The sequence below is a fragment of the Thalassophryne amazonica genome, chromosome 4 (assembly GCF_902500255.1).
Source record: "Thalassophryne amazonica chromosome 4, fThaAma1.1, whole genome shotgun sequence".
Lineage (NCBI taxonomy): Eukaryota > Metazoa > Chordata > Actinopteri > Batrachoidiformes > Batrachoididae > Thalassophryne > Thalassophryne amazonica.
In genome coordinates this window covers 72,369,398-72,613,190 of record NC_047106.1, presented here as the reverse complement: position 1 = coordinate 72,613,190, position 243,793 = coordinate 72,369,398, and the positions used below count along the sequence as shown (strand labels likewise).

Below are 243,793 nucleotides of genomic sequence, written 5' to 3'. Positions count from 1 at the left end.
GAAGTTATGGTTCCTCGTGTAAAAGAAAAAAAATATAATAATAATCAGAACCACCCACTTTATTCTAAGGCTCGCACACACTGACATGACAAATGAGTATGATGGTGGTTAGATCCAGCTGAGTTTTATGACTTAATTACTAGATCATACCTAAGAATCACAATGTCTACAAGACATTGATGCTCTGTTTGTCTCTAAACAATCCCAGCGTGCATCACGCCAAATCCAATATGGTGGTATCCGTGTAACAGTCTATTAACATTAGTGGTTGAGATTAAAAATAATAATAATAATAATAATCTTAATGACTCCTGACTGACTTCCTCTGTTGCTTGTCGAAGTATGTGTTCTCTGAATGCTCGTCTATTTTGGACTCTTTGCTTTGACTACTGACTTAAACATTGGGATTCCGATTATTCTGAACGCGTCAATACGCGTGGTTTGACGCGTAATTACTCAGAATCCCGTGCACAGCGGAGCAGTCGGGAGGCGGATGAGGCTGTGAGTGGACGTGGACCGGCTACAGTGTCAGCATCGAGAGCGACCGGGAAACATCTTCACATCGCTGATTCGCCTTTTTACAACAAGGTACAACTTTTTTTCTGCCGTTCACTCTGTTTTAAATGCGCTCAACATTCCGCTCTGTCAAACTTTTGCCGGGTGTTCGTTTTACAGACACTCGTGTTGGGATGGGTCAATATTTGTCAAGGTAGAATCAAATAAACGTATTTTCCGTTTTTAACTTTCACAATAAAGGGAAAATAATTACACCAGTGGTCGCTATAGACATTCGATGAAAGCATGTGGCGTTGTGGTGTTATTGTGAAGGTGAGATGTTACAACGGTCTGTTTGATTGGAGGTAACTTGACGTTATCTCACGGAGGCGATCGAGGATTTAACTCGGTGTTTCGCACACTTTCGTTGACCAAGCGAACTGGGAACTTGTTTTGTGACGCTCAGGTATTATCGGTAGGTCTGTAACAAACGCCAGAAGCACTTTTTTGCTGAAGTAAATGAAAATGACAAGGGAATTTTATCCAAATAGCCGTATCCCGAAGAAGAGTGTTTAATTGTGCGGGATTACGTCACTCTCGGTTTCCTGTCCTGTTGCTGCGCTGCGAACGTTTACCGCGTCAAGTGTCCCAAAGTGAGACTTAAAATACCAGAAACACCTGCACAGTCACGCCGAACTACCATTTTCTTTTTCGTTGCAACGTTTCTTAAACTAACGAAACTTAAAGCGTTTGCGAGCTAACGAAACTAAAAGCGTTTGGGTGCACATTAAGTGGATAATGGTTCCTATTTCGGATCGAAAGCGATACGTAGAAACGAGCAAATAACACTGAAACCATTTCATTTTAATTTATTTATGGTTTCAGTATTTAATGCGTAAATTTTACAGCTTGGTTTGCTGAATTGAGAGGAGCTGGAATTTTGCAGCTGCTGTGTTGTCAACATGGAGTTATTCATATGTGAATGTGTTAAATTAAAGATTCTGTTACTTCCCACAATATGTATTTTTCTGCAGCTGTCAGTTCATTTTGGCTCAATACAAAAGTTTCTTGGTAAAACCATCCTAACCTAAGGGCTTAGTATCAATTGTTAAGCTGTTCTACAACCCCAAATCAATTGCAGACAGTATGAACTCAAGATATTTCATGTTTTGTGTGGTCAAATTTATTCCATTTGTTAATATACATTCCTGCATTTAAGGGCTGTGATACATTCCAAAAATAGTTTTTGGAATTCTCACTACAGCATATGGGTAAAATTGACCCAGAATGCTTTGCATCATCAACATCCATCTTTTTTTTCTTTTGCTGCCACAAACACTTTCTGCAGCATGAGGATGGTGACGGTTTTCACTTATCCGTGCCTGGCTAATGTGCTTCATTTTAAAATTATTTTTTATTGCTTATTTACCGTTGCTTTCCCATGCATTAATGGAAGATTGTGACAGTTCCGAGAATATGACAACCCCAAAGCTGAAAATTTTCTTGCAATAAGTAGTACCATTTAACAAATAAAGTAAATTTATCATTTAAAATCACTCAAAATGAATTTGTTTATTTCCAACATACAAACTCAAAACAAGCGAACAAACTCAACAATGGTCGTGGTGAAATTTGAGATCTCTTTTGCAAGACCTGGACAATTATAAAATTTCCAATTTACCTAACCTGCATATCTTTAAATGTGGGAGGGAACTGGAGCACCTGGAGGAAACCCATGCAGACATGCAAACTCCACACAGAAAGGCCACAGGTGGGAATCAATCCCATGACCTTCTCGGTGTGAGGCAACAGTGCTAACCACTAAGCCATTGTGCTGCAGAATGAGAAAGCTTGCGACCAACAACTGGCTCCTCCAGTCTGACAGGGACTGGCTTTGCGTGTGCCTGCATGGATGCCTGTGGTGTGGGCCCTGAAACAGCAAAGACTGCGGCGGAGTCTCCCATGTGATTGAGGGCTGTACAGTAACGTTTCTTCCTCTCAGTCGATCAAGATCTTTGTGGGGATGATATTTCCTCCTGAGCCATCGGGAGCTGTGCAGTGGTGTTATTTCTTCCTGGGCAATCAAGAGCTGTGCAGTGGCGTTATTTCATCCCGGGTAATCCAGAGCTGTGCGGTGGCGTTATTTCACACCGGTGATCCAGAGCTGTGCAGTGGCGTTATTTCATCCCGGGTAATCCAGAACTGTGCGGTGGTGTTATTTAACACCGGTGATCCAGAGCTGTGCAGTGGCGTTATTTAACACCGGTGATCCAGAGCTGTGCAGTGGCGTTATTTAACACCGGTGATCCAGAGCTGTGCGGTGGCGTTATTTCATCCCGGATAATCCAGAGCTGTGCGATTGTGTTATTTCATCCCGAGTAATCCAGAGCTGTGCGGTGGCGTTATTTCATCCCGGGTAATCCAGAGCTGTGCGATTGTGTTTTATTCATCCCGGGTAATCCAGAGCTGTGCGGTGGCATTATTTTATCGTGGGTAATCCAGAGCTGTGCGATTGCGTTATTTCATCCCGAGTAATCCAGAGCTGTGTGGTGGCATTATTTCATCCCGGGTAATCCAGAGCTGTGCGGTGGCGTTATTTCATCCCGGGTAATCCAGAGCTGTGCGATTGCGTTATTTCATCCCAAGTAATCCAGAGCTGTGCGGTGGCGTTATTTCATCCCGGGTAATCCAGAGCTGTGCGGTGGCGTTATTTCATCCCGGGTAATCCAGAGCTCTGCGGTGGCATTATTTAACACCGGTGATCCAGACCTGTGCAGCGGCGTTATTTCTTCATGGGTGATCCAGAATTGTGCGGCAGCGTTATTTCACACCGGTGATCCAGAGCTGTGTGGTGGCATTATTTCACACCGGTGATCCAGAGCTGTGCAGTGGCGTTATTTAACACCAGTGATCCAGAGCTGTGCAGCGGCGTTATTTCTTCATGGGCGATCCAGAATTGTGCGGCAGCGTTATTTCACACCGGTGATCCAAAGCTGTGTGTTAGCATTATTTCACACCGGTGATCCAGAGCTGTGCAGTGGCGTTATTTAACACCGGTGATCCAGAGCTGTGCAGTGGCGTTATTTCATCCGGGATGATCCAGAGCTGTGCGGTGGCGTTATTTCATCCCGGGTAATCCAGAACTGTGCGGTGGCATTATTTAACACCAGTGATCCAGAGCTGTGCGGTGGTGTTATTTAACACCAGTGATCCAGAGCTGTGCAGTGGCGTTATTTAACACCGGTGATACAGAGCTGTGCGGTGGCGTTATTTCATCCCGGGTAATCCAGAGCTGTGCGATTGCGTTATTTCCTCCCGAGTAATCCAGAGCTGTGCGATTGCGTTATTTCATCCCGAGTAATCTAGAGCTGTGTGGTGGCATTATTTCATCCCGGGTAATCGAGAGCTGTGCGGTGGCGTTATTTCATCCCGGGTAATCCAGAGCTGTGCGATTGCGTTATTTCATCCCAAGTAATCCAGAGCTGTGCGGTGGCGTTATTTCATCCCGGGTAATCCAGAGCTGTGCGGTGGCGTTATTTCATCCCGGGTAATCCAGAGCTGTGCGGTGGCATTATTTTATCGTGGGTAATCCAGAGCTGTGTGATTGCGTTATTTCATCCCGAGTAATCCAGAGCTGTGTGGTGGCATTATTTCATCCCGGGTAATCCAGAGCTGTGCGGTGGCGTTATTTCATCCCGGGTAATCCAGAGCTGTGCGATTGCGTTATTTCATCCCAAGTAATCCAGAGCTGTGCGGTGGCGTTATTTCATCCCGGGTAATCCAGAGCTGTGCGGTGGCGTTATTTCATCCAGGGTAATCCAGAGCTCTGCGGTGGCATTATTTAACACCGGTGATCCAGACCTGTGCAGCGGCGTTATTTCTTCATGGGTGATCCAGAATTGTGCGGCAGCGTTATTTCACACCGGTGATCCAGAGCTGTGTGGTGGCATTATTTCACACCGGTGATCCAGAGCTGTGCAGTGGCGTTATTTAACACCAGTGATCCAGAGCTGTGCAGCGGCGTTATTTCTTCATGGCGATCCAGAATTGTGCGGCAGCGTTATTTCACACCGGTGATCCAGAGCTGTGTGTTAGCATTATTTCACACCGGTGATCCAGAGCTGTGCAGTGGCGTTATTTAACACCGGTGATCCAGAGCTGTGCAGTGGCGTTATTTCATCCGGGATGATCCAGAGCTGTGCGGTGGCGTTATTTCATCCCGGGTAATCCAGAACTGTGCGGTGGCATTATTTAACACCAGTGATCCAGAGCTGTGCGGTGGCGTTATTTAACACCAGTGATCCAGAGCTGTGCAGTGGCGTTATTTAACACCGGTGATACAGAGCTGTGCGGTGGCGTTATTTCATCCCGGGTAATCCAGAGCTGTGCGATTGCGTTATTTCCTCCCGAGTAATCCAGAGCTGTGCGATTGCGTTATTTCATCCCGAGTAATCCAGAGCTGTGTGGTGGCATTATTTCATCCCGGGTAATCCAGAGCTGTGCGGTGGCGTTAATTCATCCCGGGTAATCCAGAGCTGTGCGATTGCGTTATTTCATCCCAAGTAATCCAGAGCTGTGCGGTGGCGTTATTTCATCCCGGGTAATCCAGAGCTCTGCGGTGGCATTATTTAACACCGGTGATCCAGACCTGTGCAGCGGCGTTATTTCTTCATGGGTGATCCAGAATTGTGCGGCAGCGTTATTTCACACCGGTGATCCAGAGCTGTGTGGTGGCATTATTTCACACCGGTGATCCAGAGCTGTGCAGTGGCGTTATTTAACACCAGTGATCCAGAGCTGTGCAGCGGCGTTAGTTCTTCATGGGCGATCCAGAATTGTGCGGCAGCGTTATTTCACACCGGTGATCCAGAGCTGTGTGTTAGCATTATTTCACACCGGTGATCCAGAGCTGTGCAGTGGCGTTATTTAACACCGGTGATCCAGAGCTGTGCAGTGGCGTTATTTCATCCGGGATGATCCAGAGCTGTGCAGTGGCGTTATTTCATCCCGGGTAATCCAGAACTGTGCGGTGGCATTATTTAACACCAGTGATCCAGAGCTGTGCGGTGGCGTTATTTAACACCAGTGATCCAGAGCTGTGCAGTGGCGTTATTTAACACCGGTGATACAGAGCTGTGCGGTGGCGTTACTTCATCCCGGGTAATCCAGAGCTGTGCGATTGCGTTATTTCCTCCCGAGTAATCCAGAGCTGTGTGGTGGCGCTATTTAACACCGGTGATCCAGAGCTGTGCAGCGGCGTTATTTCTTCATGGGCGATCCAGAGTTGTGCGGCGGCGTTATTTCTTCACGAGTGATGCAGAGCTGTGTGGTGGCGTTATTTCCTGTCTGGCGATCCAGAGTTGTGTGGTGGATTCATTTTCTCCCTGCTGATCCAGAGCTATGTAGCAGCGTTATTTTTAATTGAAAACTGTGTGCCAGTCTCTCTTGTTGTCTGCTTAACAATGTTTACTCCGTCTGTGGTTTATGTTTCATTCCTCCAAATTCATAGTTGTTCCAAAATAATTATTTTGGTTAACCAGCCACAGTTCCATTTGCATTTAACTGTTCTGCATCAAACACAAACATTCTTGGTTGTCCTTATGGTGCAGCAACTTTTGCCTTTTGCAGTCTTTAGGAAACTGCAGAATTGACAATCCATGGATATTTTGTCGGGTTTTTCCTCTTCGCATCCTGTGACCAGCATGTCCAGCCTCGTAGAAGTAAACCATGTGTTGGGGAAAGTGTAGTGACACGGACCCACAACAGGGGGCGCAAATGAACGGTCAATAGATGAGCCAAAAGGTAACAATTTAATGTTGTGACTGTGCACAACGATTATACAGACAATCTCAGAATCTGATAGCAGTCAATACACAAAGGTGACGTGTGGGCAGGCTCGAGGATAGAAGACGTCTGTCCTGAGAAGAGCCGGAACCACACGATTTCCGCCGCCACTGAACCTGGTGAATACTGGAGCCGCCAAGTCCCGAATTCCCAGGTGATCACCGTCCCCGACTGTCGGATCTGGTACTGCTGGCGAGGAGCACAAACAGTGAGATGTGGGTGTGTGCACACCCAGTAACAAAAACAGTCAGAAGGTGGAAAGTCACCTCCACCTCTAATCACACACTCGTGCAGCTCCTGTTAAATCACTTATCTGGAAGGAGTGAGAGGCGAAGACGTCGCTTCTCTCACTAAACGCCAACCCAGCAGAGTGCACCACAGGAAAAACGGCTGCAAAACAGATCAGACGTAAGTCACAGTTTGGATACAGCAGAGACTATTACCTTCACAGGTAGATGACATCTCGGCAGCGAGGTGGAGATGACGTCCGGCTTTTATGGAGTGGATTGATGAAGTGGAGATGGGTGACAGCTGTCATGAGTTGATGAGGGACAGCTGTCAACCCCGGCTGTGTCTGTGGCGGCAGCGCCCTCTCGTGCCTGAAGCCCGCACTTCAGGCAGGGCGCCCTCTGGAGGTGGGCCAGCAGTACCTCCTCTTCTGGCGGCCCACACAACAGGACCCCCCCCTCAACGGGCGCCTCCTGGCGCCCGACCAGGCTTGTTCGGGTGACGGTGGTAGAAGTCGGCCAGGAGGGCCGGGTCCAGGATGAAGCTCCTCTTCACCCAGGAGCGTTCCTCTGGTCCATACCCCTCCCAGTCCACCAAATACTGAAACCCCCGGCCCTTACGACGGACGTCCAGGAACCTGCGCACTGTCCATGCAGGCTCCCCGTCGATGATCCAGGCAGGAGGCGGCGCCGGTCCAGGAGTGCAGAGGGTGGAGGTGTGGTATGGCTTGACACGTGAGACATGAAAGACCGGGTGGATCCGCAGTGAAGCTGGTAGCTTCAGCTTCACTGCGGCCGGACTGAGGACTGTGAGGATCTGGAATGGTCCAATGTAACGTTCCTTCAGTTTAGGGGAGTCCACTTGTAAGGGGATGTCCTTCGTTGATAGCCATACCTCCTGCCCGGGCTGGTAAGCAGGAGCCGGGGAACGCCGGCGGTCTGCATGGGCCTTAGCCCTCGTCCGGGCCTTCAACAAGGCAGAGCGGGCGGTGCTCCACACCCGTCGGCATCTTCGCAGGTTGCCTGGACCGAGGGCACACTGACCTCTCCCTCCACCACAGGGAACAGTGGGGGCTGATACCCCAGACACACTTCGAACGGGGAGAGGCCGGTGGCAGAGGACACCTGGCTGTTATGGGCGTACTCGATCCAGGCCAGATGGTCACTCCAGGCCGACGGGTGCGCGGACGTGACGCAGCGGAGAGCCTGTTCAAGTTCTTGGTTGACCTGCTCTGCCTGTCCGTTCGTCTGAGGGTGATACCCGGACGAGAGGCTCACGCTGGCCCCCAGTTCCCTGCAGAAACTCCTCCACACCTGGGAGGAGAACTGAGGACCACGGTACGAGATAATGTCCGCTGGTATCCCATGCAGACGCACGACGTGGCGGACCAGGAGGTCTGCTGTCTCCTGGGCCGTTGGGAGCTTCGGGAGGGCCACAAAGTGGGCCGCCTTGGAGAATCGGTCCACTATCGTGAAGATGGTCGTCATGCCCTGGGGCGGTGGGAGACCCGTGACAAAGTCCAGGCCAATGTGGGACCAGGGGCGACGAGGCACCGGTAGAGGCTGCAGAAGTCCTTGTGTCTTCGAGTGGTCTGCCTTGCCCCTGGCACAGGTGGTACAGGCCTGGACATACTCCCGGACGTCAGCCTCCATAGACGCCCACCAGAAGCGCTGCCGGACAACTGCCATGGTCCTTCGCACCCCCGGATGACAGGAGAGCTTGGAACCGTGACAGAAGTCCAAGACTGCAGCTCTGGCCTCTGGTGGGACGTATAAACGGTTCTTCGGACCGGTTCCTGGGTCCGGGCTCCGTGCCAGGGCCTCCCAGACGGTCTTCTCCACGTCCCAGGTGAGGGTGGCCACGATAGTGGACTCAGGAATGATGGACTCCGGTGGATCCGACAGCTCCGTCTTGACTTTATCTTCGGGTACCCGGGACAAGGCATCCGATCTCTGGTTCTTGGTCCCGGGGCGATATGTGATCCGGAAGTCAAAACGCCCGAAGAACAGTGACCAGCGGGCTTGCCTGGGGTTCAGCCGCTTGGCGGTCCTGATATACTCCAGGTTCCGATGGTCAGTGAAAAACGTGAACGGCACAGACGCTCCCTCCAACAGGTGTCTCCACTCCTCAAGAGCCTCTTTCACCGCAAGGAGTTCTCGATTGCCAACGTCATAGTTCCGTTCAGCTGGGGTCAACCTGCGAGAAAAGTAGGCACACGGGTGAAGAACCTTATCGGTCTCTCCGCTCTGGGATAGCACGGCTCCTATCCCTGAGTCAGAGGCGTCCACTTCAACCACAAACTGGCGGCTAGGGTCGGGCTGCACCAGAACTGGTGCAGACGAGAACCGGTGTTTCAACTCCTTGAACGCGGCTTCGCACCGATCCGACCAGGTGAAGGGGACTTTTGGAGAGGTCAGGGCTGTCAGGGGGCTAACTACCTGATTGTAGCCCTTAATGAACCTCCTGTAGAAATTTGCAAAGCCGAGGAACTGTTGCAGCTTCCTACGGCTTGTTGGTTGGGGCCAATCTCTCACCGCCGCAACCTTGGCCGGATCAGGGGCGACGGAGTTGGAGGAGATGATGAACCCCAGGAAGGACAAAGAGGTGCAGTGAAACTCACACTTCTCGCCCTTCACAAACAGCCGGTTCTCCAACAACCGCTGCAGGACCTGACGTACATGCTGGACATGAGTCTCAGGGTCCGGGGGAAAGATGAGTATGTCATCCAGATATACGAAGACGAATCGGTGCAGGAAGTCCCGCAAGATGTCGTTTACCAATGCTTGGAACGTCGCGGGGGCGTTAGTGAGGCCGAACGGCATGACCAGGTACTCAAAATGACCTAATGGGGTGTTAAATGCCATCTTCCATTCGTCTCCCTTCCGGATCCGAACCAGGTGATACGCATTCCTAAGGTCCAGTTTGGTGAAAATTTGGGCTCCATGCAGGGGCGTGAACACTGAATCCAACAGGGGTAAAGGGTATCGATTACGAACCGTTATGTCGTTCAGCCCCCTGTAATCAATGCATGGATGGAGTCCGCCGTCTTTCTTGCCCACAAAAAAGAAACCTGCACCCATCGGGGAGGTGGAATTCTGGATCAGCCCGGCAGCTAATGAGTCCCGGATGTAGGTCTCCATTGATTCGCGCTCAGGACGTGAAAGATTGTACAGCCTGCTGGATGGGAACTCAACGCCCGGGACCAAATCAATGGCACAATCGTACGGACGGTGCGGGGGAAGGGTGAGCGCCAGATCCTTGCTGAAGACGTCAGCAAGGTCGTGGTACTCAACCGGCACCGCCGTCAGATTGGGAGGGACTTTAACCTCCTCATCAGCATTTACACCGGGAGGAACCGAGGATCCTAAACAATTCCGGTGGCAGGTTTCGCTCCACTGAGTCACAACCCCAGACGGCCAATCAATCCGGGGATTGTGTTTAATCATCCATGGGAAGCCCAAAATCACGCGGGAGGTAGAAGGAGTTACAAAAAACTCAATCTCCTCCCGGTGATTCCCAGACACTACCAGGATTACAGGTAGTGTCTTGTGTGTGATAAAAGGGAGAAGAGTGCCATCTAGTGCTCGCACCTTCACTGGCGAAGAAAGCGCCACCAGAGGGAGCCCTACCTCCCTTGTCCATCTGCTATCCAGCAGATTCCCTTCTGACCCCGTGTCCACCAGTGCTGGGGCTTGGAGGGTTAAATCCCCACTCAGGATTTTAACTGGGAGTCGTGTTGACAGATGTGTATGACCCACGTGAATGTTTTGACCCCCCCTCAGCCCAGTCTCTAAGGGCGGGCGTTTGTGTTTTGACCGTTTGAGGCAGTCTCTCTGCTGATGCTCACTTGAGCCGCAGACAAAGCACTCCCCGCGGACCGGCCTCTTCTGTCTGAATGTGGCCCTGCTCGTGTCCCTAGCACCGTCAGCAGGGGGAGCTGTAGCCACACGGAGTGCTGTGGCTGTGGAGCGTGGGGAAGACGGCTCCCTTTCGGACCCGGGAGGAAGAGGGACAGCTTGTGCCTGACCACGCCCTTTGCCTCGCTCCCATCAGCGTTCTTCTAACCGATTGTCCAATCGTATAACCAAATCGATAAGCTCAGCCAAATCCCGCGGTTCCTCCTTAGCCACCAGGTGCTCCTTCAGGACCAACGACAGCCCGTTTATGAAGGCGGCGCGGAGCGCAGTCATATTCCAGCCGGATCTAGCAGCCGTGATGCGGAAGTCGACTGCATATTCGGCTGCGCTCCGGCACCCCTGTCTCATTGACAGCAGCACGGTAGACGCGGTTTCGCCTCTGTTAGGGTGATCAAAAACAGTTCTGAGCTCCCTCACAAACCCAGTATAAGAAGCAAGGAGCCATGAACTTTGCTCCCAAAGCGCTGTAGCCCAAGCGCGTGCCTCACCCCGAAGCAAATTAATCACGTAAGCCACCTTGCTGGCGTCAGACGCGTACATCACGGGACGTTGTGCAAAGACGAGCGAACACTGCATAAGAAAGTCCGCGCACGTCTCCACACAACCTCCGTACGGCTCTGGGGGGCTTATGTATGCTTCAGGGGATGGTGGGGGGGGTTGTTGAATGACCAGTGGAATGTCTGTATTCGGCACCGGGTCGGCAGGAGGAGGAGCTGTAGCAGCGCCCTGAGCACGCAATTCCACCTGCGCGGTGAGAGCCTCCATCCTGCGATTAAGGATGACGTTTTGCTCGGTCATCAGGTCCATCCGAGCGGTAAAGGCGGTGAGGATGTGCTGCAACTCACCAGTCACGCCTCCAGCCGACGCCTGTGCACCCTGCTCTTCCATTGGCTGTCCAACAGATGGTTGACGCCCCTCGGGATCCATGACATTGGCCGAGATATCCTGTTGGGGAAAGTGTAGTGACACGGACGCACAACAGGGGGCGCAAATGAACGGTCAATAGATGAGCCAAAAGGTAACAATTTAATGTTGTGACTGTGCACAACGATTATACAGACAATCTCAGAATCTGATAGCAGTCAATACACAAAGGTGACGTGTGGGCAGGCTCGAGGATAGAAGACGTCTGTCCTGAGAAGAGCCGGAACCACACGATTTCCGCCGCCACTGAACCTGGTGAATACTGGAGCCGCCAAGTCCCGAATTCCCAGGTGATCACCGTCCCCGACTGTCGGATCTGGTACTGCTGGTGAGGAGCACAAACAGTGAGATGTGGGTGTGTGCACACCCAGTAACAAAAACAGTCAGAAGGTGGAAAGTCACCTCCACCTCTAATCACACACTCGTGCAGCTCCTGTTAAATCACTTATCTGGAAGGAGTGAGAGGCGAAGACGTCGCTTCTCTCACTAAACGCCAACCCAGCAGAGTGCACCACAGGAAAAACGGCTGCAAAACAGATCAGACGTAAGTCACAGTTTGGATACAGCAGAGAATATTACCTTCACAGGTAGATGATATCTCGGCAGCGAGGTGGAGATGACGTCCAGCTTTTATGGAGTGGATTGATGAAGTGGAGATGGGTGACAGCTGTCATGAGTTGATGAGGGACAGCTGTCAACCCCGGCTGTGTCTGTGGCGGCAGCGCCCTCTCGTGCCTGAAGCCCGCACTTCAGGCAGGGCACCCTCTGGAGGTGGGCCAGCAGTACCTCCTCTTCTGGCGTCCCACACAACACCATGATGCCCACTTGTGAAAAAAAATAACCACAATCTGTCATCTTAAATGCAGAAGTAAACAACCACAGTATGTTTTGATATGTTTGCGCTACCTTTCTTTTTTAACACCGCGGGTTACAAAGGAGATGGAGCCACAAGTAGTCTGCTCCCTGTGGTGGTATGTAAATACCTATATGCTCTCGGCACAGTGACCCTCACAAATTGAACTCCTGTGTGATTGATAGGGGTCAGTTTGAAAGGCTATAAAATAAAAAAGCGACACAATATTGATTACTATCGTGCTAAAATTAATTTTGTAGATAACTTTCAGACAAATATAGTGTGAATTACGTAGAGTCCTTTAATTGAGAGAGTAGCAACAAGACGAGTCAAGAAAAAAAAAACGGTCCAGTGACTCATGGTGCCATCTTGGGGCCAAAATAATGTGTGCTGTTCTGTCTGCATGTAAATCCAGCTATTTTATTTATTTATTCGCTGAAAATACCAGGTTGTTGTGCATTTGGATGCACAAATAGACACAACAAGGGTTTCAAGATGTACAGATTCCCTTCAGATCCAAACAGAAGAAAAATTTGTGAAAATAAAGTCAGCCGTGTGGGATGGAAGCCGACATCATCGTCAAAGTTTTGAGAGGTAAATTTATTGTTGATGTTCATGTACAGTAAAACTCACCTAAACCATCATTGTATAAACTGGATATTCGCAGTCACTGAACAAAAAAGTTTCAAAATTTTTGTATTGTTTTTCATGTAATAAACACTGTATATAATGGATTTTGTATAACAGATTTTTTCTCCTCACATCGGATAAATATCCCATCTGATCGCAATGCATTTCCATTAAAAACCTGAGCAGTCCAGACGTGCAAAGTAACGGAGGTACAAAATTAAATTTCAGCGCTCTGACACTTGCTGATTTGAGGAAAGTGGGACAAGAGTTATTTCTGTGATTAAAAGCCTGACCAGTGCTCAGACTCTGACCTGCAGCCTGAAGTGCACCTGATAAATTAGACACAAATGGCTGTGATTTGACACTTTTCTGCTTTCACTCCTTCATCTCCCATCATATTTTAATAGTTTTTGCACTGCACACACTGATTGCATTTCGGGATCACATAAATGTGGCAGAAAAGTGTGCAACTTTACAACACGGAGTCGGAAAAAATGAAATTGCTGAATGTCATATTAATCCATAATAAAGCATAATCCAGCAACGGAGAGCTTTAAAACTGTCACGCATGTCATAGCATGACACGGAGTTACAGCTGTGCAGAAGCATAAATCAGGCTTTAAATTAATTAAATAAATCATCATAAATGGTAAATTGTAAATATATGTAAATTTGATAGCTATTTTTATATTTATTGTGATAGTACCTGTGCCTGGATGTGTTGCTGTATGTGGTTAAATGATTTAAAAAATGTTGAAAATGTGAACGGTTGGTTCAGTAACTCAGCACAGTTGGCCCCAAAATGGTGCCATGTTCTCAGTTGACGCTACTCTCTCTCCCCCACCAAGTGTGAGTTATGACCCTCTCCTGGCCTGTACACTAATTACTGAACACACACTCACACTTTGTGAAGACACAGAATCTGTAGCCATGATTAAAGAGGTTACACAGATCCTACCCTCAACCTAAATGTAAAGTTTTAAGGTTAAAACCTTAAAATAGCCTCTTTTTTTTCTTCAGCCAAAGATAACATTCATCATGACCATGCAAAAAGTTAAGTTCTCCCACCTTGTCTTATCCAGTCTGTTGTTATTACCATGAAAATTCAGTAAGGTATAGCTTATATATTACATTCCAGTTCTAAGGTGGAACTATGCTAGTATATAAAGGTACAAATATCTAAAAAGGAAGAGTAAAATAGGAGAGTAGAAAAGAGTAGAGTAGAGCCACTTAGGTGCCTGGTCTTGAGAACCAGGGATGGTAGGTTGAAAAGCTTTTTTATACCATGGGAACTCTCCCTACCCACCCATGCAGCTCAAGAACAAGTATATATAATATAATAATAAGACATAAGAAAAATAAGACATCACAGGAGAAGATTGCAGTATAGGTAATTTAGTATGAAGACTAGTAGTAACATTAAATATAGTTAGTAGGCTAAGCTATAAATCTGGTATTATAGAAACAGAAGCTATGAGTGTATGATTGTTGTTATATGACTGGGGGGGCCTGGCTGCCGGTTTGTTTTGTCTTTTTGTTTTCCTCCCAGGTGGCGTGCATTTGGGACTGAGTGGCTGTGTTGCTGAGGCTGTCAGGACCTCACCCTGATCACCTGCGACTCGTCAGGACTCACAGCTGAGGTGCATCTGGATGGATTGGAGCATGTTGGCATTTAAGACTGGAGTGCACAGTGTGTATTTGCCAGAGACTCGACCTTGTGACCAGACGGGTGAGATCGTCGTCTTGGGAGCCATCTCATCAGCAGCGGACGCTGAGAATGTCCAGGTTTGATGCACGGTCTGTGAAAGAGGAGGGGGTGAGGTCTCACGCCTCGTCAGCACACTTCCTGAGGTACGTTGGATTTGTGACTAACAGTTATACAGTCAGTAAATGTGGTGTCCCTCACACCTTATTGTATTGAGCTGTATGTTAGTCATGTATCAGCTTCCACTGCGGTGGAGTTTTGTGAACGGGATGTTCCATGCCTGCAGGTTGGGAAGCTGATCAGTAATCAAGCCAGGAAGTGTTTGCTGTTTGTACACCTTTAAGTGTTCTGTGTGTAGAGTGTGGACTCACATAATGGTTCCTTCTTTCACAGACTCGGTTGTTGCGGCCACCTGGGGGGTGTCGGCGGGGTCCTTGGGTCCGAAACAGCTTCTGGCTCCGGACCGTTAGCGCTGCTGGGAGCGCACCACGCCAGGCCGCACCTTTCTGTTATTACATTTTCACTGTTATGTATTAAATTCAGTTAGCCTTTGTACCGTGCTCTGCTTATTTCATACTGGGTCCTTCAATCGCTGGTCGGTTCTCCGAGCTGCGTCCGACACATAACAGATTGTATTGGTATCTATCTAAAGTAACTCTGTTAGCATACTATAGGAAAATAAAAAGTATAATCATTATGGTATCAAATGGAAACCTAAGAACTTAGGTACTATATGTTGATGTCTTTAGAGGAACACTTAAACTGATGAATCATTAAAAATCGACACCATGTAAAATAGAATTGTAAATGGTAAAAATAAGATCGTCTGTCTACGTTGAATGTCACCTGGTTTGTTGACAAGTCCCTGGGTTAGAGTATGTGAGCCACATGTGTCACGGGAGATTTCCCCACAACCAAACCAGGGCACTCTGTGTTGAGAGACTAACTTTATACAAATCATGTAGTTAAGTAGATATCAAACAGGAAATTATAATTTAAGCTTCCTCCAACTTTTACTTTGTCAGTTTCTGCTTTATTTTAGCTTGTTTATCTCTTTCTTTGCTTATTTACGAAATTGCCTTGCAGATGGCTGATGTGGAGGTGTTTAAGAAGACACTCCGTGCCATTCTCCAGAACAACAAGGGTCGAGTGTCATTGGGCCGTTTGAAGTCAGAATACAAGTTGCTGACTGGGGAACAGATCGCATATAAAGACATGGGTCACAACAACCTGTATTCGCTGGTAGCCAGCATGCCATCTGTTGTCCACCTGGAGCGCAACTGCTTTGGAGAGGTGAGTTTGTGTTTTTTGGTTGCAGATGGTCGTCTTGAAAAGTTGGTGTCTACACATTTTGGCAATAAAAGAAACTTTTCCTCGAAATGCAAACTTGTGGAATACAACGTTTCGACAACATACAACCAGGCGGTGTGGAGGTTTCTGACTTGGTTTGAAGTGTAGGTCCAGAAGTAATTGGACAGTGACTCTATTTATGTAATTTTGCATCTGTAGGTCACTGGCATAAGGAGTTGGACTACCTATATTTAGACCTAAGTTCAATTCCCAGTCACACTATCTGTCTTTGTCCTTGGACAAGACACTTACTTCATTTTACATTGTCCCAGTCCACCCAGCTGTAAAAGGGTACCAGACTTGGCTGGGGAAGTAATCAGCGATGGACTTATATCTCACCCCCGTGGGAGGCATAGACTCTCAGCCACTTCACACTGGCAGCACAGTGGCTTAATGGTTAGCACTAATGTCTCACAGCAAGAAGGTCGCATCCTGCCCTTTCTGTGTGGAGTCTGCATGTTCTTCCTGTGTCTGTGGGTTTCCTCCGGGCATGCCAGCTTCCTCCCACAATCAAAATCATGCTTATTTAGGGTCTGTTCCTTTCTCTGCCCCTGACCAAGGCAGAGTCTCTACATCTGGAGTTTGTCCCCAGGGGCCAGATTGTGGCTGCCCACTGCTCCTAGTGGTTGGATTGTGTTTAACTGTAATTAGGATGAGTTAATTGCAGAGGACAGATTTTGTTGTATGTATGTACATAAAGGAACTGTACTTACTTACTGTAGAAGCCAGAGATAAGCACCTGCATTGAGCATCAGGGCCTATGGGTATTATTCTTCTGTGCACCACTGCAATGAAGATGTGCCTCTGGTGTAAACTGTTAGCTTGAATTTCATGGGTTTAACAAAAATGTCATATTTTTGCTATTTAGGAATTACGGCCATTTGGATATGTAGTGACTCCATTTTGAAAGCCCATAAGTAATCTGACCAAAAAATGTTATGCATTATTTTAAATAGAAAATCTGATGCTGCCATCTAAGAATCATCAGACTAGGCAATGTTCCTGGAATCTTCCATTGTCTAGTTTTGTTGAACCTGTGCTCTCTGTAACTTCAGCTTCCTGTTTTTAGCTGACAATTGTAGAGACATTGAACTAGTTATCCATCTTAATCTTAACCGAGATGGATGCTGTCTTTTATTTAATTTCCAGATAGTAACTAAAACACTGCTGGAGGAATTGATCTAAAATGTCCGTGGTTGGTCTTTGGTGGATATGTATTTTGTGAATAATTCTGGAATAATAATTATATGAATTTTGTGAATAATTATAATAATAAGGGGCCTTAACACTGTTGGTGCTTGGACCTCTAATTATGACAGTACGAAATATCCATATATCTATGTTGAAAACAGTTATTTCTACCTGACTGTCACATCATAAATTATGGATATCAGTTTCTGCTTTTTTTCCAGATGATGTGTTTTTCTTCAGTGGCAAATGAAATGCCACATACAGCCAAGGTGGTGGCTCGCCAGCACAGGTCCAAGGAGATGGGCCAACCACACCTGGTCAACACCAGAATGAGAGTCAAACCAGCTGCACCACTTTTGCTACATGGTAAGGGTTGAATAATCTATTACTTTTTTATTAATGAAAGTCATAATGGCACTTTCATTGTTAATTTCTACAAATATTTTTTTAATCCACTTGCCCTGGTCCTGCCCTTTGGGGGCCTGCATTTCACTGTGGCCTTGGGGAGTTGACGTTCACCATATTCATGGTACACCTTGCCGTGCCAAGTAATCTGGGTCTGATCTTTCAACCCAGTGCAAAGGAGCACAGAGTAAAATAAAAATGTTCGGTTTTTTTCCACAGTTTAGTGGAAATTCTGAGAAGGAGTTATAGATGAGGACAAAATTATGCCCCCCCCTATGAAATTTAACATTTTCTTCAAAATTTTTCCAAGTGCATTTTGAACAGAACAAGGAATTTTCAACATATATGTTGAAACTATGATACTGTGATGTTTAGAAATGCTATAACATTTTTAAACATTATAGTTTTATTTTGTATGCTCACATTATTTTAGTTTGCACACAGAAATAAAATTATTTCACAAAAACAGGGGTCAAAATTATTAGCCCCCTGAAGAACTGACATTTTTGTTAACCTATAGCACAAATCACTGTTGTGGAATGATGTGCTTTAGGGCCCCTTCACACATAGTACAAATAAGTACAAATCAGAGTGAATCACGGCAAAACAGCTTGTATGAGCGAACCGCGAAAACGTTGAGCTGACGTCGGGAGGGACACGTGGTCTTGCAGGCGTGAACGATCCCGCTGTGATGGCTTTGTGCACGAGCGTGCATGAAACTGTTGCAGCAGGAACACAATGCCAGCAGCTGGAGCATTGTGCAGCTGCTGTGGAAAAAAAAATACATGCCACCCATGGGATTTGAACCTGCAATTTACAAAGCTCTGATTGCCAGCCAGAAACTTTACCACTGCACAACCATTGCTGTCCTATAAAAGGTCTGTAAAATGCCTGAAATCAACAAGGAGATAAACGTATTTAAAAAATAAAACCACATGCCATAAAAAACATCGCATTTTATTAAATCATTCTTATCGAGCGGACAGTACAAGTATGAGCCGTTTGTTCCTCTGTAGATGACCCATGGTCACAGATGTACAGTCATGAAATGACATGAATGAAGCAATGCACTCTTATGTCTGCATCTGTGGGCCCGGTGTGTCCAGCCAGCCCTGCGCTCATGTCGGCCCGACATGCGTGTCCTGTGGACGGTGCGCTGCAGGACAGACACTGCTTCATGTGGAAGAGAGCTCAGATGGGTGATGTGACATTCAGATTGCCTGCTGCGTGTTATGATCTGAGTGTCTGTTTCACCTGGGGCAGCCTGTCAATGTGCGCACCGTGCGCTCACTCACTGCAGGTGGTCGCAACTGTAATATATGTTTATATGTATGTCCGTGTGTCCACGTGAGGACAGCAAGCAGACACACGTGCATCACAGTGGACAGTTGTTAGGTCATATCTGTCTAAACACAGTACGTGTTCCCCAGCTGGGACGTCCAGAACCACAGATCTCAACAGCTGCAGCTATCGGCGGACGCGCTCCCTGTCAGTTCAGCGCACACACAAATGTGTCACTTTCTGTTATGTGATCATTATTTTTAGTATTTATGTAAGTGTGTATGTAGGTGGTGTAGTACTGCGGCCTCAGGGTGTATGGTTTTCTTCAGGGTGTATAAAGCCATATTCATTGGTAAAACAACTTGATAATGATTTTATCATATACCTATAAATGATAAATCCACGCAGAACACAATGCGCGTGCTCTCCCTTCATTGAAACAAGGGAGAAAAAAAGAAACAGCACAGTTCAGCTGAAGCATTAGTGGACATACGTGACACCGGTGGGAAGGAAATACACATGTGGAACAAGAGGTGAAGCTCTTAACAGACAAAATATTTTACGTCCACTAATGCTTCAGCTGACCGGTGGTGTTTCTTTTTTTTCTCCCTTGTTTCAGAAGCCATAACTGGCAACTGTCTCTGGTGTTAGCGGAGGTTAGCCTGTAAGCTCACCGTCGTGCTGATAATCATTCGAGTACATTTGTTTAATGAAGCTGCTGTAAATGAAGAATTCATCAAAATATCTACATAAATTGCGAAGGTGTTTTGCTTCTTTCATCATCCATCCACCTCAAGTTCCAAGCCCTGTTTTCTAAGCGAGGAGGAAAGAATTGTACGTGACACCTTATTGGCTGATTACTCGGGTGGTATGAAAAATATAACCCATCCGCGAAAAGGGTGTATTGCTATTTATTCTTTAGTGTTTCATCCAATCATATTGGCATATCATTTATAGGTATATGATAATTATTAATATACCTGTCCTGGCTAGGGATGGGTATTGATAAGATTTTATCCATATCGATACCATTATCGATTCCTTATAGATTCCCTTATCGATACCTCTTGTGAATTTTCTGTGTACTAAAAGTAGGCTTTACAGGTTGTCTATGTCAACAACATTTTATTGAGTCTTAAAGTAAATAAATATGAAATTGGTCACTGGATCTTTAAACTCTGGACATAAATAAACTCTACATGGTGGATCCTTGAGCTCTGGACATAAATAAAAATAAACAAAATCTGTAGTTTTTGTGAAAAACATTTCCTTTCAGACATTATTGGGATGAATGTCTTTCCATATATCTGAGCTGAGCTCTTGCAGCTGGCTGTGCTGCATGTCAGGATGTAATTCATAAAGAATGCAGGACGTCTCATTTTGGGAGGAAAAAAAATGTTTTAGTCTGTTGTCTGTATTACAGTGTTTGGAAAGAGGTGTCATTTGATTTAAACAGCAATTTGCTTTGAAGTTATTAATTCCAGCCGGACTCTGTCTCGGCAGAGAGCGGTGCAGCATTTGGAGGACTATTTCTTGACTGCAACAAGACAATAGTCCAAGTTAGTGACTTTAATCCACACAAAAGTGACTCATGATTGACATATTTTAATGGCTTTGAGAGGGGTTAAGAAGCGGACTTGCCGCTTATGAAGAGCAGCGAATCAAAGAACCAACGAAGCAGCGGTTCGAAGTGGTGCTTTATTGGTTCAAGCTTCAAAGCAGAGTCGCGCTGCAGAAGGAGCTGATTATAGACCCGCTGCAGGGTCTGTAATCAACATAGAGAAATGATCATTTTCCCGATAAACATCCTCAAAAACAACGGCTGATCTGAAGGACCGATAAGGGAATCGTTAAACAAAAAGGCTATTGATGTCGGTGGATCGAATCATTTCTTAACAATACCCGAAAAGAACCAGTTCTCAATACACAACCCTAGTCCTGGCTGTGGTCTCTGTGTTTGTAATGTGACACGTCCTGTGCACTGAGTCATCATTTGTGTCTCTGGTCAGCAGCTGAGAGGCGGTTCCCCGTGCTGCGCTCTGACCTGGCTGTCCAGCCTCACGTGTTCATGTCTGCCCCCCCCACGCCACATGTGTAGGGGTGAAGTGGAGGGAGGGGGGCGCGACACGCACACATGTGCGAGGCTCATGCACCACATGTGTGTTGCTGTTTTGCAACGCCACACTCGTGGGGGCACTTAGACATATTTCACCTCCAGCTCAAAAGTGATCGTCTGCTCACTATTTTCGTGCTGACAGCGTGAATGGCCACACATTTTCTAAGTGTCAAGTGAGGGGTGTTAGATATTCGTGTGTGTCAGCTGGAATTTTTTTTTGATCAAAGTATTTTTATTAGTTTTTTCCATTTTTACACACAAAACAAACAGAGAACACAAACTTGAAATAACCCTCCCGCCCCACCCCTTCTAAACCAGATCAACTATAATAATAACTAAACTGTACAGGCATCTAAGGACACACAAACACAATCTTAAGTACCGTATGTTAGTATGCATCACAGACCCTGATAGTATTTAAACTAAAACATCTGCAGGCACACTCTCAAAATAAGATAGAAATGGCTGCCATGTATCAAGATAGACCTTGACAGATCCTTTTACAGTATATCTGATCTTCTCCAAATGAATATGATACATAACTTCTCTCATCCACTGACCATATGTAGGTGGATTTAAATCCTTCCATTGGCAGAGAATGAGTCTCCTGGCCAACAGAGAACAAAACGCAATCATAGCCTTCTGTTTTTTACTGAATAGGGCCTCCAGAGGGACAACACCAAACAGAGAGGTCAGTGGAGATGGATGGACAGTCCTACCACAGACTGCAGAAAGTGTGTTGAAAACAGATTGCCAATAACCATGTAGTTTTGGACAGGTCCAGAATGTGTGAACCAGTGAGGCTGGGGACTGCTTACAACGGTTGCAGGCCGGGTCCAGGTCAGGTTTAAACTTTGACAGTTTGTCCTTAGACCAATGCAGACAATGGACGACTTTAAACTGAAGAACGGAATGTCTCAGACATATTGAAGATGAATAAATGTTCTTGATAATGATTCCCCACGTTGAATCTGATATGGTTTCTTTCAAGTCCAGCTCCCATTTGTGTTTAAGGGAGTCCAAACTCGTCTCAGCAGCTCAGCAGTTTGTAAATCCTGCTGAGTGTCCGTTTTGGAAAGGTTTTGCACTCCAGAATCGAATCCATCAAGTTCTTAGAGGGGCACAAAGGGAAACTGACAGAGTTTGACCTCACAAAATGTCTGACCTGGAGATATTTAAAAAAATGTGAAGAGTGGAGACCAAATTTCTGTACTAGCTGATCATAAGAGGCAAAGATATTGTCTACATAGAGATCATAAAGTGAATGCACACCTTTAAGAGTCCAGGAATTAAAAGTTGCATCAGTCAAAGAAGGGACAAACGTGATTATTTGACACTGGGGCAAAAAACAATAGTTCTGTAAAGTGAAATGACCTTCTGAACTGATTCCAAATTTTCAGTGTGTGAGTAACAACAGGATTACAGGTATAGGTTGAGAGTGGATTTGTAAATGGTAACTGAGAGCAAAGTAAAGCAGATGCAGAGCTAGATGTGATCGAGGTTTTTTCCAGAGCCATCCAACTAGGGAGATTATCTGTTTCTAACCAAAATAATAAGGCTCTAATATTCGCTGCCCAGTAATAAAACATAAAATTGGGCAGTGACATACCACCAAGGCTACGGGGCATCTGTAAGATCCTTTTGCCAATTCGAGGGTGCTGTTTATTCCAAATAAATGTGGATAACTGACTATTCAAATTGGAAAAAAAAAGATTTTGTCAAAAATATTGGCAAGTTCAGAAAACAAATACAAAAATTTAGGTAATATTGTCATTCTGATTGAATTAATCCTTCCCCCAAGAGAGAGAGGTAGAGTTTGCCACCTGGTGATATCATGCTTAAGATTTGCCAGAAGAGGTGAATAATTGGCCTGGTAAAGCTCCTTATAGCCTCGTGTTACCCAAATGCCGAGATATTTAAATTTTTTAGTGTTAATTTTAAATGGGACATTGCCCTCAAGTTTTGCATTTAAAGAAGACACAGGCATGAGCTCACTCTTCTGGAGATTAACCTTATAACCAGATACTCGCCCAAATTCTTGAAGCAGAGCAAGTAGTTCAGGAATACTAGAGAGGGGATCTGAAATGTATAAAAGGGTATCATCCGCATATAAAGAAACCTTATGTTCCATGCCAAACCGGTTTATGCCCTTAATACGTAAGTTGTTACGTAACACCACTGCCAGTGGTTCTATTGCAGTTAACAAATAACAATGGAGAGAGTGGACATCCCTGTCTTGTACCACATTGTAATTTGAAATAGCCAGATAAATTATTATTAGTGCGTACTGCTGCCATTGGAGATGAATAGAGTAGTTTTACCCACAACAGAAATTTAGGGCCAAATTTAAAAGACTCTAAGGTCTTAAAGAGAAATCTCCATTCCACACGATCAAATGCTTTATCAGCATCCAGCGAAAGTACAACTTCATCATTCTTATGACCATGTGGAGCAGAAGTATGTAAAACATCATACAGTCGCCTGATATTAAAAAAAGATTGACGGTTTTTTACAAATCCTGTCTGGTCAGATGAGACAATCGTAGGAACCACGTGTTCAAGACGCCTTGCTAAAACCTTTGCCAGGATTTTTGCATCAGTGTTCAAGAAGATATTGGGCGATATGAGCTACAGTTTAAGGGGTCTCTATCTTTCTTCAGTAGCAATGATATAACAGCTTGCCGCATAGAGAGTGGTAATAATGAAGAGGAAAATGATTCTTCAAAAACTGACAATAAAAGAGGGGAAAGCTGATCTGAAAAAGTTTTAAAAACTCAATGGGAAAGCCATCCGGGCCCGGGGATTTCCCATTTTGCATATCTCCGATTGCTACGACAATTTCAGCCACAGTGATATCTCTCTCCAACTCGTTTACCAAATCAGGATTTACTGAGGGAAGCTCCAGGTTGCTAAAAAACTTTTCTAGTTCAGATGAATCAACTGGTGATTCTGATGTGTACAGGGTACGGTAAAATTGACTAAAACACAGATTTATTTCAGTATTATCACAACATACCTTGGCTTGATCGTCATTTATTTTTGGAATCGTTTGATAAGCTGAACGCTGGCGTAGCTGATGTGCAAGCAATCGACCAGCCTTTTCACCATGTTCATAATGACCCTGTCTAGATTTAGATATTAAATACTCAGCCTGCTGTGTTGACAGAGTATTAAATTCTGTCTGGAGTAACACATGTTTCTTCACTAGATCTTGAGAGGGGGAGCGACTGAGTGCGGCGTCTAATTGTAATATCTCATCGGTTAACTATTGTAACCATATCAAATTTGTCTTTCTTTTATTAGCACAGTAAGAGATTATTTGTCCCCTCAAATAGGCCTTCAATGTCTCCCACACAATACAGTGTGGCATCCCTGGTGTTTGATTAGTTTCAAGAAAGAATTTGATTTCAGATATAATAAACTGAACAAAATCTTCCTCGGACAGAAGTAACGAATTAAAACGCCAGAGACGGTAAATAGAGTGTGTTACTGGGATCATCAACTTCATAATGAGAGGTCCATGATCTGATATGAGCATTGCTCCATATTCACACTCTTTCACTAATGGCAGAACCCGCTTATCGAGGAAAAAATAATCAATCCGTGAGTATGACTTATGAACACTGGAGAAGAATGAATATGCTCTTGAGGAAGGATTACGAAAGCGCCACACATCAGCCACACCATATGTTTTTAGAAAGGAGTTAATTGTATGAGCAGATTTGGTCAAATTGATCTTCCCTACAGCACTACGATCAAGCGGTGAAAGAACACAGTTAATATCGCCACCCATCAGAAGACTGTGTGATGATATATTTGGCAGCTTTGAGAAAAGGGAGTTAAAAAATATATTATCGTCCCAATTTGGTGCATAAACTGATACCAAAATCACTGGGAGGGTATATAACTTACCAACTACAACAACATAACGTCCAGCTGTGTCTGTGTGTACACTAGACACTGTAAATTGTACCTGTTGATTAATCATGATGGGTACTCCCCTGGACTTAGATTGAAAATTAGATTGAAACACCTGACCAGATCATTTTTTACTTAGAAGCACGCTATCAGCAGAGCACACGTGTCTCTTGCAAAAAGGCAATATCCGCTCTCAGTTGCTTTAAATGACTCACAATTTTGCAGAATTTTAATGGGTTATTAAGAGATTTTACATTCCAGCTCACACAGTTAACTAGACAGCCATTTGAATAACTAGTATTTTTCATATTACCAGCCATGATCAGAAAAACAATATATCACCTGATGCACATGAATCCAAAGATACCTGACATAAAGGTCACCACACATAAACAGATCTGGTTTAGCTCCACCCCTATCTCCCACATGAACATGGAGATAATAACAGCAACTCTTAAACAGAAATCCACACATTAGTGCTTGTATTGAGGGGAAAAAAAAACAAAACACCAACTACACTGGGCTCCCGTTTTGCCCGTCAATTAAGAAATAGTTATTAGTGGTAAACTAAATAATAGTTATAAAAAGATGACTCTAAACTCGCTCAAAAAGATTAATGAAGCCTGTAAATGTGATGAGAATGGGGATTTCACTTCCCGTCGTCTCTGCTCATCATAGAGATAATATTTTTCCGAACATATTCCATGGCAGCGTTCGGATCCGTAAACTCCATGTTGTCCTCACCGTGAGTGATGCGGAGCCGAGCTGGGAACAACAGACCGTACTGAACATCTCGCCTGTTACGGAGAAGCCTCTTGACGTCAGTGAAAGCTGCTCGGGCTTTGGCCACATTAGCTGTGTAATCTGGGGCGATGAAGACCGGCGCCTCTCTGTATCGAAGCGGCCCATGACGGCATGCACGCCCCAGTATCTCCGCACACTCCTGGAAGTAATGCAGCTTCAACACAATGACCCGCGGCTTTCCTTCCACCTTCCTGTGGTCAATACGTGGTGCGTTTTCCAGATCCAGTAGCTCCTTGAGAAGTTCAGCTAATGTGGTAGCAGTGCCAAACTCTGATGTTTCGGGGACGCCAATAATCCTCAGATTGCATCTCCTTAAACGCCCCTCCATATCTTCATATTTCTTTCGGAGACCATTTAACTCGGCTTTCATCTCAATCACAGCACCGCGCAGAGAAACCACCTCCTCTGACCAGGTCGACAAGCCGTCCTCCACGTCTTTGAATCGAACTTTTACCTGGTCTAAATCAGCCCGAAGGGCCATGGTGCCGCTCGCCACTTCCGCTCGTACCGCCTGTAGCTGGCCTCTAATAAATCCAAGGTCTTCTGCCAGCAAATTGTTGTGTGGGCCGCTGAAGAGGAGGTACTGCTGGCCCACCACCACCAGATGGCGCCCTGCTTGAAGTGCGGGCTTCAAGCATGAGAGGGCGTCATAGCAACCGGGAGTGACAGCTGTCACTCGTTATCAGCACCAGCTGTCACTCATTCACATCACCACCACCATAAAGGCCGGCCTGCAACTCCACCTCCCCGCTGAGAAATCAGCTACCATTCAGGTAACTTCTCTGCTGACTTAAAACTGAATAATAGTCTGAACTCTTTTGCAGCCGTTTTCCTGTGGTGTTTGCCTTATCTGTGGGATTGGCGTTTGGTGTGATCAGCGACGGCTTCGCTTCACACCCCAACCAGATAAGGGGTTAGACAGGAGCTGCACGAGTGTGTGATTGGAGGTGGAGGTGCTCCCTCCTAACTAAACACAGACTGTGGGATTACTGAGTGTGCGAACTCGCACTCATCAATACTGTTTCTGTTCTCTGCCAGCAGTACCGGGTCTGACTGCTGAAGACAGTGGCCACCTGGGGCGCAGGGCTTGGTGGCTCCGGTGTTCTTCAGATCCGTTGGTGGTGGAAGCTGTGTGGGATCCGGCTCTTCTCTCGCCAGACGTCTTCTATCTTCGAGCCTGCCCACACGTCACCTTGTGTATAATTGACATTCCACCATATTGTTATTGTCTGTACTTCGTTGTGCGATTCACAACATTAAATTGTTACTTTTTGGCTTATCCATTGTCCGTTCATTACCGCCCCCCTGTTGTGGGTCCGTGTCACGACACTTTCACAACACAAATCCCTCATTTCGGTTTTTATTACCTCTGAAATACTGGATTTTATTGACGCTAGAATGTCTGTTTTCAGCGTCGAGAAGTCCATCTCGGTCGACTTTGATAATGGCAGTGCAGAGTCTTTAGCATAACTCTGATCGCAGGTAGCATCAGACCTAGCGGCTGTGACTCCCGAATATATATATTTTCTCAAACTGGATGCCATTATACGCGAAGAAGGAGGCAACACTGTAAAGATAGACTAACAAAATAACAGGTGTCGAATTTAGCAGGGATAAATTGTAAAAACACCACTATATAGTAAATAAAAAACGGGAGCTCACACTAAACACTTCTTACTCTTCCGCCGCCATTTTCCCCTCTCGTGTCAGCTGGAATTTGACTGACACCTGCTGCGAGAGGGATCGAGTGGGCTCTCACAGGGCACACTCTGTCTTTCAGCCGCTGGTGTGTGCAAATAGTTGTAATGACACATGTACTCAGAAGAATGGGAAAGTCCAAAGAACTCAGTGAAGATCTAAGGAGAGTTGTAGATCTACAAAAACTGAGAAGGTCTAAATACCTGCAGAATACAAAGTCATCAGTTCAATCAATTATATATAAGTACAAGTGAGTTGGATGTGTCACCACTTTAGTAAGGTCTGGCAGAAGACCCAAACTGTCACCCTCAGATGAGAGGAAATTGGTTAGGATGTTCAGGAACAACCGAGAAGTTTCCCATGAACTGGGGAAACGCTGGAACACCAGCGTCACTGTCCACAGTGAATTGAGTTTTATATCGCCATGGACTGAGAGCGTGCAGATCAAGAAAGAAACCCTTGCTCCAAAACCAACACCTTCAAGCTGGACTGAAATTTGCAGCTGCCTACATGGACAAACATGGAGAAAAGTTTATTGTCTGATGTGACAAAGATTGAGCTAGTTTGCAGAAAGAGGCATGTTTGGTGGAGTAAAGTGAGGCTTTCAAACCTAAGAATACTGTATCAACTGTCAAGCATGGTTTGTGGTAGCATCATGCTATTGGGCTGTTTGCTGCTGGTGCATTTCAAAAAGTGGATGGAAAATTGAAGGAGGACTACCTCCAAATTCTTCAACATCACCTGAAATCATCAAATAGATGGTTGAAACTTAGCCACAACTGGGTGTTCCAGTGGGACAATGATACCAAATATTAGTGGTGTTGTATGTATATATTTGAGTCTGTAATTTTGACCCTGTGTGGATTAGAGAAGTCCCAAAATTAATTCAAACTTGTCCACCCACTTCCTCTTTTTTAAAGCCATTAATGATGTATGCTATACAGTCATTCCACCCTGGCAAAAGAACAGTTTACAGACATCATTTAAAGCTCCAAATTACAATGACATTCATGCCCATGATGAGTGTATGTAAACTTCCAATCACAACTGTATGTTTTGCTTTTATTTTGCTACATTTGCAGTGCATGCAGTGCTCTGCGTACCACTCCACCACTGTGATGCTGCAGAATATTCTTAGTGAGACAGAGGAGGTGGAGGTGGTAGTGCAGGGAGGGAGGGAGGGAGGGAGGGAGAGAGAGAGAGAGAGAGAGAGAGAGAGAGAGAGAGGTAAGGCAGAACGATGGAGTATTGAGAAAGGGAGAGTCTGAAAAGAGAGTGAATGGAAGAAACAGAGGAGAGATGTAGAGGGGAGGAGGATGACAGACGACATGGAAGAAGAGAGTGAGGAGGAGAGAGGGAGTTCAGACAAATCCAGCAAACAGCAGCTAAGAAAGAGCTACAAAACAAGAGAAGCTGGTTCATAATTCAAGCCTCTGTCTCTCTGGCTCATTGGTTCATCGCCTGGGATGCTGATTTTAAGCCTGACCAGAGACAGTGTGCTCATGACGGTGAGGTGACACAGCATCTGTCTACTCCCAGTGTGCATGTGCTTCATTTACATGTGGACCGAAGCTTATTCTGTGTTGTGTGTGAGGCTATGCTCATGCTCATCTCAAGGATTCAGTGATCAATTTGCTGATTAATTGATTGGCTTGCAACAGCTCATAGAAGAAATAGCATCTATTCACTCAGAGGAAGAAGAAACAGAAAAAAAGAGATATGATATGAGATAGGTGAATGATAGCCAGTCATACAAAAGCTCTATTGGTCAGATTTGAGGACTAATGGAGCTGGTGTCTGCATTTTGTTGCAGGAAAGATTAAATCATCTTCTGATAGAAGAGGGAGAATGAGAAAGCTGGTGGAATGTTGGTGGTGAAGGTACTAGTTCTTGCTGAAGAAATGAGAGAAATAGGGAGCAGAAGAAAAACTGTAGGAAGAAGAAACAAAAAATGAACAGGAGTGTGGACATGGCTCCAGGTCTGACTCAATGTGTTGATAGTTACTGAGCTACCAGTGATGCTGTGTGTGAAGGACGTAGAGTCAAGGCAATGTCGGAATATTTCTTAAAGTGCATGTAGACCCATACACCATCATCACATCTGGACTTTTAGTAAAAAGTCACTTGTTTTGTTGGAAGATATTTCATCAGTCATCCAACATGTTATCACCAGGTGAGTTGATACCTTAGTGCAGGGCTGCCTGTGAGAAAAATATGTTTTGTTTTGTTTTTTATCATTATGGGGTTATGAGAAACTCATAAAAGTGTGTCTTTCATTTTTAGTGTAATTATAAGTTCTTCAAATATATTGTGTTTCATACTTGCATTTGAACAACACTGTTATTGCTAAAAGCTTGTGTGAGAATGTAAACTTTGTCACCGTAGAAGGCCGAGGCCAACCTTGAATTAGATAAGCCTGGCAGCTGAGTTGGAAACGGTGGGGTGAGCTTTGACTAGGGTCCCATTATTCAGAGAGTAGTGTCAACTCAGAACATGACACCATTTTGGGGCCAACTGTACTGAACTACTGAATGAACCTTTTATGTTTTCAACATGCAGGTACTATCAAAATAAATATAAAAATAGTTAAGCTATCAAATTTACATAAGTTTGCAATTATGAGGGTTTATTTAATTAATTTAAATAAGATTTGAGCTACTGCAGCTCTATAACTCTGTGTCATGCAATGATGCATGTGACAGTTTTAAAGCTCTCTGTCGCTGGATTATGCTTTATTTTGGACTAATTTGACCCTCAACAAGCTTTTCTTTCTGCAATAATCACCTCCAAAGGTAAGCTGTACAATTTCATCTTTTTCTGACTCCGTGTTGTAAATTTGCGGACTTTTCTGATCCATTTGTAATCAGTGTGTGCACTGCAAAAACTATTAAAACATGATGGGAGACGAAGGAGTGAAAGCAGAAAAATGTCAAATCACAGCCTTTTGTGTTGTCTGATTTAACAGGTGCATGTCAGGCTGCAGGTCCGAGTCTGAGCATGGTGTGAAAAAAAAATGGTCGTTTTTTTTTAATCATGGAAATATCTCCGGTCCCACATGCGAGGGTTTTTAATGGAAATACATTGCGATCGGACTGGACATTTTATCCGATATGAACGAAAAATCCCATACATACGGTGTTTATTACATGGAAAACAATGCAAAAACATTGGGACTTTTTTTGTCCGGTGACTGTGAATATCCAGTTTATACGATGATGGTTTAGGTGAGTTTTACTGTACATGGGACTTAACAATAAATTTACCTCTCAAAGCTTTGACAATGATGTCGCTTCCATCCCACACGGCTGACTTTATTTTACAAATTTTTCTTCTGTTCAGATCTGAAGGGAATCTGTACATCTTGAAGCCCTTGTTGTGTGTATTTGTGCCTCCAAATGCACAACAGCCTGGCAATTTCAGCCAATAAATAAATAAAATATTTGGATTTACATGCAGATAGCTTAACAACAAACACTAGTTTGGCCCCAAGATGGGACCACGAGTCACGTGACTGTATTTTTTCAACTCATGTTGCTACTTTCTGTATCAAGGGACTGTAGTTATGACCGGAAAGCATTGCTAGGTAAACCCCTCTCCAAGTGATCCAGGCTGGATATATTCTGAGGTTTGGTAAATGTGCTTCAGTGATGACGCTCCCGCAGTAAGACTTCAAATTGAAGCAAGATGTCTGTCTTCCTCTGCCACAAGTCAGGGCGATTATTATTGTTATTATTATTTTATTTTTCTGACACTGCCCAAATTTGATCCCGGAGTGTATTTGCCCTGCATGTTTTCAAGTCTACCTGCTCTGCTCACTCCCGATTATTTAACTCTGGTGTTTCCCAGTTCCTCATTGGCCAAACACACCTGTCAGTGTTAATTAGTGTTAGGTGTTGGGAGAGAGTGAAGGTGCCCTGACACAATCATGTTTTTGATTCACACGTGTGAATCAAACGTTCATGTGTCATGCTGGAGAGTAAACTCGTCTTTAACTGGTGTAGACAGGACACCAGAGGGGTGCCGGTGTGTGTTATTGCGCACAGAGGATTTTGAAATGTTCAAAAATCTTTCATGCACAAATGTCATGCTGTGTGGCGCGATCTAATCTCCAACACAACGTGCAGCTCGTCAAGTGGAGTAAACAAGCAGTGAAAAGGGAGAGTGGTGACCTCAGCGCATCAGAGCGCAAATCATTTGAAGGATAATAACAAGAAGTTAAATCTGTTATAAACATACTTTAACAGCTGCACACAAGAAGGAAAAAATGTGCAACTGTTTTATCAAGCCATGACCATGTAAACAAGTCAAATAATTACCTTTTTAGGTGGCTCAAACTGCTTTCTGCAGCTTGTTAGGCGTGCGCGAACAGCTTTGGCTGCAGCCTCCTCTGTGATTCAAGAAGTGATTAGAGGTGTTTTCAACTGCCAATTTGCAGAAAAAAATGATTAATCTGCCACAAAATAATTATTTTATATACGCAGTGTCCAGCGCAGAGCGCGTGGCAGCCGGTAGACCAAGAACAGCGTCCAGCTGTGATCACAGCAGGTGGGGAACGTCACAACACAGGTTGTGCTGTTGCGTGAATCAAAAACATGCTTGTGTCAGGGCACCTTGACAAAACATGCAGGGCACATGCCCTGCAGGAATGGAAGGTATCCCTGCATTTTAATTAGTGCAGAAGATAACTGAAACAATCCTGCAAATGGTGATACAAGCACCAAATTTGGCACAAATACTCCTTAGACCTTACTCTTTTGAAAAACCCGACGAACCACTTGAATTTTTGATAGGTTGCCAGGTAGGGGTCAAGAATTACACAGGGTTCAAAATTAAAAACGCTCCAATCAAATTGAAAACTACACTACATAATTTGACTGATCATATCAATCCCAAAAAGGTATAGTTTGGACTATCTGTGACTGAATGTTATGGGGTAAAAACAGCAAGAATGGTGACAAAGGTCAGTTTCAGTTTGTACAGGGGTCAAAAGTTAAAGTTGCCACAATTTTGGTAAAAATTGATGCAGAATATTGGTTGAGCTAATACGATGAATAAATGGAATAGTTTTGACAGTGTTGAATGCTTGGTCTGCAAAGTAAAGGTCAAACAAGGTTGACATCTGTTGGATTCTATGACGTATGACATATGTTACCATGTAATATCATAACTAAGCATGACAGATGGTACAAACTATTCCTTTTTGAAATGCTATTAACTCAACCAATAATTTGCATCATTTTTTTTACCAAAATTGGAGCAACTTTAACTTTTGACCCCTGTACAAACTGAAACTGACCTTTGTCACCATTTTTGCTGTTTTACCTCATAACTCCATGGAATTCAGTCATAGATAGTCCAAACTATACCGTTTTGGAATCGTTATGATCAGACAAATAATGTGGTATAGTTTTCAACATGATTGGAGCATTTTCAAAGTTTTCTTCAATTGACCCCTACCTATTGAAAATTCAAGTGGCGAGTCAATTTTTTCCAAAAGAGTAATGTCGAAGGAGTATTTGTACCGAATTTGATGCTTGCATCACCATTTGCAGGATCTTACTCTAAATATTCTCTTAGCTGCTGCACTAAATGTGTCATTTCTTGTACGGCAGAGATAGACATTTATGTCAAATTCTTGGTGTAACACCACTTTCAATGACATTATTATATTATTATGACATTGTGTTGCTGCTTGCTGGTTAAATTTGCTTCAGCAGATATTGAACAGTGTGTCTCATCCAGAGTCTAGACAATCATACTACCTATCTCAGCAGGTTTCAGGTTTAGCTGTGTCAGTCTTTCTCTTTGTCTGGATAATGCATTCTTAACTCCACAGATTCTTCCTCCTTCTCTGTGCAGCCAAACCTCAGAGCTCTCTGAGGCAGCCCAACCACCGTGGACGAGGTGATTTTAGAGAAACAGGCAGTGCCCGGGGGGCCGGACATGTCAACAGCAGGCAAACTAGGAACGTAAGGGCGGTCCAGTCAGACAGCAAGACTGGGACACATTCAAGCAGGACATCCAATGAAAACACACCAACAAGGAACACACACCCACCGTCAGAAAAGTGAGTGAATAAGCAGGATGTGTTGGGAACTACACTATCAGTTTGGACAAATGATCACGATACTATATCACAAAAAAATTACATTGATAACGATGATATGCTTCAGACATTTAACAGCAAACACAGCATAAACGAGAACAACTTTTGGAGTGTTTCATTTGTACATCAAAGTGTGCCACCATTTCTTACTGCAGAGTGTTATTTTAGCTACCGCTGGTGAAGAAAGCGCTGAAAATTGGATAAAAAACACAGAGGTGGTGAGTGGAAGGGACATGAATGCGATCATGGTAGTAAATTCATGTCTGCTAAACAAGAGGAAGTTGGTGTCAAAAATCAAAGAAATGTATGACCAAAGTTTGCAGAAACTTTGCAGCACTGAAGTCACATCCATAGACTGTATACTGTATGCTGGACAAAGCTTGCGTGACACCATCTGTTGATTGTCTGGAGCAACCTGGAACAGCTGAAATGACTCCCTTGTCTGGGCGTTGCCACGTTGAGAGCCCCGTCCACACCAATTGATAATGAACTCATTAATGCATAATGGGGTGGAGCGTGGGTGGCTCATTTGACTGTTTATTAAATCATATTTTTGGGGGATTGTGCGGTGGTTCTCATAACAATTTACTTGGGTGTGGACATTAAAAGTTATGAGCCGTGTACTGGCACCGTAGTTTGATGGTGGGCGCTAAAGGGTTAAAATATGATGCAATAATCCTACATCTGGGGCAGCCCTCGTATGTCCCCATCAGAAACACAGCACTTTCTCTGAGTTTTTGGGCAAATTACACAACAAGCAAAGTGAAAATGCAAAGAAAATGTGGCATTGCAGTGGAAAGCCGACATGTGTTGCGGTTTGTTTCTGACTCGGAGCTCAAACATGTCGAGGCGATTGTGCAGGCAAGAGACTGCAGCTACTCTGGCTAGGTGTGTATGCTAAAACGTACCGACACGACTTCTCCCATTTGCCTTGTCTTTCCTTCTCCACTGGGAACCAAAAAAAACCTTGCAGTTTTCGCGACTGCTTCGGTGATTGCAGCCGAAAACAAAACCTCATGCCATCTTTCTGTATGAAATCAATCAATCAATCAATCAATTTTTTTATATAGCGCCAAATCACAACAAACAGTTGCCCCAAGGCGCTTTATATTGTAAGGCAAGGCCATACAATAATTATGTAAAACCCCAACGGTCAAAACGACCCCCTGTGAGCAAGCACTTGGCTACAGTGGGAAGGAAAAACTCCCTTTTAACAGGAAGAAACCTCCAGCAGAACCAGGCTCAGGGAGGGGCAGTCTTCTGCTGGGACTGGTTGGGACTGAGGGAGAGAACCAGGAAAAAGACATGCTGTGGAGGGGAGCAGAGATCGATCACTAATGATTAAATGCAGAGTGGTGCATACAGAGCAAAAAGAGAAAGAAACAGTGCATCATGGGAACCCCCAGGCAATCTACATCTATAGCAGCATAACTAAGGGATGGTTCAGGGTCACCTGATCCAGCCCTAACTATAAGCTTTAGCAAAAAGGAAAGTTTTAAGCCTAATCTTAAAAGTAGAGAGGGTGTCTGTCTCCCTGATCTGAATTGGGAGCTGGTTCCACAGGAGAGGAGCCTGAAAGCTGAAGGCTCTGCCTCCCATTCTACTCTTACAAACCCTAGGAACTACAAGTAAGCCTGCAGTCTGAGAGCGAAGCGCTCTATTGGGGTGATACGGTACTACGAGGTCCCTAAGATAAGATGGGACCTGATTATTCAAAACCTTATAAGTAAGAAGAAGAATTTTAAATTCTATTCTAGAATTAACAGGAAGCCAATGAAGAGAGGCCAATATGGGTGAGATATGCTCTCTCCTTCTAGTCCCCGTCAGTACTCTAGCTGCAGCATTTTGAATTAACTGAAGGCTTTTTAGGGAACTTTTAGGACAACCTGATAATAATGAATTACAATAGTCCAGCCTAGAGGAAATAAATGCATGAATTAGTTTTTCAGCATCACTCTGAGACAAGACCTTTCTGTCTTTAGAGATATTGCGTAAATGCAAAAAAGCAGTCCTACATATTTGTTTAATATGCGCTTTGAATGACATATCCTGATCAAAAATGACTCCAAGATTTCTCACAGTATTACTAGAGGTCAGGGTAATGCCATCCAGAGTAAGGATCTGGTTAGACACCATGTTTCTAAGATTTGTGGGGCCAAGTACAATAACTTCAGTTTTATCTGAGTTTAAAAGCAGGAAATTAGAGGTCATCCATGTCTTTATGTCTGTAAGACAATCCTGCAGTTTAGCTAATTGTTGTGTGTCCTCTGGCTTCATGAATAGATAAAGCTGGGTATCATCTGCGTAACAATGAAAATTTAAGCAATACCATCTAATAATACTGCCTAAGGGAAGCATGTATAAAGTGAATGATGATGAAATGATGTTGTGTTTGTGTTGTGGAATGGCAGGCTGTTCCTGGAAGTGGTCAAATCTGGGGATGTCACGCAGGGATTCAAACGAGACGCTAGGGATGCTCGATATTGCCTTTTTTGCCGATATTCAATATGCCAATATTGTCAAACACTGAATTTCCGATTCTGATATAAACCGATACCAATATAAACTAATACACATTATGCCTGTCATAAAGTTTAAGCATGACCCACCTTCACTATGATGCCACACTATTTGTATTTCACAAAGTACCATTGTAAAGCATAAGAACAGCACGTCAACTATAGGAAAATGGCAATGCGATATTTATTTTCAACATTTTGCCTCAAACAGTTTGGTAAATGCTCTTCCTGAGCTTAACCTAACAATTCCCATTCAAACAAGGGAAACATCTTTTTTCTTCACAAATAGCAAAAATATTTACCTGTCCAGTACAACTGTATTGCACATAATTTAATGTAAGCAAAAATAATTTGCAGTGTAGGTTATCCTACTTTACAAAACACCGTTCTAATATGAGGTATAAAACACTTTAAAAAGTGCAAAATTCTAAAGAGTAAATATAAAACAAAAGTGCAAAAGTCTCAGTGCTTTGCCCAATACCTGGGCTAAATGTACAAACTGGGCTCATTCTATCTTGTATAAAACAAAGAATCAAGAACATAGAAATTAAAAGGCACCCAATAAAAAACTTAAGTTGAAATGTTCTTTTTTTATAGAATGAACTTAAAGTCCATTCGTTGAACAAATAAGGCTCCTTTAAATCATACAGTTCCACTCCACTAATGTATGAGAGGAAGATTTTTCTGGACAAAAATGAGCATCTCAGCATTGTTGCAAAGTATATGATTCCTCTTCTTGTTAGTGACATGAGAGACAGCACTAAACATATATACACAATGAAAAAATGAAAATATACACAGACCTGTGTGTATATTTTCACTTTTTAATTATTAACTCACCTGTGAAGCAGTTACACCTGTAGCAGCTTGTTGTACAACATCATTCTTGGTACATGTCCTGCAGGCTTTCATTTCTGGCTTTCTTTAGTGGTGGGGTCCCGTCCTCCCGGCTTGGTTCATCTGCACTGGTACCAGCAGCAGCCTCTTCCTGTTGATCATCACTGCCACCAGCCATTTCATCCACAACACTCTGTAGCATAGTCCGTGCATTTCCCTTCTGGTCAGAGTCAAAATAACGGTCTTTGTACCGAGCATCAAGCATTGTTGCAATGGCATACAGTGGTTCATCTTGCACACCATTAAAGCGATTGCAAACAGCTTCTACTTGTAGTAGAGTGCGTTTGGCTGTTTGCACACCTTTGTCTGTTTCATCAACCTTGGCCAGCAGTCGTTTGAGGGACATCACAGCGGGGATGACATCTGCAGCAGTGGCCTTAGCAAAGCTGATGTCTTTGGTGAGGTGCTCAAAGGGCTCCAGTAGAGTGGTCATCTTTTCTAAAATTCCCCATTGAGTTGCAGTCAATGTTGCAGGGAGCTCATAATCAGCAGCATATGCACTCAATGCCCTCTTCTGCTCCACCAGGCTTTGCATCATGTAAAATGTGGAAATCCACCTGGTAGCCTGCTATGTTGCGTTGAGACAGGGCACCTCTGTTTACTGCCAGCTGCAAAGTGTGTGCCATACAGGGCAAACTAGGCACACCAAACTCCGACGTAGCTTTAGCCATGTTGCGTGCATTGTCCCTTATGACAACATGTACTTTCTCCTTGGAGATTTTCCAGTTTTCAAACATGCTTTCAAAAGCAGACGTAATAGCTTGCGCTGTAAGAGATCCACGGCACTCCTTGGAATGAAGCACAGCCTTCTTCAGCCCAAACTCAGGATCTAGCCATTGCACTGTCAAGCTCAGCATACTAACTTGGCTAATACTTGAGGACCAAATGTCCGTCATGAAACTAATAGCTACAGCGTCAGATATTAGCTTCTCGACATGTTTATGAATGACACCATAAAGCTCAGGGAGGCAAACATCAGAGAAATACTTGCGAGGGGGCATGTCAAAGCATGGCTCGAGGAATTCCACAAGCTTTCTGAATCCGGACTCTTGCACTATGGAAAAAGGCTGATTGTCTAACGCAATGCACTCCGTGATTTTCCGACAGATCATTTTAGCTCTCGGATCCACCAGGCAGGAGGAGAAGAGGGAGACCAAAGAGGAGGTTCATGGATGTGCTGAGAGAGGACATGCAGGCGGTTGGTGTGACAGAGGAAGATACAGGGGACAGGGTGAGATGGAAACGATTGATCTGTTGTGGTGACCCCTAACGGGAACAGCCGAAAGACAAAGAAGAAGATTTTAGCTCTCAGATGTTCCTTGTATTTCTGTTTCTTCTCGACTGAGTCTTTAAGAGACAGTTGCGCTGTTTTTTGAGTGACTTCCCTGGTTGTTTGGGTTTACATTGCTTGACATACGCTGCGTGTATCTCCGGGTGGTTCTTCCTCAAGTGAGAGATTAAATTAGAAGTGTTGAATGAAGAAGTCTTTGTTCCCTCACGCATGACAAGGGCCTTGCAATCATTGCAAATCGCAAACTTCGAGTCATCATTTGAAACTTTAAAAAAGTTCCACACCGCAGACATATTTATTAGAAACATGCTAGTTTGCTGTTAGCTTAGCTGCTGCTGCTGGCTTGTTTTGGTTTGCCTTCAGGCGCTGTTTGGTGACGTAATCGGCAAGCGTCGTGTGTTTGCACAAGCACTTGTATCAGCATATTCATTCTATTTATGTTATCGGGGCTTCATTATCGGAGGAAAAACCGATAATAATCCAGACAGATATTACATTATTATGCAAATATCGGCCGATAATATCGGCTGTCCGATATTATCAGACATCCCTAGCACTGGCCCATTGCCTCAGTAATGTGCATTAAGTGGACCTACCGACAGCTGCTAAAAGTGCTAAGACTGTTAGCATACAACATTAAATAAGACAAGAGTTGCACTCAGTGTGAATATTGCAGTAGGGACATCTGAGATGATCTATTAAGACATTTCAACACAAAACAAGCCATATTATTCCAAGTAGGGCTGCAGCTATCGATTATTTTAGTAATCGATTTTAGTAATTTTAGCAATTAGTAAACCAATTTTAGTAATTTTAGTAATTCTATCATTATTCTAGCGATTAGTCAAGTAATTGGATAAAAAATTTATTAAATTTCATTAACTTACTTAAGCTTAATTTAACAGTAATACCTGACAGAGAAACTGATAATTGTCAGTTTAATGAACAACCAATTCAACTCCTCTTAAAATAAACATTTATGTTGGCAGACTTTGTTGGCATAACTGCATTGGTAGCTGTTTCTTTAAAGAAAGAAAAGAGTCCATTTAAGTGGTACTGGCATATTCTGGATTTTAAAGATGACAAAAAGAAGATGATCAAAACAAACTTAAACATACTGCCATATTACACTTGTTTTTTCTAAAGTACAAAAATAAACAAAAAACATTAACAGTAATTCCACATTACTTTTTAAGAAGGTAAAACCCCAATTCCAGTGAAGCTGGGACATTGTGTGAAATGTAAATAAAAACAGAATACAATGATTTGCAAATCCTCTTCAACCTATATTCAATTAAATACACCACAAAAACAAGATATTTAATGTTCAAACTGTTAAACTTTATTGTTTTTGTGCAAATATTTGCTCATTTTGAAATGGATGCCTGCAACACGTTTCAAAAAAGCTGGGACAGTGGTGTGTTTACCACTGTGTTACATCACCTTTCCTTCTAACAACACTCAATAAGCGTTTGTTCCACTGGCTGCCACGTGTTATGCTCTGGACACTGTGTATATAAAATAATTATTTTGTACTGGATTAATAATTTTCTCTTTGATTTGGCTGTTGCAAACACCACTAATCGCTTCTGGAATCACAGCAGACTGTTCCAGCTGGAGCTTTTCTTGCGCGCACTGAACAAGGTAGAGAAAGCATTTGGAGCCGTCTAAAAAGGTAATTATTTGACATGTTTATATTGTAATGGCTTGGTAAAACAGTTGCATGTTCTTTCCTTCTCATGTGTAGCTGTAAAAGTATGTTTATTATAGATTTAACATCTCATTATAATCATTTAGACGAGCTGCACTCTGATGTGGTGCACTGACACAACTAGTCACACTGTTCACTTCTTTATGCAACTTGATGAGCTGCGCGTGCCATCTCACGCACCATCAAGCATCAATGTGCATCAACATGTAGTGTTGATGTTCACAGCTATTTCACATTTGTTGCACAATTTTGATGCGTGAGAGATTTTTTTGAACATTTCAAAATTCTCTTTGCGCACTTGCACACAGTGGCGCACATCTCACATTCAGTCTACACCGGTTTACAGAGAGTTTACTCACCAGTACGACACACTGCGTATGGGTGTGTGAATCAAAGACGTGCAAGTGTCAGGGGGCCTTAAGGCTTGCCCTGCACTTCACTGCAATGTTCCCTGCTGCAGTAAACATTTAACTTCACTTTTTATGTGAAAATGATTGAAGCCCCCCTCCTCCTCTCTCTTCTCTCTCTCTCCCCCTCCCCTCGCTCAGTGTTTTTCCTCCTTCAAGCAAACACGAGAAACACGAAGCCTTTAAATAAATCATAAATTATGTATGTAATGACAATTATGTATGAATGTAACAGCAGCGACGAGGAGTTTTGGATTATTTAATTAAGGATTTTGATGGGAGCTTTTTCCCCCTCTTTTTTTGAGTCAGGCAGACTTTCAGCTGCGCTCTGCAGCACTGACTAGGCTGCCATACAGCACTGTAGCGATCAGTCAGTGATCTCTGCTGTTTACAATAATGCTTTTGCGATCAGCGGCTAATTTCATATGAAGAAAATGAAAAATATATTTATTTCTTTGTTTATTTGCAGTACTGGGCGGGGCTGCCCTGTTAGAACCCTAATTGTTCACATATTTTAGATGGCTTTGAGCAAGCCGTCCACTATTTCTGTGGCTGTCTTTTTCAAAAATTGACCATCCAAATGACGGCTGGACGGATTGGTGCCTAAAACTACGTGTGACATTAATATTACCTGTTGAGTGATTTAATTCTGTGCCATGAATCCTCGTGCCCTGACACCCAGCCAGGTGTATTCATCAGGTGCTGCACTGAGATATGATGAGGAGCAGGGTTGGGTAGGATTACTTTGAAATGTAATCCAAAAGTATATCACAAGCTGATTAGTTCATTCAGGTGTCTGTATTTGACTGGCTAGACACAACTAAATGAGCTAATCAGCTTGCTACAGAGCAGGGAGAGCTGGAAAATGTGTGACTCTTACATACAAACTAAAACGTTTCAAGCATTTTTTAATTGTCATTTTGCTAATTATGCCCTACAGCTTCAACTAACAGAAAACATTATTTTTTAAATATTACATAATATGGTAATATTCCATTAAATATTTTATTCAATGCTTGAATAACTCACTATTTATGCTGTTGTTTCTGCGTATGCACTGAACAGCAGTTTGGAGTATTCGGCCTTCTTGGAGCCCCTGAGTGGAGTCCTGTATTTGGCTCTGGTGGGGGACTCCATTGTTCTGCTGGGGGACTTCAACGCACACGTGGTGATCTAAACCCAAATGGTCATTTGTTATTGGACTTCTGTGCTAGTCATGGACTGTCCATAACGAACACCATGTTTGAATGTAAGGATGCTCATAAGTGTACATGGTACCAGAGGACCCTAGGCCGAAGATCGATGATCAATTTATTTGATCGTACCATCTGGTGATGAGTTGGATCAGGGGGTGGGGGAAGACTTTGGACAGACCTGGTAAGCCCAGATGGATAATGCAGGTGAACTGGGAACGTCTGGAGGAGCCCACTGTCTGACAGATCTTCAACTCACACCTCCGGCGGAGCTTTTCCAGCATCCCTGTCTCGGTTTGGGGCATTGAACCAGAATGGGCAATATTCAAAGCTTCCATTGCTGAAGCTGCAGTGGGGAACTGTGGCCTGAAGGTCTAAGGTACCTGAAGGAGCGGCAAACCTCGATCAGCACGGTGGACACCAGTGGTCAGGGAAGCCGTCCGACTGAAGAAGGAGGTCTTCCGGGATATGTTAACTCAGAGGACTCTGGAGGCAGTTGCAAGGTCTTCCTTAGGAGGGTAGCTGGTGTCTCCCTTAGAGATAAGGTGAGAAACTCGGTCATCCGTGGAGAGCTCGGAGAAGAGCAGCTGTTCCTTCGAGTTTAAAGGAGCCAGCTGAGGTGGTTTGGGCATCTGCTAAGGATGCCCCCTGGACGCCTCCCTAGGGAGGTGTCCCAGATTATACAACCCCAATTCCAATGAAGTTGGGACGTCGTGTAAAATGTAAATAAAAACAGAATACAATGATTTGCAAATCCTCTTCAACCTATAGTCAATTGAATACACCACAAAGACAAGAAATTTAATGTTCAAACTGATAAACTTTATTGTTTTTCTTCAAATATTTGGTCATTGTGAAATTGATACCTGCAACACATTTTAAAAAAGCTGGGACAGTGGTATGTTTACCACTGTGTTACATCATCTTTCCTTCTAACAACACTCAATAAGCGTTTGGGAACTGAGGACACTAATTGTTGATGTTTTGTAGTGAAATTCTTTCCCATTCGTGCTTGATATACGTCTTCATTTGTTCAACAGACTGGGGTCTCCGTTGTCGTACTTTGCGCTTCATAATGCGCCACACATTTTCAATGGGCGACAGGTCTGGACTGCAGGCAGGCCAGTCTCGTACCCGCACTCTTTTCCTACAAAGCCACGCTGTTGTAACACATGCAAAATGTGGCTTGGCATTGTCTTGCTGAAATAAGCAGGGATGTCCCTGAAAAAGATGTTGCTTGGATGGCAGCATGTGTTGCTCCAAAACCTGGATGTATCTTTCAGCATTGATGGTGCCATCACAGATGTGTAAGTTGCCCATACCCTGGGCACTAACACACCCCATACCATCACAGATGCTGGCTTTTGAACTTTACGCTGGTAACAATCTGGATGGTCTTTTTCCTCTTTTGTCTGGAGGACACGACGTCCATGATTTCCAAAAACAATTTGAAATGTGGACTCATCAGACCACAGCACACTCTTCTACTTTGCGTCTGTCCATTTCAAATGAGCTTTGGCCCAGAGAAGGCAGCGGCGTTTCTGGATGTTGTTCATGTATGGCTTTTGCTTTACATGGTAGAGTTTTAACTTGCACTTGTAGATGTAGCGATGAACTGTGTTAACTGACAATGGTTTTCTGAAGTGTTCCTGAGCCCACGCAGTAAGATCCTTTACACAGTGATTTCAATTTTTAATGCAGTGCTGCCTGAGGGATCGAAGTTCACGGGCATTCAATGTTGGTTTTCGGCCTTGCCGCTGACGTGTAGAAAGTTCTCCAGATTCTCTGAATTTTCTGACTATATTATGGACTGTAAATGATGGAATCCCTAAATTCATTGCAACTGAATGTTGAGAAACGTTCTTAAACTGTTCGACTATTTTTTCACGCAGTTGTTCACAAAGTGGTGATCCTCACCCCAACTTTGCTTGTGAATCGCTGAGCCTTTTGGGGATGCTCCTTTTTTACCCAATCATGACACTCACAATTAGTGTCCTCAGTTCCCAAATGCTTATTGAGTGTTGTTAGACGGAAAGCTGATGTAACACAGTGGTATACATACCACTGTCCCAGCTTCTATAAAATGTGTTGCAGGCATCCATTTCAAAATGAACAAATACTGAGCACAAAAACAGTAAAGTTTATCAGTTTGAACATTAAATATGTTGTCTTTGTGGTGTATTCAACTGAATATAGGTTGAAGAGGATTTGCAAATCATTGTATTCTGTTTTTATTTACATTTTACACAACGTCCCAAGTTCATTGGAATTGGGGTTGTATCACCACACTGGCCTGGGAACACCTCGGGATCCCCCAGTCAGAGGTGGTCAATGTGGCCCGGGAAAGGGAAGTCTGGGGTCCCCTGCTAGAGCTGTTGCCCCCACGACCCAATCCCAGATAAGCGGTTGAAGATGAGTGATGAGTGACTGACTATTTATGCAGTATAAATACCATGAATGTCTCAGTCTGGTTCAGTACACACACAACCACAATCATGGAGAAGACTGTTAACTTGATAGTTGTCCAGAAGGCACTTATTGACACTGTCCATAAGGAGGGTAACCCACAGAAGGTCATTGCTGAAAGGCCAGCTCAAAGCGTATTCATGGGTAGTTGACTGGAAGGGAAAAGTAAGGTAGGAAAAGATGGACAAGCAACAGGTAATCTCTTCTCGCCCATCCCTGAGGTGAAAAAAGGAGTGGACTGAAGTTGGAGTCAGTGTATCAAGCCACCATGCACAGATGTATCCAGGAAATGAGCTACAAGTGTCGTATTCCTAGTTTCAAGCCACTCCTGAATGAGAGACAATGCAAGACGTGTCTTGTAAAAGGAGCTCCATCCAAGTATTGAGTGCAAAAATGAACACACTTTTCAGAATTTAGATGTTTCTGTATTATAAATCATTTTTTAGAATGATCTTTTGAAGTTTTTTTTTTCTGTTGGAGGTCTAGGCCACATTTATCAAAATAAACATTTAAAAATGCTTGAAATATTTTAATTTTTATGCAGCGGGTCAAGAATAAATTAAAATTTCACTTTCTGAAATAACTGAAAAAGTAGTGTTTTTCACAGTGCTCAATTTTTTGAGAAGTACTACCATGCTAAATATCTGCATTGATCAGTATTTTTTACTATACTGCCTAGCTGTATTTTGGAATACTTGTTCATTGTTGTGTTGTTTGTTTTTGGGAAAAATACATTATCATGTTGTCTAGCAGCCAGTCTGCTCTGCGTCAGCCTGATCCCGTCAGATCTCAGAAGCTAAGCAGAGCAGGATCTGGTTAGTACTTGGATGGGAGACCTCTTTGGAACACCAGCGGTTTTGTGTGTTTCTCCAGGTAAAAAGCTGGAGTTGCGTCAGGAAGGCCATCTGGCGTAAAACTTGTGCCAATTACCAATGCAGATCTGATTGTATCCGCTGTGGCGACCCCAAACAAAAACGGGAGCAGCCGAATGAACAACAACAACAACATTATCGTGTTGTCTGACATGTATCCCACAGAGATGTAGAGCACCTTTATTGACAGTGTTGTTTGACTACAGAGATCAGGGATTTTGTGGAGAGCAGACTGAATATTTCTGAGCTATGTACCGTGCATTTGGAAAGTATTCATAACGCTTCACTTTTTCTTATTTTTTTAATAAATTTTAAAAAATTTCAAAAAACTTTTTTCATGTTCTCATTATGGGGTGTTGTGAGTAGAATTTTGAAGGGAATAATGAATTTACTCTATTTTTTAACAAGGCTGTAACATAACAAAATGTGGAAAAAGTGAAGTGCTGTGAATACTTTACAGATACACTGTAAAGTTATAGATAAATCTGTTTAGAATTATTTGACAAAAGATCTCAGTCACCATTCCATCATTTGCAGATGACTTGTCCTTTTCACAGGCAGCTCAAGGATTTTAGATGAGGGTGGCTGTTCATGTTGGTGGGTACAAATGTGATGGTGTTACATTTCTTGGGGCCATTTTGTCACTGTATAGAGATGTGACATATTGATGTGCTGTGAGTTGGATCAGATAGACAGCTGATGAATTGAAGAATTGTTAAACTTTGGGTGATTTCTGAATGTGAACATCTTTCCAACTGCTTATTTACTCAGCATAGACTGATTTGTTATCTAGTTTATTCTGATTGTTTCATGTCTTTAACTTTGCCAAAAGACAGAAGAGGTCAAAGGTTATGTGATTGGCCTGTTTATCCTTCTGCATGTTTGAAGGTAGAGTATTTCAAAAAGTGGAGAAAGTACAGATGCTGTTGTCCTGACATTGCAGACAATGTTTGTTTCAATCTGGAAGGTAGGTGTAATCCTTATGGACTGGAAGAAAGACTTGTGTCACTCTGGAAAGGAAAGGGTGACCGCCTGGACTGCAACAGCTACTGCAGAGTGGAGGCAAAGTCAGTGACTTCATCCTGGTGAATTCCGGTGTTCATCAGGGATGTGTTCTGGTGTCGCCGACCAAATGGCGCCCTCTAAAAATTGGTCCGCTTTGCCTTCAATGTGCATGCATCTGAGACTGCCTCTGAGTCTGACTCTCTGCACCCAAAGCATCAGTTTTGAGCCGAAACGAGGCTGTTTTAAGCAGAAATGATGTGATAATCTCCTCATTTCACTACTGATGCTCCGAAATGATGTGCAGTGGCTTGCAAAAGTATTCAGCCCCTTGGTATTTCACACATTTTAATTTGTTTATGGTGTTTCAAATACAAAAAGTAAATTAGGCTTCTCAAAATAAAAATTTCTAAAATTATCTTCCTTAGACTCAAACTGAAAACAAATCTCTACAACTTGATATAAATTAATTAAAAATATAAAAGCCAAGATGATGGATTGCATAAGTAATCAGCCTCTTTGGTATAATACCTGTAAATAATCAGTTTAATTGCCAGTTTTCTTCAGACAAGTCAGGAGATGGATACATGAACATGTCCAAGTCACTGAATATGTCTTGAAATTTATTTAGATCAGTTATGAAGAAATACAAACAATATGTCACTCTATGGTAAATCTGTGTGGAGTACACAGTTCTCAAAAACTGAGTGACTGTGCAAGAAGGAGAACAGTGAGGAGCCACCAAGACACCCAGACAACCTAGAAAAAGTTTTAGGCTTCTGTGGCTATGTTTGGAGAAATTATGCATAGTGCAAATTCTGAGTTTTGTATCTCCAGTTATAAAGCTTCATGATGAAGTGGTATAGACGAGGGTCTTCTTTCACGAAAACATCAGATCTAGGCTTGCATCTCAGATGTACCTTCTGGCAAATTGTAGGTGAAATTTCAGATCTTCTTTTTAAGAAAATCCTCCTCTGCTCCACTTCATCATGAAGCAGTATAACTGGGGATATAAAATCCAAAACTTACACTGTGCACAATTTCTCCAGGCAGAGAAGCCTATAACTTCTTTTGGGTTGTCACAGCGAAAGTGAAAGTGAGCAGACGGAGCAGACAGAGAGCCTCTCATACAATCTCACATGCTCAAACAGTGTGTGAGTTTCAGGATTGCTCGACTAGTTTTCCTGTGAATGTTACTGGATAAGCCTGTGGCAAGCTCTCTCGCTCTGGTGTAAAGCACTGTTTACCATATCAATGGAGCGAGGGGGGAGGGGGCTGCTCCTCAAACTGAATGAGCCTCGAAGTGTGAATGTTGCTTTCAGAGCAGGAGAGAACAAACACACAGTCTACTTCATAGTAGAAGTTTGTGATGTGACCTTTGTGTAATAGCAGACAGAAATTGCTTTGAGATGAAGACAAACACAACGCATAGACCATTTTGTATATATTGTTCAAAATGTGCATTTGTGTTTATTGTTTGAACTTTTTGTTGTACAGTCTTTCACACAAGAGCCCAAATTACCTTTATAAAGTGTCAAAACAGTTGTTTATTAGAGTTTGCTGTTTGTTTTGAATAAATGTGTGTGGAAAATTATTTTCCACTTTTTCCTTTCTTATTTCTGATTGTAAACCTGTATTACACTTATAAAACACAACTATAGCATATATATATATATATATATATATATATATATATATATATATATATATATATATATATATATATATATATATATATATATATTTGAAAGTACAGGTTGTCCTGAAAAAAGAGACATAAAACTTGATTGTGGGATGCAGGGAGAGCTGTTAACTGCAATAATAAAACATTTATGCCAGGCGGGTGAACTATCCAAAAAATGCCCTCGGATCCCAGAGGGTTAACCACTGAATCTGAAACATGACGGTAGATGCATGAAACGACGTGGAATAAGTCTGTTTGCCAAAGGGTATTACATGTGACGTCAGTGATCCTATGGCACAGGTGGGCAATGAGGGCAGAGACACTACAGGTTTTCATTGCAACCAATCACCTCAGCAGGTGGGCTGCTGATGAGCTTCTCCCCTGAACATAAACACCTGACTATTAATGAAATCACCTGCTGAGGTGACTGGTAGCAACAAAAACCTGCAGTGTCAGGCCCTTCATGGCAAATGATTGCCCACCCCTGCCCTATGGCCTTGGCGGAGGTTTGCGCTCTCCAAGTGCTTCTAGTATTTTTAATGAATTTATATCAGGTTGTAGAGATTTACTTTCAGTTTGAGTTTAAGGAAGATAATTTTCAAAATTTTTATATTGAGAAGCCTGGTTTAGTTTTTGTATTTGAAATGCCATAAACAAATTAAAATATGTGAAATACCAAGGGGCTGAATACTTTTGCAAGCCACTGTATGCACTCTGATTGGCCCCCATCTTTTATGATGAAATAATGCTGAATTTTTGTGGAAATGATTGTTGTACAAAAGCTTCAGATATCTGTTGCTGAGATAGATGATGACTGGAGTGCAGTTTTAAGTAGAAACTAGGTGATAATTGGTGAATCGCTGCTGATTCTCAGAAGTGACGCTGCCAATGCTCTGAAATGACTCGTGCAGCAGGGCGGACCAATTTTTAGCGGGGAATGTTCGGTTGGTGGCACCAGCACCTACTCTTTTCAGTGATTGTATGGACTAGATGTTTGGTAGGGTTGGTAAACAGAAGGAATTAAATTATTTTCAGGTGTCATTTTGTAAAGGTGGATACACTTTCAGATGATCTCACTGAAAGGACAGGTCAGACTATATTATTTACTCCTTGTGTGAATGGTTTTAATATTTAATAATAATGTGTTACGCTACTAACTTAACAGTACACTAACTGTATTCAAGAAAAAAACAATTTTTAGTCCCTCGTGTCATTTTTCAAATTTGAAATGTATATACCTGTTTCTAAGAAAAAAAAAGTAAATAAAAAAATCCACACTTCCTCATCACTTTTTTTCTGATGTCACAGATAGTAAAACATTTTTTTTTTATCAGTTGATTATGACCAAAGAGCTGGCAAAAAAAAACAACAACAAAAAACAAAACAGTTTATCATCTCCACTGGCATGCCATAATTGCCTGCATTATTTATCTATTTATTTTATAATCACTATTCTGTGTTCTGAACTCTGCCAATATCATCACTGTTGTCAGACTGAAGGTTTTTCCTCCAAGGTTTAGTCTCCCTCATTGACATCTAAATAAGGCTCAAAACCATAAGACTGTGTCCCTCACAGTTTGTTCAGAATGCCCTCCAGACTGGACTTAAAAAAAAAAAATCCTCCACACTCGAAAAAAATCATCCAAAAACAGCTTGACCTCCACCATGTTTACAATTGATTTGGCTTGAATCAGAAGGTACCGTTCCGGTGATGACGTAGCAGCAATATGGCCGCGGCTGAGGGCTGAAATAGAGCGCAGGCTTCAGACAGCTGTTGTTTATCCTTTACCTGCGCACTTATTGACTTTTATTGTTCAGGATTTTTTAAAATATCAACATTTCATCATTTTTACTGATTATTTGTGCACATTTTTTTGGTGTCACCTACACTTTAAGGACAGTCAGATAAGGTGTACAACTTGAGTTGTGAGAAAACATCAGTGCCGCTTGGCCAAGCGTGCCACTTGGCCAAGCGGCACGCTTCTCTGGATATAATCTAGTGCACAGGAAGTTCAGTGTTGAGGACCATAACAAATGGAAAATGCCAAAGGGCCGCTCACATATCACCTGGCTGTGGCAAGTAGATGACTGATTTGAGGGGGTGGGGATGAAGCAGTTGTCTGCCTGGGTCATTGCCACAGCTGCAGTGCCTACTTCCAGACCTGACTTTACCTGACCTCTGTAATTCAGCCTAAGAGAGGATTTGATTGAGAGGCTGTTAGCCCTGTAAGCTTTTGTTTAGCCATGGCAATAGTTATGTTTTCCCATTCATAGAATATATGTTAAATGACAGGTTCCATTGAGAGACAAACAGTGTATGAATGTTTGTGGGGAAAAAAGAATGTGACTTTGCACCTGTACTTATGTGCAAATTTCAGTTTAGGCACAAAGCGTACATGAAATCCATGGACCACATACAACAATTACATTCATTGTCATCATTGTTTTTAATTCTGCTCAATAATTTTTGCACTTAAAGGTTACATATTAAGTTTATGCCACAAAACCTAACCCAAGGTGCTGGCTTGTGGTGCTGCTGAAACAACATGATCAACAACATTATGTACAACTTAAAATGAATTCCTGTTAACCAAAGAATGTTTAAACTTGATGCCAACATATTTGAAAATTTTAAGTGGTTTTCTTTCAGTTGACATAGATCATTTCAGTAAATGATTCCTTTATCATACTGAGTGTTCAAGAGTAATGCATAAAGGGTTAAATTCATTTGAGCATCTATTATACTGGTATGAGGCTTAGAAAGGTGTAGTAAAATGACATCTGGTATTTCATTGTGTGTCATTTTGCTATCATGCCCTTGAATCTGTGAATTATGTGAATTGTCTGTTTGTTTAGTTACAAACACAAAAAACAATGAAAGAGCTCATCCATGCTTGTTCTCTTGATTTTTTTTTTTTTTTCATAAAGAGTTATTTGTAAAAAATTGGGCCACTGGATTGAAGTACAACCTGCAGATCATTTGTGTGAAATTTTCACCTGAATTAAAAGTCTTTAAGTAGATATATTCATTGCACTTCATTGAGGGCTTTTTCAAAACAAGATAAAAAGTTAGCATTCTGTCCGCCTGCATGAACTTGGGAGAAAAACGTAGACCAATAAGAAGACTACTTCCATCACTGAAACATTTGTACTTCCACTTGTTGATGTCTTGATTCTATATTTCCATATAAAGGAATATTCAGACTTTAACTTCAGGCCTCTTCTGTCAGTTACTGTAACTGTCAGTGGTTGTGTTAAGAGCAGTTCATCTTGTTGTCCCTGCAGTCATAGACTGCTGTTTTTCTATATACTACGAAAACACATGACATCAGTTGTTTATTGTACGAGTGTCCTGTGTGTTGGTGGCCATCCACAGCACAATGCGCTGCTGGTTGAGTATATTGGTCCACTGGCAGGGGATATGATCCCAGAGCAGTGGGGATGTAAGCCCTTACTAATCCCCATCCTATTCTTGAAAAGATTAACTCTTTTAAACCCACACACAGTGAATCAGCACATCTCTTTGTCTCTTCAGGTCTTCCACGGGACAGTCTGCAGGGCAGGCAAGCAAGCATTCATATCATTTGTGTGTCTGCGTGTCACCTACATAACTGCATACCAAACAGTACAAGTTTTAACTTCAGCAAAGAAATAAGGTAGCTAACACAGAAATATCTTATAAAAATGTTATAAAAATATCACATATACGAGGTCTGTTAGAAAAGTATCGGACCTTTTTATTTTTTGCAAAAACCTGATGGATTTGAATCACGTGTGCTTGCATGAGCAAACCTTGAACCTTCGTGCGCATGTGTGAACTTTTTTTTTCATGCCTGTCGATTGCATCATTTTCTGGTAAGCAGCCTTTGTATGAGGACATGTGCAGTGCGCTCGGCAGATTTTCATTTCAAGGAAAAAGACGGAACGACTGGAGCAGCACCGCATCAAATTTTGCCAGAAACTGGGCGGCAGCTAGGTGGAAACCATTCAGATGATTCAGATGGCTTTCGGCGACTTTTCAGTCGTGTGACTATCTGAGAAATTGTGGAAGAGGTGGGCATGTCACAGCATGTCCTGTGAGACTTCAACACGAAGGTGCTTTTGCTCCGCCATTAGCAGCAGCATGAATTTCACAGCCACTCTTTTCATGGCCAGATTTTCTGTCACAGTGGAATGTGCCGAAAAAGTGCTGATGTCCACCTCTTCCGCAATTTTCAGATAGTCACACGACGGTCCCGTATCACGACAGCGTTCACTTTGGAAATGATCTGGTCATTTCAGCATGTTGATGGCCAACCGGAGCGTGGCTCGCTCTCCACCGTTGTGCGGACGTCTTTAAACCGGTTGTACCTCTCCTTAATCTGTGTGATGCCCAAAGCATCATCACCGAAAGCCGTTAATTTAACCATTAATGAAACTATGGGTAAGAAGTAAAAGTTACTTAAATGCTTAAAGCAGTTAAAACTGGGATAAAACTACATATCCCATTCAATGAAGAGGCAAGAGAGAAGACTGAAGAAACCATTTGATTTGATGATAGGGAGGAGCGAGTGTCACATTCATGGGTCTGCGAAAAAGGTAAAGTAATGGTCAAAGGTCAAATTTATGAAACAGAGTTAGTAAGTCTAGTAATGATGCATGAGGGTAAAACATGGTCAAGGAATGGAGTGCAGGAGAAGTTGGATGTTCTATTTTGAAAGCCAGGCCTATCTAGTATTATATTTACAAGTTTGAATTATATTGGGAAAACAATTTAGAATCTTTGCCTTCAGCTTTTTTTTGTCTTCCAGAGCCCACAGATCATGAGCCACCTTTTTTGTTCTGTTCTCTTGTGTCCAGGCCAGAAAAGAGGATGTCTCTCTCGTCACGGGTTCAGAAGGAGGTGCACACTCACCTTTCCAGAAACCTCCAGCAGAGTAGCTGAGTATTTTTCTTTTTAAAATATACACTTTGGGAAGTGTTTGTCCTCCATACAAACTGAAAAGTTGTAAATTTGCCAAATCTGAGAAAAACCAGTGAACTTTCATATGTTCACACTGTCATTTAGTCCAACTTTGGCCCACATGTACAACCCCAATTCCAATGAAGTTGGGACATTGTGAAAAATGTACATAAAAACAGAATACAATGATTTGCAAATCCTCTTCAACCTATATTCAATTGAATACACCACAAAGACAAGATATTTAATTTTCAAACTGATAAAATTTATTGTTTTTGTACAAATATTTGCTCATTTTGAAATGGATGCCTGCAACACATTTCAAAAAAGCTGGGTCAGTGGTATGTTCACCACTGTGTTACATCACCTTTCCTTCTAACAACACTCAATAGGTGTTTGGGAACTGAGGACACTAATTGTTGAAGCTTTGTAGGTGGAATTCTTTCCCATTCTTGCTTGATGTACGACTTCAGTTGTTTAACAGTCCGGGGTCTCCATTGTCGTATTTTGCGCTTCATAATGGGCCACACATTTTCAATGGGCGACAGGTCTGGACTGCAGGCAGGCCAGTCTAGTACCCGCACTCTTTTACTGCGAAGCCACGCTATTGTAACGCGTGCAGAATGTGGCTTGGCATTTTCTTGCTGAAATAAGCAGGGACGTCCCTGCAAAAGACGTTGCTTGGATGGCAGCATGTGTTGCTCCAAAACCTGGATGTACATTTTAGAATTGTTGGTGCCATCACAGATGTGTAAGTTGCACATGCCACGGACACTAACACACCCCCATACCATCACAGATGCTGGCTTTTAAGCTTTGCGCTGGTAACAGTCTGGATGGTCTTCTTCCTCTTTTGTCCGGAGGACACGACGTCCATGATTTCCAAAAATAGTTTGACATGTGGACTCATCAGACCACAGCACACTTTTCCACTTTGCTTCTGTCCATTTCAAATGAGCTCTGGCCCAGAGAAGGCGGCGGCGTTTCTTGATGTTGTTGATGTATGGCTTTTGCTTTGCATGGTAGAGTTTTAACTTGCACTTGTAGATGTAGCGACGAACTTTGTTAACTGACAGTGGTTTTCTGGAGTGTTCCTGAGCCCACGCGCTAAGATCCTTTACACAATAATGTCAGTTTTTAATGCAGTGCCGCGTGACCGATCGAAGGTCACGGGCATTCAATGTTGGCTTTCGGCCTTGCTGCTTGCGTGTAGAAAGTTCTCCAGATTCTATGACTCTTCTGATTATTTGATGGACTGTAGGTGATGGAATCCCTAAATTCCTTGCAATTGAACATTGAGAAACTTTGTTCTTAAACTTGGACTATTTTTTCATACAGTTGTACACAAAGTGGTGATCCTTGCCCCATCTTTGCTTGTCAACGGCTGAGCCTTTTGGGGATGCTCCTTTTATACCCAATCATGACACTCACCTGTTTCCAATTAGGTGTTCTTTGAGCATTCATCAACTTTCCCAGCCTTTTGTTGCCCCATCCCAACTTTTTTGAAACATGTTGCAGGCATCCATTTCAAAATGTGCAAATATTTGCACACAAACAAAAAAGTCTATCAGTTTGAACATTAAATATCTTGTCTTTGTGGTGTATTCAATTGAATATAGGTTGAAGAGGATTTGCAAATCATTGCATTCTGTTTTTATTTACATTTTACACAACATCCCAACTTCATTGGAATTGGGTTTGTACCTTTTGTATGGACCTTTTTGGTTTAGTGAGGTGTAGAGGCTTTGTCTCAATGTGTCTTAACCAGTATGTTTGTCACTTTGTCTGTGTGAACGAGGGGAACACTGCACACTGCCTGAAGGAAACATGTAAAAATATGTGTATATTGCAGACACACATATTATAGTGTTATTTCAGACATGTAAGAACCTTAGTACTGATAGTCATCAATTTATCAGTGCTTGACTTACTCTTGACTTACTGCTGTCAAGATAATTTAATAGAAATGGACAGTTTTTAGTGCAAGTATTTAATTTGTGATTATTAGACATGAGACAATACGATGTATTAAATTCTATATTGCAGTATAAAAAGGTTGAGAGGGCTGATGCGTACACTGCACCCTTTAAGCATATATAATGAATTGTGAATATTCATCATGATCTATGTGTGCGCAGGGGTGGTGGCCAAGCGGTTAAGTGTGTTTGTTTCCAGTGCAGAAAGTTCTTGGTTCAAACTCACCTCTGCCCGTTGTCTAATATGGAGTTGCATCAGGATGGGCATATGGCATAAAACTTGTCAAATCAACATTCAGATCTGCTGTGTTGACCCCGAGTGAAAACAAGGGAGATGCCAAAGGGACTTACTTTATTGCCAGCTATACATTCAGTGTGTTTTAAGGGACCATACTAGAAGACATACCTTACTGAATTTTCATGCATAGTCAGATAAGTTTTGGTTTTTTTTTCTTTTTTTTCAACTATATGACTTCATTCATTTTGCCCTGCGATAGACCTGGCGTCCTGGTCAGGATGTACCCCACCTCACACCCTATAACTGCTGGGATAGGCTCTAGCCCCCCCCCCCCCCCCCCCCCATGACCCTTAATTGGAGTAAGTGAGTGTTGTTGGCAGTTTCCTCACTTGCGAGGATAGTGGGAAGACCTCTTTTTTTTTTTTTTTTTTTAGTTTATTTTCTACAAGCCCTCTGGTGGCTGAAAAGTCCGATGCGGGATGCACAAGACCTGTTATACTTGGGGCAAATGAACACTTGAGTAGGCTGGGCTTGTGCTGCTGCCCGCTCTTTCTGTCTTTGACACTTCCGGCGTGAGGCCTCACTTCTTTCTGCCTCAAACTTCAGGCCTGCGGATTTGATGCTGGAACGCCAGCTGAGTCTATCTGTAGCTAGATGCTGCCATGACTGATGCTGAATGCCTGCAAGGGAGAGCTGTTTCTTCAGCTGGTCCTTATAGTGCTTTTTGGGGGCCCTTTGGTTTCGTCTCCCTTCCTTGAGCTCGCCAAAGAGAATTAATTTCGGCATGCGTGTATCGTCCATCCTGGCTACGTGGCCTGCCCAACGAAGCTGTTGTTTGAGTATAATAGACTCCATGCTGGGCAATTTGGCTCTGGTAAGGATGTCCTCATTTGAGACGTAGTCCTGCCACTTGATCCCGAAGATGTTTCGGAGACAACGCTGATGAAAGCGTTCCAGTAATCTGATCTGCTGGCGATACAGAACCCAGGTTTCAGCTCCATACAGGAGGGTAGGGACCACAATGGCTCTGTAGACCTGCACTTTTGTGGAAAGGCGCAGTGCATGATTCTGCCAGACTTTCCTTGAGAGTCGACCAAAAGAACTGCTGGCCTTGGCAAGGCGACTGTCTAGGTCCTTGGCAACAGATGCGTTGTTTGAGATAACACTACCGAGATACGTGAAGTGCTCTACTGCATTCAGGCTGGTACCCTCGATGTTGATTTGGGGTGGGGTATATGCTGTATGGGGGACCGGTTGATATAGCACTTCTGTCTTTCTCAGGCTGATGGTGAGGCCGAAGGCTCTTGCTGCTTCAGCAAAACAGTTGACAATGTGCTGCAGGGCTTGCTCCATATGGGCGACGAGGGCGCAGTCATCTGCGAAGAGCAGCTCCATGATTAGCTGTTCTGTGATCTTAGTGTGGGACAGAAGGGGCCGCAAGTTAAACAGACTTCTGTCGGTTCTGAAGCGGATATAGATGCCGTCTGTCAAGTCTTCTTTGACCTCACGAAGCATCATGTTGAAGAAGATGGAGAACAGAGTGGGCGCGAGGATGCAACCTTGTTTGACGCCATTTGAGATGGGGAAGCTGCCGGACAGAGTCCCGTTGTACTTCACTTGTCCCATCTGGCCTTCATGCAGCTGGCGGATGATGGTGAGGAGCTTTGGAGGGCAGCCAAGGCATGCAAGAATCTTCCACAAACCCTCACGACTGACTGTGTCAAAAGCCTTCGTTAGGTCTATGAAGGCTGCATAAAGGCCATGTTCTGTTCTCTGCACTTCTCCTGGATCTGTCTCAGGATGAAGATCATGTCAGTGGTTCCCCTGTTGGCCCGAAATCCGCACTGACTCTCGGGAGTATTGTCATGTGCTATGGTAGGGGTAAGCCTGATGAGCAGCACTTGAGCCAAAATCTTACCTGCTATTGAGAGGAGAGTGATGCCCCGGTAATTAGAACAGTCGGACTTGTCGCCCTTGTTCTTGTACAGGGAGACAATGACAGCATCCCGAAGGTCATGTGGAACCATTTCCTTTTCCCAGCAACTGGAGAAGAGAATCTGAAACTTGTTGAGGACTGCCTCACCTCCATTTTGGTACACCTCTGCTGGGATGCCATCTATGCCAGGAGACTTCCCTGGATTCACCTACGTGGTGGCCTTTCGGATCTCTTCAAGTGTTGGGGGGTCATCAAGTTCCCATTTCACCTCCACCTTCTCAATTGATGACTCTAGCACAGTGCGCTTGTCACTGAAGAGGTTTTCAAAGTGTTCTGACCAACGCTGCATAATGGTTTCCTTGTCCGTCAGAAGGGTGGAGCCGTCTGAGGAGCGCAGGGGTGCTTGCACTTGATGTGCTGGCCCATGGATGGTCTTAAGGGCTTCATAAAAGGAGCGCATGTCTCCGGCATCGGCATGTTGTTGTGCAAAAGCTAGCCACCAGTCATTCTGCAGTATGCGGAGCTTGCTTTGCAGTGTGGAGCAGGCATTTCTGTAAGCTGTCTTGGCAGAGTGGTCATCAGGTTTAGCTAAAAAAGTCTTGTGGCATGCACGTTTCTTTTCTAGTAGTTCCTGGATCTGTGCATCAGACTCATCAAACTAGTCTTTATTTTTCCTGGCTGAAAAGCCCACTACTTCTGCTGCCGTCTCCTGAAGGATGGTCTTTAATCTCATCCACTGTTGTTCAGGGTCGTCAGGCAGGCCTTCTTCTCCACCCAGTCTCTCCTCTAGTTTGGCCTGGAACTCCATTTTTCGTGTCTATGTCTTGCAGCTTGTGGACTTGTAGCTTCTTAAACTGTGGGCCTTTCTTCTTACGAGGGGGTTTGAAAGTGAAAGCAATCTTGGAACGGACCAAGCGATGATCCATATAGCAATCCGCGCTAGGCATCACCCTGGTATGTAGTACGTCTCTTCTATCACACTGTCGCGTCAGAACGTAATCCAGAAGGTGCCAGTGTTTGGAGCGTGGGTGTCTCCAGGTTGCTTTGAATGTCTCTTTCTGTTGGAACAGGCTGTTGGTGATCGTCAAGTCATGTGCAGAGCAGAACTCCAGCAGCAGGCGGCCATTGTCGTTACAGTTGCCTATGCCGTGTTTCCCTAGCACGTTCTTCCATACATCAGAGTCGCGGCCCACTCTGGCGTTGAAATCTCCCATGATGAGGAGCTTGTCCTGGGTGTCGCCACACTGTAGAAGGATGTGCAGATCGCTATAGAAAGCCTCCTTAACTCCGATGTCGGCCTGCATGGTTGGGGCATACACACTAACAATAGTGGCAAAATCCTTGTTGTTGATGGGGAGCCGGAGTGACATGAGTCGGTCAGAATGTCCAACTGGCAAACTGTGTAACCTATGTGCTATGGCGCTCTTAATCATGAACCCGACCCCTGAGAGTCGACGATCTTCTTTAACCTTCCCTGACCAGAACAGTGTGTAGCCTGTACCTTCCTCGGTGAGTGACCCTTGGTCTGCAAAGCGCACCTCGCTGAGTGCAGCAATGTCTATGTCAAGCCTTGCTAGCTCTTTGGCGACTAAGGCTGAGCGTCTTCGAGGACGATCGCTATTGTCTGAGTCCGTCATTGTGCGTACATTCCAGCACACAATTTTCAGGTTCTTTGTTTTTCTTTTCGCACCGCGTGTAGTGATGCCCGTTGGCAGCGGTGAGCCAACTGGGTCTAGTGAGACAAGCCATGTTTAGACCACCTTTTCTAGGTCTGTCTCCATGTGGAGCAAGCAGGGCTATCCCTAAGCAGGGCTGCTTGGTCACCCAGGGCCCTGCCGGATGATGCTGTTGTCTCGGGTCAGCAATCAAACGACCATAGCTCCTGAGCTGCCTGCATGCAGGATCGAGACTGCAGCTCCCAGTGCCATCATGCACCTGCTGTTTTCGCCTCTTCCCATCGCTGCAGGGCTTTCCTTCCCGCCTGCGCTCGTTGCTTAAAGTGGGGATCAGCTCGCGCACACCAATTCCACTCTTTAGGCAAGGTGGCACTCCACAGTGGCACAGACAAGCTGTGGTGACCACCAGGCTGTAGAGTGACCTTCTCCTAGCCTCTGGCTAAAGAACCTTCCTCGGAGGCACGGGGGCAGTAACCCAGGCTGGGGGTTTAACATCAGGGTTTTCCTTCCCCTAGGTGGACCGCCTTAACAGGGCTAATGAGTCCCATCTACCCACTGCTATAACCCTGTCAGCTGGGAGGCTCGTGATGGCGGGAGCGCCTAGATCCCGTATAGGTCATGGACCTACCACTGCCATACTTGAATAAACAATATCTGTGTTGTAAAACAACAACAAAAACACAAAGCCAACCTAATCAAAACCAAAGTGAGTGCAGCTCCAGGAAAACCTACCTGAAACAATCTAAAACTGACTGAAAATAAATCTGACTCAATCTAAGCCGAAAACAATTCATCTAGCGCAACGTAACTATAGCTTGTAAGCTAACAAATGGAATATCAAATCAAATTTATTTATTTATTTATATAGCGCCAAGTCACAACAAACAGTCGCCCCAAGGCGCTTTATATTGTAAGGCAAGAGCCATACAACAATTACAGAAAAACAGAAAAACCCCAACGGTCAAAATGACCCCCCTGTGAGCAAGCACTTGGCGACAGTGGGAAGGAAAAACTCCCTTTTAACAGGAAGAAACCTCCAGCAGAACCAGGCTCAGGGAGGGGCAGTCTTCTGCTGGGACTGGTTGGGGCTGAGGGAATATAAAGCTAACCAAATCTAAATGCACTTAAAACAATCACAGTCGAAACCTTTATCACTATGAAAACAGATAAGTGTGTATAAAGCTAACTGAATCTGAAAGTAACTGAAAAACAGGTAACTGAACATAAATTAATGCAAAGATATGCAAATTGTTAAATGAATATAAAGCTAGCAATCTAAAATGTACTTAAAATCACACTATCTGAATCTAAAAATGTATTTATCACTATGAACATAATTTCATGCAAAGCAATAACTAAATGGATATAAAGCTAACAAAGTAAAATTGTAAAATTAGAGATAAATTAAAGATATGCAAATTGTTAAATGAATATAAAGCTAGCAATCTAAAATGTACTTAAAATAACACTATCTGAATCTAAAAATGTATTTATTACTATGAAAACAGTTACGTGTATATAAAGCTAACTGAAAACAGCTAACTGAACATAAATTCATGCAAATCTATGTGACTAGCTAAATGAATATAAAGCTAGCAATCTAAAATTTACTTAAAATAACACTATATGAATCTAAAAATGTATTTATCACTATGAAAACAGTTAAATGTATATAAAGCTAACTGAAAAACAGCTAACTGAACATATAAATTCATGCAAAGCTATGCAAATAGCTAAATGAATATAAAGATATCAATCTAAAATTTACTTAAAATAACACTATCTGAATCTAAAAATGTATTTATCGCTATGAAAACAGTTAAATGTATATAAAGCTAACTGAAAAACAGCTAACTGAACATATAAATTCATGCAAAGCTATGCAAATAGCTAAATGAATATAAATATATCAATCTAAAATTTACTTAAAATAACACTATCTGAATCTAAAAATGTATTTATCGCTATGAAAACAGTTAAATGTATATAAAGCTAACTGAAAAACAGCCAACTGAACATATAAATTCATGCAAAGCTATGCAAAGAGAGAGTTAGAGAAGTAGAAAAAAATCATGCTTACCTTGTACCTAGTGTACCTTGTGGAGTAAGTGAGTGTAGAAAATGAATAAATGAATGATTTTATTTTATGGCTCTTTTGTGACTTTATCACACACAAATAAGACATAAATATTTTACTGATTGATATCAGGATTTGATCAGATCTATCGTCACATTAGGAGTGGAGATATTATGGTAAACATAGTTTTTCAGGTTCCCTCTGATTGCTCCAGCTTCCTCCCACTTTCAAAGATGTGCAGGTTGGGTGAATTGGAAACTTTAAATTGCCCAAAGTTGTTTGTCTGTGTTACAGTACCATTCAAAAGTTTGGAGACACTTTCTATCTCCAAACTTTTGACTGGTACTGTATGTATCGCTGCGATGGACTGGGACACATCCAGGGTGTACCCTGCTTCTTGCCCAGTAACTGCTGGGATAGGTTCCAGACCGCTCCCCCGTACTTTTAATTTGAAAAGTCGATATAGAAAATGAATGGGCTGAATTTTTGGCTGTTTTGGTTGATCTTGATGTTTGACCAATCTGTTCCACAAGTTAATCATCTTAAGACACTATGTTTGGTGAAAAGCCTTTTATCCTCTCTTTAATTCTATCATGATTGCTAAATCATGCACAGAGAAATGTGCCACATTGCCCAAAATGCCTAAGCTGATGTCTCCTCACAATGCAAGTGATGCTTCTCATCTGAGTCTTTTCAGTAACTGCTCATTCCAGCGGTACCTAGGGATCCTCTGAAGAGAACTAGTACTTGTATAAAAGAAATCCAGTCTGCACTGTAGGTTACTGGTTAGCATCCAGGTCTCACAGCCATACAGTAAGTCAGGAAGCACCAGGACACAAAGACTTGAACCTTCCTTCTCCTGCAAAGATGCTGCCATCTCCAAACAGCTCTGGTCAGCGACCTCATGACTCCCTGAGCTCTTCCCAGGCACTTCTTGATTGCAAATGTACAGGGCCAAGAGGCAAGAATTTTACTGCCAAGATAAGTGAATGTTCAACACTGTTACTATACACTTCTGATGGGTGAGTCATTAAAAGCCTGGATCTTAAGCCCAGGTCACACGGCACTAATGAAGGACACCAAAGCCAAAACGAAACAAGAAATCTGGACTTACGTTGACTTTCTGAGACATCATTTAACCGTCATCCAGCTTCATTCCTGTAGCTGGCGTTTCATCAGAATTTCAAACTGTTGAAAAATGTGAACAAATCCCGATGACAACTTCAATTAGCCCATATTCCGTTTTGCTTTCTGTCTTGATGGTTCCTCATTGTTTGCATAGTTCCCGTACCGTCAGCGTTCCATTTGGTTGTCGTCCAAATTCATCCAACCTCCCAAGTCCGACGTCTTGCACGAACATTGATGATATCTGAACGGCTCAATAACTAAAGCTCAGACGAGCTGAACGTGACTCGTACATGTGTGGAACGAAAAGCAACGTGGTGAGACAGAAACAATAGCAACAAGGACATTTTATCAACTACTTTCCAGCTGTCTGTGGCGCACAGCCGTTTGTGGCATGCACGTTCCAACCGTCTGTGGCTGGGATGTGCGTGTGCGCACGCACATTTCAGCCAAGACAAATCTGTTGTCAAGACAACCAGATCTTGCACCTGCAGGTGCTGTAGAGAGCGCAGGGTGGCTGCAGAAATGATCACAGGCTGGTGCTCTGTCTGAAACCCGCTGTCAAGTCATGTCATCATGAATGTTTCATTTGGATTTTGTTCAAAAGTGTCAAGGTCACTGTTCGCTTCTTTTTTCTTTTGTTACTTTCGGTTTTGTTTCGTTCTTTTATGCCCTCTGGACTCGCATGATGATGGGAGAAGTGCAGGCTTATTCGTCCACTTTTTCTAAACGATTTGTGACTTTATGACTTTTTTCCTTCATTCAGCAATCACTGTGTGCTGTGTGACCGGGCCCTTAGTCTTGATCCAGGATAACTGCAAACTCAGACACTTCCTCACTCTGCTTCTCAAGCACTGTAGTCACGGTAGCCATGGACTCCACAAAGAGCATAGCATTGTCCGCAAAGTTAAGATCAGTAATCCTTTCCTCACCAACAAAAGCACCTAAGTTGCTGGTTTCCACAACCATACCCGACACCCAGTCCATGCAAGCATTGGACAGTGTCAGAGTCAGAACACATCCCCCATGAACACCAATTTCACTGGGAAAAACTTAGTCTTTGTCTCCACTACACACAGCACTCACAGTATCTGCGTGTAGGCTGGTTACATCTTCTTGGGGATACCACAAATTCTCAGGATGTCCCAGAGATCTGCTCATCAAATGTTATTTTTTTAAAGATACAATATGTAGGATTTGGTGTCATCTAGTGTTGAGGTTGCAGATTGCATTATGCTGTCATTCATTGGTCATAACTAATCTTTGCCTTCTACAATTGTATGCAAAGGTTTGGGCACCCCTGATGATTTTCCTTTATAAATCATTGGTTGTCTGGATCAGAAATTTCAGTTAAATATATCATATAGGAGATGAACACACTGATATTTGAGAAGTGAAATGAAGTTTCTAGTATTTACAGAAAATGTGCAGTAATTATTTATAATTCTTTTTATTCAGAAATGTTGCCAAACAAAATTGCAAAAGTATGTACAATCATTGAAATTTCCTCCTTTTTTTGTTTTTTTACACGCACACACATACACAATGAACTCGATGAACTTAACCAACCCTGTATCCCACCCCCCCTGCACTTACCCCCCCCCCCCCCCAAAAAAAGAAGGACACTGATCCAGATTACCAGACAAGAAATACCGTATTTTTCGGACTATAAGTCGCACTTTTTTACAAAAAATATACCGGTAGAGTCTCAATTAATTTACCGTGATAAAACAATTTTACGTGACAGAGTCGCTCTATGTTTTAAAATGGCCACCGGAAATGGAAATGCAATGCATCATGGGCACTGTAGTATGGCGGCCGCCCTATAGGTCATGATGGTCGCCGCCCTATAGGTCACAATGGTCGCGATAACCAATCAGAGAACACAACATTGGACGCGTATTCCTCACCTCACCCAGACAATGATTGTGAAACAGCGTGTGAAGCAGACGAACACGGTGCTTGCTGTTATTCCGGGAGGGCTAACAAAACAGCTTCAACCCTTGGATATCAATGTGAGCAGAGTGTTTAAGTTGACGCTGAGAGCTGCATGGGAGCACTGGGTGAGTCCGTAGGTAAAATGGAGCTCAAGAGAGGGCACTTAAGGCTTGTGTGACTATTCCTGCGACTTCTGACTACCATAGAAAAATAAAAATTTCAACATTACTGATAAGACAACGGAAAAGGCCCCAAAAAATGCCACCAAAAAGAAAATCATACTCCGGAAAATACAGGTACTTGACACCTGACAACTGGAGAAATGACAAATTTAAAGTCCATGAAAGTGAGAAAATAAAGACATTGTGATAGAAGAAAAATAAATAGATAATAATATGTCCAGTGCTGTTGTGCGGACATACTGTAGCTTGCAGGAAGAAGAAGACCGCCGCTAAGTTACATTAGGCAGAACTTTGAGTCCTTTCAAATATGTAAACACCGGTAGTCAGTGGGCCCAATCTCAAAAGGGTTCTCCAGTTAAGCAGTTCATTGCACCCCCCTGGTCACCAAGGTTTGATGGTTTCATGATGTTCCTGGTCCATCTGGGATAATATTTCCACTTGTTGTCACTGGCACAACCCGGCAAGGATATATTTGCCGAGCACTTTTGTTCGCGTACCCCCCTTTCTTTTAGGCAAAATTTTAGGTAACACACTATTGGCTCTGTGCTTCCCCAAAACCCACCTGAATTTTATTTTATGCAACCCAAACTACTCTCAGTATATCATAAATAAAATAAAATGCATTTAGGATGATGATAGGTGCCTTTTATATGTCTCTTGGACAAAATTATGTAAAAAAAAATCATTCAAAAACATGGCTATTGTGAACAAAGTAAAGTCACATTTTCTCTTCCCATTTCAAAAGTATTAAAGATATGGGCACAAAATAAGCATTAAAATTGTCCCAGGCATCTCTGCTGAATGTTGACAATTTTTAATAGCACACCAGGTGGCCTGAATGTTGTTCAGGAGAAATTATCTTCCCCCTAACCCTAATTAAAAACTACTGTTTTAGCGAAATTACCATAACTTCACATATTATGTATTTTATTTTCCTATGTTGTTCTCATTTTTGACTCCTGCTCTTATCACTATCATTTCAGTCCAGTGATGGATCCTTACAGGTCATGACAGAGCAAAGGTCTTGCAAACATGTAGGGAAATGGAAGGTGTCACTAGTCAGGACAATACTCACAAGGATTCTACTGCTTCACATATGAAAAAAGATGAGGAAGCTGTACAGACAGTGATGACAACATTGGAGACCTGGGTAGATCCTTTCAAGTCCAGAGGTCCCACACAACCTCTTCTCAATATAGCATCAGGTATAAAGGCCACTGTTGATGTAACAGCAGACCTCCTAACAGCAGAGGAAAAGGGAAATGATGCCTTTACAACATTTGCGGAGAGTAGACTGCGCACAAGTTCCATGCCACTTTGGCCAAATTCAGACATTCAGCCGCATGGCCATAAATAGGAATTCTAAATCGACCCCAACTAGTGTTCTAAAGGCTGACCATGAACTATTTGCAAGAATGATTATCATTGCTCAGCACAGACAGATGGACGTGCATGAAGTTTTGAAGTTTCCTCTTGGACCTCTCCCTTGGTCAATTGCCACTACTGATGGTAGGCCAGCAAAGACAGCAAAGGACACATTACTTCACCTTCTTGAGGGACAGGCTGACCCTGTTGAAGATGTGCCAGCTTCTGCAGCCTTTGTTGTAGATGGCATGGCATTGTTGCAGTCCCTGAAAATGGTTCCAAAGACGTTCAGTGATCTTGCCAGGTATCAAAATTTTCTAAATGTTTTATTCTATGATTCAGTGTGTAAATAATGTAATGTAATTTGAATATTAAACAATACAATATATTTCTTTATATCAGAACTATTTTGTTGTACATGTATGTTTGCAGGTACGTCTTCCTGTTGTTGAAATCAATTTGTGTATCCCAAGAGTCTACACGAACTGACTTCATTCTGGATCAGTACCCAGAAGTCTCAATTAAGAACCTTGAGAGAGAGGCAAGGTGTGCTCAGGGTACCATTCAGTTCCAAGTCAAAGATGGAAAACAGAAATGCCCAACCCAGTGGAAAAAGTTCCTTGGAGATGGCAGTAAAAAGGCAAACCTTGCAAACTTCTTTGTTGAGGAATGGCAGAAGGAAGAGTATGTTCCCTTGTTTGAGAACTTTGGCACACTCTTTGTCACACATGGCCCAGAATATCACGTTAGCTGCTGCAGAAAATAGCATAGCCTGTACTAGAGTTGACTCACTTTGCACTTACCAAGAGGAGGCCGACACCAGGATACTCTTACATGCAAAGCATGCCTCAATTCATAGCCATGAGTGTATCATAATCCAATCCCTGGATACAGATGTTGCAGTGCTTGGCGTTGCCTTGAGTCATGAAATTCATGCAAGGGTCTTATTCAGTACTGGTACAAATGAGAGATGCAGATGTTTAGATCTTACCAAGATTGGACAAAGCTTAGGTGAGAATGTATGCTGTTACTTTCTGTTTCAAATCATTTCTGAGATTATGAACAAAACTTTTATTTTGTTTGGCATTATTTCCAAACTTTGATAAATATTTCCATAAAAAAATTATGTATTAGCATTATTGTGTTTATTATATGCCATATATATAAAAATCAAAACCAGTTTGGTGTGGTAATGGTATATGCACTATTCACTGAAAATAAATTAATATTAAAGTAAATTATTACAAGCGAAGGTACAAACATTGAATTTAAGATGAACTTGTGAAGAGGTAGGGGGAATTAGAAAAATGGCCAAAAATTAAACTTATCAAATTAAAATGTTAATAAATAGGGCAGGAATCATGTCAACCAACATTGTGGAGAAATAAAATCCATCTTGTATGAGGTTATGTGTACACCATAAAAAAGGCTTTCTTTTTGATTAGGGGGGAGGGGTAAGAAAATACCTTGTGGACAGAATCCAAATGACCAGTTGCACTAAAAACAGTTGTCAACATTCAGCAGAGATGCCAGGGATAATTTTGATGCTTACTGTGTGCCCATTTCAGCTTGGGACTCCGACGAGGGCGGTCGCATCTTTTCCACTCTCCCTTATCTCTGCTCTCTGCTTTAACCTTCAAGTCCCTACTTCACCAGACTGTGAATTCCTCAAATTTTTTTTTTTCATACTGGTTCTATTGGACTACTATTGGATTAACCATGGAATTGATCAGCTGGTCTCTGAACGCTATTGACACCATCTTTTCTACAAGAAGGTCAGGACCGGGGGATTCTACCTGCCCAGATGGAACGCATCCTGCGGGCTATGTTCTCGATGTTGTGTGGGCCGCTGAAGAGGAGGTACTGCTGGCCCACCACCACCAGATGGCGCCCTGCTTGAAGTGCGGGCTTCAAGCATGAGAGGGCGTCATAGCAACCGGGAGTGACAGCTGTCACTTGTTATCAGCACCAGCTGTCACTCATTCACATCACCACCACCATAAAGGCCGGCCTGCAACTCCACCTCCCCGCCGAGAAATCAGCTACCATTCAGGTAACTTCTCTGCTGACTTAAAACTGAATAATAGTCTGAACTCTTTTGCAGCCGTTATCCTGTGGTGTTTGCCTTATCTGTGGGATTGGCGTTTGGTGTGATCAGTGACAGCTTCGCGTCACACCCCAACCAGATAAGTGGTTAGACAGGAGCTGCACGAGTGTGTGATTGGAGGTGGAGGTGCTCCCTCCTAACTAAACACAGACTGTGGGATTACTGAGTGTGCGAACTCGCACTCATCAATACTGTTTCTGTTCTCTGCCAGCAGTACCGGGTCTGACTGCTGAAGACAGTGGCCACCTGGGGCGCAGGGCTTGGCGGCTCCGGTGTTCTTCAGATCCGTTGGTGGTGGAAGCTGTGTGGGATCCGGCTCTTCTCTCGCCAGACGTCTTCTATCTTCGAGCCTGCCCACACGTCACCTTGTGTATAATTGACATTCCACCATATTGTTATTGTCTGTACTTTGTTGTGCAATTCACAACATTAAATTGTTACTTTTTGGCTTATCCATTGTCCGTTCATTACCGCCCCCTGTTGTGGGTCTGTGTCACGACACTTCACAACACTCGACTCCTGGGGTCTTGGCGTATTGCATGCTTGGTGCCTTTCTCCGTTGAGGACGTCGAGGATGTATTCATATTTGGTCTTATGGTAGCAGGGCTGGTACTTTCTGGCTTATATGCTGCCCTGATCTATTGGAAAATTGGCAAGACGGCAGCATCAAGAACCACGGCCCCTCGCTTGTCCGTCATGATTAACGAGGTGGGCAAGGCAGTGCATTCTCAGACTGCGATGACTCTTGAACTCAGACGCAAATTGGATGACATCTTGGAGCAGATGCATGCTTTGCAGATGAAGTTGAAGATTTCGGAGGCCGGGGAATATTCTTAACTCATAATTGGGAATATTCTTAATTCATAATTGGGATTTGGTTGTTCAAGTGGAACTGTAAAAAGTGTTTTTCACTGCTCAAACCACAACACGGCAGGCTTATCAAACCTGAAGGACAAATTGCCCGACTGTTTTCCTCCAGAGGAATGTCTTCAGGCCTTGGTGATTATTTGGCTCCTTTCTTATCTCAACCCACAAAGACAATAGACTGTTTTTCATAGGACTGAAGCATGCTCCACTCCGTCTTCCCACCCCCCTCCTACCCCCATCACACCCCTCCCCCACTCCGGCTTCTGCTCACGTCACCCCACTTCCCTTCTGTGGGGGCGGCATGGTTTTAGCTGCTGCTGGTCCCCCCCCAAGCTGACGATGGTGCAACTCAGGGTTGCTGTGTGACCTTCACCCACTTGCCTCAATTCGGATAACGGACTTCTTCAAACTTAGTGCACATAAACAATGTCAAATGTGTATGTGTTGTCTTTAATTCTGATGTGTGCCATTATTACGGGAAACAAGTAATAATTGTGGACTAATTTCTGTCTGAGGTAACTGGAGTGTAAACATAATTTCTCCACTGTGAAATCAATAAAGTATATCTCATCTCATTTCATATCTTTAATACTTTTGAAATGGGAAGAGAAAATATGACTTTACTTTGTTCACAATAGCCATGTTTTTGGATGATTTTTTTTTTTTTTTTTACATAATTTTGTCCAAGAGACATATAAAAGGGACCTATCATCATCCTAAATGTATTTTATTTTATTTATGATATACTGAGAGTAGTTTGGGTTGCATAAAATAAAATTCAGGTGGGTTTTGGGGAAGCACAGAGCCAATAGTGTGTTACCTAAAATTTTGCCTAAAAGAAAAGGGGGTATGCGAACAAAAGTGCTCGGCAAATATATCCTTGCCGGGTTGTGCCAATGACAACAAGTGGAAATGTTATCCCAGATGGACCAGGAACATCATGAAACCATCGAACCTTGGTGACCAGGGGGGAGCAACGAAAATGCTTATTACAGATTTGGGCCCATTAACTATGGGTTCCAGATGGAGAAGAATTTGTCTCTAGAGCCTCTGAGTGAGTATTTTATCTTTTTCAACTGTATAAACTGCATGAGGTCACTCAACCACAAAGATACTTTAGGCGGGTTTTTTGATTTCCAGTGCAGAAGTATTCTCCGTGCAAGCAGTGTTGTAAAAGCAACTGAATACATTGAAACAAATATAGAAATCTGGGAAGCACATTCATTTTAATACAGTTCACTTTTCCTATCAAAGACAAATTAAGTGCTTTCCATTTTATTAGATCTAATTTAACTTTCTCAAATAGAGGACAGTAGTTTTCCTGATAAAGGCCCTGCATGTCTCTTGTAACATTAATGCCCAAGTATTTAAAGCCGTTTCTAGACATATGAAATGGCAAAACACCGTCTTGTATTTGAAGAGACAGGTCATTAACAGGGTAGCATTCACTCTTACTAAAGTTCAGCTTGTAACCCGAAAAAGTGCCAAATCACTCCAAAATATGAATAATATGGGGCATGCTCAAAACAGGGTCTGAAACATATATTAATAAATCAGCCGCATAAAACGATACTTTATATTCCATCCATCCATCCATTTTCTTCCGCTTTATCCGGAGTCGGGTCGCGGGGGCAGCAGCTCATTAATGGGATGATTTGAGTGCGATGGACAAGGGCTCAATGACCAAAGCAAACAGTAGTGGACTGATGGGGCATCCCTGATGAGTCCCCCGGGATAAGAGAAAATACTGTGACTGTTTACCATTTGTTATTACAGAAGCCTTGGGTGAGGAATATAGGAGGTTTATCCATGAAATAAAGTTAGGGCCATATCCAAATTTTTTTAAGCATGCAAATAAATATTCCCACTCAACCCTGTCAAAAGCTTTCCCTGCATCCAGTGCGATAGCCACCTCGGGTACCGCACTGGATGCAGGAGAATGGATAATGTTTAAGAGTTGGCGGATATTTGTAAATGAATGACGTCCTGAAATAAAACCAGTCTGATCCTCAGATATCACATCATGCATTGTGGTTTCCAAACGCAAGGCTAGAGCCTTGGCCAAAATCTACAAATCGCTGTTTAGAAGAGAGATGGGACAATATGAACCACATTCAGTGCTAACTTTACCTGGTTTTAACGAGAGTAATTGATGCTTCAGTCAGTGTTTGTGGCAACGATCCACGGGAAAGAGAGTCATTAAACATGCCAAGTAATAGTTTAGATAATTTGTTGGAGAATTTTTTATAAAACTCTATTGGGTACCCGTCTGGGCCAGATGTCTTACCATTTTCCATTGACATTATTGCATTTATGATTTCTGAGTGTTTTAATCAATCAATCAATCAACTTTTTTCTTGTATAGCGCCAAATCACAACAAACAGTTGCCCCAAGGCGCTCCACATTGCAAGGCAAGGCCATACAATAATTATGAAACACAGTCTACGTCTAAAGCAACATAACCAAGGGATGGTCCAGGGTCACCCGATCCAGCCCTAACTATAAGCCTTAGCGAAAAGGAAAGTTTTAAGCCTAATCTTAAAAGTAGAGAGGGTATCTGTCTCCCTGATCTGAATTGGGAGCTGGTTCCACAGGAGAGGAGCCTGAAAGCTGAAGGCTCTGCCTCCCATTCTACTCTTACAAACCCTAGGAACTACAAGTAAGCCCGCAGTCTGAGAGCGAAGCGCTCTAATGGGGTAATATGGTACTATGAGGTCCCTAAGATAAGATGGGACCTGATTATTCAAAACCTTATAAGTAAGAAGAAGAATTTTAAATTCTATTCTAGCATTAACAGGAAGCCAATGAAGGGAGGCCAACACGGGTGAGATATGCTCTCTCCTGCTAGTCCCCGTCAGTACTCTAGCTGCAGCATTCTGAACCAACTGAAGGCTTTTTAGGGAACTTTTAGGACAACCTGATAATAATGAATTACAATAGTCCAGCCTAGAGGAAACAAATGCATGAATTAGTTTTTCAGCATCACTCTGAGACAAGACCTTTCTGATTTTAGAGATATTGCGTAAATGCAAAAAGGCAGTCCTACATATTTGTTTAATATGCGCTTTGAATGACATATCCTGATCAAAAATAACTCCAAGATTTCTCACAGTATTACTAGAGATCAGGGAAATGCCATCCAGAGTAACGATCTGGTTAGACACCATGCTTCTAAGATTTGTGGGGCCAAGTACAATAACTTCAGTTTTATCTGAGTTTAAAAGCAGGAAATTAGAGGTCATCCATGTCTTTATGTCTGTAAGACAATCCTGCAGTTTAGCTAATTGGTGCGTATCCTCTGGCTTCATGGATAGATAAAGCTGGGTATCATCTGCGTAACAATGAAAATTTAAGCAATACCGTCTAATAATACTGCCCAAGGGAAGCATGTATAAAGTGAATAAAATTGGTCCTAGCACAGAACCTTGTGGAACTCCATAATTAACTTTAGTCTATGAAGAAGATTCCCCATTTACATGAACAAACTGTAATCTATTAGACAAATATGATTCAAACCACCGCAGCGCAATGCCTTTAATACCTATGACACCTAATGGGACTATGACTCCTTAATGGGAGTTCGGTCTCAGTCCTATGCACTGTGGTTATCGAAGGGGCCTGGAGATTGTTAAAGAAGTTTTCCATTACATTACCGTCATTTGTCATCTGTGACATATACAGGTTCGAGTAAAATGAGGTAAATATGTCATTGATTTCTCCTGGGTCGATTGTTAATTCTCCATTCATTTTCCTTATTTGTAGGATTTGCTGGGCAGATACGGCTCTTCAGTTGATGACATAAAAGACAGCTAGCCCTGTTGCCATATTCATAAACATATCCCCATGATTTTAACAAAAGTCGTTCAGTCTTTTCAGTTGATACCAAATTATGATAGTGCCTCTGTGCATCATTCATCTATACAGCGCACTTTGTATAAGGAGATGCTGTATGATGCTGTAATGCAGAGGAAGCCTTTTCTGAGTACATGTTACAAACAGAGTCGCTTGAGGTATGCTAAAGCACATTTGGACAAGCCAGCTCCATTTTGGAATAAGGTGCTGTGGACTGATGAAACTAAAATTGAGTTATTTGGACATAACAAAGGTTGGTATGTATGGCTGAAAAAGAACACAGCATTCCAAGAAAAACACTTGCTACCTACAGTAAAATTTGGAGGTGGTTCCATCATGCTGTGGGGCCAGTGCAGGTACTAGGAATCTTGTTAAAGTTGAGGGTAACATGGATTCCAGTCAATATCAGCAGATTCTTGAGATGTTCAATGTTCAAGACTCAGTGACAAAGTTGAACTTGCGCTGGGGCTGGATCTTTCAATAAGACAACAACCCTAAACGCTGCTCAAAATCTACTAACACATTCATGCAGAGAAACAAGTACAACGTTCTGGAATGGCCATCTCAGTCTCCAGACCTAAATAATCTGAAAATCTGTGGTGTGATTTTAAGTGGACTGGTCTTGCTCGGAAACGAACAAACCTGAGATGTTTTGTAAAAAAGAATGGTCCAAAATGCCTTCAACCAGATTCCAGACTCTCATTGGAAGCTGTAAGAAGTGTTTAGAGGCTGTTATTTGTGCAAATGGAGGTTCTACTAAATATTGATGTATTTTTTCTGTTCGGGTGCCCAAATTTATGCACCTGCCTAATTTTGTTTAAAAAAATATTGCACACTTTCCTATAAAAAAAATCCTATAAACTTCATTTCACTTCTGAAATATCAGTGTTTGTCTGCTATATGATATATTTAACTGAAATTGCTGATCCAAGCAACCAATGATTTATAAAGGAAAATCATGGAAATCATCAGGAGTGCCCAAACTTTTGCATATAACTGTATATTGAAAAGAAATATCTGTGATCCCGTATTTCACAAAAATGAGGGTTCTCAAACGTGATAGCGTGCACAAGCAATCAGTAGACTGTGCACATGTGAGCAACCACTGGTTCGCTTGCCTTTATCTTCAGTTTTCCAGCTGTGCTGCAAAATGTAGAAGTTGGAGTAAGTATGATTATTTCAAGCAACTGTGTCAATGAAGAGGTACAACATGGTGGCCTCTGTTAGGGGCGCACCACCCCCCAAGTAGATATGATGATCTCATTCTGAGCTTAAGAAACCACATACGTTTGTTGTTGTATTAATTCATTAATATGAACGGATGATTATGAATGCTATATTCCAGTGGTTTTCATACTGCGAGGCCCCCCCCCCGGCAGGTGCCAGAGTTCTTCACGGGGGCCGCAAGGGATGGGTATTGAGAACCGGTTCTTTTCGAGAATCGTTAAGAAATTATTTGATCTACCTACATCAATAGCCTTTTTGCTTAAAGAGTCCTTTATTGGTCCTTCAGAGCGGCCGTTGTTTCTGAGGGTGTTTTGTCAGGAAAATGATCATTTCTTTACATTGATTACAGACCCTGCAGTGGGTCTGTAATCAGCCACTTCTGTAGCGGCTGTTCTTGAAGCTTGAAGCAATGAAGCAGTGCTCTGACCCACTGCTTCATTAGTTCATTGCTTCGCTGCTTTTCAAAAGTGGCAAGTCCGCTTCTTAACCCCTCTCAAAGCCATTTAAAAATGTCAATCATGAGTCACTTTTGTGCAGATTAAAGTCACTAACTGGGACTCTTGTCTTGTTGCATGCAAGAAATGACAATCATCCTCCGTTCCGTTTGCACACCTCCAAAAGGTGCAATTGAACCAAACGTTTTTTCCTCCCAAAATGAGACGTCCTGCGTTCTTTACGAATTACACTGATGTTGACGTGTATCGCAGCTGGCTGCAAGAGCTCAGCTCAGAGGTATGGCATTACATTTGTGCCATTAACGTCTGAAAGGAAATGCTTCTGAGAAAAACTACAGATTTTGTTTCTTTTTATTTATGTCCAGAGATCAAGGATCCAGTGACCAGTTTCATATTTATTTACTTTAAGACTCAATAAAATGTTATTGACATAGAAAACCTGAAAAGCCTACTTTTAGTACACAGAAAATTCACAGGAGGTATTGATAAGGGAATCGATAAGGAATCAAATCGATAATGGTATCGATATCGATACAGTCTTACCAGTACCCATCCTTGTTAAAAGTTGAATTAATATTATTTATGTTAAAATGAGTTAGTTATGCCAAAGACATTTAAAACACACAGACATGTTTAAATGTTAAAAAAGCACATTTAAAATATGACAAAAGGTAAAAATAGAAGAATAGAAAGTTCCTTAAAAAAATGTTTGAAAGGGGTGTAAAATGTGTGAAAGAATAGAAGGTTCTTTAAAACTTTCTACTTTTCTATTTTCTATGTGCACCTTTTTTGATGAGCATTATGACAACAGTAGTACTTTGGTTGGGGCAACGTTTCTGAAACAACATTTAAGCAACATAAATGTGTGGAGTCGTGAGAAAGTTGCCGCAACGTTGTACATAAATGTTGTAATACAACGTACCTATAGTGCAACATAGTTACGGGGTAGCATAGTCTTGTTCAAACCCCTGCGTGATATTGTGGGAGTTGACCACTTCCAGAGACAGCCTGCCATTATGCAACACAAACACACCATCAATTTACATGGAAAGATGGCTTACTGCTTTGTTTTTGGCAGCATTCACTGAAGCAGTTGCGGAAAGTGCAGTTTTTTTCGGTTCCCAGTGGAGAAGGGAAGACGAGGCAAATGGGAGAGGACGTGCCTGTAAGTTTTAGCCTACACACCTTGACAGAGTAGTTGTGTTTTCTCGGCTGCACAACAGCCTCGACTTGTTTGCACTCTGGGTCATAAACAAATTACAACACGTGTCCGCTTTCCACCACCTCATCACTTTTTCTTTGCATTTTCACTTTGTTTGCCATGTAATTTACCAAAAAACTCAGAAGTGCCATGTTTCTGATGGGGACATGCAAGGGCTGCACCCGCATGTGGGATTATTGCATCGTATGTGTAACCCACATGACCTAGTGCCCCTACTTCCTGTTGTGGTTTTATTTTCGCGGGTCATTTCCTTTATATATCCCTGCCCACTTTCAGTTTCTCCTGCATGACTGTGGCTCCCACGGCTTGGCTGTGCATGCTATGCTACGGACCCACGCTGCTCTCTGCTGTGACTTGTGTTTGCGTTTTTGCCAGAAACTCTGAGATTGCTGCATAAACCCTGGAAACGTGCTATTATATTATATTATACCTTTACCTTTTGGAAATATAAAAACATGGCAACAAGATAGAACTGGTGTGTATGGACTTCTTGTCTTTGGAGCCAGACCGCCGAGTGAAGGACATCCTCATAATCACGGATCACTTCATGAAATATGCTGTAGCAATAACCTACACCTAATCAGAAGGCCTGCACCGTTGCCAAATGCCTATGGGAAAACTTTTTCATCCACTATGGCATCCCAGAGCAGCTACACAGTGATCAAGGTCCGGATTTTGAATCTCGTATGATCAAGGAGCTGTGTGACATCGTGGGCATTCACAAAGTACGAACTATGCCCTATCATCCCAGAGGGAATCCAGTAGAATGATTTAACAGAACACTGTTGAATGTGCTTGGAACCTTCGCCAAAGGAAACAAATTTCGCTGGCGAGATTTTGTTAAACCGCTCGTGCGTGCATATAACTGCACTAAAAATTACGTAACTGGGTTTTCCCCTTATGAGCTTATGTTTGGCCAACAACCTCGCTTACCTGTTGATCTTGCCTTTGGACTGCAGTTGAAGGAGAACCCCACAACCACTTCTCATTCACAGTATATCCAAGATATCAAGGCACGCCTTCAAGAAAGCTACCAAATTGTCATGGCCAATTCTGAGAAGGTGATGGAACGAAATAAGACCATGGTCGATCGACGCGTCTCTCTGTCTGACTTATCTGTGGGAGACAGGGTCTTGGTGAGAAATGTTCGGCTGAGGGGGAAACAGAAGCTGGCCGACCACTGTGAAGCTAATGTGTATATTATGGTGAAGAAAGCCGGTGACCTTCCCGTTTATACCGTCAAGCCTGAAGGCCAAGCTAAACCACTAAGAACCCTGCATTGTGATCTCTTATTGGCATGTGGATACTTACCCAATTCTGCACAAGACTGTCCTGCAAAGAGAAAGAGAAATTGTACGCACTTACCTGACCGTGCAGTTGAGGAGGAGGAGGAGGATCTTGTGGACGACGAGCTAATTCCACCTGTTCCCGATCCACCTGCTACTACACCCATTAGATTGACAAAAATTATTGGAAAACCACTTGTCCTTCCCTCTCGACTAGCTGATGAACACCTTGAACTCCCTCTATCCTCCATTGCTCCTGTTGCTGACGAGGAAACGGTTGCTGTGGACGAAGAGAGATTGGAAATTGCTGATACGATTGTTCCTATGAATGACCACCTCTAACTGTGGATAGAGGACCAATCGTGATTGAACCCGAATCAGCTGAAACCATTGAACCCGAGCCTGTTGGTCCTGCTGATACCTCTGATGTTGTGGACAACTCATCTCCTGAGTCATCTGTTGTGGAGCACTAGAAGGCACAATGTTGACCACTTGCCTAAATCTGAGCCATTTAGTCCTGCGACTGAGACACCCCCTCAACACCCAGTTCGTATATGAAGGACCCTTGATTGGTTGCAATATTCCCGACCCGGCCATCCTTTACTAGAGAGCATACAAAGCTTGTTCCATGGCTTAAACTCGTCATTTACCTTCGTTCTTCAGGAGCACGAGGATGACATGGGTCCTCTTCCCAGTCAGTCACCTGTCCGTTGCCAACCCGGACCATGATTGTGGACATACATGGGATCAGGGGGGGAAAGTGTAACCCACATGACCTAGCGCCCCTACTTCCTGTTATGGTTTTATTTTTGCAGCTCATTTCCTTTATATACCCCTGCCCACTTTCACTTCCTCCTGCTTGACTGTGGCTTCCATGGCTTGGCTGTGCATGCTACGCTACGGACCCACGCTGCTCTCTGCTGTGGCTTGTGTTGCCGTTTTTGCCAAAAACTCTGAGATTGCTGCATAAACCCTGGAAACCACGCAGTCAGTTACGCGCTAGGCGTAGCGTTACATATGCATCATATTTTAACCCTTTAGCGCCCACCCTCAAACGAGACTGAGCTTCCCAATTGTTGTACTTCAGCCTTTATACAGCCATTGGAAGAAATCTGTTTACTGGGATTTAACTGGAAAATTTAGTAAGCTTTACTCCATTAAGACTCATATGCTGAAAGCACTTTCAAGTCATGGGAAATCTTCCATACCTCCACCCAGAATTGAATCACAGCCCCTTCATACATCAGTCAAACGACTTGCCATTCCACCATCTTGGCTCTTAATAAACAGAAATGGTTCAGAACAACATGAGCGTGATGTACATTTACAGTAGATCATCTTCAATGTTGTAGCAACATTGGTGGGATTCTACAGAATGACAATGTGGCAACGCAAATCCTCAACCAAAGTACAATGTTGCATTCACGTACTGTGTTTGCTTGAGGTGCATTAAATTATTTCATATGTAATTAATCTGTATTTTTTTCATCCTTTAAATTATTCAACCTTGCAGCACCTGTGGATCTGAATGAAAGTGGCTCAGGAAAAGGAAAGACTTACAACCCTCAGCAGGTCCAAGGTCACATTAAAGAGCTTTTGGGAAAGTACAGTAATGGATTCTGGGTGTCAAAGCTCCCTCAGATCTACAGAGAGCTATACAAAGAGGACCTGCCCACTGAGGCCATCCGAGACCTGGAGAAATGGACGCACATATGCACTGTATGTCCTCCTTAACATTTTGTGGTTATTATTGTTTACTATCATACTATATATTATTGCTTTATGTTTAATGGCTAAAAGATAAAACAGTGATGCTAATTAAAGGAATCATAACTCAGGTTTTGTATTGTAGAACGGCTGGGAAAGTGAAACGAGCTATGAATGAACTTCCAAAAATAGTAATTTTTGATATTCATATTGTAGTCATAAGTGTTAATGTTTTCTGCTCAACTTTAAGAACAAACTACTGTCTAGAACAAGGGTGCTCAAGTTCGGTCCTGGAGAGCTACCTTCCTGATACTCTTAGTTGTCTCCCTGCTCCAACACACCTGAATCCACTGAAAGACTCTTTAGGAGGCTTTTAATGTGTCTTTCATTGGATTCAGGTGTGTTGGAGCAGGGAGACAACTAAGAGTGTCAGGAAGGTAGCTCTTGAGGACCAAACTTGAGCAGCCCTGGTCTAGAACAAATGTATGCCAGTCCTGCAATTATTTGATCCTCTGGGATTTAGGGTGTAGTCCTTCAAAGTTTCTGTTTTAGCACAGTGATTTTGCCGCAATAATTGAAATTCTGTTACTTTTTTGCTTTTGTAGGATTATGTTTCTGCACTCTGCTGCATTCACATAGATGGCACAAAAAACAATCATCACACCATCATGCATAAAAAGACCCTCAGCTTCACTCAGAGTTAATCAAACTAACAGTAATTTTGCATCAATATCAATAGTTTATTTGCGCAAACTCTGAGTCACATTTCTATTTATTTGTTTGTTACTTATTTATTTTATTTTTGGCACCATACGTTTACTGTTTCAAAGCAGAAACAGTGGCAGAGCAGTAAAACTTAAAGCAGTAAGTTTTTGGTAACATGTAAGGTGACAAAACAATATTTGCAATTCTGTTGGAGAATACTATGGCATGTACACAAAAGTATGACAGCCTTCTCAGAGTGGCTATGATGTTACACGTAGAGGTAGTGGTGCTAACAAAATGGCAGGAGGTGGAGTTCTATTTGAAGATGCAATTGTCATAGGGCCCCTTCACACATAGCATGAATGAGGCCAATTGGCACATGAAAGAGGAACCGCATGCCATTTGTGAAAGGTCGGAGCTGCCTTTTTTGCCTCGCACAGCTGTCGCCACAACCATACGCGCACACCAGCCACTTAAAGACAGAGAGTGCCCTGTGAGTGCCCATTTGATCCCTCTCTCGGCAGGTGTAGGTCAAATACCAGATGCTACACACGAACATCCAGTACTACTTGCGGAGCACTTAGGAAATGTGGGGCCATTCATACAGCCAGCACGAAAATAGTGAGCAGGTGACCACTTTTGAGCTGGCTGTGAAATTTGTCGAAGTGCCCCACGAGTGAGGCATTGCCAAGTAACACACGTGGTGTGTCGGCTCCCCCCTTAACACATGTGGCCTGCGTGTGTATTGCACGTGTGCGCGTATCGAGCTACCCCCCCGCAACACATGTGGCATGCGTGTCTTTGCAACCCCACCCCGCCTGCAACACATGTTGCGTGTGTGTTTTGCGCAGTTGTCTCTGCAACACATGTGATGTGCGGGGGAGGGGAGGGGGGCACACTTGCATGAAATGTATGTACAGACATGATCACATGGGGGCCAATCCAGCCACGTCTGAGCGCACACAGAGAGGTGTCTCTCAGCTGATCGCCGCCCAGAAACACACTGACAGCTGGAAATGATGGCCCAGTGCAAACGACATGTTAAATTAAAAACACAGAGACCACAGCAAGGACAGGTATATAAATAATTACTACAATAACTACATACACAATTACGTAACAAATAACTACAAAAATGATCACATAACACAGAAACAGAGTGACAATTAGTTCTGTGGACTGAACGAACAAGTGGGCGTGTCTACAAACAGCAGCAGCTGTTGAGATCTGTGGACCCGCAGGTCATAGCTGGAGAGCATGTACCGTGTTATGAAGGACATGACATTACAACTCTACACCGTGAGTCATGTGCTTGCTATATATTGCATTTGCAACGGGATGCAGACTGTGCCATGTGAAAAGGACTATCAGATCATGTGTACACTCAGTTGGCGATCTGTATGTCACGTCACCCACGTGAGCTATGGTCCACATGAAGCGGTGTCTGTCCTTTGGCGCACCACTCACTGTACACGCGGGGCTGGCTGGACACACACAAGGCCAGTCGGACACACTGGGTCAGCAGATGTGGACATAATAAGAGCACACTGCTTCATTCATGTCATTTCATGACTTCACGTCTGTGACCATGGGCCATATACAGAGGAACAGAATCATCCTTGTATTGTCTGCTCGATAAGGGGGATTAAATATTACAAATTGCGGTGTTTTTTATGGTGTGTTTTTTTTCTCCCTAGCAGAGGCGCAATGTGGTGTCACATGTTCCAGCTGCTTGCACTGTGTTCATGCACGCTCATGCGCGTCCATAAAACAGTTGTCGCTGTATCGTGCACTCCTGTCCGACCGTGTGTCCTTCCCAACAGTGGGTGGGAGGCTGGTTCCTGCTTCTTTCGCCCAATATTGTTTTATGTGTGAAGGGGCCCTAAAATTTAACTGTTACTTTTGGATATAGATCATCCAAACCTTACCTTTATGGAGTCTTTATAATCAGGCAAATAATGTGTTGTATTTTTGAACATGATTTTAGCATTTTGAAATGTTGCCCTGTGTGTTTATTGACCCCGCCCTGACTTAGCTGCCTTATGATACCTTTGTGTGTAGGCCATAGTATTCTAAGACCAGATTGTAAGTGCTGATTTGTCACCTTATGTGGTACAGCCTGTGCTAAAAGTGGCTCTGGGCTGATAGATTATAGGACTTGGGGACCAGTTTTGTGCTTGACTGATTATGGAGTGCCATTCTAATTTGTTATTGTACAGAACATGTTCTTGTCCTTTTCTGAAAAAACTAGGTTGAGAAAACCTGCAGCAGCAACCCATCAGAGCTGCTCCTCTACCCTGCCAAGGAGCAGACAAAAACATCCCCTCCTCCTGTGTTGCTCAACCTCAAGTCCACTGCTGTTTCTGGCTCAGCCCCAAGCACCGAAAAACCCTTACAACCACCAACTCAGCAGAGACAGCCCACCATCCAGCTGACTCACTCCAGTTCCAGCTCATCTCTTCCTCCTCAGTCTCGACAATCCTTCTCCTCCTCCATCCCCAGTCCACCTTCCACTCCTGCAGCCCTCAGCCCTGAACTGAAGCAAAAAGTGAACGAACTGATGATGAAGTACACCCATGGCATGTGGGCTGAAGCGCTGCCTAAGTTCTTCCAGGAAAACTACAAAGTAATTAATGTTTTGAAACCATTTGTAAATGATATTACACAACACTGCAAATAAGTGTCGGTTGGCACTGTTCTTAAAAACTGCATTATGCACAGTTAACTGTGATTTTAATTTCTAAATTTTTATTAACCTTTTGCAAGACTGACCTGCCTGCACACATCCTGGAGAACCTGCAGCTTCTCTCAGACATTTGCGTGATTGTCTACCCACTGCCTGACAACCCCAAGAGGGCTATACTCTACAACAAGCCCAGCACTGAATTGACAGGACGAGGTGATGAGAACTGCAATCGGAGGGACTCTGCAGCCAGTGAGGAGGAGCTGGGGGAAAGGAAAGACCTGGGGAACCCGTTGGTGCCTTCTCTGCAAATCCCTAAAGAGGAGTACCCATCTGTGCTTGTGGTGGAAGCCACCAGTACTAGTGGCGTTATAATTAGGTCAGGAACAAGTGCTTGTGTTCTTGGACATGATATGATGTAAATATGATTACAAAAACTCATCAGTCTCTCTTCTGCTCTTAGGTACATTGGTGAGGGCTACTCCCAGGATCAAGAGTCCATGGAGGACGAAATGAGAGAGGTTTACGGCTTGGACCCCAGCAGTCCAGCTCCTTTGTCATCTTTCTCTTCAGGGCAGCTTGTTGCCGTCAGGGCTGAAGAAGAAGAGATTCTGAGGGCTCAAGTCTGTGAAGTCATGGCAGACAAACTCAAGGTGACAAGTCAAAAAAGAGGAAATAACTGAGAACACTAAAATCAGGTTGAATAAAAACAGATACAAAAATGTTAGTAATCCAGTTTTTATGGTGTAAATTAAAGTATCAATTTAATTAGCTCTCTGTAACAATTTTTTAATGTTTATTTTAGGATAGTAATTTTATTCTCTAATTTTATTCTAGTTTGCATTGTTTAAAATTATATATAAATAGCATTTGTTTATGATTAATGCCTTACTTTGGTTTTTATTGTGTTTATTTAGATCTGTTGTATTGTTTATTTAGATCTTCAGGCTTTATCAAGGGTACCTTTTGGTACCCTTGATAAAGGATACCAGGTTTCTTAACTTTAGTTTCCTAATCTGGTCAGGTTCCAAAATAAAGGAGGCCCAAAACTTCTGCCTCATTCTAACCCATGCTGGACACTGGCCCAAAAAATGGAGAGACGTCTCATGTTCCTCCCCACAAGCTGTATGTGTACTGACCTGTTCTAGTCTCATTACCATTCTTTGGCTGTTCAAGAGGATGCGACCTGTGAGAATCCCAATGACTGTACTTATTATACATCTTGCGCAAGGGCAAGGGCCCTTGGGCAACGTCTTTAATCCCCTATTGCTCCCGGTGTGTAATGAGCGCCTTGCATGGCAGCACCCTCACATCGGGGTGAATGTGAGGCATTATTTCTAAAGCGCGTTGAGCATCTGATGCAGGTGGAAAAGCGCTATATAAATGCAGTCCATTTACATCTAGGCAGGCCAACTAGCTCCCTGAAAAACTTTTTAGGTTTGGTCCTTCCACGAGCTGTCTATCCTGCCTGCAGTCAGTCAAGCACTGCCATTGTTTGTGGTGTTGATAACTCTGCAGCAGGCTCTGGACCCACAAATTTATTTGAGCTCCCTAACTTTGCGAGCCGGTCCCCTCTCTCATTGCCTGGAATACCTGTATGGGACCTGATTATTCAAAACCTTATAAGTAAGAAGAAGAATTTTAAATTCTATTCTAGAATTAACAGGAAGCCAATGAAGAGAGGCCAGTATGGGTGAAATATGCTCTCTCCTTCTAGTCCCCGTCAGTACTCTAGCTGCAGCATTTTGAATTAACTGAAGGCTTTTCAGGGAACTTTTAGGACAACCTGATAATAATGAATTACAATAGTCAAGCCTAGAGAAAATAAATGCATGAATTAGTTTTTCAGCATCACTCTGAGACAAGACCTTTCTAATTTTAGAGATATTGCGCAAATGCAAAAAAGCAGTCCTACATATTTGCTTAATATGCACATTGAATGACATATCCTGATCAAAAATGACTCCAAGATTTCTCACAGTATTACTAGAGGTCAGGGTAATGCCATCCAGAGTAAGGATCTGGTTAGACACCATGTTTCTAAGATTTGTGGGGCCAAGTACAATAACTTCAGTTTTATCTGAGTTTAAAAGCAGGAAATTAGAGGTCATCCATGTTTTTATGTCTGTAAGACAATCCTGCAGTTTAGCTAATTGGTGTGTGTCCTCTGGCTTCATGGATAGATAAAGCTGGGTATCATCTGCGTAACAATGAAAATTTAAGCAATGCTGTAATAGTGCGGTAACTCTTCCCTGATGGCAGAGGAGCAAACAGGGAATGAAACTGAACATTTTTTTTTAAGTGTGATTCAGCACGTATAGCAAATGTGTGGCAATTGGTATTCACACTGCTATGAACACTGCCGTCTACTGGATGGGAGTGTGAATACCAGTTGCCACACATTTGCTATACATGCTGCTGAATCACTTAAACAAAATTTTCAGTTTTCAAATAGCCATTTTTTGTAAATGAAAAAAAGACATATTTACAAATACAGATTTATTTGTAAAAACCAGCACACGTTACAGTAACTTGTATGTTGGTTTTTATAAACCGACCAACCACTGATGACAGGAAGCTCCATTTTTCCATAATGCCTTTTGGCATATGTGTCTGTAAATGCTAAAACCTACCAAATTAGTGCATTATTTTAAAACTAAAACATATAGCTGATATTTTCACTTTGTAAAAACATCAGAGGTGACGATAATTTCAAAAACCTGTCTGGAATTAGTTTATTTAAAATTTTAAACATACAGTAGGGTAAAAAATATTTAGTCAGTCCCTGATTGTGCAAGTTCTCCTACTTAGAAAGATGAGAGAGGTCTGTAATTTTCATCATAGGTACACTTCAACTATGAGAGACAAAATGAGGAAAAAAAAATCCAGGAAATCACATTGTAGGATTTTTAAAGAATTTATTTGTAAATTATGGTGTTAAATAAGTATTTGGTCAACCACAAACAAGCAAGATTTCTGGCTCTCACAGACCTGTAACTTCTTTTTTAAGAAGCTATTCTGTCTTCCACCTGTTACCTGTATTAATGGCATCTGTTGGAACTCATTATCTGTATAAAAGACACAGCCTCAAACAGTCAGACTCCAAACTCAACCATGGCCAAGACCAAAGAGCTGTTGAAGGACACCAGGAAGAAAATTGTAGATGTGCACCAGGCTGGGAAGAGTGAATCTACAATAGTCAAGTACATCGGTGTGAATAAATCAACTGTGGGAGCAATTGTAAGAAAATGGAAGCCATACAAGACCACTGATAATATCCCTCAATCTGGGGCTCCACGCAAGATCTCATCCTGTGGGGTCAAAATGATCATGAAAATGGTGAACAGAAATCCCAGAACTACACGGAGGGACCTGATGAATGATCTGCAGAGAGCTGGGACCAACACCAGAGAGAGCTGGGACCAACGTAACAAAGACTACACACTACGCAGAGAGGGACTCAAATCCTGCAGTGCCAGGCATGTCCCCCTGCTTAAGCCAGTACGTGTCCAGGCCTGTCTGAAGTTTGCCAGAGAGCATATGGATGATCCAGAAGAGAATTGGGAGAATATCATGTGGTCAGATTAAACCAAAATAGAACATTTTGGTAAAAACTCAACTTGTCATGTTTGGTGGAAGAAGAATGCTAAGTTGCATTCCAAGAACACCATACCTGCTGTGAAGCATGGGGGTGGAAACATTATGCTTTGCGGCTGTTGTTCTGCAAAGGGGACAGGTCGACTGATCTGTCGTCCCACTGAATAATGAAGGCTGAAGAAGGAGCCACGCATGGGTGTGGGGTGATTATTCGAAGAATGACCCACATTTTGATCTATCACGTATCCACTATGAAGGTGCCACTATGTGCCTCTCTGTACCCCGCATGTGCCGCGTAGCAGCCTCTAGTGAGCCACGACCGACCTGTCATTACAGCCTCGAATGGCTCGCATCAGCCACACTAAGCCACGTAGTGCCATGATAGCGCCATGATAACGCCATGTTGGTGCACGTTTAGGCATGAGTTTGGTCCAAACCTCCAGCCCTCCCACACCTGGTCCCTTTAAAGTGTGGGTTTTCAATTCACAGATTCACAGCAGCATTTAAAGATGTCCCTTCTTTCTTTTTTTTTTTTTTAATGCAGTCCAAAAATAGACACTCCATCACATTTCCGCAGTTGTGCGCTGTGCGCCAGGCTGCTGTCCACCTGTAATGCACCAGACCAGCTAGACCCGAACCACGGGTTTCTGGAGAGCCGCCTCTGTGCTCCTCGCTGGCTCCGCATCTCTCTGGTTTTTCTTCTGCGGCTTTAAACACACAAAACTTTGTTTGTCCGTTTATTTCTGCAAAATTGCACTTTTGCGCGCGTGCTGCTGTTGTCCTTTCATTAAATACTTTTTTACCCCACTGTAACTCAAAACTGCCTCCCGACACATCTGCACAACCGTATGGCTGTGAAAATAAATGATTTTTTTTTCTTTTCTTCTCTTCTTTTGTCACTGGTAGCCAGCTCTCCTCTGCTGGCAGAAGATTGAGCTCTACCTCTTATAGCTGTCTGTCTGCTCCAAAAACACGTAACAGGCAGGAACTAAAATGTATGATTTCAAGCTTTACAAATGTTTTTAACTGTTAAGCTTTCTTCACTATGCCCACAAAAAGATATTAGCGGTCTAAAAGTTATCAGAACTAAATTTAGGGGAAGTTAATTGGTCCACTGATGGTTTTCAAAGTTAGCTGAAAAGCTAATCAGCTAACAGAAAAGTTAGCTTCATTAATTAGCGGTTAGCGGATTAGCAGAACTGTGCCCACCACTGGTAATATCCATGTCAGATCCTTGGTGATGTGGGTCCCAAGGAGCCTAATTGTGTCCACCCGCTCCACTGCTTCTCTGATGATGTGTAGTGGGGGCTGTGAGACTCTCCTGGTCCTCCTGAAGTCTATAATGACCTCCTTGGTTTTGGTGGTATTGAGATCCAGATTGTTGACTGCACACCAGTCTGACAGGTGTTTGACCTCCTCCCTGTACCAGGTCTTTTTGTTGTCCCTGATAAGGCCCACCACAGTAATGTAGTTGGCAAACTTTATCAGGGTGTTGTTGGAGTGAGTGGGGACACAGTCCTAGGTGAAGAGAGTGAAGAGTGCCGGACTGAGCACACACCCTGCAGTGTGCCTGTGTTCATGGTTATAGTGCCAGATGTCAGGTTCCCATCCTGACATTCTGAGACCTGGTGGTCTGGAAAGCCACAATCCATGAACAGAGTGAGGTGAAGAGACCGAGGTTGGTGATTTTATGGACCAGTTTATGATGGATTACAGTATTAAATGCACTGCTAAAATCTGCAAAGAGCATCCTGTGGGGCAGGGCTGTGTGAAGTGCAATGGAGACAGCATCCTCTGTAGACCTGTTCCGGGTCTGCAGGGATGGTGTTGTTGATGTGTGCTAACACCATCCTCTCAAAGCACTTCAGAATGACCAGGGTGAGGGCAACTGGGCGATAGTCATTGAAGGTTGTGAGAGTAGGCTTTTTGGGCACAGGTACAATAGTAGTCTGTTTGAGTCAGGTGGGGTTAGAGCTTGTTGCAGGGAGAGGTTAAAGATGTCCGTGAACACCCCAGCCAGCTGGTCAGTGCAGGTCTTCAGTAGGCGGCCTGTCACCCCATCTGGTCCAGATGCTTTAGTGGTGTTGATCCGTTTCAAGATGGATCTCACCTGGAAATAATGGAGGATGAGTGTCAGCTGCTCCTCAGGTTGGATTCTTTCAGCAGGCTGGGCTCTTCCCTGCTGCTTATTGAAGCGAGCAAAGAAGAGGTTCAGGTGTTGGAGAGATCGCTGTCCTGATTGATCCGCGTGGTGTTATTTTTATAGTCAGTGAGGGTTTTAATTCCTCTCCACATGATGCGGGGGTCGTGGTTCTCAAAGTGGCCCTCTATTTGCTGCCTGTACGGTTTCTCTGATGCCCTTTGCTAGGTTCTTCTGGGCAGCTTTATATACCAGCTGGTCCTCTGGCCTGTAGGTGATGTTTCTGGCTTTGAGCAGTGACTGCACATTTCCATTAAACCAGGGCTTCTAATTTGGAAACACCTTTATGGTTTTAATAGGCAGTACGGTATCTGTGCAAAAATTTATGTAGTCCATAACAGCAGAGGTGTAACCTCCAGGTCAGATCCCTCAGAGAAAACCTCCCTGTCCGTGATGTCAAAGCAGTGCTGTATCGAAGCAGTGGCCTCCTCGCTCCATACCTGCACAGTCTTTATGGACAGTATGCTTCTGCACACTACTGGTCTGTAGGCTGGCGTCAGAGAGATGTGGTCTGATAGGCGCATGTGTAGCTGGTACAGCTTTGTAAACTCTCCTGATGTTTGGGAAGGCTTATGTGTTTATGGAGCTTGGGCAACACTGTCTTGAGCTCGGCATAGTTAAAGTCCCCTGCAACGATCACCACTCCCTGTGGATGAGCATCGAACTGGCTGTTCACACAGCTGTACAGCTGCTCTAGGGCTAGCTTTGCATTAGCATGTGGTGAAATATAAACAGCTGTAATGAGGATGGCAGAAACCCCCTCAGTAGGTAAAATTGCCTGCATTTCACTGCCAGATACCTTAACTCTGAAGAGCAGTGAGTGCCAGTGATGTTCACAGCTGTACACTACTCATTGTTTATGTACACACATGCCTCCACCTCTGCTCTGCATGCAGTCCTGTCGGCCCGGTAAACAGTGCAGCCAGCTAACCGATAGCCTTATCAGGCGTGTTGTTGTCTCCCAGTGTGTTAGGTGCCTGGGCACACTCCTATACTGAAGCTGATGAGAAAAGTGGCGCTTTAACAGCTCTTATACACACCTGACTATCGGAGTAAATAAAAACTCTTTTATTCCTAAAATTGAGGTCATTCAGGAGCTCTACACATTGAATGACAGCAAACACCGCAGCCTGAAAGACGTTGGTGTATCTGCCCAGTGCAATGCTCTTGTCCTGTGTCGTATTATATTTACACTCCAGCTCCGGCTTTCCCCCTGATCAGTGATCCGTGAGGTTGTGTTCAGAACCGGTGTCACAAAAACAATTGTCCCCCTAAAAATTGGTCTGCCCTGCCTTCACTGCGCATGCATCATTTGGGACCACAGCAGCATGTCTGAGAGGGATTCTTTACACCCAGCGTGATCAAATGGATTAATGTGATTATTAACCATCAGATGACAAAGTAAAACCTCTTAAATCATTCTGAAGTCAGTTTTAACCAGAATACAAGGCGATAATTGGTGAGTTGTTACTGGCGCTCTGAAATGACATAGGTGTAACAGCAGCTGCTGTGCGCTCTGATCGGTCCGCCGTCTTTTATGATGACATAATGCTGAATTTATGTATAAATGATTGTTGTACAAAAGCTTCAGATATCTGTCCCTGAGATAGATGATGACTGGAGTGCAGTTTTAAGCAGAAACGAGGTGATAATCAGCAAAACGCTGGTGATGCTCAGAAATGACACTGCTGAGTTCCGAAATGACACATGCACAGTGACGGCAGGGCAGACCGATTTTTAGCGGGAACCATTCGGTCTGCGACACCAGGTCTCTCTGTTATCACTGTACTAAATTTATTCACAAAAGAATATCTTTTCCTACCCTCTCACATTTGAAAGTAATAAGTGGAAGATCTGCTGATATTCTTTCCCTGATTAAGGTATTACTGGCATCTGCTAGTCTTTGCCACTTGCCAAACTGGTGCAGCCTTACTGACATAGAGTCTGCCTCTCCAACAATCTGGAGGTCCTGAGGGGCTAAGTTCAGAAGTACTTCTAAAGCTGCTGTTGGTATTGTCCTGAAGACACTTGTGATGCAAAGGCATGCCACTCTTTGAACATGAGTCAGCATGAGTCAACATGAGTTAGATTAAATAACATTCTTGTCATTTTTACCTTTCACTCTATAGGTGTACCTTGTGGATTACGGCTTCTCAGAGATGATCAGCAAAACCAAAGTATTTGAGCTACACGAACGGTTTTTCAAGCTGCCTTTTCAGGCGACCAAGTGCAAACTGGCAGGTGAATCTGAAATGAATCCTCATATGGTAATCAGCACAATCTTAAAAGCAAAATAAAAACTAGAAAGCAGCAGAAATTTGTCTTATATCCAATAAAACTGCAAATATAGATGTTCTGTGAAATGGTTTGTGACCTCTTGAGGTTTTAGACATTGTAATTTTTGTATGGCATCAAATTTAAAAAGGAATTCAATAAACAAATCACCATATATATATACAGTTTTGCTCAAAAGTTTACATACCTCTGTTCTTAATATTGTGCATTGCCCCCTTTAACATCAGTGACAGCTTGGAATCTTTTGGGGTGGTTGTGGACGAGGCTATCTGATGGTAAAGCTGCCACTGAATATGTTTCGGACTTTATTTACATCGATTACAAAGAAATACAAACAATATGGCACTCTCTGGTAAATCTGCATGGAGTAGACAGTTCTCAACCAGAACCCAACCCAGACAACCCAGAAGAAGTTATAGGCTTACGTGGCTGTGATTGGAGAAATTGTGCACAGTGCAAGCTTTGCATTTTGTATTCCCAGTTATCCAACTTCATGATGAAGTGGTATAGAGGAGGACTTTCTTAAAAAGAAGACCTGAAAGTTTAGCTACACATTGCCAGAAGGTACATCTGAGATGCAAGCCTGGATTTGATCTGTTTTGGTGAAAGAAAATCCTCCTCTGCTCTACTCCACTATGAAGCTAAGAGTAGTGATGCAAAATGCAAAGCTTGCACTGTGCACAATTTCTCCAGTCACAGCCACATAAGCCCATAACTTCTCCTGGGTTGTCTGGGTGTCTTGGTGGCTTTCCTCACTCCTCTCCTTCTTGCACAGTCACTCAGTTTTTGAGAACTGTCTACTCCATGCAGATTTACCATAAAGTGCCGTGCTGTTTGTATTTCTTTGTAATTAATGTACATAAAGTCCAAGACGTATTCAGTGGCAGCTTTACCATCAGAGAGCAACGTCCACAACTACCACAAAAGACTCCAAGCTGTCGTTGATGTTAAAGGGGCAATACACAGTATTAAGAACAGGGGTATGTAAACTTTGGATCAGGGTCATTTGGGTAGTTCTCTTGTCATTTTGATTTAAAAAGAGGAAACACAGTGGTTTGACAGTAAATGGCTTCACCCAACCACTAACCATGAGTGAAAAAAAAGTTTTTGTGTTGTTATTCATATTCTCTTAAAAATGGCCAAAAAAAGCAAACATTCTGCCAGGGTATGTAAACGTTTCAGCACAACTGTATGCATGTTAAAGTCACCAATAATCAGAATGTTATCTGCACTACTTACAAACAATTGGTGGTGATTATGACTTCAGAATTGACTTGAGAATGGCATGAGACTTGAGACTTGCCGATTCATGATTTGAGAATGACTTGCTGGTGACTTTATCCCACCTCTGCCACATAGCCAGGTAAGCAGAAGAACAGTATGAATCATGGCATATAATGTAAAGTTATTATTATTGCTATCATTATCTGTATGAGGGGATATAGAGTTATTAATTACTATCATATGAAGTTAGCAAAGTAGCAAATTAGCCATGAGACATACTGCCCCAACATTAGCCTTACTCACTTTTTAGGAATTGCCGTCTCCAGACAGATTTACCGTGGAGTACCAAACTGTTTGTATTATAACCCCGAGGAAGACCCAGGACTAGGTGGAGAGATTATATTTCCACACTGACTGGATCCCCTAGTCAGAGGTGGTTACTGTGGCCCGGTGTCGCAGACCGAACGGTCCCTCCAATGACGCTGTTCATGGATTAACACCTTGTTTCTGCTTCAAACTGCACACCAGTCATCATCTGTCTCTGTGACAGATATCTGAAGCTTTTGTACAACAATCATTTCCACATAAATTCAGCATTATTTCATCATAAAAGGTGGCAGAAGCGATCAGAGTGCCGCTGCTAAACGAGCTGCTAGCTGATGCGTTCACTGCGCGTCGGACATTTCAAAACTTCACGGAATTTTGCCTTGTTTCTGCTTAAAACGGCCTAATTTCTGCTTAAAACTGACTTTAGAATGATTTAAGAGGTTTTACCTTTGTCATCTCATGGTTAATAATCCCATTAATCCATTTGATTGCTTTGGGTGAAGAGACTCCATCTCAGACCTGCTGCTTTGGTCTGAAATGACGCATATGCAGATGCAAAAGGTGGACCAAGTTTTAGGGGCACACCATTCGGTCTGCGACACGGGAAAGGGAAGTTTGGGGTTCCCTACTGGAGCTGCTGCCCCCGCAACCCATTCCCTGATAAGCGGTTGACGATGAGTGAGTGATGAGTGAGTGTAATTGTAAACATTTTTACAGCACTGTACGAGGTGGTAGATTATATCCTCATTTTTCTTCTGATATTAACTGCTTTCAGTACATTATGAAATGCACCTGTCAGCATTTGTTGATGTTTGTTCCTTGAAAGCAAAGTTTAACTCTGTATTTGTGCAGGCCTGCAGCCATTCTGCCGGGAACCAGCTGTGCTGAAAACATTTGAGTCGATGGCAAATGGACAAATCCTGTTGGCTGAAATTATAGAACAGGGGCAAACGCCGCTCGTTGTCCTCTATGACACATCACAGGAGGATGACATCAACATAAACTCAGCCTGCTTAAAATCCCTCCAAGACACGATGCTGTCGAGCCCCATACAGGTGCAGATGATTTAGTTTGTGTTGAAATAAGTTTGCATGTGCACCAATCTGACCTCCTGTTGGTGTTTCTCCTCAGGTGGACAGCACTTGTATGAATGTGACTGTGAGCAGCGTCTGTTCAGACGGGACCATCTATTGTCAGCTGCCCTCCAAAGGCCTGACCAAGCTCAGTGAGATACTGGAGAACGTGGAGGCATACTTCCACTCACAGGTTTACACTTCTACAGCAATATGACATAAATGAATCATTAATATCAGGAACAGACCGTAAGGCTGTTTGTCCGCTGGCCATCCTGCTGAAGGTTAGAGAAACTTCTGTTTCTTAATTTTTGTACAAGTAGAAGGAAAAGAGCTATACTGCATGTGCACAATCAGAGCTCTACGAGGTCTGTTATAAAACTATCCGACCTTTTTATTTTTTTCAAAAACGATATGGATTTGAATCATGTGCGCTTGCATCAGACAAGCTTGAACCTTTGTGCGCATGCGTGAGTTTTTTCATGCCTGTTGGTTGCGTCATTTGCCTGTGGGCAGGCTTTGAGTGAGCACTGGTCCACCCCCCTCGTCAGATTTTTTATTGTCAGGAAAATGGCTCAGAGACTGGCGCTTTGCTTCATCAAAATTTTTTTAGAAACTGTGAGGGACATCCAGGTGGACACCATTCGAAAAATTCAGATGGCTTTTGGTGAAGATTCTATGGACATAACACAGATTAAGGAGTGGTTCAGCCGGTTTAATGACGGCGCACAATGGCGCACGGCGCGCCGCGCTCCGAGTGGCCATCGACAGGCTTGAACGACCAGATCATTTCCAAAGTGAAGGTTCTGTTGGTCCAGGACGTCATGTGACTAGCAGAGAAGTTTCAGAAGAGGTCGGGATCAGCACTTTATCGGCACATTCCACTGTTAAAGGAGGTTTTGTAATGAAAGACGTGCGGAGGGATTCGCGCATCGGGACGGAGCCGCAATGGCGGAGAACAAAAGCAAGTCCGTGTTGGAAGTCTCACAGGACAAGTTGGAACATGCCCAGCTGTTACACAATTTCTCGGATACTCACTCGACTGAAAAGCCACCGATAGCCGTCTGAATCTTACGAATGGTTTCCAACAAGGAGGTGTTTTTTGTCCAGCGCCATTGCGGCTCCGTCCCGACGCTCTAATCCCTCCATCACACCCGTCGCTACGGGCGGGCCCTAGGGGGCAGTGCCCGCCCACTGATATGCTTGGGCCCACCCACCCAAGCCAGATCACAGTCACAGATCTCAAATAAATAAATAGATAAATAAAATCCTAATTTCATTTTATTGTACTTACTTTGGGTTAAAACGGCCAGTGTTGCATAATCACTAAGACATTAAATATATTAAAACCGTGTGAGTTTGTTGGAAAGTTTGTCTACGTATGTAATCACGTCAGTGTTGCCCAGCAACAATCAATTACCGCGTTTATGGGGGGAAATGAAGTGTGAGTTTTTGCCAGCAGACAGCAGCTAGTTTTTGTGCTTTCCTAAATATGGATATACGTAACTGGTTTAAAACCCTAACATCAGTAACTTTGGATAAACCAACACATGATGTCGTTGGCAAAGAAAACCCTGGACCCATTTCTACCTCCGTGGATCCTGTACTGACACAGGGTGGACGAAAGAGAGGACAGCGCTGGCACTCTACTGAAAGTAGGTCCAAATTTTTATTGTGTGTGTGTGTGTGTGTGTGTGTGTGTGTGTGTGTGTGTGTGTGTGTGTGTGTGTGTGTGTGTGTGTGTGTGTGTCAGAGGCGATTGCTAAGTCTGCAAGGGAAGCTCAGCTTCCCCTAAAATGTCAAAAAATAAGTGATCAAATATATACTGTTGTGTGTACATGTCATTGACTAAATATGCGCTACAACGCGCTCATCTTTTGTTCAGAATCAGCTTCTTATCATTGGTAACGATGCGGCTTCCCTCTCACTCAAACCTGCAGCTTCACAGTGCTTTAAACAGTGTGGACGCTGAGCGTCCACAGACTTCAATAGCGAAGCAAAGAGTGCAGCGAAACGAGACGAGTCATTGGATAAATGCTGGGCTTTGTCCCGCCCATCGGACGCTCAGCGTGTCTGGGGGTCTATGGGGCAGTGGGCTGGCCTCGGCTGGCCCGGATGCTCAGCTTCTGCATGATGATTGGATGATCTGTCTGAGGCTGAATCCCTTTTTGATTGACAGCGAAATGAGCAAATCAGCGATATTTTGGTGTAAACATCCGTGGGAGCATTTTTTAATTTTCATTCTGTTCTGAGTTGAACCGGAGACTTTCCTAATCCTCTTAGCGGGATTTTCTTTGTTAAAAAGGACTAGCGACAAATCGAGCTTCTATTTCTGGTGTTTTTTTTGTAGCTGCTTGTGTTTGGAGACTGACTTCTATCACTCTTTCTGACTTCTATCGCAGTTTCTGTCCCTACCGAGCAGCGGGTGCTGCTGAGCTCCTCCACCGTCACAAAGCACTCACAGGCAGAAACACTTCACACTAGTGTCGCGCCAGTCCCAGCTAGCGAGCTAGCTAGGTAGCAAGCTGCACATAATGGCAGACAATTTGAATGTTGTGGACCGGATTTTGGCGAAGCCATTTGATAGTCTTCCTTAATGAAGAAAAACTTAGAGTTAAACAGCAGGGCAGATCAACTCCTCAGATTAATTTGCTGCAAAAGGTGGGGAAAAGTAACAGGTCTTTTCAGCTGTCCTGGTATGACAAAGTGAGCTGGCTGACTGGAAGTGCTGTAACAAATAACATGTACTGTTTCTTGAAAAGGAACGGAGGGTAGAATTTACGTATAAATAAACCGACACATTTTATGATGTAGGCCGAAATTGAGCTTCCCTTCCTTGAAAGACCAGCATCCGCCACTGGTGCGTGTGTGTGTGTGTGTGTGTGTGTGTGTGTGTGTGTGTGTGTGTGTGTGTGTGTGTGTGTGTGTGTGTGTGTGTGTGTGTGAGTGATGGTAATTGGTACTATTGCTACTGCTACCTCTCTGTTGGTTGCTTTGAAATGCACCCATCGTGGTGTTTTTTTTTTTTTGTTTTTTTTTTAGTTTGAGATGCTGGTTGTCATCTTACGTCATGTGCACACTCGGTGGTGGCGGTGTGTGTGTGTGTGTGTTGGCAATTGGTAGCTACCCCTTGGTTGGTTGCTTTGAAATGCACCCGCCGTGGTGTTTTTTTGTTTGTTTAGTTCGAGATGCTGCGTGTGATCTAATACATTATTTGTACTTGTGTGTGTGTGTGTGTGTGTGTGTGTGTGTGTGTGTGTGTGTGTGTGCGTGCAAAGATGTGCGCGCGTGTTTGTGTGTGTGTGTGTGAGTGAGTGAGTGAGAGAGAGAGAGAGAGAGAGATAGAGCGCTGGTCTGGTCATGGTTAATGTGATGATTATTGTGAGGGATTAGGGCTGCGTGAATAGTAAAAATAAGCAAAAATAAGCTATTAATGGTGGTGCCCACCTGGTGGATTTCATAAGCCCCCCTTAAGACTGAGATCTGGTGACGGGACTGCCCTCCGCACGTCTTTCGTTACAAAATCTCCTTTAACAGTGGAAGTGCTGATCCCGACCTCTTCTGAAACTTCTCTGCTAGTCACACGACGTCCTGCATCAGCAGTTTATCGGCACATTCCACTGTTAAAGGAGATTTTGTAATGAAAGACATGCGGAGGGATTCGCGCGTCGGGACGGAGCCGCAATGGCGCTGGACAAAAAACACCTCCGTGTTGGAAACCATTCGTAAGATTCAGACGGCTTTCGGTGGCTTTTCAGTCGAGTGAGTATCCGAGAAATTGTGTAACAGCTGGGCATGTTCCAACTTGTCCTGTGAGACTTCCAACACAGACTTGCGTTTGTCTCCGCCATTGCAGCTCCGTCCCGACGCGCGAATCCCTCCACACGTCTTTCATTACAAAATCTCCTTTAACAGTGGAATGTGCCAATAAAGTGCTGATCCCGACCTCTTCTGAAACTTCTCTGCTAGTCACACAATGTCCTGGACCAACAGAACCTTCACTTTGGAAATGATCTGGTCATTCAAGCCTGTCGATGGCCGCTCGGAGCGCGGCGCGCCATGCGCCATTGTGCACCGTCATTAAACCGGGTGAACCACTCCTTAATCTGTGTTATGTCCATAGAATCTTCACCGAAAGCCATCTGGATTTTTCGAATGGTGTCCACCTGGATGTCCCTCATAGTTTCTGAAAAAATTTTGATGAAGCAAAGCGCCAGTCTCTGAGCCATTTTCCTGACAATAAAAAATCCGACGAGGGGCGTGGACCAGTGCTCACTCAAAGCCTGCCCACAGGCGAATGACGCAACCGACAGGCGTGAAAAAACTCACGCATGCGCACGAAGGTTCAAGCTTGTCTGATGCAAGCGCACAATTCAAATCCATATAGTTTTTGAAAAAAATAAAAATGTCAGATAGTTTTCTAACAGACCTCGTATAATGTGGATTTGCATGATTTTGGTCTTCTTAAGTGGTTATTGTTTCTGCACATAAACCTCATATTGCTTATTTTGTCTTCTGGTTAAATTTGTGCGGGTTGACCCAGTACAACATGGTAATGATCAAAGAATGTGGTGAAGCTGTGACAAATTGCAGGGCGAACGATGCCAAACATGAACCAAAAAAACGCTGTTTCAGAAAGCAGATTGAATATAAACTAAGCATAAACCTCAGCTTTGGGTTGACTAACTCTGAGCTGGTAAACCCATAGGTTTTGGTCTCAGAACACGTTATCTGAGTTAGTTTACTCACCTCTGAGTCTAGTTAACTCTGAGCAAAGCAGATACATGAGGAAATAAAAAGGTCCACATCAATGCAACACAGTAGCATTGACACTTCTGTTGGCATGGTGAATCATGTTATCTGTTTTGCCTCAGTGGAGTCGGAAATTTCCTTTGGAACTCCTCATAGCCTTTGCATTTCTTCAGGTAATGTCAGATGTGAATACATAAATCACACACGCTCATCTTCAACAGCGTATCCAAGATCAGGTCGCAGGGGGCTGGAGCTTATCCCAGCAGTCATAGGGCGTGAGGCAGTGTACACCCTGGGCAGTCTGATAATCTGGAGTTGAGACATTTAATCTGGTAGCAGCACAGGTTTGAGGCTGTTTCTACATGTCCTGCTGTTGCTCTTTAAAGATCTATAAGATGTGTGATGTGATGTGATGTGATGGATTATGTAGCAACACTGTCTTTTCAAGACTGCATGCTGTCATCTAAAATCAGAGACTGTGCACTTGAATCTATTTCAGATATTTTTTCCAAATTATTTTCATTTATATAGTGCCAAATCACAATAAAGTTGCCTCAGGGTGCATCACACAAGCAAGGTCTAACCTTACCAACCCCCAGAGCAAGCTCACAGGCGACAGCGGTAAGGAAAAACTCCCTCTGAGGAAGAAACCTCAAGCAGACCAGATTCAAAGGGGTGACCCTCTGTTTGGGCCATGCTACCGACATAAATTACAAAACAATTCACAAAATGAACATACAGGAAATGTTGCGGTGCACACGACAGGAGAGTTTGAGAAAAAAGACACCACACCCCTCTCTGGATGGCACCGCATCTCAAACAGAGAGAGAGAGAAAAAACAGAATCAGGCATCAGAAAGACAACAATTACAGTATAATTTGTCAGCATTAAGCAACAAGAAAAACAAAAGAAATACGAAGGTGATCACTGCCCACTAGCCCCAAACTTCACTAAAAGACCCAGAATTTAGATAAAGTTGAGGCCGCTGCCCGCTCCATTTCCTAATAAAATTAATAAAAAGAGTAAAAAGCATAGTAACATGCTAGCCACATGAAAGGGAAAATAAGTGCATCTTAAGTCTGGACTTGAAAGTCTCGACAGAATTTGACTGTTTTATTGATGCAGGGAGATCATTCCACAGAACAGAGGCGCTATAAGAGAAAGCTCTGTGACCTGCAGACTTTTTATTCACCCTAGGGACACAAAGTAATCCTGCACCCTGAGAACGTAAAGCCGAGGCAGGTGTCAGTCCATGAATTTCAGTTTCAGTTTATTTTCATTTATATAGGGCCAAATTACAGCAGAGTTGCCTCAAGGTGCTTCACACAAGTAAGGTCTAACCTTACCAACCCCAGAGCAACAGTGGTAAGGAAAAACTCCCTCTGAGGAAGAAACCTCAGGCAGACCAGACTCAAAGGGGTGACCCTCTACTTGGGCCATGCTACAGACATGAATTACAGAACAATTTTATAGGTTAGTAACAGAACCTTAAAATCTGATCTCAGAGGGACAGGAAACCAGTGAAGAGATGCCAAAATGGATGTAATGTAGTGAAACTTTCTGCTTCGTGTCAAAAGCAGCATTTTGAACCAATTGGAGACCCCTAATGTTGCACTGTGGTAAACCAGAAAATAAAACGTTGCAGTAGTCCAATCTAGAAGACACAAACGCATGAATCAGGGTCTCAGTATCAGCCATAGACAGGATGGGACGAATCTTCGCTATATTTCACAGGTGGAAGAAAGCAGTCCTCGTAATATTTCTAATGTGGAGGTCAAAGGACAACATAGGATCAAAAATTACCCCAGGGTTCCTCACTTTGTCAGTGTGATGTATGACACACAAGCCTAGGCTAAGCGTTTAGCTGGTCAAATTGATGCCGATGTCTCACTGAACCAAGAACCATAATTTCAGTCTTATCAGAGTTTAAAAGTAGAAAGTTGCTAGACATCCAGCGTCTCACTGATGCAAGGCAATCTTCTAAGGATTTTATGTGGATGAGATTACCAGCAGTTATCAGCATGTATAACTGAATATCATCAGCATAGCATTGAAAGGTAATCCCAAAATGCCTCAATATGTGCCCAAAGGGTGCTATATAAAAGCAGAAAAGCACGAGGCCTAAGACAGACCCTTGTGGAACCCCAAATTTTATGTCACTAAGGTTAGAGGTAGTGTTATTGTACAAAACACAGTGAAAACGACTGGTTAGATATGACGTCAACCATGCAAGGGCACTCCCAGTAATCCCAAAATGATTCTCCAGCCTATCAAGTAGAATATGATGATCCACTGTATCACACGCAGCTATGATTGCAATATTGAAATTAATTTCCATAATGTGGTCAGTCAATAATCAGCTTTTCTGTGTGGTTTGTACTTTGGTGACGTGACTTGTTCCAAGGGATCCCACTTAACAGTAACAGTATAATACAGACAACTGTTCAAACGATGAATACAGAACTAGCTATTATGGGATGAAATCAGTAAGGTGCAGTTATTAATCCTGACAAACATTCTTAAAGTTTAATGGTCCACACAAAGTCTTGATTCAACAAATAGTAAGATTTCTTAAAGACACTGACTGATGAAACAGTTTTTTTCTTTCAGGTTACAACAGAGTCCCTGGTTTCCAGGCCCTTCTGTGGGAAAGGGTGTCTAGCTCGCTACAAGAGCAAATGGTCCCGCGTTGAGGTAAGAAGGTTGTTTGCTGCTGTGCAGTTTAAAAAACGACTGTCACAAGGACTGTCGGGCCAGACATGCGCGCGGGCCCTGCCCGACATGCATGTCCTGTGAGCGGTGTGCCGTAGGACAAGCCAACATCGCGACAGATACACCACTTTCAGTCACATATCAGCAGAAATACATCATAACAAACACTGTTTAGTTAGTTATCACTGCGCTTTTTTCTCTTTTTCAAAAAAAATGTTTATCTGCTTGTTGGTTTTAGCCATTTCACACTCCTGGTATAAGACAGTGATTGTGGCGCAGTGGTAAAGTTTGTGTCTCACAGCTTTTATAAAATGTAGGTTTGAATCCCGTGAGTGGCATTTATTTTTTATTTAACCAGGGTTATTTAATCGCAGGGTTCTGTATTGCGTCCCCTTTTATTTATTATTTATATCAACCCAGTGATATTCACTCATTATACAGCTGGTTTTATTTTATTTGTCTCCACATCTGTGGCACGATGTGGTGCAACACGTACTGTGTTCCCGCTGCAACAGTTTTGTGCACGCTCGTGTACAACACCGTCGCGTGCATGAAACTGTCGCAGCGGGATTGTTCACGCCTGCCTGTCGGCTCAGTGTTCTCGTGGTTCGCTCATATGAGCTGTTCCACCGTGATTTGCCCTGATTTGTACATATTTGTACTATGTGTGAAGGGGTCCTTCAGGTTCTCCATCACTACGATGGATTGCCATCAATTGGGGCTGCCAAAAGGCCATATGTGGGATCAGTGCAGATCTGATGAGAATAAAAATGAAGGCAATGTGTGTGTGTGTGTGTGTGTGGGGGGGGGGGGGGGGTTATTATTAGAGTCCCTTGATTGAGGAGAGTAACGTCAACTTAGAACATGGCGCCATTTTGGTTCCAACTGCGTTGAACTACTGAATGAACTTTTTATGTTGTCAACCACATACAGCAACACATCCATGTACAGGTAGTAAATAAATATGAAAAGAGTTAAGCTGCCAAATTTACATAAATTTTCAATTTATGATGATTTATTTAATTAATTTAAAGTCTGATTTACACTTCTGCAGTTCTGTAATTCTGTGTCATGCAATGACGTGTTTGTCACTGGATTATGCTTTATTATGGATTAATTTGACCCTCAACAAGCTTTTCTTTCTACATTCATCACCTCCAATTCAAAAGGTAACCTGTACAATTTCATGTTTTTCAGACTCTGTGTTGTAAAGCTGCGGACTTGCAAAAACTATTCAAATATGAAAGAGTGAAAGTAGAAAAGTGTCAAATCACAGCCTTTTGCTGTGTCTGATTTAACAGGTGCACGTCAGGCTGTGGTTGGGCTTTTAATCACGGAAATGACTCCGGTCCCACAAGTGAGGGGTTTTCAATGGAAATACATTGCAGTCGGATGGGACATTTTATCCGATGTGAGCGAAAAATCTGTGATACAAAATCGGTTATATACGGTGTTTATTACATGGAAAACAATACAAATCATTGGTACTTTTTTGTCCAGTGACTGCGAATATCCGGTTTATACGATGATGGTGTAGTTGAGTTTTACTGCACATGGAACTGAGCAATAAATTTACCTCTCAAAACTTTGATGATGATGATGTCGGCTTCCAAACCACACGGCTGACTATATTTTCCCAAATTTTTCTTCTATTTGGATCTGAAGGGAATCTGTATATCTTGAAGCCCTTGACGTGTCTATTTGTGCATCCAAATGCACATCAACCCGACATTTTCAGTGAATTAATAAATAAAATAGCCAGATTTACATGCAGATCGATCAAAAGCAAACGCTATTTTGAAACCAAGATGGCACCACGAGTCACGTGACCGTTTTTTCCCGCCTCGTCATGTTGTTACTCTCTCAAGCAAGGGACTCTAGTTCTTATTAGAGTGTTGATTATGATATGCAGCTTCACAGAGCAGCTGCTTCTGTTTACTGTTCTTGAGAGTGGTGTTATGTCCTGGGTTTTGAGCTGTAACTGATAACCCAACATTATGGATTAAGCTAAATTTTTATCGGAGTGTTCCCGAAGGATGTTGTGCCCGTGCATCCTGTCCGGCCATGGAGGAGCTGTGCCATTGAATGGAATTAAGTTTTAATGCATGGACAGGCTGTGCATGCACAGTCTAGCCATGCACATACGCTGGATGTGTCCTGTTCAGCCACAGAGGAGTTGTATGAACAGATTTATTGTATTTTTCTCTTTTCATTTATTTATTTTTCTGAGGACCACTGTGGAAGTAAGTCTAATGCTGTTGGGCCTGCAACAACCCTTGTGCACATAGAGACAGCAGGCTACACTGTGGATGAGGTGATCTGGATGTGTTGTTTTTGTTTTCATTGTTTGTGAGGACGTCAATAGAAGTTGAGAGATGCAGCTCCTGGACATCATCAGACATGTAAGTTTTCTGCGGAAACACACAGTTCCACTTTTTGAATTTTCTCCCCAAAATCATATTTTTGTGTCTGTCATACTGATCTGTGGACTGCTTCACAGGCCCCACCATGAATGACTGCCTTCGCAGTCTTCATCAGCTAGCGAGGACAGCTTCGATAATGTATTCTTCTGACCTCCAGCATGTCTAGAAGTCACATTGACATGTTAATGTTTAAATCAGTCCTCTGCATTTTTCCACGGTGTGAACTGTGGATTAATTGCAAAGATTACATTTTGATTTTGTGTCACGTTAACTTGATTTTAATGTCAGCAAAAAATCTGTCTGTTCGGAAGAAACGCCGCATCTCCAATCAAACAGACTGTTTAAAAAAAGCTTCTCAGTGTGTGCTGATACTAGGGATGCACCGATGCCACTTTCTTCCAGACTGAGTACAAGTACGAGTACATACATTTTGGTTCTCGTCGATGCCGAGTACCAATATGAATACTTAATGATACCATTACAGTTTATGAATACTTTGAAATCATGTTTTATTCATCAGTTGTTCCTTACTTTTTGGCTGTAACTGCTACCAATATCATTAGCTTTGGTTTTATTTACAAAGTAGAGAAGCTTGAATCTTCGACTGGACTGGGTTGCTTGACGTGAGGACGTTTCACTTCAAATCACAGAAGCTTCCTCAGCTAAAATTCTTGCTCTGGTAGTCTGACTTCTGTCTTGACTCTTGTAGAGAAGATTAAACCAGAAGCCAACAAAAGCTGGAGTTTTTTTAACCTAACCAGACCCCACCTAACGAGAGGCTGACTGCTATAGGCTAGTGACTAAACAATAGCTCTAATTAGCACCTATTGTGCTCTAGTTAGCACTCTCCTAATGAAAGGACGGAAGCCTCCCCTGATGGCTCCATTGACGACTCTCTCCTGATGACGTGAATGACTCATTACCATGAACAAAAAACTGAAACTGCTTTTACCTGAGTACCACATTGTAAACAGGGGACAAAGCGTGTCTGAGACCCGCTCCGCGGTTAAGGCTGGGTTTCAACTGTTTTACAAAGAATGCTTCCTTGACACCTCTCTCAAACCATTTCTTCTCTCTGGCTAAGATTTTAACTTCCTTGTCCTCCAACGTGTGGTTAGTGTCTTTCAGGTGGAGATAAACTGCAGACTGAGGTCCACTGGCGACCTCTCTGCGGTGCTGGTATAGCCTCTTGTGTAAAAGTTGCTTCGTCTCACCTATGTAGTGTTCATTACAGTTTTCCTGACATCTGATATGATACACTACATTGCTCTGTTTGTAACTAGGGATCCTGTCCTTAGGGTGAACTAATTTCTGTCTCAAGGTGTCGACTGGTTTAAAGTAAACTGGGATTTTGTGCTGTCTGAAGATCCTCTGTAGTTTTTCCCCTACTCCTGCTAAATAAGGGAGAGACACTCCTCTTCTTCTTGTCTCCGTCTCCTGTCTATCTGGTCTCTTTGTTTTCTGGGACTTCTGCACTTTGTTTACAAACATTTTATTTACAAACATTTCACTTAAATCATGTAACTTCATTTTTTGACTACAACAAATTTTCCTTTAACATTGTGTGTTTCTTAACAAACATGAACACTGCCAGACATCTCACTGAAATGTAACCTGTGGACTTCAGCACTGCAAAATGTACAACACCAGGAACAGAACTGAAACTATCCATCAATAACTTTGTTTATGTCTGTGAGGACTAAAAGCCTTTTTTGAAAATATGAGGGCAGATTAATTTTGATATAAAGCAGCTTTTCTGCGAGCCTGTTTCTGTTTTTATCTACAGTGGTACTGATAATATACACAAATACAAAGTGTAAATTTTTTTTTTCCCCAACAGTGCAACATGTAATATTGGAGAAGCCCGGCGTACACACACACACACACACACACGCACACACACAGACACACACAGTGTCGCAACACAAGGAGGCAAAACATAGTAATTTTAACATTATTTTATTTTTCCTTCTTGGATGAAGTGATAATTTCCTCACGTTCAGACAGAATAGTCCGTTGCCTGTGGTAAATGAGCCGTTTAATGAATGAGGCGCGCAGTGAACCAACTTCTGGCGCAAAGTGCAGCTCGTGGAAGTGAGCGGATGTTCTGAAGCAGTGCCACAGAGATTTCACAAACGGATTACCCCTGTAGTGGACCAACACGCCTGAACACCCACACCTAGAGCTGAAAGTCACCAACCTGATGGACAATCTCCATCGCTGAAACCATGATCTGATTTCTGATGGAGTAACTGTGGTGCAAAGTGCCAAACTCACGGGGGGACTCATGAGGAGTTCAAGTATTTTTAGATATTGTTTCCCAACTCAGGAGGATTTATGTGGGTTATTCTTCAGGATCGTATGATGATGAATTCCACTAACAGGTAAGACTTTTTATTTACTCTGTGTGTGAATTTTCTCCGCATGATGGACTGCGGCTCTCAGCCAATTAATTAATGGACGGCAACATATTTCAACTTAGTCCAGAAATTTCGGAGCGTGTGCATGAAAATCCCACATTGAGAGGTTGACATCACGCTGCTGTAAAGCGGTATTGGGTCACAGAGTGTCGGACATGTTTTATGATTACAAGTACGCGTAAATGAATATGCGATCGGTGCATCCCTAGCTGAAACAGCCTATGATCAGGACCTGAATGAAGTCTGATCAGTGAGGATGAATGCATTTATCCACAAAGGGTTTTGAAATTATTCTTGTCACTTTCTCACCAGACCATTTGGACAACTTCATCCCCTTTCTCTCTCTTTTTTAAGAGTTAAAGTTATAAATTCAGATGAGTTTTGCGCTTTTTCTTTTGTATTTTTCATGGTTTTGACAAAGGCATTTTTTAATACACTGATACAGTTCATGTTCAGTTCTTAAAATTATGTTTTGCCCCAATCGATGGCTGTAAACTGTTAGCAAACATGAAAGAGTTAAATTCTCAGTGTTGATTTTGTTGGGAAGGTGTCGTAGCACGGACCCACAACAGGGGGCGCTAAAGAACGGACAATGAATAAGCCAAAAAGTAACAATTTAATGTTGTGACAACACACAACTTAATACACAGAATTTGTAAAGTCAATTAACACCAGGTGACGTGTAGGCAGGCTCGAAGATAGAAGACCCCCGACGAGAGAGAAGCCGCGTCCCACACGGCTTCCACCACCAACGGTCTGAAGAACACCGGAGCCGCCAAGTCCCGAGTCCCCAGGTGGCCTCTGTCTTCGGCTGTCGACCCTGGTACTGCTGGCAGAAAGCAGAGACAAGATGAATGAGTGTGAGTCCGCACACTCAGTAATCCACAGTCTGCACACAGTTAGGAGGGAGCACCTCCACCTCCAATCACACACTCGTGCAGCTCCTGATTAACCACTTATCTGGTTTGGGGTGTGAGGCGAAGCCGTCGCTGTCACACCAAACGCCAATCCCACAGATAAGGAAAACACCAGGAAAACGGCTGCAACAGAAGTTCAGATTATTACACAACGTATGAGTCAGCAGAGAAATTACCTCTTCAGTAGTCGATTTCTCGGCGAGGAGGTGGAGTTGCAGTCCGGCCTTTATGGTGATGATGATGATGATGATGAACGAGTGACAGCTGGTGCAGAGGATGAATGACAGCTGTCACTTCTTCTGGGTCTGGCGCCCTGCTTGGAGTGCGGGCTCCAAGCAGGGCGCCCTCTGGTGGTGGTGGGCCAGCAGTACCTCCTCTTCAGCGGCCCATATAACAGGACCCCCCCCTCAACGGGCGCCTCCTGGCGTCCGACCAGGCTTGTCCGGATGTCTCGTGTAAAAATCGGCCAGGAGGGCCGGGTCCAGGATGAAGCTCCTCTTCACCCAGGAGCGTTCTTCAGGTCCATACCCGTTTGTCTGGGGGTGGTACCCGGACGAGAGACTCACGGTGGCCCCCAGCTCTTTACAGAAACTCTTCCACACCTGCGAAGAGAACTGGGGACCACGATCTGATACAATGTCCGATGGTATCCCATGCAGCCGCATGACGTGGTGGACCAGGAGGTCTGCCGTCTCCTGGGCCGTCGGGAGCTTCGGGAGGGCCATGAAGTGGGCCGCCTTGGAGAACCGGTCCACTATCGTGAGAATAATGGTGTTGCCCTGGGACGGCGGGAGGGCCGTTATGAAGTCCAGGCCGATGTGAGCCCAGGGGCGATGAGGCACCGGCAGGGGTTGGAGGAGTCCCGAGGTCCTCCGATGGTCTGCCTTGCCCCTGGCGCAGATGGTACAGGCCTGGACGTAGTCCCGGACGTCGGTTTCCAGGGACGCCCACCAGAAGCGCTGCTGGACTACTGCCACGGTCCTACGCACTCCGGGATAACAGGAGAGCTTGGACCCGTGACAGAAGTCCAATACGGCAGCTCTTGCCTCTGGTGGGACGTACATTCTGTTCTTGGGGCCGGTCCCCGGGTCCAGGCTCCTTGCCAGGACCTCCCGGACGGTCTTCTCCACGTCCCAGGTGAGGGAGGCCACGACAGTGGACTCGGGGATGATGGTCTCGGTGGGGTTCGACAGCCCCGCTTTGGCTTCTTCTTCGTGCACCCGGGACAATGCATCCGATTTTTGGTTTTTGGTCCCGGCACGGTACGTGATCCGGAAGTCAAAGCGCCCGAAGAACAGAGACCAGCGGGCTTGCCTGGGGTTCAGCCGCTTGGCGGTCCGGATGTACTCCAGGTTCCAATGGTCCGTGAAAACCGTGAAAGGCAACGACGCCCCCTCCAGCAGGTGTCTCCACTCTTCAAGAGCCTCCTTCACCGCGAGGAGCTCCCGATTGCCGACGTCATAGTTCCGTTCAGCTGGGGTCAACCTGCGGGAAAAATAGGTACAAGGATGGAGAACCTTATCAGCCTCCATGCTCTGGGACAGCACGGCTCCTATCCCTGAGTCAGAGGCATCCACTTCCACTATGTACTGGCGATCAGGATCAGGCTGCACCAGAACTGGTGCAGTCGAGAACCGGCGTTTCAACTCCTGGAACGCGGCTTCGCACCGATCCGACCAGGTGAAGGGGACCTTGGTGGAGGTCAGGGCAGTCAGGGGGCTAACTACCTGACTGTAGCCTTTAATGAACCTCCTGTAGAAATTTGCAAAGCCGAGGAACTGCTGCAATTTCCTGCGGCTTGTTGGTTGGGGCCAATCTCTCACCGCCACAACCTTGGCCGGATCAGGGGCGACGGAGTTGGAGGAGATGATGAACCCCAGGAAGGACAAAGAAGTGCGGTGGAACTCGCACTTCTCGCCCTTCACAAACAGCCGGTTCTCCAACAACCGCTGTAGGACCTGACGTACATGCTGGACATGGGTCTCAGGGTCCGGGGAAAAGATGAGTATATCGTCCAGATATACGAAGACGAACCGATGCAGGAAGTCCCGCAAGACGTCATTTACCAAAGCTTGGAACGTTGCGGGGGCGTTAGTGAGGCCGAACGGCATGACCGGGTACTCAAAGTGACCTAACGGGGTGTTAAATGCCGTCTTCCATTCGTCTCCCTTCCGGATCCGAACCAGGTGGTACGTGTTTCTAAGATCCAATTTAGTGAAAATTTGGGCTCCATGCAGGGGCGTGAACACTGAATCCAACAGAGGTAACGGGTATCGGTTGCAAACCGTGATCTCGTTCAGCCCTCTGTAATCAATGCATGGACGGAGTCCGCCGTCCTTTTTGCCCACAAAAAAGAAACCAGCACCCATCGGGGAGGTGGAGTTCCGGATCAGCCCGGCAGCTAAAGAGTCCCGGATGTAGGTCTCCATTGATTCGCGTTCCGGACGTGAGAGGTTGTACAACCTACTGGACGGGTACTCAGCGCCCGGGACCAAATCGATGGCACAATCGTACGGTCAGTGCGGGGGAAGAGTGAGCGCCAGATCTTTGCTGGAAACATCAGCAAGATCGTGGTACTCCTTTGGCACCGCCGATAGATTGGGGGGAACTTTAACCTCCTCATTAGCCGTCGTGCCGGGAGGAACCGAGGATCCTAAACACTCCCGGTGGCAGGTTTTGCTCCACTGCGTCACAACCCCGGATGGCCAATCTATCCGGGGATTGTGCTTCACCATCCATGGAAATCCCAAAATCACTCAGGAGGTAGAAGGTGTTACATGGAACACTATCTCCTCCCTGTGATTTCCAGACACAACCAAGGTCACTGGCTGTGTCTGATGTGTGATTAATGGAAGCAGGGTGCCATCTAGTGCTCGCACCTGCAATGGTGCCGGCAGAGCCACCAGGGGGAGCCCTACTTCCTTTGTCCATCTGCTATCCAGCAGATTCCCTTCCGACCCCGTGTCTACCAGTGCTGGGGCGTGAAGGGTTAGATCCCCACAAAGGATCGTCACTGGGATTCGTGCAGATTTGCGGGATTTACCCGCGTGCGTGTTATGACCCCCCTTAGCCCAGTTTCTAAGGACGGGCGTTGTAGTTTGACCGTTTTGGGGCAGTCCTTCTGCATATGCTCACAAGAGCCGCAGACAAAACACTCCCCTCGGGCCAGCTTCCTTTGTCTGACGTTTGTTTTTACTTTGGCCCTGCTCGTGTCCATAGCCTCCTCAGCAGGGGGAGCTGTAGCCACACGGAGCTCTCTGGCAGTGAAGCGTGGGGACGACGTCACCCTTTCAGAACCGGAAGGGGGAGGGACGGCTCGTGCCCGGTCACGCCCCCCGGCCTGCTCCCGACGATGCTCATTCAAACGGTTGTCTAAGCGTATAACCAAATCGACAAGCCCGTCAAAATCCCACGGTTCCTCCTTAGCCAGCAGGTGCTCCTTCAGGACCGGAGACAGTCCATTTACGAAGGCGGCGCGGAGTGCAACGTTATTCCAGCCGGACTTCGCTGCCGCGATGCGGAAGTCGACTGCATACTCGGCTGCGCTGCGACGCCCCTGTCTCATTGACAGCAGCACGCTCGAAGCGGTCTCGCCTCTGTTGGGATGGTCAAACACTTGTTTGAACTCCCGTATAAACCCAGCATAAGACGTTAGGAGCCGTGAATTCTGCTCCCAAAGCGCCGTAGCCCAGGCGCGTGCCTCTCCTCGAAGCAGACTAATAACATAAGCCACCCGGCTGGCGTCTGACTCGTACATGACAGGACGCTGTGAAAAGATGAGCGAACACTGCATGAGGAAGTCTGCGCACGTCTCAACACAGCCTCCGTACGGTTCCGGAGGGCTTATGTATGCTTCAGGGGACGGTGGGGGGGGTCGTTGAACGACCAGTGGAACGTCTGTTACAGGCCCAGGACCAGCAAGAGGAGTGGCTGCAGCAGCGCCCTGATCGCGCGCTTCCACCCTGGCGGTGAGAGCCTCCACCCTCCGGTTAAGGAGAACATTCTGCTTGGCCACTAAATCCAGCCGAGCCGTGACGGCGGTTAAGATTTGCTGCAGCTCACTCAACACGCCTCCCGCTGACGCCTGCGCTCCTGGTTCTTCCATTGGCCGTTCAAGCTCGGGTTGACGCCCCTCGGAATCCATGACGATTGGCCGAGAAATCCTGTTGGGAAGGTGTCGTAGCACGGACCCACAACAGGGGGCGCTAAAGAACGGACAATGAATAAGCCAAAAAGTAACAATTTAATGTTGTGACAACACACAACTTAATACACAGAATTTGTAAAGTCAATTAACACCAGGTGACGTGTGGGCAGGCTCGAAGATAGAAGACCCCCGACGAGAGAGAAGCCGCGTCCCACACGGCTTCCACCACCAACGGTCTGAAGAACACCGGAGCCGCCAAGTCCCGAGTCCCCAGGTGGCCTCTGTCTTCGGCTGTCGACCCTGGTACCGCTGGCAGAAAGCAGAGACAAGACGAATGAGTGTGAGTTCGCACACTCAGTAATCCACAGTCTGCACACAGTTAGGAGGGAGCACCTCCACCTCCAATCACACACTCGTGCAGCTCCTGATTAACCACTTATCTGTTTTGGGGTGTGAGGCGAAGCCGTCGCTGTCACACCAAACGCCAATCCCACAGATAAGGAAAACACCAGGAAAACGGCTGCAACAGAAGTTCAGATTATTACACAACGTATGAGTCAGCAGAGAAATTACCTCTTCAGTAGTCGATTTCTCGGCGAGGAGGTGGAGTTGCAGTCCGGCCTTTATGGTGATGATGATGATGATGATGAACGAGTGACAGCTGGTGCAGAGGATGAATGACAGCTGTCACTTCTTCTGGGTCTGGCGTCCTCTCGTGCTTGGAGCCCGCACTCCAAGCAGGGCGCCCTCTGGTGGTGGTGGGCCAGCAGTACCTCCTCTTCAGCGGCCCACATAACAGATTTAGATGTCCTGTTGGCTCAATTGACATATGTACAACAATGGGAAAGTAAAACCAGAGTTAATGAACAGATAGAACGCATGGCTGAGGATGTTGCCAAAGTGTCTGGTGTAAATCAGTGCAGCAAATTACTGATGGCAAACTCAAAACACTCAAGAATGTTTTGAAATGTGTTTGTGAACATTGGCCCAGAGAATCAAAAGTAAGACATGCTGAACACTGACACCCGCTGGATAGTTCATGGATGTGCTGTGATCTGTCTGCACATTAGTGATACAACATTTTAATTTCTTTCCTCAAAAACAATTCCCTGTATCATGTTTAGGTGAGCTTTTATGCGCAACTAAAATTAACTCCCTTGTGAGGTGTCTTTAAAAAAGCTGACCCATGAACTCATGTTTATACTCTTATGCAAAACTTGTTTGAATATGGGCAAGGTTGCATAGCACTCGGCTTTCAATAAATTTGTAGCATTTGTAAGACTTCAGTAGTAGATTGTATTGCTGAGTCATCATACTTTTTCCCTTTTTATTTATTATTCAACCGGGGTTCTAGGTTTTGGAAATCCACCCAAATGCAACCTAGTATAAAAATTTAAAAGTTATTCATGGTTGAACTTTTTGATCAAATCCAAAACAAAAAAACATTGATTTTCATTATTTTCTAGCAAAAACTCATCACAATATGATACAGGACTATAGAGTTGCAAAAAAAGTTGTATCCCTACTTTACATACACTAGTACAGACATTGCATTTACCAGTTTACCATATTTAAAATGCAGTTGGTTGGCGTTTATATGCATTAGGTTGGTCCGTAAAAATGGTCAAAATTTTTTTAAAAAAAAACTTCAAGTCTCACCCTCTAAATTTGTTGTACCTAACATAAAAACACATCATGTACAATTTCATAAAACTCTAATAATTTTTACTGGTAGCACACAGCCCTTAAAGATTTTGCTGGCAATAACTTTGTCATATAGTATGGTCATTTCCAGATATTTCCAAATTATTTCTGTCAGTTTAATATTGATATGTCAGGACAGAAATTATGGCAATACATTGGAAAATCAAATCTTTTCATATCCCATAAAATAGTTAACACTAAAACATGAATTGTGAGATGCAGTTCTTCTCGTACATGTATCATGCTCCTACAATACCTACATACTGGGGTAGCGAAGATTTTGTAACAATCAAACATTGCATTTTCATTTTATTGATGAAATACTGTTTCATTATTGATAAATTTAAATAAGTCTATGCTTTATATATTTCCACATATAGCTTGATCTAGCTCCAAACAATAATATTCTTTATGCCTTGCAGTACTTAATATTCAAAAATGTATGAATCAGCACAAGAACCAATTATACAGCTGTGTAACATATGAGAACATCCTTTACATGATAATGATATTTAAGTTGCTTGCATCATGACCAAGACTTGCTGCCGTTTCAGTCAGAATATAGGTGGCACTTCTGTCTGTTGTTTTGGTCCTATCCAATGCTGCTGCAAGTCCTGGTGTTACAACAGCTTTAATTTTACTGGCTTTTTGTGGCACTGGCATAATAAATTCTTCATCTGGACTTTCTGTGTTCTCTTCACTCTGGCTGGAGACGGTGTCAGGTAGTGAGACATTAGATGGTCCAGGCTCCTCCAGTTTCTCTTTGTATTTTGCTTCTGCAGCTTTCCTTTTTTCTGCTCTTTGTTCTTTGGCAGTTTGTATTTTATCTATGCCTGCCATGCATCCCCTTCTACCTTTCTCTCGCTGAGCAAGTAGGAACTGTCTGTCATCTTCAAACTTTATCATTGTTAGGACATCCTGATGTGCCATGTCAAACAAGTCCTCCAAAGATTCACAAAACACTGTTTCATCTTTCTTCTGCTTGTCTGTATTGCGATTCTTGGTCTTTTTCAATGTTTTCCATTTTCCGAACACCTTTTCTAACTTTGTGATCAGATGCTGCTTTGCCCTCAGTGGGATTCTAGCTCTCTCCCAAAAAGGAATTGCCATGTCTATAGAGGTCACAGCAGCATCATGGACAGTTTTCTTCAAATCAGTGTGTTTGAAGAAAAATACCTTGAGTATTTGCCCATTTGAGGGCAATTTGTTTCCCTTTATTTCAGTCGGTGGAACCAATAAGGTATACAAATGTTCTACTTCTAGTAGCTGACATGTTTTACTGAAGTTTCCAGTTAATGGTTAAGCATGTTAAGTCAGCAAGTGTCTCTTTTTACATTTATCTCATGTTAGATTCACCATCACCAAAGATCTGAAAAAAAGAAGCTGTGAATTGAATCAAAATTTTCAGCTTGTAGCCTAAAATAACATTTTTGAAAGTATGTTGTTTGTGAGAAATATTTAAACCCAGGTATAGTTTTAAATTGAATATAAAATTATACTTTAGTTACACTCAGGTGGTTAACTTCTATCCTCTTTATAAGTGATGTGATTAGATACTGGATAATGGATAACCTATTGCACGGGCACTCGGGCAGCGATAACTGATATATTTACAACCTTCATGTTGTGAAAGTGTCGTGACACGGACCCACAACAGGGGGCGTTAATGAACGGACAATGGATAAGCCAAAAAGTAACTATTTAATGTTGTCATTCGCACAACGAAGTACAGACAATAACAATATGGTGGAATGTCAATTATACACAAGGTGACGTGTGGGCAGGCTCGACGATAGAAGACGTCTGGCGAGAGAAGAGCCGGATCCCACACAGCTTCCACCACCAACGGATCTGAAGAACACCGGAGCCGCCAAGCCCTGCACCCCAGGTGACCACTGTCTTCAGCAGTCAGACCCGGTACTGCTGGCAGAGAACAGAAACAGTACTGATGAGTGTGAGTTCGCACACTCAGTAATCCCACAGTCAGTGTTTAGTTAGGAGGGAGCACCTCCACCTCCAATCACACACTCATACAGCTCCTGTGAAACCACTTATCTGGTTTAGGGTGTGAGGCGAAGCCGTCGCAGTCCACACCAAACGCCAATACCGCAGATAAGGACACCGTCACAGGAAAACGGCTGCAACTGAGGTCAGACTATTACACAAGGTTTAGTTCAGCAGAGAAAATTACCTGATTGGTAGCCGATTTCTCGGTAGGGAGGTGGAGTTGCAGTCCGGCCTTTATGGTGGTGGTGATGTGTAGTGGATGAGTGACAGCTGGTACGGATGATGAGTGACAGCTGTCAGTCCCGGTCGCTCCGGCGCCCTCTCGTGCTTGAAGCCCGCACTTCAAGCAGGGCGCCATCTTGTGGTGGTGAGCCAGCAGTACCTCCTCTTCAGCGGCCCACACAACACTTCAGCTATGATGTGCTACCTCTGAATATTAATGTATGACAAAAATATTTGGCAGGCTTTCTTTTTTCCCAGAGCATCATAAATTGAAGGGGTGAGAGTAATGAATTTCCAAGTTTTATTTTTTTGAACCTCCCTAATATGCATGTGCTATTTTTTTTATTTCAGTTTTAATTCGTTTTACTTAATGAAGTAGTTTCAAGTGAGATATAATCCAAGATTGAAACAACTTTGTCAATCCTCATAGTTTCAGTTTTACCGTAAAGGCTCCATAATCGTTAAGTCTAAATGATTACATCTGTCGTGACTTAAAGTGAATATTCTAGTCATTAAAAATAAATGTACACATTCCATAAAGAATTTTCTTTGAAAATTGTGTGGATGTTTTGTATGTAGTTTGCCTTTTCAGCTTTAGTTCACAGTTTGTTGAAAGGAGAACAAAACAAAAAGCTTTTTTTTTTCTGTGGTTTGCTGTAGATCACCAACCTGCACGGCAGCAGAGTTCTGGACATTGTGTTCATTGATGTGGGTGTGCAGGCATCCGTGGAAGTGTTTGAGTTGAGAGAGATCCCACCACCATTTCTCCGTGACCTTGTGGCCATCCCACCTCAGGTCAGCATTTCTTACAAAAACTGTTTACAGAAGAGTTACAGTATATCACGTTCAGACAGTACGACTGAGGGAAAAATTGAAATGACTGACGCCATCCTGTGTTCAGGCTGTGAAGTGCTGCCTTGCAGATCTGCATGTCAGCGTTGGATCCTGGACTCCAGATGCTGTGCAGTGGCTTCGAGAAAAAGTGCTGAACTCTACCGACTGTAGCATTAAGGTACAGTTTAAACATTCAAGCACACTCCTTTCAGGTTTGTTTCTGTCCATGTGTGAATGCACATGAGGACTGAGTACGAGGTCTGTTATAAAAGTATCCGACCTTTTTATTTTTTTCCAAAACCATATGGATTTGAATCATGTGTGATTGCATCAGCCAAGCTTGAACCTTCGTGCGCATGCGTGAGTTTTTTCACGCCTGTTGGTTGCGTCATTTGCCTGTGAGCAGGCTTTGTGTGAGCAGTGGTCCACCCCTCTCGTCGGATTTTTATTGCAAATGTCTGAACGATTTGGAGCTTTGCTGCATCAATTTTTTCCAGAAACTGTGAGAGACCTCCAGGTGGACGCCATTCAGAAAATTCAAATGGCTTTGAGGGACGATTTTATGGGGATTACACAGATTAAGGAGTGCTCCAGCCAGTTTAAAGACCGCCCACAGCTGCTGAGAGCGCGCCGCGCTCCCAGCGCCGATCGACAGGCTCAAACCCCGCTGAAACAACCAGATCATTTCCAACGTGAAGGCTTTGTTGATCCGGGATGTCGTCTGACTTACACAAAAATGGCAGGAGACGTGGACATCAGCACTTTTTCGGCACATTCCACTGTTACAGGAGTTTTTTTCATGGAAAGAAAAGCGGACGGATACGCTACCGTGCTGCTCATGCCGCGGCACAAAACCACCTCCTTGTTGGTCTCACAGGACGGCTTTGAGATGGCTTTCAGACGGCTGTCGGTGGGTTTTCAGTCGTGTGACTAACCGAGAAATTGTGGATGACCCTGGACATGCCAGAACATGTCCTGTGAGGCTTCATCACGGCGTTGCTTTGCGCCATGCGGCTCTACCGCGACGCGCGGAATTCCTCCGCATGTTTGTCTCAATGTGCCGAAAAAGTGCTGATGTCCACGTCTTCCGCAATTCCTGTGCTAGTCAGAGGACGTCCCGGATAAAACACAGCATCCAGTTTGGAAATGAACCGCACATTCCACTGTTACAGGAGTTTTTGTCATGGAAAGAGGAGCGGAGGAATTTCGCACGTCGCGATGGTGCCGCATGGCGCAAAGCAATGCCGTGATGAAGCCTCACAGGACATGTTCTGGCATGTCCAGGCTCATCCACAATTTCTCAGTTAGTCACACGACTGAAAACCCACCAAGAGCCATCTGAAAGCCATCTCAAAGCCGTCCTGTGAGACCAACACGGAGGTGGTTTTGTGCAACGCCATGAGCGGCACGGTGGCGCATCCGTCCGCTTTTCTTTACATGAAAAAAACTCCTGTAACAGTGGAATGTGCCGAAAAAGTACTGATGTCCACGTCTCCTGCCATTTTTGTGTAAGTCAGACGACGTCCCGGATCAACAAAGCCTTCACATTGGAAATGATCTGGTTGTTTCAGCGGGGTTTGAGCCTGTCGATCGGCACTGGGAGCGCAGCGCGCTCTCAGCAGCTGTGGGCGGTCTTTAAACTGGCTGGAGCACTCCTTAATCTGTGTAATCCCCATAAAATCATCCCTCAAAGCCATGTGAATTTTCCGAATGGTTACCACCTGGAGGTCTCTCACAATTTCTGGAAAAAATTGATGCAGCAAAGCTCCAAATCGTTCAGACATTTATTCGCAATAAAAATCCGACGAGAGGGGTGGACCACTGCTCACACAAAGCCTGCTCACAGGCAAATGACGCAACCGACAGGCGTGAAAAAACTCACGCATGCGCACGAAGGTTCAAGCTTGGCTGATGCAATCACACGTGATTCAAATCCATATGGTTTTTGAAAAAAATAAAAAGGTCGGATATTTTTATAACAGACCTCGTATGTCAGTGTTTGCCAAAAATATCCTTTTTCTTCTGGTCAACACTTTTTCATACCCTTACACCCTCTCTGTGTTTACGTTCTCACACCCAAGGTTGCCAGAGTCGATGAAACCAAGAACCGTGTCCATGTTCACCTGTTCACCGACAGGAATTATCAAAACTTAGATCGCAGCCTGAACCATCAGCTGGCTCGGTCTGAACTCTTCAAACAGCACCCAGATGTCTTCCTGATCAGTCACAGGTTTGTGCCACTTTCACCTTTCTACCTTCTTTTTTGTACATTTTTAATAACATTTGATCACTTGTACACTTATAAAATAGTTTTATCTATTTCAGATAAATATTCCTATATCCTCTTACACTCTGTCATAAAATAAAGCTTATGTGCCTGTAATTGGAGAAACTGTGCGTAGTGCAAGTTTTGCAAAAATGCTGACAACATCTTAAGGGTTTTCTTGTCATTTTGGCGGCTTTCCTCATAAGTCACCTTCTTGCACAGTCACTCCGTTTTTGGGAACTGCCGCCTCCAGACAGATTTAACATACAGTACCATATTGTTGGTATTTCTTAATAACTGAGGTAGATGGAGCCCAACTCCCCCTCTAGCTGCCACCTTATCATGGTGGGGGAGTTTGCGTACCCGGATGATCCTAGGAGCTATGTTGTCGGGGGCTTTGTGCTCCCTGTAGGGTCTCCCAAGGCAAACAGGTCCTAGGTGACAGGTCAGACTAAGGGCAGTTCAGAACCTCCATGACCAGTAAAAGATCAAGGACCGTGATGTCGCCCGGTATGGCGGAGCCGGGGTCCCACCCTGGAGCCAGGCCTGGGGTTGGGGCTCGCGCGCGAGCGCCTGGTTGGGCCTTAGCCCATGGGGCCCGGCCGAGCTCAGCCCGAAAGAGTGACGTGGGCCTGCCCTCCTGTGGGTTCACCACCTGCAGAGGGGGCCATGGGGGTCGGGTGCAGAGAGGATTGGGTGGCGGTCGAGGGCGGGTGGCCCAGTGGCCCGGTCCATGCTCACAGCCCCTGGCTGTTGGGACGTGGAATGTCACCTCACTAGGGGGGAAGGAGCCTGAGCTTGTGCAGGAGGTTGAGAGATACCGACTAGAGATAGTCAGGCTCACCTCCATGCACAGCTTGGGCTCTGGTACCCAACTCCTGGAGAGGGGCTGGACGCTTCATTTTTCTGGCATCGCCCACGGGGAGAGGCGGAGAGCTGGGGTCGCATTGCATATTGCTCCCCAGCTCAGTCATCAAGTGTTGGAGTTTACTCTGGTGAACGAGAGTGTCGCGTCCCTACGCCTTCGGGTCAGGGACAGGTCTCTCACCGTTGTCTCGGCCTACGGGCCGAGCAGCAGTGCAGAGTACCCGACCTTCCTGGAATCCCTGGGAGGGGTACTAGATAGTGCTCCGACTGGGGACTCCATTGTTCTCCTGGGGGATTTCAATGCCCACGTGGGCGGCGACAGTGAGACCTGGAGGGGGGTGATTGGGAAGCATGGCCTCCCCAATCTGAACCCGAGTGGTGTTCAGTTGTTGGACTTCTGTGCTAGTCACAGTAGTTTGTCCATCACGAACACCATGTTCGAGCACAAGGGTGTCCATAAGTGCACGTGGCACCAGGACACCCTGAGCCGGAGGTCGATGATCGACTTTGTAGTCGTATCATCTGACCTTCGGCCACGTGTCTCGGACACTCGAGTGAAGAGAGGGGCAGAGCTGTCGACTGATCACCACCTGGTGGTGAGTTTGATCCGCTGGGAGGGTAGGAAGCCGGTAAGACCTGGCAGGCCCAAACGTATCGTGAGGGTCTGCTGGGAACGACTGGCGGAACTCTCTGTCAGCGAGGTCTTGAACTCTTCTCCCAGATCCCGGGGGAGGTTGGAGATATGGAGTCCGAGTGCACCATGTTCTCCACCTCCATTGTCGAAGCGGCTGCTCGTAGCTGTGGTCGCAAGGTCTCTGGTGCCTGTCGTGGCGGCAATCCCCGAACCCGGTGGTGGACACCGGAAGTAAGCTGAAGAAGGAGTCCTACTTATGTTTGTTGGTAGGTGGGACCCCAGAGGCAGCTGACAGGTACCGGCAGGCCAAGCGTGCCGCAGCCCGTGCGGTCGCAGAGGCAAAAACTCGGGTCTGGGAGGAGTTCGGGGAGGCTATGGAGGAGGACTATCGGTCGGCCCCGAAGAGATTCTGGCAAACCTTCCGATGCCTCAGGAGGCGGAAGCAGCTCTCCACCAGCACTGTTTACGGTGCGGGTGGGGAGCTGTTGACCCTGACTGGGGATGTTGTTGGGCGGTGGAACGAGTACTTCGAGGATCTCCTCAATCCCATCGTCACGTCTTCCGAAGAGGAAGCAGAGACTGGGGACTCGGAGGCGGACTCATCCATTACCCAGGCCGAAGTCACCGAGGTGGTTAGAAAGCTCCTCAGTGGCAAGGCTCCTGGGGTGGATGAAATCCGTCCTGAGTACCTTAAGTCTCTGGATGTTGTGGGGCTGTCTTGGCTGACACGCCTCTGCAACATCGCATGGCGATTGGGGACAGTGCCTCTGGATTGGCAGACCGGGGTGGTGGTCCCTCTGTTTAAGAAGGGGGACCGGAGGGTGTGTTCCAACTATAGGGGGATCACACTCCTCAGCCTCCCCGGTAAGGTCTATTCCAGAGTACTGGAGAGGAGAATTCGACCGATGGTTGAACCTCGGATTCAGGAGTTGCAGTGTGGTTTTCGTCCTGGTCGCGGCACACTGGACCAGCTCTACACGCTCCATCGGGTGCTCGAGGGTTCATGGGAGTTTGCCCAACCAGTCCACATGTGTTTTGTGGATCTGGAGAAGGCATTCGACCGTGTCCCTCGGCGCACCCTGTGGGGAGTGCTCCGGGAGTATGGGGTCCGGGGTCCTTTGCTAAGGGCTATCCGGTCCCTGTACGACCGCAGCAGGAGCTTGGTTCGCATTGCCGGTAGTAAGTCAAACCTGTTTCCAGTGCACGTTGGCCTCCGCCAGGGCTGCCCTTTGTCACCGGTTCTGTTCATTATTTTTATGGACAGAATTTCTAGGTGCAGCCAGGGTGTAGAGGGGGTCTGGTTTGGGAACCACAGAATCTCGTCTCTGCTGTTTGCGGACGATGTGGTTCTGTTGGCTTCGTCAAATCAGGACCTTCAGCGTGCACTGGGGCGGTTTGCAGCCGAGTGTGAAGCGTCCGGGATGAAAATCAGCACCTCCAAATCCGAGGCCAAGGTTCTCGACCGGAAAAAGGTGCTTTGCCCTCTTCAGGTCGGTGGAGTGTCCTTGCCTCAAGTGGAGGAGTTTAAGTATCTCGGGGTCTTGTTCACGAGTGAGGGACGGATGGAGCGTGAGATTGATAGACGGATCGGTGCAGCATCTGCAGTGATGTGGTCGCTGTATCGGACCGTCGTGGTGAAGAGAGAGCTGAGAAGGGGGGCAAAGCTCTCGATTTACCGATCGAGCTACGTTCCGATCCTCACCTATGGTCATGAGATTTGGCTCATGACCGAAAGAACGAGATCGCGAGTACAAGCGGCCGAGATGAGTTTCCTCCGCAGGGTGGCTGGGCGCTCCCTTAGAGATAGGGTGAGGAGCTCAGTCACTCGGGAGGAGCTCGGAGTCGAGCCGCTGCTCCTCCACGTCGAAAGGAGTCAGTTGAGGTGGCTCGGGCATCTTTTCCGGATGCCCCCTGGACGCCTCGCTCGAGAGGTGTTCCAGGCACGTCCCACTGGGGGGAGGCCCCGGGGAAGACCCAGGACACACTGGAGGGACTACATCTCTCGGCTGGCTTGGGAACGCCTTGGGGTTCCCCCGGAGGAGCTGGAGGAGGTGTGTGTGGATCGGGAGGTCTGGGCGGCTTTGCTTGAGCAGCTGCCCCCGCGACCCGACTCCGGATAAAGCGGAAGAAAATGGATGGATGGATGGATGGATGGACATTTTGCAAGTGGTCGAAAAGCGGTTAATATGAAAAAAAAAAAAAAAAAAAAGTGGGATTCCAAATAAAAAGTGTGAGGTTTGTAAGGGAAAAAACTTAATAGTGCAGCAGAGCAAGATGAACGGGCATATACTCTCTAAATGCCATACCGAAGGCCCAGACACTTGAATTTTTTCTGACATAAAAAAAAACGAGAACAAAACAAATAAAAATAAATAAATAAAAAAAAATCAGGCTTTTTCTATTAAAATTCAGTTCAAATTTACAACCCCAATTCCAATGAAGTGTGGGACATTGTGTAAAATAAAATAAAAAAAGAATACAATGATTTGCAAATCCTCTTCAACCTATATTCAACAGAATACACCACAAAGACAAGATGTTTAATGTTCAAACTGATACTTTTTTTATTTTTGTGCAAATATTTGCTCATTTTGAAATGGATGCCCGCAACACATTTCAAAAAAGCTGGGACAGGGGCAGCAAAAGACTGGGAAAGTTGATGAATGCTCAAAGAACACCTGTTTGGAACATTCCACAGGTGAACAGGTTAATTGTAAACAGGTGAGTGTCATGATTGGGTATAAAAGGAGTATCCCAAAAAGGCTCAGCAGTTCACAAGCAAAGATGGGGAGAGGATCACCACTTTGTGAACAACTGTATGAAAAAATAGTCGAACAGTTTAACAACGTTTCTCAATGTTCAGTTGCAAGGAATTTAGGGATTCCATCATCTACAGTCCATAATATAATGAGAAGATTCAGAGAATCTGAAGAACTTTCTACACAAAAGCGCCAAGGCCGAAAACCAACATTGAATGCTCGTGACCTTCGATCCCTCAGGCGGCACTGTGTTAAAAATCAACATCATTGTGTAAAGGCTCTTACCGCGTGGGCTAAGGAACATGTCAGAAAACCATTGTCAGTTAACACAGTTCGTCACTACATCTACAAGTGCAAGTTAAAACTCTTCGAGGCCGACCGATAGTCCTCCTCCATAGCCTCCCCGAACTCCTCCCAGACCCGAGTTTTTGCCTCTGCGACCGGTTGAGACAAAACAATTTGCATAAGTGAAACAATTGACCGGCAAAATGAGGAAGTGACGGTGTGGCTTAAATACAAACTCAACTAATCAACAGGAGGAAATAAAGGAATACACAGAGATGAATAGAATGGACAACATGAAGTAAGTGGGAAAATAAAACCTGAACAAGAATTAGAAAACCAACATGTAAAGTACACAAAATGCGAAGAACGTGGAACTAATGAGAGTGTGAAACAACGGGTAAAATTGACAAGAAAGAACTAGACTGTAATCCGAACCAAAATAAGAACTGAACCGAGATCAACAACAGAATAAACAGACAAGCAATGACAAATAGGAACTTCAACAGAATATAAGAGGCATAGACATTGCCTATATAAGAGGCATAGACATTGCCTTGAGTTCCTGGAGTCCCCACTGTGTCCCTTACTAACTTGCAGGCAGATGTAATTGCCTTTACCTCATTGCCGAATAATATCCTAGAATGTTCCCTGTCCCCATCTATTTCTTTATGGTTGAAAGCTCTTGTGTTTTTCTTAAAACTTGAAAAAAAATCAAGTTTAGTCATAGAGGGAGGGCTGATGGGTTTCTAAAAGTGTGGCAACAATGTATTTCCTATCTTAGATCCTTGAAAAATATTGGACCTTATTGAAATGATGATGATTTTGTTTTTTTTAAATGTAATTTAATTGTTATTATTTTGGAGGGCCTATACTTGGTATATTGGTGTTAGATATTTGTGAAGGTTCGGGTTGTGGTACATTTACCTACTTGATTGCACCTTCATTAGATTTGTAATTTGTAAGTGATGTGCTGGTGTTTTTTTTTTGTCCTTTGACAAAAAAAAAGATAAATAAATGTTTTAAAAAAAATTCAAACATGTTAAAAGCTCAAGGGTGCACAAACTTTTTCAAATCAGTGTATATATAAAAACGACAGAGCATTATGTTCCAGAACATGAAGGAATGACTGCATAGATTAAGTTTACTTCCAAAACATTGCTACTTTGTTTTCAGCTCTACTGAAAATCTTATATTTTTAAATTCCATAATCACTCAGACTGGACTATCTGGTTAATTTAATTTCAAAGTTCCACCAAGAGCTCGACGCCTGCTTCCTCCTCTAAAATATCTAGTCCCAGTGACTCAACTGATGGGAGTCCAACGTCAACCTTTGCCCCAGCCAAGACCAAGGGCAGAATGACACAGTCAGGTTCAGTATCCAGAAGAGGAGAAAACCCAGCGAGCGGTAGCCCACCACAGACACTGTCATCTCTCCAACTGCCCCCGTTGCTACAGCTGCCCGCTGCAGGTAAACACAACAGTATGAATTCTGAATAAAATTGAGAAACTTTTCATATTTGACTTTGTTGCAGCATGGTGACAGGTTTTCTATGTCAAACTGTAGTTTCAATAAGTGTTATCTTTTGGGCTGAATTTTCAGCTGTGGTCTACACTCGACAGTCAGATTTGAGGATTATTATGTCATAATTTTTCAGGAAGCACCATGGATGTGTACGTGTCTGTGGCGTGCCATCCGGGACATTTTGTGCTGCAGCCATGGACAGATATATACAAACTGGCGACACTGATGGGAGACATGGTTCTTTACTACAACAAAACCGAAGCACAACCACTGAACATCGAAAAGACACAAATTTATGCTGCTAAAGTGGAGAACAAGTAAGTAAAATGGTGATTTAATTTTATTTCACATTATTCTAAACCTTTTTTAAAAATAGTTAATATGGACAATGCTACTGATGGCTGATGTGATTTAAAAAAAATGCAGAAATATGTCACCTTTCTGTCATTTTTGTGGATTTAAAAAAAAAGGCACCAAACATTTTACAGATGCTGAAATCTCTCCTTTTGTTATTCTGAGTATCAGGAAAGTACTGTGTTGCGAGAATTTATTTTTTTTACTTGTAGCTTCTCGCCTGTGCAGGAAGTGGTGCTGCATCTCTTTGATTTTAGCTGACATCAGCTGCTTGTTTCCATCATCTGTCTGATTTTCAGGAAATATTCAGTTTTTAGTATTAATCTGCGCGTAGTGTTAGCAACTGCTGAAATAGAAACAAAGCAGAGGTGTTCTGCAGAAATGTTACAAATATCAACTGTATTTTTCTGACTGTTAATCCTGTATCTGTTAAAAGCTGAATACACACAGGTCCTGTCTATACACACACACACTCATCTTCAACCGCTTATCTGAGATCGAGTCGCGGGGGCCTGGAGCCCATCCCAACAGTCATCGGGATACATGAACATTTCCAAGTCACTGACTATGTCACAAAGCAAATTGTCACAGAAAAACACGTGGAGGAATTATTTCTTTATCTCGATCAGCTTGCAGCAGTTATGGATTTTTATCAGTGCAGCATTTACAGATTTTAGTGATATGAATGTCAGCGCTTCAATGGATGGTATTCATATGAACAGGTTTTATTTAGAATCACATAGTTTCATTTTGGACATTTATTATTCATTGATTAATGTAAAATATGAAACTCTTATTCATATACACTACTTTTTTGATCCCATTTCTAACAACAAAACTGTTGTTTGTTAGTGTTGTACTCTGTAATTGTGATTGTCACTGAGTTTGTAAAATGCCTATAGCAAAGCGTTCTTTTTTTTACGACATTGTGCAAGTTTTATAAGTCCACGGACACTGATCTGTATAACAGATACAAATCAGTGTCCTCAGATCTGAGGAAGTCAGCAGAGAAAAATGCCAGGATACAGTGGTCCCACGATGAGGCAGAGGTCTTGAAATGGAAAGCAGGTTTGAATTATGGTTTTGCTTTATAAATAAAATTATTCCAGAGAGAATAACTACATAAATGTAAACTCTTAAAATGTACAAAGTGATATATAACACATATCTGTTAATTTTAAAATAATGCACTAATTCTGAAGATTTGATCATTAACACACAGATGCCCAAAGGGATTTATGGGTAACTAAGCCTCCGCTCATACTGATTGGTTGATTCATTTATTCTATGTAAAAACCAACACAAGGGAATTAATGTAACGTGTTGATGTTTACAAATAAATGTGCTTTTGTAAAATATGTCATTTTTTTCATTTGTATAAAAAAAGAAAGAAATTTTCAAGATCCTGCTAGACAGCACCTAAGCGCACGCATGATGACATCACAACTCTATCCGGTTAGGGAGACAAGGTTTCTTTCAATAACAAAAACTGTCAAAAAACTTTCTCGTGTGTGGTTGGAGTTGTGTGGCGATAGGAATTGCCTTTTGAATGGTTGAATAACGATGTCAGTTGCACAAAGAAATCAAATAATAGTGAAAACATGTTCAGTGCGGTGTCATAACGCATCAATCAGTCGCTCCGTGAGGTGTCATAACATCCGACCGGTTAGCGGCTCGGTGCAGTGTTATAACAGATCAATCAGTCGCTCCATGAGGCGTCATAACATCAAGCCTGGTTCACATGGTAAGATAATTAGGCCAATATCGGACCCGATATTCCCCTTCCGGCAATCTTAAGGATGCCCCGACAATCGTGATGATGCTAAATAGAATCTTATCAGATATTCCTGCCGTGTGTGGTTTGTAAGAGCGCTCTGATCTGCTCAGAAGGACGTGAAGAGCTAATTGTGACATGCAGCCAATCAGAAAGCGAGGTGTTTGACCTGGGAATGTTCGTGTGTGAAATCTGTTTGTGTGTGTTGTCAGGCCCGGCGCCAGAAAAAAAATATTAAGGGGGCGATGAGTTTATCACAGGTGCGCACCGGAGGGTACCTGCCTCTGAGCATGCGTAATGAATTGGGTGCGCTCCTAGAAAGCTCGTGTATTTAGGCTACACCGTTGTAAGAGACTGACTAAGAGTAAAGAGTGATGACAGTATTTTTTAATTATTATTTGAACGTATAGACCCTCGGTCAAGTGATCTCCTGCATACCACAAAACCAAACCAACAACTGATCTGAGAAACGACATGAGACAGTAGATTAACCCCACTTACAGCCCTCCATCACAAGCACAAACACAGCGCAATTGGGCATGACAGTCACACAACGGGTCAAAGATAAACCTTTCATGTAGATATACAGTGGTCCCTCATTTATTGCGGGAGTTACGTTCTAAAAATAGCCCGCAATAGGCGAAATCCGCGAAGTAGTCAGCGTTATTTTTTACAGTTGTTATAGACGTTTTAAGGCTGTAAAACCCCTCACTACACACTTTATACACTTTTCTCAAACAGGCATTAACATTTTCTCACTTTTCTCTCGTGTGTAAACACTCTCAAAGTTCAAACCTTAGTAGAAAAATAAGACCAACCTGTTTTCAGGTCCAAACATTTGTTTGAGAAATAAAAATAGAACGTTTTCCTATAAATAATTATGATGGCTTTTAGAACTAACGAATTTAACTTTAACAATCAACCTACGAGGTTGGACACATAAGAAATTATTAATAGTGACTGACCAGTATTTCACAGTTCCTCTGATCGCGCCTCTTCATCGTGGCGCCGCACCGTCGCGCCTTTTTACACTCACACCTCGCTGCAGGTGTCATTTTCCAAGTGAAGAACACAGTTATGGGTAGTTGTTGGCGCTCTTTTTTCTTCTGGGTGAGAAGATTCTTATAAACAGACACGCAGATCTCAATGCATGTACTCTCCCTTCACGGTGCCGCAACAGGTGTCCCGTCATCTTGACAGAACACCGGCCTGTTGTGTGGGCCGCTGAAGAGGAGGTACTGCTGGCCCACCACCACTAGAGGGCGCCCCGCCTGGAGTGCGGGCTCCAGGCACCAGAGGGCGCTGCCGCCTCACAGGAGCAGCCAGGACGACAGCTGTCATCCATCACTAGAGACAGCTGATCCCAATCAATACGGAGGTATATCAGCAGGACGGCATCTCCACCTCATTTGCCGAGATATCGCCATACCTAAGAGGTAACGACTCTCAGCCGTTCGTGAGTATTGTTCTGTACGTGTTTTTGCAGGAGTACCTGGTTAATCTCTGGACCGCAGGAGCTAGTGACTGGGAGCTAGGACTGCACTCCTTTTCCCCCTGAGAGATAACTGCTTACTCTGCACATTCTTGATTGTTGTTGACGAGAGGTGGAGGTGGACTCTCCACCCTCCGTGTTGCTGGGTGCAGCCGCATCCACACCTGACTGTTTCTGTTTCCTGCCAGCAGTACCGGATCCGGCGAGCGGAGGCAGTGGCCACCTGGGAATTCGGGACTTGGCGGCTCCAGTATCCCCGGGGTCCGGTGGCGGAGGAGATCGGGTTGGTTCCGGTTCGACTTGGACAGACGTCTCCTATCGTCGAGCCTGCCCACACGACACCTTTGAATTAGACTTAATCTCTCTATTGTTATCAGTTGTATTTGTTGTGCCCTTTTTTCACAACAGTAAAAACAGTGTTATTTGATTCCTCCATTGTCCGTTCATTGTTGCCCCCTGTTGTGGGTCCGTGTTCCTACACTTTCCCAACACCGGCCTGCTTGATGAGGACGCAGAGCACAATGCGCTGTAAAAAAACAAAACAAAAAAAAAAAACAAAGCATGCAAAATTGGACTAAAAAAATCTGTGAAACTGTGAGGCGCTATATTTTCCAGTATTTCTTTTTCTTTCTTTTTTATTTTTATTTTTGATAACACTCACATCCGAGGGGGGCGAGGTTGATGACATGAGGGGGCGTCGCCCCCAAACGCCCCCTCGTGGCGCCGGATCCGTGTGTTGTTTTTACCGTGTGGCTGACACCACACACTGTACAGCTAAACCTGTCAAATCTATGATTTTTTTATCTCCATGTGTGGGGTCTCAGGTTTTGGAAACCTACAGATAATTTATAATCCTGTGGGCGACAACACTGTGATATAACCGGTCACCAGTAGATGGCAGTGTTCTATGCATTTTGACGCCGGTTATATCACACAGCCTGAATCACAATTTAACAGACTTTTCGGCTTTTGGAGAAGCAACCTGGGCTTCTTCTGTCATTTTTACATAAATCAAACACAATAACGTCTATAAACCCAGTGAATATATTCATGAGAGTTTTAGGCACAATACACAGAGTTTAATGCTGTTGTCCGTGTGGAGCCTGATCAGAGCATCTCAAATGCATTTCTTCTGTCGTGAATACCAATAATGCACTGGGCACAGCTGCATGTCCACACTAAAACCTTCAAAATTAGTGCATTACTTTGAAACTAAAACATATATCTGATATTTTCACTTTATAAAACTTCAGATGTGACGTTAACTTAAATAACTTGTCCGAAATTAGTTTGGGATGACTTAGTCATTAGTATGGGGTCAAAAGAAATGAGTTTTTTCTTTTCTGTGACCACTTCTCCTTTGCCTGCAGAGGATAGAGCGGTTTCTTCTGGAACCAACTCTTCTCTGTTTGTAGAGGATAGAACTGCGCATCTACTACAAAAAGATACATCTGCAAAAATGTTAGCGGTCTAAAAATTATCAGACCAAAACTTACCAGAAGATAATTGGTCCAATGATGGTTTTCAAAGTTATCTGAAAAGCTAATCCGATAATGAAAACATTATCTTTGATAATTAGCGGTTAGCAGATTAACGGAACTGTGCCCACCATTGGACATCGCATACTTTAAGAGCCATCAAGTTTTTAAAAGAAGAATTTGCGGCATGTCTGTGTCACGCAGCGGCGTTGGAGAGAGGGAAGATGGCGAGAAACACAGTTTGAAAAAGTTTAATAAGGACAAAAATCTGTTGAATTGGCGCTGGGTTGAATTTAAAGTTTGTCATCATGAACGCACATAAAAGAAACTGAAAAAGCTCACTGCATCTTGTGCCCTCAAAACCACGGTAAGAATTTTTTTTTATCTCTGGAAAATAAACATTGTGCTGTTCAACAGGATTTCAGACCAGATTAGGTGACTTTTTTAAATTAATGTAGACTTTCTTTAATTGCAAAAAAAAAAAGACATTGTGGCTTTGAATGGATTTACAGGAATTTACACAAGGATATAAGTGACATTTTTACTATAACATATGTTATTAATATTTTACCAGGATTTTCAAAATAAGCTTTAGCTGTGGCTTTTGCAATGCTTTCACAGTCTTTTCAGTCTTCATGAATTTCATGTATTTTAATTGTTCTGAGTTAATGCATAATTTGGTTTACAGTTAAAAGGAAAATCATTCCAGGTCCTACTTCCATGTCATATTCTGTTATTTCAACATTATCATTGACAGTTCAAATTAAAGGTTGAATCTAAGATCATTTAAATATGCACTTCTTTTGAGATTTTTTTCTTCCAGGAGATACTGAAAATGTATCATTAGATACAAAATTAATTTGGTTTCTGGGGCCCAGGCACCCCCCATTCATAGCCCTGCTAAACAGTTGATGAATTTAGAAAAAACATTTTTCATTTTTTAGTGTTAGAGCCAAGTGTTATCTTTACACAGTGTTCTAGACAAATGTATGTCTCACATTCAGAAATTATGAATTGTGAGGTCGTCCTGAATATTTTGATATGCAACTCACGGGCATTATACTATATGCAAATACCTTTAAAGGGGAATTACTGAAGGGCTGGTATATAAAATGACATGGACATGCTGGAGAAATCATGGCCAAACGGAAGCATGATTAGTTCTGAGACAGAGGTTTTCAAGAGAACGTGGAATTTAGTTAGTAATGAACATCAACCTATAATCAATCGTGATGATGTTTGTAATGTGGTGTCTGTTTTCTCTTAATATGGGGATGATGAAAGCAGATGTGTTAATTCTTCTTCTTCTTCTTGATTGTGTCTCAGCTGGTATCGTGTCTTGGTAAAGGGAGTACTGACCAATGGGCTGGTGTCCGTCTATGAGTTGGACTACGGTAAACACGAGTTGGTTACCTGCACCCAGCTGAGGCCTTTGGTTAATCAGTTCAGACAGCTGCCATTCCAGGCAATTACTGCTCAGCTGGCTGGTAAGTGGATCTAATGTTCGCACAAAGCTGTGTTACATTTGAAGTCCAAACTCCACAACGTGCAGATCGTCTGTTGTTTATTGTGTGAGCATGACTCTGCGTAATTTAGTTTAAATCCATTAATGGCATTCAGGACAGTAATTGCACCTGCATGGAGGAAAATATCAGTTGATCCCAAACAAAAATGATGTATAAATGCTAAATGAAATATAAAATGCTGTAAAATACAGAGAAAAAACATTCATTAGCTCCTTTCACACTTGAGCTAAAATACATATCCTGTGATGATATGATGGATTATTTCCAATTTCCCCTGGGATTAATAAAGTATTCTGATTCTGAATATCCTCCTCATGGCTGCTTCTTCCACCATGCATGGGTGTGCTATATGTGGATATCAAACATCATAATGCATTAACTCTCTTCAGTACATCTTGGTACAGTACATCCATGTGGACCTCAAGGGTATTGTTTCCTTTATTGTAAAAGTCACCATTATTTTTTTAGCGTATACATTGCAGGTTTGTTTTTTTACGTGTTTGGCTGGTTCTGTGACTTTTATTTCAAGAAAGCGTGCATGTCAAAAATATACTGTATTATCATCTACATGTGTGACAAGCTGCTCCTCTGTACTGAGCTGAATAAGGTACTGGCTTATACACACTTCAGAGTAGGAGGTGGTGACAGTGCACCACTAAGCTGGATGCTAGCAGCCATAAAACAGTAAGAATTATGAGGAGGATGACTTTAGAAAATATACTGCATCTTAGCAAAATTAATAAATTATGCTCTAAGACTGAAGGACCATGCTTTTGAATAAATATAGGGAATGATCTCCATACTACTTAGCACTCCACTTATTTGCACTTTGTGGGACAGCCAGAGGACATTGAGGATGGCTAGGCTAAGGTGAGCCAAACTATAATGTTTTAAGAATGTATCTATATGTTAAAAGCCAAGTGGCCTCTGTGTACATGTGCATAAAAATCCAGTAAGGTATATCTTCTATTATACATTCCAAATCTAAGGTGGAACTCTACTAGTATATACTAAAGTACTTCTAAATATTACAAAAACAGTTAAAAGAGGAAAGAAAGAAGAAGGGACAGAGCCACCTAGGTGCCTGGTCTTGAGAACCAGGAATGGTAGGTTACAGAAAAAATACATCAATATTTAGTAGATAATCCTTTTGCAGAAATAACAGCCTCTAAACACTTCTGATAGCTTCCAATGAGACTCTGGATTCTGGTTGATTCTTCTTTACAAAACATCACAGGTTTGTTGGTTTCTGAGCATGGACAGCCCGCTTAAAATCACACCACAAATTTTCAATAATATTCAGGTCTGGGGACTGAGATGGCCATTTCAGAACATTGTACTTGTTCCTCTGCATGAATGCCTTAGTAGATTTTGAGCAGTGTTTAGGGTCATTGTCTTGTTGAAAGATCCAGTCCCGGCGCAACTTCAACTTTGTCACTGATTCATGAACATTGTTCTCAAGAATCTGCTAATATTGACTGGAATCCATGTGACCTTCAATTTTAACAAGATTCCCAGTACCTGCACTGGCCACACAGCCCCACAGCATGATGGAACCACCTCCAAATTTTACTGTAGGTAGCAAGTGTTTTTCTTGGAATGCTGTGTTCTTTTTCAGCCATGCATACCACCCCTTGTTATGTAGTTTCATCAGTCCACAGCACCTTATTCCAAAATGAAGCTGGCTTGTCCAAATGTGCTTTAGCATACCTCAAGCGACTCTGTTTGTGCGTGTACACAGAAAAGGCTTCCTCTACATTAGAGCATCTCCTTGTGCAAAATGTGCTGTATAGTTGAACGGTGCACAGAGACACTATCTGCAGGAAGATCATGTTGTAGGTCTTTGAAGCAGTTCTGTGGTTTGGCTATGACTGTTCTCACCATCCTTCCCTTCAGCTTATCTGAGATTTTTCTTGGCCTGCCACTTCGGGCCATAACTAGTACTGTACGTGTGGTCTTCCATTTCCTCACCATGTTCCTCACAGTGGAAACTGACAGGTGAAATCTCTGAGATAGCTTTTTCAGGGCTGTGAAAACCTCTATACATTTTGACCCAAAATGCATAGAACACAAAGATTTTTTTAAGCAGAGGTGATGGTAGGACTTAAAAATAGTAGGAAATATACTACAAGCATTTATCACACGTGACGTAAGAGTGGCAGGAATGTCAGTTTAGATACCTCACTCTTAAGCCGCGTTCACACTGGGCGACGTGACGCCACAAATTCGTGTCGGTGTGCTCTGCTTTCACTGCGAAAATTCGCCCCAGTGCGTCATCAAATAGGAGGAGCTTCCAATCTGCTCGCCGGCTCCGGTTGTCAGTCAAGTTAACATGGCGCCTTGATTACACAGAGCAACTTGCTGTGCTCTTAATTGTTGTGGAAAGCTGACAAACATCGCCAGCAGCGCCGTGCCTGGGTTCACAACATCCTCATGAGACGTTCCCAATTCGGGGAGTATCATTATTTGCTGCAGGAGCTGCGTCTGGATGACAGCCACTTTCAGTGGTCCTTCCGCCTCTGTAGGACCCAGTTTGAGGACCTCCTGTCCTGTTCACGCGCGCACATGTAAACAATAAAAAAAAAACCTGTCCGCTGCCGCTGCTGCGGTGCTGCTGCTCGCTCTCTGTCATAATTGTGTTTATAAACCAGTCACCATTTGTTTTATTATACATCTGTGTAGTTAATAAATAAAATAATCTTCACTCATACAATTCACTCACACGCGCATATGAAAAAAAAAAAACTGTCCGCTGCTCCAGGGCTGTTGCTCGCTCTTCCCCCAAAAACTGTCATAATTGTGAAATAAAGGACAAAAGGGACATAAGTCCTGCTCACAGGCTGGCTACCAGAGACAGGACATGTTCACATCCAACTCAGTCAAACTCCAGACATCTCCATATCACTACATATCCAGTCCCTGATTGGTCATCACAGCGCGACAAGATGCAAAAGTTCAGATTTTTCAACTTGGGCAGGAGGCGACGCAACATATTTGAACACCTACCAACCAGCAAGAATTTCGGCTCTCACAGACCTGTCAGTTTTTCTTTAAGAAGCCCTCTTATTCTGCACTCTTTACCTGTATTAATTGCACCTGTTTGACCTTGTTACCTGTATAAAAGACACCTGTTCACACACTCAATCAATCACACTCCAACCTATCCACCATAGCCAAGACCAAAGAGCTGTCTAAGGACACCAGGGAAAAAACTGTAGACCTGCACAAGGCTGGGATGGACTACAGGAGAACAGGCAAGCAGCTTGGTAGAAGACCAACAACTGTTATGATTATTTATTAGAAAGTGGAAGAAACACAAGATGACTGTCAATGTCCCTCGGTCTAGGATTCCATGCAAGATGTCAGTTTGTGGGGTAAGGATGATTCTGAGAAAGCTCAGAACTACACAGGAGGACCTGGTCGATGACCTGAAGAGAGCTGGGATCACAGTCACAAAGATTACATTAGTAACACATGATGCTGTCATGGTTTAAAATCCTGCAGGGCAGCAAGGTCCCCCTGCTCAAGCCAGCACATGTCCAGGCCTGTTTGAAGTTCACCAGTGACCATCTGGATGATCCAGAGGAGGCACGGGAGAAGGTCATGTGGTCAGATGAGACCAGAATAGAGCTTTTTGGAATCAACTCCACTTACCATGTTTAGAGGATGAGAACAACCCCAAGAAAACTATCCCAACCATGAAGCATGGGGGTGGAAACATCATACTCTGGGGGTGCTCTTCTGCAAAGGGGACAGCACAACTGCACCATATTGAAGGGAGGATGGATGGGGTCATGTATTGCAAGATTTTGGCAAACAACCTTCTTCCCTCAGTAAGAGCATTGAAGATGGGTCATGGCTGGGTCTTCCAGCATGACAATGACCCCAAACACACAGCCAGGGCAACTAAGGATGGTCTCCGTAAGAAGCATTTCAAGGTCCTGGAGGGACCTGGCCAGTCTCCAGACCTGAACTCAATAGAAAATCTTTGGAGGGAGCTGAAACCCCAAACCTGAAAGATTTGGAGAAGATCTGTATGGAGGAGTGGACCAAAATCTCTGCTGCAGTGTGCAAACCTGGTGAAAAAGTACAGGAAACATTTGACCTCTGTAAATGCAAACAAAGGCTGCTGTACCAAATATTAACATTGATTTTCACAGGTGTTCAAATACTTATTTGCAGCAGTAACATACAAATAAATTATTAAAAAATCATACATTGTGATTTCCAGATTATTTTTTTTAATTTAGATTATGTCTCTCACAGTGGACATGCACCTAAGATGAAAATTTCAGACCCCTCCATGATTTCTAAGTGGGAGAACTTGCAAAACTGCAGGGTGTTCAAATACTTATTTTCCTCACTGTGTATATATATATATATATATATATATATATATATATATATATATATATATATATATATATATATATATATATATAATCACTAAACGTCTCATAAAAATATTTTAATTTGTGGTCCGAGCGAACCCCAGGTTAACAGACTGCAAAACCCAAGATTATAAATATTAGTTTATTTTTTTCCCCACACACAGATGCCAGAATGTATAAAGTCCATGTTCATAAGTTGCATTTGTAAATTTTGTGATTTGTGATGCTTAACACAGGACATTGCAGTATGGTGTCTTAGTGGTTAGCACTGTTTCCTCACAGCATGAAGGTCCCGACTTTACTTCTGACCTGGTCCTTTCTGTGTGGAGTTTGCATGTTCTCCCCGTGTCTGCGTGGGTTTCCTCCGGGCACTCTGGTTTCCTCCCGCAATCAAAACATGCTTATTTAGGCTCTGTTCCTTTCTCTTCCCCTGACCAATGCAGCGTCTCTACATCTGGAGTTGGTCCCTGGGTGCCGGACTGTGGCTGCCCACTGCTCCTAGTGGTTGGATTGTGTCTAACTGTAATTAGGATGGGTTAAATTGTATGTATGTACAATGACAATAAAGGCTCTTCTTCATCTTTTTGGCCCTAAGGGGTGTTGACCAAGTGGTTAGTGCACTTAGTCTCAGCGCAGAAGGTTCCCGGTTCAAACTCTGCCCCTGCCACATTTCTGCATGCAATGTTGAGTTGCGTTAGGAAGGGCATCCGGTGTAAAACTTGTGCCAAATCAGCATGCAGGTCCACGTTGGAGCTGCTGTGGCGACCACGAATGAAAACAAGGGAGCAGCTGAAGGGACTTACTAGCTATTGGCCCTGAGGTCTGAGAGTGCCAATACTATGATTATTATTCATTTATATATTAAATAAATAATTTTATACTCTTCTGTATAAAATATATTTTAATAAGCTCTGACACTGCACTAAAGCCCAATAATGTCCCAACATTAGAATATTGTTACATACAATAGTATTAATATTCATAATTAGCGTCATCAAAGAAGATCTTAATAAATATATAAATAGATTTTGAGACACAAAATTCCTGAATAGGTATAAAACAGACCAAACCAGTGTTGTGGTCCATAAATGAATGGATTAGTTGTTTCTGCCAGTTGTACTGATGAAACATTATATCACTCTGTTGTCTCTGCTGCCATCTGTTGGACGAATAGTGTTAGAGCCAGAGATGATGTCGTAAGATTATGACGTCACTGTCATTGTAGTGACAATTTAAAGTTTGAAATTTAATGAATTACCTTTGAACTTCATCTTTCCAAATTGTGAAATAATACACTTCTGTGTTTCATCATGAATTACACAATTCTCTTTCTTTTCATATGTCATTTTAAAACACCAACTTAATTAGTCACTCATACGATGCCATTCTGAAGGCTTTTATAATCTGTTTAAAAAATATGTTTATTTTCTCTTTTTCTAATTGTAAATAATGGTGACATCATCTGACAGGTTATGAACTGATAAGATGGTGACATGACTGTGAATAACTGACCGCTTATTATGTTCACCTGCAGGAACAAAGCAGAAGCAGTGGTCTGAGGAAGCTTCCATTGTCTTCAGGAACCATGTGGAGAAAAAACCTCTTGTGGCCCAGCTGGAGAACATACAGGAAGCCACTCACTCGTGGGACAGGAAGATGACCGTCTTCCTGGCTGACACCTCACAGGAAGACAAGGACATCTGGATGCATGATATTATGGCTGAGTTTGCTGATGAGCTCAGCAGTGAGTTGTAGAATAAAGACAGTACTCAACACTTCAGCTGTAGTGCTGTGTCGTTCGTAAATGAACGACACAATGTCGTTTGGCTCCCAGGTTTTTAAAACACAATGCTGTAGTTAAAACACCTGTCTGCGAGGGAAGGGCTATTGACCTTGGTCTCATGGGAGATGCTGTTTGTAGCACTAAGATGTTGAGTGAGGAATCTGATTTTCTGGTTTTGCGATTGTCCTGGATCAAGACGAAGATCCAGGCTTTCAATGACTTCCCAGACTCAGTTCACTTGTTTCAGCAGAGATATTCATGTCTCTGGGTTTGCGGCCTTTGAGATCGAGAGTTGGGAAGAGCTTAATGAGTCATAAGGTTGCAGGAGACAGGTGTCTGTCTATGCTGACACCTTTGCAGGAGAATGAAGGTCCAAGACTTTAGGGTCCTGGTGCTTCCTGCCTTTTGTGTAGTTCTGAGACTTGGGCACTAACAGTGACCTAAGGTCATGACTTGATGTTTGGTACTAGGTCTCTTCAGAGGATCCTTGGATACCATCTGAATGATTTTGTGGCCAAATAAGCAGTTACTTCAGGAGACTCAGATGAGGAGTATCACATATATTGTGAGCTACTAGCAGATGTCAGATATATGAAACGGGTCTTTGTGCAAAATTTGGTGGTTTTACTATAAAAATGCATAGTTATAGTGATATTTTTACACATATCTGTGACATGTGGGACTCTTTCTCGGGACATGGTCTAGCACACAGTTGCCTCGGTGTTGAGGAAAAGGCCAAGAGGATGACCACGTTTAACCTGGCTGCAGCAGAAAGATGGCTTCTTTCAGGAGGTGGGGATGGAGGAAGTCAAAACAACGAGCAGCTGCTTAGTAGCCAGCGTCTTATTTTCAGCATTCAGCGTGTCTAAATTCATTCACAGAGAGACCCAGTGAAAAGGACCCAGTGAACACTTATCTTTAGACATACAGTCACTGAACGAGAGAGCTGGAGAGAACGAAGGAGTAAGTCGAGTCGCTTTAGGAGTAAAACCAGGCTGGATTAATAATAATTTACTCCAGCTGTGTCTGTCCAGGCTGATGAATCAAAAATGTGTCAACAGTTGAAATTATTCTGAGCTGTAATAGAAGTCTCAGTGACAACATGACCTGCTGTGAAGGATCTGGGAGCCGTACTGAATGCGGATTGACGGCAGCCGGAAATCTAGCTGAGCAGGATGAGGGGCAGTGAGCCGACTCACCCAAAATGCGTAGCTCCTTCAGCGATTAGCGGCGAATGGGCTAATATGCAAGGTTTCATAAAGAGTTGCATCTGTTAAGTGAACAGTTTGTTGGCTGATTTTTCAGAAATGTTTTTTAATGTCCAATACTGCATGTATCGTTAGAGAATACTGTTCTGCAGAAATACTACAAATACTGTTTGATCACGCTGCTTGCAGGCTGCTGATGTCATGTTAAACTCTCACTGAAAACACAATATGTGCCAACAGTTCTGTGTGAAAATCTAAAATATCTCAAATAAAATCTAAAACCTTTTACTGCAAAATTTCACTGTGCACATGACATTTTTCTACATCTACACACTGCATGTATTTTCAGGGAAATGTCATTTTAGGGGCATATGGCAGTAGAAGAAATGTTTGTCAGGGCGGCAATAGCTCGGTTGGTAGAGCGAGCCGTCTTATGACTGAAGGGTCGGTGGTTCAAATCCGGCTCCCAACCAGTCAAAAATCTGCATATTGCTATCGTGTCCTTGGACAAGACACTTAACCCACTTTGCCTGTGTATGAATGAGGTGATGGTCAGAGGGGCTGTAGGTGCAGAATTGCAGCCACGCTTCTGCCCCAGGTGTGACTACACTAGTAGTTTAGCACCATAAATGTGCGAGTGACTGAATAATGCAACTTGAAAAGCGCTTGTCTTTACTATTAACAGGATCCCAGCAAGGACCATTTTAGTGTTGGGTAAATTATGTGTTCGTGGCTCATAGGCCCCTGGATCTGTGGCCCCCCGAAGCCATATGGTTTTATACCAGTAAAACATTCTTGGCAAGCCTTATATTAACTAATTTTAGGTGGTTTTAGATGCATTGAATGCAAGAATAATAAACAAAAAATATATTTATGTTGTAATATTTGTAAGATCAAAGTTCTTTTTTTGCATGTTTCTGTCAAAGTCCAAGTTACTCCATTAAATAACATTGAAAATGTTAAAAACACATACCAACCAGCAAGAATTCTGGCTCACACAGACCTGTTAATTTTTCTTTAAGAAGCCCTCTTATTCTGCACTCTTTACCTGACAATGACCCCAAACACACAGCCAGGGCAACTAAGGAGGGGCTCCGTAAGAAGCATTTCAAGGTCCTGGAGTGGCCTGGCCAGTCTCCAAACCTGAACTCAATAGAAAATCTTTATAGGGGGCTGAAACTCCAAACCTGAAAGATTTGGAGAAGATCTGTATGGAGGAGTGGACCAAAATCCCTGCTACAGTGTGTGAAAACCTGATGAAAACTACAGGAAACGTTTCTGTAAATGCAAATAAAGGCAACTGAACCAAATATTAACATTGATTTTCACAGGTGTTTGCACCTTTGCAGCAGTAACATACAAATATTAAAAAAATCATACATTGTGATTTCCGGATTTTTTTTTTTTTTTTAGATTATGTCTCTTACAGTGGACATGCACCTAAGATGAAAATTTCAGACCCCTCCATGATTTCTAAGTGGGAGAACTTGCAAAATCACAGGGTGTCGACCTAGGTCTTTCACCTTGACTTAGATTTTTCTCGGTTACCATATTTCATCCAAATTGGATCTAAAGTTTTGGGTTATATTGTGCTCACACATGGTGTAACAGCTGAAAGTGAAGGACACTTTATGGTTAGCAGAAAATAAATACTGCATCCTGTCATCAATTTGAGAACCTAGTTTTTCTTACTTTAACCTGTTTTTCTCAAATGATTTGTTTTGGCTCAGAAAGTCTGTGAACATTTTGGAAATTCTTAAACATGACACAAGTTTTGAGTTGCTGCTTTGGACTGGAGCTTACCTGTAAGACAGTAAAGCATATTTACAGCTGATGGTCAACTCTAAAAAGCACATAAAACGAATATCCAAAACAGTTTAAGATGAGTTTTGCACAGATAACTTTCTGTTGCTCTTCACGTGTGGACTGTGGTGGACAGACGAGCAGGTTGCCGAAGAGGTCTCATTGTCTCTGTCTTTAACCAAACACCTACACTAACAGGACCTCAGATGCCCACACTTACGTAGTTACCACGACAACAAGAATAGTGAGCATTCCTTCTCCGGTTGCTGGAGTGACAATAATGATAGGTTGTGGGAGGGTGGAAGAATTCCAGAATGACCATAAGAACGCAGGAGAGAGGCGTTTAGTGACCAACATGGGCTTAGTTATCCGCACACACACACACACCACTCCACGCTTGGTTCGTGTTTACGAACAGCTCTCAGATTCCACATGATATGTGTGTGCCTCCTCTGTGACCATAATTACACATACATGTGTGGCCAGTTCTATACGTATGTACACATGCTCCTGTTGCATGTGCAGCCATCCATGAACAGGAACTGAATTCACAAATGTATAAGATGCACATCAAAAAATATTTACCTCCATGAGTAATATACAGATACATCTCAAAGAATTTGAATATCATGAAAAAGTTCACTATTTTTGGTTAGTTACCTTATCTTCTGGAGTATACAATGCATCCAGAAAGTATTCACATTTTTTGCACATTTTGTTATGTTACAGTCTTATTCCAAAATGGAGTAAATTCATTTTTTTCCCCTTAAAATTCTACTCACAACACCCATAATGACAACATGAAAAAGTTTTGAAATTTTTGCAAATTTGTTAAAAACAAAAAATCTAAATGGGCTGCATTTATATAGCGCTTTTCCAATCTGCATCAGATGGTCAAAGCGCTTTACAATAATGCCTCACATTCACCCCAATGTAAGGGTGCTGCCATACAAGGTACTCACTACACACCTGGAGCAACCTCGCCCAAGGGCCCTTCGTGATTTTCCGGGCAGGCTGGGATTTGAACTGAGGATCCTCTGGTCTCAAGCCCAATGTTTAACCACTGGACTATCACCTCCCCAAACTAAGAAATCACATGCAAATAAGAATTCATAGACTTTCCTCAATACTTTGTTGATGCACCTTTGGCAGCAATTACAGCCTCAAGTCTTCTTGAATATGATGCCACAAGCTTGGTGCACCTATCTTTGAGCAGTGTTGTCCATTCATCTTTGCAGCACCTCTTAAGCTTCATCGGGTTGGATGGGGAGCGTCCGTGCACAGCCATTTTCAGATCTCTCCAGAGATGTTCAGTCAGACTCAGGTCTGGACTCTGCCTGGGCCACTCAAGGACATTCACAGATATGAATCATTATTTCCATATAAGCCACGTAACACAAGCCAGTCTCCCATGTTTGTAGACTGTTAATCCAGACAGGCCCCTCCCTATTGTGACGTCACTCACTTGACCTTCTTTTCGCCGACTGATGCTTGAAGTGGCCGCTCACAGTCATTTACTACTTTCATTGAATGCAGACCTTCCAAATAGTTATAAAATGCATCGATTCACAATGATTTGGGTGAATTTTCTGATTTTAAAGCATGTGTCTTTTAAGGTATTGCTGTGCACCTTCTTATTTTGTAGAGCTTGTTAATCTGTGTGTGCCGTCTTGTGCTCTGTGGTCTCAGAATGTAGGTTTGCTTGATGTGACTTGGGTTAAGAAGACATCAGCAGTCTGTAGGGCCCTTCTGTTTCATACTCAAACTTTGTGGAATAGTTTGCAACTCGATATTAGGACAGTTTCCCTTTGCCAATTTTTGATACAGATTGTCTATGTTTTTGGAACATAAATAAATATTGTATACCCAATCAGGACCTGAAATCGGGTGTATTCTATGGTAAAAGTAGCATTGTAGAACATTGTGAGCAATCTGGAAAGTTTCAAACATCTTTCAAACTTTTATGAAGGGATAAATTGTATTTGGCGTTGGATTTTAATTTGTTTTTATGTATTTTTAACCTTTTTTTTTTCATTTTATTCCTGCATTTTGATCTTTGATCAGAGAGAGGACTTTGAAATGTCTTGCCTAAAAGTACTATGTACTACATAATTCATGATTGTAAATTATTATTTCGGCTGCTCCCCATAGGGGTCACCAGAGCGGATCTGCCGTCTCTGTCTCTGCAACTTTCTGTCACAGCAGCCACTTGCATGTCCTCGCTCACCCCATCCATAAATCTGCTCTTTGTCCTCCCTCTTCTCCTCCTGCTTGGCAGCTTCATCCTCAGCATCCTTCTCCTGCTATACTCTGCGTTGCTCCTGTGCACATGTCCAAAACATCTCAGTATTGCCTTTCTCACTTTGTCCAGTATGTTAATTCCTGGTATGTTAATTATTTAAGTCTGTTCCATACCAGATGCACTATTTGTGTTGAGGTTGTGAAGCAGCTTCATTTTCATTTCGGTGTACATGTTGACAGGTTACACACGGTCACCAGTACATCCGCAGAGAGGCTTGTGATGTGGACCAAATACTTCATGTAATATGTGGAGGATGCACGTACATAAAACAACATGCAGACGTACGCACACATGCACACAGAGCTCTGTGATGGCAATGATTAAAAAATGTCCTTCAGTACCATTACATGATTATAAAAGAAAGCAGCACTGCTTTTAGGCTGAAAACAGTCATACAACACGCTGTCATCTTAAGTAAAGTCTCAAGTGCAGAGTAAAGCACAAAAGGCCATGCACAATGACAAACAGGAAGATGAATGGGTTGTGCAAACTACAAAAACACTTGCAAAATTTGTAACATGGTAATATGTGTTGTTAAGTGGCATAAATACATCTGACAGACTAAAGGCTGCAGCACAGTTGATAAAATAACCACTGCAAGACTGTTTGGACCACATTGGAAAGACCCACACTTTTGGATCCCATAAGTGTGTCCGTCTTCCTGCAAAGGCTTCAAATCACAGGTGGCCACTGCTGGACATGTTTGGTATATTTCTGGTTGCTGTGATCCATTTTTCATAGTGCTAGTGTTTCAGGTGCATTTATGGAAGAAGTGGTAAGGTTCAGCACAGACCAGGGGCCTCATATACAAAAGCTGCTTATGCACAAAAATGTGGCGTACGTCCTTCTCCATGCTAACGTTCAGCTGTGTCAAAAGTGAAATGACCATGGAAATGGGACAGCAATAGCTCAGTTGGTGGAGCGAGCTGTCTTATGACCGAAGGGTTGGCGGTTTGAATCAAAAATCTGTATGATACCATTGTGTTGGCATTGGGCAAAACTTAACCCACCTTGCATGTGTATGAATGAGGTGGTGGTTGGAGGGGCCATAGGTGCAGAATGGCAGCCACGCTTGTCAGTTTGCCCCAACGCAGCTGTACACGAGTAGCTTATCATCACCAATGTGTGTGAATGTGTGAGTGAATGAATAGTGCAACTTGTAAAGTGCTTTGGGTGTCTTGAAAAGTGCTCTATAAATCCAAGTCATTATTATTATTATTATTAAATGTGCGGTGTGCCATGCAAAAATCCTGGCTACCGTACACACGTTTCTAAAGCTATTGGTCCACTGCCAACACGTAGAGGTGATGCTGGGAACTGTTAATAGTGTGAAAACATGAAGTCATCAGAGTAATGTGCACACCAAAGACACACTTAAGAACAACTGACATACCCACGTGTTTGCAGTTGTATGGGTGGATATACAACACCCCAGTTCCAATGAAGTTGGGACGTTGTGTAAAATGTAAATAAAACAGAATACAATGATTTGCAATTACTCTTCAACAGTGGCGGTCCTAGAGTGATTTACTCCCCGGGCCAAACCCCCTGCGTGCCCCCCCCCCCCCCCGCGCGCACACTAACATGGCCACCACCTCCACCCCACCACCCATGAAAACACTAACTTCGTCCAGAACACCCACAATCCCACAAATTAACTCACAACAGAACAAATTTCCGGTTTTAATGACTACTGCAATAACAAACACAAAGAAATTGGCACAGTCTAATGTGTCATCATCCATGGACTTATCTGCAATGATCATCTCAAACGTTTGCAGGAAGGCATCATAATTGTTTGCCACAGTGCTCACTATCCGTGATGTGAAATTCCATCGAGTAGGAGCATTTCTGGGCAACCTTGAGCAGCCTGCAGACTCAAGAAAAGACATCGTCTTTGTGGATTATGAGAAAAATGTGACAAACCCAGAGAGTGATGCAAAAAATATTCTCCACTCAGATAAGCATTTAGCCCCCTGAGACAGAACCAGATTCAGTCTGTGTGCATAGCAATGCACAAACATTGCACTGGGGGCTATTGCTTTAACTTTGGCCTGCAAACCATTGAGAGCTGAAGCCATGACAGCAGCCATGGCTTCTTCGTAAGGAAGACTATCAAATGGCTTCGCCAAAATCCGGTCCACAACATTCAAATTGTCTGCCATTATGTGCAGCTTGCTACCTAGCTAGCTGGGACTGGCGCGAGGCTAGTATGAAGTTTGTCTGCCTGTGAGTGCTTTGTGACGGTGGAGGAGCTCAGCAGCACCCGCTGCTCGGTAGGGACAGAAACTGCCATAGAAGTCAGAAAGAGTGATAGAAGTCAGTCTCCAAACACAAGCAGCTACAAAAAAAAAACACCACAAATAGAAGCTCGATTTGTCGCTAGTCGTTTTTAACAAAGAAAATGCTGCTAAGATGATTAGGAAAGTCTGAAAATTTAAAAAGGCTCCCACGGATGTTTACACCAAAAGATCGCTGATTTGCTCATTTCGCTGTCAATCAAAAAGGGATTCAGCCTCAGACAGATCATCCAATCATCATGCAGAAGCTGAGCCTCCGGGCCAGCCGAGGCCAGCCCACTGCCCCATAGACCCCCAGACACGCTGAGCGTCCGATGGGCGGGACAAAGGCCAGCATTTATCCAATGACTCGTCTCGTTTCGCTGCATGCTTTGTGCCCCTATTGAAGTCTGTCACACTGTTTAAAGCACTGTGAAGCTGCTGAATGAGTGAGAGGAAAGCTGCATCGTTACCAGTGATAAGAAGCTGATTCTGAACAAAAGTTGAGCGCGTTGTAACCACGAACCCCCCCCGTCAGGACAACCCCCCCCCCCCTCCCCCCACACACACACACACCCCCCGTTTTTTTTTTGTTTTTTTTTTTGGACAGGTTTTTTTTTGTTTTTTTCCGCACGGTCGTGGGCGGCTGCCCGGTCGGCCCGCCTCCAGCACCGCCCCTGCTCTTCAACCTATATTCAATTGAATATACCACAAAAACAAGATATTTAATGTGCAAACTGATAAAATTTATTATTTTTGTGTAAATATTTGCTCATTTTGAAATGGATGCCTGCAACACGTTTCAAAAAAGCTGGGAGTGATATACTGTGTTACATCACCTTTCCTTCTAACAACACTCAATAAGCGTTTGGGAACTGAGGACACTAATTGTTGAAGCTTTGTAGATGGAATTCTTTCTCATTCTTGCTTGATGTACGACTTCAGTTGTTCAACAGTCCGGGGTCTCCATTGTCGTATTTTGCACTTCATAATGCGCCACACATTTTCAATGGGCGACAGGTCTGGACTGCAGGCAGGCCAGTCTAGTACCTGCACTCTTTACTACGAAGCCACGCTGTTGTAACGTGCAGATTGTGGCTTGGCATTGTCTTGCTGAAATAAGCAGGGACGTCCCTGAAAAAGATGTTGCTTGGATGGCAGCATGTGTTTCTCCAAATCCTGGATGTACCTTTCAGCATTGTTGGTTCCATCACAGATGTGTAAGTTGCCCATGCCATGGGCACTAACACACTCCCATACCATCACAGATGCTGGCTTTTGAACTTTGTGCTGGTAACAATCTGGATGGTCTTTTTCCTCATTTGTCTGGAGGACACGACAGCCATGATTTCCAAAAACAATTTGAAATGTGGACTCATCAGACCACAGCACACTTTTCCACTTTGAATCTGTCCATGTTAATTGAGCTCGGGCCCAGAGAAGGCGGTGGCATTTCTGGATGTTGTTCATGTATGGCTTTCGCTTTGCATGGTAGACTTGCACTTGTAGATGTAGCGACGAACTGTGTTAACTGACAATGGTTTTCTGAAGTGTTCCTGAACCCACGCTGTAAGATCCTTTAAACAATGATGTCAGTTTTTAATGCAGTGCCACCTGAGGGTTCGAAGGTCACAGGCATTCAATGTTGGTTTTCGGCCTTGCCGCTTACATGTAGAAAGTTCTCCAGATTCTCTGAATCTTCTGATTATATGATGGACTGTAGATGATGGAATCCCTAAATTCCTTGCAATTGAACCTTGAGAAACATTGTTCTTAAACTGTTGGAGTATTTTTTCATGCAGTTGTTCACAAAGTGGTGAACAACTTTGCTTGTGAATGGCTGAGCCTTTTGGGGATGCTCATTTTATACCCAATCATGACACTCACAATTAGTGTCCTCAGTTCCCAAACGCTTATTGAGTGTTCTTAGAAGGAAAGGTGATGTAACACAGTGTGTTGGGAAAGTGTAGGTACACGGACCCACAACAGGGGGCGCAAATGAACGGACAATGGAGTAGGTCAAATAACAACACTTTACTGTTGTGAATGGGCACAACAAATACAACAGATTGCAACAATAGACAAAGTCAATTCACAAAAGGTGTTGTGTGGGCAGGCTCGAAGATAGGAGACGTCTGTCCAAAGCAGAACCGGAACCACACAATTTCCTCCGCCACCAGACCCCGGGAATACTGGAGCCGCCAAGTCCCGAACTCCCAGGTGGCCACTGTCTCCGCGTGTCGGACCTGGTACTGCTGGCGAGGAACAAAGAAACAATTAACTGTGGGCGCGTTTGCACCCAGCAATCCGCACGGTAGGAAAACTACCTCCACCTCTCGTGGAAAAAGGAGTCTGCTAAACAACGCACAAAGTCACAAAAGGTTAGTGTCTCACAGTTAGCTGAGTACGTTACCTTCCAGGTAGAACGATATCTCGGCAAAGAGGTGGAGACGTTGTCCTGCTGATGTACCCCTGCTGATCGGATGATTGGTAACAGCTGTTGCAGGTGATGCGTGACAGCTGTCACCCTGGCTGCTCCTGTGAGGCGGCTGCGCCCTCTGGTGCCTGGAGCCCGCACTCCAGACAGGGCGCCCTCTGGTGGTGGGCCAGCAGTACCTCCTCTTCTGGCGGCCCACACAACACAGTGGTGAACATACCACTGTCCCAGCTTTTTTGAAAAGTGTTGCAGGCATCCATTTCAAGAGCAAATATTTGCACAAAAACAATAAATTTATCAGTTTGCACATTAAATATCTTGTCTTTGTGGTGTATTCAATTGAATATAGGTTGAAGAGGATTTGCAAATCATTGTATTCTGTTTTATTTACATTTTACACAACGTCAACTTCATTGGAATTGGGCTTGTAAAAGCATGCACAAAGTGATGCGTAAAATGGCACTAACAGTGGCTGCATTAGCAGTGTTAGAGGACCTTGCAAATGGTGCAATCCAAGGTGAGCATGTATTCAGGGAACACAAGAATTTACTTGCAAATGAAGATGATGACTGGCTCATAAGCCAATTCTGTTTACCAAGGCTGCTGTTACTAGAGTTGTGCGCAGAACTGTGGCTGGCCCAGAGCGCAATACGGCGAGGAGCCAGGTGGGTGTCTGTGCCCACACAGGTGGTGACCACGCTGGGCCTCCTGGCAATAGGGGCATTCCAGCGTGAGCTGGCCAACCTTGAGCCGAGCCATGCCAGCTGTGTGGAATGCAATCATCCAAATGTCATCCAGGTACAGCGAGAGCCGGTTTCCCTAATGTAATCACAGCTATTGACACACACACATATTGCTATAAAGGCACCTTCACATAATGAATTTGTTTTTGTTAATAGAAAACATTTTAATTCCATCAATGTACAAATCACATGTGATGCGCAAATGCATTGGGTTGGGTTGGGAACAGGCAGGCTGGCACAGTGCGTGATGGGTGGCTGATTAGTAAGTATATCATTTATTTGTTTAATTGTCCTGAATGAAAACCAGCGTGGGCACATTTGGGTATGTGCACATTCAAATTAGCTTTTATTACAGTGACAACGACTAGCTAGCTACCACGCGCTACAAACCGGGCAGTAAAAACATTAATGTGATTTCAGTGTCATTTGTCCTCTTCCATGAGGCCTCGTGGGTGGACCAAATATTTTTCTAGCACTCTGTGCTTCCAAATATTTTTAGTGTCCAGCTAATTTTCTGACTTGTGGTGTTAGGTGGAAACTGGAACACATTTACCATGGGAGTGATGTTATTTCCAATCGGAATTCCGACTTTGGAGGTAAACAGAAGGTGGCATATTTCGCAGAAATTTGTATTGGTTTCCTAGGAAAAGTGGATATCCAGCAATACCCAGAAATGTTTCATTAATCTCAGTGTAAACATTTACAGAATAAACAATGGACACAGACATTTTCCATAAGCAGCTTTATGTACTGCACAAAATGATGGCTTTTAACCGGTGATGAAGATGACAAGGTTGATGTTTTCTGAGAAGAAAAAGAAAACCCTGAATGTGCTGCAGTTTCAAATAGTGAGCTTCCAATTTAATGCTCTCATAAAAACAGTAAATGAACTTTTAAAAATACAGCATTTGTTTTGTCTCCTAAATGGGATCATGTTTAATTTACAGAGGAAAAGCTGGTTGGATAAAGAGCTCACCTTACTGCATTAATGTGCACATTATTTGTTTGCATGCTGACAGAGAGGGACATGGAGAAGTGAAACTAAACCATTTCTATGTACGGTACTAAGCAGGGAAATAAGTTCCACACCACACACACGCACAGTCATTTCTCCCTTCATGACAATTCATTGTGAAGAATGGGAGAGGAGGACGGAAAGACCTTGCACAGAGTGAATGATGTCAATAACACACGACGCCTGAGGGGAGAGCGCTGAGGAACTGTTGCGTACGTGTCTGCGGGTGTTTGCCCGCACAGTTTCTTTGTGTTTGCCGACTTTTTATGTGTGTCCACAGGCAACAAGGGACATGCTGTCACGCTCCAGCATCCCTGCCTGGGTGATGAACTCTGGGTGTGTGTGTGTGTGTGTGTGTGCGTGTGTGTGTGTGTGTGTGTGTCTGTGTCAGAGAGGAAGACAAATCCTGTGCATGCCAGTGAGACTGTGAGAGATGGGTTATGAGAAAACAACTGCGTGCCTGTCTGAAGGCGTGTACTGGGAACTTACTGCTGCACAAACAGAACTCAGCAGTTGTGTGTTGTGTGTCACGTGTATGTGTGTTTTGTACGTTAGTGTAATTGCAGTGGTATTATTGTTTTAATCCTTTGCCAAGAACATTGAATTTTTAATGGCACTTCTTTATCGGTTAGCAGGCTTGGTTAACACTTTCTGCTGATCTCCACAAAACGTGGTGGAGAGATGAAACTTATGAAGAAGAATCAAGTGAATGTTGCTCTTCAGAATCCAGTTGTGGATTCTGGGTTAGACCTTTTTGCACTGATAGAGGTATGTGCTCATTGCACTGCAAAAAAGGGTTGTCCAACACTTAAAATAAGAATTCATCTAACACTTCTAAATCTATTATTTTTTTTAATTTTGGTACACTGCAAATTATTTGGTTCTTACCAACATAAAAAACCTGATTGCGAAGTGTTATATAATTTCTTATATTAAGTGAATGTTTCTTTCTAGATTTAACAAACTTAATTCAAGACATGTCAAGTAGACACCCACTTTTGCAGTGTGAGCACAGTCGAGAGCAGGAGTCATCAATCCTATATATACGTATATATACAGTGAGGAAAATAAGTATTTAAACACCCTGCGGTTTTGCAAGTTCTCCCACTTAGACATTATGGAGGGGTCTGAAATTTTCATCTTAGGTGCATGTCCACTGTGAGAGACATAATCAAAAAAAAAAATAAATCCGGAAATCACAATGTATGATTTTTTAATAATTTATTTGTATGTTACTGCTGCATATAAGTACTTGATCACCTACCAACCAGCAAGAATTCTGGCTCACACAGACCTGTTAATTTTTCTTTAAGAAGCCCTCTTATTCTGCACTCTTTACCTGTATTAATTGCACCTGTTTGAACTTGTTACCTGTATAAAAGACACCTGTTCACACACTCAATCACACTCCAACCTGTCCACCATAGCCAAGACCAAAGAGCAGGCCCGGCGCCAGAAAATAAATATTAAGGGGGCGATGAGTTTATCACAGGGGGCGGGGTCGCTCCCCCCCCCAAAAAAAGTGCGCACCGGAGGAGACGTGCCTCTGAGCGTGCATAATGAATTGGGTGCGCTCCTGGAAAGCTTGTGTATTTAGGCTCCACCGTTGTAAGAGACTGACTAAGAGTAAAGAGTCATGACAGTATTTTTTTAATTATTATTTGAACGTATAGACCCTTGGTCAAGTCATCTCCTGCATACCACACAGAGCCGGTGTTCTGTCGAGATGAGGTGCGCCAACTTTCGACACTCTGAGCTGTGACGCACCTTCGTGTTGTCCAACAGGAACGACGCGTCGGGCCAAAACACGGAAGACTCGTGGCAGAAACCACTGATCTGTACAAAATGGATCGGACCAATCCGATTGGTGCAGAAACCACTGATCTGTACAAAACATTAACGTGTGACAGGACTGCTCATTTAGAGAGCAGTTTTCTGAAGAAAAATCATTGGAAATGTTTTTTTGTTGTTATTTGTTACCTCAAAATTTCTGATTACTGTTAAAAAAAGTTTAGAACACTTGTAATTAAAATAGCTAAATAAATCAATAAATGGTTCTTTAGAAACCTTTCATCTGTAAATTAAAACCACCTGTTATTTCATATTAGATCATTTCTTGTTTAACATAAGGAACCTCGGACATTTATTTTTAGACAAATAAAATAACATGGAAACTTGTATATTTTTTAAGTCTGGTAGATTATTTATTGTTATGTTAGGACGCGGGTTAGAGGAGCGAACCAGCGTCTGACAAGGATCCAGCGCTAAATAAACAGAGAGCGGTTCCAAAGAACATAACAGATTTATTTCAAGTGCAAATATATACATTAACGGCCTGGTTGGGTGGAGGACGGCGCGCTCTTCCCAGCACCCAAGGGGATTGGAGCCTGAACGCTCTGGACCCAGGAATTCCCGCCGGCACCCCCCCAGGTGGTTAATGAGTCGGACAGCGCCTGTTAAGGATGAGAGGTGAGGTAAGTCCACACTGTTCACACAAATACTGTTTAGGGTTCACACCATCAGTAAACACATTCAGGTTCTAATTCAGACTCAATTAAAGAGACAGCTCTCACAGCCTGTGGAGGACCATCAATCCGCACGCCACGGCTGTGAAGAGCGAATTTACACAATTGTCAAAGTAGTTCAAATATTGCTGCGTGCAAGACGCCAAATTACTACTGTTAATTACTCAAAGTCATTTAAAGCTTTAGTTACCTCTGAAGTGTGCTGATGGAGCAAGTCCCTCACCCATCTCCTTAACAGGCACGGTGCGTCAAACCTGGAGCGATCCTCGGCGTCACAGTGTTAGACAAACGACCGTCTCACAGCGGCAACAAGGTTGAGTCCCCAGCACATTGCACAAAGCAGTTATGGCTTAAATGCAGTACATCATCAGGATATCCACTTCAGCTGGTAGTCCTTTAGATCTGCACGTGAACTGCTCATCAGGTGCATGGGGTTGGCATAATGACGGTGGAGGGTGAGAGACGCTTCATCCATCATCACAGCTCCAGACACGCCCCCCACAAACCACCTGGAGTGCACACAAAAAGCATCGTGGCCAGCCAACCCCCCCCCCCCAACACATAATTTATATCTCATTTCAACCAGAAAAACAAACACTAAATAAATACAAATGTTTATTATAAATGCAAAAGGAAATAATTTAACAATGACTGCAGTGTGATTGTAAAGTAGGATTTCTGTGACATAAACCTCATGATGAATTTTTTTATAGTCATTTAAACTTGTAATTTCGGCAAAATATGTAATTGCCTTTAATGTTATCAGGACAGAGTCATTTCTAAAATATGAATTTGAGCACAATAAGTGGAGAGCTTCTACTTGTGCAAATGTCTTTTGACTTTGATTCGTGGACATTTTTAATGATCTGTTCATTTATTGTTAAAATATAAAATGAAACAGCTTTTTTTTAAAAATAAAACAGTTGCTGTTCAAAGAGCCTTTTATTTAGAAGCAGGTGATGTTCTGCTGGATTCTCTGGACCAGATGAAGGTCTCTTCTGCAGCTTTGAACTCTGGTGGTGTTGCTGAAAAGCAGAGATGTTTTCTTTCGACTGGACTTCATGGTGTTCAGCTCATCAATGGAAGTTTGGTTGTCTGCACAGCAAATGTTCCTGATTGGGACAAATAAAAATATTTCTTTAAATATAAAGAAACACTAAACAGTCTTTCGGCTGTTCCCGTTAGGGGTCGCCACAGCAGATCGATCGTTTCCATCTCACCCTGTCCTCTGTATCTTCCTCTGTCACACCAACCACCTGCATGTCCTCCCTCAGCACATCCATGAACCTCCTCTTTGGTCTCCCTCTTCTCCTCCTGCCTGGTGGCTCCATCCTCAGCATCCTTCTCCCTATATACACTGGGTCCCTCCTCTGCACATGTCCAAACCATCTCAATCTCGCCTCTCTGACTTTGTCTCCAAACCGTCCCACCTGAGCTGTCCCTCTGATATGTTCATTCCTAATCTTGTCCATTCTTGTCACTCCCAAAGAGAATCTCAACATCTTCAGCTCTGCCACCTCCAGCTCTGCCTCCTGTCTTTTTGTTAGTGCCACTGTCTCTAAACCATACAACATAGCTGGTCTCACTACTGTTTTGTAAACTTTCCCCTTCACCCTTGCTGATATTCTTCGGTCACAAATCACTCCTGCCACCTTTCTCCACCCACTCCACCCTGCCTGCACTCTCTTCTTCATCTCTCTACCACACTCTCCATTACTTTGAACAGTTAACCCCAAATATTTAAACTCATCTACTTTCACCACTTCTACTCCTTGTAACTGCACTATTCCACTGGGCTCCCTCTCATTCACACACATGTACTCAGTCTTGCTTCTACTGACTTTCATTCCCCTTCTCTCCAAAGCATATCTCCACTTCTCCAGACTAGACTCAACTTGCTCTGTACTCTCACTACAGATCACAATGTCATCTGCATACATCATAGTCCATGGGGACTCCTGTCTGATCTCATCCGTCAACCTGTCCATCACCACTGCAAACAAGAAAGGACTCAGAGCTGATCCTTGGTGTAATCCCACCTCCACCTTGAATGAGTCTGTCATTCCGACTGCGCATCTCACCACTGTCACACTATTCTTGTACATGTCCTGCACTACCCTAACGTACTTCTCTGCCACTCCAGACTTCCTCATAAAATACCACAACTCTTCTCTTGGCACCCTATCATAAGCTTTTCTAAGTCCACAAACACACAATGTAACTCTTTTTGTACTTCTCTGTACTTTTCCAACAGTATTCTCAGAGCAAACACTGCATCTGTAGTGCTCTTTCTTGGCATGAAACCATATTGCTGCTCACAGATCTTCACCTGTTTTCTAAGCCTAGCTTCTACTACTCTTTCCCATAACTTCATGCTGTGGCTGATCAGCTTTATGCCTCTGTAGTTACTGCAGCTCTGCACATCACCTTTGTTCTTGAAAATAGGAACCAGCACACTTCGTCTCCACTCCTCAGGCATCCTCTCACTTTCCAAGATTTTATTAAACAATCTGGTTAGAAACTCTACTGCCATCTCTCCTAGACATTTCCATGCCTCCACTGGAATGTCATCTGGACCGACTGCCTTTCCACTCTTCATCCTCTTCATAGCAGCCCTCACTTCTTCCTTGCTAATCCTGATTTACTCTCACCACATCATCCAGCCTTTTCTCTCGCTCATTTTCTTTATTCATCAACTCTGCAAAATATTCCCTCCACCTTCTCAGCACACACTCCTCACTTGTCAGCACATTACCATGTGCATCTTTTACCACCCTAACCTGCTGCACATCCTTTCCAGCTCTGTCCCTTTGTCTGGCCAATCGGTACAAGTCCTTTTCTCCTTCCTTACTATTCAACTTCTTGTACAGCTCGCAATATGCCTTTTCCTTTGCTTTTGCCACTTCTCTTTTCGCCTTACGCCGCATCTCCTTGTACTCCTGTCTACTTTCTTTATCTCTCCGACTATCCCAAAACTTTTTCGCCAACCTCTTTCTCCTTATGCTTTCCTGGACCTCGTCATTCCACCACCAAGTCTCCTTGTCTTCCTTCCACTGTCCAGATGTCATACCCAGTACTGTCCTAGCTGTCTCCCTCACCACATCTGCAGTACTTTTCCAGTTGTCCAAAATTGCTTCCCCTCCAACCAGTGCTTCTCTCACCTGCTCGCTAAATTTCACACAACAGTCTTCCTCCTTCAGCATCCACCATCTGATCCTTTGTTGAGCTCTCACTCTCTTCTTCTTCTTTACCTCTAAAGTCATCCTACAAACAACCATCCTGTGCTGTCTAGTGACACTCTCTCCTGCTACCACCTTACAGTCTGTGATTTCTTTTAGCTTGCATCTCCTATAAAGAACATAGTCCACCTGTGTGCACCTTCCTCCACTCTTATATGTTACCCTGTGCTCCTCCCTTTTCTTAAAGTAGGTATTCACCACAGCCATTTCCATCCTTTTTGCAAAATCAATTACCATCTGTCCTTCCCCATTCCTATCCTTGATACCATATCTACCCATTATTTCCTCATCACCTCTGTTCCCTTCACCAACATGCCCACTGAAGTCTGCTCCTATCACCACTCTTTCATGCTTGGGCACACTCTCCACCACCTCATCTAACACACTCCAGAAATCTTCTTTCTCCTTCATCTCACAACCAACCTGTGGGGCATATGCACTGATGATATTCATCATCACCCCTTCAATTTCCAACTTCACACTCATCACCCTGTCAGACACTCGCTTAACCTCCAACACACTTTTACCATACTCTTCCTTTAAAATGACCCCAACACCATTTCTCTTCCTGTCCTCACCATGGTACAACAACTTGTACCCACCGCCGATGCTCCTCCTCTTACTTCCATTCCACTTGGTCTCTTGCACACACAATATGTCTACCTTTCTCCTCTCCATCATATCAGCCAGCTCTCTCCCTTTACCAGTCATACTACCAACATTCAAAGTCCCCACTCTCATTTCCACCCTTCTAGTTTTCTTCTTCTCCTGCTGTTCGTGGCAACGTTTTCCTCCTCCTCTCCGTCGTCGTCGCCCAGCAGTAGCCCAATTTCCACCGGCACCCTGTTGGGCAATAGCACCGGTGGCGGACGTTGTTAACCCGGGCCGCGACCGATCCGGTATGGGAATTCGATTCTGAGTCTGCATAGTTCGGTTGGCTTGTTTTACGCCGGATGCCTTTCCTGACGCAACCCTCCTCATTTATCCGGGCTTGGGACTGGCACTCAGAATGTACTGGCTGCACACCCCAAAATTGCAGAACTAAACTCCGTTGGGCAAACTGGGACTTCGCATATATCCAAAAAGTGGGAGATTTTGGACTGAGTGGGTTTGCTCCATCACCCCGGCTGCCTGCCTCGGTCTGCCCAGTGATGATGCCTGAAGGCCGGCTTCTCCGTGCGGGTTGGCCCGCTGTCGCGGTTCGATCGATATCCCACCAAGACGTCAGTCGTCCCTCGGTCGGTGTCACTCCTAAAAGTAGCTGAAAAAAGCTTCTCCCAGCAGGGTGATGGGAGAATCGTTCTACTGCTGTTTTTTAAAGTTTTTTTGTGGTTCAGGCGACGCAAATTCAAGATGGTGATCGCTGTACTTTATTCAGGTTGTGGAAACAGCCAGTGTGACGTAGTAATCTCCCCTTGCCACTTCCGAAGCGATGGAAACGCACCGCCCTCTGCCGCACTGACAAGCGCAACCCTCAACTTATCAAATCTCTTGAACACAGACACACGCCATATCTGTTTGTTTTAAAATTAATTACTTTAGTTAATTAATTTGGTTTATTTGTTAAATACGTGATATTATTGAATAACTAATATTTTGCTATATTTTCCAGTATTTCTTTTTCTTTCTTTTTTATTTTTTTGCTAACTCTAACATCCGAGGGGGCGAGGTTGATGACGTGAGGGGGCATCGCCCCCAAACGCCCTCTCGTGGCGCCGGCTATGCCAAAGAGCTGTCTAAGGACGCCAGGGACAAAACTGTAGACCTGCACAAGGCTGGGATGGACTACTGGACAACAGGCAAGCAGCTTGGTAGAAGACAACAACTGTTATGATTATTTATTAGAAAGTGGAAGAAACACAAGATGACTGTCAATCTCCCTCGATCTGGGATTCCATGCAAGATCTCAGTTTGTGGGGTAAGGATGATTCTGAGAAAGCTCAGAACTACACAGGAGGACCTGGTCAATGACCTGAAGAGAGCTGGGACCACAGTCACAAAGATTACATTAGTAACACATGATGCTGTCATGGTTTAAAATCCTGCAGGGCAGCAAGGTCCCCCTGCTCAAGCCAGCACATGTCCAGGCCCGTTTGAAGTTCACCAGTGACCATCTGGATGATCCAGAGGAGGCATGGGAGAAGGTCATGTGGTCAGATGAGACCAGAATAGAGCTTTTTGGAATCAACTCCACTTACCATGTTTAGAGGATGAGAACAACCCCAAGAAAACCATCCCAACCGTGAAGCATGGGGGTGGAAACATCATACTCTGGGGGTGCTCTTCTGCAAAGGGGACAGGACGACTGCACCGTATTGAAGGGAGGATGGATGGGGTCATGTATTGCAAGATTTTGGCAAACAACCTCCTTCCCTCAGTAAGAGTATTGAGGATGGGTCATGGCTGGGTCGTCCAGCATGACAATGACCCCAAACACACAGCCAGGGCAACTAAGGAGGGGCTCCGTAAGAAGCATTTCAAGGTCCTGGAGTGGCCTGGCCAGTCTCCAGACCTGAACTCAATAGAAAATCTTTGGAGGGAGCTGAAACTTCAAACCTGAAAGATCTAGAGAAGATGTGTATGGAGGACTGGACCAAAATCCCTCTTGTAGTGTGTGCAAACCTGGTGAAAAACTACAGGAAACGTTTGACCTCTGTAACTGCAAACAAAGGCTACTGTACCAAATATTAACATTGATTTTCACAGGTGTTCAAATACTTATTTGCAGCAGTAACGTACAAATAAATTATTAAAAAATCATACATTGTAATTTCCGGATTTTTTTTTTTTTCTTAGATTATGTCTCTCACAGTAGACATGCACCTAAGATGAAAATTTCAGACCCCTCCATGATTTCTAAGTGTGAGAACTTGCGAAACTGCAGGGTGTTCAAATACTTATTTTCCTCACTGTATATATATAAAGTGGTCCCTCGCTTTCGCGGCCTTGCAGTTTCACAGATTTTTTAGTGCATTTTTGCATGCTGCTTCTATTTTTTTTTAACAGCTCACTGTGTTCTGCTACCCCTGGAGGCAGTGGGCGAAGGGAGAGCACACGCATTGTGTTCTGCATGTGTCTGTTTATAATCTTCTCGCCCAGAAGAAAAAAGAGAGTGTTTACACAGGAGAGAAAAGTGAGAAAATGTTAATGCCTGTTCAAAAAAAGTGTATAAAGTGTGTCGTGAGGGGTTTTACAGCCTTAAAACATCTATAATAATTGTAAAAACAATAACGCTGACTACTTCGTGGATTTTGCCTATTGCGGGTTATTTTTAGAACGTAACTCCCATGATAAACGAGGGACCACTGTGTGTATATATATATATATATATATATATATATATACACGGGATCGGGTCACGGCGGCAACAGCTCCAGCAGGGGACCCCAGACTTCCCTTTCCTGGGCCACATTGACCACCTCTGACTGGGGAATCCCAAGGCATTCCAAGGCCAGTGTGGAGATATAATCTCTCCACCTAGTCCTGAGTCTACCCCGGGATCTCCTCCCAGATGGATGTGCCTTAAACACATCCTTACCAGATGCCTGAACCACCTCAGCTGGCTCCTTTCAACACAAAGGAGCAGCAGCTCTACTCTAAGTTCCCCACAGATGGCCAAGCTTCTCACCTTATCTCTAAAGGAGACACACATTTTGGGTGCTTGTACCTGCAATCTAGTTCTTTCGGTCATTACCCAACCCTCATGACCATAGGTGAGAGCAGGAACAAAGATTAACCAGTAGATCAAGACCTTCGCCTTTTGGCTCAGCTCCCATTTTGTCACAATAGTACGGTAGAGCGAAAGCAACACCGCCCCAGGTGTGCCGATTCTCCGGCCAATCTCACACTCCATTGTCCCTTCACTCATGAACAAGACCCCGAGGTATTTGAACTCCTTCACTTGGGGCAAGACCGTATTCCCTACCCAGAGTAGGCAATCCATCGGTTTCCTGCTGAGAACCATGGCCTCAGATTTAGAGGTGCTGATCCTCATCCCAGCTGCTTCACACGCCTGATTTAAATGTTTTATGTCCATCAAAAATCTCATAAAACTGTTTGCGCTTGTCACGGGCCTCCATTTAAAATAGATTTGTTGCAATAGAAATGTGCTTTGCTTTCCAGCTTCTGTCCATGGTGCATTCAATGTGCGCCCGAAAAAGTTGATGCAAGCATGCAGTGACTGATCGGTGTTTGCGTCACAATTTCATTTGTCAATTGAATCGATGCACACTTAATGAATCTATACACTCGCATCGCGCAAGTTTGTATTTAGATACTGATTTGTATCGATTAATCTCCACATCCCTAATTATATATATATATATATATATATATATATATATATATATATACATATATACATATATATATATACATATATACATATATACGAGGGCTGTCAATAAAGTATAGGTCCTTTTTTTTTTTTTTCAAAAACTATATGGATTTCATTCATATGTTTTTACGTCAGACATGCTTGAACCCTCGTGTGCATGCGTGAGTTTTTCCACGCCTGTCAGTGACGTCATTCGCCTGTGAGCACTCCTTGTGGGAGGAGTCGTCCAGCCCCTCGTCGGAATTCCTTTGTCTGAGAAGTTGCTGAGAGACTGGCGCTTTGTTTGATCAAAATTTTTTCTAAACCTGTGAGACACATCGAAGTGGACACGGTTCGAAAAATTAATCTGGTTTTCAGTGAAAATTTTAACGGCTGATGAGAGATTTTGAGGTGATACTGTCGCTTTAAGGACTTCCCACGGTGCGAGACGTTGCGCAGCGCTCTCAGGCGCCGTCGTCAGCCTGTTTCAAGCTGAAAACCTCCACATTTCAGGCTGTATTGATCCAGGATGTCGTGAGAGAACAGAGAAGTTTCAGAAGAAGTCGGTTTCAGCATTTTATCCGGATATTCCATTGTTAAAGGAGATTTTTTTAATGAAAGACGTGCGGACGGGTCCGCGTGTCGGGATGCAGCCGGCGCGGTGCTGCGGCACAGGAAAAACACCTCCGTGTTGATAACCATTTGTAAAATCCAGGCGGCTTTTGATGGCTTTCAGTGGAGTGAGTATATGAGAAATTGTTTAACAGCTGGACATGTTCCAACTTGTCCTTAAGGCTTCCAACAGAGGTGTTTTTCCTGTGCCGGAGCGTCGCGGCGGCTGCGAGCCGACGCTGCAATCCATCTGCATGTCTTTCATTAAAAAAAATCTCCTTTAACAGTGGAATATCCGGATAAAATGCTGAAACCGACTTCTTCTGAAACTTCTCTGTTCTCTCACGACGTCCTGGATCAATAGAGCCTGAAATGTGAAGGTTTTCAGCTTGAAACAGGCTGACGACGGTGCCTTAGAGCGCTGCGCGACGTCTCACACCGTGGGAAGTCCTTAAAGCGACAGTATCACCTCAAAATCTCTCATCAGCCGTTAAAATTTTCACTGAAAACCAGCTTAATTTTTCGAACCGTGTCCACTTCGATGTGTCTCGCAGGTTTAGAAAAAATTTTGATCAAACAAAGCGCCAGTCTCTCAGCAACTTCTCAGACAAAGGAATTCCGACGAGGGGCTGGACGACTCCTCCCACAAGGAGTGCTCACAGGCGAATGACGTCACCGACAGGCGTGGAAAAACTCACGCATGCGCACGAGAGTTCAAGCATGTCTGACGTAAAAACATATGAATGAAATCCATATAGTTTTTGAAAAAAATAAAAAGGACCTATACTTTATTGACAGACCTCGTATATATATATATATATATATATATATATATATATATATATATATATATCGTGAGGAAAATAACTATTTGAACACCCTGCTATTTTGCAAGTTCTCCCACTTAGAAATCATGGAGGGGTCTGAAATTTTCATCTTAGGTGCATGTCTACTGTGAGAGACATAATCTAAGAAAAAAAAAAAATCCGGAAATTACAATGTATGATTTTTTAATAATTTATTTGTATGTTACTGCTTCAAATAAGTATTTGAACGCCTGTGAAAATCAATGTTAATATTTGGTACAGTAGCCTTTGTTTGCAATTACAGAGGTCAAACGTTTCCTGTAGTTTTTCACCAGGTTTGCACACACTACAAGAGGGATTTTGGTCCACTCCTCCATACAGATCTTCTCCAAATCTTTCAGGTTTGGAGTTTCAGCTCCCTCCAAAGATTTTCTATTGAGTTCAGGTCTGGAGACTGGCCAGGCCACTGCAGGACCTTGAAATGCTTCTTACGGAGCCCCTCCTTAGTTGCCCTGGCTGTGTGTTTGGGGTCATTGTCATGCTGGAAGATGCAGACATGACCCATCTTCAATGCTCTTACTGAGGGAAAGAGGTTCTTTGCCAAAATCTCGCAATACATGACCCCATCCATCCTTCCTTCAATACGGTGCAGTTGTCCTGTCCCCTTTGCAGAAGAGCACCCCCAGAGTATGATGTTTCCACCCCCATGCTTCACGGTTGGGATGGTTTTCTTGGGGTTGTTCTCATCCTCTAAACATGGTAAGTGGAGTTGATTCCATAAAGCTCTATGCTGGTCTCATCTGACCACACGACCTTCTCCCATGCCTCCTCTGGATCATCCAGATGGTCACTGGTGAACTTCAAACAGGCCTGGACATGTGCTGGCTTGAGCAGGGGGACCTTGCTGCCCTGCAGGATTTTAAACCATGAAAGCATCATGTGTTACTAATGTAATCTTTCTGACTGTGGTCCCAGCTCTCTTCAGGTCATTGACCAGGTCCTCCTGTGTAGTTCTGAGCTTTCTCAGAATCATCCTTACCCCACAAACTGAGATCTTGCATGGAATCCCAGACCGAGGGAGATTGACAGTCATCTTGTGTTTCTTCCACTTTCTAATAAATAATCATAACAGTTGTTGGTCTTCTACCAAGCTGCTTGCCTGTTGTCCTGTAGTCCATCCCAGCCTTGTGCAGGTCTACAGTTTTGTCCTTGGTGTCCTTAGACAGCTCTTTGGTCTTGGCTATGGTGAACAGGTTGGAGGGTGACTGACTGAGTGTGTGTGAACAGGTGTCTTTTATACAGGTAACAAGTTCAAACAGGTGCAATTAATACAGGTAAAGAGTGCAGAATAAGAGGGCTTCTTAAAGAACAATTAACAGGTCTGTGAGAGCCAGAATTCTTGCTGGTTGGTAGGTGTTCAAATACTTATTTGAGGCAGTAACATACAAATAAATGATTAAAAAATCATACATTGTGATTTCCGGATTTATTATTTTTTTTGATTATGTCTCTCACAGTTGACATGCACCTAAGATGAAAATTTCAGACCCCTCCATCAGTGGCGGTCCTAGAGTGATTTACTCCCTGGGCGAAACCCTCTGCGTGCGCCCCCCCCGCGCACACTAACGTGGCCACCACCTACGCTCCACCACCCATGAAAACACTAACTTCGTCCAGAACACCCACAATCCCACAAATTAACTCACAACAGCTATTTTCAAGAACAAATTTACGGTTTTAATGTCTACTGCAATAACAAACACAAAGATAAACAATAATTACTTCAATAAAGTTTTTGAACATAAAAAAAAGCAAAAGACTCAGTGACTTCACATTACAACTATGTACAGTACAGGTATTTAAGAAAGCACAACTGCACTACAGCACCACCCGATGGGCAAAATATTGCATGTCATTCAGTTTTACCAACAGAGTGCACTTTGCATTATCATAGCGTACCATTCACCATAATGAACAAGACTTAAACCGCCATTAAAGTCGCACCATATAAATAACAAAAGAAGTTAAACAATCTGTATATTACAGAATACCATGAAGTGACAAAAAAATGTACAAAAAAAACCTATACATTAAAGTGGCAAAAATGGTAAAGCGCAATCATGTATCATAAATAAATGAACTAATGACAGAGGTAAATTCTATACCCATTACTGTACACATAAGAAGAAATAACAAACACTATTGTGTATCATAAGTAACAGGAAGCAACAAGTGAAGAAGTTAACACTCTTTAAAGGCAAAAATGGCAAACCACAATAATTTGTCATAAATAACAAGAAGTGCAAAAGAAGTAAGAGGAAAACAGTCTATATACAAAAGTTTGCAGGAAGGCATCATAATTGTTTGCCACAGTGCTCACTATCCATGATGTGAAATTCCATCGAGTAGGAGCATTTCTGGGCAACCTTGAGCAGCCTGCAGACTCAAGAAAAGACATCCTCTTTGTGGATTTTGAGAAAAATGTGGCAAACCCAGAGAGTGATGCAAAAAATATTCTGTACTCAGATAAGCCTTTAGCCCCCTGAGACAGAACCAGATTCAGTCTGTGTGCATAGCAATGCACAAACATTGCACTGGGGGCTATTGCTTTAACTTTGGCCTGCAAACCATTGAGAGCTGAAGCCATGACAGCAGCCATGGCTTCTTCGTAAGGAAGACCAGAGCCGGCCCAAGGCATACGCCAACTACGCGGCCGCTTAGGGCCTCCACGCCACCAGGGGGCCCCGAGAGCACCGAGACGTGATAAAAAAAAGTAAATATATACATGAAATTAAAATAATATTGAATAATTTAAATGAAATTGTATTACACCCGAAAAAATAAATTCATTTTGACAAAATACCAATACTAGGTTAATTGATGCCTCCTGTTGGCTGCTGCCACCGTTGGGCAAAATTAGATGCACCGCTTGGGTCAGGTGGTCGATGACTAATCGTGAGGAAAGAAGTGAGTCATGTCTCAGTAAAGAAATTATCCCTCTGGAGCGGAGAAAAGAAAAAAGAAGTTGGAAGACGAGAAAAAACAACAAGACAAAGGTAGGTTTGCATGTCCAATATTACAATTTTTGTTATTATTTGCGAAATGCTCCGTTCGTTTAGTGTAAAGTGCTTTAGGTGTCTTAAAGTCAGAGGCGATTGCTCTGAGACTGCTTAGCTTCCCCTAAAATGTCAAAAAATAAGTGATCAAATATATACTGTTGTGTGTACATGTCATTGACTAAATATGCATTACAACGCGCTCAACTTTTGTTCAGAATCAGCTTCTTATCACTGCTAACGACGCGGCTTCACAGTGCTTTAAACAGTGTGACAGACTTCAATAGCGACACAAAGCAAGCAGCGAAACGAGACGAGTCATTGGATAAATGCTGGGCTTTGTCCCGCCCATCGGACGCTCAGCGTGTCTGGGGGTCTATGACTGACAGCGAAATGAGCGAATCAGCGATCTATTGGTGTAATCTGTGGGAGCATTTTTCATTCTGTTCTGAGTTGAACCGGAGACTTTTCTAATCCTCTTGGCGGCATTTTCTTTGTTAAAAACGACTAGCGACAAATCGAGCTTCTATTTCTGGTGGGTTTTTTTGTGGCTGCTTGTGGTTGGAGACTGACTTCTATCACTCTTTCTGACTTCTATCGCAGTTTCTGTCCCTACCGAGCAGCGGGTGCTGCTGAGCTCCTCCACCGTCACAAAGCACTCACAGGCGGACACACTTCATACTAGCCTCCCGCCAGTCCCAGCTAGCAAGCTGCACATAATGGCAGGCAATTTGAATGTTGTGGACCGGATTTTGGCGAAGCCATTTGATAGTCTTCCTTACGAAGAAAAACTTAGACTTAAACAGCAGGGTAGATCAACTCCTCAGATTAATTTGGTGCAAAAGGTGGGGAAAAGTAGCTCAGCTCTCAATGGTTTGCAGGCCAAAGTTAAAGCAATAGCCCCCAGTGCAATGTTTGTGCATTGCTATGCACAAACATTGCTGTTATGTTGTGGATTTCTGTGTTCATTTTGGAGATTATTTAAGTATTCTATTTATTATTTAAGTATTTAATTTTGATTACAGCTTTATTTTTCTGTAAGATAATGTGAATGTCATTTTGATTTTTTTTTGTATTTGGATATTGAACATTTTGCACACCATTGCACATCTTTAACGTGTTTACTATAAATGCAGTCTCCTGCCTGCTGATGTTACTTTCAAATAGTTAAATTAATGAGCCATACTTAATTAAAACATATTTATGATTTTGCTACCCCTTTAAGGTTAAAAACAAGAATGACACCTGTATGATGTAAGATAATTACAAATAATGCTAATGATTGTGGGTATGTTACACACGTAACAGTGTAGCCTATGGAATAATGAGGCATCTGGTGCTGAGGTGATGGTAGGGGGGCCCCCAAATGAAATTCTGCTTAAGGCCCCATAAAGGCTTGGGCCGGCCCTGAGCACAAAGGAATGTTTAGTCCTCCTAATCTCATAACACTTGACTTTTGGTCTTCATAAAGCTGTGCAGCTCCCTGCCTCTACAGGTAAAATATAGTAAATAAGTCATTTATCAACTAGGTCTGATGTACTTGTGTAAAATTTAGCAGGAGCGTTGTTGAAGTATTTTGGTGTGAAAACCAAAAACTCCACCTGCAGAACTGAGTGCCTCCTCAGCTGATGATGATGATGGAGAAAACTGAACAGGATAAGCCACGTTTTTAGACTGGTGGTTGAAAGACAGTTACTTTTATTTTGAATATGACATGATACATTTAATATGGTGAGCTTCATTTTGTCACATTAAGTATTTTATTTATTTGTTATTTAAGTATATTTATTTATTTACAACTGATTATTTTTATGTAAGAAGGTAATGATTTGGTTTTATTTTGTTTTGGAAGATTGCACGTTTTGCACACTCTTGCACATCTGTTCCAACTTTTAAAAACCACTTTCAAATAGTTAATAATGTAATATGCCACACTTATACACCACTCTGCATTTAGAAGTGAGTTAGAACATTTCTGCCAGTTTGCTTCCCCTCTAAGGTTAAAAACAATAACCAGAATGACACCGGTATGATGGTTACAAATAATGCTAATGATACTGGCTACATTACACACAGTGTAGCCTATGGAATAATGAGCAATCTGGTGCTGAGGTGGTGGTAGTTGGGGGCCCCAGATGAAATTCTGTTTAGGGCCCCATAAAGGCTTTGGCCGACCTTGAGGAAGACTATCAAATGGCTTCGCCAAAATCCGGTCCACAACATTCAAATTGTCTGCCATTATGTGCAGCTTGCTACCTAGCTAGCTCGCTAGCTGGGACTGGCGCGAGGCTAGTGTGAAGTTTGTCCGCCTGTGAGTGCTTTGTGACGGTGGAGGAGCTCAGCAGCACCCGCTACTCGGTAGGGACAGAAACTGCGATAGAAGTCAGAAAGAGTGATAGAAGTCAGTCTCCAAACACAAGCAGCCACAAAAAAACACCAGAAATAGAAGCTCGATTTGTCACTAGTCGTTTTTAAACAAAGAAAATGCCGCTAAGAGGATTAGAAAAGTCTCCGGTTCAACTCAGAACAGAATGAAAATTAAAAAATGCTCCCACGGATGTTTACACCAAAAGATCGCTGATTCGCTCATTTCGCTGTCAATCAAAAAGGGATTCAACCTCAGACAGATCATCCAATCATCATGCAGAAGCTGAGCATCTGGGCCAGCCGAGGCCAGCCCACTGCCCCATAGACCCCCAGACACGCTGAGCGTCCGATGGGCGGGACAAAGCCCAGCATTTATCCAATGACTCGTCTCATTTCGCTGCAGTCTTTGTGTCGCTATTGAACTCTGTGGTCGCTCAGCGTCCACACTGTTTAAAGCACTGTGAAGCTGCGGGAATACGTAAATCAATACATTTTTCCTTTGCTCGTTTCTCTTCTTCTTTTGAAATTGGGCACCTGATGGCTTTGATCATTTCCTATCCATGATTATGTCTTACTCTGTTTCGACCACCTCCTCGTCCAAACATTGAATGATTCCCCCCTCCCCCTGCACAAACTATGCACTGTGCAGCGTTGCTCACCTAACGCGAGAGGTGAGATATGGGGGGGCGCTCTGCCGTAACGTAACCACGAACTCCCCCGTCAGGACACCCCCCCCCCCACCCCGGTTCTATTTATTTATTTATTTATTTTGGACAGGTTTTTTTTTTTTTTTTCCCCCGCACGCTCATGCCCCCCCCGCGATGGACCGCCCCTGCCCTCCATGATTTCTAAGTGGTAGAACTTGCAAAATAGCTTCATATGTTCAATATGTTCAAATGCTTATTTTCCTCACTGTATGTGTATATATATATATATATATATATATATATGTATATGTATATATGTATATATATATATATATATGTATATATGTATATGTATATATATATATGTATGTATGTATATGTATATATATATATATATATGTATGTATATGTATGTATATATATGTATATATGTATATGTATATGTATGTATATGTGTATATGTATATGTATATGTGTATATATGTGTATGTGTATATATATGTGTATATGTATATGTATATATGTGTATATATATATGTGTATGTGTATATATATATGTATGTATATGTATATATGTGTATATATGTATATGTGTATGTATATATGTGTATATGTGTATATATGTGTATATGTGTATATATATGTGTATATGTGTATATATATGTGTATATGTGTATATATATTGCCACAAAAGCTGTAATCTGGATCAGATCCAGATCAAACTTTGTCAGTCGATAAAGGATGCCATCCTACGTAAGACTCTCAGATATGAGAGAAATTTGATCATGATGTTATTCATAACACAATGTTAGTGTGCACGCTGACATCCGTGAAATGTCTTGTAAATAACTCCAGAGGTGTTATCAGGTTACAAAAATTGCGTTTTCAGTTTTAGAAGTGTTTATTTCTCGCTACCTTTTCCATAATATATGACAAAGAGGTTGTATTTACACACAAATGAAACAGAGTTTGCAGCTTGCTAGGCCAGCTTGTGACGTCACCACTCTAATGTCCGCAAAATGTCTTGTAAATCACTTTAGACGCGTTATCAGATTCCAAAAATAGCCTTTTCAGTTTTAGAAGTATTTATTTTTTGCTAGCTTTTGCATAATATATGACCTCAAGGTTATATTTACACAGCTAGCTGGACCAGCCACTGATGTCACGGTGCCACTCTTATTGGCTGTCACCACCGCCCCTAAAAAACAAACAAACAAAAAACAACAAAAAAGCAAACAGAATGAAAGAGAATGTGACATTTTAACCTCTTAAAATAAGTCAAGGTTAGCCATTTTTGAACTTGTCCAAGGTCTGTGTCCCAAGAATGTTCCCTGTGAATTTTAAGACTGTGGCAGTAATAGGACTGGATGGATGCAATACCCCATGGCCTTATTTGATGGCCTCAAACACTAAAATAATTATAAAAGAAAACGCATTGGAGTACCACTGCTAAATGAAAATCATTACGCTACTAGAAGTGTGTTGATTCGCTAAAAAACCAGATGTTAATGACAACGCATTCGGGGTCTATTTTCCAATATGCAGTAGGGAGAATTGCCCACACGTGCACATGTTAATAGGCGCCTTTGTGCCACTTTAGCTGGTGTCTGTGTCAAACGTCAGGCCTTATTCTATTGTACAGTATGAGTGTGTAACAGTTTTCATGCCCCGCACACACACATATTTGTGTCCATATGTAAGACTGTGAGCATGTCACATTCCTTGCTGTTTATGCAAGTGTGTGTGTGTGTGTGTGTGTGTGTGTGTGTGCGCGTGTACGTGTTGCTGTAGACAGCCATCATTAGGGGCTCCCTCACTGAGAGCAGGATTACGAGGCCATTAGATGGAAGTCGCACGCAGACCCAGAGGCTTTAATCTAACACTGTAAACCACATTCCTTGAATAACACACACACACACACACACACTTAGAGATTCCTACACTTTGCTGGGAGTGGAGCCTTCTGCAGCGCACACACTAACAACTGGAAAACACTGTAGGACATAAACACTCATAGATGTTTGACCTTGTGTCCATGTGTGGTGTGACCTCTGCACTGTTTGGAGGTTAAAGGTCAGCCGTCAATTCCCCCAGACAGTCTGACCTTATCCTTTTGTCTACTTTGATCTCTGTGGAACAAATCCCCAGAGGAGGGGGCAGGGAGACGGAGTTGCAGAGGCCTTGGGTAGTTTTTGCCCGAGGGTCATCATGCATGGAACACGCACTTCAACAAAGAGCAGAAGGCATGTGTGCACAGCACATTCTCTGCTCCAATATTGTCTGGACCAACAGATGGCAGCATTGGGGAAAAAAACAAGAGCTAGGTCTTGCACAAATATATTTCTGAAATAGTGCAGCAGATAACAAAATATTTACAGAGCAATCCTTCATATCTGGAAATAAGCACCAAAGTTGGCACAAATACTCCTTAGACATTACTCTTTTGAAAAAACTGAGTAGCCACTTAAATTTTCAGCAGGCGGCCAGGTAGGGGTCAATTGAAGAATTACACAGGGGTCAAAATTTAAAAATGTTTCAATCATATTGAAAGCTATACCACATTATTTGTCTGATCACAACGATACCAAAAAGGTATAGTTTGGATTATCTATGACTGAATGTTATGGAGTTATGGGGTAAAAACAGCAAGAATGGTAACAAAGGTCAGCATTAGTTTGTACAGGGGTCAGATGTTAAAGTTGCTCTAAATATTGTAAAATGTGATGCAAATTATTGGTTGAGTTAATAGGGTTTTAAAAAGGAATAGTTTGCACTATGTGGCATGCTTAGTTATCATGTTACAGGGTAACATATGTCACATGTCATACAATGCAGTGGACGTTGACATTGCTCTCTCTTTACCTTGCAGACCAAGCATTCAACGCAGTCAAAACTATTTCATTTATTAATCCTATTAGTTCAACCAATAATTTGCACCACTTTTTTACCAAAATTGGAGCAACTTTAACTTTTGACCCCTGTACAAACTGAAATTGACCTTTGTCACCATTCTTGTTGTTTTTACCCCATAACTCCATAACATTCAGTCATAGATAGTCCAAACTATACCTTTTTGGTATCATTGTGATCAGACAAATAATGTGGTATAACTTTCAATATGATTGGAGCATTTTAAATTTTGACCCCTGTGTAATTCTTCAATTGACCCCTACTTGGCCGCCTACTGAAAATTCAAGTGGCTACTCAAAAGAGTAATGTCTATGGAGTATTTGTGCCAACTTTGGTGCTTCTTTCCAGAAATGAACAATTGTTACAGTTATCTGCTCCACTAAAGGAAGCTGTGTGTGTGCTGTGCACTGCAGAATTCTTGCGCACAGCTGGGATGATTTTGTGTTAAGTGAGAAGTTACTTAGAGATGCACTGATGAGGCCTATTACATGCATCATAAGGAAGGATCGGCCTCAACACTATGTGGTACAGTTTCATGAGTATGATCCAGCACACCGGTGACTCATTGCTGAGGACCCCAGTGACTGGGCCAGACCAAAAGCACACTGCACTGTTCTAAACACTATATACAGCTTCTGAACATTAATTCAGAAAGAGGCAGCACCTAGATTTTTCACAGAGTCTTTGTAGAACTGTTTTCCCCTGTGCTGATAACACTGTAATTGTTGGACAGTAAAAATATAGATGAGTGGGTGAGCGAGTGAGTCCATCACAGCCAGCAAACATAATAAATGCAAACATCTTGTAACTTATCAAATGAAAAAGCACAAATAATGAGAATGAACTGATTGAACTTTGATGCACCAGATCAGTCCCAAACAGCAACTATGTTCTGCCAGTGTAATATCCCATAGATGGATGGATTATGGAAAATTACCAACAGCGAGAACATTTAGATAAACTTCTCTCAAATTTATTTTCATGCTTTCGTGTCTCTTGATCCTGTTGCTTATGTGTGAATATTTGTGTCTTCGCCCTCTCTATAACAGTGTGGCAGCACCTGGCACACTGGTTTCTTAAAGGTGTGGCACAATGATTGGTTTATTTCATGGTATGCCCTAAATACACCCACAAGTAATTCTGAGCTCGGTTTGCTCACCCTTTACATCAAAAATTGGAGTTGGACATGCCCCAAATCCAGTTGTGCTATGCATTTTAGACAGTGAGCTGCAAATCGTCAAGATAGGGCCCCTGTGTGTTTATGTTTAAAAGCCAGGTTGAGTTTAAACTTTTGGAAATAAATAACATTAATATATAAAACCGCTACAACATAAACTCAGTATAGATAACAGACGGACAGCTAGAGAAGAACACATGTCCTGATCATAAATTAAATGGAAGCAAACATAACAGAGAAAAAAAGTGAAATAAAGCAAATTAAAGTGAAACAGTTAATAAGAGGAAGAAAGTTCTATACGTATATCATGAAAATGAGGTGCACATTTTTTGTGTTTGGTGTGTTCATGTTGTGTCAGAAAATAGAATTGTGCCGTGACAGAAACGTCACACCGATTCCCACTGTTTAACACACACACACACACACACACACACACACACACACACACACACACACACACACACACACACACACACACACACACACACACACACACACACACACACACACACACACACACACACACACACACACACACACAGATACAGGGAACATCAAGGGCAAGCACTGATCATTTAAGATGCTCATTTCTGTGATAAAGTAACATTTCTTGCTCATAACATGTTCTCTGTTTCTCCTTTTTCCACATTTAAAAATTTTAGTTCAGTTTCTTTTCAGTGGTGCCATCGCTGCATTTTCTGTCGCCTTCCTCATGTCATCATTTCTCACTCTCTTTTCTGTGACCACATAGACATACAAACTCAGTCAAATCCAGCTGAGCAGCGGCACAGCAGAATACAAGAAGCTCATCTCTGCACAAACGCACCACGACAGGGAGTTTTTCCTCCCTGTCGTTATTTTTGAGGATATTTGAAGGCCTCGCTGTCGACAAACAGACATAAACACATGCTCACGTCGTGTTCCAGTTCAGTGGTCCTCTCAGTCATCTGCTGGAGCTGAGCTTTGGCCTCCTCCTGCAGCTCCTCCTCCATCTTCCTTCTCTCCTCCTCCCTCATCCTTCTCTCCTCCTGCAGCTCTTCTTGTATTTGTCCTACTGCTTCCTCTCTCCTGCACCTGGATAACAAATGTGAGGGGAAAAAAATCCAGTTTGTGACAGAGGTTTATATTTGAATATTTGATTGAACTACAACAGTTAGAAAATACTGTGATATGGTTTTATATATGTGTGTTTGTGGTCCAGATCATTGACTGAGTCATAAATGAGTTGTCGGTAATACGTGTCACAGGAGATGTTGCTTCTTAAGCCCATTAAACTTCTCTGGTAATAGTTTAGTTGCAGTTGTGTCCAGAAATGAGAATATAATTCTAAAGCATGCACAATTCCACCTTAGGTTTCCACTAAAGGTTTGAAACTTGGTGTATACCAAAACGTAGTTCCACCTACAGGCATATTTAAAGGGCCAGTTCACTTTTTCCAACACGGGTCATATTAAAACATTGATAGCAGTCAAGCCTCTGGGTGCTCAGTGTGTATAATTATTGCTGAGATGTTTTTTACATATTGATGGCTGAAAATACTGCCACAGGCTCAGAAAATGTATGAATAAATGAATGAATAAGTCTGAGGTTTTGTGAATGCAGTTTGAAAACTATTTGAATGCAGTTTGAAAATTAGATTTTATGTTACGTTTTGAGAGGTGCCAGTGGTAGTCATGAGCCAGCATGACAAAGACACACCTGGGTGGCAGAATTTCTTGGTGTTAGCAAGACCTTTTGGCCTGTGACCTTGACCTTATGGTGAAGATAATCCATTTTCGAACTTGACTGAGGGCTTGACCTGACTGGATATATATATATATATATATACACAACCCCAATTCCAATGAAGCTGGGATGTTGTCCATACATCCATTTTCTTCCGCTTCATCCGAGGTCAGGTTGCAGGAGCAACAGCTCATGCAAAGCCGCCCAGACCTCCTGATCCACACACACCTCCCCCAGCTTCTCCGGGGGAACTCCAAGGCGTTCCCAAGCAAGCTGCGAGATGTAGTCCCTCCAGCTGTCCTGGGTCTTCCCCGGGGCCTCCTCCCGATGGGACGTGCCTGAAAAAGGTGCCCGAGCCACTTTCGACGTGGACGAGCAGTGGCTCAACTCAGAGCTCCTCCCGAGTGACCGAGCTCCTCACCCTATCTCTAAGGGAGCGTCCAGCCACCCTGCGGAGGAAACTCATCTCGGCCGCTTGTACTCGCGATCTTGTTCTTTCGGTCATAAGCCAGATTTCATGACCATAGGTGAGGGTCGGAACGTAGATCGATCGGTAAATCAAGAGTTTTGCCCCCCTGCTCAGCTCTCTCTTCACCACAACGGTCCGATACAGTGACCGTATCACTGTAGACACTGCACCGATCCGTCTGTCGATCTCACGCTCCATCCATCCCTCTCTCATGAACAAGACCCCAAGATACTTAAACTCCTCCACTTGAGGCAAGGACACTCCACCGACCTGAAGAGAGCAAAGCACCTTTTTCCGGTCAAGAACCTTAGTCTTAGATTTGGAGGTGCTGATTTTCACCCCGGATGCTTCACACTCGGCTGCAAACTGCCCCAGTGCACGCTGGAGGTCCTGATTTGACGAAGCCAACAGAACCACATCATCCGCAATGCGAACCATGCTCCTGCTGCTGTCGTACAGGGACTGGATAGCCCTTAACAAAGGACCCTGGACCCCGTACTCCCGGAGCACCCCCCACAGGGCACCTCGAGGGACACGGTCGAACGCCTTCTCCAGATCCACAAAACACATGTGGACTGGTTGGGCGAACTCCCATGAACCCTCGACCACCTGATGGAGGGTGTAGAGCTGGTCCAGTGTGCCCCGACCAGGACAAAAATCACACTGCTCCTCCTGAATCCGAGGTTCGACTATCGGTCGAATTCTCCTCTCCAGTACTCTAGAATAGACCTTACCAGGGAGGCTGAGGAGTGTGATCCCCCTGTAGTTGGAACACACCCTCTGGTCCCCCTTCTTAAACAGAGGGACCACCACCCCAGTCTGCCAATCCAGAGGCACTGTCCCCGACTGTCACGCGATGTTGCAGAGACGTGTCAACCAAGACAGTCCCACAACATCCAGACACTTAAGGTACTCTGGACGGATTTCATCCACCCCAGGAGCCTTGCCACCGAGGAGCTTTCTGACCACCTCGATGATTTCAGCCTGAGTCCCCAGTCTCTGCTTCCTCTTCAGAAGACGTGACGATGGGATTGAGGAGATGGAAGTGGCAATACATCACATTGCTGAAAATAAATACGGTCGATCTTAAATGTCTGTTTTTAACTTTCTTTGTGCTTTTTTGAAATCATGGCATTATCCTGCCAGTGAAAATGTTTTAGGTTGTCTGGTAGCAGCAGGAAGCCTGTTCACCTAATGTGTTGTTGTTTTCTAGTGTCTGTCTCCTGCTGTTTGGATCTGAAAGCTGACAGAGCCGTGTCACCACACAATGTGCTCTGTTTCTGTGTGCATGAGGGGGAGACGAGCGCTGGGGGTGAAGACAGCGGGCCTAATTATGGTGTCACCGCACACTCTGTGCACGTGCGTGTGTGTCAGCAGCACAAACACATTAGACATGCATGCACTGATCTTACAAGCAAAACAGCAAAACACATTCCAAAAAGCAAGGAAATGACACATAGATGTAGTTATTGGCTGCAATCAGGATCCTGCTGTGCACTCAGTCAAAGACAAGGCTGTAATTATGGACACGGTGCTAATGCTGGTCACAATGTTCTGCTTCTTCATGGTAGTAATATCTTTGTTTAATCCTCGCCTGCGTCTGTTTGTAAGATGTATAATACTGAGAGCCAAGTTCATAGAGTAACTCATTAGGGTCACTGTGGCCAAACCAACCTGGGCTCTCATTTATCAATGTGACATAGAAACACTTCCAAATTCATATATATGCACAAGATTTTGAATGTTTGCAAGCACAAAAAGGTATTTATCAAATGTTCGCATATTATGAGCCTTATCTTACATCCAGCTGTATGCAGTGCACAGCAACACAAAGAAGCACAGGCATCACTGACTAACTGTTGTTCCCTCACAATGCGAGTGATTCTCCTCATTTATGTCTCCGTATAGTAAGTGCTCATTTGATACATAGTCATTCCAGTGGTACCCAAGGATCCTCTGAAGGGACTTAGTACCAAAGACATCATCTTTGGCCACTGGTTAGCATCCAAGTCTCACAATCATACAGGAAGGAAGAGCTTCATTGCCCTGCAAAGACACTGGCATTTTGAAGCCCCTCTGTCCAGTGACCTTATGAGTCTGTAAGCTATTGCCAGGCATCTCTCAAGCTCAAAGGCAGAGACATAAGTCACCTGACACTTGCATGACTTTGATTCATGCACCCGTACACCGTGTGTCATACTGGTGAGTAAACTCGCTGTGAATCATTGTAGACTGAATGTGAGATGTGCGCTGCCACGTGCAAGTGCGCACAGAGAATTTGGAATTGTTCAAAAAATCTCTCACGCATCAAAGTCGTGCAACAAACATGAAATGGCTGTGAACGTTGCGCGATCTACTCCCCAACACTACATGTTGATGCACGCTGATGCTTGATAATGCATGAGATGGCACATGTAGCTCGTCAAGTCGAGTAAAGAAGTCAACAGTGCGAGTGATTGTGTCAGTGCATCACGTCAGAGCACAGCTCGTCTGAACGATTATGATAAACATACTTTTACAGCTACACACAAGAAGGAAAGAACATGCAACTGTTTTACAAAGCCATTACAATATAAACATGACAAATAATTACCGATTTAGATGGGTCCAAATACTTTTTCAACCTCGTTCAGGGCGTGCGAGAAAAGCTCCAGCTGGAACAGTCCTCTGTGATTTATACCCAATCATGACACTCACCTGTTTCCAATTAACCTGTTCACCTGTGGAATGTTCCAAACAGGTGTTCTTTGAGCATTCATCAACTTTCCCAGTCTTTTGTTGCCCCATCCCAGCTTTTTTGAAAGGTGTTGCGGGCATCCATTTCAAAATGAGCAAATATTTGTACAAAACAATAAAGTCTATCAGTTTGAACATTAAATATCTTGTCTTTGTGGTGTATTCAATTGAATATAGGTTGAAGAGGATTTGCAAATCATTGCATTCTGTTTTTATTTACATTTTACACAACGTCCCAACTTCACTGGAACTGGGGTTGTATAACTGACCGAAAGGAACATGAATCAAGAAAAAACAAACCAAAGCAGGACATTTGTTGGTAGGCAGCCATGTTTGCCGAATGGGGAGGTCATTGTAAATATTTTTTGTTTGACAAATTAACTTTGAGAAGCCATGTGAATCCCATTATTGATAAACTGAAACCACATTTCCATTGTGTGTGGAAGCTTAGGTCATTTTGTGTTCAGCATAGAATAATAAAAATGTTTTATTTGTATCTTATGTGCAATGCGTGGAATTACTGTAATAGAATGGGGGATAAAATTTGAACTAACAAGAGACCAGATAGTTGATGCAGAACACCTATACTTTGCACAAGTGTAATATTAAAGAGTAAACATAGTTGACTGACAATAAATGACTTCACCTAACCACTAACCATAAGTAGGAACAAAAAGTTTTTATGTTATTATTCATATTCTCTGAAAAATAGCAACAACAACAAAAAAAAATCTGCCAGGGCATGTAAGCTTTTAACAACTGTATTTGACTGATTATAAGATTCTATGCAGAGCTGCACATAATTTACTGTAGCACAATAGTATGACATGCTTATGAAGCAACGACTGAAAGGTAAAGCTGAAATCAGGCAAGTTGCAATTAAAGAATTTCTATGTGGACTTAATCTGCAATATAATTAATTTATATAAATAATTAATTAATATAGGGTGAAGGAGTTTACATATGTGCGCGCATACACACACACACACAGACGCATGTATGTACGTTTGTACCTGCAACAGAGCATCAGAGGGTCTTTCTTCCTCTAGCTTTTGGTGTCAGCTAGTCAGTGTACAGCACTCTTACACACCTACCATGTTTAAAGCCTGCGGGTTCCCACCTCCTCTGTTAGGGCAGAAGATGAGGCAGGCATACACTGGCAAAATGGGCAGAAATCTGCAGTGGGGCCAGAAATTCATATATGGTTTGGGGACAGGACTAAGTAGCAGGTATACAACCCACATATGGTTTGAGGTGGGGTAGGGGTGGGGGCAGGTTGAGGTTGCGGTCAATAAAATTCTGACAGAAGGTGTCTCTGTTTCCTCTGTCACAGGGAACTAGATTATGTTGAATTTAAAGTCTTCTTTCACTTGCTTCAATAATAACTTTGACAAATGTGTCATTGTTTTTGTTGCTTAGCGCTCTGAAACAAAGCAATGTCTTTCTCTGTTTTTGTCATGAGGGTGATTGTGATGTTATGAAAAAAATTGTAACAGTCACTGACCAATTTTGTTCTCTGGCTGGATGAGGCGACCTTATTTACTTTGACCCACCAACTCAAAGAAAGAAATGGGGGAAAACTGAAAAAAAAGAAGAAAAAAAAATCGGAGTATCAAAGACAGGACAGACTGGTGTATGTAAATCTGTGGTACTTCCGCCTATTTTTGTGCCAGGATTGTGGTTTGTGAGACTTCAGGAAAAAAGTCAGTTTGCGTGTTTGAGATCAAATGAAAAAAAACACCACATCCTCTTTGATGGTAAATGTACGTGAGAAGAGTACTAATGGTTTATGTATGTACATCCATCTGTGCGTGCGTGTGGTGTATACACAGCTGACGTTAGTATTTTTGAAAAATGACAAAAAGGGACCACTTCCTGTACGTGACCACATAAACCCTGTTAGGGTGAGGAAGCTCAGAATAAACGTGCAGTATACGTGAGAATGCTTATACCGTTTATAGAGCTGTCAAGGTTTATACACGTATAGTCTGCACAGCCGTCTGTCTATTTTATGCAGCTGCATTGTGCACATTTTTTTCTGACTTTCTCTGGGACAATCATGTTTTTGCCTTCTGCTATTTTTGTGCTGTAGGCTTATTTTTAACACAGCACCTCACAACTCTGTAGAATTGAATACATCTTTCACTTCCTACTTCACACACACTTCTACAGAACAAAAATAAATACTGAATGGTGCACAAAACCTTAATTACTAATCACATTTACATTTACCGCATGACATCAAATAAGGGCAATGAAGTGAAACATAAAGGCCCCTTAACACATAGCACGAATAAGTAGGAATCAGGGCGAATCACGGCGAAACAGCTCGAGTGAGCATCGAGCAAACGTCAGGAGAGACACACAGTCGGGCAGGCGTGAACGATCCCGCTGCGACGGTTTCGTGCACACTTGTGCGCGTGGATAAACAGTGTGAGCAGCTGGAGAGTGTGATAACAAACACACCGCAATGTCCAATATTTAATCCCTCTTATCGAGCAGACAGGTTAAATAAAAAAATAAATGGCACTCACGGGATTTGAGTCTGCACTTTACAAAAGCTCTGATTAACAGATGGAACTTTACCACTGCACTACAGTTGCTGTCTTACAAGAGGAGCATAAAATGCCTAAAATCAACAAGGAGATAAATGTATTTACAAAAAAAAAGAGAGAAATTAGACAATGTATAGAAATGATCGTGAAAAAAGTACTGTAATAACTGACAAAATGTTTGTTATGGCGTATTTTTGAACCAAGGAATTGATCAGCTGGTCTCTCAGCGCTGTTGACACCATTTTTTCAACAAGGAAATCAGGGCTGGGGAACGCTGCATGCACAGATGGAACCTATCCTGTGGGCTATGTTCTCGAAGCCTGGGAGAAGTGGCGCATTGCGTGCTTGGCACCACTCTCTGTGGAAGATTTATTTTATTTGCTTTCATGGTAGGAGGGCAGGGGCTGATTGGGTTATATGCTGCCCTGACCTACCGGAAAATTGGCAAGATGGCTGCTACCAGAACCACAACCCCACATCTGTCCATCATGATTAATGAAGTGGGCAAGGAGGTACAATCTCAGACTGCGTTAACTTTTGAACTCAAATGCAAGTTGGAAAACATCTCAAATGGAATTTCTGTGTCTCTCTGCCTAATTCAAAACATGGCAGCCTCATCAGCTACTGAAGGTCAAAATGTCCCGCTTGTTTTCCTCCAGAAGGATTTCAACGGCCTTGGTGAAGCATTCGGCTCCTCTCTTATCTATCTGCCCTCCCTTACAGCCTGCTATTGTCAAGGCAACTCCAGAGTTTATGCACACTCGGACAGCGACTGATACAAACTCTTTTGCACACATGATGCACACCTCCCCCCTCCCACCACTAGCCCCCCCCTTGTGTTTCTGACCCTACCCCCCCCCACCCAGGCCTTCGCTCTACCACTCTGGGAGGCACAGGCTGGAGCACTCCCCCCCCACCAAGCTTGGCTGCGTGGAAGGGACGGACCCTGCTGCAGCCTACACTCATTTTGCCTCAATTTAGATGATGGACTGCTTCAAAGTTTAGTGCACATAAACCATATCAAATGTATATGTGTTGTTTTAATTCTGATGTGTGCCATTATTATGTTCGACTAGTAACAATTGTGGATTGCTGTATTTTGTGTGAGGTAATTGGGTGTGCAGATGAATTGCCCTTTTAGGGATCAATAAAGTTGTATGAACTTGAACTTGAACTTGAACAAGGCCCTCACTATATTTCAACCCAACGCGGATTTCAACCCAACGTATTTCAACTCAATGCGGATGAGGGGCTGGATTTTGACACCCTCTAGTTAGTGACATACAGACTGATAGACAGAGGGAAAGTAAGAGAGAGCGAGATAGATCGATTGGGTTGGAGAGCGAGAGCAATAGTGATATGAGGAATAGTGAGATAGAGAAAGAGAGAGCGGTGGAAATGCATTTATGGAAACAATCAAATAAAATAAAATCCAGTTGAGGCTTCCTGGAAATGGTACTTCTGAACTGTTTCCTGTGGACATTACATCTAATGTGTCAGCTGGTGAGTCAAACGCTGAATAGGGCTGCAGAATATTACAGCTTTCATGTGAGCTTGATTGTGCAAATTATGTTATCAAAAGCACCACAAATAAATTCAAAAGCACTTCACCTACTTGATGGTTTTATGTTTCAGTGATTATTTCACTGTAATTTACACAATTTGTATTCCTGAACATATTTAACTGACAATAATCTTCTGTTTTTAAGCATACATCATATAATAATAAAAATATTTTTTCACAAATGTACCAAGAAAAGTACAGCATTCATAACAATGACAATGCATATGAAGCAAATGTACTCTGCAACAACAAAACATGTGGAATTGCTACATATACATAATGTTCACCCAAACTCTCTTTTGTGTGACAAACACAGACTGTATATATGCTGGACAAAGTCTGCATGACCATTGTTTTTTTTTTTATAGAGACCCAGAACAGCTGAAATGACCCCCTTGTCTGGGCATCACCATGTTGACAGCCCCGCCCAGGGGTGCCGCCAGGGATGTTGGGCACCATGAAAAGAAATCTTACTGGGCCACACCCCATATTATTTTGTCAGTGTTATAATTGTATTAGGTCAATCATGGGCCCCAAGAATCCTTCTCCTTATTCTCTCCTTTTCAGCACCCCTGGCCCCGCCCAGACTGATTCATGATGAACTCCTTAATGCACAAAGAGGTGGAGCACGGGTGGCGCAGTGTGTGACAAAAAAGCCTGAACATGCTTCCCCCACGCCCAGAGTCTGAAGGACCAGCTAACAGGCTAACCTTAGTGTTTATTAAATCATGTTTTTGGGGATTGCGCGGTGGTTCTCATAACGATTTACACTGTTGTGGACAGAAAATTTATCAGTCGTGCATTTCCTCAGTAATCATGCATTTCCTCAGTAATCGTGCATTAAGTGGAACTATTAACAGCTGCTACAAGCGCTAACACTATTAGCATACAACATTAAGTAAGACGAGCGTTTTACTCAGCATGGATATTTCAACAGAGACAATTAGAGGTGGAGTCACTGGATCAACTGCTGTCACTCAAAGCAACCACACCCACAATGATACAGAATTGCATTCATTAAATTAAATTTAATGTTTTAAACTAAGAAGTAAGAAAAAAAAATCACCCGCCCTACAGTTTTCATGGAGGAGGAAACTACCTGAAGAGACCAAACGTTTTTTTTTTTTTTTGGTATCAGGCTGTAGACATGTTTGTTTCTGCTCTAAAGTTGGACATTTTAACATGGGCTTTTATGGGAATGTTCTCTGTTTTGGAGCATTGTCACTTGCATCAAACAAATCATGGATATGATATGAAAGGCCCCATCTTCAGCCTGGGACAAAGCAGCACACAGCGCAGTGCCGGTGTCAGTGTTATGGGCTTCACAACTTCACATTGAACGCTTCAGCGAGATGCGTCAAAGCTTCCCAATGGGTTATGACGTCAGATGCTTCGCTTTGGAAGCGGCAAGGGGGCGGAGATTTCTACGTCACACTCTGGCTGTTTCCACAACCTGAAAAAAGTTCAGCGATCGCCATCTTGAATTTGGGTCGCCTGAACCACAAAAAAGCTTTAAAAACAGCAGAACGATTCTCCCATCACCCTGCTGGGAGAAGCTTTTTTCAGCTACTTTTCAGAGTGACGCTGACCGAGGGAGGACTGATGACTTGGTGGGATATCGATCGAACCGCGACAGCGGGCCGACCCGCACGGAGAAGCCGGTCTTCAGGCATCATTCCTGGGCAGACCGAGGCAGGCCGCCGAGGTGATGGAGCAAACCCACTCAGTCCGAAATCTCCCACTTTTTGGATATATGCGAAGTCCCAGTTTGCCCAACGGAGTTTAGTTCTGCAGCTTTATCGAGGTGAGAATAATGTAAAAATAAAACGTGACATTTACTGAACTGCTGTGAAGGTTTATTGATCGGCTAACGTTAGCTTAGCCTTTTAGCACAGTTGATCTGAGTGAACGCTTTAATTTGTAAATGGTTCAGTCTTTTTTATTTTTACCAAATAAAGCTACAGGTTTTTTCAGAGACCACAAAAGCTCAACTTTAAATAACGTTTTTTTTTTTCGGGTGTTTTTTTTTCTATCGTTTTTTTTTTTTTTTGTTTTTTTTTCTTCTTTTTTATATATAGAAACTGTTCAGTGTTTCTTTATATTTAAGACATATTTTATTTGTCCCAATCAGGAACATCTGCTGTGCAGACAACCTAAATACAGATGCACTTCAAAAACTTCCATTGATGAGCTGAACACCATGAAGTCCAGTCGAAAGAAAACATCTCTGCTCTTCAATATAGAAGAAAAGTGTCTTCAGCAACACCACCAGAGTTCAAAGCTGCAGAAGAGACCTTCATCTGGTCCCAAGAATCCAGCACAACATCACCTGCTTCTAAATAAAAGGCTCTTTCAACAGCCACTAGCAAGTCCCTTCAGCTGCTCCCTTGTTTGCACTCGGGGTCGCCACAGCAAATCCAAGGTGGATCTGCATGTTGAATTGGCACAGGTTTTATGCTGGATGCCCTTCCTGACGCAACTCCACATTACATGGAGAAATGTGGCAGGGGTGGGATTTGAACCCGGAACCTTCTGCACTGAAACCAAGCGCATTAACCACTTGGCCACCACCCCTCACATCTCTTCAACAGCAACTATTTTATTATTTTTAAAAAAGCTGTTTCATTTTATATTTTAACAATAAATGAACGGATCATTAAAAATGTCCACAAAATCGAAGTCAAGATATTTGCACAGGTAGAAGCTCTCCACTTATTTGTGCTCAAATTCATATTTTAGAAATGACTTTGTCCTGATAACAGCATTAAAGGCAGTTACATATTTTGATGTAAATACAAGTTGAAATGACTAAAAAAAAAAAAAAAAAATTCATCATGAGGTTTATGTCACAGAAATCCTACTTTACAATCACTCTGCAGTCATTGTTAAATTATTTCCTGATGCATTTATAATAAACATTTGTATTTATTTACAATGTCTGTTTTTCTGGTTGAAATGAGATATAATCTACCAGACTTAAAAAATGTACAAGTTTCCATGTTATTTTTTTTGTCTAAAAATAAATGTCCAAGGTTCCTTATGTTAAACTAGAAACCTTTCATCTCTAAATTAAAACCACCTGTTATTTCAGATTAGATAATTTCTTGTTAGAACCATTTATTGACTTATTTAGCTATTTTAATAAAGTGTTAAATAAAGTGTTCAAAACTTTTTTTTTTAACAGTAATCAGAAATTTTGAGGTAACAAACCACAACAACAACAACAAAACATTTCCAAGGATTTTTCTTCAGACAACTGCTCTGTAAATGAGCAGTCCTGTGACACGTTTCTGTTTTGTACAGATCAGTGGTTTCTTGCCACTAGTCTTCGTGTTTTGGCCCGCCGCGTAGTTCCTATTGGTCATGGTGTGGGTCGTTAGAGTGATCAATAAACTTCAAACTTCAAACTGCAAAGACTGAACAGTGTCAGAGTTGACAAAATCAGAAATTTACCAAAAGTGAAGTCAGATCGACAGTTGCCTAAAATGATTCCAAATGTCTAATTACCTTCACCAATGAAGTCGGAAAAGTTTTCAGCCCTATTTGTGTGTTTGTTTATTGGCTGTTTGTGAACAGCCTGTAGCCCACACTTTGACATATGTCGTTATGTAATTTTTATTGAAGATTCATATCTCGATAGGCAAGAACTGATTAAATTGTTACGCTTATAGGTCAAAGGTCAAAGTCAGGAAAAGTCTTGGCTTCAGGGCCCTTTCACACATAACACGATTGAAGCCGACTGGCACACGGAGGAGGAATTGCATGCCACTCGTGAAAAATCAGAGCTGCCTCAAATGCCTTGTACAGCTGTCGCTACAACCATTCAAAGACAGCGAATGCCCTGCGAGTGTCCATCTGAACCCTCTCTCGGCAGGTGTTGGCCAAATTCCAGGTGCCACACATGAACATCTAACACCGCTTGCCGGGCACTTAGAAAGGACGATGCCATTCGTGCTCCTGGCACGATAATAGACAGCAGGCGACCACATTTGAGCTGTCTGTGAAATATGTCTAATATACATAATATGTCTAAGTATGGCATAACCTAGCAACACATGTGGTGTGCCAGGGTGCCGGCTCCCCCCTCAACACATGTGGCATGCGTGCGTATTGTGCGTGTCTTTCGCGCACCCCCGCTCTCCTCCCGCAACAACATGTGGCATGTGTGTGATCGTTGCCCATCCACACACTCACGGCTCAGTGCACATGACATGTTACATTAAAAAAACAGAGACCACAGCCACAACAGGTATATAAATAATTACTGCAATAACTACATACACAATTACGTAACAAATAATTAAAACGAATAATCACAGAACACAGAAATAGAGAGTGACACTTCTGTGCGCTCAACAGCAGCAGCTATTGAGATCTCTGGACCTGGACGTCACAGCTGGAGAACACGTACCGTGTTTTGAAGGACATGCGTTTACAATTCTACGCCGTGAGCCTGCTGTCCTCACGTGGAAATACATAAAACATATATTGCTTTTGCCATGGGCTGGAGCAGCTGCTGGACATGCGCGTGGGGCTGGCTGGACATGCCGGGCCAGCAGATATGGACATGATAAGATTGCACTGCTTTATTCATGTCATTTCATGACTGTATGTCTGTGACCGTGGGTCATACATAGGAACAGACGGACCGTACAAGGATCATTGTCCGTTGGATAAGAGGGATTCAATAACTTTGGGTGTTTTTTTATGATGCGTGGTTTTTATTTTTCTTCCCCACAGCAGTGACGTCTGCGGACAAAGGGGGGCGTGGCCCCCTGCGACCTGCAGCTATCCAGATATCTGTGCTCACAAGTCACAGCCTGGGAACTCCTGTAGTGACTGGTAGAATATGACAATGCATAACCACACCATGAAGCACTGATGTCACCTTGCTGTCCTTACGTGGGAATAAATTAAAATATATTGCTCCAGCTGAGCGCCACATCAACGCATCGCAACGCTGGTGAATATCGTGCCATGCTGGGAATCACCGAGAGGCGCGTGTCACTGCGGGATTTCCCGATATTGTAATAATTAAAACACATATCACACTTGCAACGCGGTCACCAGCGGAACAGTGCACGCTGGACACGCCATGCCGGCTGATGCTTTCATGACACGAGAACCAGCTCTTCATGAGACGAGAGCCCGGCTGATCTCTTCATGAGAGGAATTCATCAGGTAATTCATGTAAAACATTAAAGGGAGAACAGTAATCTATGTCATTCATTACTTCCTAGTGTACATCTAGGCGGAGGCTAACTTCGCTCTTCATAACAGGAATTATGTTGGGAAAGTGTAGGTACACGGACCCACAACAGGGGGCGCAAATGAACGGACAATGGAGGAAGTCAAATAACAACACTTTACTGTTGTGAAAGGGCACAACAAACACAACAGATTACAACAATAGACAAAAGGTCAAATCACAAAAGGTGTCGTGTGGGCAGGCTCGAAGATAGAAGACGTCTGTCCAAAGCAGAACCGGAACCACACGATTTCCTCCGCCACCAGACCCCGGGAATACTGGAGCCGCCAAGTCCCGAACTCCCAGGTGGCCACTGCCTCCGCGTGTCGGACCTGGTACTGCTGGCGAGGAACAAAAAAACAATTAAATGTGGGCGCGTATGCACCCAGCAATCCACACGGCAGGAAAACCAACTCCACCTCTTGTTGGAAAAAGAGTCTGCTATACGATACACAAAAGTCACAAAAGGTTACTGTTGAAAAAAATCTCACAGCCAGCTGAGAACGTTACCTTCCTGGTAAAGCGATATCTCGGCAAAGAGGTGGAGATGACGTCTTGCTGATATACCGATGCTGATCAGACGAGTGGTGACAGCTGTCATAGGTGATGAGTGTCAGCTGTTACCCCGGCTACTCCTGTGAGGCGGCAGCACCCTCTGGTGCCTGGAGCCCGCACTCCAGGCAGGGTGCCCTCTGGTGGTGGTGGGCCAGCAGTACCTCCTCTTCAGTGGCCCACACAACAAATTAAGTATGATGAATTGTGTTTTTTTTTTTTTTTTTGCTCCACTGCTGTGTGTGCAACTTTCCACATGCTCGCACTGTGTTCATGCACATGAACAGGAGCATGCACGAAACCGTTGCCACGGTATCATGCGTGCCTATGTGACTATGCGTCCCTCAAGACAGCAGGTGGAATGTTTTGCAGTTCCTCATTTAGTTTTTGGTTCGTGGATTGTCTTCTGGTTTCTGTGTCTTTTGTGTTATGTGTGAAGGGGCCCTTAACATTTTTTTTGTGTTTTGTCACTATTGTATTATCACCATCACTTTGGAGAATTAAACACCTTGGTGTTTGCACTTCACCCTCAAAAAATGCAACAACAAAGTGATCAAACCAACAAACATTAACAAAAAACAACTGTCAAAAAACGACAATGAGGAGAACACTTACAAATGATGATCAACAGCAGTAGATGGTCATGATGGGATGGGAAGCAGGGACTGAAAGTAATCGACTGGCAACTGAACAGAGGCCAAGATGTGGCTTTAAAGCACAGAGGAGGACAACAAAATCAACATATGATCCGAGTGCAATCAAATTGGAGCAAATGTGGAAACAAACCATGTCCAACAAGAACTACTAATACAACAGAAACGGCAGAATGGTGAAAATAGGTATTGGAACAGAAATACAATAATCACATAAACAAGATGGCGAGGGGCAGAACCCTCGGACACTGAGGAGCTGACAGACGCCGCGCACAGCTTGCAGGCGTGATTATGACAACTGCACACGGCAGGGAGACGAGACAGGGAAGAACACTCATCCACACACGCAGACACCAAGAGAACACACAAACACCCATACGCACCACACACACACACACACACACGACAGCAGACATGAACACAGACACGATGACAGAAGCAGACACAGACACAACCGAGGGATGTGCGCGTGAACACAAGGTACAGAGTGCACATGCCGTGGGAGACAGACACACACGCTCCCACATCCACACACCCACATGCAACTGAGGGACAGAACAGGACAGGTGACAAGGATTCACATAAAAGACACAGGGACAACTCAGAAACCCAACTCCAGACTGAACCCCAACACTTGGTATGCAATAGCCTCTAAGCTTATTGAGTTAACTTTTGCTAAGGATTATTGTGACACTGCATTGGCAGAAGAGTTAAATCTATTCTTTGCTCACTTTAAGACTGTGACACCAGGAGCAGTCACATTGCCGCCAGCAGCCAGGAGTAACTTCACGATGGGGGATCATGAGGTGAGGTGCACGCTGAGTGGTGTCAACCCACACAAAGCAACGGGCCCCGACAGTGTCTCCGGATGGGCGCTGACAGACTGTGCAGACCAGCCTGCTGGGATTTTCACCAAACTCTTCAACCAGTCCCTGACACAGTCTGCTGTCCAGTCCTGCCTGAAGACCTCCACCATAGTTCCCCTACCCAAGAAATCCCCATAACCAGCCTCAATGACTAGCGGCCTGTTGCACTCACACTGGTGGTGATGATGAAGTGTTTGAAAAACTGGTTAGAAGTCACATCATGTCATTCATAACCCCACTCAAGACCCATACCAATTTGTTTACAAGGCCAACAGATCAACGGAGGATGCCATGACCACTGCCCTCCACACCACGCTGACACACCTGGAACTACATCTGTCTTCTCTCTGTGGATAATAGTTCAGCATTTAACACCATCCTCCCCATGGCCTCGTGAGGAAACTGCTGAACCTCAGTCTACCTCAATACACATCTTTGGATTAAGGACTTTCTATCAGATCATTCACAGAGAGAAGGATTGCTCCCCACATATCTACAGCTCTCACACTCAGCACTGGTTCTCCTCAAGGCTGTGTGCTGAGCCCGCTGCTCTTTACCCTCTACACCTCTGCCTGCAATCCTATCCACACAAACAACACCTTCATTAAGTATGCGGATGACACCACAGTGCTCGGCTGTATCACTGGAGGAGATGAGTCCACCTACTCGAATGAAGTGGAACAGCTGACGGTGTGGTGTAGAGAAATAACCTGCTCCTGCACACATCCAGAACCAGGAGCTAATCATAGACTTCAGGGGAAACAAAACAGACATTCAGCCCATTATCATTGGGGACCTGTGTGGAAAGAGTCAGGGACTTCTGTTTCCTTGGAGTCCACATAGATGAGAAACTGACCTGGGACAGGAACACTTGCTGTGCCTAAAAAAAGGCACAGCAAAGACCCCACTTTTTGAGAATCCTCAGGAAAAAATAACAAACCAGAGAACGCTCGTGTCTTTTTATCACTCTGCCATGGAGAGCGTCCTCACATACCGCCTCTGTATGACGTGGTTGCCAGCTGCACGGGGACAAACAGGAAAGCACTCCAGAGGGTTACCAAAATGGCAAAGAAGATCACTGGTTGCCCTCTACCTACACTGGAGCACCTTCATGGCTCTTACACCATCCGAAAGGACTCATCCCACCCTGGGCGCTCTCTGTTTAAGTTACTGCCATCATGCAGATGGTACAGAGCCATTAAAGCAAGTACAAATAGATTGAAAAACAGTTTCTACCCAACTGCTGTTAGAGCTTTGGATGCCACTGGAACCAAATAGCCATATCATATGCTACACTTGAAATGAGTGCAGTATTTGTTTGTGTGCAATATTCACTGCCATTGAAATATCGAGTTTTGTACATATTTTTACATATATATATATATATATATATATATATATATATATATATATATATAGTCTCTTTTGCTACTACATTCTATAATTTTTTTCTTTTTTAAATTTGTGCTCTGGACATACCTCTTTCATTTGGTTATGCTTTATGTGTTTTCTTTTTTCTCCAGACCTTTCAAATCTGCGTGTGGTTTGCACTTTAAGGCTTGCACCTTACCTTTCATTGTACTGGCTACAATGACAATAAAGTATCTGTATCTATTGGTTGAATTAATAGGATCATAAATAGAATTGTTTTGACTGTGTTGAATGTTTGGTCTCCAAAGTTAAGACCATCAAGGTTGACATCCATTGGATTCTATGACATACAGTTCAGTCCAAAAGTATTTGGCCCCTTGGTATATCACTCATTATAATTTGTTTATGCCATTTCAAATACAAAAAAAAGTCTTTCTTTGATTATTAGCTTATCAACTGAAATTTAATAGCTCAAAATCCCCAGATATAGACAGGGCTGTTATATAATATGTATTAATGTTGTCTAGTAATTGAGCAAGGGGAGGTGGGTGGTCTAGAGGATCCTCACTTCAAATCCCAGCCTGACTGGAAAATCACTAAGGGCCCTTGGGCAAGGTCCTTAATCCCCTAGTTGCTCCCAGTGTGTAGTGAGTACCTTGTATGGCAGCACCCTGACATCGGGGTGAATGTGAGGCATTACTGTAAAGTGCTTTGAGCATCTGATGCAGATGGAAAAGCGCTATATAAATGCAGTCCATTTACCATTTACTCCATTTCTGATAATTTAACCATTATGTACTGAAACTGACAAAAAGTTTATGCTTGTATCACAAAATGCACACGTGCACTCATATGAGAGCTGTAATAGATAATGAGCAGTTGAATGTGTGTGTGTGTGTGTACAGTTTGTATTTGCCTTAGTAGATGATCCATACAGTATATAAGTGCAGCAGCTACATTCCACCTCTTCCTGCTCGAGGCAGATGCCATATTTTCACTCCACTGGCTCTGACTAATCACTTAGCCTACTCCACCCACACATGCACACACAAATATCTGTTTGTGTGTGCATGTATTTAATATATGTTGCAGCTGGGTTACAAGATGTGATTTGGAGACGGGAAAAACTGCTACCACAGCACAATATACGTGTAAAGTGTGTGTTCCTTTACTGCGGTATAGAATAACAAAACATATGAGAGCCAACAAAAATAATAATAAAAAAAAATCATTAATATGGGCACCAATAAAAAGCATTGAGTCAGGAGCACTACTTTTACAGAAACAGGAAGTGGAGTGCAACTTATACAGTGACTATGTGGGATGGGCGGGGTGGGGGTGCGCTTAACAACCGAGTGTGTCTGACTGTAGCTACCTAACATCAGTTAGGTAAACTACAACTTCTGTAAAGGTTAGAAACCAGCTCATGTTTGCATTCATCCACAGACAGACAACACCAACCAGTTCAGAATGTTTGCTAAAGTGTGTTAAACAGGATAGATAGCTGCTCAAATTACCAAGGTATCCTTTGACTTGTGCCCTGCACTGGACCATAGACATACCCTGCATCTCTGTACTTAGTATACAAATAATGAATGTTTCTGAATTCAATGGTATAAATATTTCATGAAGTGAAAGATTTGTACCATTCAACAAGGGGAAGTCGAGTTGAATGGTACGTTCCACCTTTCACAGAAAGATGGAACCATTGAAAGAATGGTAAAACATTCATTATTTGTTTATATACCGGCAAAAATAGATCCTTGTCATTTGACATTTTATTAATTTATAAACAACAGAAAAGGGACTTACATTTTGGTGCTCCTCACTGGTGCTTAACAGTCGAACACGAACTTTAAACAGGAGTCCAAAACTGTTCTCAGTCAACTTGCAAAATACAATTTTGACAGTGTAGCCCCTGATGCCGTCCACTGACTTTGTATACAGACTGCCACCTGCTTTCTTCACTCCAAAATCATGTGGGAAATTTGTCCAGCTTTTCATCCTAACTTCATCCTTTTCACCCTAACAGCTCTTCGTGCCTCCAGATGTTTAACGACGTAGTGGATTTTTTTTTTGTCTTAGAAGACAAAAAAAGAGGTTTGGGGAAACACATACAATACAAATACAAATCCAATATTTTATTACAAAAGAAAGCTATAAGAGTTATCAGTAATAAACCATATCGTGAGCCAACAAACCTATTTGTCTGTTTACACATTTTGAAATTCTGGGACTTGGTTGATTATATCATGATACAAATTGTGCATGAAGTTAAAATAAACTTTTGCCTCAACATGTCCAGGACCTGTTTAAAATGAGGGAGACCAGCTATAATTTGAGAGGAACATTAGTATTTGATAAATTAAAGACTCGAATTACAGTAAAAAGTCACTGTGTTTCCATAAAAGGTTTAAAAGTTTGGAATAACTGTTCTGATAGTATTAAATTATGTGGTACTTTAGTTGGCCTAAAAAGACTTTATAAAAACATATAATTAATTAATTATTAGTATGATGAATTAGGTTAACTGAGTTTGTTACTGTTTTTTTTTTTATTGTGTGTTGCACTATTGTTTGCTCTGTTGTGTTGAGATATTTTAGTTCACTGATTAATCTATACTGTCTTTTTTAGTATTTGTTGTGATGAGTGTACATATATATGTGTATATAGCAAATGGTAAAAGGGGTGGGTGTTTATAAGCTTTTGCTTTTGCCTGCACCCTTTCGGCCGCACAAAACTGGGAAATTGCCTATGAGTTTTTTGTTTTACGAGAGATTTTTTGTTAAGTATGTGTGTATGTACGCCGAATAAAATTAATTCATTTATTCATTCATTCATTAAGAAGAAGAATTAGCAACGTCACTTAGCTCCTTCAAATCGTCGTCCATCAACAAAACAAACTCTGCCATGTTTAACTAAATGCCCCCCCCCCCCCCCCCCCAGTGTGGGCGGTGGTCGCAGCGTGCAATGGTACAAAACGTATGGAACCAAATTTGCACAGTAAATGGAACCAATTTCCACGCTAAATGGATCCAAATTGCACTCTAAATGCAACGCAACACAAATAGGACGAATAATCCATGTCACGTGACATACAAAGCACCAATGAATTGACAAGGATCCACTCAGCTGTTAGATAATTTGTACAAATTTTAGCTAGTAAGGGAGCATAGGGACACAATTCAGCTGTGCTAAGCCACTGCTATCTTATTTGACCCAGAGGTTAACAGATGACGAACATGTGCATGCAGTCCAGCAGACTTTAAAACAGCTTTTGGTCTATATATGTACAATTAAAGCCTTGCTCTCATGACCTCCAATGTGCTTACACAGCGCTGCAGTGGGCCACTCACACCGCCCCCCCTGTCTGCTGTACGGACCTGCGGCCAACTCCGGCAACAGGTCCAGAGACTACGCTCGCTGTCTTGATGTGGAGCGCTCCGGCAGCCCGCAAGGATAGACTTCTTGCGGAAAATCCGCAGTGCCGCGGGTTTCGGTAACCACAACCGCAGAGCTACTGACAGAGGTTTGTATCTTTTAATGACTTGGATTCTCTGCGGGTCCCGCATCCGGCCACCGCAACGGTAACACCGGAGGCAGTGCGAGCGAGGGGCAAGGCCCTTTGGACACTGCTACAGCTTTCATGAATGTCTACTATCTTATCTGAATTTTCCTGGAAAGTTCTTTGGTTATCAGGCTCCAGTTGCCTCATGCGGTAGTGCAGTGTAGTTCATTTGCACACTACAAAGGAATTAGATCATCCATATATTGTTTAATTTAATTTAATTAGCTTATAATGTGCCAGATCACAGCAAAAGCCATCTCAAGGCGCCTTACATAAAACAAGTCAACATAAATTGAATAAATAATTAAAAATGAATAAAAAATTCAAATACATAAATAAAAACAAGTAAAAGAATAAAACAAATAAAATAAAAACTATCCATAAGAAAGAGAAATAAAAATAGGTTTTGAGTCTTGACTTAAAAATGTCCACAGACTCAGACTGCCTCACAGTCGCAGGAAGACTGTTCCACAGGGTGGTGCACGATACGAAAAGGCTCTTTGACCTGCTGACTTCTTCTTCACCCTGGGAACACAGAGAAGTCCCGCATCCTGCAACCGCAAAGCCCGGGCTGGCACGTAGAGTTCCACCAGATCAGCCAGATAAGATGGCGCCAGTCCATGAACAACCTTATAAGTCAATAACAAAACCTTAAAATCTGCTCTCACAGAGACAGGGAGCCAGTGCAAAGATGCCAAAATGGGTGTGATATGTTCAGACCTTCTGCTACGTGTCAGAAGTCTGGCGGCAGCGTTCTGAACCAGCTGAAGACCCCTAATGCTGGACTGTGGTAACCCGAAAATAGAACATTACAATAATCTAGTCTAGAAGAAACAAAAGCATGAATCAGGGTCTCAGCATCACCATGGACAGGATGGGGCGGATCCTCGCTATATTTCTCAGATGGAACAAGCAGTCCTAGTAACATCCCTGATGTGGAGGTCAAAAGACAACGTGGGATCAAAAATTACCCCAAGGTTCCTCATTTTGTCCGTATGATGTATGACACAGGAACCCAGGCTGAGCGCCAGCTGGTCAGACTGATGCCGATATCTCGCTGGACCAAGAACCATCATTTCAGTCTTATCAAAGTTTAAAAGTAGGAAGTTACTAGACATCCAACTTCTCACTGATAGAAGACAGTCCTCCAGGGATTTTATGGGAGTGAGATTTCCCGCAGTTATCGGCAATGTACAACTGAGTATCATCAGCATAACAATGAAAGGCAATCCCAAAACTCCGCAGTATATGCCCAAGGGGTTCCACATACAGGGAAAAGCAAGGGGCCTAAAACAGATCCCTGTGGAACCCCAAATCTCATGTCAGCAATGTCAGAGGTAGTGCCATTATACAAGACACATTGAGAACGACTGGACAGATATGACGTCAACCAGGCAAGGGCACTTCCAGTAATCCCAAAAAAATTCTCCAACCTACTGAGCAAAATATGATGATCCACGGTATCAAACGCAGCACTGAGATCTAACAAGTCAGCATTAGTTTGTACAGGGGTCAGATGTTAAAGTTGCTCTAAATATTGTAAAATGTGATGCAAATTATTGGTTGAGTTAATAGGGTTTTAAAAAGGAATAGTTTGCACTATGTGGCATGCTTAGTTATCATGTTACAGGGTAACATATGTCACATGTCATACAATGCAGTGGACGTTGACATTGCTCTCTCTTTACCTTGCAGACCAAGCATTCAACGCAGTCAAAACTATTTCATTTATTAATCCTATTAGTTCAACCAATAATTTGCACCACTTTTTTACCAAAATTGGAGCAACTTTAACTTTTGACCCCTGTACAAACTGAAATTGACCTTTGTCACCATTCTTGTTGTTTTTACCCCATAACTCCATAACATTCAGTCATAGATAGTCCAAACTATACCTTTTTGGTATCATTGTGATCAGACAAATAATGTGGTATAACTTTCAATATGATTGGAGCATTTTAAATTTTGACCCCTGTGTAATTCTTCAATTGACCCCTACTTGGCCGCCTACTGAAATTCAAGTGGCTACTCAAAAGAGTAATGTCTATGGAGTATTTGTGCCAACTTTGGTGCTTCTTTCCAGAAATGAACAATTGTTACAGTTATCTGCTCCACTAAAGGAAGCTGTGTGTGTGCTGTGCACTGCAGAATTCTTGCGCACAGCTGGGATGATTTTGTGTTAAGTGAGAAGTTACTTAGAGATGCACTGATGAGGCCTATTACATGCATCATAAGGAAGGATCGGCTCAACACTATGTGGTACAGTTTCATGAGTATGATCCAGCACAACCTGACTCATTGCTGAGGACCCCAGTGACTGGGCCAGACCAAAAGCACACTGCACTGTTCTAAACACTATATACAGCTTCTGAACATTAATTCAGAAAGAGGCAGCACCTAGATTTTTCACAGAGTCTTTGTAGAACTGTTTTCCCCTGTGCTGATAACACTGTAATTGTTGGACAGTAAAAATATAGATGAGTGGGTGAGCGAGTGAGTCCATCACAGCCAGCAAACATAATAAATGCAAACATCTTGTAACTTATCAAATGAAAAAGCACAAATAATGAGAATGAACTGATTGAACTTTGATGCACCAGATCAGTCCCAAACAGCAACTATGTTCTGCCAGTGTAATATCCCATAGATGGATGGATTATGGAAAATTACCAACAGCGAGAACATTTAGATAAACTTCTCTCAAATTTATTTTCATGCTTTCGTGTCTCTTGATCCTGTTGCTTATGTGTGAATATTTGTGTCTTCGCCCTCTCTATAACAGTGTGGCAGCACCTGGCACACTGGTTTCTTAAAGGTGTGGCACAATGATTGGTTTATTTCATGGTATGCCCTAAATACACCCACATAATTCTGAGCTCGGTTTGCTCACCCTTTACATCAAAAATTGGAGTTGGACATGCCCCAAATCCAGTTGTGCTATGCATTTTAGACAGTGAGCTGCAAATCGTCAAGATAGGGCCCCTGTGTGTTTATGTTTAAAAGCCAGGTTGAGTTTAAACTTTTGGAAATAACATTAATATATAAAACCGCTACAACATAAACTCAGTATAGATAACAGACGGACAGCTAGAGAAGAACACATGTCCTGATCATAAATTAAATGGAAGCAAACATAACAGAGAAAAAAGTGAAATAAAGCCAATTAAAGTGAAACAGTTAATAAGAGGAAGAAAGTTCTATACGTATATCATGAAAATGAGGTGCACATTTTTGTGTTTGGTGTGTTCATGTTGTGTCCAGAAAATAGAATTGTGCCGTGACAGAAACGTCACACCGATTCCCACTGTTTAACACAACACACACACACACACACACACACACACAACACACACACACACACACACACACACACACACACACACACACACACACACACACACACACACACACACACACACACACACACACACACACACACAGATACAGGGAACATCAAGGGCAAGCACTGATCATTTAAGATGCTCATTTCTGTGATAAAGTAACATTTCTTGCTCATAACATGTTCTCGTTTCTCTCCGTTTTTCCACATTTAAAAATTTTAGTTCAGTTTCTTTTCAGTGGTGCCATCGCTGCATTTTCTGTCGCCTTCCTCATGTCATCATTTCTCACTCTCTTTTCTGTGACCACATAGACATACAAACTCAGTCAAATCCAGCTGAGCAGCGGCACAGCAGAATACAAGAAGCTCATCTCTGCACAAACGCACCACGACAGGGAGTTTTTCCTCCCTGTCGTTATTTTTGAGGATATTTGAAGGCCTCGCTGTCGACAAACAGACATAAACACATGCTCAACGTCGTGTTCCAGTTCAGTGGTCCTCTCATCATCTGCTGGAGCTGAGCTTTGGCCTCCTCCTGCAGCTCCTCCTCCATCTTCCTTCTCTCCTCCTCCCTCATCCTTCTCTCCTCCTGCAGCTCTTCTTGTATTTGTCCTACTGCTTCCTCTCGTCCTGCACCTGGATAACAAATGTGAGGGGAAAAAAATCCAGTTTGTGACAGAGGTTTATATTTGAATATTTGATTGAACTACAACAGTTAGAAAATACTGTGATATGGTTTTATATATGTGTGTTTGTGGTCCAGATCATTGACTGAGTCATAAATGAGTTGTCGGTAATACGTGTCACAGGAGATGTTGCTTCTTAAGCCCATTAAACTTCTCTGGTAATAGTTTAGTTGCAGTTGTGTCCAGAAATGAGAATATAATTCTAAAGCATGCACAATTCCACCTTAGGTTTCCACTAAAGGTTTTGAAACTTGGTGTATACCAAAACGTAGTTCCACCTACAGGCATATTTAAAGGGCCCAGTTCACTTTTTCCAACACGGGTCATATTAAAACATTGATAGCAGTCAAGCCTCTGGGTGCTCAGTGTGTATAATTATTGCTGAGATGTTTTTACATATTGAGGGCTGAAAATACTGCCACAGGCTCAGAAAATGTATGAATAAATGAATGAATAAGTCTGAGGTTTTGTGAATGCCAGTTTGAAAACTATTGAATGCAGTTTTGAAAATTAGATTTTATGTTACGTTTGAGAGGTGCCAGTGGTATCATGAGCCAGCATGACAAAGGACACACCTGGGTGGCAGAATTTCTTGGTGTTAGCAAGACCTTTTGGCCTGTGACCTTGACCTTATGGTGAAGATAATCCATTTTCGAACTTGACTGAGGGCTTGACCTGACTGGATATATATATATATATATATACACAACCCCAATTCCAATGAAGCTGGGATGTTGTCCATACATCCATTTTTCTTCCGCTTCATCCGAGGTCAGGTTGCAGGAGCAACAGCTCATGCAAAGCCGCCCAGGACCTCCTGATCCACACACACCTCCCCCAGCTTCTCCGGGGGAACTCCAAGGCGTTCCCAAGCAAGCTGCGAGATGTAGTCCCTCCAGCTGTCCTGGGTCTTCCCCGGGGCCTCCTCCCGATGGGACGTGCCTGAAAAAGGTGCCCGAGCCACTTTCGACGTGGACGAGCAGTGGCTCAACTCAGAGCTCCTCCCGAGTGACCGAGCTCCTCACCCTATCTCTAAGGGAGCGTCCAGCCACCCTGCGGAGGAAACTCATCTCGGCCGCTTGTACTCGCGATCTTGTTCTTTCGGTCATAAGCCAGATTTCATGACCATAGGTGAGGGTCGGAACGTAGATCGATCGGTAAATCAAGAGTTTTGCCCCCCTGCTCAGCTCTCTCTTCACCACAACGGTCCGATACAGTGACCGTATCACTGTAGACACTGCACCGATCCGTCTGTCGATCTCACGCTCCATCCATCCCTCTCTCATGAACAAGACCCCAAGATACTTAAACTCCTCCACTTGAGGCAAGGACACTCCACCGACCTGAAGAGAGCAAAGCACCTTTTTCCGGTCAGAACCTTAGTCTTAGATTTGGAGGTGCTGATTTTCACCCCGGATGCTTCACACTCGGCTGCAAACTGCCCCAGTGCACGCTGGAGGTCCTGATTTGACGAAGCCAACAGAACCACATCATCCGCAATGCGAACCATGCTCCTGCTGCTGTCGTACAGGGACTGGATAGCCCTTAACAAGGACCCTGGACCCCGTACTCCCGGAGCACCCCCCACAGGGCACCTCGAGGGACACGGTCGAACGCCTTCTCCAGATCCACAAAACACATGTGGACTGGTTGGGCGAACTCCCATGAACCCTCGACCACCTGATGGAGGGTGTAGAGCTGGTCCAGTGTGCCCCGACCAGGACAAAAATCACACTGCTCCTCCTGAATCCGAGGTTCGACTATCGGTCGAATTCTCCTCTCCAGTACTCTAGAATAGACCTTACCAGGGAGGCTGAGGAGTGTGATCCCCCTGTAGTTGGAACACACCCTCTGGTCCCCCTTCTTAAACAGAGGGACCACCACCCCAGTCTGCCAATCCAGAGGCACTGTCCCGACTGTCACGCGATGTTTGCAGAGACGTGTCAACCAAGACAGTCCCACAACATCCAGACACTTAAGGTACTCTGGACGGATTTCATCCACCCCAGGAGCCTTGCCACCGAGGAGCTTTCTGACCACCTCGATGATTTCAGCCTGAGTCCCCAGTCTCTGCTTCCTCTTCAGAAGACGTGACGATGGGATTGAGGAGATGGAAGTGGCAATACATCACATTGCTGAAAATAAATACGGTCGATCTTAAATGTCTGTTTTTAACTTTCTTTGTGCTTTTTTGAAATCATGGCATTATCCTGCCAGTGAAAATGTTTTAGGTTGTCTGGTAGCAGCAGGAAGCCTGTTCACCTAATGTGTTGTTGTTTTCTAGTGTCTGTCTCCTGCTGTTTGGATCTGAAAGCTGACAGAGCCGTGTCACCACACAATGTGCTCTGTTTCTGTGTGCATGAGGGGGAGACGAGCGCTGGGGGTGAAGACAGCGGGCCTAATTATGGTGTCACCGCACACTCTGTGCACGTGCGTGTGTGTCAGCAGCACAAACACATTAGACATGCATGCACTGATCTTACAAGCAAAACAGCAAAACACATTCCAAAAAGCAAGGAAATGACACATAGATGTAGTTATTGGCTGCAATCAGGATCCTGCTGTGCACTCAGTCAAAGACAAGGCTGTAATTATGGACACGGTGCTAATGCTGGTCACAATGTTCTGCTTCTTCATGGTAGTAATATCTTTGTTTAATCCTCGCCTGCGTCTGTTTGTAAGATGTATAATACTGAGAGCCAAGTTCATAGAGTAACTCATTAGGGTCACTGTGGCCAAACCAACCTGGGCTCTCATTTATCAATGTGACATAGAAACACTTCCAAATTCATATATATGCACAAGATTTTGAATGTTTGCAAGCACAAAAAGGTATTTATCAAATGTTCGCATATTATGAGCCTTATCTTACATCCAGCTGTATGCAGTGCACAGCAACACAAAGAAGCACAGGCATCACTGACTAACTGTTGTTCCCTCACAATGCGAGTGATTCTCCTCATTTATGTCTCCGTATAGTAAGTGCTCATTTGATACATAGTCATTCCAGTGGTACCCAAGGATCCTCTGAAGGGACTTAGTACCAAAGACATCATCTTTGGCCACTGGTTAGCATCCAAGTCTCACAATCATACAGGAAGGAAGAGCTTCATTGCCCTGCAAAGACACTGGCATTTTGAAGCCCCTCTGTCCAGTGACCTTATGAGTCTGTAAGCTATTGCCAGGCATCTCTCAAGCTCAAAGGCAGAGACATAAGTCACCTGACACTTGCATGACTTTGATTCATGCACCCGTACACCGTGTGTCATACTGGTGAGTAAACTCGCTGTGAATCATTGTAGACTGAATGTGAGATGTGCGCTGCCACGTGCAAGTGCGCACAGAGAATTTGGAATTGTTCAAAAATCTCTCACGCATCAAAGTCGTGCAACAAACATGAAATGGCTGTAACGTTGCGCGTCTACTCCCCAACACTACATGTGATGCACGCTGATGCTGATAATGCATGAGATGGCACATGTAGCTCGTCAAGTCGAGTAAAGAAGTCAACCAGTGCGGTGATTGTGTCAGTGCATCACGTCAGAGCACAGCTCGTCTGAACGATTATGATAAACATATCTTTTACAGCTACACACAAGAAGAAAGAACATGCAACTGGTTTTACAAGCCATTACAATATAAAACATGACAAATAATTACCGATTTAGAGTGGGTCCAAATACTTTTCAACCCTCGTTCAGGGCGTGCGAGAAAAGCTCCAGCTGGAACAGTCCTCTGTGATTTATACCCAATCATGACACTCACCTGTTTCCAATTAACCTGTTCACCTGTGGAATGTTCCAAACAGGTGTTCTTTGAGCATTCATCAACTTTCCCAGTCTTTTGTTGCCCCATCCCAGCTTTTTTGAAAGGTGTTGCGGGCATCCATTTCAAATATGAGCAAATATTTTGTACAAAACAATAAAGTCTATCAGTTGAACATAAATATCTTGTCTTTGTGGTGTATTCAATTGAATATAGGTTGAAGAGGATTTGCAAATCATTGCATTCTGTTTTTATTACATTTTACACAACGTCCAACTTCACTGGAACTGGGGTTGTATAACTGACCGAAAGGAACATGAATCAAGAAAAAACAAACCAAAGCAGGACATTTGTTGGTAGGCAGCCATGTTTGCCGAATGGGGAGGTCATTGTAAATATTTTTTGTTTGACAAATTAACTTTGAGAAGCCATGTGAATCCCATTATTGATAACTGAAACCACATTTCCATTGTGTGTGGAAGCTTAGGTCATTTTGTGTTCAGCATAGAATAATAAAAATGTTTTATTTGTATCTATGTGCAATGCGTGGAATTACTGTAATAAATGGGGGATAAAATTTGAACTAACAAGAGACCAGATAGTTGATGCAGAACACCTATACTTTGCACAAGTGTAAATATTAAAGAGTAAACATAGTTGACTGACAATAAATGACTTCACCTAACCACTAGCCATAAGTAGGAACAAAAAGTTTTTATGTTATTATTCATATTCTCTGAAAAATAGCAACAACAAAAAAAAAAAAAAATCTGCCAGGGCATGTAAGCTTTTAACAACTGTATTTGACTGATTATAAGATTCTATGCAGAGCTGCACATAATTTACTGTAGCACAATAGTATGACATGCTTATGAAGCAACGACTGAAAGGTAAAGCTGAAATCAGGCAAGTTGCAATTAAAGAATTTCTATGTGGACTTAATCTGCAATATAATTAATTTATATAAATAATTAATTAATATAGGGTGAAGGAGTTTACATATGTGCGCGCATACACACACACACACAGACGCATGTATGTACGTTTGTACCTGCAACAGAGCATCAGAGGGTCTTTCTTCCTCTAGCTTTTGTGTCAGCTAGTCAGTGTACAGCACTCTTACACACCTACCATGTTTAAAGCCTGCGGGTTCCCACCTCCTCTGTTAGGGCAGAAGATGAGGCAGGCATACACTGGCAAATGGGCAGAAATCTGCAGTGGGGCCAGAAATTCATATATGGTTTGGGGACAGGACTAAGTAGCAGGTATACAACCACATATGGTTTGAGGTGGGGTAGGGGTGGGGGCAGGTTGAGGTTGCCGGTCAATAAAATTCTGACAGAAGGTGTCTCTGTTTCCTCTGTCACAGGGAACTAGATTATGTTGAATTTAAAGTCTTCTTTCACTTGCTTCAATAATAACTTTGACAAATGTGTCATTGTTTTTGTTGCTTAGCGCTCTGAAACAAAGCAATGTCTTTCTCTGTTTTTGTCATGAGGGTGATTGTGATGTTATGAAAAAAAATTGTAACAGTCACTGACCAATTTTGTTCTCTTGGCTGGATGAGGCGACCTTATTTACTTTGACCCACCAACTCAAAGAAAGAAATGGGGGAAAACTGAAAAAAAAGAAGAAAAAAAAAATCGGAGTATCAAAGACAGGACAGACTGGTGTATGTAAATCTGTGGTACTTCCGCCTATTTTTGTGCCAGGATTGTGGTTTGTGAGACTTCAGGAAAAAAGTCAGTTTGCGTGTTTGAGATCAAATGAAAAAAACACCACATCCTCTTTGATGGTAAATGTACGTGAGAAGAGTACTAATGGTTTATGTATGTACATCCATCTGTGCGTGCGTGTGGTGTATACACAGCTGACGTTAGTATTTTTGAAAATGACAAAAAGGGACCACTTCCTGTACGTGACCACATAAACCCTGTTAGGGTGAGGAAGCTCAGAATAAACGTGCAGTATACGTGAGAATGCTTATACCGTTTATAGAGCTGTCAAGGTTTATACACGTATAGTCTGCACAGCCGTCTGTCTATTTTATGCAGCTGCATTGTGCACATTTTTTTCTGACTTTCTCTGGGACAATCATGTTTTTGCCTTCTGCTATTTTTGTGCTGTAGGCTTATTTTAACACAGCACCTCACAACTCTGTAGAATTGAATACATCTTTCACTTCCTACTTCACACACACTTCTACAGAACAAAAATAAATACTGAATGGTGCACAAAACCTTAATTACTAATCACATTTACATTACCCGCATGACATCAAATAAGGGCAATGAAGTGAAACATAAAGGCCCCTTAACACATAGCACGAATAAGTAGGAATCAGGGCGAATCACGGCGAAACAGCTCGAGTGAGCATCGAGCAAACGTCAGGAGAGACACACAGTCGGGCAGGCGTGAACGATCCCGCTGCGACGGTTTCGTGCACACTTGTGCGCGTGGATAAACAGTGTGAGCAGCTGGAGAGTGTGATAACAAACACCGCAATGTCCAATATTTAATCCCTCTTATCGAGCAGACAGGTTAAATAAAAAAATAAATGGCACTCACGGGATTTGAGTCTGCACTTTACAAAAGCTCTGATTAACAGATGGAACTTTACCACTGCACTACAGTTGCTGTCTTACAAGAGGAGCATAAAATGCCTAAAATCAACAAGGAGATAAATGTATTTACAAAAAAAAAGAGAGAAATTAGACAATGTATAGAAATGATCGTGAAAAAAGTACTGTAATAACTGACAAAATGTTTGTTATGGCGTATTTTTGAACCAAGGAATTGATCAGCTGGTCTCTCAGCGCTGTTGACACCATTTTTTCAACAAGGAAATCAGGGCTGGGGAACGCTGCATGCACAGATGGAAACCTATCCTGTGGGCTATGTTCTCGAAGCCTGGGAGAAGTGGCGCATTGCGTGCTTGGCACCACTCTCTGTGGAAGATTATTTTATTTGCTTTCATGTAGGAGGGCAGGGGGCTGATTGGGTTATATGCTGCCCTGACCTACCGGAAAATTGGCAAGATGGCTGCTACCAGAACCACAACCCCACATCTGTCCATCATGATTAATGAAGTGGGCAAGGAGGTACAATCTCAGACTGCGTTAACTTTTGACTCAAATGCAAGTTGGAAAAACATCTCAAATGGAATTTCTGTGTCTCTCTGCCTAATTCAAAACATGGCAGCCTCATCAGCTACTGAAGGTCAAAATGTCCCGCTTGTTTTCCTCCAGAAGGATTTCAACGGCCTTGGTGAAGCATTCGGCTCCTCTCTTATCTATCTGCCCTCCCTTACAGCCTGCTATTGTCAAGGCAACTCCAGAGTTTATGCACACTCGGACAGCGACTGATACAAACTCTTTTGCACACATGATGCACACCTCCCCCCTCCCACCACTAGCCCCCCCCTTGTGTTTCTGACCCTACCCCCCCCACCCAGGCCTTCGCTCTACCACTCTGGGAGGCACAGGCTGGAGCACTCCCCCCCCACCAAGCTTGGCTGCGTGGAAGGGACGGACCCTGCTGCAGCCTACACTCATTTTGCCTCAATTTAGATGATGGACTGCTTCAAAGTTTAGTGCACATAAACCATATCAAATGTATATGTGTTGTTTTAATTCTGATGTGTGCCATTATTATGTTTGACTAGTACAATTGTGGATTGCTGTATTTTGTGTGAGGTAATTGGGTGTGCAGATGAATTGCCCTTTTAGGGATCAATAAAGTTGTATGAAACTTGAACTTGAACTTGAACAAGGCCCTCACTATATTTCAACCCAACGCGGATTTCAACCCAACGTATTTCAACTCAATGCGGATGAGGGGCTGATTTTGACACCCTCTAGTTAGTGACATACAGACTGATAGACAGAGGGAAAGTAAGAGAGAGCGAGATAGATCGATTGGGTTGGAGAGCGAGAGCAATAGTGATATGAGGAATAGTGAGATAGAGAAAGAGAGAGCGGTGGAAATGCATTTATGGAAACAATCAAATAAAATAAAATCCAGTTGAGGCTTCCTGGAAATGGTACTTCTGAACTGTTTCCTGTGGACATTACATCTAATGTGTCAGCTGGTGAGTCAAACGCTGAATAGGGCTGCAGAATATACAGCTTCATGTGAGCTTGATTGTGCAAATTATGTTATCAAAAGCACCACAATAAATTCAAAAGCACTTCACCTACTTGATGGTTTTATGTTTCAGTGATTATTTCACTGTAATTTACACAATTGTATTCCTGAACATATTTAACTGACAATAATCTTCTGTTTTTAAGCATACATCATATAATAATAAAAATATTTTTTCACAAATGTACCAAGAAAAGTACAGCATTCATAACAATGACAATGCATATGAAGCAAATGTACTCTGCAACAACAAAACATGTGGAATTGCTACATATACATAATGTTCACCCAAACTCTCTTTTGTGTGACAAACACAGACTGTATATATGCTGGACAAAGTCTGCATGACCATTGTTTTTTTTTTTATAGAGACCCAGAACAGCTGAAATGACCCCCTTGTCTGGGCATCACCATGTTGACAGCCCCGCCCAGGGGTGCCGCCAGGGATGTTGGGCACCATGAAAAGAAATCTTACTGGGCCACACCCCATATTATTTTGTCAGTGTTATAATTGTATTAGGTCAATCATGGGCCCCAAGAATCCTTCTCCTTATTCTCCTCCTTTTCAGCACCCCTGGCCCCGCCCAGACTGATTCATGATGAACTCCTTAATGCACAAAGAGGTGGAGCACGGGTGGCGCAGTGTGTGACAAAAAAGCCTGAACATGCTTCCCCCACGCCCAGAGTCTGAAGGACCAGCTAACAGGCTAACCTTAGTGTTTATTAAATCATGTTTTTGGGGATTGCGCGGTGGTTCTCATAACGATTTACACTGTTGTGGACAGAAAATTTATCAGTCGTGCATTTCCTCAGTAATCATGCATTTCCTCAGTAATCGTGCATTAAGTGGAACTATTAACAGCTGCTACAAGCGCTAACACTATTAGCATACAACATTAAGTAAGACGAGCGTTTTACTCAGCATGGATATTTCAACAGAGACAATTAGAGGTGGAGTCACTGGATCAACTGCTGTCACTCAAAGCAACCACACCCACAATGATACAGAATTGCATTCATTAAATTAAATTTAATGTTTTAAACTAAGAAGCAAGAAAAAAAAATCACCCGCCCTACAGTTTTCATGGAGGAGGAAACTACCTGAAGAGACCAAAACGTTTTTTTTTTTTTTGGTATCAGGCTGTAGACATGTTTGTTTCTGCTCTAAAGTTGGACATTTTAACATGGGCTTTTATGGGAATGTTCTCTGTTTTGGAGCATTGTCACTTGCATCAAACAAATCATGGATATGATATGAAAGGCCCCATCTTCAGCCTGGGACAAAGCAGCACACAGCGCAGTGCCGGTGTCAGTGTTATGGGCTTCACAACTTCACATTGAACGCTTCAGCGAGATGCGTCAAAGCTTCCCAATGGGTTATGACGTCAGATGCTTCGCTTTGGAAGCGGCAAGGGGGCGGAGATTTCTACGTCACACTCTGGCTGTTTCCACAACCTGAAAAAAGTTCAGCGATCGCCATCTTGAATTTGGGTCGCCTGAACCACAAAAAAGCTTTAAAAACAGCAGAACGATTCTCCCATCACCCTGCTGGGAGAAGCTTTTTTCAGCTACTTTTCAGAGTGACGCTGACCGAGGGAGGACTGATGACTTGGTGGGATATCGATCGAACCGCGACAGCGGGCCGACCCGCACGGAGAAGCCGGTCTTCAGGCATCATTCCTGGGCAGACCGAGGCAGGCCGCCGAGGTGATGGAGCAAACCCACTCAGTCCGAAATCTCCCACTTTTTGGATATATGCGAAGTCCCAGTTTGCCCAACGGAGTTTAGTTCTGCAGCTTTATCGAGGTGAGAATAATGTAAAAATAAAACGTGACATTTACTGAACTGCTGTGAAGGTTTATTGATCGGCTAACGTTAGCTTAGCCTTTTAGCACAGTTGATCTGAGTGAACGCTTTAATTTGTAAATGGTTCAGTCTTTTTTATTTTTACCAAATAAAGCTACAGGTTTTTTCAGAGACCACAAAAGCTCAACTTTAAATAACGTTTTTTTTTTTCGGGTGTTTTTTTTCTATCGTTTTTTTTTTGTTTTGTTTTTTTTCCTTCTTTTTTATATATAGAAACTGTTCAGTGTTTCTTTATATTTAAGACATATTTTATTTGTCCCAATCAGGAACATCTGCTGTGCAGACAACCTAAATACAGATGCACTTCAAAAACTTCCATTGATGAGCTGAACACCATGAAGTCCAGTCGAAAGAAAACATCTCTGCTCTTCAATATAGAAGAAAAGTGTCTTCAGCAACACCACCAGAGTTCAAAGCTGCAGAAGAGACCTTCATCTGGTCCCAAGAATCCAGCACAACATCACCTGCTTCTAAATAAAAGGCTCTTTCAACAGCCACTAGCAAGTCCCTTCAGCTGCTCCCTTGTTTGCACTCGGGGTCGCCACAGCAAATCCAAGGTGGATCTGCATGTTGAATTGGCACAGGTTTTATGCTGGATGCCCTTCCTGACGCAACTCCACATTACATGGAGAAATGTGGCAGGGGTGGGATTTGAACCCGGAACCTTCTGCACTGAAACCAAGCGCATTAACCACTTGGCCACCACCCCTCACATCTCTTCAACAGCAACTATTTTATTATTTTAAAAAAGCTGTTTCATTTTATATTTTAACAATAAATGAACGGATCATTAAAATGTCCACAAAATCGAAGTCAAGATATTTGCACAGGTAGAAGCTCTCCACTTATTTGTGCTCAAATTCATATTTTAGAAATGACTTTGTCCTGATAACAGCATTAAAGGCAGTTACATATTTTGATGTAAATACAAGTTGAAATGACTAAAAAAAAAAAAAAAAAATTCATCATGAGGTTTATGTCACAGAAATCCTACTTTACAATCACTCTGCAGTCATTGTTAAATTATTTCCTGATGCATTTATAATAAACATTTGTATTTATTTACAATGTCTGTTTTTCTGGTTGAAATGAGATATAATCTACCAGACTTAAAAAAATGTACAAGTTTCCATGTTATTTTTTTTGTCTAAAAATAAATGTCCAAGGTTCCTTATGTTAAACTAGAAACCTTTCATCTCTAAATTAAAACCACCTGTTATTTCAGATTAGATAATTTCTTGTTTAGAACCATTTATTGACTTATTTAGCTATTTTAATAAAGTGTTAAATAAAGTGTTCAAAACTTTTTTTTTAACAGTAATCAGAAATTTTGAGGTAACAAACCACAACAACAACAACAAAACATTTCCAAGGATTTTTCTTCAGACAACTGCTCTGTAAATGAGCAGTCCTGTGACACGTTTCTGTTTTGTACAGATCAGTGGTTTCTGCCACTAGTCTTCGTGTTTTGGCCCGCCGCGTAGTTCCTATTGGTCATGGTGTGGGTCGTTAGAGTGATCAATAAACTTCAAACTTCAAACTGCAAAGACTGAACAGTGTCAGAGTTGACAAAATCAGAAATTTACCAAAAGTGAAGTCAGATCGACAGTTGCCTAAAATGATTCCAAATGTCTAATTACCTTCACCAATGAAGTCGGAAAAGTTTTCAGCCCTATTTGTGTGTTTGTTTATTGGCTGTTTGTGAACAGCCTGTAGCCCACACTTTGACATATGTCGTTATGTAATTTTTATTGAAGATTCATATCTCGATAGGCAAGAACTGATTAAATTGTTACGCTTATAGGTCAAAGGTCAAAGTCAGGAAAAGTCTTGGCTTCAGGGCCCTTTCACACATAACACGATTGAAGCCGACTGGCACACGGAGGAGGAATTGCATGCCACTCGTGAAAAATCAGAGCTGCCTCAAATGCCTTGTACAGCTGTCGCTACAACCATTCAAAGACAGCGAATGCCCTGCGAGTGTCCATCTGAACCCTCTCTCGGCAGGTGTTGGCCAAATTCCAGGTGCCACACATGAACATCTAACACCGCTTGCCGGGCACTTAGAAAGGACGATGCCATTCGTGCTCCTGGCACGATAATAGACAGCAGGCGACCACATTTGAGCTGTCTGTGAAATATGTCTAATATACATAATATGTCTAAGTATGGCATAACCTAGCAACACATGTGGTGTGCCAGGGTGCCGGCTCCCCCCTCAACACATGTGGCATGCGTGCGTATTGTGCGTGTCTTTCGCGCACCCCCGCTCTCCTCCCGCAACAACATGTGGCATGTGTGTGATCGTTGCCCATCCACACACTCACGGCTCAGTGCACATGACATGTTACATTAAAAAAACAGAGACCACAGCCACAACAGGTATATAAATAATTACTGCAATAACTACATACACAATTACGTAACAAATAATTAAAACGAATAATCACAGAACACAGAAATAGAGAGTGACACTTCTGTGCGCTCAACAGCAGCAGCTATTGAGATCTCTGGACCTGGACGTCACAGCTGGAGAACACGTACCGTGTTTTGAAGGACATGCGTTTACAATTCTACGCCGTGAGCCTGCTGTCCTCACGTGGAAATACATAAAACATATATTGCTTTTGCCATGGGCTGGAGCAGCTGCTGGACATGCGCGTGGGGCTGGCTGGACATGCCGGGCCAGCAGATATGGACATGATAAGATTGCACTGCTTTATTCATGTCATTTCATGACTGTATGTCTGTGACCGTGGGTCATACATAGGAACAGACGGACCGTACAAGGATCATTGTCCGTTGGATAAGAGGGATTCAATAACTTTGGGTGTTTTTTATGATGCGTGGTTTTTATTTTTCTTCCCCACAGCAGTGACGTCTGCGGACAAAGGGGGGCGTGGCCCCCTGCGACCTGCAGCTATCCAGATATCTGTGCTCACAAGTCACAGCCTGGGAACTCCTGTAGTGACTGGTAGAATATGACAATGCATAACCACACCATGAAGCACTGATGTCACCTTGCTGTCCTTACGTGGGAATAAATTAAAATATATTGCTCCAGCTGAGCGCCACATCAACGCATCGCAACGCTGGTGAATATCGTGCCATGCTGGGAATCACCGAGAGGCGCGTGTCACTGCGGGATTTCCCGATATTGTAATAATTAAAACACATATCACACTTGCAACGCGGTCACCAGCGGAACAGTGCACGCTGGACACGCCATGCCGGCTGATGCTTTCATGACACGAGAACCAGCTCTTCATGAGACGAGAGCCCGGCTGATCTCTTCATGAGAGGAATTCATCAGGTAATTCATGTAAAACATTAAAGGGAGAACAGTAATCTATGTCATTTCATTACTTCCTAGTGTACATCTAGGCGGAGGCTAACTTCGCTCTTCATAACAGGAATTATGTTGGGAAAGTGTAGGTACACGGACCCACAACAGGGGGCGCAAATGAACGGACAATGGAGGAAGTCAAATAACAACACTTTACTGTTGTGAAAGGGCACAACAAACACAACAGATTACAACAATAGACAAAAGGTCAAATCACAAAAGGTGTCGTGTGGGCAGGCTCGAAGATAGAAGACGTCTGTCCAAAGCAGAACCGGAACCACACGATTTCCTCCGCCACCAGACCCCGGGAATACTGGAGCCGCCAAGTCCCGAACTCCCAGGTGGCCACTGCCTCCGCGTGTCGGACCTGGTACTGCTGGCGAGGAACAAAAAAACAATTAAATGTGGGCGCGTATGCACCCAGCAATCCACACGGCAGGAAAACCAACTCCACCTCTTGTTGGAAAAAGAGTCTGCTATACGATACACAAAAAGTCACAAAAGGTTACTGTTGAAAAAAATCTCACAGCCAGCTGAGAACGTTACCTTCCTGGTAAAGCGATATCTCGGCAAAGAGGTGGAGATGACGTCTTGCTGATATACCGATGCTGATCAGACGAGTGGTGACAGCTGTCATAGGTGATGAGTGTCAGCTGTTACCCCGGCTACTCCTGTGAGGCGGCAGCACCCTCTGGTGCCTGGAGCCCGCACTCCAGGCAGGGTGCCCTCTGGTGGTGGTGGGCCAGCAGTACCTCCTCTTCAGTGGCCCACACAACAAATTAAGTATGATGAATTGTGTTTTTTTTTATTTTTTTTATTTTTGCTCCACTGCTGTGTGTGCAACTTTCCACATGCTCGCACTGTGTTCATGCACATGAACAGGAGCATGCACGAAACCGTTGCCACGGTATCATGCGTGCCTATGTGACTATGCGTCCCTCAAGACAGCAGGTGGAATGTTTTGCAGTTCCTCATTTAGTTTTTGGTTCGTGGATTGTCTTCTGGTTTCTGTGTCTTTTGTGTTATGTGTGAAGGGGCCCTTAACATTTTTTTTGTGTTTTGTCACTATTGTATTATCACCATCACTTTGGAGAATTAAACACCTTGGTGTTTGCACTTCACCCCTCAAAAAATGCAACAACAAAGTGATCAAACCAACAAACATTAACAAAAAACAACTGTCAAAAAACGACAATGAGGAGAACACTTACAAATGATGATCAACAGCAGTAGATGGTCATGATGGGATGGGAAGCAGGGACTGAAAGTAATCGACTGGCAACTGAACAGAGGCCAAGATGTGGCTTTAAAGCACAGAGGAGGACAACAAAATCAACATATGATCCGAGTGCAATCAAATTGGAGCAAATGTGGAAACAAACCATGTCCAACAAGAACTACTAATACAACAGAAACGGCAGAATGGTGAAAATAGGTATTGGAACAGAAATACAATAATCACATAAACAAGATGGCGAGGGGCAGAACCCTCGGACACTGAGGAGCTGACAGACGCCGCGCACAGCTTGCAGGCGTGATTATGACAACTGCACACGGCAGGGAGACGAGACAGGGAAGAACACTCATCCACACACGCAGACACCAAGAGAACACACAAACACCCATACGCACCACACACACACACACACACACGACAGCAGACATGAACACAGACACGATGACAGAAGCAGACACAGACACAACCGAGGGATGTGCGCGTGAACACAAGGTACAGAGTGCACATGCCGTGGGAGACAGACACACACGCTCCCACATCCACACACCCACATGCAACTGAGGGACAGAACAGGACAGGTGACAAGGATTCACATAAAAGACACAGGGACAACTCAGAAACCCAACTCCAGACTGAACCCCAACACTTGGTATGCAATAGCCTCTAAGCTTATTGAGTTAACTTTTGCTAAGGATTATTGTGACACTGCATTGGCAGAAGAGTTAAATCTATTCTTTGCTCACTTTAAGACTGTGACACCAGGAGCAGTCACATTGCCGCCAGCAGCCAGGAGTAACTTCACGATGGGGGATCATGAGGTGAGGTGCACGCTGAGTGGTGTCAACCCACACAAAGCAACGGGCCCCGACAGTGTCTCCGGATGGGCGCTGACAGACTGTGCAGACCAGCCTGCTGGGATTTTCACCAAACTCTTCAACCAGTCCCTGACACAGTCTGCTGTCCAGTCCTGCCTGAAGACCTCCACCATAGTTCCCCTACCCAAGAAATCCCCATAACCAGCCTCAATGACTAGCGGCCTGTTGCACTCACACTGGTGGTGATGATGAAGTGTTTTGAAAAACTGGTTAGAAGTCACATCATGTCATTCATAACCCCACTCAAGACCCATACCAATTTGTTTACAAGGCCAACAGATCAACGGAGGATGCCATGACCACTGCCCTCCACACCACGCTGACACACCTGGAACTACATCTGTCTTCTCTCTGTGGATAATAGTTCAGCATTTAACACCATCCTCCCCATGGCCTCGTGAGGAAACTGCTGAACCTCAGTCTACCTCAATACACATCTTTGGATTAAGGACTTTCTATCAGATCATTCACAGAGAGAAAGGATTGCTCCCCACATATCTACAGCTCTCACACTCAGCACTGGTTCTCCTCAAGGCTGTGTGCTGAGCCCGCTGCTCTTTACCCTCTACACCTCTGCCTGCAATCCTATCCACACAAACAACACCTTCATTAAGTATGCGGATGACACCACAGTGCTCGGCTGTATCACTGGAGGAGATGAGTCCACCTACTCGAATGAAGTGGAACAGCTGACGGTGTGGTGTAGAGAAAATAACCTGCTCCTGCACACATCCAGAACCAAGGAGCTAATCATAGACTTCAGGGGAAACAAAACAGACATTCAGCCCATTATCATTGGGGGACCTGTGTGGAAAGAGTCAGGGACTTCTGTTTCCTTGGAGTCCACATAGATGAGAAACTGACCTGGGACAGGAACACTTGCTGTGCCTAAAAAAAGGCACAGCAAAGACCCCACTTTTTGAGAATCCTCAGGAAAAATAACAAACCAGAGAACGCTCGTGTCTTTTTATCACTCTGCCATGGAGAGCGTCCTCACATACCGCCTCTGTATGACGTGGTTTGCCAGCTGCACGGGGACAAACAGGAAAGCACTCCAGAGGGTTACCAAAATGGCAAAGAAGATCACTGGTTGCCCTCTACCTACACTGGAGCACCTTCATGGCTCTTACACCATCCGAAAGGACTCATCCCACCCTGGGCGCTCTCTGTTTAAGTTACTGCCATCATGCAGATGGTACAGAGCCATTAAAGCAAGTACAAATAGATTGAAAAACAGTTTCTACCCAACTGCTGTTAGAGCTTTGGATGCCACTGGAACCAAATAGCCATATCAGATGCTACACTTGAAATGAGTGCAGTATTTGTTTGTGTGCAATATTCACTGCCATTGAAATATCGAGTTTTGTACATATTTTTACATTATATATATATATATATATATATATATATATATATATATATAGTCTCTTTTGCTACTACATTCTATAATTTTTTTTCTTTTTTAAATTTGTGCTCTGGACATACCTCTTTCATTTGGTTATGCTTTATGTGTTTTCTTTTTTCTCCAGACCTTTCAAATCTGCGTGTGGTTTGCACTTTAAGGCTTGCACCTTACCTTTCATTGTACTGGCTACAATGACAATAAAGTATCTGTATCTATTGGTTGAATTAATAGGATCAATAAATAGAATTGTTTTGACTGTGTTGAATGTTTGGTCTCCAAAGTTAAGACCATCAAGGTTGACATCCATTGGATTCTATGACATACAGTTCAGTCCAAAAGTATTTGGCCCCTTGGTATTTCACTCATTATAATTTGTTTATGCCATTTCAAATACAAAAAAAAGTCTTTCTTTGATTATTAGCTTATCAACTGAAATTTAATAGCTCAAAATCCCCAGATATAGACAGGGCTGTTATATAATATGTATTAATGTTGTCTAGTAATTGAGCAAGGGGAGGTGGTGGTCTAGAGGATCCTCACTTCAAATCCCAGCCTGACTGGAAAATCACTAAGGGCCCTTGGGCAAGGTCCTTAATCCCCTAGTTGCTCCCAGTGTGTAGTGAGTACCTTGTATGGCAGCACCCTGACATCGGGGTGAATGTGAGGCATTACTGTAAAGTGCTTTGAGCATCTGATGCAGATGGAAAAGCGCTATATAAATGCAGTCCATTTACCATTTACCTCCATTTCTGATAATCTAACCATTATGTACTGAAACTGACAAAAAGTTTATGCTTGTATCACAAAATGCACACGTGCACTCATATGAGAGCTGTAATATATAATGAGCAGTTGAATGTGTGTGTGTGTGTGTACAGTTGTATTTGCCTTAGTAGATGATCCATACAGTATAATAAGTGCAGCAGCTACATTCCACCTCTTCCTGCTCGAGGCAGATGCCATATTTTTCACTCCACTGGCTCTGACTAATCACATTAGCCTACTCAGCCCACACATGCACACACAAATATCTGTTTGTGTGTGCATGTATTTAAATATATGTTGCAGCTGGGTTACAAGATGTGATTTGGAGACGGGAAAAACTGCTACCACACACAATATACGTGTAAAGTGTGTGTTCCTTTACTGCGGTATAGAATAACAAAACATATGATAGCCAACAAAAATAATAATAAAAAAAAATCATTAATATGGGCACCAATAAAAAGCATTGAGTCAGGAGCACTACTTTTACAGAAACAGGAAGTGGAGTGCAACTTATACAGTGACTATGTGGGATGGGCGGGGTGGGGGTGCGCTTAACAACCGAGTGTGTCTGACTGTAGCTACCTAACATCAGTTAGGTAAACTACAACTTCTGTAAAGGTTAGAAACCAGCTCATGTTTGCATTCATCCACAGACAGACAACACCAACCAGTTCAGAATGTTTGCTGTAAAGTGTGTTAAACAGGATAGATAGCTGCTCAAATGAACTTACCAAGGTATCCTTTGACTTGTGCCCTGCACTGGACCATAGACATACCCTGCATCTCTGTACTTAGTATACAAATAATGAATGTTTCTGAATTCAATGGTATAAATATTTCATGAAGTGAAAGATTTGTACCATTCAACAAGGGGAAGTCGAGTTGAATGGTACGTTCCACCTTTCACAGAAAGATGGAACCATTGAAAGAATGGTAAAACATTCATTATTTGTTTTATATACCGGCAAAAATAGATCCTTGTCATTTGACATTTTATTAATTTATAAACAACAGAAAAGGGACTTACATTTTGGTGCTCCTCACTGGTGCTTAACAGTCGAACACGAACTTTAAACAGGAGTCCAAAACTGTTCTCAGTCAACTTGCAAAATACAATTTTGACAGTGTAGCCCCTGATGCCGTCCACTGACTTTGTATACAGACTGCCACCTGCTTTCTTCACTCCAAAATCATGTGGGAAATTTGTCCAGCTTTTCATCCTAACTTCATCCTTTTCACCCTAACAGCTCTTCGTGCCTCCAGATGTTTAACGACGTAGTGGATTTTTTTTTTTGTCTTAGAAGACAAAAAAAGAGGTTTGGGGAAACACATACAATACAAATACAAATCCAATATTTTTATTACAAAAGAAAGCTATAAGAGTTATCAGTAATAAACCATATCGTGAGCCAACAAACCCACTATTTGTCTGTTTACACATTTTGAAATTCTGGGACTTGGTTGATTATATCATGATACAAATTGTGCATGAAGTTAAAAATAAACTTTTGCCTCAACATGTCCAGGACCTGTTTAAAATGAGGGAGACCAGCTATAATTTGAGAGGAACATTAGTATTTGATAAATTAAAGACTCGAATTACAGTAAAAAGTCACTGTGTTTCCATAAAAGGTTTAAAAGTTTGGAATAACTGTTCTGATAGTATTAAATTATGTGGTACTTTAGTTGGCCTAAAAAGACTTTATAAAAACAATATAATTAATTAATTATTATAGTATGATGAATTAGGTTAACTGAGTTTGTTACTGTTTTTTTTTTATTGTGTGTTGCACTATTGTTTGCTCTGTTGTGTTGAGATATTTTAGTTCACTGATTAATCTATACTGTCTTTTTTAGTATTTGTTGTGATGAGTGTACATATATATGTGTATATAGCAAATGGTAAAAGGGGTGGGTGTTTATAAGCTTTTGCTTTTGCCTGCACCCTTTCGGCCGCACAAAACTGGGAAATTGCCTATGAGTTTTTTGTTTTACGAGAGATTTTTTGTTAAGTATGTGTGTATGTACGCCGAATAAAATTAATTCATTTATTCATTCATTCATTAAGAAGAAGAATTAGCAACGTCACTTAGCTCCTTCAAATCGTCGTCCATCAACAAAACAAACTCTGCCATGTTTAACTAAATGCCCCCCCCCCCCCCCCCCCAGTGTGGGCGGTGGTCGCAGCGTGCAATGGTACAAAACGTATGGAACCAAATTTGCACAGTAAATGGAACCAATTTCCACGCTAAATGGATCCAAATTGCACTCTAAATGCAACGCAACACAAATAGGACGAATAATCCATGTCACGTGACATACAAAGCACCAATGAATTGACAAGGATCCACTCAGCTGTTAGATAATTTGTACAAATTTTAGCTAGTAAGGGAGCAAGTAGTAGGGACACAATTCAGCTGTGCTAAGCCACTGCTATCTTATTTGACCCAGAGGTTAACAGATGACGAACATGTGCATGCAGTCCAGCAGACTTTAAAACAGCTTTTGGTCTATATATGTACAATTAAAGCCTTGCTCTCATGACCTCCAATGTGCTTACACAGCGCTGCAGTGGGCCACTCACACCGCCCCCCTGTCTGCTGTACGGACCTGCGGCCAACTCCGGCAACAGGTCCAGAGACTACGCTCGCTGTCTTGATGTGGAGCGCTCCGGCAGCCCGCAAGGATAGACTTCTTGCGGAAAAATCCGCAGTGCCGCGGGGTTTCGGTAACCACAACCGCAGAGCTACTGACAGAGGTTTGTATCTTTTTAATGACTTGGATTCTCTGCGGGTCCCGCATCCGGCCACCGCAACGGTAACACCGGAGGCAGTGCGAGCGAGGGGCAAGGCCCTTTGGACACTGCTACAGCTTTCATGAATGTCTACTATCTTATCTGAATTTTCCTGGAAAGTTCTTTGGTTATCAGGCTCCAGTTGCCTCATGCGGTAGTGCAGTGTAGTTCATTTGCACACTACAAAGGAATTAGATCATCCATATATTGTTTAATTTAATTTAATTAGCTTATAATGTGCCAGATCACAGAAAAAGCCATCTCAAGGCGCCTTACATAAAACAAGTCAACATAAAATTGAATAAATAATTAAAAATGAATAAAAAATTCAAATACATAAATAAAAACAAGTAAAAGAATAAAACAAATAAAAATAAAAACTATCCATAAGAAAGAGAATAAAAATAGGTTTTGAGTCTTGACTTAAAAATGTCCACAGACTCAGACTGCCTCACAGTCGCAGGAAGACTGTTCCACAGGGTGGGTGCACGATACGAAAAGGCTCTTTGACCTGCTGACTTCTTCTTCACCCTGGGAACACAGAGAAGTCCCGCATCCTGCAACCGCAAAGCCCGGGCTGGCACGTAGAGTTCCACCAGATCAGCCAGATAAGATGGCGCCAGTCCATGAACAACCTTATAAGTCAATAACAAAACCTTAAAATCTGCTCTCACAGAGACAGGGAGCCAGTGCAAAGATGCCAAAATGGGTGTGATATGTTCAGACCTTCTGCTACGTGTCAGAAGTCTGGCGGCAGCGTTCTGAACCAGCTGAAGACCCCTAATGCTGGACTGTGGTAACCCTGAAAATAGAACATTACAATAATCTAGTCTAGAAGAAACAAAAGCATGAATCAGGGTCTCAGCATCAGCCATGGACAGGATGGGGCGGATCCTCGCTATATTTCTCAGATGGAAAAAAGCAGTCCTAGTAACATCCCTGATGTGGAGGTCAAAAGACAACGTGGGATCAAAAATTACCCCAAGGTTCCTCATTTTGTCCGTATGATGTATGACACAGGAACCCAGGCTGAGCGCCAGCTGGTCAGACTGATGCCGATATCTCGCTGGACCAAGAACCATCATTTCAGTCTTATCAAAGTTTAAAAGTAGGAAGTTACTAGACATCCAACTTCTCACTGATAGAAGACAGTCCTCCAGGGATTTTATGGGAGTGAGATTTCCCGCAGTTATCGGCAATGTACAACTGAGTATCATCAGCATAACAATGAAAGGCAATCCCAAAACTCCGCAGTATATGCCCAAGGGGTGCCACATACAGGGAGAAAAGCAAGGGGCCTAAAACAGATCCCTGTGGAACCCCAAATCTCATGTCAGCAATGTCAGAGGTAGTGCCATTATACAAGACACATTGAGAACGACTGGACAGATATGACGTCAACCAGGCAAGGGCACTTCCAGTAATCCCAAAAAAATTCTCCAACCTACTGAGCAAAATATGATGATCCACGGTATCAAACGCAGCACTGAGATCTAACAACACCAAAACCGTAGTGGTGTCTGAGTCCATTGCTCGCAGAAGATCATTCACAACTTCAGTGAGCGGTGTCTCTGTGGAGTGATATTTCCTAAAAGCAGACTGCAGTGGCTCAAAAAGATCATTCTCAGTGAGGTGGTCTATAAGTTGCCGTGAAACCACCTTTTCTAAAATTTTGGAACAGAATGATAGATTTGATATCGGCCTGTAATTTTTCAATACACTAGGGTCAAGATTAGATTTCTTAAGTAATGGTTTAATCACTGCTGATTTAAAACATTTCAGAACAGATCCAGAGGTTAATGACAGATTAATAATTTCCAGCACAGTCAGCCCAAGAGTGGGCCACAGGTCCTTAAACAATTTTGTTGGTATGGGATCAAATAAACAGGTTGTGCTTTTTGTAGATGCCACAAGTTTCGTCAGCACGCCCAGTGAAATACTATTAAATTCTGTCAATCTAGGTAACACCTCAATGGTAGCGCCCACCTCCATAGCAGGTTTTAATGGCTGGGCCGAGGCGTGCTGAGATATGCTCAGCCTAATATCTTCTATTTTCTTCTCAAAATAATCCAAGAAATCCTGTGCTGAAAAGGGAGAATGACTCACAGGTGGCTGCCCATGAATAAGAAATGCGACCGTGTCAAACAAAAACTTTGAGTTATGTTTGTTTTTACTGATCAAATCAGAGTAATAGGTCCGCTTCGTGGCCAGTAGTGCATGCTTATAATCTAAAATAGCATCCCGCCAAACAAGGTGGAACACCTCTAATTTGAAATAACGCCATTTCCATTCCAAACCTCTAGCCTTCTGCCTGAGGTCACGCAAATAATCATTGAACCGAGGTGACTGTACCTTAGGAGGGTGTGACCTTAAAAGAGGAGGCGCAATCTTATCAAGTGTAGTTTTAAGCGTTAAATTTAGACTATCCGCGAGGCTGTCCACTGATTTAGCATTCTCCAGATTCAAAGCTAAAATATCAGGTAGTCTGGCCTCAAGTTCAGTCATAGTTGAGGGTTTAATACGACGCTGCAGTAGTAGACAAGGTTGTTGTTCCACTAAACGTGGCAGTGTAAATGTAAACCTGATAAGTGAATGGTCTGAGACTATAGATGCGAGAGGCAAAATGTCAATATTTGTGACAGCAAACCCACGTGCAAGAACCAGATCCAGGGTATTTCCACTAATGTGTGTCGGGTCCTGAATGCATTGCTGGAATCCTAAAGCATCCACAATTTGCATAAATGATTTGCTAAGGGGATCAGAGGGCTTATTTATATGAATGTTAAAGTCACCAATAATCAAAATGTTGTCTGCACTAGTTGACAAACTAGAGATGAATGCACCAAATTCATCTAAGAAGTCAGAATATGAGCCAGGGGGCCTATAAACAGTGACAAAATAACATAGCTGAGCTCCAGTTTTATGACCCTGACAGTACTTAGCATCATGGGTGTAACGGAGAGTCAGATGCTCAAAGTAATTATATTTGTGACCCCCAACAGCTAATAAAGAAAACCTAGATTTGTAAATAAAAGCCACACCCCCGCCTTGCTTCACACCACGAGACACGTGACTAAATGTGTACGCTGGTGGGCAGGCCTCATTCAGAGGAAGGAGAGTTGTGGGTTTGAGCCAGGTTTCACACAAGCCAATCATATCTAAATGATGTTTGATGACTAATAAATGCCTGCCAAGTTTTTGCTTACTGTACAGCACATGTACCATATTCAGACGTAGCCATAATGAGCCATTGCACAGACAGGAGTGAGACAGGAAGATGTTCAGCTAAATGTGTGAAATGGTATGTTCTCCTTTAGGGGTGCCTGAAATCATATTGCAAGATTCTTCCAGGCATGAATATGGAAAATATATTGTAATCAATCAATCAATCAATTTTTTTTATATAGCGCCAAATCACAACAAACAGTTGCCCCAAGGCGCTTTATATTGTAAGGCAAGGCCATACAATAATTATGTAAAACCCCAACGGTCAAAACGACCCCCTGTGAGCAAGCACTTGGCTACAGTGGGAAGGAAAAACTCCCTTTTAACAGGAAGAAACCTCCAGCAGAACCAGGCTCAGGGAGGGGCAGTCTTCTGCTGGGACTGGTTGGGGCTGAGGGAGAGAACCAGGAAAAAGACATGCTGTGGAGGGGAGCAGAGATCGATCACTAATGATTAAATGCAGAGTGGTGCATACAGAGCAAAAAGAAAAAGAAACAGTGCATCATGGGAACCCCCCAGCAGTCTACGTCTATAGCAGCATAACTAAGGGATGGTTCAGGGTCACCTGATCCAGCCCTAACTATAAGCTTTAGCAAAAAGGAAAGTTTTAAGCCTAATCTTAAAAGTAGAGAGGGTGTCTGTCTCCCTGATCTGAATTGGGAGCTGGTTCCACAGGAGAGGAGCCTGAAAGCTGAAGGCTCTGCCTCCCATTCTACTCTTACAAACCCTAGGAACTACAAGTAAGCCTGCAGTCTGAGAACGAAGCGCTCTATTGGGGTAATATGGTACTACGAGGTCCCTAAGATAAGATGGGACCTGATTATTCAAAACCTTATAAGTAAGAAGAAGAATTTTAAATTCTATTCTAGAATTAACAGGAAGCCAATGAAGAGAGGCCAATATGGGTGAGATATGCTCTCTCCTTCTAGTCCCCGTCAGTACTCTAGCTGCAGCATTTTGAATTAACTGAAGGCTTTTTAGGGAACTTTTAGGACAACCTGATAATAATGAATTACAATAGTCCAGCCTAGAGGAAATAAATGCATGAATTAGTTTTTCAGCATCACTCTGAGACAAGACCTTTCTGATTTTAGAGATATTGCGTAAATGCAAAAAAGCAGTCCTACATATTTGTTTAATATGCACTTTGAATGACATATCCTGATCAAAAATGACTCCAAGATTTCTCACAGTATTACTAGAGGTCAGGGTAATGCCATCCAGAGTAAGGATCTGGTTAGACACCATGTTTCTAAGATTTGTGGGGCCAAGTACAATAACTTCAGTTTTATCTGAGTTTAAAAGCAGGAAATTAGAGGTCATCCATGTCTTTATGTCTGTAAGACAATCCTGCAGTTTAGCTAATTGGTGTGTGTCCTCTGGCTTCATGGATAGATAAAGCTGGGTATCATCTGCGTAACAATGAAAATTTAAGCAATACCGTCTAATAATACTGCCTAAGGGAAGCATGTATAAAGTGAATAAATTGGTCCTAGCACAGAACCTTGTGGAACTCCATAATTAACTTTAGTCTGTGAAGAAGATTCCCCATTTACATGAACAAATTGTAATCTATTAGACAAATATGATTCAAACCACCGCAGCGCAGTGCCTTTAATACCTATGGCATGCTCTAATCTCTGTAATAAAATTTTATGGTCAACAGTATCAAAAGCAGCACTGAGATCTAACAGAACAAGCACAGAGATGAGTCCACTGTCCGAGGCCATAAGAAGATCATTTGTAACCTTCACTAATGCTGTTTCTGTACTATGATGAATTCTAAAACCTGACTGAAACTCTTCAAATAGACCATTCCTCTGCAGATGATCAGTTAGCTGTTTTACAACTACCCTTTCAAGAATTTTTGAGAGAAAAGGAAGGTTGGAGATTGGCCTATAATTAGCTAAGATAGCTGGGTCAAGTGATGGCTTTTTAAGTAATGGTTTAATTACTGCCACCTTAAAAGCCTGTGGTACATAGCCAACTAACAAAGATAGATTGATCATATTTAAGATCGAAGCATTAAATAATGGTAGGGCTTCCTTGAGCAGCCTGGTAGGAATGGGGTCTAATAAACATGTTGATGGTTTGGATGAAGTAACTAATGAGAATAACTCAGACAGAACAATCGGAGAGAAAGAGTCTAACCAAATACCGGCATCACTGAAAGCAGCCAAAGATAACGATACGTCTTTGGGATGGTTATGAGTAATTTTTTCTCTAATAGTTAAAATTTTGTTAGCAAAGAAAGTCATGAAGTCATTACTAGTTAAAGTTAATGGAATACTCAGCTCAATAGAGCTCTGACTCTTTGTCAGCCTGGCTACAGTGCTGAAAAGAAACCTGGGGTTGTTCTTATTTTCTTCAATTAGTGATGAGTAGAAAGATGTCCTAGCTTTACGAAGGGCTTTTTTATAGAGCAACAGACTCTTTTTCCAGGCTAAGTGAAGATCTTCTAAATTAGTGAGACGCCATTTCCTCTCCAACTTACGGGTTATCTGCTTTAAGCTACGAGTTTGTGAGTTATACCACGGAGTCAGACACTTCTGATTTAAAGCTCTCTTTTTCAGAGGAGCTACAGCATCCAAAGTTGTCTTCAATGAGGATGTAAAACTATTGACGAGATACTCTATCTCCCTGTGATGTTTACATTTACATGTAAGAATAATGTATATAAATGTTTTGAACCCCTCACACTGTTTTTTAAAACTAATTTTTTTTTGGGGGGGGGGGTCCAAGTCTTAATCAATGGGTCTGGTTCCACCAGTACCCCACATAATTCAAACCATGGTAGAAAGGAAGCATTTCCAACAGTGTGTGGGAAAGAACAACTTGAATCTGGATCCGGATTCTGGATCAAGTTTCACTTTATAGGCTTTGAAGGATTACTGTTAGCATATCAAAACTACTGGATGGATTCTTACCAAATTGGCACCACAGATACAATGAGGAAAATAAGTATTTGAACACCCTGAGGTTTTGCAAGTTCTCCCACTTAGAAATCATGGAGGGGTCTGAAATTTTCATGTTAGATGCATGTCCACCATGAGAGACATAATCTAGAAAAAAAAAAAAAAAATCCAGAAATCACAATGTATGATTTTTTAATAATTTATTTGTATGTTACTGCTGCAAATAAGTATTTGAACACCTGTGAAAATCAATGTTGATATTTGGTACAGTAGTCTTTGTTTGCAATTACAGAGGTCAAACGTTTCCTGTAGTTTTTCACCAGGTTTGCACACACTACAAGAGGGATTTTGGTCCACTCCTCCATACAGATCTTCTCTAGATCTTTCAGGTTTGGAGTTTCAGCTCCCTCCAAAGATTTTCTGTTGCGTTCAGGTCTGGAGACTGGCCAGGCCACTCCAGGACCTTGAAATTCTTCTTACAGAGCCCCCCCTTAGTTGCCATGGCTGTGTGTTTGGGGTCACTGTCATGCTGGAAGACCCAGCCTTGACCCATCATCCACTGAATTTTGGAGGTGATCTGGATCTGGATTCTGATCAAGATTTCCCTTTATATAGGCTTTGAAGGAATACTTCAAAACTACTACTTAACAGTACAGAAGCCAGAGCTGTTAAGGTGCTAAGGGTGGGAGGAGGTATGTTGGGTTTTTATTGTCTGGGGGAGGGTGCGGAGTGGAAGTAGATTGGGTTGTTTGATGTCCAGGGTGGCGGGGGGAGGGTGTTTATGGGAGTAGGTCTGTGGGTGTGTGTGTGTGTGTGTGTGTGTGTGTGTGTGTGTGTGTGTGTGTGTGTGTGCCCATGGATGTTTGCGGTACATGTGGCCAAGGGGAAGAAACTGTTTGTCAGCCAGCTGGTGTGGGACTTTGTTGACCTGTAGCATCTCCCAGGGGACAACAGGTCAAACAGGGGGTAGGCAGAGTATGAGCGGTCTCCTGTGATGTCCTTGGTTTTGCTAGGGCAGCAGGATGTGGCGATGTTTTCCAGGCTGGGCAGAGGGCAGACAATGATCTTAAGGGCAGTGTTTTTGACCCTCTGCACCACCTTTCTGTCTTCAGCTGTGGGGCCTGCATACCCCACACCTGGACAGTATGTCAGTATGCTGTCCACTGAGGAGTGACAGAAGGCCAGCAGCAGCTCCGTGTCCACATTTGTTCTTCCTGAGGACAAGCAGGAAGTGTAGCTGTTGCTGAGTCTTCTTAACCAGAGCCCTGATGTTGGAGGTTCAGGTGTGGTCTATGAAGATGTGTGTGCCCAGAAACCTGAAGGAGGTGACAGTTTTCACCTGTTTTCCATTTGTAAGGGGGGTAGGTGGTCCTGTCTGTTTTTCCTGAAGTCCATGATGAGTGTTTTTTGTCTTATGAATGTTCAGTGACAGGTTGCTCTTTGAGCACCGGAGCGACAGTTCCTCCACCTCGTCCCTGTACGCTTTGTTGTCCCCATTACAGATGAGTCCAACCACTGTGGTATCATCTGCATATTTTATAATGCTGTTGGTTGGGTAGGTTGGAGAGCAGTCATAGGTGTACAGAGTGTACAGTAGAAGGCTCAGAATGCAGCCTTGAGGGGAACCAGTGCTGAGTGTGAGTGTGGAGGAGAGGTGGAGGCCGAGTCTCACAGACTGTGGATGGGTCGTCAGAAAGATTTTAGTCCAGTTACAGTATAGGTGTCAACCTGATTCCAGAAAGGGCAAGGAGGGTGCAGGTTTTTTGTAACCACCAACTCCACCAGGTGATTTCATTAGCAAAGTCATCCCGTCTGCTGTTAATCCATCAGGTATTCCTCTATTTACCTTTTGTAGGACTCCTTGGCCTTTTTGATGCCCCTCCTCGGGTCAGCTGTGGTGGTGCTGTAAAGAGCTCTGTCTCCTGTCCTGAAGGCTGAGTTAGGAGCTCAGATCAGGGTCTGGACTTCCTTGTCATCCAGGGCTTTCTGTTTAGAAAGACCCGGATGTGTCTGTCCTGTGTGTCATTTTCTACACAGCATCTGATGTAGAAGAGGACAGACTCTGTGTGTGTGTGTCCAGGTCCTGATCTTCAAAAATGCTCCACTCTGTGCAGGCAAAGCAGTCCTGCAGCTGGGCAAGGGCATTTTCAGGACAGGCTTTGATGGTTTGGGGTGGCTGGATTTGTTTGCTTCCTGAGAGGGGTGTTGGTGTAGGGTGGGGGAGGTTGTCACTCTGCAGGCATGCTTTATGTTGGAATAAACATGATCAAGTGTGTTTTCTTCCTAATTGCACACTTGCACACACAATTAATTGCACACATGACGTACTGGTGGAATTTGGAGAGAACAGTCTTGAGGCGTGCTTTATTAAAGTCTACAGCAATGATGTGTTTACACACCATGATCTAAAGCAGGCCAAGTACCATGCTAATGTTAGCATCGGAGTATGTAAACAGCAGTCACAGTAGCTACCGTTAGCTCCCGTGGCAGGTAGAAGGGTCGGCATTGGATGGACATGGCCTCTAGGTCTGGTAAACAGTGGGTGCATATTACAACCCCAATTCCAATGAAGTGGGGATGTTGTGTAAAATGTAAATAAAAACAGAATACAATGATATGCAAATCCTCTTCAACCTATGTTCAAATGAATACGCCACAAAGACAAGATATTTAATGTTCAAACTGATAAACATTATTGTTTTTGTGCAAATATTTGCTCATTTTGAAATGGATGCCTGTAACACGTTTCAAAAAAGCTGGGACAGTGTTATGTTTACCACTGTGTTACATCACCTTTCCTTCTAACAACACTCAATAAGTGTTTGGGAACTGAGGACACTAATTGTTGAAACTTTGTAGGTGGAATTCTTTCCCATTCTTGCTTGATGTACGACTTCAGTTATTCTCCGTTGTTGTATTTTGCACTTCATAATGCACCACACATTTTCAATGGGCGACAGGTGTGGACTAGAGGATGACATTTTTCGGGAATTCCTGTGGGTCACGTGATTCCTGCGGGATTCCCGCGGGATGGGAGTCAAAATTTTATCAATCCCGTGATTGGGATGGGACGGGAATAAAAATGAACGGGAGCGGGCAGGAGCGGGAATTCCAAAAATAGATAATGATTTTCATCTATTTAATGCCGCGTTTACACTGGGCACGATCAGACGCTACAAATTTGCGGGGGTCGCGTGGCGACGGACGCACCTCCTTCGCCCGGTGTGTCACTCTGCTTTTGCTGCTAAAATTCGCCCCGGTGCTTCATCAAATAGGAGAAGCTTCCATTCCGCTCGCCGGCTCCGGTTGTCAGTCAGGTTAACATGACGGACCTTGATCACACTGAGCGAGCTGTTGTGAAAAGCTCCCAATACAGAGAGTATCATTATTTGCTGCAGGAGCTGAGTCTGGATGACGGCTGCTCTCAGTGGTCCTTCCGCCTCTGCAGGACCCAACTTGAGGACCAACTGTCCCGTTCACGCGCGCACATGTAAACAATTAAAAAAAAAAAAAAAAGAAACTCCGCTGCTTGCTACAGCTCGCTCTTCCACCAAAAAACTCTGTCATAATTGTGTTTAGAAACCAGTCACCATTTGTTTTATTATACATCTGTGTAGTTAATAAGTAAAATAATCTCCATGGACGATTCGCTTGCGCATGCATGTAACATAAGAAGAAAAAGAAACTCCGCTCCTGCTGCTGTGGTGCTGCTGCTCGCTCCAAAAACTCTGTCATAATTGTGAAATAAAGGACAAAAGAGACATAAGTCCTGCTCACAGGCTGCTACCAGATACAGGACATGTTCACATCTTCAGTCAAACTCCAAACATCTCCACGTCACTACATATTCAGTCCCTGATTGATCATCACGGCGCGAGACATACGGGAGTGGGATGGGAGTGGGACTGATTTTGAGTGGGACGGGATGGGATTTATTTTTTTAATCCAGTCCAGGATTGGGACAGGATGGAATTTTTTTTCTGGGAGCGGGATGGGACGGGAGTGAAAATCTAATCCCGTGTCATGCTGTACTCTGGACTGCAGGCAGGTCAGTCTAATACCCGCACTCTTTTACTATGAAGCCACGCTGTTGTAACACGTGCAGAATGTGGCTTGGCATTGTCTTGCTGAAATAAGCAGGGACGTCCCTGAAAAAGACGTTGCTTGAATGGCAGCATGTGTTGCTCCAAAACCTGGATGTACCTTTCAGCACTGATGGTGCCATCACAGATGTGTAAGTTGCCCGTGCCATGGGCACTAACACACCCCCATACCATCACAGATCCTGGCTTTTGAACTTTGCGTTGGTAACAATCTGGATGGTCTTTTTCCTCTTTTGTCCAAAGGACACAACGTCCATGATTTCCAAAAACAATTTGAAACATGGACTCATCAGACCACAGCACACTTTTCCACTTTGCTTCTGTCCATTTCAAATGAGCTTGGGCCCAGAGAAGGCGGCGGCATTTCTGGATGTGGTTGATGTATAGCTTTCGCTTTGCATGATAGAGTTTTAACTTGCACTTGTAGATGTAGCGACAAACTGTTTTAACTGACAATGGTTTTCTGAAGTGTTCCTGAGTCCACACGGTAAGAGCCTTTACACAATGATGTTGGTATTTAACGCAGTGCCACATGAGGAATGTCACGGGCATTCAATGTTGGTTTTCGGCCTTGCCACTTATGTGGAGAAAGTTCTCCAGATTCTCTGAATCTTCTGATTATATTATGGACTGTAGACGATGGAATCCCTAAATTCCTTGCAATTGAATGTTGAGAAACATTGTTCTTAAACTGTTGGACTATTTTTTCACGCAGTTGTTCACAAAGTGGTGATCCTCGCCCCATTTTGCTTGTGAACAGCTGAGACTTTTGGGGATGCTCCTTTTATTCTCAATCATGACACTCACCTGTTTCCAGTTAGGTGTTCTTTGAGCATTCATCAACTTTCCCAGTCTTTTGTTGTCCCCGTCCCAACTTTTTTGAAACGTGTTGCAGGCATCTATTTCAAAAATGAGCAAATGAGCAAAATTTGCACAAAAACAACAAAGTCTATTAGTTTGAACATTAAATATCTTGCCTTTGTGGTGTATTCAATTGAATATAGGTTGAAGAGGATTTGCAAATCATTGTAGTCTGTTTTTATTTACATTTTACACAATGTCCCAACTTCACTGGAATTGGGGTTGTACTCTGCTTTCCGAGCACCAGTCCTCAACCATGTAAACACAGAGTCCTCCTCCTGTGGTCTGACCAGAGGCTTCGGTCCAGTTGTAGTGGTGAATGGTGCGGCCTGCTAGCTCAACTATGGCATCAGGGATATGCAGGCACAGCCAGCATTCGCTAACAATGAGCAGACAGCACTCATGAATGAGGTGGTTGTAGGCGATCTGTGATTGCAGCTCATCCATCTTGTTTGCAAGGGACCTGGCATTTGTGAAGAATATAGATGGTAGCGGAGGTCTGTACAGTTTGTTCCTTAGCTGAGCTAGCAAGCCCGTCTGTCATCCATGTGTCTGCTTCCAGTCCCTGTGCTGCCTCCCACGCCTGCTCGGCCTGATAACACACCACAGGGTGCCCGGTGGACTCACTATCTCTGGTGGAATGTTGTGGGTCCATGAAAAGGCATTAGCAATTTCCATTTTAGCCTGAAATCCAATGTCATCAGGTCTTCGCGGCTATAGATAGGGTTGCTGTGGCATGTTTGTGTCAGGAGAAGAATAAATAAACTATAAAACACAAAAAGGTGCAATATAGCGGGTAGCCTTGGGCTGCTGCATCTGTAGGCACTGGCATCTTGGCATCTGTACATTTCATATTCAGATTGTATCAGTAGGAGGTTTTACACTCCTGACATTAATATGTGTCATGTATCCAGAGTGTATCTAGATACGATTTGAACCTGATTTTATATATATACACACACACACACACACACACACACACACACACACACACACACACACACACACACACACACACACACACACACACACACACACACACACACACTCATCTTCAACCGCTTAACCGGGATCGTGTCGCAAGGGCAACAGCTCCATCAGGGGAACCCAGACTTCCCTCTCTCAGGCCACATTGACCACCTCTGACTGGTGGATCCTGAGGGTGTTCTCAGGCCAGTGTGGAGATATAATCTCTCCACCTAGTTCTGGGTCTTCCCTGGAGTCTCCTCCCAGATAGATGTGTCTTGAACACCTCCCTAGGGAGGCACCCAGGGGCATCCTTACCAGATACCTGAACCACCTCAGCTGGCTCCTTTCGATATGTAGGAGCAGCAGCTCTACTCTGAGCTCCCCACGGATGACTGAGCTTCTCACCCTATCTCTAAGGGAGACAGACACCAGCCACCCTCCTTTGGAAGCCCATTTTGACCGCTTGCACCCGTGATCTAGTTAATTCGGTTATGACCCAACCCTCATGACCATAGGTGAGAGTAGGAACAAAGACTGACCAGTAGATCGAGAGCTTTGCCTTTTGACTCAGCTCCCTTTTTGTCACAACAGTACGGCAGAGTGAATGCAATACTGCCCCTGCTGCGCCGATTCTCCGGCCAATCTCATGCTCCAACAAGACCCGAGTACTTGAACTCCTTCACTTGGGGCAAGACCGCATTCCCTACCCAGAGTAGGTAATCCATCTGTTTCCTGCTGAGAACCATGGGTTCAGATTTAGAGGTGTTGATCCTCATCCCAGCCGCTTCACACTCGGCTGCGAACCGATCCAGTGAGTGTTGGAGGTCACAGGCTGATGAAGTCAAAAGGACCAGATCATCTACAAAAAGCAATGATGAGACGCTGAGCCCACCCAATTGAAGACCCTCCTCCCCCAACTACACCTCGATATCCTGTCCATGAATATCATAAACAGCATTGGTGACAAGGTGCAGCCCTATATATACACATCTAGCATGAATGTGTTTCGTATCCAGATTGTATTTACATGCGATTGTACCCTTGTTTCCTTTATGGCTGACATTAACATGTGCCTTATATTCAGATCATCAGTTGTGTCCAAACTGTCAAGTACCTGGTGAACCAACTATGTTAGATTTATTATTATTGTTTGAAAAGATTTGTTACTTGATAATTGACTTATTATTAATTACAGAAATTTCACAAATGTTGCTGGTACAGGAATGTTGAGAAATTTGACAGCCTTACTGAGAAAAAAAAAAAATCAAACACTACATTTTAATCAGCATTCTAAGTTACTGCATATTGAGGTCATCTCATCGTTTCTGAAGCACACCACTGGAAAAATACTGCACTAAAACTTAAACACGTGCGGGTCAGCGAGCGTGTATGCCTGTGCATTTTTATGACACCTCCCTCCCTCTCCCTGAGGTGTGTGAGCGTGCAAATTCAGCCCTCAGAAGGAGGTCTGGGGGGATTACACGGAGAATGATGGGAAAATCTGGGAGCACTCTCTTATTTGCTCACACGCCAGCCTGCTTTTCAGGACAGGCTGGTATGTATGTGTGTCAGTCGCTCTCTTCAAAAGGCGCACTCAGTTTTTCAATTTAATGCTGGTACAATCTTCGAGCGTACACACAGACAAAACAGGCTAACATTACTCAAAGTTATGTCAGCTTTTTACACTGAAGGGCAATTTGAAACAGCTTTTTGTACCTCTTATTGCATATGAATCAACACATAACAGGAATATCAGATGACATCATTGCATACTTTTTTCCTTTCAGGGATGTAACTCTCAACCTGGAAAGATGATTAAGATTTAAAAGTCAGGAATGTTCTCACACTCTGGCTGCCTTGTAAAAATACGATGCATGGATTTACAGCAATGACAATTTATAACAAGTGTGCAAATGGATTAACAATAAAAGTTCAACTCCAGACATGGATAACATAATACTTTCCATTTTTCTTTTGTTAAGAATTTGAGAAACATTTTTTTTTCTGTCTGTCTGTTCCACTACTCCTCCCAGGACATTGTAGAGAAGCTTGAATCTTCGACTGGACTGGGTTGCTTGACGCGAGGATGTTTCGCTTAAAATTGCAGAAGCTTCCTCAGAGCAAGAATTTTAGCTGAGGAAGCTTCTGCGAACCCAGTCCAGTCGAAGATTCAAGCTTCTCTACTATGGAAACCACCTGGACAACTGAGAGCCTTCACAGAAACACTGCGACCAACTGTGGGAATGAGGCCCTGGCACTGGTACGTAAGCTGGAAAGGACTGCTAAAAAAAAAAAAAAAAAAAAAAAAAAAAAAAAAAGATAGCTAACTTTAGAAACCACTTAAGATTTAACCTGAGATGCAAACAAAACAACGTTATTCCCAAATGCATGAAGCAAAAGGCACTAGAAGCAGGTCACACAGCAGAAAAGATCCAGCACAGTTACCATAGGAGGATTTGGGTCTTAGAATTAGAAGGCCTCATTTTAAAATATTAGACCTCCAAAATGTTCTTGATAGTCTTCACAAAAGGTTAGAAACTTTAGTGTGCGAAGAGGCCCACAATAAGATCACAAAGTTCATAGTTAAAATGCAAATGTCTGAGCATTTAAAAAGTAAGGAGTGGCAAATCTGTTATGTGTCGGACGCAGCCCGGAGAACCGACCAGCGTTTGAAGGACCCAGTATAAAATAAGCAGAGCACGGTACAAAGGATAACAGAGTTTAATGAACATAACAGTGCTGTGAAAAAATATAAAAGTGCGCGGTCTGGTGTGGTGGTTTTGCGGTGCGCTCCCAGCAGCGCCAACGGTCCGGAGCCAGAACCAACCCGGACCCAAGGACCCCGCCGACACCCCCCAGGTGGCCGCGACAAACCGAATCTGTGAAAGAAGGAATCATTATGTGAGTCCACACTCAACACACAGAGAGAACGCTCAAAGGTGCACAAACAGCAAACACTTCCTGGCTTAATTACTAATCAGCTTCCCACCCTGCAGGCATGGAACACCCAGTTCACAAAACTCCACTGCAGAGGAAGCTGATTACATGACCAACATACAGCTCAATATAATAAGGTGTGAGGGACACCACATTTACTGACTGTATAAATGTTAGTCACAAAATCTAACGTACCTCAGGAAGTGTGCTGACGAGCGTGAGACCTCACCCCCTCCTCTTTCACAGACCATGCATCAAACCTGGACGTTCTCTGCATCCACTGATGATGAGATGGCTCCCGAGACGACGATCTCACCCGTCTGGTCACAAGGTCGAGTCTCTGGCAAATACACACTGTGTACTCCAGTCTTAAATGCCACCATGTAGATGCACCACAGCTGTGAGTCCTGACGAGCCGCAGGTGATCAGCCTCAGGTGATCAGGGTGAGGTCCTGATAAACTCAACTACACAGCCACTCAGTCCCAAATGCAAGCCACCTGGAAGGAAAAACAAAAGACAGGACAAAAGACAGAAACAAAAAGGCAGCCAGGCCCCCCCAGCCATACAACAGTACCCCACCCTCACGGGAAGCCTCCCGGCAACCACACAAACCTGGCCCAGGAGAAACACCCCCCTCCAGGGACCATGGCTGGAAACCGTATCCGCATTCATCTTCCAACAGAATCTTCATCTAACAGAACGGTTGATGTCTTCTCCTCTGGCTGCATCTTTGCCCTTGTTTCTATCAGTCAATTAGCACAGGTGTGGCCAGGAGTTCTTGAACCTGTGCGGTCAGCCTTTGTCCAACCATGTTCACAGTCTGATTAGTCATAAAACAAAAAAGACAAACACAAACAACCAAAACACCCCCCCTCCCCAGGGGACCGTCCCATCAAACCCCGGGAAGAGGAGAAAAGAAAAACACAACCCAAACTTAAGCTTACAAATAAAAATGCTAACACCCCCCCCCCTCCCCAGAGGACCGTTCCATCAAACCCCGGGAAGGGGAGAAAAGAAAAACAACCCAAACTTAAGCTAACAAATAAAAACACTAACACCCCCCCCCCCCTAACGACATGTAGGGACCAACACCCCCCAGAGGACATCCCGCCAGCTCCAGGAGTAATAACCACAGCCGAGGTCCCTCTGGGATCCAATGTCACCCACGGGGACTCCCAGCGCCTCCCAGAGGACCATTCCATCAACCCCAGGAGACGCCTCCCCTCATGACCAACGGACCCAGCCCCGGCCGTCTATGGCTAGATGGACCCACAGCCCTTCCCCCCCAGAGGACACCACAGTCAAACCCTGAGGGCGGAAACTGGGGGGAAAAACAAAAGGAGAAAAAAAAACATACAAACAAAACAACCCCAACCCCACCCCCTTGGCACAGTGGAAACTGGAAGCACGTCCAGTGTCACCAACCGTGACTATACCCCAGAAGCCAACCGGGAGGAGTGGAACAGCGGTTATGGCAGACGGCACAAAACGGCGCCACTCCTCCGACTTCTAAACCAGCCACCAGCTGCGGGTATATCCCACTGCCCCAAACCTCAGCCACGCCGATGGCAGACGGCTCAAAGGCGCGCTGAAGCCGGAGGTGGAACAGGGAATCAACAAACAAAAAAAAACAAAAACAACAACACCCCGAACCCCCCCACCCCCCCCACCCCCCCCAGGTGCAGAGGTTATCTGGGAAACGCCCAGCATAACCAAACTGCACCACTCCAGCAACGCCGACACTATGGCTCACATGGCTGGAGCCAGAGGAGAAGAGAGGGAACAAAAATAAAATACCCCAAACCCCCCCCCCCCTCCCGGGTGCAGAGGTTATCTGGGAAACGCCCAGCATAACCAAACTGCACCACTCCAGCGACGCCGACACGTACGGCACACCCGGCTGGAGTCAGAGGAGAAGAGAGGGCATAACAAAAAACAAAAAAAAGAAAAAACAACCCAATTACCACCCCATCACCCCCCAGGGGACCATCCCATCAAACCCTGGGGAGGTGAAACTAAAAAAAATAAAAAGAAAGACTAACAGACTAACATAAAGTTGCTTGGGTCCTGTTTTGTTGCTCCAAACAGGCTGCAGGGTCACAACCCCAGACACTAATATTGGAAAAAAATAAAATAAAATAAAATCCCACACCAAAACCAACTCAAAAAACACCCACACAAAATGAACTAACACAAAACAAATAAGTGACGTATACCGTTAAGCTCAAACAAATGGAACACACCTGTTCCAACTTAAGAGCTTAACGGTAATGTGACTCAGTCACCAACAGAGGGAGCCAGAGTGCTAAAAATGAAAAACCCCCTTTGGTGACAGAAAATAATTCATGCTGCTTTTCCTGTGAGCAGCTGTGTGTAACACACAACCAAAAATGTGCTCAACTAAATAACACCGGAGCCGACACAACAGACGCAGTAGCTATCATTACCCGGGGAAACGGGGCTACGACTGTAACACAGGAAGCACCGCGACCCGTGCCACAGAGCTCCGCCGTGCGCGTTCACTCATTACAGACACACTCTTGCAGCTCCCGTTTAAACCTCTCATCCGGTCGGAGCGTGACGTGAAGCCGTCGCCAGTCACACTCCACCACGACCCTCGGATAAGGCACAACACAGGAACACGGCTGCAAGAGAGCTCAAATCAGTATTTGATAATGGGTTCTCAAACACGCACCATCCGGGCGGAGAGCACCCGCAACTGATCCGGATAACTACTGAACGTCTGCTGCCGCCTTCCCGGCGCATTACCGTCTCTGCTACCGCTGGGTCCGCGATGTTTGGCCTGAGACTACTGTTATGTGTCGGACGCAGCCTGGAGAACCGACCAGCGTTTGAAGGACCCAGTATAAAATAAGCAGAGCACGGTACAAAGGATAACAGAGTTTAATGAACATAACAGTGCTGTGAAAAAATATAAAAGTGCGCGGTCTGGCGTGGTGGTTTTGCGGTGCGCTCCCAGCAGCGCCAACGGTCCGGAGCCAGAACCAACCCGGACCCAAGGACCCCGCCGACACCCCCCAGGTGGCCGCGACAAACCGAGTCTGTGAAAGAAGGAATCATTATGTGAGTCCACACTCAACACACAGAGAGAACGCTCAAAGGTGCACAAACAGCAAACACTTCCTGGCTTAATTACTAATCAGCTTCCCACCCTGCAGGCATGGAACACCCAGTTCACAAAACCCCACTGCAGAGGAAGCTGATTACACGACCAACATACAGCTCAATATAATAAGGTGTGAGGGACACCACATTTACTGACTGTATAAATGTTAGTCACAAAATCTAACATACCTCAGGAAGTGTGCTGACGAGCGTGAGACCTCACCCCCTCCTCTTTCACAGACCATGCATCAAACCTGGACGTTCTCTGCATCCACTGATGATGAGATGGCTCCCGAGACGACGATCTCACCCGTCTGGTCACAAGGTCGAGTCTCTGGCAAATACACACTGTGTACTCCAGTCTTAAATGCCACCATGTAGATGCACCACAGCTGTGAGTCCTGACGAGCCGCAGGTGATCAGCCTCAGGTGATCAGGGTGAGGTCCTGATAAACTCAGCTACACAGCCACTCAGTCCCAAATGCAAGCCACCTGGAAGGAAAAACAAAAGACAGGACAAAAGACAGAAACAAAAAGGCAGCCAGGCCCCCCCAGCCATACAACAAAATCAAGAAGTTTCACAACCTTTTAGTGCAGAAAAGGTGTACTTTCATTGGGGGTAGTTATAAAGATAAACCCAGACAAATTAGTGACAACAGGGAAAATTGGGTAAAGAATCTCTCCGACAGTGTTATATGGCTGGGGGGGCCTGGCTGCCTTTTTGTTTCTGTCCTTTGTTTCTCCTTCCAGGTGGCTTGCATTTGGGACTGAGTGGCTGTGTTGCTGAGGTTATCAGGACCTCACCCTGATCACCTGCGGCTCGTCAGGACTCACAGCTGAGGTGCATCTATATGGATTGGAACATGGTGGCATTTAAGACTGGAGTATACAGTGTGTATTTGCCAGAGACTCGACCTTTGTGACCAGACGGGTGAGATCGTCGTCTCGGGAGCCATCTCAACATCAGTGGATGCAGAGAACGTCCAGGGTTTGATGCACGGTCTGTGAAGAGGAGGGGTGAGGTCTCACGCTCGTCAGCACACTTCCTGAGGTACGTTAGATTTTGTGACTAACATTTATACAGTCAGTAAATGTGGTGTCCCTCACACCTTTTTATATTGAGCTGTATGTTAGTCATGTATCGGCTTCCACTGCAGTGGAGTTTTGTGAACTGGATGTTCCATGCCTGCAGGTTGGGAAGCTGATTAGTAATCAAGCCAGGAAGTGTTTGCTGTTTGTACACCTTTAAGTGTTCTCTCTGTGTGTAGAGTGTGGACTCACATAATGGTTCCTTCTTTCACAGACTCGGTTTGTTGCGGCCACCTGGGGGGTGTCGGCGGGGTCCTTGGGTCCGAACAGCTTCTGGCTCCGGACCGTTAGCGCTGCTGGGAGCGCACCACGCCAGACCGCACTTTCTTTTGTATATTTTGTATCACTGTTATGTATTAAATTCAGTTAGCCTTTGTACCGTGCTCTGCTTATTTCATACTGGGTCCTTCAAACGCTGGTCGGTTCTCCGAGCTGCGTCCGACACATAACAGACAGGGTTCTTACACAGACAGAAAAGGAAGTGCTCCCTAAAGGACTAAATTTCTCAGTGACCGCTAAACATATACCGACAGTAGATTACATCACTGCAGTAGAGTCAGCCATTAAACATAACAGTCTGTCAGAGTCAGAAGCTGGGGACCTCCGGCTAAGAGTCACGGCAGTACTGAACAGTGCTAAGCCTCCTCCGTCCAACATCACAGGAGAAGAACGGAAAGCTTTGTCAGCACTGCAGAAGGACCAAAGCATCCTTATCCTACCAGCAGATAAAGGCAGATGCACGGTGGTCCTGAACACATCAGACTACAAGGCCAAGATCAACTTGCTCAGTGACTCCAATACATACGAGCAACTGAAGAGAGACCCCACAAGCGGCTATAAGAAGAAAATCATTAATTACCTCCAAAACCTGGAGCAAGAGGGACTCATCGACAGGCAGGCATACTACAGACTGTACCCTGGGGACGCCACTCCATGCATCTATGGACTGCCCAAAATCCACAAACAGGACGTGCCACTCAGGCCTATTGTATATAGCACTGATTTCATCACTTACAATTTGGCCAAGCACCTCAAGTGGATTTTGGCTCCTCTAGTGGGTAACTCAGACCACCATGTGGAGAACACACAAGATTTTGTGAACAAGATCAAGGACCTTCAGCTGGAGGCAGATGAAACTATGGTGTCATTTGATGTGACATCGTTGTTCACCTGCATCCCCACTGTGGAGGCTGTCACAGCTGTGAGGCAGAGGCTGCTGGAGGATGCATCTCTACTTGAAAGGACCAAACTTACACCAGACCACATCTGCCAACTCTTGGAGATCTGTCAACACCATACATTTCCTGTTTAGGGGGAATTACTACAGGCAGATCCATGGTTGTGCGATGGGGTCTCCGGTATCCCCCATTGTGGCCAATCTGTACATGGAGCTAGTGGAGAAGAGAGCCTTAGAGTCGTTCACGGGCATCGCTCCCAGTCACTGGTTCAGATATGTCGATGACACATGGGTTAAGATCAAGCAACAGGAAGTGGAGGCCTTTACAGAGCACATCAACTCAGTGGACTCCAATATCAAGTTCACACGTGAGGATGCCAGAAACAACCATTTAGCCTTCTTGGACTGTGATGTTACGATTGGATAGAACAGGCAGCTCCAGACAGGGGTTGACAGAAAACCCACTCACACTGACCAATATCTGCTCTTTGGCTCAAACCACCCCCTTGAACACAAGCTCGGGGTGATCAGGACTCTTCAACACAGAGCCCTACAGGTGCCCATAACTACAGAGGGAAGGGCTAAAGAACAACAACATATCCGGAAAGCCCTCACAGTATGTGGTTACCCACGATGGTCCCTGGATAAAGTGCAAAAGTCTCAAAGAACAAAGAGACCAGACAGACAGGAGATGGAGCCAAGAAGAAGAGGAGTGTCTCTCCCTTATTTAGCAGGAGTAGGGGAAAAACTACAGAGGATCTTACTACAGTACAAAATCCCAGTTTACTTTAAACCTGTTAACACCTTGAGACAGAAATTAGTTCACCCTAAGGACAGGATCTCTAGTTACAAACAGAGCAATGTAGTGTATTCTATCAGATGTCAGGAAAACTGTAACGAACACTACATAGGTGAGACTAAGCAGCCGTTACACAAAAGGCTATACCAGCACCGCAGAGAGGGCACCGGTGGATCTCAGTCTGCAGTTCATCTCTACCTTAAAGACACTAACCACACATTTGAGGACAAGGAATTTAAAATCTTAGCCAGAGAAAGGAAATGGTTTGAGAGAGGAATGAAGGATGCATTTTATGTGAAACAGTTGAATCCCAGCCTTAACCAGGGATGGGGTCTGAGACACTCTTTGTCCCCTGTTTACAATGGGGTGCTCAGGTCAAAGCAGTTTCAGTCTTTTGTTCATGCTAATGAGTCATTCATGTCATCAGGAGAGTCGTCAGGGGAGCCGTCAGGAGAGGCGTCCGTCCCATCATTAGGAGGGACAGCTGCCCTGTCATTAGGAGGGTGCTAACTAGAGCACAATAGGTGCTAATTAGAGCTACTGTTTAGTCACTAGCCTATAGCAGTCTGCCTCTCGGTAGGAGGGGTCTGGTTAGGTTTAACACTCCAGCTTTTGTGGCTTCTGTTATTCTTCTCTACAAGAGTCAAGACAGAAGTCAGACTACCAGAGCAAGAATTTTAGCTGAGGAAGCTTCTGCGATTTGAAGCGAAACGTCCTCGTGTCAAGCAACCCAGTCCAGTCGAAGATTCAAGCTTCTCTACTATGGAAACCACTTGGACAACTGAGAGCCTTCACCGAAACTCCCAGGACATTCGGCAAGATTCCCAGCAAATATGGTATGTTGTTGAAGGGTGAAATTACCCTGAAAGGAATTGTTTTGGCAAAGGTCAAGGCCATTGGGGTCCAAGGTCCAAACTTTGGTTTGTCTCTCTGTTTGTCCCCCTACTCCTCCTAGGGTATTTGGCCAGTTTACACCAAACATCACATGTTGATCCCAGAATTTCCCTTAAAGGATTTGTTTTGACAAAGGTCAAGGGCTTTGCTGTCAAAGGTCAAAACTTAGATTTTTCAGTCTGATGTCTGCCAAACCTGGCACACATATGTAGGTATGTTCCAGAACAGCCCAGGTGAGATCAGATTTACCAAAGGCCAATCACTGAGTTCAAAGTAATGGGGTTAAGGACCAAAATTTAAGTTTTTCAGTCAACATTTGCACTAAACACAGCACACATAAGGGGTTCCTGGAATTGCCCAGGCAGGATCAAATTTACCAAAGGTCAATAATTGGGGATCATGCCTGCATTTGTGGTTGTTGGCCTACTTTTGGCCTACTCCAGGTCCTTCTGCTGATTTCTACTAACATGGTATGTCAATGAAGGTTGACCCCTCAAGGACTCATCTTGGACACATCAAAGAATTTATCGTTGACTCAATTTAGACCAAATATGAACCACACAGGTGGATTCTGGAAGGTCAAGTTCAAAGTCATTGCGGTCAAATGTCATATTATGTAGCGCTTACTGTCTTCATGCCCAAAGGAGACTATACTGGGGCAGCTTACCTAAAATTTCCATCCCAATTGTGATAAAAGCATAGAATTTAGCACACACATGGCCAAAGGTTTTCCAAATAAAACTGGATATTGGTTTAGTCAATAGGGTTTTAAAAAGGATTAGTTTGCCCCATCTGTGATGCTTAGTTACCACGTTATGGGGACATATGTCATAGAATCCAATGGACATCAATCTTAATTTATCTTTACATTGGAGACCAAGCATTCAACACAGTCAAAACTATTCCATTTATTAGTCCTATTAGCTCACCAATAATTTGCATCACTTTTTTACCAAAACTGGAGCAACTTTAACTTTTGACACTTTTGACAAACTGAAACTGACGTCATCGTTTTTTCTGCTTTTACCCAACAAATCCATAACATTCTCTCATAGATAGTCCAAAGTATATGCTTTTGGAATCTTTGTGATTAGTCAAATAATGTGCGATATATATATATATATTTCATTTTGAAAAATGACTGCCATGAGTGACATTGAAAATTCATGATAGTCCAATATCCAGTTTTATTTAGAACACCTTTGGCTGGCTATATGTGTGACCAATTTTATGCTTTAATCACAAAAATGCGCAATTGTTTTGCCTATGTGCTGCAGTATTGAGATTATCTTATACAGTGTGACACAGATGTGCTGTTACTAGTAAATACACATACAGTAATGATGTGATTTAAATCTGTTCATTCCTAACAAACTGTATGAACCTGATACAACCCAGACAGAAAGACGCATTTTTAGGATTCAGCATTTCTGGCTTGAACCTCCACTTTTTGAAACCACTTCAAACAAGTCATGTCACATTTACCAGAAGGATGAGGAGCTGCACAGATGCTTCTAACCTCTCTTGACTTTTAATTTTTTTTACTCTCCACTTCCTGCCACTTTCACTCTTCTTGCCCTCTGTCTCCTCTCCTCTTCACTTCCCCCTGTCTCTGATTGCGTGTCAGTTATACTGTAGGCTGTAGTGTTGCGTGCGTGGATCATGTGCGACCCCGGTGACCCACACTGTGTGCATGCGAGAGCCAGACATTGTGTGAAGGAAAAACTGCAGCTGCAGTCACAGTCTCCAAACCTCCTCCCCCCAGCAATCCCTCAGCTCCTCCTGTGCTTCACTCTCTGTGACATGTCATGCTACTCTCCTCCTCACTGCCCATCACTCCTTCATTTTCCCATCTTTCCTCTGTTATTTCCCTTCATCACAGAGTGTTTTCTGTTTCTCACATTTCATTTGCCCTGTCACAGGGTCATGTCCCTGTCACTTGGGTGATCCAGAAATCAGTCCAACCCACTATCTTCTCAGACTTGCCAATTTTCTCAGAGGTGCAAGCTGGGCACTTTTTAAGATGGTGCACCTTCATGTCTTTGTGAAGGTGGATTTGCTTCAGGGCTACATTACTTTTTACTCGGTGTACCTAATAATAATATAGTAAAATTAGATAGTAAGTCCCTTTGGCTGTTCCCTTGTTCATACTTGGGGTTGCCACAGCAAATCCAAGGTGGCTCTGCATGTTTAATTGGCACAAGTTTTACGCTGGATGCTCTTTTGGACTTCTGGACACAACTCCATGTTACAGCGAGAAAAAGTGGGAGGGGTGGGGTTTGAACCAGGGACCTTCTGCATTGAAACCAAGTGAACTAACCACTTGGCCACCATCCCTACCAATCCAACAAAATTAGATAACAAAAACATAAAAAATGATGTGTCCCTGAGGGAAAGTTTGATGTGCAAATTAAAACTCAGCCTCATGTCACATGATTGTTAAAAGATTACGACCTTCCATAGACTTGCATATAACCGGTGACCCAACCACTAACCGAAATGAAACTGAAACACTGAAATGAAGTGTTAGAAAACATTTAAATGCATATCGACACTGACAGGCACTTGTATACTCTGCCTCTGAGCACATAATACTTTTTTCTTATTTAATAATTATGTTGTAATATATTTTCCTTTGTCAGTATTTCAAGGACGCGACTCCCTGTCACCCTCTAGTGATCATCCACCCCTGGGTGTAAGTGAGTATGGGAAAGTTTTTAAAATTTCCCATACTGGGCGACAGTTCATTTTTCAGCAGGACAATGAGCCTAAGCACACAGCCAAGATATCAAAGGAGTGGCTTCAGGACAACTCTGTGAATGTCCTTGAGTGGCCCAGCCAGAGCCCAGACCTGAATCTGATCATCAGGGGGTGGTAAATCGTCATCTATATATTAAAAGCCAAGTGGCCTCTGTGTACTTCGATAATAGAGAAACTAGGGACAGCTGACATTTGCTGTTTGGTTTGTTTATGTATTTTTGGTGGATGAAGGATGAACGCCGCAAAACAAAAAGTTGATTGGGCTAATATTTTTGGAGAAATTAGGGATATTAGGTAACAACAATGGATGTTGATATCACCATTAATCAGTCCCTGGTAACTAGACAAGCTCTGAACAAAGGAAATATCTCAACATTGCCAGTTGTAAAACAACATCAACTACATTTCCCAAATAATAAATGCAATTATTCACAAAAGTTTCTCATTTTAATTTCCTGCACTTTCAGTTAAAATCATGTAGAAACTTTGCATAATTTATTACCGCCCTTGAAAAATGTCAGCTATGTTATGGTTAAACTAGAAGACAAGGTCAGGACCCAAAATGCAGGGAGTAAGGAAAACCCAAATAATTTATTGTGTGAACAGAAGATATTGCACAAATTCCAGGAAGGAGACACCAGAGCAGGGAGAACCTGACTTGACCAGAATGCTCACAGGTTCCCAGACCAGATGGAGGATGGAACCAGAACCAGGACCAGGCAGCCACTATGGAGCTGACGGGTGACTGGAATGCTGGAAGCACAAGAAAGAGAGTGGTCCAAAAAAAGAGAGCAAAACAATGCAAAGGTGGCAGGTCACAGAGCAAAATCACGGAAGTATTTCATGGAGGAAAAAGAACTAAGGTCAGATACCACGCAGGCAAAGCTGAGTTTCTGGTGATTGTAAAGATTGCTGGCAAGTGTGAAGAATTAACTCCGTGACACAGCTCCTGAAGGAACAGGAAGTGAGGGGGAGCAGAGCAGACACCAAGGCAGCACAACAAGCTACATATTTTATAAACACTACCCAATCTGTGCACTGGTTATGAATTTTATCTTGATCTGTACATGCACCAGCATGTATGTGACTAATTTTTATGTAGACATACGTTTACTGATGTTTTTAGACTGATTCCAGGTGGTCTGCATTCAGCACGTGTTTTATTTCACTTGCATCAAACAAATAACCACAGTTTCAATGAAGCTGTAAAATGTGTATATAACATACAGCACTCTTTTGGTGGGTGGGGGTGGGGGGGAATCAAATTTGTTTCTGGTTAGATGAGACAAGACTGGTTGGCTCAGCAGCATGCAGGGGGGAACATGTTTATGAGAAAGGGTGGGTCACAACTACAACAAGTTTAGGAAGTGCAATGAGATTAGATAAATAAAAAAGAAGTCAAACACATTGTAAGAAAGGTCAACAAAAATGGAAGGGAACAACATGACCTTCCACATATTGTATGTGACATGTTTGTGGTGAGAATATGAAGTGAGAACATTAATCTCCTTTTTGTGTCTGAATTTCCTCAAAAAACTGAAGGACACACACACACACACACACACACACACACACACACACACACACACACACACACACACACACACACACACACACACACACACACACACACACACACACACACACACACACACACACACACACACCTCCAACCAGCACACACTGTTCAGCCGAGGACACAGCTGAGAAACAGGCTCAACAGTCATCCATATGTGTATTAATAATAAGTTCCACTGCAAAATTCAAACTATTTCCACCTGAAGGGACATAATTCCATTGTCATGACTACAATACTACCACTGACCTTTAGCATGTAGTCATTTCGGGCCTGGTTTAATTTCAATATTCAGTCATCTCATATTCCATAGAGAATAGGAATATTCAAAGGTTATATTCATTTTCATATTCTTGTTTTAATTAGAAACTTAAAAAAAATATGAAAGTCATTCTTTAAATGCGTGTATCTTTTTGTTGCTGTGTAATGAGGGTGTAATAAAATGATAAAATCAAAGGGCAGTTTTTCACAAATAGCCTGTAATCCCTCACAATCACAAAGCTAATTATCCGATGTTTTTCTTTGACCGTGGCCTCGATTGTCCTCACAATTCAATAACATAATTCTCTGGTAAACAACTGAGAGAGCTAATGTGTTATTAATCTTATACACAAAGTTCACACTGATCTGTGAGCAAAAGTACTGTTATTGTCTTTCATTTAATGTTCCACAAGTACACCCACAAGCAACACCAAAATAATATCAAACACACACACACACACACACACAAACACACACACACACACACACACACACACACACACACACACACACACACACACACACACACACACACACACACACACTCATCTTCAACCACTTATCCAAGATTGAGTCACAGGGGGCTGGAGCCTATCCCAGCAGTCACAGGGTAGGCAGGGTACACCCTGGACAGGACTCCAGTTTGTCGCCGGGCCACATATAGACAAACAAACACATTCACACCTACACGCACACCTTTGGACAATTTAAATTTTCCAGTTCACCTCATCTGCATGTTTTTGAATGCAGGAGGAACATGGAGCACCCGGAGGAAACCCACACAAACACGAGGAGAACATATAAACACCACACAGAAAGCCCACAGGTGGGAATCGATCCCATGACCTTCTCGCTGTGAGAACAGTGCTAACCACTAAAGCCCCTTTCACACCGGTGTAACAGTTTATCTTACCCCCCGCAGCTGGAAGTGCAATGAAGATCTGCTGAAGATCTGTCTGCTCCTGGCTTAAAACTCCCTGATGCAAAGAGCGGAGTGATTCCCAGGGCAGCAGTGAACTCCCTATGGAGCCTCCTTGGTGAATTGACACTTTGGGTGCAGAAGGTTTCACTAAATCCAAGGGGGCTCTTCCGGACCTTCCCTGTCTGATCATCACCACCAGGGCTCCATCATTCAGTGACAGGACCATCAGGATGGATTAAATAGAAGTCGCCTCCACCCCCACAGGAGAACATCACAGTGGATGAGACTTGAGCAGGACCCATCATCCTCACTCCTTTGTGCTGCCATGGGAACTATCCTCCTCAAGTCAAGACGATGGACAAGCATCACAAACTTGTCCGCCTGAACTCTCACTCCGCGAAAGGCTCCAGAACTTAGGGCAGTCTTCCTAATCTCTTTCCCCCTCTCAATCTCACCTTGCCCCCCCTCTCTACTCTACTACCTCCCCCCCATCAACAAGTCCACTGGTGACACTGCGGAGCGACAGGAGCAAGATTGATACTCTGGAAGCTCTCAGTTCCTGATGCGCACAGCTGGCGGCAGAGGACTAGATGGTCGTCTCTCTCATGACCTGAGGAGCAGCATGGAGATTCGGTAACTACCTCTGCGACAGAACAGGCCTCTTCAGGACCAGTGCTGCTCCCCCCTGAATAGGGGAAGGCCCTAGAAAAGGTGGGCTAAACATCGTCTGTTTCTCACTCAACCTGACCGGATTACCGCATCCGGTGGGAATCCAATTCTGCGGGCGACAAACTGCAAATTTTATGAAACTGACTCTTGGAACATGGAACATATGGACAATGATGGATTCAGATGACTCGACAAGACCTGAGAGGAGAACCGCTCTTACTGGTCAACAACTGAAAAGGTTCAACATTGATATAGTTGCATTGCAAGAGACTCGGCTCCCCGATGAGGTACAACTTGAGGAAGTTGGTCTCGGATACACCTTCTTTTGGAAGGGCAAGTCGGTTGAGGACAGACGCATCTATGGAGTTGGATTCGCCATGAAGTGAAACCTTGTCAAAGAACACAACCTGACACCTGAATGCATTAGTGAGAGGATCAACATCATTCGTGTCCCTCTCCAGAACAACACCTATCTCACAGTCATCTCTGCATATGCCCCAACTCTCCCCTCAGACGATGATGTTTAAAGCATCCTTCTACAACACTCTCTCTCATTCCATTTCAAGCACTCCTGCTGAAGACAAGCTTGTCATTCTCGGGGACTTCAATGCCCCTGTGGGCATTGATCATGAACGATGGTCCAATATCATTGGTAAGCATGGTGTCGGCTCCTCGAACAATAACGGGAACTTGCTTCTCGGTCTCTGTACGGAGCATGGCCTTCTGATCACCAACACCATCTTCCAGCTGAAGCTCAGTCAATGTACCACGTGGATGCACTCAAGATCTCATCACTGGCACTTGACTGACTACGTGCTTACCCGTGTGAGAGACCGTCATGACGTTCATGTGACCAAACCTCTGCCTAATGCAGACAACTGGTGGACTGATCATCGTCTAGTCATCAGCAAGCTTCAACTCCAACTGAAGCAGAAGCCCAGACACCTGGCAAAACAAGTCCCTGTCAAGAAGCTAGGGGTGCGACGCTTGGAGGATCAGGATACGAGACTTGGTTTCCAAGATGTCCTCAGAAGAGAACTTCTTGACATTGATCTTGTTGAAGGAAACCCACTCCAGAACTGGGAAACTCTGAAAGCAACTGTCCTCACTGTTGTAAAGTCAGAAATCGGTCTCCTCAAGAGAAAGCATCGTGACTGGTTTGACAAGAATAACATCAAGACCCAACAACTCATCCAGAAGATAAACCAAGAACCAAGAAATGGGAGAATGACCCAGGATCAAAAGTCAAAGAGAAGGCCTTCAAGGACCTGAAATCCAGCGTCCAAAGATTGCTACGTCGCATGAAAGACAACTGGTATCATGAGTGTGCCCTCGAGCTCCAAACCTTTGCTGATCACAATCTACTGCATGACGTCTTCGCTGGGACTCATGTCCTCTTCGGTCCTCAGAGAACTGTACCAACACCCATCACAGCAGCTGACAATCTGACCATTCTCAAAGACAACGAAGCCATC

General features: G+C 43.4%; 1 protein-coding gene and 1 long non-coding RNA gene across 5 annotated transcripts; one reads left to right on the top strand and one right to left on the bottom strand.

Moving 5' to 3' along the window:
* Positions 1 to 363: 363 nt before the first annotated feature.
* On the top strand, positions 364 to 136,562 carry tdrd7b (tudor domain containing 7 b). Of its 4 annotated transcripts, none has more exons than XM_034168103.1 (20): positions 364 to 588; positions 15,683 to 15,889; positions 17,359 to 17,503; positions 33,218 to 33,425; positions 52,346 to 52,428; positions 77,492 to 77,697; positions 80,642 to 81,016; positions 81,157 to 81,452; positions 81,537 to 81,726; positions 89,000 to 89,111; positions 91,569 to 91,771; positions 91,848 to 91,982; positions 99,152 to 99,235; positions 113,754 to 113,888; positions 113,995 to 114,105; positions 116,009 to 116,157; positions 121,986 to 122,206; positions 122,394 to 122,577; positions 128,685 to 128,845; positions 134,810 to 136,562. In XM_034168103.1, the coding sequence occupies exons 2-20, from the start codon at positions 15,683 to 15,685 to the stop codon at positions 135,028 to 135,030; spliced, it is 3,426 nt and encodes a 1,141-aa protein (XP_034023994.1). In that variant the 5' UTR covers positions 364 to 588; the 3' UTR covers positions 135,031 to 136,562. The 4 variants fall into 4 exon arrangements, with proteins under 4 accessions (XP_034023994.1, XP_034023992.1, XP_034023995.1 ...); XM_034168101.1 differs by lacking the exon at positions 364 to 588 and adding an exon at positions 840 to 970 and having other exon boundaries at positions 134,810 to 135,030; XM_034168104.1 differs by lacking the exons at positions 364 to 588; positions 15,683 to 15,889; positions 17,359 to 17,503 and adding exons at positions 28,563 to 28,672; positions 28,715 to 28,866 and having other exon boundaries at positions 134,810 to 135,030.
* Positions 136,563 to 149,131: 12,569 nt separating this feature from the next.
* Positions 149,132 to 149,788, bottom strand: LOC117509194. Its single transcript, XR_004560301.1, has 2 exons — positions 149,561 to 149,788; positions 149,132 to 149,298 (listed from the first exon to the last, which is right to left on the bottom strand). It is a non-coding gene; the product is annotated as an uncharacterized LOC117509194 (long non-coding RNA).
* Positions 149,789 to 243,793: the final 94,005 nt, after the last annotated feature.

Excerpts from the sequence above, each read along its gene's own strand:
- tdrd7b (XM_034168103.1), top strand. The coding sequence starts at position 15,683 with ATGGCTGATGTGGAGGTGTTTAAGAAGACACTCCGTGCCATTCTCCAG. Across the intron at positions 17,504-33,217 it reads TGCACCACTTTTGCTACATG|CCAAACCTCAGAGCTCTCTG; the intron begins GTAAGGGTTGAA and ends TTCTCTGTGCAG. Across the intron at positions 99,236-113,753 it reads GCAAATGGTCCCGCGTTGAG|ATCACCAACCTGCACGGCAG; the intron begins GTAAGAAGGTTG and ends GGTTTGCTGTAG.